This window comes from Monodelphis domestica, chromosome 8 (genome assembly GCF_027887165.1).
Source record: "Monodelphis domestica isolate mMonDom1 chromosome 8, mMonDom1.pri, whole genome shotgun sequence".
Lineage (NCBI taxonomy): Eukaryota > Metazoa > Chordata > Mammalia > Didelphimorphia > Didelphidae > Monodelphis > Monodelphis domestica.
The window spans coordinates 213,701,934-213,958,764 of record NC_077234.1 but is presented as its reverse complement, the minus strand read 5'-3'; the positions used below and the strand labels follow the sequence as shown (position 1 = coordinate 213,958,764).

At 37.9% G+C, this 256,831-nt stretch overlaps 3 protein-coding genes and 1 long non-coding RNA gene across 8 annotated transcripts; 2 read left to right on the top strand and 2 right to left on the bottom strand.

Moving 5' to 3' along the window:
- The first annotated feature begins 49,892 nt into the window (after positions 1-49,892).
- ASMTL (acetylserotonin O-methyltransferase like) lies at positions 49,893-90,974 on the top strand. 4 transcript variants are annotated; one of them, XM_001364206.4, is made up of 13 exons: positions 49,893-50,153; positions 52,851-52,982; positions 53,728-53,775; positions 57,631-57,695; positions 64,322-64,383; positions 67,466-67,574; positions 69,140-69,566; positions 72,535-72,697; positions 73,255-73,439; positions 77,285-77,417; positions 84,818-84,961; positions 87,543-87,665; positions 90,530-90,974. In XM_001364206.4, exons 1-13 carry the CDS (start codon positions 50,061-50,063, stop codon positions 90,742-90,744), a joined length of 1,899 nt encoding a protein of 632 aa, XP_001364243.2. In that variant the 5' UTR covers positions 49,893-50,060; the 3' UTR covers positions 90,745-90,974. The 4 variants fall into 4 exon arrangements, with proteins under 4 accessions (XP_001364243.2, XP_007501076.2, XP_007501074.2 ...); XM_007501014.3 differs by having other exon boundaries at positions 90,384-90,974; XM_007501012.3 differs by having other exon boundaries at positions 88,971-90,974.
- A 13,864-nt stretch (positions 90,975-104,838) lies between these two features.
- SLC25A6 (solute carrier family 25 member 6) lies at positions 104,839-109,159 on the top strand. Its single transcript, XM_001362259.5, has 4 exons — positions 104,839-105,239; positions 106,969-107,455; positions 107,944-108,084; positions 108,532-109,159. Exons 1-4 carry the CDS (start codon positions 105,129-105,131, stop codon positions 108,687-108,689), a joined length of 897 nt encoding a protein of 298 aa, XP_001362296.2. The 5' UTR covers positions 104,839-105,128; the 3' UTR covers positions 108,690-109,159.
- Positions 109,160-114,921: 5,762 nt separating this feature from the next.
- Positions 114,922-219,898, bottom strand: IL3RA (interleukin 3 receptor subunit alpha). Of its 2 annotated transcripts, XM_007501018.2 has the most exons (12): positions 219,813-219,898; positions 184,294-184,400; positions 174,897-175,027; positions 173,066-173,186; positions 172,648-172,777; positions 172,375-172,556; positions 147,236-147,354; positions 143,452-143,475; positions 136,079-136,205; positions 128,318-128,417; positions 115,960-116,041; positions 114,922-115,528 (listed from the first exon to the last, which is right to left on the bottom strand). In XM_007501018.2, the coding sequence occupies exons 2-12, from the start codon at positions 184,367-184,369 to the stop codon at positions 115,436-115,438; spliced, it is 1,185 nt and encodes a 394-aa protein (XP_007501080.1). In that variant the 5' UTR covers positions 184,370-184,400; positions 219,813-219,898; the 3' UTR covers positions 114,922-115,435. The 2 variants fall into 2 exon arrangements, with proteins under 2 accessions (XP_007501080.1, XP_056663147.1); XM_056807169.1 differs by having other exon boundaries at positions 115,437-116,041.
- A 27,517-nt stretch (positions 219,899-247,415) lies between these two features.
- Positions 247,416-252,998, bottom strand: LOC107649809 (uncharacterized). The gene is made up of 2 exons (XR_001624108.2): positions 252,939-252,998; positions 247,416-248,542 (listed from the first exon to the last, which is right to left on the bottom strand). It is a non-coding gene; the product is annotated as an uncharacterized LOC107649809 (long non-coding RNA).
- Positions 252,999-256,831: the final 3,833 nt, after the last annotated feature.

The following is a 256,831-nucleotide window of genomic DNA, read 5'->3' as shown; positions in this document are numbered from 1 at the left end:
TCTGTACTTTTTACCAATTTTGTGCTGTTCTGTATTATTAATTGCTCATATTATTCTCTATTTAACTTAGTTCTGAACTGTTAGGTATTATTAATTACCTACAGTAGTCATCTACTGTACTGTATCCACTCCCCCACCATGTTCCCATCTTTGATGAAGGCATTCTAGAAGGTAGTGAGACCTCTGCCACACTGACATATTATGACAGGTGGGAAAATGGGGGGAATATGGGAAATGTGCACTAAGGGAACCCCCAAAACTACACATGTTCTTTATTCCCTTTCTGGTGTCAGACCCCCAAACCACGCCTATATCGAACAATAGCATCCAGGGATGAGCTATTCTGGGAAAAGGGTGATTTTCCTTGAATGGGAGGCAACAAGCCTCCAGACCCTCAATAAATATACATACAGGGGGACTATTACTCCATCTCCAAAAGGCTAATCCACCAGCCCTGATGCTATCCCCATGAGGTTACCCCCAGGCTATTATACTATCTTAAAAACCTCTATTTCAAAGTAAAACCTTTCTTATTTCTGGATTGAACTGGAATTTGAGTCGCCCATTCCTGGGACCCTGCTATGAACTTGTATGTGTTTTTTTCCACAACATTATTATAAGAGTATGCCTATTTGTAGTCAAGAGCTGATCAGAAGTCTACCATGACCCAGAAGTCTTGTTCACTCCCAGACAACTTCACAGTTCACTGGCTGACCTCACTAAGCTGCTGTCCATCACAAATTCTACCCTAAGCAGCCTAAGCCGGGTTAAGCCAGCCTTGTGATCGATTGATATTATCAAATAGCCTAAAACATCCTGCTCTGTGCTCCATCTGTCCCTGGAAAAGACTATCCAATCTTCCTCCCCAAACCACCCCTTGTGGTTGATGACCTTATTTTATGAAACCCCAAAATTTACCTTGGGCCCTAGGGAGCTTGCCTTCAAGGAACTCCCAGACTGACCCTTGTCCTAGATCAGTAATGGTGAACCTTTTAGAGGCAGAATGCCCAAGCTATAACCATCACACCACATATGAACACTACCCCCCCCCCCCCTTGTCCCCACCTTACCCCAGACAGGGAAGGGAAGAAGTGTTTCCATTGATCTGCTGGGCAGAGGGGCAACTGATAGGAGAAGCATCCTCAGGTGCCTGTGTAGTGGGGGAGCAACCCACTCCACCATGCTCTGGCACATGTGCCATAGACTCTACAACATGGTTCTAGACTGAAACATAACCTTCAAGTACCCAATGACTTCACTCTAGATAGAATGAACAGATACAAGCAAATCTTAAATACCCTTTAGTCTTAGAAGGTTCTCCCATTGTACCTAAGGATCTCCCAGGTAGTCCAGCCCCTGGCCTCCTCCCTAGCCTCCAGGTAATCCAATTAGTTGTCCTTCCTTTCCAATAATAATTAGAGAATTTGCTTAAGCCTCCATTGTTTTCCAGGGATAAATACATAACAATAGTGCTTTGTGACTGTCAGCTTAAGCTTAAGAAATAGATCACCAACTGAATCCAGACCTGATTCTTCCAACTAAACCTAGCCTAGGAGCAGTCTTAGTGATTTCTCCACTTGTGTACAATCTCTAGAGATTTTCCAGATAAAACAGCTGTTATCAGCCTGTTTCCCCAGGAGTCTCCAGACCCACTCAAGGAACTTACTATCATATCCTTTCCCCTAAGCTATGGTGGTCTTTGAGCAATAAAAATATCAACATGGAATCTAGAGACCTCCAACTTGTAGTCTAGTAGGATCTGATGAACCCCAAGTTTTAAGACTACTTTGTAAGTTGGAGACTCCAAAGCTTGTACTAGTTCCCAGTTCCCTTGAGAATCCACACTGAAGGGAATCTCAGGCTAGCAGTTTCAGACTGAATAATTGGACCCTAAAGTGAATGACAATCCCAGTTAGGTGGGACTAAGCATATGCTAAGTACTCTTTATGTCGAATGTAGTCTTCCCCTTGTATTAGAGACCCTTTCCCAAGAAGACCCACACCTGAGCAGAGACCATCCTTTTAGTATCCATAGTAAGCAGTCCCTTCCCTTACACTCTAGCCTCTAGCTATGATTCCTTTCCCAAGCTTGATTGTACTCTGTCTGTATAGTTTGAACACTCCCATTTTCTTTGTAGCTATGGTAATGTCAAGGATCTCCCCAAATGGTATGTAGGTCCCCCAAATTATTTTATTCCTTGGAGTCATATTCTGTGTTATTTCCAAATTAGCAAAAGCTCGCTAGTCCTATAACTCGTAGGCTCCTTTTCTTTGAAGGAGTTTCTACGTGCATGCCATCTTGCTGAGAAGATAATAAACATAGTACCTCTCCCTCCAGTTCTGTGTGTGTGTGTGTGTGTGTGTGTATCTATCTGTCTGTCTATCTCACTCAGTTAGAATCTTTCCTTGGAACCAGACACCTGGGAAGGTAGTGAGTTGCCGCTGGAAACTTAGGAGTGAGCAATCCCAGGCAAGTTTCTAAGAGGCATCAATTAAGGAGAAGGAAAGCTGGGGACAAGTAGAGCCTCTGTCTCCTCTCTTCTGGACCAGAAGATGACTTTGTAAATTTCAAAAGATCAGAGGATTTGAACTTCTCACTCGCATCCTTGAAGCATCCTAGGAACACTGATGATCAGTGGCCATGTCTGCAGCAGGTGCCAAGGACCAAGTAGAAACACTGAGGAAAGGCAGCTTCTGGACACTAGGGGGAGCCCAGCAGAAAGAGATCTGGGCCTAAGCGGAACATTGTGAGAGCCCCACAAAGGGGAGGAAAAGGAATTCCAGCAAAAGGACTCTCCAGGAATAGTGAGTTATCCCACCTTTGCCCCACATACTCCAAGCCTGACTCTGGACTCTGTATGTGCTTGTCAGAGTATGCCTCCTGTTGTGGGACGTTTTGTGCTAACTGTTACAACTATTCCAATTTAGTAAATATTAATTTCTAAAAATAAATTATCTAATTTGAGATTGACTACCTTGTTTTATGAACTCCCAAAATTTACTTCTATCCCTTAAGAACTTGCTTACAAGGAACTCCCTGACTGATCTTTGTCCCAAACTGAACAATAAGCACCCATTAAGCAACCTGATTAGGATTGATAGAGATATTCAAGACCTTTTGGTGTCTGGCTTTCTCTCATTATATTTGGGCCTCTCCCACATACCCTAGCCTCATTCTCTTTCCCAAGCTCCTATGTATGAGTGTTTATAAGTTGTAGAATTAGAAAACCTTCCCTCAGGATGCCTAGAAATCTAAAGGGAAAAGAGGCTACTTTGCTCTGGGGTCCCAGGCTGCCAGTATTAAAGAGAAGGAGGGAGGGAAACCAGAATAGCTTTTTGGCATTGAAAATTTCTTCATAAACTAGCTCTCACCTATCTTTCTTGTCTTATTATACCTTACTTTCCCCAACACAAACTTTCTGAACCAGTGACACTGGCCTGGTCATTCCACAAATAAAACACTACATTTCTCATCTTTGGGCATTTTCTCTGACTGTCCTCCATGCCTTGAACCTTCCACAAAACCTCCTAATTCTAGTGCTTTTTTAAATTTCCTTTCTGTCTTGTACAGAGATTGCTTTGTGGCATGTAGTCTTGCCCATTAGATTTTGAGCTCCTGGAGATCAGGAATTATCTTTCACTTTTTCTTCTATCCCCAGAGTTTAGCATTATGCCATAAACATTTATTGACTGATTGTTCCACTAACTTTTCCTTCACTCCACTCCACCCCTAAAAAAAATGGTTTGCAGGTGAAAAGAGGACAGCAAATTCATTCAATAATTGAGATAATTTGGTTTGGGTTTTTCTTGGTTTAGTTAGTTTTTTACATAATTCTAATTCACTTTTTGTTATGGGGTGCAGATGGTGTACCCCTGGGATTCGGGAAGGATAACTTTTGCAAGAATGCAAGACTCCAAAACTTAGCTTAAAAACAGAAAGAGATATTTATTAATTTAGAAAGTAATGTTGAGAATGGCCAGGAGGATAGCAAGGTGGAACAGCAAGATGGGGAACAGTTCCTTGGGAGGACAGCATGAATGGAAAGGCTGTTCCCCGTGAGGACAGCATGGATGGAAAAGCTGTCCCCCAGAGGACCTCAGTTCTGGGGATTTTATACTTTTTACAACAGAGAGTGTTAATCACTCTGCATTTGGTGGGGTGGGGTGGTCATCTGACTGGGGTCTATCTGGAGGCATAAATATTCCTTAACAAACAGATATCTTGAGATGTAGCCTGAGAGAATAAAGGTATAGCCTGGAGGTGGATCTCTCTGTGCATAATAGTTTGCCTGAGTTTCTGGGGGTACAATGCCCATGTCACTTTTCAGGCAATTTTTTTTTCTTGTTATGTAGAAACAGCTTATGAATGACACTTCTTTGAATATGTCTAAGGACACTAACTCTGAAAGAAATAATTTCCTTACCAGAAATACATTTTGAGGGGAGGGCAGGAAGTTGTTTTCTGGGAAGCTATACATGTAGACAAAAGCATGGGATGTAAACCAATTGTACAAAAAATCAAGCCATTCTCCAATTGATAAATGGGTAAGGGACATGAATGGGCAATTTTCAGTTAAAGAAATCAAAACTATTAATAAGCACATGAAAAGGTGTTCTAAATCTCTTATAATCAGAGAGATGCAAATCAAAACAATTTTGAGGTATCACCTCACACCTAGCACAATGGCTAACATGATAGCTATGAAAAGTAATGAATGCTGGAGGGGATGTGGCAAAGTAGGATTAATTCATTGCTGGTGGAGTTGTGAATTGATCCAACCATTCTGGAGGGAAATTTGGATGCCCAAAGGGCACTAAAAGACTGTCTGCCCTTTGATCTAGCCATAGCACTACTGGGTTTGTACCCCAAAGAGATAATAAGGAAAAATACATGTACAAGAATATTCATAGCTGTGCTCTTTGTGGTGGCAAAAAATTGGAAAATGAGGTGATGCCCATCAATTGGGGAATGGCTGAACAAATTGTGGTATATGTTGGTGATGGAATACTATTGTGCCCAAAGGAATAATAAAGTGGAGGAATTCCATGGGGACTGGAACAACCTCCAGGAATTGATGCAGAATGAAAGGAGCAGAACCAGGAGAACATTGTATACAGAGATTGATACACTGTGGTACAATCGAATGTAATGGATTTCTCCATTGGTGGCAATGCAGTGATCCTGAACAACTAGGAGGAATCTATGAGAAAAACCACTATCCACATTCAGAGGAAAAACTGTGAGAGAAGAAACAAAAGAAAAACAACTGCTTGAATACATGGGTTGAGGGGACATGGCTGGGGATGTAGATTCTAAAGGAACATCCTAGTGCAAACACCAACAACATGGAAATAGGTTCTGATCAAGGATATATGTAATACCCAGTGGAACTGTACATCTGCTGTGGGAAGGCTGAGTGGAGGGGAGGGAGGGAAGGAAATAATGTGATTCTTGTAACTAAGGAATAATGTTCTAAATTGACTAAATAAATTAATAATTTTTTTAAAAAGCATGGGATGAAATGTTCACTCAACTACAAAACTAGGTCATGAGAGAAGTCTGAGTGAAGGTCATGAAATGACAGCTTAGATAAGATTGTCAGATGCCTAATCACAAATTCCCATCTTGGAAAGCTTGCTCCATATTATGTATGACTTGTACTGATCTGATTGAACATTGACTTTCTTGGACATAGAATACCTAGAAAATACAATCAGATTTTCTTTTTCTTTTTTTTTAATTTATGTATTTAGAATGTTTTTCCATAGATACATAATTCATGATTCCCTGCCCCCTTCTGTGCCCCCTCCTGGAGCTGACAAGCAATTCCACTGGGTTATACATGGATCATTGTTCAAAACCTATTTCCATTGATCCAACCATTCTGGAGGGCAATTTGGAACTATGCCCAAAGGGTGATACAAGACTGTCTGCCCTTTGATCCAGCCATAGCACTGCTGGGCTTGTATCCCAAAGAAATAATGGACAAAAAGACTTGTACAAGAATATTAATAGCTGTGCTTTTTGTGGTGGCCAAAAATTGGAAAATGAGGGGATGCCCTTCAATTGGAGAATGGCTGAACAAATTGTGGTATATGTTGGTGATGGAATACTATTGTGCTAAAAGGAATAATAAAGTGGAGGAATTCCATGGAGACTGGAACAACCTCCAGGAAGTGATGCAGAGCGAAAGGAGCAGAACCAGGAAAACATTATTCACAGAGACTGATACATTGTGGTACAATCGAAGGTGATGGACTTCTCCATTAGTGTCAATGCAATGTCCCTGAACAATCTGCAGGGATCTAAAAAAAAATACTACCCACAAGCAGAGGATAAACTGTGGGAGTAAAAACACCGATGAAAAGCAACTGCTTGACTACAGGGTTGGAAGAGATAAGACTGAGGAGAGACTGTAAATGAACACTATAATGCAAATTCCAACAACAGGGAAATGGGTTCGAGTCAAGAACATATGTGATAACCAGTGGAATCATGCGTCGGCTATGGGAGAGGGAAAGCGGGGGGGGGGGGGGGGGGGGGGGGGGGAGGAAAAGAAAATGATCTTTGTTTCCAGTGAATAATGTATGAAAACGACCAAATAAAATGTTTAAAACAAAAACAAAAAAAAGAAAATAACTTGAACAGTAGACAAAAAAAAAAACCTATTTCCATGTTATTCATATTTGCAATAGAGTGATCTTTTAACATCAAGACCCCAATCATATCCCCAATGAACACTTGATTGATCATATGTTTTTCTTCCGCATTTCTGCTCCTACAGTTCTTCCTCTGGATGTGGATAGTGTTCTTTCTCATAAGTCCCTCAGAATTGTCCTGGATTGTTGCATTGCTGCTAGTAGAGAAGTCCATTATGCCACAGTGTATCCATCTCTGTGTATAACATTCTCCTGGTTCTGTTCCTCTCACTCTGCATCAATTCCTGGAGGTCGTTCCAGTTCACATGGAATTCCTCCAGTTCATTAATCCTTTGAACACAATAGTATTCCATCACCATCAGATACCGCAATTTGCTCAGTCATTCCCCAATCTGAGGGCATCTCTTCATTTTCCAATTTTTTGCCACCACAAAGAGCGTGGCTATAAATATTTTTGTACAAGTCTTTTTCCTTATTATCTGAGATCAAATTTGAAACCAGGCCCTCCAGACTCTAGGCCTCTCTCTCAATCTACTGAGTCAGCTAACTGCCTTTTTAAATAAACATTTCTTTTAAAAAAAAACGTTTTATTTCAAAAATGTTTTCTCATGTTTTCATGCAAGTATATCTTTTACCTCCCTCCACCCAGTCTTTGAGGTTATTCCCTCCTCCCCCATCTATTATTAGACCTGGTAGGATTAAGTTTCTAGAAGGTAATTACTATATCTCTCCACAGGGTTCTAGGAGTTACCTAGAGAGATTGAAGTTAGTTGTTCTGTCCCTCAAAAGCCCCTATCTAGTATGCTTTCTGGATGGTACTGTGGTTAAAATACCAGACATCAGAAAATCTTACCGAAAATACTTACAGAAATACTTACAGAAAATACTTACTGGCTACATGACTCTGCCCAAGTCATTTAACCCTGTTTGCCTCAGTTTCCTCATCTGTAAAATGAGCTGGAGAAGGAAATGGCAACCCAAGCCAATAGCTTTGTCAAAAAAAAAAAAGGTTCACAAAGGAATAACTAAAATGATTGAACAACCACAAAACCATATTATACCAGAGACTCAGAGGTATGTCCATTTCTCAAAGACAATCAGAGTCAATGTCTCAAGTACTTCAAACTTCCCAAATTCATTAAGGACCTGGTCTCACCAAGTTTACACCATTGTTGATTCATCAAGAATTGCAGAATTCCTGTTTACATTCATTGAGGTAGGAATGCAAATATAAGCAAATAGAAAATAAATGATAAAAGATTTCCTTTTTAGACAACTCAGTCTTGGCCAAAGGCTGACTCATGCAGGAAATACCTACAGCCCATTCCCTAATAGAAATCAGATAAGGAAATTTGTTTCTCAATTTATTCTCCCCCCCCCCTTTTTTTTTGGATGTCTGTGTTTGTGAGAGGCTGTGTGGTATAATAGAAAGGGATAGCCAGGGCAGCTAGGCGGCACAGTGGATAGAGTGCCAGACCTGGAGTCAGAAAGTCCTAGGTTCAAATATGGCCTCAGTTACTTTCCAACTGTGTGATCCTGGGCAAGTCACTTAACCCCAATTGCCCAGGCCTTGCTCCTCTGTCTTAGAGTTGTTACTAAGACAGAAAATAAGGGTATTAAAAAAATAGATAGGGATAACCTCAGGGCCAAAAAGCCTTTGCTTCCATTCCTTCTGATGATGCAGTCTACATGGAATCTAAAAACCCCCAAATTTGTAGCCCAGTGAGATCTGATGACCCCCAGTTTAGTTAGCTTGAAGGTGAAAGCCCCAGGTTTGCCCTTGTCTCAGGAGAGTCTCCCCAACTTCAGGAGTCTCAGACAGATAATAAACCTTAAAGAAGTTTATGTGGGGATGACCAATCCCATCTCTTTTTGTCCCAATGGTTTCTCCCCTTAGACCAAAGTCCTTTACCCAGGTAGTCAGGCCTTGGCTGGATCTTTCCCTTTTGTGTAGCCTCTTGCCCTTAGGAGTCCTACCATTCTCTTTATTACCATTGTAAAGTCACTCTGTTATGGGCTCGGAAGGATACCCTTGGGGAAGGGTACCTTTTGCAAGAATGCAAGACTCCAAAACTTAGCTTAAAAACAAAAAGAGAAATTTATTAATTTAGAAAGTAATGTTGAGAATGGCCAGGAGGATAGAAAGGTGGGACAGCAAGATGGGGAGCAGTTCCTGGGAGGACAGCATGAATGGAAAGGATGTTCCTACATGGGGAGAGCATGGATGGAAAGGCTGTCCCCCAGAAGACATCAGTTCTGGGGGTTATATACTTTTTACCACAGATGCTATGTCCTGGTGACCTATAGAGTGTTAGTCTCTCAGGCACTTGGTGGGGTGGGGTGGTCATCCGTCTGGGGTCTGCCTGGAGACATAAAGATCCATCTCTTTGTCCATCTTAAATCTAGAAGACTATCAAAGAGGATAAACATCTCAGGACCCTAGGGGGGGGTCATTGAATGTTTCTAGGTTAAGAGTCAGAGGATGCAAATGCAAGGGAGTTTCCCTGATAATAGTACACCTGGGTTTCTGGGGTACAGTGCCCATGTCATCTTCCCCCTCTCCTAATATGTAAGGGAAAAGGGATGGTGGTCTCTGTATTCTGTAACTTCTTCACAACTGAGAAAGGGCTTAGAGATGTGCCTGCCTATCCTTTAGGAGAGAGAGGTATTGACTGTAGGTCATGTCCAGGGCTGTCAGGCTGGGATATTGGCCAAGGTTATGATGGCATCTGGCATCTGGGTGACTCCCATGAGTACTTTTACCCTAGAAGCAACTAGAGAGATGAATCAGAGAATTATATGTCCAGCTGTCTGGTGTAAACCTTAAAATTTCCCTGACCCTACTTTATAAGATTGGATTAAGACCATTCCCCATTTGGGCAGTGAACTCTACTTAAAGCAGGAATGTGAGAATTCTACTTTACCTACTTGGGTCTGCCCTAGGGGAAGATAAAGTTGTAAACTTTTTTCTGAACAATGAAAAGTACTTAAACCCATACTTTTCTTAAGCGAAGTACCTATAAAGGTCAAGCAACTTGTGAATTTACAAGGAACAAAGAACTGGAAAACTTACTCAGAGCTTTCCTGGTGTGAATTACTCAAAAATCCACACCTTCTTAGGTGTGGACTAAGAATGGGCGGTCCTTTAGAAACATCTACAGTGATTGGTAGATATAAGGACTCAGGGGAGGTGACAAAGGAGATTTTGCCCTTAAAAATAAGAGCTCAGGGAAGAGCTGGGGAGTCATTCTGAAACATTCAGATTGGAGAAACTCATTCTGAGGAGACTAATTCTGAAACATTCAGATGGAGGAGGGAGCTGGTGAAAGCAGCTGAGATGCTGCTGGCCTGGTGTCATTAGAAATCCTTACTTAGACAGATCTTATGGCGAGTTATAAAAAACTCACTGATTTCTCTTTTAAGACTCAGGTCTAGGCCATGTTGGCTTGAGGCCCTTCACACTTATTCCTTTCTTACTCTCTCTCTCTTTCTTTGATTACTCATTATATTGTTAATTTAAATCTTTATAGAACCCAATTGACTTGGGTATTTGAATAATTGGGAATATTTCCCTGGCAACCACCTTATATTTGATTTTAAACCCAAGACACTGTAGTGAAACATATTTCTGCAGTCAAATTTACTCACCCTCTCTTATATCTATCACAATTTATACCTTCCACTATTTTAATCACTACAGTTTTAAGACCTCAACCATTTTAAATCTCACACTGGGTATGCATGATTTAAAACATAGAAGACCCAAAATTTAAGGAAAGAAATAGTTAAGGTCAGGTAGTTAAAAGCTAAAGTAAAAGGGGTTGAAGATAACAGGGAGGGAAAGGCTATGGGCACAGGGTCTTAGGGACATGTCCTCAGTGAATGCCTGGGTCCTAGGTAGCTGGGAATCTGCTTGGAGATGTGAAGGATGTCCAGCGACTGCTTCCCCTGATTGGCAGCACAAGGGGAGATTCAGCCCCTAAGATAGAAGTATAGAACCCAGGACTAGGGTAAAAACTAGAACACCAGATAGAAACAGAGAATAATATAATACAGTGCAATAGCAATTGGCATTACATATTTGCATTTGGGTATCTTAGCCAACAGACTTCATCCTCAGAAATAATCTTCTGACAGGAATAGATTACTTTAGGAATTTGGATTCCTGAGTTGTTTGCAGAGCTGGTATGTGATGTCTCTGTTAAAGAATATCCTTTTGCAAAGTCTACATTAACTATAACATCTATAAACACTGATCAACTGAGAAATGATTGAAAAATTTAGGGTATATGAGTATGATAGAATATTCTAATGCTATAAAAAATGATGAAAGGGATGGTTCCAGAGAAGCCCAGGAGGACCCATATGAAATGGTGAAAGTGAAGTAAGAAGAATCAGGAGAACAATTTACACTATAACAATAATACTATAAAGACAAAAAAACTTGGAAGATTTGGGAAATCTGATCAAAACAATGACCAACCACAATTTCAGCACATTCATGAGGAAAAATGCTACCCACCTACAGAAAGAGAAGCAATGGACTCAGAGTGAGGACTGACTCATATTTTTCTGGATATGGCCAATTAGAAAATTTGTTTTGCTCAACTATATATATTTGTAACATGCTTTGGTTTTTCTTGCTTTCTCAATAGGGAGGGAGGGAGGAGGAGAGGGAAGAGAGAAATATAATCTATAAGTCAATATATATATTTACATATATATGTATGTATGTAGGTAGGTAGGTAGGTAGGTAGGTAGGTACTACAGAAGTTTTCTGTCTTTCAGAGAAACTAGGTCCAGGGATCCAATGGAATGACAGCCTATGTCGATGTTCCATGCTGGGGAATGCTTCTGACATTATTACAGTTTATCTAATGCTGTTAAATGCTTATTACAATATTTAGACGAAATTAGTCCATCTAAGCTTTGCAGTTACTTCAATTCTACCAACATGCCATGACATGTTCCTTGCTAATACCCACTCAGACTTCAACTGGAAGCAGTCATTTTCTGTTTACTACCTAATGAAATTTAATGTTTAAGTAATTTTTACTTTATGTTTTATATTTTTTATATTTCCTTGCAGTTTTATAATTAGTTTATAAATTTATAATTTTTTATTTATATTTATATTTATATATTTATATTTATATATAAATATATATATAAATAAATAAATATAAATATATAAATATATATTTATTTATAATTACAGTTTATAATTAGGGGGGCGGGGGGGAGAGACTGAGATATTTGATTGATTAAAGGGCTATGCATTTTCTGGTTTAGTTTATGTACATAATCATTAGTTCATGCATATTGTAGCAAGGAAAGGATTTTGTTCTCTAGGAATGGCTCAATGCCTGAACATTATTCCTAACAAGGTTACAAATTAGTATTTTAATTCTTTATCTGAACTTCTTAGTTTGGTTTCTTTAAATAAACACTCAAATGGGGGGGGGGGGGGCTTTGCTTTAATTTTCAAGTCATTTAAATTAAATTCAAATTCTACAATCTTTCATTTGCTATGAGAATTGTTTACTACTAACTATTCTAAATATCCTTGAGCACTCCCAGTGAAGAAAGTTAGTTTCGCTTGTTTTAAAAAAGGTAAAATAAAGTCTGAAGACTACAAGTACCAGTTTTGGAGCTCCAGAGATACACTTGTACACACTATAATAAAAACACAAGAGTAAAAAATGGTCTGAGCTATACAGTTTTGGAGTTTGGTTTTGATAGCTCTACTTTGTAATTATTTTTGATGCAGATAAATACATTAGGAAATTAACCTTATATGGAACAAACCAAATACATGATGGTGGGTGGTGATAGTTGTTCAATGAATTTCTACATTTAAAGAACTAAAAGACTAGGTTTTGAATGGTATATCAATGTCCACCTTGTATACATGCACATAAGGCACATGCACATACATGCTATGTTCTGTGTAAGGTTGTGCATGTTGATCTACCAGTATGATATTGCTGTAGATTATGAGACAAATAAAAGTTACTTTTTTGGACCATGTTAAAACTGCAAACCAAGACAGGGCTCTTGCTAAAGATCTTTTAGAAAAAATATAAATCCTGTCACTTAAGATATTTAGACATGTATAGAATGGAGCTCAATTTTAAGATAGCGACCTAGAGGGTTAATTTTGAAACTGACACATTTTCAGATTAAAAATACACTTACTTTGTACAGAATACAATGTTAAATCTGTTGTATGTAATAAATGCCGTACAGTTTCAAAACAAAATAATTCTTTAGCTTTATCCAGTTTTTTTTCTTCCAGAATCCTGGAGCATGATGTTGTTATAACCTGCAGTATCACAACAGGATAATAGTGCCCTTTCTTTTTGTACATACTGATTGGACCTTTCTTTACTGTTATGTGTACACTTTCTATGTTAGTTTTGATGCATAATTCTTTGAATCTTTTATACAAACTAGAATGTATGTGTAAGAATTCCTGTCACTGCAATGTAGTGAATATACAACTTATTTTTTAAAAAATAGAAAACTTGTTTTTCTAAAATAAAAAAAATGCTTATTACAGAGCAGAGGGGCGGGGAGAATGACATTTATATATCAATTACATGAGTTTTTCTGTTTGTTTTTGTTTCATTATATTCAATTAAACACTATAATATATTAACAAAGGAACTCTAAAACTAAAGTAAAGAATAGTAATTGATCTGTATTTCTAGAATGAGTTTCCTCACCAGGCGTTCCCACTATATCAGGCTCTGGCAAACTGTTACTACTACTACTATACTACTACTCCAGCTATAACTTGGTTTTTGTTAGACCTTTGAGCTAAGAATGGTAATGGGAACACAAGCCTATTCAGAGAGATAGCCATAATTCTTTTTTTTTTAACCCTTACCTTCCATCTTGGAATCCATACTGTGTCTTAGTTTCAAGGCAGAAGAATAATAAGGGCTAGGCAATGGGGGTTAAGTGACTTGTCCAGGGCCACACATTTGGGAAGTGTCTGAGGTCAGATTTTAACCTAGGATATCTTGTCTCTAGGCCTGGCTCTCAATCCACTGAGCAACCCAGCTGCCCTCAGCCATGATTCTTAAACCAAATCCATGCTGCCATGAGTCCATTCCATTCAGTGCCAAGATTGGTTTCTCAAGTAATGTGAGAAATGCATTTTTAAAGTAGGTAATTGATGTTTTCACTATGACAATGTTTATTATTATCATAATAACAATAATAACATAACAATAATAACAATAATAATGGTCAATAATAAACAACATTTATTGAAGCAAGGAGAGAGACCTTAAGAACAAACTGACTTATGTGTGTGTATTAAATGGGGGTTAAGAATGGTTAAAATTGTATATACAATGCAAAAGTAAGTGGGATTATTGATGTTATTATCTAGACTATTAAGGAAAAAAATATTTGAAAGTTTCTTTCCCCCCACTTCCTTCAGGTGACATAGTTCAATGGATAGAGTGCCAAAAATAGAGTCAGGAGAACCTGGGTTCAGTATTACCCCAACACTTACTAATTATGTAATCCTGCATTAGTCAGCACTTCTTTTTTTTCTCCAGGCTAAAGTTTCCCCTTCTAGGAAAAAGAGGTGATAAAACCTGCAGTATATACTTCACAATACAACCTTGTTATGAAGGTTAAATGAAATAAGGTATATCAAGCACTTTGCAAACTCTGCAGCAGTGTATGAAGAGTAACACTACTTGTATTTATATACCATAAACTAGGTACTCTACTATGCTTTTAAAAAATATCTCATTTGATTCTTTTTTTTTACCCTTATCTTCGGTCTTAAAATCAATACTGTATATTGCTTTCAAGGCAGAAGAGGGGTAAGGGTTAGGCAATGGGCAATGACAAATGAATTGCCCAGAACTGGGAACTGGAAGTGACTGAGGCTAGATTTGAACCCAGGACCTCCCATCTCTAGAGTTAGCTTTCACCTACTTGCCCCCATTTCATTTGATTCTTAGAACAACCATGGGAGGTAGATACTATTATTATCATCATTTTACAGATGAAGAAACTAAGGCAAATGTAGCTTAAGTGACTTGCCCTGGATTACTCAACTAGAAAACCAAGTTATTATTTGGGAGTGGGGCAGGCACAGTATTATTATTTCCTTTAAACTCCTGAGGTAGTTCTAGTTGATAGAACAGTCAATACCCCAAAGAAATTTTTGAAAAAGATCAAACTGATTATCTTAATCCCTAAGAAAGTTTGCCATTAGCTATTTGGAGAATTATATGAAATGAACAAAAGTGACTGAATGTAATTTTAACTTCAATTTATTATTCTAATGAGGTTTCTAAATCTGCCCCTCCAGCTGTATTGTAGATTTTTATCTACTCTGGCTTCAAAATATTTGATAATGAAATACTGGAGGGCAGAAAGTGTGGTTTTTACATCCTGTTTTAAAATATTTTAAGAATTATAGATCCACCATTTTGTCTGTGTCATTATGACTCTATCAGTATAGGTTCCAAGTGCTCCATGATAAACAGATTCCTGAAATGCTCTTGCCAAAAGATAATTACCTTCTGTTACCAACTGTTGAAATTAATTGTGGTTGAGACTGAAATATATTAATTAGGTGGTCACCAGGGATTTAATTTTTAAATCCCAAAATGAATTACTAAAGGAAATGGAATTTATGGTCGTTTTATTTACAATATTTACAATAGAAGGAAGATATTAAGGAGAGAGAGAGACAGAGACAGAGAGAGAGACACAGAGAGAGAGAGACACAGAGAGAGACACAGAGAGAGAGACAGACAGACAGAGACAGAGAGAGAGAGAGAGAGAGAGAGAGAGAGAGAGAGAGAGAGAGAGAGAGGAGAGAGAGAGAGACAAAGAGAGAGAGACAGAGACAGAGACAGAGACAGAGACAGAGACAGAGAGAGAGAGAGACACAGAGAGAGACACAGAGAGAGAGAGAGAGAGACAGAGACAGAGAGAGAGAGAGAGAGAGAGAGAGAGAGACAGAGAGAGAGACACAGAGAGAGACACAGAGAGAGAGAGACACAGAGAGAGACACAGAGAGAGAGAGAGAGAGAGACAGAGACAGAGAGAGAGAGAGAGAGAGAGAGAGAGAGAGAGAGAGAGAGAGAGAGAGAGAGAGAGACAGAGAGACAGAGAGAGAGAGACAGAGAGAGAGAGACAGAGAGAGAGAGAACACTCTGGCTTCTTCTGATATCATTTAGAATTTCTAAGTCCCAGCCATGGGAAGAGAAAAGTAGGGTCACTAAGTCAGCCTTTCTCACCAACGGTGACAGTCTAAATGGAAAGAAGTCTGGGTGTCTGTCTTCCAGACTTTCCTCCAAGTCAGAGCCTCAATCCAACTTGAAACTCTACTCAAATATATTGACTATATCTCTGAATCTATCCAAATGTCCGAATGTCTGAACCTGACTGTCCAAATGTCTGAATCCAAATGTCCGAATGTCTGAATCCAAATGATCGAATGTCTGAATCTGAATGATCTCCTTCTGCCATTTCGTCCTCTTTTTAAAGATCTTTTTCTCTTGTGTCACCTCCCCTAAATTTCACATCTACCAATCACAACAGATGCTTTTCTCCAGGACTACCCATTCTTTAGTTCTCACCTTCTCTGGTTAGATTATATTTTTTTGGGTTACTTAACACCTCTTTTGGTAAGTTCATCTTTCGTAGTTACTTAACACCTTTTTGTGGTTAATTCACCTTTTTTAGTTACTTAATACCTTTTTTGTAGTTAAAGTCTAAAAATAGATTGTAGCTTACAATTCTAGCTCCACTATAAAGGAAGAATTAAGTCTCTTCATTGTTACAAACAGGAGATAGCTAAATCCAATCTTCACACAACCCCTTGAGAATGAATTTGTACAAATGTCTCTAAGCTGGTTCTCAGACTTTGGATCCACACTCAGTCTCTTCAGTTTGTTAGGATATAGCAGAGTTGGAAACCCCATGCCATTACCTTCAAGAGCCTAGGATTAAACATGGCTTAGGTATAGGACTTTTATAATTGTTGATCAGGTGTTTAGTCAGGTCCAGATTGGACTGGGGTTTTCTTGGCATTACTGGAGTGGTTTGTCATTTCCTTTTCTAGTGGACTAAGGCAACCAGAGATGAAGTGATTTGCCCAGGGTCACATACCTAGTAAGTATCTGTAAGCGGATTTGAACACAAGTCTTCCTGACTCTTGGCTTATCACTTTATCCACTGAACCACCTAGTTGTCCAGCTGCTACTATTATGGGGTGCTAGAGGTGAACCCCCAGGGTTTGAGAAGAATACCTTTTGCAAGAATGAAAGACTCCAAAACTTAGTATAAAAATAAAAAGAGAAATTTATTAATTTAGAAAGTAATGTTGAATCTGGCCAGGAGGATTGCAAGATGGAACAGCAAGATGGGGAGCTGCTCCTTGGGAGGACAGCATGGATGGAAAAGCTATCCCCCAGAGGACATCAATTCTCTTTACAACAGTGAAGTGACTCCAGTGGTAAGCACTGAAGCAAAGAGTGGGAGGTTTGCCTGACGGTCTAGGGGGTGGACCTCATAGTTTGGAGGACAGATGGATGTCTGAGATACAACTTGATGTTATCAAGGCATAGCCTGGAGGTGTATTTCTCTATCCATCTCAAGTCTAAAGGAAGATCCAAGAAGGATATTCCTCTCAGGGTCAGATGTTTTGAGTTAGGAGTCACAAGGATAGAAGGTAGCATAGGAATTTCCCTGCTTATAGTTTGCTTGAAACACTTCTGTGATTTGGGGGTTATAATACCCATGCTACTAGGATTTAAATAAGTGAGCTACTTGGCATATTTAAACTAATTTTGAATTTTATAAATATTACCTGAGGGGATAATAAGGCATAACTTATTAAGGCATACTCTTCAAAAATATTTCTACAAATTATTCTAAAATAATTTGGAATCTAAACACCATCCTTATGATATGGCATTAGATTTAGAAACTAATCTAAAATTTGGTTTTGCTTCTAGATTCAAAATATTGGAAATGTTTTTGGAGTAACATTTCTCAAAAATGGTGGTCCAGGAGGCAAGTAGTTGGCCCAGTCAATAGAGAGACAGGCCTAGAGGCAGGAGGTTCAAATCTGGCCTCAGACATGTCCTAGTTGTATGACTCTGGATAAATCACTTAACCCCAGTTGCATAACCTTTATCATTCTTCTACCTTGGACTTGATTTTTACTAACCATCCTAAGAAAGAAGGCAAGTTGTTGGGTTGGTTGTTTGTTTTTTAATTTGGTCTCAGGACTCTTTAAATTCTTAAAAATTATCTATGATTTACCAAAAAGCTTTTCTTATATTATGCATTACCTCATCTTTACCATATTAGATATTAAAATGCCTTAGCATTATTATGAAAATAGCCTTTACTTCACGGACCCCCTTGAAAGGATCTCAAGAATCCTCAAGGACTACCATGACAACACTTTAAAATCACTGTTTTAGAGATTAGCATCACATCATTTGAAAACTTACAAGTCATGGAATAACACTGACAGGAATGAGGAGAACATCACAGAGAAGGACCATAATCATGTAATAATAAAAACAAGGCTAAAATTCTATAAAATTCAGATGGAATGCAATGATCAATTTGAACTCCAAATGATCAATAGTGGCCCTCCTTCTAGATGGCGAAGAGCACAGACACTGAGTCTAGAAACAGCAGAGTCTGAGTTCACATCCCTATTTCTGTCTGCTTTAAGTCCTCAATTATAAAGCAGAGATAATAATAGCACAAAATGGTAAACTATGGAAAAAGGATATATATTCTGTTAGTTACAGTATGGGATCATTTTGCTTTAGTATTTTTTGTTGTTATAGGGGAAGATATGATAAACGTGGTGTTTATTGAAAAGTCTGGTATGAAAAACAAATTTCATCCATAAAATATAATAATCATATTAAAATGCCAAGTGGAGTAGGATAGAGAGTTGGCCTGAGAGTGAGGAAGTCCTTAATTCAGGTCCTTTCCTGGGCACAAAATTGCTAAGTGATCCTGGGACAATTTGATCCTTTCATATGTGGAGCTTCCACTCCTGGACCTAGCTGTCTTGAATGGGGAATTCCCAGCTCCTTAAATCTAGAGATCCCAGATATGTCTTACTTTATTCCTAGGACATAGTCTCACCAGTCATTTTGCTCCCCAGACAAGACCACATCCTGGAGTATTTACCCTCTCTTCTTCTGCCAGCCCATGCTTTGCATTTCTGTAAATGATAAAATCAGTGTAGCCTGGGCTACTGGAAAGACTGTCAATCTGCTCTCCAATACCTCTATTCACTATTTTGGTAATTTTTCAAACCTAGACATCCTTTTCTGGATACTACTCCTTGTATGTGTAAAATGGAGATTTGAACCCCAGACTTCAATTCCCAGAATGCCTTGGTAGTTCCCAGAATGCCCTAAAATCTCACCTGAGGTCCTCACCTGGGCCAAGAATAAAAGGGGTATTTAAACTGACTGTACCACCTACTTGCCGCTCTCAGCTTCCGCTTCTAGGCACACACGACTCTCTACCTAGCAGGCAAGATGTAGGTAGCATGTGCTTTATTATTTTGTATTTTCTTTATTTCTTAATCTCTAATAAACCTCATAAAAATATAATACTTTTAGCAGAGAAACTAATTTTAACTGTTACATATGTGTTATCTCCTCCTATTTGAATGGTAGCTTCTTGAGGATCTTGTAGAAGAAATGGCTCCTCTTTAAGTCCATGTGGTAGGTTACTGCTGCTGAAATAAAACACAGAAATTACCATGATTCAAAAACTCAGGTTTTACTTATGCTTGAACACAGGTTCAGGATGCAGAAAAATAACTCTGAACCCAGACTGGAGTTTCTGACAAGTTTTTACAGAGATTTATGCTAGAGAGGAAAAAGGAATAAATTATTTTAAGTATCACAATCCCATATTCTTTTTGGCTATAAAAATTTTAAAAGACATATTCATAATCCCACATTTCCACCAATGTAATAAAAATTTAATAAACTCAAAGTGTCATAATCTCATACATCTCCTAAGGAAACCAACTATAGGTAAACTTGGTCAGGTTACATATTAAACCACATTTACAGGGTTCACAATGATTGAAAGGGAAGATTTACATGCCTACAGAGTTAGCACCAGTAGGACCCTTTCAGAAATAATTAAATCACTCAAAACTCCCCTTGGGCTGCTAATCAAAGGAATATCAAAAAGTCTTCCCTTAGAATTATCATTCCATGAGTCAGATTTTAGCTAGGTGAGGTTAATATGAACAGACCACAGACTTCCATTAATTTGAAATGTTCCAGGATGAATGGCATAATATAAATTAATAAAAAGAAAAGGAAAATAAAAATTATCTTCTCAGAGTTTTTACCTTTATTGTATGCCTAGTATTTGACTTAGCACTTGGCAATAATAAACACAATACTTATTTTCCACTCATACTTAAAATTCTTAATGTCCCATAGCAACTCTCTAAGATCATAAATTGTAGGATTGGCTTTGATTGAGGGACTTTCCTCAATCAGACAAATAACCAGCATTTATTAAGCCCCTTTTATGTGCGAGATACTACTCTTGGTGCTTGAGCTACCAAGACAAAGCTCCCTAACAAAAAAAAAAAAGATCTGGACCAAATAATTTAATGACAGTGATGATATGATAAGTGAATCGTGTATAAGTAGATAATAAATATCTTTTGCAAATATAAACCAAAGATAGAGTCAGCATGATATAATTACTAGAAGAATAGCCTTGGAGTCCAAACAATCTAAGTTCAGGTTTTGCTTCTGACAGCTATATATGTATGTAGTAGTCTCTCGGTAACCAAGGATGATGATTGTCTTTGTGCGTTTTTGTGCACAAAGACACTTGTGCCTGAAGATTTAAGTGGAAAAGTCGATGCACAGAGACAGTCCTATTCTCTCGGCATTGGAAGCCTGGGTCCAATGGCATGAAAAATCGTTACACCTGGAGACTTCCTCAGCTGCATTGGATGACCGTGTTGTCTTTTGTGCTCCAGCACGCCCTAAGCACTCCACAGTGCTTTGCTGCGTCGCCCTCTCAGCCGTTGAACCTTCTTGTTGGTTTCTTCCACCTGTTCCGCCGAAGCAGTCTTCACGTGCTGGGTGAGCAAAGCCCTGGTTCACCAGGGGTCGACAACAACCCAATGGCTACCCTCACAAGGTTTAGCCGGCCTGTCCAAGCTATTGCCTGGGGTGTGGCTGCTGCCGCATCCTAGCAGCTACTGGGAGCCACAAGTGAGAGCTGGGTGTCAGGTGGGGGTCAGAGGCTGGAGAGCTGCCCTATGAGGGCACGGCAAGCCCTCCATACCAGAGATACTACTCCTCCCTGAGCACCCCATACACCCCTTCTACTGGTTGGATAATTAGTAGCTTAATCTTTCTATGTTCTCAGGCCACTCTAGCTGATAAATTACTTATATTCTTTAGTGGAGGACATTTATGTATATATTTTTTTTAATAAACATTGTTTTATTTGGTCATTTCCAAACATTATTCATTGGAAACAAAGATCATTTTCTTTTCTTCTCTCCCCCCACCACCTCTCCCATAGCCGAGGTGCAATTTCACTGAGTATCACATGTGTTCTTGATTCGAACCCATTTCTTTCCATATTGTTGGTATCTGCATTAGAGTTTTCATTTAGAATCTCTCCTCAGTCATATCCCCTCTGTATATATTTATTTTTTTTATCAATTACATGTTATAACAAATTTCCACATAAATTTTCCAGAGTTATATAGTCCAAATTGTCTCCCTCCCTTCTTCTTTCTGTGAATTTTAGATTTACTCCACCCTGCTTAATCTAACAAAACAGGAATGTCTACACCCCTACTTAAGGATTAAGTGTTGAGAAGGATGGCCTATGAGAGACATGTGCTAGCAAATGACAAATCAGAAACAACTCACAGACCCCCTGGGCTGTCCTAAGTCAAGCTTAAAAAAAAGTCAAGCTTAGCATGTGGGACGCAGGAAGTGATGTAAAAACGGTCTATATATTTCGCATCACTTCCTCTCTCCAGTCTCTTTTCCCAGAGAGGTGGCTCTGGCTCTTGTGGCAGAGAGGTTGCTAGGGGCAGCATACTGGGCATCTTGGCATCTTGGCGTGGCTGCAGCTATTGTCCGGGTTTGGTGGTGAGTGTCCTTGAAACAATACTGGGAGAAGCTTAGTAGCCTAGTTCAGGTGAGGCATCTTCACAAGCTCTCTCAGAGTTTAGGCTGATTTTCTTTTTTTTTTCTCCTTTAGTTTCCCTAAAACCGCCATCCTCCTAGGAGGCCCCTCATCTCGGAGGGGTCTTTGTGGCTGGAAGGTCCTTGAACTCCCCTTGGCTCAGGCTAGGCCAGAGAAATCCTATACTCTTTTCCCTCTCTCTTCTTCTTAATTCCTTCCTGCTAGCTTAATTCCCAAACTGACTTGAGTATTTTATTTGAGATTTGAATTAAATCCCTGGCGACCAATTAAATTTATATTCAGTCTCCACCCTAAATTTACCCTTACACTTCCCAGCTCCTGGAGCTGGCAGACAATTCAATCTGGGTTATACATGTATTATCATGTAAAACATATTTCCATATTATTCATTTTTGTAGGCAAATAATCTTATAAAACCAAAATCCCCAAACATATACCCAAATAAATAACTGAAAAATTGGATGCTTTCATCTATATTCTGACTCCAATAGTTCTTTCTCTGGAGTTGGATAGCATTAGTCCCTCAGAATTGTCCTGGATTGTTGCTAAGTCTATCACAGGTGATCATCATATAATATTGCTCGTACTGTGTTCAGGGTATTCCTGGTTGTGCTTATTTCACTCTGCATTTGGTTCATGTAGGTCTTTCCAGTAGAGCAGCAAATAACAGGATAACTCCTTCCCCTGACTCCTGATTTTACTGGCTTCCCTTATGTCCCAACTAAAGTCCCACCTTCTACAGGAAACCTTCCAATAATTCCTCTTAATTCTGGTGCTTTCTCTTTTAATTATTTCCCAATTATCCTGTGGGTAGCTTATTTCATATATAATTATATATACTGTATATATTTTTATATATAATGTCTCCCATTAGAGTGTAAGCTACTTGAAGGCAGGGACTATCTTCTGCCCTTTTTGTATTCCCAAAGAACTTAACATGAGGCCTGATACCTGGGAGGCACTTAATAAATATTTATCAATTGATTGTTAAGTGAATATTCCTCTTTAGAGAGAAAGGGATTGAAAATGATCAGCATTTCTCTTCTAATAAACTATTAAGATTTTGTGGAAGATTTCTAGAATGTTTTCTATAGAGCTTGTTTGTACTTAATTGTTTGAATGTAGTCTCTCCCACTGTGAGCTCCCTGAAAGCAAAGACTGTCTTTGAGGCTTTTTTTTTTTGTTTCTCCATTGCTTAGCCTGGCATTGAGTAGATATTTAGTAAATTTTTTTGACTAACTGAAGTCTCAGCCTCAGTCTTCTCTGTAAAATGAGGACAATATTGGCACACAATTTTAGAATTGCTGCAAAGATCAAATAAGATGTGCATAAAGTGCTTTGAAAAGTAGCCCCAAACATTTGCCAAAGATTTGCCAAGAAAGAAATATGAATCCCAGAAAAAAAGAAATCATTTTAACTCTTCCTTTCCCTTAGTAATAGTGATATCTTCATTTACAGATAGAGAAAGTGAACCATAGATTAATCCAGAGCAACCTATTCATTTATAGATGAGGCAATTAAGCCCCTCAGTTTTTAGTGAAGTGACTTGGCTGGTCACATAATTAGTGACTAACCAATGCTGATTTCTAGCCAGGATTTCTTTCCATTATTCCTTCCCCTTGGCAGAAAATTCACACTGTCACTCCAGTGCATAAATCAAGGAGCTCAGGAGAGGGATTATGTTTCTTTAACTCCTTAATACACAGCATAAGGGGCTTAGAAGAGAATATACAACAAATGTTGACTAACTTTGGTTCACTGAGAAAAAGTGAGAGTTGAGAGCAAAAGAAATAGTTTAAATTGAGAAATAGGCTTTAAATGTTAAATCTAACATTGCTTTTTATCAAGACACTCCACTGCTCAAGAACAAAGAGAACTTTGTCATCTACTACATGAAATCCAAGCCTGGTTCTACTATGACATTCCATCATACATGATATTTAGATACTGTACCAGACTTTTGAGAATCAACGTCATAATACTTTGTCCTCAAGGATCTTATAATCAAATGATATGCAACATGTGTATCAGCAACAACTTCAATACCAGGGAAAATGTGGTAGGAGCCATGAAGAGATCCAGAGAAAGTGTTATAGAAAAATTTGAGAAAGTTTTTTCATATAGGAGGATGAGGGAAAACTTCAGGGTGAAGGTGACCTAAGATGACTTAGTTCTTGGGAGGGGAAAGTGGGGGAGTAAAAGATGATAGAAAAGGGCAGGCTGTAAGTAGAATGCCCAGTTCAATGCTTCCTACATCATAAAATCTTCTCCCAGTGTACTAGTACATGGACAATATTTTTTAAATTTTATTTAGTCAATTTAGAACATTATTCCTTGGTTACAAGAATCATATTCTATTCCTCCCTCCCCCACCCCACACTTCTCATAGCCAATGCACAATTTCACTGGGTGTCCTTGATCAGAATCTATTTCCATGCTGTTGGTGTTTGCATTAGGATGTTCATTTAGAGTCTACATCCCCAGCCATGTCCCCTTGACCCATGTAATCAAGCAGTTGTTTTTCTTCTGTGTTTCTACTCCCACAGTTTTTTTCCTCTGAATGTGGATCGTGTTCTTTCTCATACATCCCTCGGGTGTTCAGGAAAACTGCATTGCCACTAATGGAGAAGTCCATTACATTTCATTGTACCACAGTGTATCAGTCTCTGTGTGCAATGTTCTACCTGGAGAATATTTAACAAAACAAATAGAAATGCAACAGAACATAATGTTAATCTGTGACTTTTTAAGTCAATATGTGATCAGCAAGAACCCTTATGTACATTTGAGTGGCCCCCATTTCTATTTGAATATAGAAAAGTATGGTTTAGTATAGTGTCAGCTCTCTACATTCCTGGGTATCTGACCCCACAGGACCAGAGTGGGACTGAGTGAGAGAAAGATACCAGAAACAGAGGGAGAGGCAAAGGGCATGTTTGATGTATTCTCCTCAATAGAACAGCATTCACACAGGAGCTCCTCTCCAAAGGAATAAGCTAACCTTTTGTTGTATCCAAATGGGGAAGAAAAAAGAAGGAAAAAAAATTCTTGAAGTGGGTTTAACAGTAAATCCTTAGGATGACTTTGGGTCCCTGAGAAATAGGTTAATAAAAGTTCTTTTTATTTGGAAATATCTGAGGGTTGGTCCCAATCAAGATAAGAAAAGTTACAAGGCTGCTCCCAATCTGGGTTCAGTTGAAACAGTCTGATCAGGATTTAGTTGGAGGTCCCCATTTCTCAAGTTTAGCTTAGAGTCACAGAGGAATATTGTTATCTAAAAGAAACCTCTGGGGAAAAAATGGAGTCTTGAGCAAATACAACTAATTTATAGTCAATATTCCTTTCACTTTCTCATTAGCACAGCATAGTACAATATTGTAATATATGTAATATATAATATAGTAAGTCTATTCTAGTGTGGTAATATATAAAGTTGTAATAAGTAGCTTTCCAATCTCTTTGACTTCCACAAAGTATATAGTATAGGATACTGAATATAATATAATATAATATAATATAATATAATATAATATAATATAATATAATATAATATAATATAATATAATATAATATAATATAATATAACATAACATAACATAACATAACATGACATGACATGACATGACATGACATGATATGATATGATATGATATGATATAATGTAATATAATATAACATAATATGATATGATATGATATAGCATAGTATTGTACAGTATAGTGTATTAATATATCATATTTAACATAGTGAGGTAGAATATAAGATAGTATATTTAGTTCCACAGAGTACAACTAAAAAATCTCTAATTTTTCACGTGTTTTCATTTTGTTTTCCCAGCTAGATAGCAAGTACCTTAAACAGAGACCATTTCTTACACTCCTTTGTTTCCTGATCACTGCTTGGCACTTAGTAGGATTCCATAAATTGATATAATTCCACCAATTGATAGAATGGGAACTATGGGATTTGAGTAAATCACACTGACTTCATCTTGTAATTCAATTCTGGAACTAGCTCAAATCCTTTTCTATTCAATTTAGGGGTATAATCCAATTTCTGTCCTAGAGAAAATGTTATTCAATTATAGGAATTGCGTGAAAAAAAATTTATTACATTGTTTAAACTTAGACCTTTATAGCTGAGAAGTTGGACCACTTCTGCCCTTTGCTTAGAGACTCTTAATTAAGGACCTAGGTTATGTTGGCCTGATGCAAGGAGTTTTCTCACAATTATACATCTCAAGCAACCTTTATGTCTTATCTGAAAACTAGCCCTTTACTGGTAAATCAGTTACTGCCTCCATGTTCCTTTGATTGAATACAGACACGAGGGGAGTAGAACATCTCTTTTTCTGATTCCAAGGAATTGTCCCTCCTTACTTGGAAAGTCCTCAATTTTTCCTCCAATTAGAAATCAGATGATCTAATCTTGTATACTGGTTTATATTCTGTTAATTGTTTTCTTTTAATTCATAGAAATCTGTCTCTCCCTGTATTTGAGGGTCTAGTGCCAAAGCTAAGGAGGTCTGAGCCTAATTTGTTATTCATTGGCATGCATTGCTTAATAAATCAATATGCTGCTCTGAAGCTTGATCCTTTGTTTCCTCAGTTACTTCAGATTTCACCCATCTCAATAAGATATAGTGTTCTTTTGTCTTCTCTACAATGCCTACTACAGTGATGGGCATATACTATTTTTTTAAAAATTATCACTTAAAATGATAGCACATGCTTGTAATATCTGCTATGAGGGGAGGTCAGGACTGGATCTAGTTCTGGACTACAGCGAGCTAAATCAATAGGCTGCCCACATTAAATTAGACATCAATTATAGAAGTCTTGAGAATGGGGAGCCATCAGGCTTCCTAAGGAGAAAAGAACTTGCCTCAGTCAGAAACAGAATAGATCAAACATATATGGTGTTCAATATAGCAGGATTGGGTTGGTGAGTAGCTGTTGCACTTCTTGCCTAAGCAAGATGGGAAAATCCAGTCATTAAAAAAAAAAAGCATTATTATTACCTTCCATTTTGACCATAGTCATTTCCAAATATAGCAAGTACCTTGTTTCCATTAGATTCTCCCTTGTAGCAAAGAAAAACAAGCAAAATGACCCAACTGGCAAAACAACCACATCTGGCATCCCACCCACGTCTCTCTCCAAAGTCATGGGAAAGGTATTTCATCATCTGTTCTCTAAAACCGAGTCCAGTCGTAGAACTAAAGTCCAATTGTTTTCTATTTTTTCGTGTACTTTTACACTATTATTATAATAATGTATATTATTCTGGTTCTAATCACCCTGTACCAATTCATATTAGTCTTCCTACATTTCTTTGAATTCCCTATAGCTAGTATTTCTTACAGTATAAGAATATTCCATTTAATTCATAGATCATAATTTGTTTAATCATTTTCCTAATCAGTGGGCTACCATTTTGTTTCTAGGTTGTTGTTTTTTTGCTTATTTGTTTTTACTACGATAGAAATGTTGCTATTAATATTTCAGTATATATATTTCTTTATGTCTTTGCCTAGCATTGGGATCACTGATCAAAGAACATGACCAGTTTAGTAACTTCTCTTGCATAATACCAAATTGTTTTCCAAAACAGAAAGAACAGCTCAAAGTTACATCAATACTATTAACTCCTCAACACTTATTTCCAATTTTTATCATCTTTTACCAGTTACATGACCATAATATGAAAATTCAATGTTTTTACATTTGTATTTTGTTATTGGTAATTTGGAGCACTTTATCATTGTTGAAAGTTTGGAATTCTTTGGGAAATTATTTGGTCATAAACTTCAACTATTTGAGTCAATTCCTCATATGAGGTTTATATTCCTTATATTGAATCAAATCCTTACATGTGTGGTTCTTTTTTTCTTTTGAGAGAGAATTTTTTGATATTGGAATTTTATCAGAAATATTTGATGAAACATTTTTCTCTCCTTTTACATTTTCTTTCCTTATTCATTGATTTTGTTCATGTTACATAGAACTTGATTGAAAATAGATCTCTAAGTCTGTTTGAAAATTCTGTGATTCTAAAAGGCTTTTTTGTATCATCATCTTGCTCAGAGATTCTTAATGTTATTTTATGAACATCTTTGGTAGTCTGGTGAGGCCTACATCTTCCTCATAATAATTTGTGTATATCAGAGGTTTCAAACTCAGATAGAAATGGGGGCCCCTAAACTGTATATAAGGATCTCTGCATGCCATATATTGACTTAGAAAATGACATTAATATTGTCTATTGCATTTCTATTTATTTTGTTAAATATTTCCAATTATATTGTAATCTGATTTAGTCATATTCAAGAGTATTGATAGCTAATGGTGTGTCTGATGCCTCTAGTGTACACCCATAACTGGAGTAAATATTAATTTTGATGAAAGGTTAGCAAAAATAAAGATATAAGTGTTTCCCAATCCAAGTTCATAGACCTCCTAAAATCTATCCAGGGGACCCATGGAGATCCATGGACATCAGATTATGAATCCCCTATCTAACTCTTGAACTAAGAAATTACTCTCATTATTCATTCTTTTAGATAGAACCATACTATAAATATACATATATGTGTATGTGTGTGTGTGTGTGTGTATATATATATATATATATATATATATATATGCATATATAATAGGAAAGGAGTTTCTTCATTTCAATTTTTATTATGGTTGTCCTTTCTTTTCAAGATGAAAGAGGAAATTTGGAGGAAAATGGTTTCACAACTGATCTTGTATAATCTGATCTTTGCTCAGTATATTCCAAGGAAACTATTTTATCATGAGCAAAGTACTTTGAACTCTACCATAATCAATATACATGATGACTCAACTACTTTCTAAAAATGTATTGAGTAATTTTAAATAGCCCTAGAATGTGGTTGCTGATATTTTTCTTTAACCTTTTTCTTTTGGATAACAAAAGCATCCCAATTATTATTAGGTTTTTTAAATTTTTTCAGATCTGTTTTCTTATTTTAATCTCTTATATTATATCCAAAGCTTATAAGGAACTGATATACATTTATAATAATAAGAGCCATTTTCCTATTGATATTCATGATATGATAGCAAAAGGATCTGAATAATCATATAAAAAATACTCAAAATATCTAATAATCAAAGAAATGCAAATCACAACTTTGAGATCCTACCCATCCCCCATAAAATTGGCAAAAAAAGGCTAAAATTCAATGTTGGCACAGCTAAGTAAAACAAATATGCTTTAACACTGTTGGTGGAGTTATTAATTAGCTTATGTTATATTACTTAGCTTTTGAAAAGCAGTAGAGATTAAACAATAAAAGCTATAGAAATGTACATTTCCTATGACCCAATTGTACCCCTATTGGACTAAAATCCATTGAGATTATTGACAGGAAAAGAAATTCCAAATTGAAGTAAGTAGCCAAAAACTGGGACCAAATTCAATGTCTGCCACTTAGGGAGAGGTTGAATAGATTGTGGTATACGAATGTAATGAAATATTATTGTTGCATAAGAAAAAATGAAAATAAAGATATCAAACAGGGAAATACTTTAATTCTCTTGCCTTCCAAAATATATTTTCAAGCCTTGTGGTCCTTCAGTATAGAAGCTGCCAGAACCTATGTAATCCTGACTAGGGTTCCAGGATATCTGAATTATTGCTTTCTGGCTGTTTGCAGTATTTTCTCCTTTACCTTTAAGCTCTTGAACTTGGCTATAATATTCCTGGAAATTATCATTTGGAAACTTAATACAGGGGGTGATCTCTGGATTCTTTCAATGTCTATTTTGCCTCCTTCTTCAAAAATCTCCAGGCAGTTTTCTTGGATAGATGCCTAGGGGTTTTTTTTTTGGGGGGGGGGTTGTTTGTTTGTTTAGTTTGGTTTGGTTTGGTCAAGGCTTTCAGATAATCCAATAATTCCCAAATTGTCTCTCCTGCATCTATTTTCCAGGTCAGTTGTTTTTTTCCAATGAGAATTTTCATGTTTTCATTTATTTTTTTCACTCATTTGGTTTTGTTTTATTATTTCTTGATGTCTCATGAGATCATTAGCTTCTACTTGCCCAATTATAGGCTCTAAAGACTGATTTTCATCCATAATCTTTTGATTTTCCTTTTTTATTTGGCTTATTCTGCTTTAATGGCACTCTTTTTGTCATTGGACTTCTTTGCCTGTTCTCCCAGCAGGTCAGTTCTGATTTTTAATCTGCTTATTACATCATTTGATTTATGTGTCTCTCTTTTCATTTGGCCACTTTTGCCTTTTATGCTGTTATTTTCTTTTTGTATTCCTTTCATATCTTTTCCCCACTTTCCCCATTTTCTTTTATCTGTCTTACTTGGTTCTTAAACTCCTTTTTCAGTTCCTCCAGAGCTTGTGACCAGTTTCAATTTTTTTTTTTAAGAGTTTGCATGTGTTTGCTTGTTTCTCACCCTCTCCTGATGTTTTTCTTTTTCTACTCTTTTTTTTTCATGGAAATTTTCAAGGATCAAGATTTTTTTTGCTGCTGTTTACTCATTTCCTCTGTTTGAGGACTAGGAGTGCTACAAGTTGCTGGTCGTTTCTATCTTAGCTTCTGGATCACAGAGCTTTGCCTTGGGGCTATCTTCACTTCCCCATCAGAGTCCCAGAATTGAGTCCAGGGCTATAGAGTTCTGATCTTCACCCCCATGGTATAGGATTTTGACGGGTAGGTCTGTGGTGTTTTATATGTTGATGTAGCCACTTCATAGTGTTTTTCCCTGAAGCTATCTTCCCTACTGCTGTCTCTGTGTTGGAGATGCTGCAGCTGCTACTGCTGTCAAGTCAGGCCAGTGCTCTGGAACTCTGAAGGGTAAGTGGAGCAGTGTTTTGCCCTGAGGCTATATTCACTGTCCTACTGCTTCCCCTGAACTGCTATTGCCCTCATGGAGTGAGTCCAGTGCCACTAAATTTCAAGTCTAACTGCCAGGACCTGGAGCCTCCAGGGATAAGTCTGCGGTACTTTTTCTTTAGTGTAGCATACCTCCTAGAATTTGGAGGTTGGCCAGGTTCTGACTCTGTGTCTGGCATGGTAGGTGTCTGTGTAGGTGGTGATAGGGGCTGCACTTATCCTTGTGCGGTTTTGCCCTCTTATAATATCCTCTTACTGCCAACCTTTCACTGGGTCCAGTGGGAGAGCCACTTTGCTCATCCTGCTTTGACTTCTGTCCTCTTGAGACACTTTTTAAGTGTCTTTTGTAAGTGTCTAAACCAAACTTTTAGAAGGATATTCAGAGCATCTTTAGGATTTCCTTGCTACTATGCCACCATCTTGGCTCCATCTTTTTGGAAATGCTTTAATTGAAGAGATTAAGTCAGAAAATTCATGCTTGTTGGCTACAACAGGGGGGTGGGAGGATGGGAGGAAAAGAACATGAATCATGTAATCATAGAAAAATATTCTAGCTTGATCCAACTATTTTGGAAGGCAATTTGGAAATATGCCCAAAGGTTTTTAAAAGACTGCCTGCCCTTTGATCCAGTCATATCACTGCTGGCTTTGTACCCCAAATAGATAAGGAAAAATACATGTACAAAAATATTTATAGCTATGCTCTTTGTGGTGCCAAAGAATTGAAAAATGAGGGGATGCCCTCCAATTTGGGAAAGGCCAAACAAATTGTGGTATCTGGTGGTGATGGAATATTATTGTGCTAAAAGGAATAATGAACTGGAAGAATTCTATGTTAACTGAAATAACCTCCAGGAATTGAGTTGGGAGAATGTTGTACACAGAGACTTATACACTGTGGCACAATTGAATATAATGGACTTCTCTACTAGTAGCAATGCTATGGTCCAGGACATTCCTGAGGGATTGATGAGAAAGAACACTAATCACATCCAGAGAAAGATTTGTGGGAGAAGAAACACAGAAGAAAAACAACTGCTTGATCACATGGTTCAATGGAGATATGATTGGGGATGTAGGCTCTAAATAATTGCTCTATTGCAAATATTAATAATATGGAAATGGGTTTTGATCAATGATACATGTAAAACCCAGTGGAATTGCTCATTGTCTTCAGGAGTGGGGAGGGAGAGAAGAACATGAATCATGTAACCATAGAAAAATATTCTAAATTAATTAATTGAGACTTCCGGGTAAACATGGCAGCAGTCTAGACACAAGACTTTTCCTGTCCTCAGCACCCAATGATATCAACTACCTCAAAAGACAAAAAAACAAAAACAAATTCATGAGAACGAAGGGACTCTACAGTAGGGTGCAGCATTGAAGGTACGTGGGATTTGGGCATTTCCACATTACAAGGGGGTGAAAAACCTCCACATGTGAACTGATATACCCTTCCCCAACCCACCTATAGAGCCAGAGTCAGAGCCAGCACACACCAGAATCAGCAAGTGAGCAAGGGGCATCTCTAGAGTGATCAATAGGCAACTCTAGGTCCTTGGGAGCTGACTAAGACCACCAAAGACCTACCCCTGAGAGCAGCTACACCTGAAATCCCAGCAGGCTGAAGAGTACAGACCATGGGCACTCGCGGGAAGATAGAACAGAGAAGGACAGCAAATAGCAGAAATTCAAGAGCTTGCCTCAGGTGAAATCCTTGCTCCCTAACTCTATACACAGAGAGCCTTCCCATCTTACTCAGATTTCTGACTAAAAAGGGAAGGAAAAACATCCATAGTGATGGCAAATTGTGCCCAGGAGCAACAACTTCCCTCCAAGAAAAACAAAAAGAAGGCATTGACCCTGGAAAATTTTTACACAGGAAAAATCCAGACTACAGGAGAAATAGAGGAGAAAATTAAGCCAAAACCTTCCCCCCAAAATTGAAATTGTCCACAAGCTCTTGAAGAATTTAAATTGGAGCTTATCGAAAAGATGGAAGCCTTCTGGCAAGAAAAGTGGAAAATAATTCAAAGAGAAAATAACAGTTTAACTCCCAATTGGAGAAACAGCTGGAAGACACAAAAAGCAGGATAGACCAAACTGAAAATGAAAACCAGTTTTTAAAGATCAGAATTAGGCAACTGGAAAACAATGATCTTGCAAAACAGCAAAAATTAATAAAGCAAAGTCAAAATACTGACAAAATAGAAGAAAACATAAAATATCTCACTGAGAAGATGACAGATCAGGAAAACAGAGGAAGGAGAGACAATTTGAGAATCATTGGTCTACCTGAAAAGCCAAAAATAAACAGAAATCTTGACATCATACTACAAGAAATCATCAAGAAAACTGCCCTGATGTTCTTGAACAAGGGGGGGGGGGGGGCAATACAGGCATTGAAAGAGCTCACAGAACACCCTGTACACTAAATCCCCAAAAGACAACTCCCAGGAATGTAATTGCCAAATTCCAGAGCTTTCAAGCTAAGGAGAAAATTCTACAAGAAGCCAAAAAGAGACAATTCAGATACCAAGGAGCACCAATCAGAATCACACAATACCTGGCAGCTTCCATACTAAAGGACCACAGGGCCTGGAACATGATATTCAGAAAGGCAAGAGAATTGGGTCTTCAACCAAGAATCAACTATCCATAAAAACTAAGTATGGGCATTCAACAAAATAGATTTCCAAGTATTTGTAAAGAAAAGACCCGAACTAAGTGGAAAGTTTGATAGCCAAATACAATCAAGAGAAACATGAAAAGGTAAATAAGAAAGAGAGGGAAAAGGAGAAAAATGGTGTTTTTTTATTCAAATTTTCTTCTTTAAGGGCTACAATTAGATCAAATTATATATATTAATATATGGGGGAAATGTTATTTGTAACTCTTAAAAATTGTATTCATTATTATAGTAATTAGAAGAATCATTCACAGGAAGAGATTGGGACATTAAGGGCTATAAGATGATAAGCAAAAAAAAGAAAAAGGGAGTGGGGAATCAAAGATGACACCAAGAGATTTTGGAAGAAATAAAATAAATAGGATAATCTTTATCACACAAAGGGGAGGGGAAGAATACTCTTATAAGAAGGAGAGGAGGGGGCAACTGGGTAGCTCAGTGGATTGAGAGCTAGGCCTAGAGATGGGAGATCGTAGGTTCAAATCTGGTCTCAGACACTTCCCAGCTGTGTGACCCTGGGAAAGTCACTTGACTCCCATTGCCTAGCCCTTACCACTCTTCTGCTTTGGAGCCAATACACAGTATTGACTCCAAGACGGAAGGTAAGAGTTTAAAAAAAAAAAGGAGAGGAAGAGAGTGCTAATAGGTAATACTTAAACCTTACTCTCAGTGAAATAAATTCTGAGAGGGAAGAGAATCTAGATCCACTGGGGTCTTGAATTCTATCTTATCCTACAGGGTAAGTGAAAAGGGAAAACTAAGGGGGGTAGGGAGGAGGGAGTACAAAAAGGGAGGTAAAGAGAGGGGGGAAGGAACTTAACAGACCCTAAAAAAACAAGAAGGGAACAAAAAGGGAGGGGCCAGAAAGGGAAGCATATTAAGGGAGGGGATTAAGGGGACTGATTAAAAGTAAACCACTGGTTTAAAAGGATATAGCAAAAGAAGAAAGGACAGAACTAGGAGAGTATATCAAAATGCTAGGGAATGCATAAGTGGCAATCATAACTTTGAACATGAATAGGATGAACTCACCCATAAAACGAAAACAAATAGGAGAGTGGATTAGAATCTAAAATCCTACCATATGTTGTCTACAAGAAACACACCTGAGGTGGGTAAATACTCACAAGGTTAGAATTAAAGGTTAGAGCAAAACCTATTGGCCCTCAACTGATAGAAAGAAGGCAGGAGTTGCAATCATGATATCTGACAAAGCCAAAGTAAAAATAGATCTGATTAAAAGGGATAGGGAAGGTAAATACATCCTGATAAAAGGGAGTATATGCAATGGGGAAATATCAGTAATCAACATGTATGCACCAAATGGTATAGCATCCAAATTTCTAAAGGAGAAACTAGTGGAATTGAAGGAGCAAATAGATAGTAACACTATACTAATGGGAGACCTGAACCTACCACTATCAAATTTAGATAAATCAAATAAATAAAAAAGAGGTAAAATATGTGAATGAAATCTTGGGAAAATTAGAGTTAATAAATATATGGAGAAAAATAAATAAGGACAAAAAGGAATACACTTTCTTTCAGCAGCACATGGTACATGAACAAAGATTGACCACATATGTACTAGGTTATAAAAACATGGCAAACAAATGCAGAAAAGCAGAAATAATAAATGCAACCTTTTCAGATCATAATACAATAAAAATAATGATCAGAAAGGGTACATGGAAAGCCAAATCAAAACTTAATTGGAAATTAAATAATATTTTTCTCCAAAATTGGTTAGTTAGAGAACACATCATAGAAACAATGAATAATTTCATTGAAGAAAATGTCAATGATGAGACATCCTTTCAAAATCTATGGGATGCAGCCAAAGCAGTATTCAGGGGAAATTTTATATCCTTAAATTCATATGTTAACAAATTAGGGAGGGCAGAAGTCAATGAATTGGACATGCAAATCAAAAAACTTGAAAGTAAACAAATTAAAAATTCCCAGAAGAAAACTAAATTAGAGATCCTAAAAAGTAAGGAAGAAATAAAATAGACCTTGGTTACAATTTAAATCTTCACAACCAGGGGAGAATTAAGTATTTTCATTGTTATAATCAGATGTATAATTGGAAATTTTTTACCCTAACGGGGAACTACATTTTCCAAGAGCCCACTGGCTTCATGTCATTACATACTTCCTATAGACAGAGAATATAATTCAAGGATGGAGAGAGTTCCACCTCTCTGCTTTGGCATGCAGCAATAGTCAATTCAAGATACATAAGGTGATGGGAGAAGGAGCTCAGGAGAGAAGATAAAGCTGGATATACAAATATAGTCAAACAGTATACTAGAAGTGACAATACTACTAAATTAATTTATAAATTCACTGCCATATGAAACATACTGTCAAATAGTTATCTTATACAACTAGAAAATATAAGTAACAAAAAGCTTAAGAAACTTAAAGGAAATAGTGGGGAAAGGGGGTAGGAGGGAAGTTTATAGAATTAAATCTCAAACTCAACCTCAAAGCAATAGTCATCAAAACTAGCTCTAACTAGTTAAACAATAGAAAATAAGCCACATCAAAAAATGTATCTTATCTATACAAATTAACTACACAAGCTATATGGAGGGCAGCAGAGAATATGTTCTCCTTCAAGGCTTTACCTCGGGATTGCTTCTTACTAAGAGAAGAGAAAAGTTAAGCACAATTTGACTTGAACTCTAGATTTATGAGGCTGATTCCAAAGGCTTTAGAAAAAATATAGATAGAATTACTATGATCTAAAATTCTTCAGGAAAAGTCAACTATTAAGGACTGAGAAGCTCTTAAATTTGAAATTCTAGAGACACAAACAGAAATTATCCCAATGAAAAAGAAACTGGGGTGCTGTCTGAAAAAGAACCATGGAGACGCATAGAGAATTCGACCCATATTTTTAAAAGAAATATCCAGAAGATGGAATCAAAGAAAGAGAATATAAAAATGGCAGGACCACATAAGAGCTAAACCTGGGTAGGAAGGCTAAGAATAACAAAGAGTGGGCTGTTTAAGGCTCCCCAATAAAAGGAAAATCAAAGGATTTATAGACCTATTGTTCAGGGGAGATAAGACATTGAGAGCATGTAACAGAGAATAGAATTATTCAATCTACTTTTCTCCTCTGCCAAGAAAAATGCTAAAAGAGAGTTCAACTCAAGTTAAGAAGAGAGAAAGAAACCAATTCATTGTCCTTGAAGAGAACCAGATGAATTCATTCTAAGTTACTAAAAAACAACAAAAAAAACAACTATTAGACATGATTGCTGAGCTACTGTCAAAAATCTCTGAGAAATCTTGACTTTGATTCCTGGAAAAGCTCAAATGTTTTATGAAACTCTAGAAAAGGAAGCAAAGAACACAAAGAATCAATATGATTTCATCAAAAACAGACCCCAGCAGCCTAATATAATTAGTTCCCTTTTTTGATAAGGTTATACCGACACCCCAAATTTGGATGAGCAGCCCTGAAAAGGGCTCTGCAATATAATTTACCTACATTTCAGCAAAGCACTAAAAAAAATCCTTTCATGCTATATTTATGGACAAAATTGTGTATAAATGGAGATTTTGAACCTTTGACTTCATTTGCCCAGAAGTCCCAAAATTCCCTATAATCTCTCCTGTGTCTCCAAGTTGGTGAGATCACATTATTGGTATTTAAATAGATGTATGTTCCTCCCATGCTCTTTTTTTTGACTTGCAACCAGGCTGAATTCAGGCAGTTCTTTTGCTTTAGTTATTATTAATAAAACTTTGTAAAATATAATATTTAGTTATTGTATATTAATTTAAATCTTTACAATTGAAAGTGATAGATTAAGAACAATATAAGAAAATTTGGAAATAGTTGAACAAATCAATCAACTGAAGGATTTATATGTGCTATTTGTTTTCCATTTTTTAAGAGTATCAATGATATCATAGAGTGTGATGTCTTGACTTGTACCAGAATTGAGTTTAACTGAGATAGAGTTGCAGAAACTTGTCAGTTTTACTCTCTCTTCCAGTCATCAAAGTCCAGTAGCAAAGTAAAAGTCAGGGTGATTGGCAATGACCCAAGATGCAGTAGATAAGCTTGATTCTTCAATGTCTGACCAAATTCTAAACCCTGCACAGCATGTGCTTCAGCTATCTTCATGGCCATAGGAACAAATTGTTCTCATCCATCTATTCCACTGGGGGATGTCTTCATACTCTTGGAGTAAACATCCCCTACATCACTGATGGGTTTGAGGTGTGTCAGTTATCCTGCATCTCCTGAGATGGTTTACTGGAGTGTGGCTGCTGTCCATGCTACAACTTCTTTAAGTGGAGTTAGCTTACAGGTAGACACCGACACCCCAAATTTGGATGAGTAACCCTAAAAAGAACTCTGCAAGCCCTCACATCAGAGGCACTAGTCTTCCCTGAACACCTATGCACATTAAGTACCTACCATGTGCTAAACACTGTGCTCAGTGCTAGGCAGAAAAAAACAAAAACAAAATTAATTATTCCTGGCCTCAAAGATATAGAAAGCAAATTCATATAAAGATATTTATGAAATACATAAAAAAGAGATGCATGGGAATGATGTGGGGAGACCAGGATGGCCCCATGTAGATGATACTTGTGTTAAGTCTTAAAGGAAACCAGGTGTTCCAAGAGATAGAGTTAGGAAGAAAGTACATTCAAGGTATTTGGGAAAGTCAAGGCAAATGGATAGGAGATGGAGGGTTCTTTCTGAAGAACAGCAAGAAGGCCAGTTTGGTTGGACTATAGGGTACTTGAAAGAGATCAAAGCATCCTAGTAAGTGGTGAAAGGTAGAATAGAACCAGGTTGTGAAGAGTTTTATGTGCCAAAAAGAAGAGTTTATATTTCATCCTAAGGGTAATAGAAAGTCACTAGAGTTTTACTGAGTTGGAGGAGAGAGAAGACTGTTACGGCTTGACTTGCACTGAGTGAAAGATGGATTAGAGAAGGGATAGACTTTGTACAAAGGAAATCAAGCAGAAGACTATTGCACTTCAAATTTGGCCTCAGATACTTCCCAGCTGTGTGACCCTGGGCAAGTCACTTGACCCTCATTGCTTATCCCTTACCACTCTTCTGCTTTGGAACCAATATACAGTATTGATTCCAAGATGGAAGGTAAGGGCTTAAAAAAAAGGTGTGTGTGGGGGGGAATTATAACTTCCTGGAAGACTGGGACTTCTGGATTTCTTGATTCTTCATGCTTGGGACTTCTGACTGCTCTCATTCTTCTGAGTTCTAGTTGGAGGCTGGTAAAGAATTTGCTGACTGATCTTTTGTGGCGAAACTGTCCTTGAATGCCTCCCTTTGGACTGACACGTGATAAGTGAAAAGAGATGACTTCTTTCCTAAATTTCTGAAGAGACTAGCCTCAGGAGAGACCTATCCTCTTGAGAGAGGTTCCCTGAATCCCCAGGTCTTCAGCTCAAGACCAAAGCTTCTCCAGCTAAGCTCTGCCTGGGTTGAGCCAGGGTTCAGAGCAAAATACTTAGCATGTAGACTAGATATCTTACCCTATCCTCTCTCTGATTTTCTTAATTCACTTTTTATATTTTGTAAATAAATCCCTTTGGAATTAATTAAATTCCTGGTAATCCTATTCTTAAATAGTCTAGTCCAACCTTTTATAAAAAGCAAAACAAAACTTTTTCCCCCTTACAACTCCAAGAAGTGTAAGGGGGTAAATTTAGGGTTGAGACTGAATATAAATTTAGTTGGTCACCAGGGATTAATTCAAATCCCAATAAAAATACTCAAGTCAGTTTGGATATTTTATGGTGGTTTAATTAATCTAGAGGGAGAGAATTAAGAAGAAGAGAGAGGGAAAAGGGTATAAGATTTCTCCGGCCTAGCCTGAGCCAAGGGGAGTTCAGAGACCTTCCAGCCACAAGGCCTCCTCTGAGATGAGGGGCCTCCTAGGAGGATGGCGTTTTAGGAAAGGTAAAGAAAAAAAAAGAAATCAGTCTAAACTCTGAGAGAGCTCAGGGAAGATGCCTCACCTGACCCACGCCAAGACATCAAGACGCCAAAACGCTGCCATGAGCCAAACTCGGGCAAGAGCTGCAGGCACGCCAAGAGGCCAAGACGCCAAGACATCCAGCCCGCTGCCACCAGCCACGTCTCTGCCGCCAAAGAGAGCGCCAGAGCCACCTCTCTGTGAAAAGAAGACCAAAGAGAGGAAGTGATGCGGATTACATAGACCATTTTTTATATCACTTCCTTTGTCTCACATGTACCAATGGTAGATTAAACTTGACTTAAGACAGCCCAGGGAGGTCTGTCAGTTGTTTCTAATTTGTCATTTGCTAACACAAATCTGTCATAGACCTTCCTCCTCAACACTTAATCCCTAAGTAGGGGTGTAGACATTCCTGTTTGTTACACTAAGCAGGATGGAGTAAATCTAAAATTCACAGAAGGAAGTCAGCTTCAAGAAGTTGGACTTCAAGAAGGAAGTCAGCTTCAAGAAGGTCAACTCAAGGAAGAAAGTAAACCTCAGGAATCACCTTCGGCTCCAGTCATCGTCTTGACCTGCCTCTTGGAGGAAGAGCTTAATTCTGGTTAAAGATCAATAAGTCCTGGCTGAGTTGAAGACTGGGGCAATATTTACTTAGATAGGCTAAATAAAAGCTATTAAAGTCATTTCAACTTTGAACAATAATACTTTGAATTGACAACTACCATTATTATTTATAATTTTCACACATTTCAGTCAAACCCTTAATTTTAACCCTTATACATGTGAACTGGAACGATCTCCAGGAATTGATGCAGAGCAAAAGGAGCAGAACCAGAATATTGTACACAGAGACTGATACACTGTGGCACAATAAAATGTAATGAACTTCTCTACTAGCAGCAATTCAATGATCCAGGACAATTCCAAGGGACTTATGAGAAAGAATGCTATCCACATCCAAAGAAAGAATAGTGAGAATAGAAACACAGAAGAAAAAGCATTTCCTTGATCACATGGTTTGATGGGGATATGATGGGGAATATAGAATAATATGGAAGTAGGTCTTGATCAATGGCACACGTAAAACCCAGTTAAATTGCTCATTGGCTATAGGAGGAAGGAGCAGAGGGAAAGAGCATGAATCAAGTAACCATGGAAAAATACTCTAAATTAATTAATTAAATATATGTATATTTTAAGAAAAAAATAAAAAGAATTAAAGCAATGACTATGTGAGTGGAGAGAAATCGAGTTAGTAACTAAAAGTTTCATGTCAATTTAAAGGAAAATGTCTAGGGGAGTAATGCAATAACTATCCTTGGCCCAGTTTTGTTTAACATTTTTATCAGTGTCTTGAATGACAGCCTTGAAAGGTAGAATGAGACCAGGTTGTGAGTCATCGACTTTCTCTACTGTATCCATTATATTTTCTATACTAATTCCTCACTGTTTGTCTCTTTTTTTATCTCTGTCTCTTTCTCCCTCCTCACCACACCTCCTCCCACTCTCCCCTTTTTAGTTTCCTTTCATATATTGTCTTCCCCTTTGAAATTAAACTCCTTGAGTTGTAGGGATTGCATTTCTGCTCTATTTGTATTTCCAGAAAGGAGTTTAGCACAGTGCATGGCAAATAGTAAATGCTTAATAAATACTTGTTGACTTGACTTGATTGGACTTCAAGGGTAGGTGAAGTAACTGCCCCAAAATGGAAGGCCCACTGTAAAGTTTAATCTTTGTTGGGCAACTAGGGAGCACAGTGGATAGAGAGCCAGGCTTAGGGTTGCGAAGTCCTGGATTCAAATATGGTCTCAGATATTTTCTAGATATGTGACCCTGGGCAAAGTCACTTAACATTACCACTTTTCAGCCCTAGAATCAAGCTTCATCATTAACATTTTCTCATCACTTTCTTAAGCCTAGACAAACAAAACAATAATTCCCTCTGTGAGGTATTGATGTTGAGTATACTATTGCCTTCCTTGTCCTGATTAAAGATTTTTCCTTTGTAACTGCTTTGGTGGTTCTGTGTTTTTCCAGGTTGACACTGTAGTACTGAAATATTCCTCTAAAAGGTCTTCCTGCCTCTAATCTCTGTAAACCTCAGAAATTTTTAGTCTGCTGCATACTTACTTTATGCATAGATCTGGTCTATGTCACCCCTCTAAGAGCATCAGGCCTCCCCCAGGATAAGGTGATCACCTGAAATCTCATCTCCAGACAGGTTGATTCAGGTTTTTATACTCATCACTTTCTCACCTCCTTCAGGATGGAGCAACAAATCACTCCCAAAACTTTCTTTTATGGAGGCCTCAGAACTTGCAGAATCTTGTAGGTAAACTTTCCATTTTCCATCATCATCTCTGCTTGGTCTCAATTCCATGGAGCATCATAGTCCCTTGCACCTCCTTTTCAGTTTCCACTAAATTGTAAGCTACTTGAGGGAAAGGACTGTCTTTCTTTTTCATATGTGTATCTCCAGGATTTGGATTCAATGGATAGTGTCAGTCCTAGAATCAGGAGGACCTGTGTTCAAAACCAGCCTCAGATACTTACTAGCTGGATGACACTGGGTAAGTCACTTAACCCTATTTGCCTTAGTTCCTCATCTGTAAAATGAGCAGAAGGAAATAGTAAACCACTCCAGTATCTTGGCCAAGAAAACCCCAAATGATCGGGGCTTTGGTTTTAAAAGAATGCTCTATTACCAAAATATGGAAATAGGTATCAAGGTATAACATTTGTATAATGCAGTGGAAATGCCCAGAAATGGGGAGGGGAGGGAAAGAAAATGAAATATGTAAACATGAAAAAATATTTAAAAATTTTAAAAATTAAAAAAATTAAAAGCCCAAATAATGTCATGAATTGTCAGACACAACTGAAGCCACTAAACAATCAGCAGGCTTAGCAATCTGTCATCTAGTAAGCATTGAATAAATGTTTATTGAAATTAATTAAAGACTTTCAATGTTTCTTTTCCGACTAAGTAAAGTCCAAATTCCCTTGACAAATGTCTTCAAAAATCTAATGCCAACCTGCCTCTTCTATCTTATCTTATATGATTTCCTTCAATGGCTTTTAAACTGAATTCTGCAGCCATTCCAGACTTGCCCCCATTCTGTGCCTCTGCTCATAGTTTCCCATATTCCTAGAACTTTTCACCTTATCTTTCTTTACTTGCTGAATTTCTACTGCCAACCTGAAAAGATGCAGAACTGCCAAAGTAGTTTTTTTTTCTCATTTGAATTAGTTTATTTAGTCAATTTAGAACAATATTCCTTGGTTACAATAATCACATTATTTCCCTCCCTCCCCTCCACGCACCCTTCCCTCAGCCAATGCACAATTTCATTGGGTATTACTTGTGTCCTTAATCAGAACCAATTTCCATGTTGTTGATGTTTGCACTAGGATGTTCATTTAGAGTCTACAACCCCAACCATATCCCTTGGATCAATGTATTCAAGGGCTTGTTTTTCTTCTGTGTTTCTACTCCCACAGTTTTTCCTCTGGATGTGAATACTGTTTTTTCTCAGAGATCCTCCCCCCCCCCCCCAGTTGTTCAGGATCACTGCATTGCCACTAATGGAGAATTCATTATATTCGGTTGTACCACAGTGTATTAGTCTCTGTGTATAATGTTCTCCTGGTTCTGCTTCTCTCACTCTGCATCAATTCCTGGAGGTTGTTCCAGTCCCCATGGAATTCCTCTACTTTATTATTCCTTTGAGCACAATAGTATTCCATCACCAACATATGCCACAATTTGTTCAGACATTCCCCAATTGAAGGGCATCCCCTCATTTTCCATTTTTTTGCCACCACAAAGAGCACAGCTATGAATATTCTTGTACATGTGTTTTTCCTTATTATCTCTTTGGGGTACAAACCCAGTAGTGCTATGGCTAGATCAAAGGGCAGACAGTCTTTTAGTGCCCTTTGGGCATCCAAATTGCCCTCCAGAATGGTTGGATCAATTCACAACTCCACCAGCAATGAATTAATCCTACTTTGCCACATCCCCTCCAGCATTCATTACTTTCCTTTGCGATCATGATAGCCAATCTGCTAGGTGTGAGGTGATACCTCAAAATTGTTTTGATTTGCATCTCTCTGATTATAGGAGATGTAGAGCACTTTTTCATGTGCTTATTAATAGTTTTTATTTTTTTAATTGAAAATTGCCTATTCATGTCCCTTGCCCATTTATCAATTGGAGAATGGCTTCGTTTTTTGTATAATGGGTTTAGCTCTTTATAAATTTGAGTAATTAGACCTTTGTGAGAGGTTTTTGTTATGAAGATTGTTTCCCAATTGGTTGCTTCCCTTCTAATTTTGGCTGCATTCGTTTTGTTTGTACAAAAACTTTTTAATTTGATGTAATCAAAATTATTGATTTTACATTTTGTGATTTTTTTCTAGCTCTTGCTTGGTTTTAAAGTCTTTCCTTTCCCAAAGATCTGACAAGTATACTATTCTGTGTTCACCTAATATAGCATACCAGGCATGTTGGCATCTGGGAAGTATGATTGATGTATTGATATTGTATTACCAGACACATTGGCAGCCACAATGCCTCAGCTCAGAGCACATTCATTTGCAAAAGTGAGGGTAGATTTGAGCCCTTGGTGTGTACTCATTTGCAAAGAGCGGGTTGGATTAAGCCCCACCTCTTTGATCTCATTGTCAATTCAACCAATGTTAAAACCTATGTCATGTTAAATATTCGTTGATCCATATTCCTAAAACCTTCAATAAATTCTGAGAACTAGCGTGAAACTCTCTCTTCCAAGCTCTCTTCCAAGCTCTCTTGCTAGCTCTCTCACTTTTACTCTTACTCTCTCTCCCCCTCCTCTCCTCTTTCCCTCTAGCTTCACTATATCTCTTTCATAGCAATGTTGCCAGTGCTTCCTATTGCTATAGGAGTTACCAGGGAGTTGAGACTCCCCAATTTTCTTAGCGACACTGTCGCTCCTAAAGCAGACTCTCTTGTCTAGGAGTATCAAGGAGTTGATACTCTCCACCTATTCTCTTATTCCTCTTATTTCCTTGGAGTTCGCATTACTCCCCCATGTGTTTCTACTTTTGCCTTTGAGTCATTATTATTCTCCCATTTCCTTAGCCTCCTCTCTCCACCTCAGGTTATTACCCACAGATAAATATAGGACTCCTGGGGGGGGGGGGGGGGGGAGTCCACTATACCTAATTTGCTTATAGTTTCCTTCTTTATATTCAGGTCATTCACCCATTCTGAGTTTATCTTGGTGTAGGGTGTGGGATGTTGATCCAAACCTAATCTCTCCCACAGTCTTTCAATTTTCCCTGCAGTTTTTATCAAATAGTGGATTTTTGTCCCACAAACTGGGATCTTTGGGCTTATCATAGAGTCTTGCTGAGGTCACTTACCCCAAGTCTATTCCACTCATCCTCCTTTCTGTCTTTTTGCCAGTACCATATTGTTTTGATAACCACTGCTTTATAGTATAGTTTGAGATCTGGGACTGCAAGTCCTCCTTCCTTTGTGTTTTTTTTTCATGTTTCCCTGGATATCCTTGATCTTTTGTTCTTCCAAATGAACTTTGTTGTGTTTTTTTTTCTAATTCTGGAAAAAAGTTTTTTGGTAGTTCAATGGGTATGACACTAAATAAGTAAATTAATTTGGGTAGGATTGTCATTTTTTTTATGTTAGCTCGTCCTACCGATGAGCAATCAATGTTTTTCCAATTGATTAGATCTAGTTTTAATTGTGTGGAGAGTGTTTTGTAGTTGTGTTTATATAGTTCCTGTGTTTGTCTCGGCAGATAGATGCCTAAGTATTTTGTATTGTCTAGGGTGATTTTAAATGGAATTTCTCTTTCTAATTCTTGCTGTTGAGATGTGTTGGAGATATATAGAAATGCTGATGACTTATACAGGTTTATTTTGTATCCTACAACTTTGCTAAAGTAATTGATCATTTCGACTAGCTTTTTGGTTGATTCTCTAGGATTCTTTAAGTAGACCATCATATCATCTGCAAAGAGTGATAGCTTGGTCTCCTCGTTGCCAATTTAAATACCTTCAATTTCTTTTTCTTCTCTAATTGCCACTGCTAGTGTTTCTAGTACAATGTTAAATAGTAGAGGGGATAATGAGCATCCTTGTTTCACTCCTGATCTTTTTGGGAATGCATCTAGTTTATCCCCATCGAAGATGATGTTTATTGATGGTTTTAGATATATACAGTTTATTATTTTTAGGAAAGGCCCTTCTATTCCTATACTTTCTAGTGTTTTCAATAGGAATGGGTGTTGTATTTTATCAAAGACTTTTTCTGCATCTATTGAGATAATCATGTGATTTTTGTCAGATTGCTTGTTAATATGGTCAATTATGCAGATTGTTTTCCTAATATTGAACCATCCTTGCATTCCTGGTATGAATCCTACCTGGTCATAGTGAATAACCCTTGTGATGACTTGCTGGAGTCTTTTTGCTAGTATCCTATTTAAGATTTTTGCATCTATATTCATTAAGTAATTTGGTCTATAGTTTTCTTTCTCTGTTTTTTGACCTGCCTGGCTTTGGGATCAGTACCATATTTGTGTCGTAAAATGAATTTGGTAGAACTCCTTCTTTGTTTACCAAAGTAGTTTTAATAACAAATCTTTAATATGGACAAAGAAATTATAATCTTGAAAGTTAAGCAGAGCTAAAGCATTGGGACTTTGGTGATATGCAAAAAAAAAAGGGGGTGCTTAAATATGTTTTAGGAAAACAGTTGGGGGAGCAACACCCAGGTTTTCCTTCAGAGAAGTTTGGGAAAGACCCATTAGGCCTGAGGCTAGGATGATTGGAAAGTTCAGATGTGGCCTTTCAGATACTTACTAGCTGTGTGACCCTGGGCAAGTCATTTAACTGTTTATTTCAGTTCCTCATCTGTAAAATGAGCTGAAGAAGAAAATGGCAAGCTGCTTTGATCTTTGATAGGAAAACCCCAAATGGAGACACAAAGGGTTGGACATGACCAACTAATAACACTATATGTGATATCTACTATGCACATTTATATTCTTTCTACTAGATACATACTGTTTGTCTTTCACATATATAAATAAAATCTTATAATGTGCCAAGTGTTACTACAAGTATCATCTCATTTGTTCCTCAAAACAACTTGGGAGGTAGGTGCCATTAGTATTCCTATCTCACAGTTGAGGAAACTGAGGTTAAGTGACTTGCCCAGGGTCACACAGCTAAGAAGTATCTGAGGTCAGATTGGAACCCTGGTCTTCTCAACCCCAGGTCTGACACTCTGGCCACTGAGCCACCTGGCAGCCTTTCTGGTAGCTCAGCCAATAGGTGGCACAGTGGGTAGAGTGATTGGGCTTAAGAGACCTGCTGACCTGAATTCAAATGCAGACTCTGGCATTTTCTAGCTTTGTACATGTTTGCCTCATTTTCTTCATCAGTAAAATGGGTATAATTGTTCCAACATATCATGATTGTAGAAGAAGCAAGTGAAATTATTATAAAGTTCTTGGCACAGAGTAAATGCCACATAAAGTTAGTTTTTAGTTGTGTAACAGTTAAAATTCAACTGTTATGATTAAAATTTAGGGGAAACTGAGGCAGGTAGAAATTAGTTTCTCTCTGCTAGAAGTATTATATTTTTATGAGGTTTATTAAAGATTAAGAGCTTAAGAAAATACAATTAAGAAAAGCACGTGTCTAGGAGGGCCAAGAGGCCCAATTCAATTTCATTTACATTATGAGAGATGCGTCTGCTTGGAAGCAGAAACAGGAAAGACCCCTCAGTAGGCGAACTCCTTTAAATAATAATTTGTGATCTCACCCAGGTGAGAATTTAGTGCGATTATAAAGCATTCTGGGAAGTGAGCAAGGACTGGGGACTGGAGTCCTGGGTTTAAGTCTCTATTTTTTACAGTAGTAGTTATGTTAAAATTAAATTAAAAATTAAAAAACTATTTAAAAAAACAATTAAAAAACTAATGACTTTGGAATCAAGGATGAGAGTTGAAATTCTGCATCTGAAGTGACCTGTGCGACACTGGGCAAGTCATTTAACCTTTCTGAACTTCGTTTCCCTTCCCTCTAAAATGGAAGTTATTGGCTCAGATGGCCTCTTGAAGCCTTTCCAATTCTACACCAATTATACCAACGGCATCTTATTTAGACTTCCTGTCTCCCACAGAATTCTAGCAAGTGCAGAATAAGCTTTTTGTTGACTTTGGAAAGGTCTAGCCAAGGCCTGAGGGCTTCCCAAGAACAATAATAAACGTTTATACCACACTTTATTTTTTTATTTAAATTAATTTAGTCAATTTAGAACATTATTTCTTGGTTACAAGAATCATATTATTTCCCTCCCTCCCTTCCACCATTCTTCCAGTGGCTGACCCGCAGTTTCACTGGGTTTTACATGTGTCCATGATCAAAACCAATTTCCATGTTGTTGATGTTTGCACTAGGATGTTCATTTAGAGTCTACATCCCCAACCATATCCCCTCGACCCATGTATTCAAGTAGTTTTTCTTCTGTGTTTCCACTCCCACAGTTTTTCCTCTGAAAGTGGATAATATTTTTTCTCGTAGATTCCTCCAAGTTGTTCTGGATCACAATATTCCTTTGAGCATAATAGTATTCCATCACCAACATATACCACAATTTGTTCAGCCATTCCCCAAGTGAAGGACATCCCCTCATTTTTCAATTTTTAAAAATTTTATTTGGTCAATTTCAAACATTATTCCTTGGTTACAAAAATCATATTCTATTCCTTCCTACCCTCCCCCCAAACCTTCCCGTAGCCGATGCTCAATTTCATTGGGTATTACATGTGTCCTTGATCAGAACCTATTCCATGCTGTTGATGTTTGCACTAGGATGTTCATTTAGAGTCTACATCCCCAACCATATCCCTTCAACCCATGTAATCAAGCAGTTGTTTTTCTTCGGTGTTTCTACTCCCACAGATTTTCCTCTGAATGTGGATAGTGTTCTTTCTCATAGATCCCTTCGGGTTATTCAGTATCACTGCATTGCCACTAATGGAGAAGTCCATTACGTTCGATTGTATGTCAGTCTCTGTGTACAATGTTCTCCTGGTTCTGCTCCTTTCACTCTGCATCAATTCCTGGAGGTTGTTCCAGTCCCCATGGAATTCCTCCACTTCATTATTCCTTTTAGCACAATAGTATTCCATCACCAACATAGACCATAATTTGTTCAGACATTCCCCAATTGAAGGGCATCCCCACATTTCCCAATTTTTTGCCACCACAAAGAGAGCAACTATGAATATTTTTGTACATGTATTTTTCCTTATTATCTCTTTGGGGTACAAACCCAGCAGTGCTATGGCTAGATCAAAGGGCAGACAATCTTTTATCGCCCTTTGGGCACTAAAATTCCAAATTGCCCTCCAGAATGGTTGGATCAGTTCACAACTCCACCAGCAATGAATTAATGTCCCAACTTTGCCACATCCCCTCCAGCATTCATTACTTTCCATAACTGTCATGTTAGCCAATCTGCTAGGTGTGAGGTAATACCTCAGAATTGTTTTGATTTGCATCTCTCTGATTAGAGATTTAGAGCACTTTTTCATGTGCTTATTAATAGTTTTGATTTCTTTAACTGAAAATTGCCTATTCATGTCCCTTGCCCATTTATCAATTGGAGAATGACTTGATTTTTTGTACAATTGGTTTAGCTCTTTATAAATTTGAGTAATTAGACCTTTGTCAGAGGTTTTTTGTTTTGTTGTGTTTTATAAACCCTTAACTTCCCCAGAAAAGTGGTAAGGTCTAGGCAATGGGGATTAAGTGACTCGCCCAGGGTCACACAGCTGGGAAGTATTTGAATCCAGATTTGAAACTAGGACCTCCCCTCTCTTGGCCTGACTCTCAATCCACTGAGCTACCCAGCTGTCCCCTCAGAGGTTTTTGTAATGAAGATTGTTTCCTAATTTGTTGCTTCCCTTCTAATTTTGGTTGCATTGGTTTTGTTTGTACAAAAACTTTTAAATTTGATGTTATCAAAATTATTGATTTTACATTTTGTGACTCTATGTCTTGCTTGGTTTTAAAGTCTTTCCTTTCCCAAAGATCTGACATGTATACTATTCTGTGTTCACCTAATTTGCTTATAGTTTCCTTCTATCAAGTCATTCACTCATTCGGACTTTATCTTGGTCTAGGGTGTGAATATACCACACTTTAAAATTTGCCAGGTGCTTTTTCAATAAGTATGTAGATTCTAGAGCTAAGGCCCAAAGTCGGAGCTGGGCCGGGAAGCCATAGAGACCATTTAAAAGTCTGGAGGCAAGATTTAATAAACTCAGATCTTGCAGATTCTCCGCAGTCTTTGCAGCCAAGAGAAAGTCCGCAAAGTGCGCACCCTCCCGCCTAGGCGTAGATTTACGGGTCCCAGTTCAGGGACCTCCTCGGCAAACTCTCGGGAAAGAGGGGGAGGGGCCTCTCCAGGACGTTTATAAGCTGGGCTTTCCTTCCCACTTCCCTTCCCCCTCAGCTCCTCCTCCCGGTCAGAGCTGGGGAGCTGCTGCTGCCTAGGTCTCCCAGAGCAGCCGGAGCCGTGTCGGCGTCAGCCATGGTGCTGTGCCCGGTGATCCGAAAGCTTGTTGGCAAGCGCGTGGTACTGGCAAGTGCCTCTCCGCGGAGACAGGAGATCCTCAACAGCGCCGTGAGTCCGCTCACGCTCCGCCAGGGGCTACACGGCGGGGGAGCAGGCGAGGACCTCGCCCCGCTGGGGGCATGGAGGATCTAGCTCCAGTGAAGAGGGGGAGGGGAGGCTTGTGTCTGCTGCGGCTCCTGGGCCGCCGCAGCGCCTCAGAGACTCGGCCGCCCCCTCCCTTCTTTCAGGTTTCCGTGGTTTGGCCTCCCTCCCCCTAGGAGGCTGACGTGCTCTGGGCCTTCCCCCCCACCCCAAGCTGGAAAGGTGGTGGCGCCCCGTGCCGACCTCACCTGACCATTTCCCCGCCGCTGTGGGTAGGCTGGGCAGCGTTGTGAAGGGATCCATCCCTATTACCGTCTGCTGTTTGCCGGGGGAGGAATTTAGTAGCTTTTTTTTTTGGTTTGAGTGTATAAGAAGAGGTTGGGCCATGCAGACAAATCATTTCCATCATAATAACAAGAATTTACGTGTTGCTTTTAGTTTGCAAAAATATTTTACCAATATCCCATTTTTGTGCAAGATAACAGTAACAATAACGCCCTAGGTGTGGGATGAAGATGCTCTTATCTTCATTTTACAGGAAACAGACACTTGGTGTCTGAAGCGGGATTTAAACTGTGGTCTCTGTAACAGCAACTCCCCCCACCTCCCACTCTTAGCAACTGCACCATAGAAGATTAAAGGAAGAAGCCATAAATCTTTTTTTAAAGTCCTTGTTCTAATTAGAAGAAACCTCGCCTAGCTAGGAAGTGTGTGAGGGTGAAATTGAACCCAGGAGCACCTCCCACCCTCCATCCCCACTCCAGACCTGGAACTCTTTCCATTGAGCCACTATAGACCTTTGAAGATGGAGGGAAGAAGCCGTTGGAAGTTGAGACTTGAGGGAAGGAGCCATCAGATTTTTCTTATGAATTTTTTCTCACTGATATTTCATCTTCTGGGTCCCCAGACCTGGGGATGAACCTTCAGACTGATAACTAAAAACCTTGTATCTCCTCTCTTGACAACTGATGGGCCTCGTCCCCCAGGCCTTTTTCAACACTTTTGGCCAATAATAAATGCTATCTTTTCACTCCTCTGCTCAAAAACCGTCCATGGCTCTCTATTGACAAACTGAATCCTTTGCCTGGATTTCAAGGCTTTCAATCTTGCAGTGTTGGCTTACTTTCTAATCTCAGATGACTCCCCTCTATATTATCTCTGCTACTGCCAAACTAGACTATTTAATGTCTTAACATTCCTCTTGCTTTGTCCTACCCCACCAGCAAAGCTGCATCTTGGCTCTGGGGCATGCCTAGCATGGCCTCCCTTCTACTGAACTGTTGGATTCCAATTTGTCCTTTTGCTAATAGTGATTGGTACTCATCCAGCACTTGTTTTCTATCTTCCTCTAATGCCCACTGAATGAATAGTGTGTATGTAGTTATCTGTGTTTGTGCCTTAACTTTTAGATCTTACCAGCTTACTTAATAGCACATGCTTCTGCACACAGTAGGTGCTTAGTACATCTTCATTAAATTAGGTTAAATTTTCAGTTGGTTTTTAGGCCCAGAATGGGGTGAGAGAATTCCAAATGTTTTAACCATTTTTAGGGAGAAAAATGACAGGAAGACTGAGGAAGTCACTTTAGTGAAAAACATGGCCTTTATAATGTGGATGGATCACATATCCCTTATATAAATCACAGTTTGAAAATATGTATGAATAAGCAGCTCCTATGTGGAAGATTTTGTGATATGTGTAGAAGACGGACTCTGCCTTCAAGGCCTTTCTGAATCAGGGATTCTTAACTTTTTATATTATTTTGGACTTTTTTGGCAGACCTGTGAAGCCCATCTCAGAATAATGTTTTTAAATGAATAAAATACCTAGGATTATAAAAGAAGGCAGTTATAATTGAAGTAGTTATAAAAAAATTAAGTTCAAGGACATCAAGTGAACAACCTTTTTCTAAACTAATTAGTGTGATATTAGACTGAAGAGTGATTAACCTTTAAGTGTCAAGTGAGTGAAGGTGATGGTTCTGTGTAGAGTATATATTTAGTGTATTACCAGGGTGATCATGGGCTAAGTGTATCCTGTGGGCTGCTTAATAATGCCTTTTCTGACTCATGAAGACTAGAAACTTTGCTGGGAATTCTGTCTTTCCCATCTGCTCTTGTTTCAGTATCTATCCAGGGCTCAGGAGAGGCTTCAAGTGAACCTTCATAAAGGTTAGGAAAAGACTCCCAGGACCAAATGTATTTTATTTTGTTTTGACTTTTTGGGGGAAGAACTCTTAAATCTGGACCTCTTGAGGTGGGGGGAAATCAACATATCTGTACAAAGTAAAGGTTGAAAACTACCCATTGATATGGATGCTAACTTCTTTCAAAAGAGAAAGCCTTTTTTAATACCTAACTTTAAAAATATTGCGCACTTTTGCAAAACTGCATTGGCTAAGGGGGGCACCTAGTTAGCACAGTGGATAAAGCCAACTGGGTGGACCTGAGTTCAAAGGTAACCTCAGACACTTCCTAGCTGTGTGACCCTGGGCAAGTCACTTAATCCTGATTGTCCAGCCCTTGCAACAAGAAGGTAAGAGTAAAGAAAAAACCTTAAAAGAAGCTTGAAGGCAGGTCTTTGGGAGGTCTGAGTATGTTATTGATCCTGTTTTCTCTGAGCAGGACTTTGTCAGTAAGTCTGGATGCCTTTCTTCTGCCCTAGGGCCTGCGCTTTGAGGTAGTGCCCTCCAGATTTAAGGAGACGCTAGATAAAGCGGCCTTTTCCACACCTTATGAATATGCCCTGGAAACAGCCAAGCAGAAGGCCCTGGAAGTGGCCAACCGCATGAATAAGGTAAGGGCTCTTGTTTGTTTCTTGGTCTTATTTTATCCTTAGAATTTTAATATGAAGGATGCTGGGTGGCTTCATGCTCCTGCATAATTACACAGCCCTTTGTTGGATCCATTACCAGGTTCTGTGTGAGTGGAGTAAAGATTGCCTTCTCTTTGAATTCTTTTCACTTGTGTCACGTTTCATGGGTCTGAGCTGACATAGGAATGAGTGTATTATAAGAATTTAAAATCTAAGAGACCTTGTCAGCTTTGCTGGCTGGTCCTTCTCATCTAACTTTAGTGTATCATTGATAAAGATGCCCCCCCTAAGAAATGTAATGTGACTATTAGATCTCAGAATTGTGGGGACAGAGTGAGATGTTTGTAAAATACATAGTAAACTTTAAAGTTGTTGAGTCATTATTCAGTCATGTCCAACTCTTCATAACCCCATTTGGAGTTTTCTTGGCAAAGATACTGGAGCAGCTAGCTAGTGGCTCAGTGGTTTGAGAGCCATGTTTAGAGATGAGAGGTTGTGGGTTCAAATGTGGCCTCAGATGTTTCCTGGTATGACCCTGGGTAAGTCACTTAACCCCCATTGCCTGACCCGTATCATTCTTCTCCTTGGGAACCAATATAAGTATTGATTCGAAGATGGCAGATAGAGATTTTTTTAATTTAAAAAAGATAAGGAATTTTAAAAGATTTTTATTAAAAAGATTAAAAAATAAAAACAACTAATTTCAACAAATTTTTAATTTTTACAGAAAGACTTTAGATCTCCAGATGTTGTTATAGGAGCAGACACTATTGTGGTAAGTTTACACACTCTTTGAATAGTTTCCTTTCCTTACTATTCCCCTTTCTTGTTTACTTAGATTCTTGGCAATTATATCTCATTAAATAGTGTTAGCATTCAGCTTGTGTCCTATCAAATACTTCTGACTTGTGTTAGGAATGTAATTGGTTTTTTTTTTTTAAAGTAATTGCTTCCTGACTATAGACCTTGGGAGAAATGGGTTCATTTAAAGCTTGGAGTTCATTTAGAGTCTGGGGACAGCTAGGGGACTCAGTGAATTGAGAGCCAGGCCTGGAGATGGGAGGTCCTGGGCTCAGATTTGTCCGCAGCCACTTCCTAGCTGTGTAACTCTGGACAGGACAGAAGGTAAGGTTAAATAAAAAGGTAATGGGAAGGAGAACAAATTGAGATGGTGATTAGAGGCAGCAGAATTATCATCCTATAGGGTCTTCTTGAAATACCTCAGAATTCTACACTAAGCCAGTGAAAATCTACCACTTCTTTTATTTATCATATGATAAAACTTAAGTTGTTGAAATACATTTAATCCAGAATAATTTTTTCACCAAATAAAGTGTCACAATTTTACCTCTGTTAATATTTGTCTAGGAGATAAATGAGAAATATTTGACCCAATAGAGCTTTAAACACTCTGGAGGCAAATAAAAATCTTATTCTTGATTCTATACAAATTTTTTCAGCAAAATCTTTCCCGGATTTAATGCAATCTTTTTTTAGACCCTTACCTTCTGTCTTAGAATTAATACTAAGAATTGGTTCATCACCAGGCCTGGCTCTCAATCTACTCAGCCACCATGCTGCCCTTCTTTTTTTTAAAACCTTTACTTTCCGTCTTGGAATTAATACTGTGTATTGGTTCTAAGGCAGAAAAGTGGTAAGGGCTCAGCAGTGGGAATTAAATGACTTGTCCAGAGTCACACGGTGAGGCAGTGTCTAAGGTCAGATTTGAACTTAGGACCTCCCGTTTCTAGGCCTGGTTCTCAATTCACTGAGCCAATACAGTTTTTATTAGGATTAGGGCCATATTGGCAAAGATGTGGCATGGTCACCCTGGCTTGGGCTGTTCTGTTCCCCCTCTCCACTTCCTCTGAGGACATTTTTCACATGCCCCACCCCTCTGTTCATGTGCCCAATGGGAGCACTTACTCTCTCTTCTGTCTGGGGAGATGGGGGGTTCACCGGCAGTTTGAAGGAACAGTTCGGGCATGCAATCTCTAAAAGATTTGCCAATGCTGGGATAGGGTCTCTGTGCCTTAGATACAGATCCTCTGGGCCTGAAAATGTGTCTTCAAAGGTTTAGGGACCAAAAGAAAGAGATGAGCAGGAGGGCAAAATCCATTCGAAAACAGATTAAGTGCAAACCATAATTAGAAAGAATGAAGGATTGGGATCTCATGATATTGTAAAGAAAGAAACAGTAGATACAAAGTGGGAAGCAGGTTTTTAAATTAAGAAGGGCAGCAGTAGGGGGCAGCTGGGTAGCTCAGTGGATTGAGAGTTAGGCCTAGAGATGGGAGGTCCTAAGTTCAAATCTGGCCTCAGCCACTTCCCAGCTGTGTGACCCTGGGCAAGTCACTTGACCCCCATTGCCTAGCCCTTACCACTCTTCTGCCTTGGAACCAGATGGAAAATAAGGGTTTAAAAAAAGAAGAGCAGCAAGGTGGCTGAGTAGATTGAGATCCAAGCCTGGTGATGGGAGCTTCTAGATACTTGTGTGACCCTGGACAAGTTACTTACCCCATGTCTGCCTCAGTTTCCTCATCTGTAAAATGAGCTGGAGAAGGAAATGGAAACCATTCCATTATCTTTGCCAAGAAAACCCAAATGGGATCACCAAGAATCAACAACAATAATTCAGTCACCAGGTATATCAGACTTCAAGTAGGTAGAGCTTATGTAAGGTTTTCAATAACCCAAGGAGCCTGTCCAAACTGCCAAGATATCTGCATTGGAACTTTCTTTGGAAAAAGCTTCCACTGCCAGTGAAGATCAGACCTTCTCTGCAATTTTTAATTTAGAAGGGGCAGCTAGCGACCGAAGCCTGGAGGACTTGGGTTTAAATCTGGCCCCATCCACTTCCTAGCAGTGTGTCCCTGGACAGGTCACTTCACCCCAATTGCCTAGACCTTAATGTTCTTCTGCTTTGGAACCCTATTGATTCTAAGACAGAAAATAAAGGAAAAAAATTATCCTTAAGAACATTACCTGGAGCACAGAGAAGGGAGAGAAGACTTTTTCTGATTCCAAGTCTCTGTTGACTTGACTACCTTTTGCTGCCTCTCAGAACCCAGGAGATCTTCCATGTAATTAATATTCATCCCATTTTACAGAGCAGGAAACTAAGGTTAAGAAGTGGAGCAAATTATTTAAAGTCACATAGCTAGTTTGAACATTGGGCTCCTTTTTCTAAATCTGTTACTCTTTCTAGTGTTTTTCATCTTTGGTTCAATGATTCTGGAGAAAAGTAAAGTAATCTTGATGGTATTGGGTTATTTGCAGAAGATTATGCCTTTAAACTAGCCCTGAGAAAACCCGGTTACTCAGCGTCCATTAAAACCGTGTTTCTGGCCCCATTCCAGCTGGCCCTCGCCCTGCTCTGAATCCTCACTGCATCCTCTGGTGCTAGGCTCAGATTGGACTGGCCCAGGACCTTGCAGCCCTTTTCAGTGGCCAGCACAGCCTCCCTGCCCCCAGGGGTGTGGCTTCCTTCTTTGGGAGGATGAGGTCTATGACAGTCCTTGTAATGCTGAGTCTTTGTGCCACTGGAGGAGAAGATCCTCAGGCTCATGTGTGCTCCGAATGTGTAGCAGGCGGTGTGTGTAGAGTGTGTGTGTGGTGGTGGGGGGGGGGGGGGGGGTTGGGTCCTGAGGCCGTGGGCTGGAGGACCTGGCTTCGGAGAGCAGTAGAGGAGGGGGATGGAAGAGCCTTTCAAGGTCCAGGAGATGCATTTGTAGTATGAAAGGAGCAACTGAGAGGGAGTGTGAGGATGAGGAAGGGGCTGGACCAGGCTGCTTTATCTTGGGAGACAAAGGTGAAGGCGGAATGGGGGATGCTTCCCTGCCCCTGAGTGATGGTAACCCCTTCATCTTAGAATCCATGCTGTGTATTGGTTCCAAGGCCTTAGTGAGGTAAGGGCTAGGTAGGTAGGGTTAAGTGACTTGCCTAGGGTCACACAGCTAGGCAGTGTCTGGGGTCATATTTGAACTCATAATCCCCGTCTCTGGGCCTGGCACAGCAGCTGCCTCACTGCTTAAAATTAAATTAAAAATTTTAAAGAAATAAAAAAAAAACCAAGAGATTTGCAGAGGGCTGTAAAGTTTTTGGAGAGCCTCTGTGAAGAGTGGGATGACAAGCTGCTGAGGGACTCATGGTAGGATTGCCTCACGACATAAATTAGCACTGGCCTAAGCCAGAAGACCCTCTGTGGTGCCTAAGTCTTAGGCCGCTGGCTCTTATAAAGCATAGTCATCATTGGGACTATTTCGTAGGCGATACAGGGAGCATCCTCTCCACCTGTACACCTTTACCAGGTGCCTTCTTCATGCTGCTCAGGATACTGAGACCGAATGAAGTCCTGAGCAGGCTCACCCCATTTACCTCACAGCCGCCCTCATAGGCTAGGGAAACATACAGAGGAAGCCTCTGAGGCCATCCAGAAGCTGGACTCTGACTTCCTCTTCAATGATGCCCAATGCCTCTCCTCCCCAGCCTGGGTCTGCAGGGCCTAAACCTACCTGTAGGATTCCCGGGGAGAGGCCAGCCCAGAGGCCTGGAGTGGAACAGCCCCCTCAGGAAATGGGAAATGACCAGCTTTTCTTCTCTTCTCTCTTTCTCCTCCATCCCTTGTCAGTCTGTGGATGGCCAGATCCTGGAGAAGCCAGCCGATAAGCAACACGCCTATAGCATGCTGTCAAGGTCAGTAATGGGGAAATCACTTTACAGTGCTTTCTTGCAACATTGGAGAATTTTCCATATTGCATCTTAATCTTAAGGCACTAAATTGAGTTATATAGTCATTTTCATAAAACCTCACAAATATTCAGTTTAAAAAAAAAAAAAGGTTTAGGGGTGGTTAGGTGACTCAGTGCATGAAGAGCCAGGTCCAGAACCTGGGAGGTCTTAGGTTTAAATCTGGCCTCAGACACTTCCTAGCTGGGTGACCCTGGACAAGTCACTTGACCCCTAATGCTTATAGGAGTACAATGCCCTGGGATTAACTTCCCAGCTTCCATTCACATTTTTATAAATGCGGGAGTTGGGATTATAATTGTATTTCACTTCAGCTACTAAAATGGGCCTTACCTCCTGTTAGGGGCAGGTAAAATGACTAGAGTTTGTTAAAAAAAAATTCTAAAAATCATGTCTAAAGAACCCTTAAAATCAATTTGAGATATTTAGCTCATTAAATTTTCCAAAGGTTGTTGTAGCAATTTTCTGATGGAGTCCATCTATCCTCTATGTGACAGTTTATAAAGTCAAAAATAGAAAAGCTGTTTTTATATGAGCCTACTCAATTATGTTTGTTCAGTATGGTTATAGGGGAAAAGCAACAGAATTTAACAGTAGTTAAAACCCAGTACATTAAACTGATTCAGTGTAACAGAATAGTATTGAATACAGTAATAAATGAACTTAAAACCACAACGTTAACTCTTAAACAAAATTATCAGTAAAATGCAATAGAATACAGAGATTTTTATAAAACAATGGAGTCTAAAATGCCTTAAAAATATAGCCTCCAGTCTCTATAAGTTCCTTGGGTTTTTGTTTTTTAAATTATCCATTTAGATGCCTATTGTCAGAAGGCAGAAAATTGATAAGGGGTAGGCAATGGGGGTTAAATGACCTGTCCAGGGCCACACTGCCAGGAAGTGTCTGAGGCCAGATTTCAACCCAGGACCTCCTGTCTCTAGGCCTGGCTCTCAATTCACTGAGCCCCTGAGCTGCTTCCTCATAGAGAAGAATCTTATAATTTGGCTAAAGAGTTGCAGGGAGCTGAATTTTCCCTCTGGCACTCAGGTGAAGTAAATAAAAGTATTAGTACAGTCAAAAGATACCTCTTAAAATAGCCATGCTTTAAGTTCCTGTTTGGAAAAGTCTCTTCCTTCTTTTCTTTCTCCCTCCCCCCATCCCTGCCCCTAGTCCACGTGGAGGCTAATTGTAGCCTAAGGAAAAATCACCCCCATTTTTTACCAGCTGGTAGAAGTGAGTCTTGGGCCTGGGGTGATGAGTGATCTGCTCTGAGGCCAGGGTTGCTGGGCTGGGATAAGCTGGGCCAGGTGAGCAAGAGAGAGACCAGGAGCAGGAGCCAGAGGGGATAGCCGGGGTGGGCAGGGCCTGGACCAGGTGAGCGATATTGAATCAAGAAAGTCCAAAGCGGATGGCTGCAGGCAGAAGCTAATCAAGATGGTTTTCTAAAAAAGCATCTTGGAGAAACGTGGCTTAGAAATCATTATCTAGGCTAAAAAATTTGAGAAGTTCTCATCCAATCTAGTGGTCGCCATGAACTGTAACGGTTAAATTAGTTTCTCTGCTAAAAGTATATTTTATGAGGTTTATTAAGAAATAAAGAAAATACAAAATAAGGGAAAGCACATGCAACCTACATTTTGCCTGCCTGATATAGAGCCGTGTGTGCCCAGAAGTGGAAGCCGAGTGAAAAAGACTCAAGTAGGTGGAGAGCCCCTTTAAATAAAATTTGAGATCTTGCACTCAGAAGAGATTCTGGGGAATTCTGGGAAGCTAGCAAAAAGTTCCAGGGACTTCTGGGAATTGAAGTCCGGGGTTCAAATCTCCATTTTTACACTGCTCTTCTGTTGTGAAACTAATACACAGTATTGATTCTATGATGGAAGGTAAGGTCTTAAAAAAAAAGGTTTAGTCACTGTAAAAACACTAGGTTTTTTTACATTTGGTTTTATCTTCATTTTCAGTGGTTTGTCACTTAATAAGTAGATGTTCTCAGGTTGCAAAATAGGTCATGCTGTATAACCTATAAAGATTAAAATTTAGGGAAACTGAGGCAGGTAGAAATTAGTTTCTCTCTGCAAGGAGTATTATATTTTTAGAGGTCTATTAAAGGTTAAGGATTAAAGAAAATTACAGAATAAGAAAGCACGTGTCTAGGCCCAGAGAGGCCTAGACACAACCTCACCTACATTATGAAAAGAGACACATCTGCTTGCAAACAGAAACAGGAAAGAAAAAAGAGAGGCCCAGAACCCTTTCCAATCAGGTTAAATACTCCATCTCAATCTTAGCCCAGGTGAGAATTCAGTGATATTACAAAGCATTCTGGGGAAGTAGAGCAAGGACTTCTGGGGATTGAAGTCCTGGATTCAAGTCTCCATTTTTACAAACCTGGATATCAGGTTTGTAAACAAGAACCATTATTTATGTTATTGATGGTAGTAACCCAGGAAATGGCCATCAGAAAATAGAAATGACCTAAACTATACTGGAAACTTAGAAAGGGGGGAGAGAGTAAAGCCTGGCAATGCCTTTCTAATGTTGTTTAAGAAAGAGGATGCTCAGATTCTAGGCTGTGGCTGCTGGGGCTTACTACAGAGATTGTCCCAGAGAAGAGCAGGCTGCTGGTGCCTAATGAAAAAATCCCCTAAATTATAATGCTGACATTATAATATATATATATATATATATATATATATATATATATATATATATATATATATATATATATATATATATATATATATATATATATATGTTGACATATAAGGCATCCATATCAGATCTCAGATCCACAAGATGCTTTACATGCATTATCTAAGATAGATCTCAGGTAAATAGTGCAGGAGTTATCCTAAGATATCAAAGTGTAGTATATAGAAAATTAGCCTTAGAGACACCTAGTACTGCTTCTGACATGCTCGCTGATGACTAGGATCAGTTCACTTAAACCTTTTAGGTCCTAAGACTGCTCTTTTTTCTTTTCCAAGTCAAGATAACTTTAATTTTTTTAATTGAAGATTTTTATTTAATTAATTTAGAATATTTTTCCATGGTTATATGATTCATTCCTCCCTCCTCCCCAACCAACGAGCAATTCCACTGGGTTTTACATGTATAAGATTGTTCTTTAAGATTAAATTATAGGAGCAGCTGGGTGGCCCAGTGGATAGAGAGTCAGGCCTGGAGACAGGAGGTCTTGGGTTCAAATTTGGCCTAAGACACTCCCTAGCTGTGTGACTGTGGGCAAATCACTTAATCCTAACTGCCTAGCCTTTGCCTTTTGTCTGCCTTGAAGCCACACTTAGTATCCATTCTAAGACCTATGGTAAGGGTTTAAAAAAAAAAAGATTAAATTATAAATGAGTATCAGCCTATATGGACAAATGGAAAGAGTGTCCACATTAGTGTTAGAATAAATTAATAAAATTAAAAGTTTGGAATCCCCTTCCTACCCACCTAAAAATAGGATGAGGATACCAAGGTTTATAGGAATTAATAATAATAATAAAAATAGTATTTATTTTTTAAACTTTTAAAAAAATTTATTTATTTAATAGAATTTATTCCCAGATATCTCAGCCCTTCCTTTCCTTTAACCATAGAAGGTATTATCATACAAGCTACATATATATAACATATATATGTGTGTCTTTCATGTTAGTATTTTTCAGTTCATTCTGTACAGGAAGATGTTCACAAGTTATTCAGATTCTATAACTGTATATAATGTTCTCTTAGTCCTACCTGTTTCACTCTTCATTACTTCATAAAGGCCTTGCTAATCTTTTTCAAAAAATTAACTTGCTCTTCTTTTGTTATGACACAGTAGTATTCCATCACAGTGATATTCCACAATTGGTCTAACCATTCCCCAATTGATGGACATCCCCTCACTTTTCCAATTCTTCACCATCCCAAAAAGAATGGCTATAAATATCTTGGAATATATGGGTTCTTCTGCTTGACTAAATGGGCCAAGGGGAATATGATTGGGAACGTAGACTCTAAATGATCACCCTAGGGCAAACATCAACAACATGAAATAGGTTTTGACCAAGGACACATGTAATACCCTGTGGAATTGCACATTGGCTATGGGAAGGGGTGAGGGGAGGGGAGGGAAAGAATATGATTCTTGTAACCAAGGAATAATGTTCTAAATTTACTAATTAAATAAAATTTCCCAAAAAAAGAATATATGTATTCTTTTCATTTTTCTCTGATCTCTTTGGCAACAGAACAAGCAGCTGGGTCTATGGGTATACATGATTTTATAACTCTCTGGGCATAATTCCAAAATGGTGAGATCTGTTCACAGTTCCATCAACAGTGTCCTCATTTTTCTATATCCCCTCTAATATTTGTCATTTTATCCTTTTATCAAAATGATGTGTGAGATAATGTCTCAGAATTGTTTTGATTTGCATTTCTCTAATAAGCAGTGATCTAGAGCATTTCTTCCATATAACTATATATGGTTTTTATTTCTTCATCCAAAAACTGTTGGTTCATATCTTTTGTCTATTTATCCATTGAGAGATTGCTCTTACTCTTATAAATTTGACAAAGTTCTCAATATATTTTAGATATGAGACCTCTATTTAAGACACTGTGTATAAACTTTTCCCCTGATTTTCTGCTTTCCTTCTAACCTTGGCCACATCAGTTTATTTGTATGGAAATTTTAATGTAATCAAAATTAATCCATTTTACATTTCAAAACACACTGTCTCTCTTGTTCTCTCATATATTTCTCTTCTGTGTATAAATCTGATAAGTAATATGTTTACCCTGTTCTTATTTGCTTATACTCTCTCCTTTTATATCTAGGCCATATCCATTTTGATTGTCTTAAAATGGTATAAAATATTTGCACCTAGTTTTTGGCCAAACTACTGTCCCAGCAACTTTTACCAAATAGCTCTTATTTTAGGTTCTCATCCCCAAACTTGGATCTTACTTTTGTCCAATACAAGATTACTATACTATTTTATTACTGTTTCTTGTGTGTCTGTTCTGATTCAATGATCAGTTTACTCATCTGTAACATGAGCTGGAGAAGGAAATGATAAACCCTCCAGGAAAACCCTAAATGGGGTCCCAAAGAGTCTGGTACAGCTGAAATGACTGAACAACACAAAGAGAAGCCATCTGCTATATTCAAAGTACTATTTTGGGGGCAGCTGGGTGCCTTGGTGGTTAGAGATTCAGGCCTAGAAATGGGAGGTCCTGGGTCCAAATGTGGACTCAGACATTTACTGGCTGTGTGACCATGGGCAAGTCATTTAATGTCCATTAACTAGGCCTTACTCCCTTGGCCCTAACACTCCATATTGGTTCTAAGACAAAAGGTAAATTTTTCTTTTAAATAGTATTTTGTCTTTTGAGAAAAGTAATAGCCTTGGAGATTCCCAAACTTTTCTATTGATATGCCCTCTTGTGGCTTCACTGATAACTTAGGGAGTGAGACTCTTAAGTCCCTGCCCCTGGCTTAGCTTTACAGCCATTTGTGAGGGTTTTCTTTCTTCCCCCTTCTGTAAGGTGACTTCAACTTATAGGTTTATGAATTTTAGACTTAAAGAATTAAAATTATGGATTCAAGGGGCAGCTGGGTGGCTCAGAGGATAAAGAGCCAAGGCTGGAGATGTGAAGTCTTCGGTTCAAATCTGGCCTCAGACCCTTTCTAGCCGGGTGACCCTGGGTAAATCACTTAATCCCCATTGTCTAGCCCAGTGATGGTGAACCTATGGCATGGGTGCCAAATATGGAATGGAGAGTGCTCTCTGTGGGCACTCTGATACCCTCCCTCCCCACCCCCAATCCCCCAGAGTTCATTACTAGAAAGGCAAAGGGCCTTGAGCAGAGCTGTTCCCATCCCTCTCTCCACCATGTCTGATGATATTCTTTCCCATCCCCCACCCCACCCAGCAGCCAATGGGAGCACACAGCGGGTAAGGTGGATGGCTCACAGGTGACAGAGCTGGAGAAGAGCAGAGTACTCAGGCCATTCCCTTCCTCCCTCTCTACATGAGCCTCTCATCAGCTGCCCCTCTGCTCAGTAGCCCAATGGGAGTGCTTTACTCCTGTCTGGGGTTGGGGGAGGTGCAGGGTACAGCAGGCACTCAGGCTCTGGTGGGGGTCCAGCAGGGCACTTGGTCTAGGGGGTGTGGTGGGGGCAAGGCCTGGCCCTCTGTCCCTAAAGGTTTGCCTTCTTTGGCCTATAGGCCCTTATTCCTCTTCTGTCTTGGAACTAATACTTAGTACCAATTCTAAAACAGAAGGTAACCGTTTAAAAAAATGAAAATAAATTATATAGCTAATTGACATTGACTAATTGTTTTTCAAGTTGATTTATATTTTTACTTAAGACAAGTGACTAAGAAGAGGAGTTAAAAACCAAGATACTTCAGGGGAGAAATTAAAATGCTAATTTATGAAATCTAGTTGTGGGAATACATGTATTTAGTCAATGTGATTTTTTTTTCAAGTGGGCTATTCTTCAGCCATAAAAGAGTTGTTGCTTTTTTTCAGGGCTTTTGTATAAAAAAGTGACAATCTTTATCTTGTAGGTTAAATGGAAAGGAACACAGTGTGTTTACTGGAGTAGCAATCGTTCTTTGCAGCACTAAAGGTAATATTTCCCTGTTTTTTTCATAGGACCTTAGATCTTAGCATAATGGATTAAGAAATGGCAGAGACTGTCAGCTCTCTGATGGGAGAGGTGTAAAGATGAATTTAGAATTGTGACTTTAAATCTAGATTTAAATGGTCGCCAAATAAAATTCCCAGGTCAGTCTGGAAATTTATGGTTCCCCTTTTGTTAGTTACGTGACCTTTTTGTGATTAATTTAACCTTTATGGTTACTTAACACCTTTTTGTATTAAGGTCTAAAAACAGATAGCTTAAAGTTCTAGCTTCACTATAAGGTGACAATTAAGTACCTTCATTGTTCAATTAGGAGATTACAACTTTATCTTCCCCTAAAGTATGTCTAAGTAGGGTGGAGTAATGTAAAGTACTACAAGACATTCCTGATTCTGTTGAAGAGTGTCTTCATTGTTACAATCAGGAGATAGCTAAATAAAATCTTGTAAGTAAGGTCTGAGTAGGGTGGAGTCGTTTTAAAATTCACAGAGGAAACTAAGTGACTTGCACAGGATCACATTGGAACTCAGAACCTTCCTGCCTCCAGGCCTAACACTCCCCTAACTCATCACCATGTGTCTGTGGCCTGCATCCCTACCACCTCCCCCACCTGTCCTCATGGGGATGGTTCCTGAGTCTGTTGTGGCCCCCAGCTTGAGGCCTCTGGCGTGTCCCACACTTCCCACCCAGCCTGCCACTGGCTGCAGACTCCCATCTTCTGTGTCTCTTCATTGCTGCTGTGAGGACCAGAGAGGTCACAGTGAGGAGTGCCTCCTATGTCAGGGGAACCCTGGGCCAGGCACTGCTTCCCTCACCGGTGGGAGGGGCTGCTGAAGGTGATGGAACAACAGGACTCCCAGTTTGTTTTCTGCATTTCCTTACAGTCTGTATACTCTCAGGTGGGCTTGGCTGGCCTCATGGGGCCTCTAGGGCCTCCAGAACAGTGAACTCAGAGTGAATCATGGGTTATAAATTGGGTTCTAAAGTCATGCTTTACCTACCCAACCATTTTCCTACTGTTTTATGGCTAAACAAATTTTTTTTTCTTTTGCCCTGTGGAAGAGAAATGAAGAGAGAGAGGATTTGCAATCCAGGTCATGCAAGAAACAACTAACTAGGTACCCTCAGGTGTCCCTTTAGTAGCAGCCCTCTAGTCCCAAGCCAGAGTATATACCAGTTTCAGTCACAAGAAATAGTTTCCACAGATCATCTTTCTAACAGCCCTTGATACACAATGGCAAAATGTGAAGTGATGAAATGTTTGGTACCACGTAATGCTGTAAGTCCTAGGAAAGGGCACTTACAATAGGTGATAGAGAACTGACAGAAAGACATGGCTTTGTCCCCTGGCTGGGCAACCCTGGAGAAGCCACGGCACCTTTCACTGTCCCAGGCAGGGCAGCGTTGTCCTGGACTGCAATATCAATTTCCTTAGGTGGGGAAGTTACAGGTCCAGGCCTGTGCCAACCTTCTTACTGGCATGAAAAAGGAAATGCAGCCAGATGACTCTGAGACCCCTATCAAGAAGTTCTGGAGACGCTGCCACTGAAATCCATCCCCCACCTCCTGAGGGGCTCAGAGGTGCCTTGGGGATGTGTGTGTGTGTGTAGAGATAGATATGTACCTGCACAGAAAATCCCCTACATGCACAGCACCTACACACGCACACAGATGTATACACCGTGTGTGCATGCATGTGTAATCAGAAAGGTTTACTACACTAGAGAAAAAGCTCCTAAGAAGAGAATGCGAGTACCCACATTTCCAAAGGCCTATTTTTTGGTAACTTTTTTAAAAAATTGAGATGCTAGAGATATGAGTGGGCTTATAGCCTAGGGATAGCTTTTTAAATACTTTTTTTAATTGATTGTGAAGAATATAAATGCAAAAAACAGCAATGAAAATAAATGGAAACTGAATTTTGTGTAATGATAATGTCCAAGCTTGGTCCCCAGGTACTTCCATTCCATAGTTACAGAGGTTACAGGAATTGGACACTCCATGTAATATCTCACTAAATTTATAGGTTGGTTTATTTTCTGACTTTTCTTTTTTCTTTTTTTTATCCTTTGTTCAATATCACAAGGTAATGTATTGGGTAAGGATGGTCTATCTGAAACTGAAAGCAACAGAAGAGGGGTGTAGTGAGGTGGTTTAATAGTTAGAGAATCAGGCCTAGACACAGGAGGACCTGGGTTCAAATGTGGCCTTCTGACACAGTGTGTGACCTTGGACAAGTCACTTAACCCTTCTTGCCTAGTCCATATTGCTCTTCTGTCTTGGAAATCATACTTACTATCAATTCTAAGATGGAAGGTAAGAATTTCTTAAAAGAAAAGAAATAGAAAAGCAAAAAGATACTAATAATTTAGAATTTTTTCATTATTAGAGACAAAGATGAGCCCAAGAAATGACTTGGTTCATTGTCATGTGCCACGTAGAGCTTGTTCTTCAGACTCGCTAGAATATCTTATACATGTTCTGTGTTGCAACAGCCTAAGGTTGTTTTCTGCCTCCCTGGGCTGCCCCAGAACCTGTCCATCCTGACACTTCATGGGGGGCCTAGCTGTTTCTCTTGAGTTTGTGATGACAGGTGTGGTCAGAGACTTGTTTTCCCTTCACTCTGGCACAATATGCTCAGTGTCACATTTTCTATTCAGACTACAGATGAGGGGAGGCGATCACAGTTTGAACATTTAAATGGTGTCTTGTGTGTCTCTGGTATATTCTTCCCAGCTCAATATTTCATTGATGTTTGCTGTTGTACATAAAGTGTCCAGTGGTGTTTCTCTTACATTGAGACCATCAGATGCCAAGATCCAGTGAAGTAAAGTTGCCTATCACAAGCATTCCAAAATTTTCTTTTTAAACCCGATAGTTTTGTAGTGTAAGAATTATTATCCCCATTTTGCTGATGAGGAAACTAAAGCCACTAGAGGATTTAGGATTTGGCAGAAGCAAAGATTTTATGGATTTTTAAGTATTAAAATTTGTTAAAATGCCTTTACTCTTGATGATTTTCATTGAAATAGTTATCTTGGCTTATGGTAGACATTTTTTATTTCAGATAAGCAGCTAGAAACAGAAGTCTTTGAATTCTATGAGGAAACCAAAGTCAAATTTTCTGACCTGTCAGAGGAGCTTTTATGGGAATACATTCATAGTGGAGAACCAATGTAAGTATTCTATAAAAGTTAATGTGCCGATCTGTCCTCAGATACATCCTAGCCCCTGTGTAACCCTGGATAAGTCACTTAACTCTAATGCCTAGCCTTTGCTGCTCTTCTGTCTTAGAACTGATACTAAGGGGAGCAGAAAGCCAGACCTAGAGAATCTGTAAAGTCCTGGGTTCAAATATGACCTCAGATACTTCTTATCTGAGTGTCTTTGGGCAAGCTACTTAACCCCCATCATCTAGCCATTACTGTTGTACCAATACACAGTATTAGTACAAGTTTAAAAAAAAAAAAAGAATTGATATCAAGACAGAAGGCAAGGGTTTTTTTTTTTTGAAGCCAACATACATACCTCATCCCATTCAGAATGAACATAAGACCCATTCCTGTAGCATTTACTTTTTACTTAGATTAAATTTTTTTTTCAGATAATAAACATTAATTTTCTCTTCTTCTTCAAACTCCCTTTTCACTGAAAGAAAAACACCCTTTTTTACCAAATATGAAGAGTGACAATGATCTTCCTATAACATTTGTTCTTTATAGAACTTAGGGACTGCTTTAGAGTATATAGGTTTTCACTATACCTGCCCCAACCATTAGGAATCTGTTGTCTTTCATTCCACCAATATTTTTTGAGCATGGCAAACCATTTAGAGACAGAGTGCTGCCACCCCCACCCCCAACACACACACACACAAAGGAGGGAAGAAACACTCCCATTGGGTTGTTGGGGGGGGGTGTGAAAAAATGTCATCAGGCATGGTGGAGAGGGGGAGGGGAATAGCTCCCCCAAGCCCCTCTGCTTTTCTAGTAAATAACTCTGGGGTTGAGGGTGGTATGCATGCCCACAGAGAGCTCTCTATCTGCCTTCTTTGGCACCATGTCATAGGTTCGCCTTCACTGATCTAGTGTGTTTATAGCACTGTTGGGCAGTACAGCCCTGTGCTGGGTGTTTTAGTAGCACTGTTCTTTAAAATGTTGATTGGTCTGGAAGCTTTTTTTTTTTAGCCCATACCTTCCATTTTAGAATCAATATTGTGTATTGGTTACAAGATAGAAAAGCGGTAAGGACGAGGCATTGGAGGTTAAGCAACTTGCCCAAGGTCACACAGATAGGAAGTGTCTGAGACCAGATTTGAACCTAAGGACTTTCATCTCTTGGCCTGAGTCTCTATCTACTGAGCTATCTAGCTGTCCCCTATAATAATTTTCAAAGATGCCTCTATCTCACAGACAGAAATTTTCTATCATAATAGATTATTATCAGTGAGGCCTTATACTTTTGGAATTGATGTCAATATGGGCTAAATCTTCAACTCCTTAATATTTGTATTATTTTTACATATATGTATCATACAAATACATTTTTGTCAATAAAAAATATATTTGTAAAATATGTGAAACCATCCCATTAATGGAGACAGCTTACTTTACTCTTATAATTCTCAACTAGTTGGCATGAAACTAAATTCTAAAGCTGATGTTAGTGTCTTGGCCTACGGGTTTGTAATTTCTCTTTTATCTTCTGCTTTTGCTCTGCCTTTCTCTTCTCCTTCTCCCAGGGACAAAGCTGGTGGCTATGGCATACAGTCCCTTGGGGGAATGTTAGTTGAGTATGTTCATGGAGACTTTCTGAATGTGGTAGGGTTCCCATTGAACCACTTTTGCAAAAAGTTGGTGGAATTGTATTATCCACCTTCTAAAGATGCCATACATCATGTAAAGCATGACTCAGTCCCTTCAGTAGAAACCTTTGAAGTTCTAAGTGATGAAGAAAGTGGCAGCTCAAATTCTACTCAACAAAATGTGACCAGCATGCTAAAAGGTGAAAGTGCATTCTCTTGTGGAGATCCGGGGAGCTTGAGAAAGAAAGAAGTTGCCCAGCATGTGAGTGGAGAGCCCATGGCGAATTGCAGTGAGAACGTGGAAAACCAGGCTCCATTTCCAACTATTCTTATAGAGCTTTTGGACGGCTTTAAAGCATCAAAGGTATTTAGTGCTATGATTTTTCCCCTTCTAATTAATGACTTTGCTAAAGTAGAAGGAGAAAATTCTCTTCTTGGTAGGTAAAAAGCTACTTTCAAGCTAAGTGATTATCTTAATACATACAAATGAAGTCTTATTTGAGGCAAACATCTCAGAGACCTCAGAACTTGCTCTAGATAGTTTATTGTATACTATCATAATTAAAAATAACAACAAAAAACAGTAAAAAAAAAAACTTTTTACACTATGTTTAGGGCATGATTGGTAGTGGCCCAATTTTTGTCACCTGCAGGTAATTTGTAAACTAAAAACATGGCTGAAAAAAAGATGTTAGTTTATACTAAAGTGGTAAATGCCCTTCATCTCCCTGGGGTGTATACTCACAGACAAGGTAACCGTGTTCTTGAAGCTTATATTAATGCTTCTGAGGTGAACTGGGAAAAAAATACTCAAAAATAAACATAGAAATTTGATATAGATAAATTTTAAATTATTTTAACCATAGGCTCTCAGAATAGAAACTCAAAGCTGTCCCCAATCAGCTTTGCCTAATATGTACTTCACTTTTTTCCTCAGGCCCACTAACTTAGATTTCCTCAGGAGATTTCTTAAAGGAAAAGAAAAGGCATTCTAAGTCACTTTACTTGGACAGATACTTTGCATTTACCAATTTCTTTTCAGTAAGCTCTTCTAAGTAAAGGTGACACATTGGAGCAGGAAGAAGCTCTCTTCCAAAGTCTCCTTTTAAAAATGAGAAATTTTCAATCTTTCAAGAATTTTATAAAAGGAAGACAATTTGATCTTAACACTAGACAAGGGAGAAAAACAGGACCTGGCTCTCAAGGAATGCAAGGAAATTTGCAAATCGTCCCTTTGTAAGTGAGCTGTGACATGTATATCTCTAAATGACATCATTGGATAAATTTGTGATTGGGAATTTTTGTTTGCTTGCTTTTTGCTCTGAAACTTTTTTTAAAATAGGAATTGGATTTAAGTTCTATCTTGGCTTTAAAACCAAAACCATGACTCAGTTGTTTGATTACCAGAGTTTTGCCCACAGAAGTTCATTGTGGGAGAATGGGAATTTGCACAAAAGGAGACAAACCAGGAGAGACTCAAGAATGTGAGTTGAGGGCAGATGGGTGGCAGGTATAGGAAGGCATGGCATTAGCTGATTATTTTGGGTCAGGTTTGGGATTGGGAAGAGTTGTTGGTATAGGAAGCCTTCCTAAATGGACTATACTGTGTATGGTAGGGCCTGCTAGATGGCACAGTGCAACTAGTGCTGGTCCTGGAATCAGGAAAACCCATTTCCCAGAAATCAAATCTGGTCTCACACCAGCTGTGTGAACCAGGGCCAGGCACTTAACCCTGTTTGCCTCAGTTTCCTTATCTGTAAAATGAGCTGGAGAAGGAAATAAGCTGCTCTAATATCCTTGCCAGGAAAACCCTAAATAGGGTCATGAAGAGTTCGGCATGACTGAAAATTACTAAACAACAGTAAACTAAGTGGGAATTCTGTCAACTGGGAGACAGGGGCCTGATGGAGTTATGCCCTAGAACAGATGTCCAGTGTGCTTAAACCTGTGCAAAGTGGAGATATCCGCAGGGGTTCACGGAGTTGCTTGGGGGATTCCGTGCTTGGTTCAGAGTAGCTCTCCTGTGCTGCTTGAAATTTTGCTCCAGACCTTCCCCAGCTATGGTGCTATTGCTAGAAGACAGACAATTCCTGCAGTTCTGTTTTGGAATCTGCCCTTAGAACTTCTCTTTGGAGCTGCTGGTGATCCAACTCTTGTAGGCATCCTGTACAACAGAGGATCTTAACCTTTCTTAACAGTCTAGAGAGGCCTATAGACTTCTTAGAATGTTTTCTACACATTTGGGGTTACAGTCACTTATCTAAGAAGTACCTGAGGACAGATTTGAACCCAGGACCTCCAGTCTCCAGTTTGGTTCTCTCATCTACTGAGCCATTTAGCTGCCCCTCATAGTAATCTTGTTTAAATAGGAAGACTTGTATACAGGGATGGAGAAAATAATTGAATATGCATACATAGAAAGGTGTCATTTATAGAATTTAATTCAATAAAACTCTTTAATAACATGCCAATGGACAATCAGATAATATCCTTCTACTTCCTTCTCCTCCCCAACAAAACATAAGTATGTGTCTGAAATGCCCCTATAACTTGGTATCTCAATGTAATATTAATCCTTTCATCCTAAACCAGCATTCTAAAAGGGTACAATTGTGTTTCACTTGTAAGAGGCATTATTAAGTCAATAATTATTTTTTATATCTACTAAAGTATTCAAGGTAATCACAGAGCATATTTAATCAACATTTTGGAGATAAAAAGGAGTATTTGACCCATCATTAGATTCCATTCAAAAGAATCCAGTGTCATTTGATTAAATGGGTTTATGTAGTGAAAGAATCTGGGAAACCAGTATTGTCCTGCTTTATTAAATTTTTATCACCAGATCCCTGAATCTGACAACTGCATTTTATCCTGTGGGGGCAGTTTTGATTGTCTTTAACAAATTGTCTTTAATCAGAAAGGAGAGCAGATCCAAAATTATCTGCTGAAGAAAATTTAGTAGATAGGAACTAACCTTGATTTTACATTACTTTATTCTACCAAAGAAACAGTCTTTTTCCAAAAAGTAAAATAAATCTCTTAGATTTTGCTTTTACTTGTATTTTTTGGTCAGTACAAAATCTGAAAAACCTTGGATATCACTTAGCCTAGGTTTTCTTTGCCTTTTTTGTGTCATGGACTCCTTTGCCAAATTAGTGAAGCCTATGAACCCTTTCTCAAAATCATGTTTTTAAATGCTTAAAGTAAAATACGTAGGAATACAAGGGAAAACAACTATATTGAAATAAGATGCTATCTTAGAACCCTCCTTTAAATAAATCCTCTTATGTATTTTTAAAGACCAATCCTTATGTGTTTTTAATGTGCAGGCAATGTTTGTGGCCTGTAAGCTAAAGGTGTTTGATCTGCTCAAAGGCAAAGACATTCTGAAGGCCAAAGATGTTGCTGCCCACATAAATGCATCTGTATGTGGGATCGAGAGATTACTTGATGCCTGCACAGCACTTGAATTATTAAATAAAACCAATGAAGGTAACTTGCTCTGTTAGAATGTGACCCTGGAAGTCTTTGCAGGGGGAAGTCTGTAAGAGTCTGCTTCAAAATCTGGGAAGGATATTGAAGTCAAAGACTTTTTATCTTCCTATACCATCCCATGATATTTGTTCTTTAAAGGACATGGATCACAATATGAGTGGGAACAAAAGTTTTAAAATAACACATTGGTATTGGAGGGGGTGTCTGAAAATTGCTTCTGACATATATTAAATGAAATATTTTCAGAGGGTCCAGATAGAAAAAGGATCTGAAAGACCATTTGCAACAGTTGAGTGAAATAGGCAAATATTACAAATAAGACTTTTAGTTAAGGGTTGCAAAAGATAGGAAAGAATGCATTTGTTGCTTTATTATTTGTTGTGTATGTTGAATTCACGATGCATGACCCTAGATGTCATCATTGGCAGTAATCAGTGTTAAAAATCTATTAAGTTTTAATGTTTCAAGTAGTGCTGAATAAAGATTTATTAAAGAGTTTTTGCTTCAGCTGTTAAGTTCAGGAATGACAAAATCAGCCACATTTTTTTTTTCAGGTTACAGTAACACCGAATTGGCTAATAAGTTCTTGGTTTCTGACAGTGAATATTCTCTACATGGCTTTATTATACATGCTAACGATTATGTTTGGCAATTCTTTACACACTTGGAGTCTGCTGTCAAAGAGGGAACAAATCAGAACCATCAAATATTTGAGAAGAAAGCTCAGAATTTGTTTCAGGTAATATATATTTAAATGAAGTTTTATATACTTTTACTAAGAGATTTTGGTGATTGAAAAAAAGCCCACGGACATGAAATTGAAACCAATTACCCATTCTTTTTTGTTTTTTATTTATTTATTTTTAAAACTGTTACCTCTTTTTAAACCTCTTTTACCTGTCCTAGAATCAATACTAAGTATTGGTTCCAAAGCAGAAGAGCAGCAAGGACCAAACAATTGGGGTTAAGTGACTTGCCCAGGGTCACCCACCTAGGAAGTGTCTGAGGCCAGATTTGAATCCAGGACCCTTCATCCCCAGGCCTGGCTCTTATCTGCAGAGCCACTAGCCACCCCTCAACCATTCTTTAACATTGCTATGAAGTCTTTAATAGTACTGAAAAAGAATTAATTCAATGAAGCACCCTCATGTAGCACTTAAAAAATGTCAGATGCCAAGGCTATAAATTCAAAACCTAGAAACAATTTGCCCTCAGGAGCTTGCATGGAATGGGGGTAGGAATACAGCATGAATTAGCAGTTCAAACTTTCTAGTATCCATAAGATAATGAGATTAGGAACTCTGACTCTCCTATCTAGGTGCCATCAGGCCTAGAATTCTACATTTTCAGGGTAAATTTAAGTCTTCAGCATTTCCTTTGGGCCAGGCCCTGTGCTGAGCTCTGGGAAAATGGAGGAAAGGAAAAGCAAGTCCTTAGCCTTAGGGAGCTCACCAGCTCATAGCTTCCCCCCTAACTGGCAAGCCAGACATGGATCTCTGAAGCCCATCAGTAAGTCAGACCTCCATTTTGATGACTGGTTTTGAAACTTACACCCTCAGAAAACCTTTTCTCCTCTCTGAAGACAAGGCCAGGAGCGTGACTTTGGATTCTAATGAGCTTTTCCTTTTCATCTCTGTTCTTAGGAAAGATGCCAACATTTTGGTTTTTAGACTCTTACCTTCAATATTAGAATGAATACGATTCAAAGGCAGAAGAGTGGTAAAGGCTTGCAATGGTTTGTTTGTTTGTTTTTAGTTTTTTATTATCATGAAAAATACACTTTCATATTGGTCCTTGTTGTAAGAACACACCCATACAAAACCAAAAGCCCCAAATAAAACCATAGGCATGGGGGCTAAGTAACTTGCCCAGGGTCACACAGCTAGGAAGTGGCTGAGGCCAGATTTGAACCAGATCTTCCTGTCTCTAGGTCTGGCTCTCAACCCCACTGAGCCACCCAGCTGCTCCCAGAAGGATGCTAATGTTAAGCAAGATGAATAATGGAAAAGAGAGAAAAAGAGTGTAAACAAGATCCATGCATGGATCATCATTGCTCCATCGTTCCTATTCTCTTATGTCTATGGAAGAAAAGCTTATGTAATATAATAGCATTTCTCAGTTTGGCATTTAAAATCCTCACAGCCTGACCCAGATTCTTTCCAGGCTGATTTCCCATACCTTGTGATGACCAACCATACATAGAGCCAAATCACCCTACATGATGTTCTCTATTAACAACATCCCGTTTCCTCCTTCTGGACTCTGCATAGCTTGTGCCTCCTGCCAGGAATGCTCTTCGTTTTCATCTCTCTTCCTTAGAATCCCAGCATTCTTCCAAGCTCCACTCAAATGCCACCTCCTACCAAAAGCTTTTCCCAGCCACAGGGAGGTGGCTCAAGATAAGAGAGCCGACCTAGAGATGGGAGGTTCCAGGTTCAAGGTAAACACTTCCTAGCTGTGCAACTCTGGGCAAGTCATTTGACCCCCATCGATTGCCTATCCCTTAGCCCTCTTCTACCTTGGAAGCAATAGGCAGTGTTGATAAGAGTTTTTTTAAAAAAGCTTTTCCTGATTCCCCCACTGATTGGTGCTACTCCTCTCACCCAGAGTTCCTTTGTATTTATTTTCTATTTGCTTACTTATGTACTTGTAGTACACCTGTTTCTTTGAGGGCAGAGATTATTTGGGTGTCATCTTTATATCCCCAGTGCCTATCCCAGTTCATGACACATTGCTGATACTGGTGTTGAAGCCTCTATCTTAATGAATTAATTAAAATTAAATAATTTAATACATTCAAATGGATTGATTTCCATATGTATACCCACTCCCCATAGGTTGAAGGAACCAAGCCTCTGGTTTGACCAGAAGGTGGCCCCTTTTTATGAATGTTGTGACAGCCTGGGAACTGTTGAGGTTTTGTACTTTGTCCCTGGCCCCTGGAACTAGCTGTCAACTACGTGAATAACTGAGTCACAGCCAAGTTAAACCATAGTGCTTTACCTTTAGTCTATAGCTTAGCCTGTGGACTTTGGAATACAGAAATGATCTCCCTGCGGCTCAGGGTCCAGAGGAAGAGCTCAGTCCTTGTGGCCCCACCTTGTGCCTCCAATTTGGAATGCAGAAGCCCCTGATCCCACCTCCTGCACCAGGGAAGATCCCCTGGGCAGCATGGAAAGCCCCAGGGCAGATTAGGCCCCAGACCTCAGAGTGAATCATTAAAGAGGCAGGCAGCAAGGGGGAGAGAGCAGCCCTGACTGCCTTCTTATTTCTCTATAAGAACAGGATTGTATGTAATGCCCAGTGGATTTACGCATCGGCTATGGGGGGGTGGGGGGGAGGAAAAGAAAATGATCTATGTCTTTAACAAATAATGCTTGGAAATGATCAAATAAAATATATTTAAAAAAAAAAAGAACAGGATTGTAGATTGAAAGCCTAAAGGCTTTGAAGAGCTCGGCTAGCATAGCTTCATCACTTTATGAGTGAAGATGAGGCAAGCCAGGCATGGCAGCTGCCCTCAAGGCCAAGTTAGCTCTCTCCAATGTGCTCCTGGTCCAAGGCAATGCATGAAGGCTAGCCAGGAGGCTCAATGTAGTGAGAGCCAGGCCTAGAGACAGGAGGTCCTGAGTTCAAATGTGGCCTCAGACACTTCCCAGCAGGGTGACCCTGGGCAAATCACTTCACCCCCATTGCCTAGCCCTTACCACTCTTCTGCCCTGGAACTTTTTCAGTGCTAAGAGAGGAGATAAGAATTTCAAGAAAAGAAAGAGGGAAGAGAATAAATGAGTGGAAATCTTGTCCTCTGCACCGGTGTGGAACCCAGGGCTGGTAGATCACCTTAACATGGAGGCTGTCAGCTGTGGGCACTGATGGGATGACGGGAGACCCATTCTCAGGAGCCAGAGTGAGGCACATTTGCCAGATGTGCTGGAGGTCCCACAGGTAGAGGAACAGGACTGAGATGAGAAGAGGGCTCCTTGAAGCATATAACAAGCCTTCTCCCATGTCTACCAAATCCCCAGGCTAACAAGGTGCCAGGCCAGTACTCGGATACTTTATGGACAGTATAAAACTGGGGACATAGCTGGATTGTCTGTTTTGAAGACAAGGAGGAATATCCTGAGCCGTGAGGTGGCTCAGGGAATAGCATGCTGGATCTGAAGTTAGGAAGGCCCAAGTTCCGATTCAGCCTCTGTTTCCTCATCTGTAAAATGGACTGGAAAAGGAAACAGCACACCATTCCAGGATCTTGTCTAAGAAAATCCCAAACTGGGTTGTGAAGAATCAGATACCACTGACGGACAGGAAGGAAATACCCCGTGACTTCTTTTTCTGATTCTACAGTCATTCATTCACTCTCACACAGTTCCCGGTTCCCTTTTTGGTTCATGACACAGTTTGGGAGGGGGCTGACCCAGGTCCAGGTTGTTGTCTGTCTTGTCTGTGCTCCTGATAAGGAAGGACATCAGGGCCTGCGGGATTAAACCTAACCCTTGACCTTCTGCTGGAAGAAGTTGTGAATGGGATGCAAACGTGTCCATTCCCTGAGAGTCTCTTCTCCGGACATGCTCTTGTTTCCAGGACACCTTCTATCACAGCAGGGAGACAAAACTGCGGTTTATGAATGCCATGCACTGTATCATCAAGCTGACGGCAAGGGATGTGGCCACAGCTTTTGATCTGTCAGGATTTCGCTCTGCCTGTGATCTGGGAGGTAAGATAGTGTTGACTATGGTTTGTCTTGCCCGTGGTCCTAACCAGGCCCATTCAGCAGTCAGGGCTTTAACAGGGAGCCAGCAAGCAGCCAGGAGAAGCTGGGAGGCATAGATCTGAGTGTAGATGCTGCACTCTATTCCCATAGCCCCCCACTTCTGCCAGACAGAAAGAGATGTTTCACTGGGACCAAGATTGCCCATTACTGTTCATTAGAATTGTATCCTGAGGTAGCCTCGTACAACAGAAAGAGTACTGGGTTTGGAGTTAGAAGACATGGATTTATTGTGACCTTGGGAACATCATTTCATCTCTGTCCCTTAGCATCCTCATCTGTAAAATGAGGGACAGAATTTAATGACTTCTGAGGTCCCTTGTAGCTCCAAATCTCTTATCCTATGTTGCCTTTCAGGATCAGATTAATTAATTATACTCTTTATAATTATCATAATTTCTATATACATACCTTTATATAATATCCCAAATTGTATTAATTATGTAGAATAATTAGATTTAATATCTTACATATTTTCATCAGTATATATATATTATTCTTGTTCTTAACTGTCATTTTTTACAAGCTTCTTCAAGTTCTTTATAGTCATTGTTCCTTGTGGTATCACCTGGATCATCCATCCAAAGGGACTAAGAAGGAGCAGTCAATTGGGAGAGGAGAATCAAGGATAGAGAAGTATCATAGAAACCTAGAGAAAATCAAGGAGAAAAGGGTGATTGATGGTGTCAAAGACTGCAGAAATTTCTGGTGGTTTTTTTTTGTTTGTTTAAGTTTATTTAATTAATTAATTTAGAAGATTTTTCTGTGGTTACATGATTCCTGTTCTTTCCCTCCCCTTCTCCCACCCACCTCCTGTAGCCAATGTGCAATTTCACTGGGTTTTACATGTGTCATTGATCAAGACCTATTTCCATATTATTGATATTTGCACTAAAATGATTATTTAGAGCCTACTTCCTCAATCATATCCCCATCGAACCATGTGATCAAGCAGTTGTTTTTCTTCTGTGTTTCTACTCCCACAGTTCTTTCTCTGGATGTGGATAGTGTTCTTTCTCATAAGTCTCTCAGAATTGTCCTGGTTCATTTTATTGCTGCTAGTAGAAAAGTCTATTATGTTCAATTGTGCCACGCAATCTTCTTTTAATTTGAGTTACATATTTTCCCTTTGATTTTCAGATTTTCTTGGTGCTTTTTTTTGTTGTTAATTTGTTGATGTTCCTAGGTTTGCATAACTGTATGCCTAGTTCACTAATCTTTGTTTTCAGATTTATCAGTATATGTTCAAAGATTATAGTATAATGGAAAGAACATTGGAGTTAAAAGACCTTTGTGAATTGTGTGCAGGAACCTGTATGGCCAGATGCAAGTTATTTCAGCACCCAGTGTCTATTTTTTCATCTGTAAAATAAATTGGTTGGATTAGATTATTTCTGAAGTTCTTTTCAGCTCAAAGCTATGTTGAATTAGCATTAGAGGACTATTTTATAAGCTGTGTCTTAGAATTTTTATGTTCTTTGTCATTGTTACCTTTTTTATTTATTGTTTCTTTGATTAGTTTATAGCTTGATTAATTAATTAACCTGATCCTGAAAGGCAACATAGTATCAGATTTGGAGCTACAAGGGACCTCAGAAGTCATTAAATTCTGGCCCTTATTTTACAGATGAGGATGCTAAGGGACAGAGATGAAATGATGTTTTTCTGTCTCCTTTTAAATCCATATTTTTTTACTATGATTCCTTTATTAATTTTTTTAACCTCTTTTCCGATACAAATAAGAGTACACAATCAAATTGTCCACTGGGTTCTATTTCTCTCTCTTTAGTCTACTTTATTTGGTGATCTCATCCATCTTCCATGGATTTAATTACTATTTTTATGCTAATGATTCTCACATCTATTTGATTGTTTGCTAGCCTTTCCACTATAAGAAAATAATTACCGACTCTTAGTGGGCTTGGTCGATCCTTTTCTTGGGTTCTTGTGGTTGTATCAGGGTCAAGTTTTTCTTATTGAAGGGGTTTAATAGAGCATTTTCTGTCTGATAGGGAACAGCTTTTGTAACAAAGATTAATGTATTTTCTCTAGTAAATTATTTGTGCCTGATTCAATTTCTTGCTCTGAAAATGATCCAACTTTTTCTATTCTGGCTTTTTTCTCCAGTTACCTGTTTCCCTTTTAAATGTTAACTTTTGTTAAAAAAAAAAACTCTAGTTTTAAATAATAAAAATTATTCATTTGACTTCTGTGATGCTCTCTAACCTTTTGATCATTCCAACATTCAGCAATCTGAAAGGTAATTTCTTGTTCCTCTAATTTGGTTTTGGTATCACCTATTATATCTAAGTCAGGTATTCAACAGTATGAGACGGTGGTTCATATATTCTCTTCTAAGAATTTTTTTTCTCATTTTTACCTTTTTCCCTTTCTAGTGTACAGTAGGGTGTAATCTCTTATTCATGGGCCTTTGGGCTTACAGTTTTCTTCTTAATTCTCTCAGTATTCCTTATAAAAGGTGGAAATTATGAAAAATGTGTGGTATATGTACAAAATACATACAAAAATGGAATATGTGGTATATGTACAAAAATATTTATGGCAGCATTTTATAGTAACAAAATCTGAACCTCCCCCAATCTGTTAGGGCAGTTATAGATCTCTTTTTTGCTTCCCAAACCCACTGTTTTTTAAGGATCTTTCTCTGGGGAGCCTCCTTCTTGGAAATATTAATATATGGTGAAAGGAGCTCCTTCCTGTCCAGAATCAGGGGCTCCCAGAGAACTCTAAGCATTTTTTTCCTCACCATCTGTTCATTTTCAGCATATTGCATCATCTCTGAATTCCTACACTCCCTCAGTCCTAGGTCCCCATAGAAAGGCTAATGTCTCCTCCACCTTGGAGTAAGGAGAAGACCAACCAGAGAGCATACTACTCCCGATTACTACGCATTTATAGTTCCTGTTTCACCCCTCCACTTCAACTGTGAAATCCTGAGAGTAATTCCCCTCGGGTGAGAACTATTTCACAACTAATGTTCTTACCTAGTCCTCCCCAAAGCCCCCAGGCTGGTTGAGAAACAGGCAATAACCCAACAAAAACACCCTATACACCCATCTCCTTTTGACCTTAGATTCCAGCCTTCCTCTTTCTTTTTGCCATAAACATCTCCTATTTTGAGTAATTCTGGATTCTGGTACACAAAATATTAATTCATTCTCTCCTTAATATTCTCCTGGTCCCCTTTGCATTATACTTCTAGAGTTCTATCTCTGTTATCTCAGTGGATTTCAAAAGGTGTAAATTTTTTGTGTTATTTTGTTATGAACCATTCTCTTATCTATCCTTAGAACCAAGAATTTATTGCTTGAACTGCTTAATCTTTTCATTTTAATAACATATGTATACCTCTCTTATGATATATCTTATTTGATGGGGTTTTTTAGTAGATGTTCGACCCACTTGTTTTCTTCTAAAGGACTGTCTTAAAAGTTTTATCTTTTGCTGAAAATCCATTTTTTTCATTAATGATTAAGCTCAAATTTGCAGGCTACATTACTTTGGAATACAAATGCCAATCTGCTTTTCCTTCAGGAATATTCTGTTTCAGTTCTTCCTTTAATTTCTCTTACACAAGAAGTTCTTCTTGATCAATCAGATTTCCTTGATATTTGAATATCTCTTTGCTGGCTATCTGCAGTATTTATTGTTTGTCATTGAAATTCTATAGTTTGTTCAAAAATTCTAGAAAACATTTTTGAACCATAGAAATAGAGTCACTAAACCAGGGGTCCCCAAACTACAGCCAGCAGGCCACATGTGCCCCCCCCAAAGCCATTTATCCGACCCCCCCCCCACTGCACTTCTGGAAGGGGCACCTCTTTCATTGGTGGTTGGTGAGAGGAGCACTGTATGTGGCAGCGCCACAAAGCGTGACATCACTCACATACAGTACTACTTCTGGTGACATCATCCTTTGAGTCTTGTTCTGAGAGTAACTGAACGAGGGGCCACACAAAGGATTATGTGGCTGCACAATGGAAGACATCAGCGTGGTGAGTGGTGATCTGGAGGAGGGGATTCCGCACTGTTTATAGTGGTGGCAGGGATGGACCTGTGCAAGGTATGACAGGCCCATCCCAGCCAGTGCTGCAGCCTCCACTATCCCAGACATCGGCATACGGATTTGTTCATAGATTTTTTTATAGTCCGGCCCTCCAACAATCTGAGGACAGTGAACTGGCCCCCTGTGTAAAAAGTTTGGGGAACCCTGCACTAAACTATACAAATCATTTATCTCGCAGATAGCACAACTAGACATGTGGCATATATATAGAAATATTTACAGCATTTTTTTATAGTAGCAAAGAATTAAAAGGAAATTGGGTCCAATCCATTGGGAAATGGCTCAACAAATTGTGACATTTTAACATAATGGAATATTGTTGCAGAATAGAATAGAATATTATTACATCATTAGGGTGCCTTGAGTATATGGAAATTATTTTATTTATAGCTAGTATGTATCTGAGGCAGGACTTGAACTTCTAAGGCCAGCTCTCCTCTCCTCTGCCAAGCTGCTTCTCATTTGTAACCCAATAGCACCAACTTGATGTCTTAATGACTCTCAAATCCTGCTGAGTTTTGGAAGGAAGGTGGAAATTAGCAGCTAAATGAGTGAATACTTATCTAACAAAGCATACAACAGTAGGGGGGAAAGCAAACAGGATGCTTTTGTTTTTTTGAGATCAGTTCTGCCAAAATCATTTTCCTTTTAATTAAACTATACAGCATTGAAAACATTTTTAAAATGAGAAAGAACCTGGAGAACCATATACAAAATGACTACAGTCATGTAAATGAGAACAACACTAAAAGGCATAAAAATACATTGTGGTGTAGGGCCTGCTAGGTCAGTAGGGAGCCAGGCCTAGAGATGGGAGGTACTGGGTTCAAATACTGTCTAAGATATTTCCTAGTTGTGTGACCCTAGGCAAGACACTTAACCCCTATTGCCCTGACTACTCTTCTGCCTTGGAGCCAGTATACAGTATTGATTCTATGGCAGAAGGCAAGGGTTTGAAAAAAAATGCATTGCTTTTAAAGAACCAACAGCAAGCACAGTTGATGAAGTGCCAGGCCTGGAATTAGGAAAGTTCTGAATTCAATGTTGGTCACAGACAATTAATAGTTGTGTGACCCTGGGCAAGTCATTTTAAAGTCCACTTGCCTCTGTTTTTTCATCTGTAAAAAGAAAATAATAATAACACCTGCCTCTCAGAGTTGTTACAAGGATCAAATGAGATAATATTTGTAAAGTGCTGAGCACAGTGTGCCTGACACTTAGTACACACTACATAAAATGTTATTATATCATCCTCTTGTTAAGAAGTGTTAGGCTACAGGTAGGGAAAGCTGTACACTGTATCAGTTCTGGTCAGTAAATTGACTGATTTTGTTTCTTTTTTTTCTTGAAGACTTCTGTTGTGTGTATGTGGGGAGGGGGGAGATGATTATTTTAAAGTGACAAGCAAAAAGCACCAAGAAAACATTAAAATTGATTATTAAGATTGAACTGAACAGATTATAGAAATAGAAAGCAAATTTGTTAAATGATCATCAGGACTCATCTCTTAGATATTAGTTATAATATCCCAATCTTACTGTAGGACATCTGACAGTTCCCTTTCTTTATCTCTAAAAAGAGATCACTTAGATCAGGGGTTCTTACCCTGGAATTTATTAACTTTTTTTTAAACTCACCTTTTAGCCACAGATTCTTGAGGACTTTCTTCTAAGTTATAGAATGGTTGCAATCTGATTAGGTAGAAAGATTGCCTACATTTAAAGTACCGTGTATTGCTTCTAAGGAAGAAGAGTAGTAAGGGTAGGCCATTGGGGTTAAGTGACTTGACCAGGGTCACAGAGCTAGGAAATGGCTACAGCAAGATTTGAACTCAGAGCCTGCTTTCTCTGGGCTTGGCCCTCAAGCTACTGAGTCACCTAGCTGCCCCCACTCTTAACTTTTATTTATATATATATATAAACTGCATTTCAATATAATTGGTTTCTTTTGTAGTCTTATAATTTTGTATAATTTCAGGAATTTGTACAAAATAAATAATTTTATAATTGTTTTTATAAACAAAATATATTTTCTTTTATAGATTTAAAACCAGCCTCTAGTTTAGATGATTTCTCAGGGTCCTTCCATGTCTAATGTACCGTGCTTCTTTTATCATTAAAGACATAAAATGGTCAGGAATTAGAGTTCTGAGAAGTCTTCATATCATTTCAGCTATTTAATTTCTTCCATTGCCTCTAGGTGGCCTACTGATTTTTTTGAGCTCATGTGGTTGTTTTTAATGATAGCACTGTGATATGTCCTAATGAAAAAGGTGGATTTAACCTATATTCAGTCATTAAAATAAAATGATTCCATTATCTTATCAGTGCTTTGAGCTAGGGAGCAGATCATAGGCTGGAATAATGGAAGATCTCTACATGTGTAGTCTTTGTGTCTGAAATTATTCTTGTATCAAATGCCTTTTGAATGGTGCAGGGCCCCATATCCACAGAGAACACTATTCTGACCTGCCATGGTTGGATTTCAGCAAATACCTGCTGACCTCACATATAATGTCATTGTACATACATATTTATAATAAAGTTTAATTGATAAATTAAACAGGCGATAAAACATTCCCAACAGTAATTGTACATTATTATTCTATCGGATTTTATGGTACTGTGCTCTCCCTGCTCTTGCCCTCATGGGTGTTCTGTGGTCTCCCATCCACCCCCCCCCCCACATCCCCCCAAAAAACCCTAAGAAAACCCTTGAAGTGAAAGCAGAGCAACTGTCAAGGGGAGAGCCCCCTTGTGGGCAGACCTCCTGCCCAGAGAAAGCGCTTTGCCCCAGGCTACCCCCTGGGCGTGCCCCTTCCCCCCTCTGCCTTCCCTTGCTCTGACTTGGGTCTGGTGGTTGACTAGGGATAATTGAAACCTCGGATAAGGGTTCTTCATTCGTGCTTTTTAAAAAAGTTGTTATTAGTGCTAGTGCAAAGTCCTCCATGCTCTGTAGAAGGCTCAGTGGGTTCCCTTTTCCCTTGGGTCACTGATGGTCTAAACAGCATCAGCAATGAGGGGGCCGGCAGCCTCCCGCATTCCTGCCCTGCCCAGGAAGACCAGGAGCTGCTCTGAATCGTGGCTCTAACCTCTTAGGACCAACAAGCCTGGCTTTGCCTCTGGTCAGGCTGGCCAGAGGCGCCTCACAGCCAGGTCCCTCTTCAGGGGAAGGCTTTCAGGGGCTGTCTGGTGTCAGATGTGTCCCCTGAAGTCAAGCTTGGCCTTACCTTTGCTTCAGAACTCTTCTCTGTCCACAGGCTGTACTGGAGCTCTGGCCCACGTGCTAGTCCAGGAGTACCCGGATCTACACGTCACAGTATTTGAACTTCCCGACGTCATTGAAAACATTTCTTGCTTTCAGCCTCTTGGACAAGGCAGTAGCCGAATAACTTTCACACCAGGTAGGGCCAGGGGGGTGCCCTAAGCTTTCCGCAGCGCTGGCCTGCATTCAGAGGCTGCCTGTGGCCTTGACAAAGGGACGTCACCTCCACAGGCCTCTTCATTTGTAAAGTGAGAGAGGACGGCGAATTGGCTTCTGAGATCCCTTCCGATGCCAGAGCTGTTCTCTTGGGACTTGGTATCACGGTGGCAAAATAGGGCTTTGCCTTTACGTAGGACAGAATGGGAGGGTCAGAAATAGGTTAGAACTTCAGAACAATACTAAAAACTGGTATAATATTAAAGGGGAAATTTGAAGCGTCTTTTTTTCCTTAATTATCTTTTTTTAAATAAATTTATTTTTAAACAAATTTTTCAAACCAATTTTTTAAAAATCAACTTTTCCATTGTAAAGTTTTTTGGTTTTTTTTAAACCCTTATTTTCCGTCTTGGAATCAATACTGTGTGTTGGCTCCAGAGTGGTAAGGGCTAGGCAATGGGGGTCAAGTGACTTGCCCAGGGTCACACAGCTGGGAAGTGGCTGAGGCCAGATTTGAACCTAAGTCCTCCCATCTCTAGGCCTGGCTCTCAAGCCACTGAGCTACCCAGCTGCCCCCATTGTAGAGTTTTTTGAGCCTTATGTCATAGTTTAAAATGTCGGTTTAACAAATGTTCCATCATTAAAAAGAAAGTGGGCCTCTTGCCTCAGCACTGCTTCAAAGCTAGGGTTCTAATTAAGGACTTCTTTTCTCCTGGGCTTCAGCAGCTGGTCCTCCATCCTCTAGATTGAGCACACAGAGCTCTAGAATCAAGGTGTTCAAGATGTGGAAAGTCTTTTCTATTGTGGTAACTAGCACAGTGGAGGTAGTACTCGATGGAAGAAATGGAAGATTTCACCTTACTGTGTCTCCTGATTCACCATTGAGTGATTTGGGCTTAGACTTTGATCCATTTGAAACTAGAAATAAAGACATTGATCCTAGCAAAGACAACCCATTTCCGGGAAGTTGATGATATCTTAACAAATATGACCTTTGTGGGACAGCTAGGGGGTGCAGTGGATGGAGCACCAGGCCTTGAGTCAAGAAGATCTGAGTTCAAATGTGGCCTCAGACACTATCCATGTGACCTGGAGGGAATCACTTAACCCGTTTGCCTCAGTTCATCTGTAAAATGGGGACACACTGAAGAAGGAAACATGTTTGCCAAGAAAACCCCAGGGACTTTGACCGTGGGATCACATAGAGTTAGATGCCCGTAAACAACAAAGACCTTTACAAGCAGCCTGTAGCACTCTCCATATTTTTCTTAGGCAGGACCTGAGTCCTCTTGCTAGTTATCTACTTGGCCTCTTTGTCCTGCCCCCCTTTTACTTCTCTGTGAGAGGCATCCTGATATAATGGAATAGAGAACTGGCCTGTAAGCCAGGAAAAATTGACTTCAATCATGATTCCAAAGGAACCAGGAATGATGCTACTTGCTTCCTGAAAGAGAGGGGATGGACTAATATACAGAATGAGACACGTACTTTGGATACAGATACTACCAGGGTTTGGTTTTTCTTTTGTTTTCCCCTAGCAAAGGAGAGAAGTAGGAAGAATACAAAAAAGGTTGATAATTGAAAAAAAAAACATTTAATCTAAAGTTAATTTGTAATTAGCATTTTCGTTTTAATAGGTTCAAGCCCCACCTCTGTTGCATATGCAGATATCTGATGCATTGCCCTGGGCAAAAGTCACTGCTTCTCAGTAATCCAGTCATGTGATATCAAACTCCAATAGAAGTGGGGGCTACTAAAGTGTACCTAACTGTTTCTGTGGGTGATTTAGAAAACTACATGCTCACTTTATCCATATTTTATTCCATTTTTATTAATTTTGTTAAATATTTCTCAATTACATTTTTTTTACCTTTACAATCTTTGTCTTTGTATCAATTCTAAGTGTCAAGGGCTTGATTATTGGAGTTCAGTGACTTGCCCAGAATCATAGAGCCAGGACACATCTGAGGCCACATTTGAACTCAAGACCTCCTGTTTCCAGGCCTGGCTCCCTATCCATTGAGCCATCTGGCTGCCTCTCTCAATTAGACTTTAATATGGTTCTGGCTGTATTCTCGAGTGTTTTAGGCCTGTACTTGTTGACACTTTTGCTATAGACAGCCCTTTTCATACTATAAATTAAAGTGATGGTGCTGACCTGTGAAGCAAAGGGAGTCTTCTCTTCTGAGAGTTCCCTATACCAGTGAAATAGTGGGTCTAGTGCCTATCCTCCCCTCTTTGCATTATGGATTCAACGTTTTCTAAGAACCTTTCATTAAGAATAGTTGGGGTGGGGGGTGGCTGGGTGGCTCAGTAGATTGAGAGCCAGGCCTAGAGATGTGAGGTCCTGGGTTCAAATTTGGCCTCAGACACTTCCTAGTTGTATGACCCTGGGTAAGTCACTTGACCCCCACTGCTTGGCCCTCACCACTTTTCTGCCTTAGAACTCATACACAGTATTGATACTAAGACAGAAGCTGAGGGTTTAAAAAAAAAAGAGAGAGAATAGTTGGAAATGCCTTCCATTTACTGTAACTTTTCTTCATTTTATTTTGTTGAACTAGGTGACTTTTTCAAAGATAACATCCCAAAAGCCGATCTTTACATTCTTTCAAGAATTCTTCATGACTGGTCAGATGACAAGATCGATATATTATTAAGCAAAATTTCAGATACTTGCAAACCAGGTAAAGATTTCAGTTTCAAAAGCTGTTACAGAGGGCTATACTAGAGTTGTCCTTTAGACAATCCCTCTCACTGGGCCAGAGTGTCTTCTCTGCAAAATGATGCAGAAGTTGGTTCAGATAATAACCATTAGCTCTCTTTGGGCTCTGAATCCTTTGATTTCACAGAAGTATAGAATGCACTTACAAAATTATTTTATTTATGAAGTTATTTTAAATGATGCTTAAGTAAATGTCAGATTTCTGCTTTTTTTGTTCTACCTATTTATGACCAAGCAGAACTGTTGGGTTTCTTTTGTGCCTATCAAGGGAAGTTATTCTCTTAGACTTATAATGTAAAATATTTCTTATCATTCAAAACAAATATGCTTTGATTAATTTTTATGTGCATGTAAGTCTTTATTACTAATGACATTTTAATGATGTAATATTTATACAATATATAATTATAATAGATTGTGTATATTAATATATGCCAGCTTTCAAAAAATTATTCATTCTCTAATCAGAGCACTTCCTAATAATTAAAAAGAATAGTAGTTTGTGTCTCTATTTCTCTCTCATTTAAATGGCATGTTCATATTTTTTAATACTAGATACCCAAGTTAATAGACATGTGCTGCATAAAAATAATAATAATACCTAACACTTATGTAGAGCATTAGGTTTGCATGTTAATCTTTACATGTTATCTCATTTGATCTTTTCAGTGACTCTGGAAAGTAGCTATTATCATTATCTTCATTTTACAAATAAGAAAATCAAGGCTGAAAAAGGTTAAATGATTTGCCCAGGGTCAAAGGCAGGATTTAAATTCAGGTCTTCCTGATTCCTACCCCTGAGTTCTGTCCCCTGCACCACCTAACAGCTTGCTTCAAGTTATCTTTTATTTCCAATAATTGTTCCTCTGCCAGTTATTCTTCTGCTCTGTAAATCTCTCAGATTTGTGCACAGCTAGATTTACTTCCCATTTAAATAAGATGTTAGTTAATACTTTCAGAATTTGTGTAAGAAGAGAAACAATGCAGCCATGAAAGATACTTGTAAGAGGTTTCATGTTATCTTAACTCTTCAATAATTATCCATCTGCCTGGTATTTTCCTGCCCTGTGAATAGATAAAATTTGTGTCACTGACACTTAACTTGGTCAGTGGAGTATTATAAAGACTGTAAATTAGCCCCTTCATTAGAATTCTGTACTTTCTTAGTTATAAGCTTGTTTTTTTTATTCAGAAGCAATCAATTGCATTTGTGTCAAGAAATCTGTCAATTTAATGAACTGTGTTTTGGTTTATTTTGAAAATACAGGCTCTGCCTTGCTAGTAGCTGAAATTGTGCTTGGCGAAGAAAAGATAAGCCCTCCTAGAGCTGTGCTGCAGTCCCTTAGTATGACAGAAGGCAAGCAGAGAAGTAGCTCAGAATACAAACAGTTGTTGGAAAAATATGGATTCACTTGGGTACAGACTAAGATGACAGGAAATTTTTTGGATGTTCTTTTGGGATTTAAGAAAACTACACATAACAGTGAATTAAGCAATTTTGGATTTTGAACTTTAACTGTTTTTTATAACACTAGCACGTTAAATCAAACAGCTTAGCCACCTAGGGAAAAAGTCTTGCTGCTATTTCCTGGACCTTTTTATAGCCCTTCACAGACTCTTCTGGGCCTATCCTTTCTTACTAGAAGACTGTAGTGACTGATCTGTGGATATCCTCACACACACCAACTTGGATCTGTGAAACAGAAGAGTAGCAAAGTACTGGACTCCTTATGCCCAGTCACCTTATCCTCTCTTGTCATTCAGAACAGGCACTAGGCTTACCTCTGAGACTGTAGGCCTGCATTCCTGACCAGATTATAAATGAAGAAGTGTTCTGTTCTCTAGGCACATTTCCAGAATGCTTATGACAAGTTATTTAGAAGGCCCAGAATATTTTTTCTCTTGTATTTTCTGTATGTTGAATGTTTTGTGTGTCTTCATGAGGTTTTAGCTCAGTTTTTTTATTTTTGGCTGGTCAAGTAATTTTGTTACCTCTTTACAGTTAATGCAGTATGTATAAAGTGATAGGCAACTTTTGCCTGATTTTCAGAAGTTGTTTTAAATATTGCTTCAAGTTTCTGCTTTTCCATTTGACTGTGACATGCCATTTTGAAACTTAAAGAGACGTGCCCTCAGTTTCAGTAACTTTTGGTTCTTGATGTTAAGCCATTTTCAAAGCACTGGTGCACTGTAACTCTGACTTCATCTCACCTACTCCTTTTGAGATAAAGTGAAATGAGAAAGTTAGCTCTGAGTTAGATTTTGAATGAGTACACTGCACCTATTAATCCTGAAGGTCATTGAGTAGAAGAAAAGAAAAAGAAAGTGAAATTGCCTTTGTTCCAATAAAAGCTTTCCTAATCATTAATATATGTGTCTTTTTGTGCTATTGTTTGCCTTCCACTGTTAAATCATAGGAAGAGCCCACAATTGCCATTAGGTCCTAGCTTCTCATTAAGCAGATGAGGAAATGGAGCCTCAGAGAAGTGACTTGCTCCAGGTTATATAGTATCAGGAGTGGAATTTGAACTTAGGTCTTCTTGATTCTTAAATCCATCATTCTATCTCTATCTTCTGTCTCTCTAATGCACATTGCCTCTCAGAAGACCAGTTTTACTCTCAAGTCTTCCAGAATGTATTGATTTCCATTCTATTTCTTTTCATGTCCCTGTTTTTACAGCCTTATTTCAATGGACCATATTCTGACTTTACCTTTTCTGTATCCTTGGCACTCATTGCCATGCCAAGACCGTGCCACAGTGCTCCTTGCAGTTCATAAGATAAGATTTCGGATTCTCAACATTTGTCTTGCATTTTCAACATCAGGATCTGGCCTCCTCCTGGCTGAAATGGTCTTAGACAAGAAGAGAAGACATGGAAGAAGTGCATGGCTTCAGTCCTTGAACATGCTTGTCCAGACAGAGGGAAAGGAGAGGAGCTGCTTTGAATACAGATGTTTACTTGAACGACATGGATTCAGAAATGTACAGATTGTACAAACAGGAAATTGGTTAGATGCAATTTTATGCACCAAATGTTAAGATAAAATCATAATACTTCTTTGACTGTGTTACAGAACCTATATATTCAAGTAGATTTACAAATTTTGAAAACAAATCTCTTTTGAAATTTTATTCAATCTTTTATGAAATTCAGCTTTTTAAAGGCTATAAAAATAGCATAGGCATATTAGATTATTAAGAACATATCAGGTGTCTATGATCTATAGGACATTTCTCATCTTCCAATAAATGTGAACTAATATAATGTTTCCATATGTATCATTCATTTTAGAGTGTTGTAACAATGAGGAATTCAGTGAGTTTTTGAGAGTCTTTAAAATACACAGTCACTCTAAAGCATTTGCACCATGGGAGTCAGTGTGAACAAGGAAGAGTAATGAGGAAGTGAACATCCTTCTTAGTTACCCTATCTTCATAGCATTTTTATTATATATGCTTTCTTTTTAACACCCTTATAGTAAGCTGCTTTGAGAATGTCTTGAATACACTTTGACATCTATATGTCTGCTCCAATTCTTCTTCTTTAAATGACTTTTAAGTGCCTATCATTTACATAACACATTTTAGCCAAAGCTATCTCATTTCTCTAAACTGCTTACTTGTTTAGCCTGGGGATTTCCCAGACCTTTTCTGTAAGATCTTTTTTGACAATGAATAGAGACTTTTTTGTACTTCTTTCTTTATGCCCAAAAGCTAAGCCTTTTTTTGTTTTTTAAAAATATATTTAAATTTTAACAAGTTAGTTCTAACATTTCCCTGCTAGTTTGTGCCCTATTCTGAACTTCCTTTGGCCATCTTCTTTGGATTTTTAAATGATTCATTGCTGCTATTTCCTTTCTTCCTTTTTTTTTTGGTATTACCATTACTACTCTTCCCCCATTCCCTCTATTAAGTATTCTCTAAACTCCCCCCAAAAGTCATCTTTTATAAGAGATATAGTCAGACAAAATCAATCTGTACATTAGCCATGTCTGAAAGTAGATCTTATTGTGCACTTCTAGTCTATCAGATCTTTTCTAAGAGGTGGTCAGGATGGAGGGTTCATCATCAATCTTCTGGAGTCACAATTGGTCACTAATTGATCAGAATAAGCCTTTCACAGTAGTTTTCTTTTACATGTTGTAGTCATATGAATTGTTCCCTTGGTTCTACTAACTTCATGCTAGCTAATGAATGCTAGCTAGTTCTTAACATTCCCAATCAAACAACAAGCATATATTCCATGCCTACCATTTGCCAACCAATGGCTGGGCTAGAAAAAAGTGAAATAATCCCTGCCTTCAAGACTTAGAGAGTGTCCCAAAAATCTCAGTGCAGTTTCAGACTTTGGTAGTTTAAAATGACACCCAAACTTTTGGAACACTGTATTTTTCTGTAGATCACATTGCTAAATCCAGTCGTCTTTCCTTAGCCTATCTACAGCATTTAACACCGATTATCCCCTTCTAAACACTGTCTCCTTCCAGGGTTTTGAGACATTCTGTTCAGTGTTGGTCTCAATCTCAGGAGAACATCATTCATGTCCTGCCCACAGCATAGGCATGTACCTTGGGTCTAGGTCTCCTAGGAGGAAGTCTCCTCCTCTTCTCTTTTTCGATGATCCCATCAGCTCCTTTAGTTCAGCCATCATCCATGCAGATGACTGCCCTCTCCATTCCCAGCCCTCATTGCTCTCCTGAGTCTCAGTCCTGGTTGGTGTGGGAGATCTCCTGGCACAAATCATTCTATACTTCTTCAGGTAGGCAATTGAGCTATAACATAGCCTCAGTGAGAGATGATGACTTCATATCACACTGTCAATAAGTATGTGAGAGATAAGACCTGAACCTAGGTCTTCATTATTCAGAGGCTGCTTCTTTCTCCATTATGCCATCCATGCTACCTTTTTATAAGCTACACCTTATAACAAGAGAAGCACAAAACGGTTATGAGAGTCAAAGAGGAATCCTTTTAAAATAGAATTGAGATATTATATCCTGGTGCTTCACATTTTAATCAGCTCTAAATGACAGGGGCCTGATATTGGCCTGGAGAGCTGCTGTCAAAGGATCCTTCTGGCTAAATTTGGAGAGGTGAAGCACTAGGTCAACTTCAGGGTCATGAAGTTTTTGCTCACAGCAATTTTCAAAAACCACCTACTACTACATTAGAGAAGGTGGTAGAGGGAGTTCTACCACTGAAATTACTGCACTTTACAATAAAAGCAACTGCCATGAAACGATGCTTCATAATTTTCCTGTTGCCATAAATCTAATCAGGTAGATAGTGTATTAAAGTTAACTTGGGCAATATGGCAGTAAAGGAAAATAATAAATGTTTGGAGGGGATGTGCCAAAATTGGGACACTAATGCATTGCTGATGGAGTTCTGAATTGGGCCAACCATTCTGGAGGGCAATTTGGAACTATGCCCAAAGGGCTATAAAGGAATATATTCTTTCTGATCCAGTAATACCACTGTTATGTCTGTATCTCTAAGAGATTTTTTAAAAATGGGAAAGGACCTGTTTGTACAAAAATATTTATAGCTGTACTTTTTGTGGTGGCAAAGAATTGGAAATTTAAAGGGATGTCCTTCAATTGGGAAATGGCTGAACAAATTGTGATATGAACAAAATGATGGTGATGGAATACTATTGTGCTTATAAGGAATGATGAACAAGATGATTTCAGAAAGAGCTGGAAAGACCTTGAACGGATGCAGAGTGAAATAAACAGAACCAGGAGAACATTATACACAGTAACTACGATATTGTGGAATGATCGAATGTGATAAACTTAGTTACTATCAGCAATACAATTATCCAGCACAATTCTGAGGGTCTTATGAAAAAGAATGTTATCCTCCTCCAGAGAAAGAACTGTTGACATAAGAATGCAGATGGAAGCATATGATTTTATCACTCATTTATTTGTGTATATGATTTGGGTTTTGGTTTTATAAAATTATTGACTTACAAAAATGAATAATATGGAGATTGAATTGCTTGCCATTTCTGGGAGGGGAGAGGGAAGAAGGGAGGGAGACGATTTAGATTACATTACTTCAAGAAACTCATGGAAATTTGAATAAAAAAAAATTAACTTGAACTTTTCCCTTACCAAAAAGGATTAGGACCCAAATTGAAAAGTAAGCACTTAAGTAGTAATGGTTTTGAAGGATGAGGATGTGTGGTAAAGAGATAGGATCTGATCTTGAAAGAAAAACATGGTACTAATATGAGAAATAAAGTAATTCAAGAGTTTAACTGATAATTCTTTTGGCAAAGCAGTTGCTTAGGGGCCTGCCTAGTGCTTGACATCAAATGACTGGCTGGTAGCATTTCCTTATCAGTTAAATATTCAGTGGAGCTGAAAAGAGTTAGCAATAACCCCCTGTTCTTCCCAGCTTAAGCCTCGGACTTTAGAACGAGTTATATGGGTGATGGTTTATTGGTTCTGTTGTTTGCTAGAACTTTTCACAGAGCCAATGTCCTGGCTAGAGAGTCCTCTGTCAGCTGTTAATGCTACCATCGCTCTAAACTTAATGTTCCACTCAGCAAATAAAAAAGGCCTGCCCTGTAGTGTACCATAGAATATAGTAAGCACTGGTGATGCAAAGATGAAACAAGGCAGTATAGCCCTGACTTTGAGGGACTTATAATCTGGTAAGGAAAGTAAGACATACACAATTAACTAGTACAAGCTGTAATGTAAGTGTAAAGAAAAGATGCAAATGGTATGTGGGGCATCAGAAGTCTTAGTAGAGGGGTTTTCTAAATGGGGTTTCCAAAAAAGGGAAATATAAACTCAGTAGAAATGGAACTATGTAAGGGGGAAAGTGTAATACCAGAAGGTATGGAGAAAGAAAAGGGTACCAATAAGAAAGAAAATCTTATTTCAGTTTGACTAGAATGTTACAATTCTACAGGGAAATAGAGGGGGGTTGGGGGAAAATCTGACCAGGAAAGTTAGAACCATAAGGAAGATATCAGGCTTAGGAATTTCTCTTTTAGTCAGTAATTAATGAGGAGTCATTGCAGGGTTTGGAGCATAGAAGTGACCAATCAATCCTGGGCAAGAGAAGAATTTCTGTAGCATCAGTATGAAAGGGTGATTTGGGGATGGAAAAGATGGGACACAGACTAGTGTATAGTAACCTAAATGGAACAGGGGCATAAACTATAATATTAGTCATGGAAATGGAAGGTAGATGTGTAAGAAATTTCAAAAATAGAATTAACAGAGTATAGGAAATGATGAACAAAGATAACAAGGTTATGAGTCTGGTAGGGCAGGTATTCCTATTTTATGGATTGGCAAAGTGAGAATCAGGTTAAATGACTTTCCCAGTGTCACTAAACTTGAATCTGTGTCTTCTGACTCCAAGATAGGTTTCCTTTCTATTATATCACACTATTCGTTGTCCTCAAATTATTCTTGTATAATTATCATCACTTTTTAATGCTAGGAGAGTGATGGTGCTAACAACACAAATAGAGAAGTCAAGAAGCAAGGAAAGGGCATCTTACAGGAACTGGAAATGTTGGAACATGAAGGCATAGGAAAGAGAAGCACTGGGGAGAAAGATTTAGCAGTTACTTGCAGAAAGGTAATAATTGAAGCCATGAAGTCACTGGGGAAAAGAATGGGGAAAACAGCACAGGAGAGAGCTTTGGGGGATAAAGAAGCTTTAGCAAAGGAATATCCAAAGAAAGGAAGATGAAGATCCAATAAAGTGCAGTGTAATGGAATCCAAGGGAAGGGAAAGTGTTTAGGAGGAGGCAGCAGTCAACATCGCTGTATGTTGCAGAGTTCAAAGAGAATTGGAAAAGGGCCGTTCTCTGTTTTTAACAATGAAGTCACTAGTGACTTTAGAGAGCAGATTCAGTAGAGTGGGGAAGATGGATACAAATTCTAAACCTTTATCTATGTTCTGACCTTTTGGAAGTCCCCTGGTCCTTCCAGACTAAGCTAAAGCACCACATGATGCTTTTTTTTTTTCTGATTTCCTCTATTGATGATGCTCTCCCTCCCAAACAAACTTGTTTTTAACTACTCTGAATTCATTTGTATTCTCTTTCTGTTTGTTCTGTATGTACTTATACATGTCCTTGTGTTCCTCATAGAATGCAATCTACTTTTGGGGCAGCTAGGTAGCACAGTGGATAGAGTACCAGGCCTGGAGCTGGGAGGACCTGTTTCAAATTTGGCCTCAGACACTGCCTGACAAAGTCACAACCCCAAAAGTCTAGCCCTTGCTGCTCTTCTGTCTTAGAATTGATAATAAGGCAGAAGTTATGTGTTTAAAAAAGGAAGAAAGAAAGAAAGAAAGGAAGGAAGGAAGGAAGGAAGGAAGGAAGGAAGGAAGGAAGGAAGGAAGGAAGGAAGGAAGGAAGGAAGGAAGGAAGAAAGACAAAAGAAAAGGAAGGAAGGAAGGAAGAAAGAAAGAAAGAAATCTACTTTCTAGTTGAGATTGTTCATTCATTGTAATTTGATCCCCTAGTGCTCAGCCCAGTATCCAGTACATGTTGTTTCAGTCATGTTGTTCAGACATGTCTTAACTCTTTGTGATCCCATTTGGGGTTTTCTTGGCAAAGATGGTTTGCTGTTTCATTCTCCAGCTCATTTTACAAATGAGGAAATGGAGACAAACAGGGTTTAGGCACTTTCCCAGGGTCACACAGCTAGCAAGTGTCTGAGGCCAGATTTAAACTCAAGAAGATGAAAGGACTTCCTGACTCCAGACCCAGCACTATATCCTTTGGGCTACCAAACCCATCCAGTATACAGTAGGTGCTTAATAAATAAATGTTGATTTATTGATTGATTGTAGGAATTGCCTCAAACCTGAAAGTCCCTTATAACAATGAAATCATAGGTCCCATAAAAAAAAAAAACCTTCAAGAGACATTAATGTTAAGTGGTATGTGAAACTGCCACCTTTTGAACTGATGTTTTAAACCTTATAATAATTCAGTTAAATAAAGTAGTGCTTTATAATTTACAATAGGGCTCTCCTCATAGCAACGCTATGAGGTAGGTAGGGCAAGTATTATTTTCTCTTTTTTCTAGATGAGTAAAAGGGGCCTAGAGGTTAAATAATTTGCCCATGATCACCAGTTATCACCAGTTATCATGTCAGTATGTGAACCCAAGCCTTCTGAAAGTCCAGTGTGTAAATGTGAAATCCTCTATCCCTGTCATGATTACATCAGTATCAGTAGTTTTCCATAATTTTAGATCAGTAGTTTTTCTAATTTAATTCTATCTGGCCCATTTTCTGTATCTGATTCATATATGATTCTATATGAAACATTTTCTTATTCTTTTAGAGGATCTACATTTTTTAGTACTTTAGCCCTTTTGGAAATAAGTTAGTATTCAATTAATAGTTCAGTCCTGTATTAAATATTTCTAAAAATAGTAATCACTTAATTCTGAAAGAATCATTTCTAAGAAGAATTATATAGCTGGCATAAAGTTTTCTGACACTTCTCTACCCTTTGCTCTATTATATATAATTCAAGCACACCTATGTCACCTGATTTTACTTGATGTCTAAGGAACTATAGAGATAATCTGATTCTTTGGGGAACTCTATTATCAGATTCTTAGTAACTATAAATATACCTGAAAAATTATTGTATATTTTGCATAAGTTTTGGGGTATATAAGGAGGTCACTCACAAGGTTTGGAGTCTTCTGTTGCTGTCTGGCTTTTTTGTGAGACCAGCCCTCTCTCAATAAACCTATTTCTTTTTGGCTTGGAGACTTTGTTTCACTTTTTTGTGTCTGCTAATAAATTTTCCCTACAAGTGTTCTTTCTGTTGGATCTCACTATTCTCCTAAAAAAAAAAGATATGGCTGGAAAAGTATTTTGCTATGAGGAAGAAGTCTAGAGCCCCTCATCTTGTTACTATGACCTTGGACAAACTCAAGTTGTGTCTGTGACTCTTACTTGGCTGGTTTTATGTACTTTTTTGTTAAGTGTTTCCTTAGCTGAAGGAAGAGACCTCCTAGTCCTAATGAGGTAGCAGTTTTTAAGAGAATACAAAGTTTAAAATTTTAATTCAGGTCATATGTAATCATCACTAATAATAGCTAACGTTTATATAGTGGTTGGAAGTTACAAAATCCTTTCTGAATGGTAATCCAGTAGTGTTGGGAATACAGATAGGATCCCTATTTTATAGATTAGGAAATAGCTCTGAGAGGCCAATGCACCAAATTACTCTTGGAAATATATATTTTTTTTAATGTGTCATAAAATAGACAATGGATTAGTAGTCCTCAAAAAAATTTTTTTATACCTCAAAAGTTTCACCTTACCCCCAGAAATTGTCAAAGGTAACAAAAGATAGGAAAATTCAGTGTTGAAGACACTAGTGCACTGTTGGTGGAGCTATAAATACCATATGGAATTATGAAAATTATGGAAAAAAAAGTTCACATTCTTTAACCCAGAGATTACACTGCTAGGAAGTCACTGAAAAGAAAAAAAAAACTTAACATACATGCTAAAATAATTATAGCATACTTTTTGTGGGAATAAAGAATGGAAACAAAGCAGATGCCCATTGGTTGGGAAATAGTTAAATTACAGTATATGAATATAATAAAATATTATTGTTATGATAAATAAGAGAAGCATGGAAAGACTTAATCTGATGCAGAACAAAGTAAGCAAAATCAAGAAATTAATATACAAAATGACGAAAACAACAATGTAAATGTGAACAACCACACACAAAAAAAGAGAGAATGTTGAAAAATTACAAAGAACAAACATGATTTCCAAAGAGAAATAAGAAGACACTTCCTCCTCTACCTCTTTTGCAGAGGTAGGATATCTAGCCATAGGTGTGGAACATTTCATATAGTTTCATACTTTTGGGGTATATACCAATTGAGGTTACTGATTTTTTATTCCTTTTTTCTTAAAAAAAAAAAAACCAAACCATTATTTGTTAATTGCTTTCTGGGAGAGAAATTTTGATTTTGTAAAAAAAGTCAATGCATTAATTTTTAAATGTTTAAAATCTTTGTATTTTTGGATTAGAGACATTTATGTATATGACCCCTTCTTCCCCTCACCTTCTTTATAATAAAAACAAATCTCTCCCCTTTACCCACAAAAAAAAGTCAGTAAAGTGACTGACATTACATACAGCATTCCATCTCTTGTAGTCCCACCCTCTCCACTTCCTGAAAGGAGTGTTATTTCTTATCTCTTCTCTAGAGCTAAGATAAATTCTTCAGTTACTCCTTTTAGTACTTTCATCTGCTGGTGAGTCACAACTGCTACCACTCCTAATGAAGTAAATGAGTATATACTTTTGTTTGGAAGTATCTGGCAAATGCAACAGAGCCAGATCTTTTTCTAGAAGATGAATGAAGTTTCTCAGAATAAAATCGAGCCTCCATGACTATTTTTTCTGTTCCTCTCCTATTGTCCCTTTCTTTCATCTCCCCCTTGTTAGTTGCATGTTCGCAAAAACCAAAGTCCTGTATATATCTTACAAATTACAATGCTTAAGCCAAAAAAATAGATAAAATTACTGACCCATTTTTCAGTCCAATGTTGAGTTTTTATATTTTCCACATATGCTGTTTAGTCTATGCCAAATATCATGAAGTTTCATCCAGTGCTGAAGAATGTGAAAACTAGTATCACTTTTCCAAAAGTGCAATGGGCTGCCTTAGAAAGTAATCATTAGGGGTCTTCAAGTAAAGGCTGGATGACTACCTGTCAGGGCTGGAAGACAAAAATCCTTGTCTCCTGAAATCCCTTCTAGTTCCAGGAGGATATGATTCTATAACTCAGACTTGAGGGGTTTTATTTTTTTGTTGTTCTTGTTTTTTTACTTTGGAACTTTCATTAATTCATGATCTTACTAGTATGACCACAATATCCACCCACTCAACTTGCAATTCCTCTGTGCTTTTTTAATTCTCCGGGTTCTTGTCCCTGTATTTCCATAGGTTCTCCACAGAGGATCTGCCCAATATTTTGGAGTTCATCTTATTTTTTTAGTATTTCAGGAGTTCAAATGGGCAACTTCATCTCTTGTCATTTGTTCTCGCTTCATGTTGTATTTTTACTCAACAATGCCATTGTTGGTAATATGCTATAAAGAATGTTTTTTAACTACCATGTATCTTTCCCCTGCCCTTTGCGTTATTAAATTTTTTTTCTGGAATCATGATGTTCTATGATACATATCGATATGACATCTTTAATTGAATGAGCTTTTGCAGCAATGAACACTGGGAACATTGAGAGCACCATTTCTGAAATGCAATCCAACTTTACCTCTTCCTCCTCAATTCTGAGCTCATTTTCTTCTTCCTCTGTGCTATTGTCTGGGTAGCTGTTTTGGCAGCATAAGGAGAAAACATATTTGCAATAATGCTATGTGGAACACAGTAATAGCAGAGAAGAGCTCCTAAAGTAGAGGGCATCAGAGAGCGGATGGGTAATGAATGGTTCTAGAAGAAAAGGGGTAGTTCATACCTTTGCATTCTTCATTTAAAGAGAGAAAGGAGACAGGCAGAGACAGAGATTGCCAGAAGATCCTGCAATCAATTTCAACTTTGTCAAGATCTGTATAAAGGTGCCTTATGAACATTATAACCATAAACACCTTTACAGGTCCATACTTGTTTGTAAGAGCCTGTCCTGCAAATGCAATATTTTTTTTAAAGAAACAGTCTGTAGAATGTTTGTGGACAACATTATCCTGCCTAGATTTGTTCTTTATTTAGCTAACCTTCATTGGAAAGTATTTCTTTAAACATTCATAGGTGTGGAGGAGGTAGGTGCACTGAGGAAAGAGCACCAGACCTGAAATCTGGTTCAAATTTGGCCTCAGAACTTCCTCCTTGAGCAAGTCACTTAACCCTGATTGCCTCACCCATCTGCTCTTCAGACTTAGAATTGATACTAAGATAGAAGATGAGTTTAAAAAAAAAAACAAAATATTTATAGGTAGATGTTCACAATATCTAGCAAAGGCAAGTATAAAAGGAAGAGATGCCTAACAAACAATATTTGGCCACATTATAGTCAACTGACTTTGGAATCAGAGAATCTGATTAGAATTAGATTTAGAATTAGAATTAGAATCTGATTAGAATTGCATCTGTTTTATGTGTGACCTGAGGCAAGTCATTTGACCGAGACTCAGTTTCTTTATCTATAAATTGAGAGGCTCAGACAATACCCCAGAGGCCCTCTAGTCTAATTTCCCTCTCCACCCTGGTTTTAAATGAAAAAAAAAAAAACTCCCCAAACCCCAGAAATCCAAAGAAACTAGATGTGACAGTTTAGAGGCAAAAACAAAATAAACAAAAACAACTTACAATAAATTCAATCCTCAGTTTTGAAGTTTACTAGTTTTGTGACCAGAAGTCACTTATACTATCTGCTTCCTCATTTGTAGAAAGGGGATAAAAATACCTCAGGCATCTCACTAGTAGTGCTGTGGTGAGATTCAAATGAGATAATGTAAATAAAATGTTTTGTAAACTTTAAAGTGAGATAAAGATTTCTTTGGAAGACCTGAATTCCCGAAATTTCTAGTCTTAACCAATGCAGATGAAAAACTATTTTGCAAATGATCCTTTTAAAGGATTGCAGAATTATTAAGGAAAGTGGGGGCACCTATTGTGGAATAAGGTCACATCATCCGGTGAGAAGGGTTGTGGGAAGAGAGCAGCAGAAAGTATCAGAGTAATAAGGAGATGTGGGAGTTCATAGTGAAGGGTCTCAATTTTTTCAGCAAAATACGAGTCAGGGTTCTCAGATGAGGGAGTTAAGTGTGTGAAGGGGAGCCATAGGAGATTTGAGGAGGGATAAAAAAGTTTTGAAAGGTTTGCTGTGGCATAGTGAGTTGATAACGGAGATAAAATAGGATTGCCTAGTAGCAAATGAGAGCCCAGTTGAGGTTATATAACATAAATTACATCTATTTTGTGTATAATATATATTATATATATGTAAAATGTTATATACTATGTATGGAATAGAAATGCATATGAGTATATAGTATACATAGTATATAACACATTTCTATTTTATACATAGTATAAATGATATATATGAGGTTTTGCATATATTAGGTAACAAACATTTCATCTCTTTCTATCATTTATAACATTTCTTTGGGAAAATGTAAACATATATTTGAATGATGCAGTCAGGTGTAACAGAAAGGATCCAGGACTTTGGAGTCTCAAAATCTAAATTTTACTCAATACTGCTGCTTACTAGCCAGCTGTGTAACCTTGGGTGAATGACTTAACTTTTTGAACCTCAATTTTCTCATTTGCAAAATGGGGGTAATATTATGAGTACCATCTACCTCATAGATTGCTTGGATGGGAAGAGGGTATTCAAGGATATAAATTAGAGTAATGACGTGTATTTATATGATGCTTTCCTTAAAAAAAAAATAGCCCTGGGAGAGAGGTAAATACTCTTTCAAAAAAATTTTTTTTGAACCCTTATCCTCCATTTCAGAATCAATACTATGTATTGGTTCCAAGGCAGAAGTAGTACGGGCTAGGGTTTGTTAAATGACTTGTCCAGGGTCACATAGGAAGTGTTTAAGGTCAGATTTAGATCTAGGACCTCCCATCTGTAGACCTGGCTCTCAATCCACTGAACCACCTAGCTGCCCCCAAGATAAATACTCTTGGGCACCAGTAACTTGTTCCTTCTACATACAACTACAAGCCTGGGAAATAAAGGGCATACTTTTGAGGGCCCTATTTTCAGATGACTCCACTGGACTACTCCATGTCATTTAGGGATTCAAAACTTACAAATACTTCTCTTTTCCAAGAAAAGTTGATAGGAGGGGGAAAGGATTGAGGGTGGAGATGGACCTTTGGTACATTGGAACTATGGAAGCAAAATGTAAGACAAATGACCTCTGAGCTATAGATTGTACAACCTATATTTAGAAATAGCTGTTGTCATCATAGCTCCATTCTTATTCCCCTTTCCCAGAAAACCCCCACCAATGAACTTGAGACTTGAAGGAAAAGTGGATATGACCTTGGTGTGCCTCAGGTATGCTAGAAACTTGGAAGAAGAAGGGAAGGTTAGGGGGAGGGATTGTTAAACTTGCTTTGGTATAGACCAGAAGTTCTTACTGGGGATTCATTGACCTCTGTGGATAGACTTCATGGAGTCTGTGACCTTCTCAAGGGGAAAAAAATGACAACTTAAGTTTCACTAACCTCTAACTGAAATTTAATATTTTTTCATTTAATTAGGTATTTAATGTCACTGTTCCCTGCTATCAGAATGTAGCCATTATTACTAAGTACAGCTTCAAATCTTTTCTCTCCATCTATCCATCTCAGACTTTAACCCCCATTGTCTGGAACCAATACACAGTATTGATTCTAAGGTGGAAGGTAAGGGCTTAAAAAAAAAAAGTAATTCAAAAGTCACATTACATCTCCAGGCCATTTCCTCACTTATAAAAGAGGGTTGGACTGACTGATTTCTAAAGGTTCCTTTGAGCTCTAATATTTGACTTTTGTGACCTTGATCCTCACAGCAACATTATGGTGATGAATAGTACAACTATATTTATGCTTTAGATGGATAAGGAAATTGAAGCCCAGGGTCACTTGAAGGGTCACTTAAGGTAACTGTTAGAAGTTACCACTCATCAGTATTTAACTTTATTGTGAAATGTGAGCAGCAACATAGTGTAGTGGGGAAGAACCCTGGAGTAGGCAAGAGAACTGGCTCTGCCACTTACTGAATGTGTGACCTTGGTCAGCCACTTTATGATCTAGGTCACAGGATCAGACTTAGAGGTAGCAGGAACCTTAGAGGCCCTCTAACACCCTTATTTTGCAGATGGAGTAACAACTGCAGAGAGGTTATGACTCTATCAAGGTCATTAAGACCGGGTAAGGGGGGATTGGAACCAAGATTTCCTTCCACACCTTGGAGAGGTTAAATGACTTGGTTGGACTCATGGAGTCAATGAAAGTTAGAATTTGAATTTAGTTTCTAAATTTGGGGCTATTTCCATTTATAGTATTATTCGAATTTTACATAAAGAAATTGAGGCTCAGAAAAGCTTAGTAACTTGACAACTAACAGCTATTAAAGGAGTGAAGACGAAACAAAAAAAAAACTAGTCTTTTTACTCATATCTCCGGGTAGTATTTGCTCTATTAAAAGGAAGGTGAGTTAGAACTAGGGTTGGGGTGAGGAAGAGGACCAAGGGGCCGTCCTATCAAACCCCCTCTCTAAAGGTCTAAGAAATCTGAAACCTTAGTGTAGCTAAATGATTTGCCCAAGGACATAGGAGTTCAACTCCCAAATTCAAGGTTTATTATTCTAGACAGAGCTTTAGTTGCCTCCGAAATTCCAAGACATCTCTAGCCCTTCACTCCATTTGTAGTTGTGTGGAACATTACATATATTTTCAGTTATTTTCGATAGATTTTACTGGTTTCCCCACGCCTTTCCTCTTTTTCTTTTCTTTTAAAAAATACATATTCTGCTAGGTGTGAGAAGAGGGATACTGGAAGAAATTTTCACTTTGTTAAGAACAAAAGATAGCAATAAAAATTTATTTAAAAAAAATTCAAGGTCCTGTGAGTGTTTCACCGTGGTGAATTTGACCCGGTGGGACAGATTAGCTGTGGTGAGAGGGGGACAAAAAGACAGCTATCCTGACAGGACAGCCAGTTGGGTCTCTTTCCCACCCCCAAGTGGAAAGGGGGTGTTGGGTTAAAATGATTGATGAAAAGCAGCCCACAGATGGGCAGTCTCAGAAACTAGGGGCATGTCCACGTCTCCCCAGGTGACATAAACCTTCAGCGTGAAGATCAAGCCGATTACCATCAGGGAATAAGCTGCTGACTGGTCTCCGGCACTAGGCCCGGTTTATTTATCATCCTTTATGCGGGTGCAATCACTCGACTGAGCACTTTCACCAACCAAGCCCAGTCCCTTTCCGAACCCCGCCCCCACCTCTGCGGGGTGCACACTCAGCCTAGGAACATGACCCCTACCCCAGGCCCCAGTTGCATTACTATAGACCAGGCCCAGGACCAGATGCCGGGACGTGGGCTTTTGTTCTCCCAGAGGCACATGCGGGGCGCAGGGCGGGAGACTAGAACAGAGGCCCCAAGTTCAGTGACAGCACCCCTCCCCCACCTCCCGGACTTCTCTCCCCCCACCCAGTTCCCCGCGAGCCAATGAGAACGTCTGGAAGAGGCTGCAGGGGCGGCGCTCCGAGGTTTTAGCGCCTGCGCGCGGGGCACCGTGTCCTTTTGGTCCGAGCTGTAGCAAGGGTCTGTTCATACAGCAAAGCGTTCCCCAGCTTTCAGCCCTCTTTCACCGGCTTTCTGTTTCCAATTCCACCACCTATCCCCTCTGTAACGATGACGGAACAAGCCATCTCCTTTGCCAAGGACTTTTTGGCCGGTGGCATCGCCGCTGCTATTTCCAAGACCGCGGTGGCCCCTATCGAGAGAGTCAAGCTACTATTGCAGGTAAGTGTCTCGCAGGCATGGACTGTCAAGCGAGCAAGTCCAGCTCCGGGACACGGACTTGGCCTGGGGGTAGGAGATGAGAGGTGGAATAGCATCTGGGGTAGGAGAAGGCCTAAAAATCCGGGGACTTGGCGCGCGGCTTTGCGCCCCCCCTTTACGCTGCTATTCTCCCCCCTCCCTTTTCACTTTCATTGTGGGAAAGGGGGGGAAGGCAACGCCCTAAGAGTAGTATATAAATTGATTGTCCCTAATCTCATTACCCTGCGGACGAGCGCGCGCGCGCTCCCGCGCGTCCTCCCTCCCGTCCTTGACCGAGGAGGTCGCGTAGGAGGGACGGGAAGGTGACGGGGAGGAAGTAGCCCCCGGTTGGGTGTCGGGAAGGAGGGGGGGCGGCTTTTCGATGACACGTGGGCCGTCTGCCCTCCTCTCGGTCTCTCGGGCCTTTGGGGATAGGCGCGAAGCTCCCGGAAGTGTGCGTGAGCTCGCCGTTTAGGGGAGGTCTTTGTCCCTTTTGCTCCGCCCTAGCATCTTCACCTCTGCTACCCTTTTAAGGGAGAGGAGGAATGAGGAAGGGCGGGAGGGGGCTGACGTCAGTGGGTCATGTGCTGCCGGCGGCGCTGCCGCAGTAGCGGAGCTGTTGGGAGGAGGCTGAATGCGGCAGTAAATGGGAGGGCGTCGAGGAAAGAAAAAGGGGGGAGGGGGGAAGAACATCTGTTGTCATGGTGATCCCGCGGAGAAGTAGGCCTCCTTTCCTGTCTGCTTTACCGGTCTTCTCCCTTTTGGCGCTCATTGCTTGGGTTTTAGGCACGGCAGCTGAGGGCGTCTTGGCTTTAATTTTTAAAAATTGATTTCGGAATGCAGTTCTAAAATTTATAGATCAAGTGCAACGTCCTTTGATAACGGAATTTGCAAATAAAAAAGAATCCAGAGGTCATTTATTAGGATCCTTCATATTTTAAAAATGAGGAAATTAAGGCCCATCCAGGCCGGTATACCTAAGACCACATTCAACATTGAATTGACAGTTAGAACCAGAACCCCTAGATTATGATTAGAAAGTGTTCTTATAGGCTTCCTTGTAGGCTACAAAAAAGGAAACTGAAGCCCAGAGGATTGGATATTCTCCAAGGTCACAGGTATTTAGGTCTGGCTTTCAAACCTAGATTTTTAGATCTATTATTCTTCCCTTTGATAAAGCCCTGTAACGTAGGCAGGTAGTAATTAAGTTTAATGTTTATTAAGCACATTATTTACAAAACACATATATCGTAAGACATGCTAGGCCTACATCTTAATCCCCTTTGAAGAACCAGGATCCTGAAGAGTAACTGCAGGCCCTACTGCCCAAGGTCATACAGGTGGTTCATGTTTAGAATTGAAAGTAGAATCCCAGGACTGCCTAACTTTGAAATAGGCAGGACATTCCTAGTCTCATTTTCTTTGATGTAACATAATAGGCCCTGATGTTGACCTCTGAGGTACTTTTCCACCTTAAAATCTTGTTAGATATAGCATTGGTACAAGTCTTCTGACATTTACCTAGTCTTTAGGGTCTAATTCAAATAAATTTAGTGATCCTACATTTACATTAATTAGATCAGCACCTTTGAAAAAAATTGGTTTGCTAGTCTCCAAAGAGCATATTTTAATGTTATATTTTGAATGAGAATTATTGCCTATTTGGGGAGGGGGGCTTTTTTCCTAACCATTTATTTTATCTTTTTTTTAGGTGCAGCATGCAAGTAAACAAATTGCTGCAGATAAGCAGTACAAAGGCATTATGGACTGTATAGTCCGAATTCCAAAGGAACAAGGGATGCTTTCCTTCTGGCGGGGTAACTTAGCAAATGTCATCAGATATTTCCCCACCCAGGCCCTCAACTTCGCCTTTAAGGATAAGTATAAGCAGGTGTTCTTGGGAGGAGTGGACAAGCACACACAATTTTGGAGGTATTTTGCTGGCAATCTTGCCTCTGGTGGTGCAGCTGGAGCCACTTCTCTCTGCTTTGTCTACCCATTGGATTTTGCGAGAACCCGCTTGGCAGCTGATGTTGGGAAATCTGGCACTGAGAGAGAATTCAAAGGCCTGGGAGACTGCCTTGTGAAAATCACCAAGTCTGATGGAATTCGGGGCTTATATCAAGGTTTCAATGTCTCAGTGCAGGGTATTATTATCTATAGAGCAGCCTACTTTGGGATCTATGATACAGCAAAAGGTGAGTTTAAGTGTTGTTACCTAAGATAAATTACATTTGTAATTGCGTTCTTTTCTACTAAATAAATATGGTTTATATTGTACCTACTTTTTGGGGCAGGGTATTTTTATGTTTCTCCCATTGACAAATAGGGTAGGTTACTTCTGTCCTTCCACATTCAATTCTTGATAGACAAACCATTACTCTTGGCAAACATAACAGGAGGTTTGCAAACAATGCCTATTCAATATTAATGAACTTTTTTGTTTTTTACAGCTTCAGGAAAATTAAAATTTTAACTAGGAATGTTTTTTCCCTCCTAAATGGCACAGACATCTGTAAAAGATGTCTGGCATGGCATAGGTTTCTGCAGTTGAAAACAGTTCTTTAATATTTTAAAGATTGCTTCCTGTGCTGTTGAATAAAAACTAATATTGTTTCCTCTGTTGGAATTTAAACTTAGGTAAGAGGTTTGTGGGTTTGAATATAACTTGGTGGTTCTTTTCCAGGTATGCTTCCAGATCCTAAGAACACCCATATTGTGATAAGTTGGATGATTGCACAAACAGTGACTGCTGTAGCAGGTGTGGTTTCCTATCCCTTTGATACAGTAAGGCGGCGAATGATGATGCAGTCTGGGCGCAAAGGAGGTAAATTTTTCCCTCTTGAAATAGATTATTGGAGAAATATAGTTCATTTATAGGAAAGTAACTTTTGATATCTTCAGATATATGTTTAACTTCATTTTTGCCATTCGTGAACCCACCCACTTTTTTGAAAGGTTTGTAAATGAAAATGGTGAGGGAAATCTTGGGCAACAAAATGTTTAAGTTATTTTAAATTGAAAATGTTACTTTTGTTCAGCTAAGTGCATGTTTTTGAGTTCTTTAACTTGGACTGAAACCTAGAATTAAACTAGGCTTAAATTCAATGAACTAGGAAATAGCTAAGTTACCTATACTACTGCCTTTTTTATCTTTTTTTCCTCTTTATTGCCCTTTACTAGTCCAAGATAAACACTGGCCTGTTGTAAATTCTGTGTTGAAAAAGTACATGTCTTGAATTCTGACTGGAATTTCTCTTCCTGTCCTCAACAGCTGATATCATGTACACTGGGACAATTGACTGCTGGAGGAAGATTGCTAAAGATGAGGGTGGCAAAGCTTTCTTCAAGGGTGCCTGGTCCAACGTTCTTAGAGGCATGGGTGGAGCTTTTGTACTTGTCCTGTATGATGAATTGAAGAAAGTAATCTAAGTACATCCTACCTAAAAATGGAAACAGTGAATATAGATCATGTAGAATACTTAACCATACTTAGCATTTTGGACCATTGACCTTCAAGAAATTCCTGTTGTCTTTTTATCCAGGCCAGATCATGTTTGTAGAGAAGCCAGGAAAAGCTCTTAGAAAAAGGGACTCATTTATTGTGATCCATTATTCACACAATGGAACTGATGATGATTCAGTATATTGATTCTATTGGTTTTGGGGGAAATAACCGTTACTGTGGGTCCAAGGAGGCAGATCAACTTAGACCATCTAGTTTAATGCTATTTTGTAGGACCATAAATTTGTGTTTAAGTAATTTATTTAAAGAAAAAAAAATCATGTCTCCCATTTGTACTTAAGCACTATATATACTATTTTGCACAGCTGACTATTTGGCAGTTATGATCTGTGTTGGGCATTCTGCTGTAAAACAATAAATACACAGAACACTCTAAGACTCCTGATGTAATAACTGGATTATCAAACGTGGTTTGTGGTGAATTTTTTTGGGCTGTGAGCACAAGCTACAGGTGACTGATTTTTTTTTTTTACTAATCATGGTATTACAAATTACTACTGAATTCAGTACGTATACTAGGGCATATGTTAAAGATTTATTAAAAATAGGTTGCTCTTATGAGCTGCCTAAAAGCTTAAATACAAAGAAATGATCTTAACATGAAAATACTTAGTTGAATGGAAGAAATTTTAGCTTTCTTGACTCCTACATTTGCTTGAATTGCACAGCTGTTTTTATGCTACAGTTCAAAAATAAAATATGACCATGATCTTTTATAGAAAAAGACACCTAAAGATTCATAGAGGTGAAAAATAATATAGTATAATATAGAGTAAAAAATATAGAGTAAAAAAAAAAAGCTGAATCAGAACTGGGGCTCAAATCTAGTACTTTCAACATACCATGGAAGATCTTATATGAATACACGTATAACTTTTGTTACACATTTGAGTATTATCCAATAGTTACATTTCTGCAGTGGGCTTGATAAAATAAAAATTTAGTAGCTGATTGTGGGAAAAGCTGACATGAGTAGTATAGAACAGAATGGTCTTATATTTAATTCAGTAAAATTGATTTTCTAGCTCTTCTGATAACTTTATATTACTGTAGCACTTTCATATTCTGTAGCAAAGGAATCTTTCAAATGAAAGGGAAAACAATTGCAGAGTAATTCTAGGTCTTGTAATTGATCATTTGAGTAAAGTGATCACTAGGAAGTACATAAATTTATCAAGTTATTAAACTAACATTTCAAAATCCTTTCAAGTGCCATAAACCTGATACTGCCTTAAAACTGAACATATAAGATACCTATGTACACAATGGAAAGGAAACAAAGGTGATTCTGAAACTGATTTAACTGAAAATCCATGATGTGAGAGAGAAGAATCTCTTAAGTGAATTAGATTAGGACCTGGACTGGACTTGAGTGTATCAATGAGGGAAGTCGATAGTGGGGAAATTGCATTTACAGCACTTGGCAATTGTATATATGGAACAGATGAGAGGGGTTACATTTAGGTGCTGGGAGGAAGGGGAATCCTTAAGAGTAAAAACAAGGAGTGGTCTACCATATCTAATACAGCTGCTGAAAAGAAGGGTAGTTTACCTACAGTGTACAAGCACTAAAAAGACCATTAAAAATCATTAAAAGTTTTTTAGATAAAAGCTAAATCAAAAAGTTGATGGTGTATACCTCTAGAGAATGAAGGGTGTTGGTTACTTTTTAGGCTGGAGTGGGAGGTCAGAAATCAGTTTTGGAATAATAAATGGAGCAGTCAGAATAGAGAAAATGAGGCCTTAATTTTGTTAGAATCATACCTCAAGATGAGGAAGAAGGTGGAGTTTTAGTGGTAAAATTTACAACTACCATGGTAAAATGTCTTAGGAAATGAGTATATAAAAGGATTACTTTGCAAAAATGAAGGCTTAATGGGAATAAGCATTAAGCACTTGTCAAATGCAAAAGTAGGCAGTATTGTATGTTAAGACATTAAGCACACTACAAACCTGGAGGAAAAGAAAATCTGTATAAGCCTCTTGAAACAGGTGGCCCTTGACCTGAGGACTGGGTTCCTAGTGAGATGGACAATTCAGTCTAAAGGCAGGAGATATCCCCATGAACAAGTGTGCTAGTATGGAATTTTTAAATTCTTGGGGTCTTGTGAGTCTTTGGGAAGAAGGTTGCAATAGGGTTATAAATGTCTTTGAAGGCCAGTTAGAAGTAAGGCAGTACAGAGCATGGTGATTTATTGGATAAATGGGATGATTGGGACTTGGAGTAATTTTAGACACTTGCCTTTAGGTGGAGATGGATTGATAGTGCTAAGAAGAAATAGATGGCGATAGAGATCTGGGAGTTGTCTGTATAGATATTATAGACCCATAGAAGATGGGACAGCCTTGATCTAAACCTATTTGGGGATAGAACATAATCAGAAAAGGAGACATTTGTCAGGAGTTCAAGAGAGGTATTTCAAAGTGAACAACAGTGTCACGAGGTCAAGATGGAAGGGTCCTGAAGAGGCCATTAAATTAATAAAGTTGGTTAGGAATTTTCACTTGAAAGCCATATATTGTAAAGGTGGAGAAACAGGATGGGGAAAAGAATAAGTGAAGAAAGGAGGAAAGGGTAGTAGGGATAAGTGAAGGTTTTTAAGGATAGAGATGGGTATTTTTGTCAGCAAAAGGAGCAGTCATTGAATAAACATTGGGAAAGGATGGGGAGAGGTCATGAGATAGAAGGGGATAAAGTCAAGATGTAATTAGAGGGATTATTAGCAGAACATCTTACATTATCAGAACAGTAGGTAGGTAATATTAAGGTGATAGAAACATAAGAGACTCGGAAATTTAGTTGAGGATTACCAGAAGTAATAGGACAAGAAAGCAAGCAAAGGATTCAAAGGTAAAGGCAGAGGGAGGTCATTAAAATTTTTATTATGCAAAACATGTCGATATTTGTCATTGTTGTAAGCACACTCGTACAAAATCTCTACTCCCAAATATTACACTTCGTAAATACACTGATGCAAGGTAGTATGATTTGATCAGCATGCATCCAACTCCAGCAGTTCTTTGGAGATAAATAGCCTTTCCCATCACAATTCAGGATTGTCCCAGCATTGCTGAGTAGTCAAGTTTTCACAGTTGATCATCTTAAGATAGTGCTAATACTGTGTAGGATATTCTCTTTTTGCTGTGCATCAGTTCCAGCAGATCTTTCCATTCTTTTCTGAAATCATCTTGCTCATTTCTTATAGCTCAATAGTATTCCATCACCAACATATACCACAATCTGTTCAGCCATTCTCCAACTGACATCCCGTAAATTGAGGGAGGGTATTATTGATATGCTTAATGGTGTTGGGGTCAGGATTGAGAGGAAAGGAAAATGAGGTAAAAATAAGGTAAGAATAAGCAAACAAGGTGAACTATGAACAGGTGGAGGAAGAAGAGAAATAGGGTGATGTAAGCAGAGAATTTCAGAGCTGATTTTATAGAGAACTATTTTAATGCTAATGTGATACAGTTGGCTGAAGTAAAAGTGGAACTGAAACAATCATGAAAATATAGTTTGAATTCTCTAATGCTGACATCAGGTGAAGAGGAAGATTGAGCCAGGTGCCAGTCATGGAGAAAAGTTAACGTGGTCAGGAGGGTTCTTCATAAGAGTTGGAAGAGGGTAGTATAATGGTTGTATAGCATGATCTTAGGTAAAAGGACAGGGTAAATGTTAGTGCCAGCAAGGAATATGTTTACCCTGTCTCCAGGTAAGTGAAGGATGGGCAAGTTAGAGAGGTGTGGGTAAAGGAGTAGCCAGAATTAATAAGGAAGGACAGGACAGCTAACCAATGGAGTCTTCACAGAAAAGCCGAGATTAATTTGAGATGATGGAGCAACAGGCTTAGTCAAGAGGATCAGAATTCAAATTTGGCCTCAGACACTTCCTAGCTGTGTGGCTGTGAGCAAGTCACTTAGGATTGCCTAGCTCTTACCTTTCTTTTGTCTTAGAAATGATACTAAAACAGAAAAGGGTTTAAAAAAGGAGGAGGAAGGGTTGGAATCCAGATCTTCCTGAGTAGCTTTTTACCTACTGTGCCAGAATTGATTGCAAACCTTTTATAGACTCTCAAGCTTTTCATGAAAACAAAGGCCCATTTTGGGGGTCCAATTATAACATTTTGCTGCTCTTGCTATAAGACAGCAAACCATGGAATACAAGTACTCCAGGAGAACTAAAAATGAATATCATAGAAGACAAAGGGTACACATGTATGTATAAGATGGCTGTAATAATAGTTCCAAAGAATAACAAGTAAAGGATGTCATAAAAGAATCTTATCAGAGAAAGATGATTGTGTGGCTTAATGGGTGGAAATAAAAGGTTTCCAACACATTGGGTGAAGTTCATTTGAGCAAGAATCATACAAGATGGCAGGTATGTATATATGAAATCTGAACCACTGTAAGGAATTCAGGAATTGGTGAGATTACAGATCTATTTCTGATCTGACTTTTCCAGGAATGTACATACAGTAATAAGATTGCAGGTTCAAAGAATATGCATGGACACATTTTATATGATTTCAAATGATCTCCAGAACACAAATCAATTTGTTGTTTCACCAACAGTGAAAGTAGAAGGGTAACTCTCCATAGCCATTCTGATTTGTCATTTTTGCCAATTTGTTACATAATGGAAAACCTTGGAGTGGTTTTAATTAATACTACTATTAGTAGTAGGTTTTCATACAATCATTTATGGATTATAATTCTTTTGAAAACCTTGAGCAAAGTCAACAAGAGCAGATTCCTCCTTCCCCACGTCCAGAGAAAGCTCAGAGTAGACAGACAGCCCCAAGGTGGCAATGTTAGAAGACCATAGGAGCATCAGCATCCCGTAACATAGCAGTGCTTACACCAAAATGGCTGTTATCTGGGGGTTCTGAGACAGTCAACACTCATGTCTTGAGGTGTCATAGAGACCTTTGAAAATCTAGTGTTCTGAAGCTCAACAATCATGGTACTAACTCTGGAAGTAAAGGCAAAGAATAGAAGCCCAGAGGACCCCAGAATAAGATAATCTGTCTACCCAAAAGCTCATTAGGGCATGGATTTTGTCCTTAGCACAAAGCCATGGGTCAGGAACTAACATTGGAGAAATGAGTAAAAGAATAAAATGATGAGTATCAAAATTATTGTTGATTTGGAGACCTCCCAAAAGAGTTATTCTATAACCACTGGGGGAAAGGATTTTCTATAAAGACTACATGAACACAAATAGAAGTAAAGTAAGAGATTAAAACAAGGAAAGAAAAACTCAGGAGAAAAAACATAATAGAATAAAAAACTTAGAAGAGCAAATCATTAACTTTTTTAGAAATAGACTTTCTTAAAACTAAGCTGTCTTAGCTAAGTGGAATCAATAATTCCATGAGATAGAATAAAATGTTAAAGCAAAATCAAAAGATTGAAAAAAGAAAAGGAAAATACAAGGTCTCTGATTTAAAAAAAAACAAAAAACAATTATTGTTGAAAGCAGGTCAAGGAGAGATAATTTAACAATCATTGGCCATTCCATAGTCAAAACCAACCAACCAAACAACAACAACAACAAAAGTCGTATTTCCATCTTAAACCTCTGTTGAAGCATGTTATCCACCTCCTGACAAATTGATAAACTCAAGGTGCAGAAAGACATGTGGCCACTGTGTGGATTCATTTTGCTTGACTGCTTATTTATTACAAATAGTTATTTATTTTCCTTTCTCTTGTTTTTAATGGGGTGAAGGGAATGTAGAGAGGGGAAAATTGACATTAATGATTTAAAAAAGAGAGGGACATTGAAGTGTTTTTTAAAAAACGCACATAATAGAAGCACAGACAAGCAGGATGGTTTTGAAAATAATATATAGGGGCAGCTAGGTGGCTCAGTGGATAGAGTACCAGGTCTGGAGATGGAAAGCCCTGGGTTCACATCTAGCCTCAGACACTTACTAGTTGTGTGATTCTGAGCAATTAATCCCACTTAACCTAGCTCTTTTCATGTTTCTGTCTTGGAACCAGTACATAGCATTAATTCTAAGACAGAAGGTAATGGTTAAAAAAAAAAGTTAACATAGAGAATTTATTATATATTTTTAAAAATCCAAGCAATATGAAATTAAGATGCACAGTTTTTACGCAATCCTCTTTTTGCATTCTATCCACATGGAAATAATTTCTTTATTTCCTTTTGGTATTTAAGTTGAGACTAAAAAGATGAGAAAAAAGTTTTAATTTAGCAAAGGAAGGGATAATGCCACCAGGTTCTGGTACTGAGGTTTTGAAAAAAATCTAGCCCTAGGTAAGTGGGCATATCCAAAGGTGTTTTGGCTCTGGCTCATACAGATTTATGAGAACCAACTGTTATATAAGTCAGTTTGAACATTACAACTTTAAAATGAGCAAATTCTACCAATTAGGGCTTGATTTATTGTTTTATTGGTTGTCTAGAATTACAAAAATAATGAAGATGTTAATAATGCAAATTAAACTTAAAAGCATTTCATGAGTATATTATTTTTTCCCCAGAGAGCTAGCTGTTTGCCAGCTAATTTCTCTCTGGATTTTACTATAACATTATTTGGAAGAAAAGGGAAAAAACAAGTTAGGAAAAATGTCAGAAAATAAATCTTTAAGAATATTAGCCAATGAAATATCTCATTTAATTTTTTGGATAGTTTGCTTTTTTCTCTATAACCTGTATTTCTTCAATCTTACATTGTTCTGGAAGTATTTTATTTTCTTCCCAGACTACCTAAGGAAAGTAAAAAACAAAAAGGATATTCAGTTAGATTCTTTTGTGTGTCAATCAATTTCATAACTTACCTATTAAATTCATATTTTTTATAAAAAACAAGTCAGGCAAGGAAAAAATATAAGTGAAATCAGAAGACAGGAAGGTAGAAGCAGCTAGCTCACTTGAACAAGAATAATAGGTTAGGACAACTAAGTCAGTGAAAAGTTAAGAGAAAGGGTTAAGTTTGATTATGCTATGCCTCAAATATTTCAGATATTGAATTTTACAAATGAACAGTAGATATCAATTTGCAGATGAAAAAACTGAAGTCCAGTGAAGTTTAGCAACTTACCTGAAATTACATGTCTAGTACAATTCATTTTGCCTAGGAAAAAAGAAGCTAATATAGGAGGGAAGTAAGCTATGATGGCATGAGTAATACAACTTACCTGGATGTATTTGTGAAAATTGTCATTAAGTTGGTCTCTAATATGGGGGACAGGAGGGAATATTTTATGAATCATGTGATACCTTGGAAAAGAAAAATAAATGTAAGATTGTGGATAGCAATCACACAAAATAACATGTATTGAAAGGAGGGAACAGTCTTTAAAGCAGTAATGGCAAATCTTTTAGAGATGGAGTGCCAGGCCCCCCCCCACCCAAGATTGAATGCCATGCCTACCCCCCCCCCCAGACCTTGTGCCCTGCCCTCCCCATCACTGAGTACTGGGTATCCCCTGCCCCACTCCTCACACACACAGGGGAGAGAGAAAGTGCTCCTATTGGGCTGCTAGGCAGAGGGGTAGGTGAAATGAGGAAAGTCCTCAGAGAATATAGAGAGGGGGAGGAGAATGGCCTAAGTGCTCTGCTCCTCTCCAGCTCTGTTGCCTGTAAGCAGCTCACATTACTCCTTGTGCTCTCCCATTGGGTTACCAATGGAGGGGCAGGTAATGTGAAAAAATGTCATCAGGCATGGTAGAGAGGGGGAAGGGAGCAGCTCCTCCAGAGTCCCTCTGCTTCTCTAGTAATGAACTGGGGTGGGGGAGAGACATGCCCACAGAAAATGCTCTATGTGCCTTCTCTGATACCTGTACCATTGATTTGCCATCACTGCCTTAAAGGAATGCCTGCATTGAATTTGGACTAATATTTGATTAAAAACCTGAGTCTTCTTCTTAAAGAGTACCTATGTAACCAAGTGTCCTTGGGTTATAGCTATTTTATGCCATATGGCAAAGCAGAGTTCTGACTATCCTAATAATAAATGTATTCTCTTGAAATCCTGTCAGGTATCAAAAGACACACATTTTATCAATCACTTACTATGTGCCAGATACTGTTCTAGGTTCTGGGGATACAAAGATAAAGAAACAATCTTTCTTGCAATGAATTTACATTCTAATAGGGGAGACAACAGGGACATACATAGTATGTATCCCCAAAGCTTAATGTTGCACTAAGACTTTTGGAACATACACTTTAAGGATATACAAAATAAATAGAAATAAATACAAAATAGTTAAAAACAAGATAGTTAGGGAGGGTACTAGGAAGAAGAGAGGATCAGGAAAGGCTCAAACTTCCTCTTTGAAGTGGAGGTTCCATGAGTGTGAATTTCAAGCACATAGAACAGCAAGTATAAAGACACTGAAAGGCAATGCGTGGTAGGTATGTAAGCAAAGGAGAGACCAGTTTTCCTCCCAAGTGCTCCTTAGACAGCACTAGGTCACTAAGGATACCCTACATTCCTTCTCAGTTTGAACTCTAGACAGTTTCCCTTGTGTGAACCTTAAAAATTCTCAGACCCTACTTCATAAGATTTGATTAAGACCATTCCCCATTTTAAACAATGAAGGAACTTAGATCAGGAATGTGAGACCTCTACTCCACCCCTACTTAAGGCTGCTTTAGGGGAAGAAACTCCTTGCTGAACAATGAAAAATACTTAAACCCATACTTATAGTAAGACAAAAGTTCTTAAGCTGTGCTTATTTTTAGATATAATACAAAAGGGTGCTAAGTACCTATAAAGGTCAGGCAACATGAATTTACAAGGAGCAAAGAGGTGAGAAACTTACTCAGAAGTTTTCTGGTGTGAACTTAATAAAAAATTTAAAGCCTTCTTAGGTGTGAACTAAGAATGGTCTGTCCTTTGAAAAACATCTACTGTAATTGGTAGATGTGAGAACTTAGGGGAGGTGACATAGGAGAAAATTTCCTTGATAAGGAGAGGAAAAGCTGAGTCTCCAGACTGTCAGAAGAATCTCTCTCTGGAGATGGAGCTGACTGGCCTGGTGTCTCTCTGAACACAAGAATCCTTGCTTGGACAAAATCTTGTGGTGAGTGGATAAAAAACTGACTGATCTCTCTCTCTTTCTCTCTCTCTCTCTTTCTCTCTCTCTCTCTCTCTGTCTCTCTCTCTCTCTTTCTTTAATTCCTCATTTGTATTAATTAAAATCTCTATAAAACCCAGCTGACTTGGGTATATTTTAATAATTGGGAATTTTTCCCTGGCGACCACCTTATATTTGATTTAAAAACAAGACACTGTCTTGTAACCATATTTTCTGCAGTCACAATTTTAACAACCTTAAACAACTCTTATATCTACTACAATTTATATCATCCATTCTTTTAATTATTACACTTTCCTGAAGAAATGTTCACTTATTCTCCCAATGGGAAGATTTCCCCATCAGTTATCTTTTGAGAGGTCCTGTTATATAGAGAAATTAGCTTGAATTATTATATTCTTTTGTTGTTATTGTAGTTCAGGCATTTCAGTAGAGTCTGATTCTTTTGAGTGAGCTTTTTTTGTTTTTTCTTGACAAAGATTTCCTTCTCCAACTCATTTTATCGATGAGGAAATTGAGGCACACAGAGTTAAGTGACTTTTTCAGGCTCACATAGCTGGTTGGAGCCTGGATTTGAACTCCTAAAGATTAGTCTTCCAGGCCTGGTGCTTTATTGTGCTACCTAGCTGCCCAGATTCTATTCCTTACAATGCTATAAAGTACATTTGAATTCTTATAACATCACTTTATGATTGTTGATTGGAATGTTTTTTCTGATTTCTACTTAATATAATTCATTAAGGGCCTTCCATTTTCTCAGTATTGCTAGCTATTCATGTAAAGTGCAGAAGTACTACATAATTGTTTTCATGAATGTGTCTAAAAGTAACTAAATTATTAAAATTTATTAATTTAAATTATTAAAAGTTATCAATTTTAAAATAAAGTAATTTATTATTAAGTAAAGCAAAAAGTAATTTAAATAATTTAAAAAGTAATTAAAATATTAATAGTTTGTCTTTCTTCATTTGGATAAAAAAATAGGTGGACTAGGCTGAACAGTGTTTGTGAAAACCATTAATCTGTTTTTATTTTCCTCTTTTGATTCATTTCAATTCAACATTACTCAAAGACCTATTTGGTACAAGGTCTAGGTTAGTTCCTAGATTTAAAAAAGATTAAAAAATAAACAATTTCACTGAATGGTAGGAATAGTTTATAGATAAAACTAGTAAATATAATGTCATTTTAATGTAAGAGAATAAAAAGGATTCAGGAGAAGAGGCATGGCCTTTTAAAAAGTTTTACATATGAGGAGTGATGCCTGAGCTAAGCCTCAAAGGAAAATAAGAATGCTAAAAGGAGGAGATGAAGAGAGAGGGCATTCCCTGCATGCCTATGCTAAGGCATAGTGAAAGAATATTGATTTCAGGGAACCAATGAGTGCCATTTGTGCTGATGAGAATGCCTTGAATAGGCATTGTAGATAGATAAAAAAAGAGGAAGAGAATAGACTAGATTGCCTTTGAGAAACTAAACAGTGCTTTTATCTATCTAATTGCCTTAAATGAAACAAAGGTCCAGTTGATGCCATAATACTGTTGATCAAACCACAGCCTATGGAAAATTAAAATCATTGGTGATCCAAAAAAACAATGGAGGGCTGGAACAACCTCCAGGAATTGATGCAGAGTGAGAGGAGCAGAACCAGGAAAACATTTTACACAGAGACTGATACACTGTGGTACAATGGAATGTAATAGACTTCTCCATTAGTGGCAATGCAATGACCCTGAACAACTTGGAGGAACCTATGAGAAAAACCACTATCCACATTCAGAGGAAACACTGTGGGAGTAAAAACACAGAAGAAAAACAACTGCTTGAATACATGGATCAAAGGGATATGGTTGGGGATGTAGACTAAATGAACATCCTAGTGTAAACAACAACATGGAAATAGGTTCTGATCAAGGACACAAGTAATACCCAATGAAATTGCCTGTTGTCTATGGGAAGAGTGGGCGGAGGGGAGGGAGGGAAATAATGTGATTATTGTAACCAAGGAATAATGTTCTAAATTGATTAAATAAACTTATTCAAATGGGAAAAAAAACAATGGAGGGGTCCAGGTAAATTCCTTGAGAGCAGGATTTCCCCCCCTCTTTCTTTGTATCTCCATCACTTAGTACAATGCCTGACATATAGTGGATGCTCAATAAATATTAGTTGACTGTTGTGGATGAATAGGCTCCAATGAAGAATTGCATAAAAGAATCAAAGTAAAGGACATTTACATTAGAGAAATGATGGTTTTAGGAGGCTATCATATAGCAAGAACCAATGTGTTCAAAGAATATCCAAAAGCTTTACTAGCTTAAAATTGTAATGTAAGAAAGAGAGATCCAAGGAATTCCATTTGTATGTCCATGAAGTAAAGGGGATAGCTTCTGGAGTCCTAGCCCCAGGACATTATATTACCATCTCTGTAATGTCACATATTCCAAAGGACATTATGGCACTCTTACCCTTTAGACAAAATAAAAAGATTTTGGGTTGTACCAGGGATATCTACATATGCAATAAGAATATGCCAGGCATGTGCTCTTTGCAAGTGATACAATCAAGGGAACTTTAAAAGAAAGACATTAGGGGGTAGACCTATATCTTTTACACTCTTTGAATGCTTGAAAATAAATTACATTAACATGTCTAGTGATAGAGGATATAAATATGCATTAGTGATCATGGACAGACTAACCTGGTGGCCAGAAGCATACCTAGCCAAGAAAAATAACACAGCTTTTGTAGTTAAAACCCTCTTAAAAGAAATCATCCTCAGATATGGCATTCCAGACAACATAGATTCTGATAGGGGAACTCACTTTACATCTAAAATCCTGGAGGAAGTCTATCAGAATCTTGGAATAAAGGGGAATCTCCATTCAACTTATCATCCAAGCAGTTCAGGGCAGGTGGAACGAAGGAACAGAGAGCTGAAGACTGCAGTGGGAAAACTATGTGCACAACCACACCTCAAATAGACAGACGTTCTCCCACTTGCCCTATTCCACCTAAGGACAAAGCCCAGGGGATATTTAAACATATCTCCCTATGAATTACTGTATGGACAGCTGCTTTGGCATGAAAGAACTGCAAAGTCATCTTACATTTTTATGCTGGGAGGGGAATGCTAGCTACATACTTATTTAACAAACATGCAAGACAGGTTGAAAGAACTAAATGACCTAGGCTCAATGGTCCAAAGGGTACCGTTAGACTTTGTATTACACAATATGAAACCCAGAGACATGGTGTATGTGAAAAACTTTACAAAAAGCACAGTGACAGATTCAAAATGGAACGGATCATTCCAAGTTGCACTCATAACACTTACCTTGATCTAAATTATAGGGAAGGACCCCTGGTATCATGCCTCACATGTTAAATACCAAATTTCTTCAACTAGCCCAAAAGATACAAGCTCAGAAAATGCCCCAGACCATATACAAGATATACAGACCCAAAGTGAAATTGACATTAATAGGGAAAAACAAGCTACTGAGAGCCCAGAACAAAGTGATGCTGAAACATAAATAATGACAGAAGGACAGATTGATTATAAACCTAAAAGATAATCTCCCACTATCTCTCTATCTCTCACTCTCACCCACTATCTCTATATAACAAGAAAGATAGCACACACACGCACACACCAAAAAAAATTCTTATACCAACAACAACAAAAAAAACTTTACATGCATTCTTACTCACATTCGCACAATCTTAACCACTCTTACTCACACTCACACAATCTTAACCAATCTTACACAGGCACTCATCCGACCAGAACAAATCTTACTCACATACATGTTCCTGTAAAAGAAGATAGAAGAATCTACAATGAAGGTAAGACGACAGTCAAGCATGTTTCCTGCACAGGCGAAGAGTTCAACTAAAGTCCAAGACCAGAAAGAATCCTTCCAGGACCATCAGAGATTTTAAATGAACAATAAGAGACAGACAAAAGAACTTTAACCCATGAACTATGTAGAACAAGGAACTTCAAGGAACAGTTCATGTAAGATGAAGCACCGTACATATTAACTTCACATTAAGGACACATATGCAACACACACACAACTCAAGGACTAGACAGAAACAGATAGACCACATTAGTCAACATGGAAGAGGATCCATCAGCAGGGAGTATGTATATGCCACACAACATATTTAGAATATAACCATAAAACACACTGATTTAGGGGTCTTGTCATAAATACGCAAGACCCATGATATTGAAAAATGTATATACTTGTAAATAAAGTTCTTGCAAGACTCAAACAGGTAGAAAAGAACTAGAAAAAACTTTTCTGTCTGCTTGACTCCAAAGAAGAACTCATGTATATATGCAATATGTATATATGTATATATCATATGTAATGATTATACAGTAAACATACATGTACATAATGTAAATTTTAGGCCACTAATATACTAACATAGATCAGGAATCATACTAACACTCTTAACAAAACCGAAGCCAGGGAGAGAGCAGAGAGTGGTGACAAGGGAAGTTCAAAGCTTAGAAAACCAGCGACAAGGAAGGAATAAGGCACATAATATAGACAACTTAAATATCTTAAAATATTAAAGAAGTTGTAATAGCTAGAGAAGTTAAGAAAACATAGGATAACATAAGAGTTAGAAAAATGTTACCATAGTTTAGAGATCATTAAGATATTGTTACCAAATAGTTTCAAATCAATATTGTTGCAAATTGTTCTGGGACACTGTTAGTCTAAAATATGTTATTCGATTGTATCAACCCCTTGTAATAAAACCATACCTACCCTGGATATTTTCCCAGAACCTTGTCTTCCTGTAGGTTTAGGTAGCTAAGGTAAGATAAGAGTAAGATATAGTTGAAGGAAAAGTGATTTTTTCTTTTGGGGATGGGATAGAAAAATAGTTAAAACTAAGGTTAAGAACCAAAATATTGAGTTACTTGTTAAACCCTGGTGCATTATTTGGTTAACAATGCACAAGAAAAAAAGGGGGATTTGTAATGTAAGAAAGAGAGATCCAGGGGTTTACAATGGGAAGCCAAGCTGAAGGAGAGATCAGCTGAAGAGCAGTGGAGAAGGGGCAGAGAGAGAAGAAGATCCAAGTGTCAATGGTCTTCCAGCCTGGGAGGTGGAGGAGGAAAGGAGGTTTTCCTAGAAGCTGAGAAAGAACCCATTGGTTTGGGACCTGTTATTCCTTCTGGGACCCCAAAAAACCTCCACTAAGACTCTTCAAGAAGAGCTACCAGTCACCCTAGACAATATAAAATACTTAGGAATCTATCTGCCGAGACAAAAACAGGAACTATATAAACACAACTACAAAACACTCTCTACACAATTAAAACTAGATCTAAACAACTGGAAAAACATCAACTGCTCATGGGTAGGATGAGCTAACATAATAAAAATGACAATCCTACCCAAATTAATTTACTTATTTAGTACCATCCCCATTGAACTACCAAAACACTTTTTTACTGAATTAGAAAAAAAATAACAAAGTTCATTTGGAAGAACAAAATATCAAGGATATCCAGCGAAATCATGAAAAAAAAATGCAAACGAAGGTGGCCTTGCAGTCCCAGATGTCAAACTATACTATAAAGCAGTGTTTATCAAAACAATTTAGTACTGACTAAGAGACAGAAAGAAGGATCAGTGGAATAGACTTGGGTTAAGTGACCTCAGCAAGACAGTCTATGATAAGCCCAAAGATCCCAGTTTGTGGGACCAAAACCCACTATTTAATAAAAACTGTTGGGAAAATTGGAAGACAGTATGGGAGAGATTAGTTTTGGATCAACATTTCACACCCTATACCAAGATAAACTCAGAATGGGTGAAAAACTTGAATATAAAGAAGGAAACTATAAGCAAATTAGGTGAACACAGAATTGTATACATGTCAGATCTTTGGGAAAGGAAAGACTTTAAAACCAAGCAAGAACTAGAAAAAAACCACAAAATGTAAAATCAATAATTTTGATTACATCAAATTAAAAACAATTTGTACACACAAAACCAATGCAACCAAAATTAGAAGGGAAGCAACAAATTGGGAAACAATGTTCATTACAAAAACCTCTGACAAAGGTCTAATTACTCAAATTTATAGAGCTAAACCAATTGTACAAAAAATCAAGCCATTCTCCAATTGATAAATGGGCGAGGGATACGAATAGGCAATTTTCAGTTAAAGAAATCAAAACTATTAATAAGCACATGAAAAGGTGTTCTAAATCTCTTATAATCAGAGAGATGCAAATCAAAACAACTCTGAGGTATCACCTCACACCTAACAGATTGGCTAACATGACAGCAATGAAAAGTAATGATGTGGGAGGGGATGTGGCAAAGTTGGGACATTAATGCTTTGCTGGTGGAGTTGTGAATTGATCCAACCATTCTGGAGGGCAATTTGGAACTATGCCCAAAGGGTGCTAAAAGACTGTCTGCCCTTTGATCCAGCTATAGCACTGCTGGGTTTGTACCCCAAAGAAATAATAAGGAAAAATACATGTACAAGAATATTCATAGCTGTGCTCTTTGTGGTGGCAAAAAATTGGAAAATGAGGGGATGCCCTTTAATTGGGGAATGGCTGAACAAATTGTGGTCTATGTTGGTGATGGAATACTATTGTGCTCAAAGGAATAATAAAGTGGAGTAATTCCATGGGGACTGGAACAACCTCGAGGAAGGAATACAGAGTGAGAGGAGCAGAACCAGGAGAACATTATACACAAAGAGTGATACACTGTGGTACAATCAAATGTAATGGACTTCTCCATTAGTGGCAATGCAGTGATCCAGAACAACTTGGAGTGATCTGCGAGAAAAAACACTATCCACATTCAGAGGAAAATCTGTGGAAGTAGAAACACAGAAGAAAAACAACTGCTTGAATACATGGGTTGAGGGGATATGGCTGGGGATGTAGATTCTAAAGGAACATCCTAATGCAAATACCAACAACATGGAAATAGGTTCTCATCAAGGACACAGTGAAATTGTGTGTCAGCTGTGGGAAGGGTGGGGGTAGAGTAGGGAGGGAAATAATGTGATTCTTGTAACCAAGGAATAAGGTTCTAAACTGACTAAATACATTAAAAAAAGAAACAGCTACCAGAATTCTAAAGGAGGTTTTGGATTTGGACTCATGCTGGCCAGAGGCATCCGGGTCTCTCTCTGAGATTTCTCTCCCTGACCTGTTTCTAGACTCCTGAATTAAAAGCTAGTTAGCTGAGGATTAGGGATCAACCAGCAGTTAGCTGGCTGGAGGAGGGTTCAGTGAACCCCAAGAACTTGGGGGAGGTAGTCTTCCAGAGGGGACCAGTGTTAGGGTTTCCTACTCCCCCCTTTCCTTGCCTGACACCCTTACCTCTCCTTCCCAGTGTGAACCCAAATAAGTTGTTCACTACTTAGGTCTGGTTGGTTTCTGATGCTAGGAAAGGGGACAGAAGATTTGGGGAGAATCACATTTCTCCCCAAAAAGGGAAGGTTAGCTCAGGATCCCAGGGATCCAAACTGCTTCACCCAAGGAACAACATCTCTCCTTGATAGTGGGGTGACCCCAGGTTTCAGAAGGGAAGTGACAGTGGGTGTCCTCCATCTCCCAGAACTATTCTCTGATGAGACATATTCCCTCTGTCAGTGGGGCAAGACTTGGCTACCTCTCTCCCAGAAAAAGAGAGGGGAAGAAGAATCTTCTCTCTCACCATTTCTTTCTCTCCTTCCATTTCCCCTTGTTCCCCCTCTCAAATCCTTCTATTACAATACTGAAAGAAGATATTTAGGACAGCTTTTATGTGAAACTTATGAGTTCTAGAAGGAGCCAGGAATTGACTAATAATTGAGGAGTGGCAATTAGTTTAGGTTCTGAAATAGCCTCTGAATAGCAATCTGAAACTAATTTGTAGAGCAGGGGTGCTCATTGGTAGACTATCAACTTCCTGCTTTAGAAATTTGTTTCTTGCCTAATAAGAAATATGTAATCCCATTCAGCATGGTAGGATCATAGCTTTATTTATTTATTAAAACCCTTATTTTTTGTCTTAGAATCAATATTACGTATTCTAAAGCAAAAGAGTGGCAAAGTTTAGGCAAAGGGGATGAAGTGACTTGCCCAGGGTCACATAGCTAGAAAGTGTCTGAAGCCAGATTTGAACTCTAAGCCTAGCATTCTATCCACAGAGTCACCTAACTACCCCCAATATGAATTTATTAAGTGCTTACTATGTGTTACAACATACCTTGTTTTACCTGGGCATAGGACTAAAGGCAAAAATAGTTTCCCTCTCAAAGAACTCACATTCTAATAGGAGAGCTTACATGTAAATAACTGAGTACTTGATTTGTAGAAAAGGAAATGGAACCTGATGATTGTTAAAGGACTTGAGCAAGGTCACAGTGCTAATAAGCAATTGAGGCAGGATCTGAATCAACAGCACCAGAACTATTGCTTTTCATTACCAAGCTTTGGTAGCAAAGGCTCTCTTCTCCCATTGGTGAGTTCCTTTCTGATCCTTCATTCTGGGGAGGGAAAGAAGCCACCTCTTCTTTCATTGTCTTCCAGGTCCTGCTTCTGACTCTCTGGTCTTTGCTCTAAGTATCCCCTTGTCCCCACTCTTGCCCTTCTTATTGGAGGTAGGGATTACCTTTCTCTTTTAATTTGCTTATATTTGTGCCCTCAGTAGCTGACCTATCATAGACCTAATAAATACTTGTTTGATTCCATCTGACAGTAACAACTGAAAGGAAATGTATAAAACTCTTCAGGGGAAAAAATGGTTTAGTCGAGAAGTTTTTAGGCAAGGAAGTTGGCAAAAAGATAAGACAAATGTTAACACGTTTCATTAAAAAATAAACTCTAGAGCAGGGATAGAAATAATTTTGTCATTGGCAATAATATAGGAGAAACATTGTTAATTCTGCTGTGCATCTCTAGGCTTCTTAACTAAAGCTGAACTAAAACTAAAGTAGAAATAATTGCTTTCTCTCTCAAATAAGGGACTGAATTCATAGAATGACCTTTCAGATAGAATCAAAGCAGTTCAAAAGGTAGGTGTAACAGAAGCCCTAGGGTTATGTGGGTGGGCTGGTAGTTTTAGGGCTTAAATTACAAAAGAATGAGATAGCCTGGAGGCTCTGTTCTAAAACCCAGAATTCTCTGAGGACTACAAAAAGCTACGGCAATTCAGCAGAACTCCAACAGATGGCAGCTGAGAGCACCCTTGACATTGGAGGACCAGCGGACGGCTGGGCACTGATGGATGCCAGAAGCCCAGCATGACACCTGGCCATTTGATAAAGTCATTGGATCAGTTTCTTTGAAGGAAATTGCCGCAGTAACATTGGAAGCAACCACAAGTTCCAGCAAGGATGTGGACCCAGTAGTGTGAATCCTCTACAATTGTGCCCTTACCCCACAACTTCCTTACATGGGTCCCTCTTCCTGCTTTGGTGGGGCAACCTGTGGGAGAATGTATCCTTGTTTTTTTGTAGGAGTGGTAGTGATGGTGGGAGGATTTCCTTATTATTTATTTTGATATGATGTCTATATGTATTCTGTTTTGAAATGAGTAAACATTGGTAAAAAATGAGATACATTCTCCAAAACATTCTCTGATGTGTCCAGTGTGGAAACTTGTTTTGCTTGACTATATGAGTTTTACTTTTTCAGTGGAGGGGAGGAGGAGGCATGTGGGAAAGAAAATGAAATAATTCTTAGTAAAAAATAAAATAAATCATCATCATCATCATCATCATAACAAATATATAATAATAAATTCTTTTAAATGTATATTTATTTATTTTAATTCATTAAGAATATCTTTCTATAGTTACATGATTTATGTTCCTTCTCTCCCTTCTTCCTTCCCCCTGAGCTGAAGAGCAATTCCACTGGGTCATACATGTATCATTGTTTAAAACCTATTTCCATATTAATCATATTTGCAATAGAGTGATCATTTAAAGTCAACATTCCCAATCATTATAGTAATAAATTCTTTTTATTTATTTATTTTTATTTTTTTATTTTTTTATATATAGTAATAAATTCTTAATAAAAATTAAAAATGATTGGAAAAATAAAATGAATGTTGTTAGAGATAATAGTTTTAGGTAGGGGCTGGCAATCTATGCCTTGAACTTGCTTAGTTTCACCGCTGAGGAGACCCTGGACTATACATATGAAATGATTTATTACATGGCTGGTATAGTCAATCACTTATTCAACAAGCATATGTTAATTGCCTTATTTGTTAGCCACTTGTGCTAGGTCCTGGGGATACAATGAGGAAAATGGATCAGTCTCTGCACTCAAGTAGCTTACCCTCTATCAGGAAGAAAACATGCACAGAAATAAGTATATACAAAATAAATACTATTACTAATGATAACATTAAGTGTATAAGAGCAATATAACAATGATTTATTTTACCTTTTGCAGAGATATCCCATAATAAACAGCATAATGAAGGCTATTCCAAGAAATGACAGCAATACAAATGTCAGAGGATTGCTTTCAGGGTCTTCATAACCTGATAGAATAAGAGTTAAAAAAGGGTAAGGGTCTATTTGGTCAGGTAGAGTGGACTGGCACAGGGGATTGAATGCTGCACCTGGAGTCAGGAGGACCTCAGTTCCTTTTTTTAAAAAAACCATATGTATATATGTATATATATACATATATTTTTTAATTTAGGATATTTTCCATGGTTCCATGATTCATGATTTTCCCCACCACTCTTCTGTGCCCTCTCCCAGAGCTGACAAGTTCCACTGGGTTATATACAGTTACCATTGTTCAAAACCCATTTCTATGTTATTCGTATTTGCAGTAGAGTGATCTTTTCACATCAAAACCCCATTCATATCCCATCAAACCACGTGATCGATCATATGTTTTTCTTCTGCATTTCTACTCCCACAGTTCTTTCTCTGGATGTGGATAGTGTTCTTTCTCTTAAGTTTCTCTGGCTTGTCCTGGGTCATTGCATTGCTGCTAGTAGAAAAGTCTATTACATTCAATTGGGCCACAGTGTACAATGTTCTCTTGGTTCTATTCCTTTTACTCTGCATCAATTCTTGGAGGTCATCCAGTTCACATGGAATTTCTCCAGTTCATCATTCCTTGGGGCACAATAGTATTCCATCACCAGCATATACCACAATTTGTTCAGTCATTCTCCAATCAAAGGGCATTATCTCATTTTCCAATTTTTTACTATCATAGAGTGTGGCTATAAATATTTTTGTACAAGTCTTTTTCTCTATTATCTCTTTGGGGTACAAACCCAGCAGTGCTATGACTGGATCAAAGGACAAGTATTCTTTTAAAGCCCTTTGCACAAAATTGTCCTCCAAATTCCAAATTGTCCTTCTTCGAATGGTTGGACCAATTCATAACTCCACCAGTAGTGTATTAGTTCTAATCTATCCTCAGACACTTAATAGCAATGTTACCCATGGCAAGTAACTTAACTGTTTGCCTCAGTTTCTTAATCTGTAAAATGAGCTACAGAGAAGGGAAGTAAAAACTACTCCAGTGTTTTTGCTGAGAAAACCCCAAATGGCATCATGAAGAGTCAGAGATGACCAACTGACCCCCCCCCCAAAAGAATCTATGAATTTAAGATTTCACTCATTATTATTTTACCTTCTCTTAATTAGGGTTAGATTACCACAGATGACAATCTCAAAGTTCTCTTGTTCCCTCTGAGATAATTAGCAATTTGTGCAGTTTTCTGGCTTGAGCAAGAAATGCCAATAGTCAATAATTTCTGCTGTATCTTTCTGGTCGTTTTGTATCATGGAAACTGCCTAGCTTAGCAATCATCATCTGAACCTGCTAGTGGTAAATCCTAAACTAATTTCCATGTGATGAGAAAGTTTATAATCATATATAATTGGGACTTTGGAAATTTAATCCAATCCCTAATTTTACACAAGTGCCAGAGCTGAGACTTGAATCTAAGACTCATGGGTCCCACTGTACCTCTATTTTTGCTACACTGTTTCATAGAATCTCAGAGCTAAAAGACCCATCTGGTCAAACCCATTCTCATTTCCAGACTCTAAAGAGATCATACTCTCCTCAGCTAGTGATTCTGATGCCACAGCTGTCGTCATTCAAAATCCATTGTCCATCTGCCACACTGTATTTTTTGGAATGCCTGCTCCATAGGTAATCAATTTACTTTCACCTTAAATCTTCTTTTTTCCCCCATTCCTTTTTTTTTACTCTCACAGAGTCCTAACTACTCCTGATGACCCAGTTTCCTTGGCCCCTCTTTCAATAGGACATTAAATAAAGCTAACCGGGATTTCAAATTATTTTCCCATTAATTAATTTCTAATTGATTAAATTTTAGAATACATCTGTTAAGTAATCACAAAAGTGAAAAAAACCCTTTTTCTTCTTGTTTTACTGCTTTTTTAATATATAGTGACTTTACAGTAGTTTAAAATAAATATAATAAAAATAATTTAAATTAATAGAAGGTAACTATACAAAGTTTATGCTTACATTTCCTCCCTTCTCTGAGTAAAGGGACTGGGTTAAAACTTTGTTTTAAGGAATATTTTTTGCTGGTAATCATAAAGGAGCATATGTTCAGACTACATATTATATAAATACACACGCTTGACATCTGATCTATAGAACATCTGTTCCTCCCACAGCCATGAATGCTCAAGGCCTGCAACCTAAAAGTACTCACATTAACTACATTTGTGGCTGGTACCAATTATCCCTTCTCTTTTCCCCTTCCCCCATAATGAAAGGCCAATAAATAGACAGTTTTCTTTGCTTGGACATGGAAGCTGTTTAAACTCTGGCCTTTTGCAATCATAGTGTATCCAAAGTATTATGCTAAACATGTAAATTATTCATGAAAATTCCATAGTCCCATGTTCAAATGAAAACAGCTTCGAATGAAATTAAATTCATTTCAAATGAAAATAGCTTATTCCTCAAATATTAACTTGTTAAGGCTTGGCTCTCCTCCTTAATATTAAACATGAAAAAACCCACACACATGGGGAATATATACATTTAACAGAAGTAAAATAAATCTATAAGTAATAATAAATACTATTTGTAGGACAGCATAGATGGATAAATAAATAGAAATTCTACTGAGTACATTTTAGAATGAGGCAGATCTGAGTGAAAAGGTTACTTTCTTTCTTTCTTTTTTTCTTTTGCTGTTTTAGCTTCAGCTGCTATTTAAAGACCTTCACTGATGGGGAATCCATTATATCCCAAAGTCACTGAATTAACTTTTTGATGGTTGCTAGAAAAGTATTCTTTGTTATTCAGTCGTGTCACAGAGTCAGGCCATTTTGGTCTCTTTCTTTCTTTCTTTCTTTGGCAGGGGCTTTGGAGGCCCTATATTTAATTTAATTTAATTTTTATTTAGGGTATTTTTCCATGGTTCCATGATTCATGTCCTTTCCCTCCCCCCTTTCCTCCTCACTCCTGGAACTGACAAGCAGTTGCACTGGTTATACATGAATCATTGTTCAAAATCAGGTTTTTCTTTGCAGAGATACTAGAGTGGTTTGCCATTTCCTTCTCCAGTTCATTTTACAAATGAGGAAATTGAGGCAAACTGTCTTTCCCAGAGTCACATAGCTAGTAAATATCTGAGGACAGAATTGAAATTAGATATTCCTGACTCAAGGTCTGGCATTTCTCCACTGTGCCACTTAGCTGCCTCCTAGTGACTCATTGTTAATGGGAAGCACACCAGTGGAAGCTTCAAAGTTCAGATCTATAGGCCATAGAAAGCAAGGCTGTTACCTTCCTAGAGAACCAACCTGCATAGACTATAAGTAGGGAATAGTCCAGAGGAAGTGGTAAATTGTGGGAGTATGTCCAGGTTATATTTTGGTCCCTTATACATTTTTTATTGTTTAGAGTGATTTTATTTTATCTTACATTATTTTCTTTATTTTATTCCAGTAACAAATTTACACAACTTTCAAAGGTTACATGGTTCATGTTGTTTCCCTCCCCTCTTCCCTCTTATACATTTCCAGAGACACAATGGAAAAATTCTCCACCTGGGACTCTGCTTCCCAGAAAAAAAAAAACCAGAAAAACACAACCCCCCCCCCCATACTTTTTCCTCTTTTAGACTGTTGTCGTACTGTCTGTTTCCTAGTGTGTTTATTTTAAAAATCAAAACAGTCCTTTGAAAGACCTTTTGCATGGTTGAATGGTTGAATGCTAATATTGATTGTATCTCTGAATCAATCACAAGTGCTGAAGCTAATGTGATCAGTATGAATGTCGAGCCCTCAGAACACAATATTGCCTAGAATTCTCCTAAAGTACGGAGAGTCACTGTGCTCTTCCACCTCTGTGCCTTTGTTTATGTACTTCCTTATGGATGGAATGTCCTTCCTCCTTCTCTTCACGTTAGATTCCTACCCAGCTAAAATGTCACCTCCTTCATTAAACCTTTCCCTAGCCTCTGTAGTAAAATCTTTTCCCTTAAAGTATCATGCAACATTTTTGGTTTTATACTTTGAACATTCTCTTCTGCGCTGTCATTATTGTTCTTTGCATCTTTTCTTAAGCTACACAGCAGCAGGCCTAAACTTCAGATAGCTCTCTCCCATAACCGAGCACAGTGTTTTAAAAATAGTAAGTCATTTTTAATAAATGCTTGTTGAGGGGCAGGTAGGTGGCTCGGTGAATAGAAAGCCAGGTCTCGAGATGGGAGATCTAACCTCAGATACAACCTAGATGTGTGATCCTGGACAAGTTATTTAACTAGAATTGCCTATCTCTTACCACTCTTCTATCTTGGGAACAGACACTTAGTAGCCATTCTAAGACAGAAAGTAAAGGTTTAAAGAAATAAATGTTTGTTGAATGAATGAATCATATATTGTATGATTATCTCTTTTCTTTATCTTCTCTCAGCACTTATGAGTTCTATTTGTGCTCTATTAATTTGCCTTTGTAAATATCCTTATTTGTGTTCCCTTTTTGGGTTTTATAATCTAAAGTAGATAGAATCCAGTTCAATTTATTAAGCATTCATATTCAAGGCATTACTTTAGGGGCTAAGAGTACAAAGACAAAAATAAACAGACTGACCACAAAGGGCACAAGGTTTACAGAAGTAGCTTATATCTATTTACTAAGAACAAATTGCAATTTCTAATTCTGCTTCTGAAAAAAAATCCTTGCCCTTTGCCTTAGAGTTGAGTTTCTAAGTATTGGTTCCAAGGTAGAAGAGCTCTAAGGGCAAGGCAGCTAGGGTAAATGACTTACTCAGAATCACACAGCTAGGAAGTATCTGAGGCTGGATTTGAACCCAAGACCTCCCATCTCTAGGCCTTTCTCTCTATCCATTGAATTACCTAAATGAGCCAGTGATGAATTTTTTTTTTTATGACATGTATTCCTACCTTTAAAATGGTAGATAGACAGTAGGGTTTCTATAAATGATCTGCCTATGAAATTGATGGGACACACTGGGGAAAGCAGAGAAAGAGGGTTATCTTCATTCCTATAAGCAGGCACGTTCAAAAATCTATATGTAGTTTTATAACTTTTTCCACAAAGGCAGCTCAGTAGCTCAGTGGATAGAAAGCCAGGCTTGGAGACAGGCGGAGCTGGGTTCAAATCTGATCTCAGTTACTTCTTAGTTGTGTGGTCCTGGACAAGTCACAACTCCAACTGCCAAGACCCCACCTCTCTTCTATTTTGGAAACAATACTTAGAACTGATTCTAAGACAGAAAGTAAAGTTTAAGAAAAAGTAAAAGATAAACTACAATCACATTTTTGTTAATAAATGCCTGTGTGATAATATTAACCCATTTTGCTAATAATACCCCCTGGCTTTGCCATGTCAATTCAATTCAGTTCACCAGACATTCATTAAATGTCTAATATGTGCTAGGCACTGTACCAGACAGTGGATTGAGGGATTGGCCCTGGACTTGTGATTTCATTGGTATAGGGAATTTTCTGGATGAGGAAATTCCTGCCAACACAGATCAGCAACTTAGAATCTTGAGAGTTGTTCAGGCCTATGGATACACAGCCAATATATATCAAAGTAAAATTCCTGGTTTCAAGTCCAGCTCTCTATCCATTATTCTATTCTCAACAATAGGTACTTGAGGACTACAAAGGAAAGGAAGATAATTTCTTTCCTCAATGAATTTATAATTTGCTAGGGAAATACAACACACAAACACATATACACAACATGTGCATGCATGAGCATACATGCACACACACAAAATAATGCAAGTTAGAGGTGATCAGAGAGTAACAAATGGGAGGATCAGGAAAAGTCTTGATTAGGAGGTAGAACTGAGCTGAGGCTCAAACATATCCAGAATTCTAAGAGTGACAAAGGAATTCATTTCAGGCAACAAGGGGATGCTCTATGCAAAAGTCTAGTGAATAGCAAGTAGGGCAGTTGGCCTGAAACATGGAGTATGTGAGGGTAAGTAATGGGAAATAGCTGTAAAGACAAGCTGGAACCATATTGAAGGATTTTAAGTTGCAGAAGGACCTGTATTCTGTTCCTCTGGCAAAGGAGAGTCAGTGAAACTAGACTAGAGTCAAAGAGGACTTGGAGGTTGTGAGCCTGGGTGACTGGAAGTATAGTGTTGCCCTGGAAAGAGATAGGGAAGGTGGGAAGAGGGGAAGGACCTGAGATGGATTTCTCTTTTAAATATGCTGAGTTTGAGATCCCTGTAACACATCAGGAAGACATGTCTAGCAGGCAATTGGACATGTGGCATTGTAACTCTAGAGAGAGTACTCTGTATGTGTAGAGTCACTTTTTTGGAAACAATAGTTGAACCCATCAAGAGCTGATGACATCACTGAGAGTAAGGGTGCAAAGGAGAAGAGATCCTAAGACAGCCTTGAGGTGCACTCATGCAAAAGGAGTGGAATCTACCTAAGGATTCTTCAAATGAGATTGAGAACAGATAGGAAGAAAAGCAAGAAAAAATCGTGTTATAAATACCCAGAAGACAGGATCCCCTCACTATATATTGGCCAAAAGTAGTTACAACTTCCAACAGAGGATTTATTTGTAGCTGACTAGTCTTTCCCTTTTGTCTGTCCATCAATATTTATGAACACTTGATTGGGTTCAAATGAACTGGGTATAAATCTTGGCTCTGTTGTTTATTATCTATTTGACCTCTAGATGCTTTGCTGCTATTAGCCTTAGTTCCTTGATCTGTAAAATGAGAATGTTGCACTAGATGATCGCTAATGTTTCTTCTAGCTTTAAATCAAAAGTTCCCAGGATTCCTTCCATAGACTGAAAATACCATAGCTTTGGCATCAGTCAGTACACAAGAAGGGATTCATTGAGTTGGCTGAGGACTTAGAGGAACAAGTGTTCTGCCTGAGAGGAATTTGGCATTCAATTCAATGAGTCTTCTTCTACAACATGACCAATATAGAAATATGTTTTGCATGGTCACACATATATAACCTAGATTAAATTGCTTACTTTCTCAGGCAGAAGAGAGGGAGGGAGGAAGAGCATTTAGAACTAAAATTTTAGAAAACAAATGTCAAAAATTGTTTTTACACGTAAGTGGTAAAAAAATGAAATACTATATTATGAAAAAAGTTGTACACAACCCCAAGCTAAGAGGTATAGCTGGGAGACATGGGATATTGAGAATTAATAGTTAAAACAAAATCTTAGTAGGCTAGACATTGAGTCTAATCCAATAAAATAAAATTTAGTAGGGATAAATGCAAAGTTTTAAATTTGGATCAAAAAAATCTACTCAAGCATAAGATAGAGAAAATATGGTTAGATTGCATATGATCTGAAAAAGATCTCAGATTTTTCATTCACTATAGGCAAACTACATTGGTGCATAAGTTGCCATGATATTAATATTATAATTGTAATCCCAAAGCTAGTAAGTGTAGAAAGTGGGATTTGAAATCAGGTATTCCTGAATCCAAGGCCAGCACTTTATCTATCAGTTCAGATTCTTCTTTAATACGGTATTAGGGCTTGATTAAAATGCTTCCTATGGAGCTGGACTTGAATACTTTGACCGCAGAGTGCAATGATGCATGCTTCATATGCTTAAGTGGTCATGGGAAGCTTCATGGGATGTGCTTTAATCCAGTTTCACATCCCCTAATCCATACATGTATTAGAATTAAAGAGTAGTACACTTACCAAATTCTTGGGGCTTACTCCATTCACTCCAATTACCACCTACAATGTTTTTAGTTCTTATTTTCACAGTATATTTTCCAGCAACCTTTTTGAAGACAAAATTTCTTTCTTTTGTCATATTAGTGATCTTGAAAACAAAAACAAAATAATTTTTAAAATATCTGTCCACATACTCACTCCCTGACATTTATGTTCCATATGCTAGAAGTAGATATATAAGGAGCTCTGTGATTCCAGAATAAGTATATAGTCAGTTCTAACTAGTTTTCTGAGAGTCAATTCTTAAATTTTTCAATGTGAGCATATTTACATCTCAGAAATTAACAAATTATGCAAATCAAGACTTGATTCTCTGTTTGGTTGTTTGCCTAGATTTAGAAAGTGATGAATAAAATGTTGATAATTCAGTTTAACCTTATTTATTTTTATTTTCCTTTCCAAATTTTCTCCCTCCCTTTAGCTCCTCCCCTCTCCATTGAGAAATATGATACTTATAATACATAAGAAGTCATGCAAAATGTATTTCCATATTAGCCACATATTGCCAAAAAAAAGCAAGAACAATAAAGTGAAGAAAAAATGTTCTTCAACTTGTACTCAGAGGTCATAAATCTCTTTCTAGAGGTGGATAGTATTTTTGATTACCAGTCCTTTGGAATTATCATGGTTCATTGTATATTTCATAGTTGATTATCCTTACAATGTTACTGTTATTATGTACAATGTTCTCCTCAACTCTGCTCAACTCACTTTTTATCAGCTCATGCAACTTTTCCCAGTTTTTCTGAAACTATCCCTTTCATCATTTCTTATAATCTAATAGTATTCCATCACGATCATATGCCACAACTTGTTCATTCATTCATCAATTGATGGGCATCCCCTCAAGTTCAAGTTCTTTGGGGAGGGGGTGCTGTCAAAGAGTATGCGAGTATGCACAGTTTTATATCCCTTTGCGCTATTGTTCCAAATTGTTCTTCAAAATGGTTGGATCAGTAGTTCACAGCTCTACCAACAGTGCATTTTTCCACATCCCCTCCAGCATTTGGCATTTTTCTTTTCTGTCATATTAGTCAGTCTAATAGGTATGAGTTAGTACTTTGGATTTGTTTTACTTTGCATTCCTCCAGTTAGTAGAGATTTAGAGCATTTTTTCATTTGACCATTGATAGCTTTTATTTCTCCTTCTGAAAACTGCCTGTTTATATTCTTTGATCATTTGTCAATTTAGGAATGATTCTTATTTTTATAAATTTGTTTCAGTTCACCTTATATTTGAGAAATGAAATGAGACCTTTATTAGAGAACTTGCTATAAATTTCACCCTCCCACCTATTTTCCTGTTTTCCTTCTAATTTTGCATTGATTTTGAGTGTGTGAAATCTTTTTTAACTTAAGATAATAAAATGAATGATCCATTTTATCTCCCTTGATACTTTTTGTCATATTTATGCAAACTAAGTTTAAAAGCATATCATGTGCACATTTCCCTCCTCCTTCCCACTTAGAAAGCCAGCTTTTAAATATTTACCAGTACACCCTTGAGTGTACCAAAGGACAAGATTAGGTATAAAATCCCTTTATGAGTCATGAGTAAACACAAAGATAACCTCTAGAAGATTCAGGGTCAACATGAAGAAACATTTAACCTCTTCTTTTTTTCCCCCATTTGAATTAGTTTATTTAGTCAGTTTAGAACATTATTCCTTGGTTACAATAATCACATTATTTCCCTCCCTCCCCTCTACCCTCCCTTCCCACAGCCCATGCCAAATTTCATTAGGTATTACTTGTGTCCTTTATCAGAACCTATTTCTATGTTGTTGATGTTTGCACTAGGATGTTCATTTAGTCTACATCCCCAACCATATCCCTTGGATCCATGTATTCAAGCAGTTGTTTTCCTTCAGTGTTTTTACTCCCACAGTGTTTCCTCTGAATGTGGATAGTGGTTTTTCTTATAGATTCCTCCTAGTTGTTCAGGATCACTGCATTGCCACTAATGGAGAAGTCTATTACATTCGATTGTACCACAGTGTATCAGTCTCTGTGTACAGTGTTCTCCTGGTTCTGCTCCTCTCACTCTGTATTCCTTCCTGGAGGTTGTTTCAGTCCCCATGGAATTCCTCCACTTTATTATTCCTTTGAGCACAATAGTATTCCATCATCAACATAGACCATAATTTGTTCAGCCATTCCCCAATTGAAGGGAATCCCCTCATTTTCCAATTTTTTTTTGCCACCACAAAGAGCGCAGCTATGAATATTTTTGTATAAGTCTTTTTCCTTATTATCTCTTTGGGGTACAAACTCAGCAGTGCTATGGCTGGATCAAAGGGCAGACAGTCTTTTAGCGCCCTTTGGGCATAGTTCCAAATTGCCCTCCAGAATGGTTGGATCAATTCACAACTCTACCAGCAATGCATTAATGTCCCAACTTTGCCACATTCCCTCCAGCATTCATTACTTTCCTTTGCTGTCATGTTAGCCAATCTGCTAGGTGTGAGGTTTTGAGTTTTTTTCAGAGTTGTTTTGACTTGCATTTCTCTGATTATAAGAGATTTAGAACACTTTTTCATGTGCTTATTAATAGTTTTGATTTCTTTAACTGAAAACTGCCTATTTGTGTCTCTTGCCCTTTTATCAATTGGGGAATGGCTTGATTTTTTGTACAATTGGTTTAGCTCTTTATAAATTTGAGTAATTAGACCTTTGTCAGAAGTTTTTGTAATGAAGATTGCTTCCCAATTTGTTGCTTCCCTTCTAATTTTGGATGCATTAGTTTTGTTTGTGCAAAACCTTTTTAATTTGATGTAATCAAAATTATTGATTTTACATTTTGTGATTTTTTCTAGGTCTTGCTTGGTTTTAAAGTCTTTTCTTTCCCAAAGATTTGACAAATATACTATTCTGTGTTCGCCTAATTTGCTTATAGTTTCCTTTTTTATATTCAGGTCATTCACCCATTCTGAGTTTATCTTGGTGCAGTGATCCTGAACAACTTGGAGGGGAGATGGCCAGGGATGTAGACTCTAAATGAACATCCTAATGCAAACACCAACAACATGGAAATAGGTTCTGATCAAGGACACATGTAATACTCAGTGGAATTATGTGTCAGCTGCGGGAAGGGTGGGTGGAGATGAGGGAGGGAAGGAAATAATGTGATTCTTGTAACCAAGGAATAATGTTCTAAATTGACTAAATAAATAATTTACAATGAAAAAAAAAAAGAAAATCAGAACAATTCTGAGATATCATCTATATCTATCAGATTGGTTAAAATGATAAAAGGGCAAAATCACAAATTTTGGAGGGGATGTGGAAAAATGGAGACACTAGTACATTGTTGAATGAACTATGAACTGATCTAGTCATTTTGGAAAACTATTTAAAATTATGCCCATGGAGTTAGAAAACTGTGTATACTCTTTATATTTTAAATTTTAATTATTGTTTATTTATTTTTAAGTATTTTTCAGTGATTATATGATTCATGTTCTTTCTCTTTCCCTTTATCTCCTCTCTCCTGGAGCCGTCAAACAGTTCCAATGAGTTAGTTATACATGTATTATCACTCCATACCTATTTCCATATTATTCTTTTTTGTTATCTTTTAAAAACCAAGACCTCACATCCTATACCTATATAGTAGTAGTCTCTCGGTAACCAAGGATGACGATTGTCTTTGTGCGTTTTCATCTATGATAGATGAGTGTACACAAAGACACTTGTCTATACATATATAGACAAGTGAGAAATCATATATTTTTCTTCTGCATTTCTATTCCCACAGTTTTTCCTCTAGTATTGTCTTGGATTATTGCATTGCTATTAGTAGCAAATTTGATAACATTTGATTGTGCCACAATGTTTCAGTTTCTGTGTACAATGTTCTCCTATTTCTGCTCATTTCTCTCAGCATCAGTTTGTGTTTTTCCAGTTCATATAGAAATCAAGCAGTTTATTGCTCCTTATACCACAATAGTATTCCATAACCATCATATACCACAATTTGTTCAGCTATTCCTCAATTGAAGGGCATCCCCTCATTTTATAAATATTTGCCACCACAAAGAGTGCAGCTATGAATATTTTTGTACAAATGTTTATGGTTTTTTCCCTTTGGTGTACAGACCTAATAGTGTTTGCTAGATCAAAGGGAATTCATTCTATGCCCTTTGGGCATAATTCCAAATTGCCTTCCAGAATGGTTGGATCAGTTCACAAATGCATTCTTGCTGTATCATCTCCAACATTTATGTTTTCCTTTACTGTCATATTGGCTAACCTGCTAGGTGTGAGGTGGTACCTCAAGAGTTGTTTCGATTTGCATTTCCCTAATCAGGAGGGATTTTGAACAGTTTTTCATTTGATTGTTGATAGTTTGTATTTCTTCATCTGAAAACTGCCTATTCATTTCTTGACTACTTGTCAATTGGGGAATGGCTTGATTCCTTATACATTAGACTTAGTTCCTTATAAATTTGAGAAATTAGATCTTTATCAGAGTTTTTTTTTAAACCTTAACTTTTGTCTTAGAGTCAATACTGTGTATTGGCTCCAGGGCAGAAGAGTGGTAAGGGTTAGGTAATGGGGGTCAAGTGACTTGCCCAGGGTTACACAGCTGGGAAATGTCTAAAGTCATATTTGAACCTAGGACCTCCCATCTCTAGGCCTGGTTCTCAATCCACTAAGCTACCCAGCTGCCCCTCAATCCACTGAGCTACCCAGTTGCCCCCAGAGATTTTTGTTAATCTCCCCCCGGCCCCAATTTGTTGCTTCCCTTCTAATTTTGGTTGCATTGGTATTGTTTGTAAAAAATCTTTTAAATTTAATATAATCAAAACTATATATTTTACATCTCATAATGTTCTTTATCTTTTGCTTGGTCTTAAATTCTTTTCTTACACATAGATCTGACAGGCATACTATTCTATGTTCCCCTAATTTACTTATAATTTCTCTCTTTTTATTTAAGTCATTTACCCATTTTTAATTTATCTTGATATAGGGTGTGAGATGTTGATCTAAACCCAATTTTGTTTTGGTTTTCCCATATTAGTGTTAAACATGTATTATGCAAAAATATTTCCATATTGATCATTTTTTATAAGAGAGTAATCATAGAAAACCAAAACCCCAAATAAATAAAGTGGAAAATTATATGCTTTAATCTGCATTCTGACTCCAACACTTCTTTCTCTGGAGGTGGAGAGCATTGTTTGTCATAAGTTCCTCAGAGGGGACATGGATCATTGTATTGTTGAGAGTAGCTAAGCTTATTACAGTTGATCATTCTACAATATTACCGTTACTGTGTACAATGTTCTCCTGGTTCTGCTTATTTCACTCTGCATCAGTTCATGTATGTCTTTCTAACCCTTTCTGAAATGATCCTGTTCATAATTTCTTACAGTACAATAGTACTCCATCACTATCATATACCACAGTTTGTTCAGCTGTTCCTCAATTGTTGTACATCTCTTCATTTTTTTCCAATTCTTTACCACCACAAAAAGAGCAGCTATATTTTTGTACAAGTAGGTCCTTCCTTCCCTTCCCCTCCCCCCATTTTAAAATATCTCTTTTGGGTAAAGACCTAGTAGCAGTAGTATAGGATCAAAGGATATACATTGTTTTATAGCCCTTTAAAAATAGTTCCAAATTGTCCTCCAGAATAGTTGGATCAGTTCACAACTCCACCAGCAATGAATTAGTGTCCTAATTTTGCCACATCTCCTCCAACATTTATCACTTTCCTTCACTGTCATAGTCGCTAGTCTGACAGGTGTGAAGTGGTACCTCAGTTGTTTTAACTTGCATTTCTCTCATTGAGGGACTAAAAACATTTTTTCATATGATTTTTGATAGCTTTGATTTCTTCATCTGAAAACTGCTTATTCATATCATTTATCAACAGGGTAATGACTTGTATTCTTATAAATTTGACTTAGTACTTTATATATTTGAGAAATGAAATCTTTATCAGAGAAATTTGTTATGAAATATATTTCCCAGTTTGTTGTTTCCCTTCTGTGTGTATATTATTTAACCCAACAATATCCCTATTTAGGCATGTTTCCCAAGGTGATCAGGAAAAAAGGAAAAGAACGTATATGTTCTAAAATTTTTATAGCAGCTCTCTATGTGGTAACAAAGAATTGGAATTAAGAGGATGCCCATCAATTGGGCAATGACTGAACATGTTGTGGCATATGATTGTGAAGGAAGAGAACAGTGAAAAATGATGGACAGGATAATTTTTAAAAAATATATGGAAAGACCTAAATGAAATTATAAGAGTGAAATAAGCAAAACCAAGAGAAAAAGATACATAGCAATAGAAATATTATTTGAAGAATAACTGTAAATGTTCAACTTTAGAGAAGGTACTGATAAAAAGAAACATGCAAAAGTATAGTTTTCTATATACATACATATATGTGTAATATATGTATATATTTGTCAAATGATACCTTCTTTAGTGTGCGGAGGAGTGGGAGGAAGGGGTTTACCTGGGAACTTTGATGTAACAAACAAAAAAGAGAGATCCAGAGAGACAGAAAGAATTCTTTCCCTTTTGGTGAACCCATGTCTTTAGCATGAAAAGTCCTAGAACTTCAGTTATGTAAGTCATACTCTGGTGGTTAATTTGACTTGATGCTTATTTTGAAGTTATCTAGGTGAAATCTAGTGAGTCAGTTACCCAATAGGAGAACATAACCCATCATTTTTATTTACCATTATATTCCTGGACAGTATTACTACCTGGATGAAGATACTCCGATTAGATTTAAAGCTACCTTTCACTGTTCTGAGGGTAAATGGAAAATGAAAGAATGGAGTCCTATGTCAGAATTGGAGTCAGGAAGAACTGGTTGTGTGACTCTGGGAAAACTGATTAATTTTGGGGGGGCAACAAGTAATTTTTCCATCCCTAAAACACTGGAGGGATTCCCTACAGTGAAGTCAACATTTTTAAAAGATATGTTAATATCATTGCTGCAGTTTTGAACAACACATTCATCAGACAATAGACAAATTGTACCTGATGAGAATTTATTCATTAAAGTTACCTATTAGCAATAAAAAAAAGAGTAGATAAGAGTTCAGTTAGCCTAAGCATAGTGATAGAGGTCTTTAAAGAAAAGCATCTGTAGGGCTGTTTCCCATCTATTCAGCTGTGGCCTCCCAGAAAAGCCTGATTTTTATTTTGATCCAATATTCTAATTAACAATACTAAATTAATGCAGTTTGATTGTATCAGGAGAAACAAAACTTTCATGAGTTACTTCTTCTCTAAAATACTCATTGGCTTTGGTTTTGAAAAGTCCAAAGTGATATTAGAGAAAGTAATACTTAAAACTCACCAAACGGAAACTCTTCTCACTGTTCTGTAAAAACAAACAAAAAGTAAAACCAAGTAAGTGGCTTATAGTCTAATCTCCTTAGGAAATGCCCTCCCTTATTTCCTCCTCATTTCTAGGAGAGTCAATATAACTTCTGGTGAGAATTAGAAAATGTGGTTGGCAGTTCGAGATGGCTAAAATTCAAGAGTCAATTGTTTTCTTCAGACCAGGTTTTGCACGTTTTAGTCACTGTACTTGGGGCCTCTTGGGTCAAACAGAACAAGTCAAATTCTTCTCGCTCTTGAGTATTCTTCCAGCTCTAAATTCTATCATTAATTTAGGAAATCTTAGAAGGCAGATAGCATGTTGCCCCTGAATTTTCTTTATATTCTGCAAACCCAATTTCTTCAGCCAAACATTTGGAGTTATGTTCAGTATCCCTTTCCCAATCCTAGTCAATAGTGTCTTGATAATTCTGAACACAATACTCTACATGTGATAGTGAGCCATTTTGGAAACTATTTCTCTATTAATGTAGTCTAAGACTGAATATGCTGGCATTTTTGGTTTTGCTTTATTTTTCATTGAGCTTACTATTCACTAAGACCCCATTCATATGAATTGTTGCTAGACATACGTCCTATATTCTGTTGCAGTTTAGAATCCAAACCCAAATATAGAATGTTACATTGTTCCTTGTTAAATTTTGTCTTATTAGACTTGGCCACACTTTTAGCATATGAGATGTTTTTAGATCCTGCCCCTGTTATCCAGCATTTTAGAGGCATGCTATTATCCAAGAAGGGAAGGGAAGAAAGAATCTAACTCAGTTATAGTTACAGCAGACAAAGAAGAATATTAGAGGAGAATACCAGTCATTCAAAGAAGATAACTTAGAAAAAGAGGGACCACAATGAAATCTATGACCTCTAAGTTTTGTATATTAATTACAAGGTATGGTTAATTAAATAAAATAGAGATCCTTTTTTGAGGAGGTAGACTTGACATTTGGTGGGATGTGAATCATGACTGGAATATAATTAAAGAGGTATCTAGGTGAATAAAACATAGGACCTGGAATCAGCAAGACCTGAACTTGAATCCTGTCTCAGATACTAGCTGTGTAGCTCTGGACATTTTATTTAGTTTCTCTTAACCTCAAGTTCTACATCTATAAAATGAGAATTAATCTGATGAGGATTGGAAACTACCAATCAAATCTTTAGTTTCCTAATGTTTACTAGATTTGGGGGACACATAAATGTATCATCAAAACATGGAACAATTATATAAAAGTGCTTATCTTATTAAAGAAAAACAATTTACAAAGAAACTACCTAATCACAAAAGGGTGACTTAAAATAAAATGTAGTTGCTCATACTAAGTAAATGTACTTATTCCTACTACCAGGTCCCCAAAGGGTCATTTTACTCTGATTCTCAGGGTCCTGGGGGTAATCTTTAGAGACTGATTTCCCAAAACTATTTGCTCATGTACTCTAAATGGTATATTTCCTTTTGATTATCAGTCATCTAGACTTCAATGAACTTTTAAAAAATATATATTTAATGAGAAGATAAGAATGGTTAGTACAAGACATTCTGTACCTCTGTAGAGTCAACTGAGGCTTGGAGAGGTTAAGTAATTTTCCCAAAGTCAATACAGCTAATAAATGTCAGAGACAGAATTTGAATTTTGCTTTCCTGACTCCAAGTCCAATACTTTAACCACTATGAGACATTGTTTCTTAAGAGAGAACTTTAAATGCTAGGCTAAAAATTTTGTGTCTTCTCCTTAAGGTCATAGGGATGTTCTAAAGATTTTTGAGTAAGAGAATGGCATGGTCAGAGTTGTAGGTTAGGCATATTGATTCAGGACTAGTGAGGAGTATAGATCAAAGAAGAGAGGAAAGAATGGGAGAAACCAATTTGTAGGCTATTTAAATAAAGGGTACAAAAAACTAAAGTAGGATAGAGTTTATAAAAATAGAGATATTGTAGAGGCAGAAAAGACTTCATAACTAATTGGATATGAGGAAACAGAAAGGGAAAAATAAAGAATGGCTGTGAGGTTGCAAATCTGGATGACTAGAAGGTGTCAACATGGAATCTAGGAATCTAAAACTTGTGGCCTAGTGGGATCTGTTGAACCCCAGGTTTCAAGACTAGCTTGTAGGTTGGAGACCCCAAAGTTTGTACTTGTTCCCTGTTCCTGTGGGAATCCACCCTGAAGGGAATCCCAGGCTAGCAGTTTCAGACTGAGTGGTGCCAAATGGTATATAGCTTCCCCAAATTCTTTTATTCCCTGTAGTCGTCATCTAGTGTGGTGCCACTTCCAGGGGTCAGTGTCCAGAGTGGCCAGAGTTCAATCCTCGGACTCTGTGTATGGTGCGCAGCTCTGTGTTGAGGCCTATTATTGCACTGAACCCCCTTTCCCTTGATTATAGGTTAATTTTGAATATTTAATAGTTCTGTGTTTTTTCCTAGTCAACAAAGTATAACAATTTCCTCAACAAAAGTAGAGAAGTTTGGTGGGGAATGGTTTAGGGCCATGGTGGCAAACCTTTTAGAGGGACAGATGATGTCCTCAGGTGCTTGTGGGAGCAGCCCAGACTCAGATCCCTCTGGTTTTCTAGTAACAAACTCTGTTGAACTCTGTATTGGGGTGATGGTGGATGTGCCCACAGAAAGGACTCTGAGTGCCCTCTCTGACATGCATGCCATAAGTTCACCACCACAGGTTTAGGGTTTCCCCTAAATATAAGATCCATTTTAGAAATGGTAAGTTTGAGATATCTATAGGACATCCAAGTAGGCAGTAAGTAATGTGGAACTCTAAAGTCAGGAGAGTAATTAGGGCTAGATATATAGATTTCATATATATAAAGATACATATAAATATGATATTTCAGCTCATCCTGGAGGAAAGAGTAAACTATATATCAAACTTATTTTACAGAAGTCAACTAGAATATTAGAATAGAGAAAACGTCATTAAATTTAGCTGGTAAGAAATCACTGGCAACAGTTTGTATGGTGATATGGTTGGAAGCCAGATATTAATGATATGACAAATGAATAGAAGGTAAAGAAATGAGATCATCTTTTTTTTAGGAATTTGGTTGTGAAAGGAATAAGAGGTTTAGGAGGATAGCTTGAGGATAACAGCAAGGCCAACTGCAGGATTTTGTTTTTTAAGGTCTGGAGAGACCTAGGCATTTTTGTAGGTGGAAAGGAAAGCGGCAATGGATAGTGAGAGATTGATGATGACAGAAACATAAAGAGTGATGGAATAGGAAAATTCCATGGGATATGGGAGAGGAGAGATATCAAGTGCATAAGTAGAAAATTTGACTTTGGTAAGAAAAAAAAATCCACTTCATCAGAGAAACTATAGAAAATGGGTTGGAAGTGGTGTTGAAGCGAGACTATGAGTTGTGGAAGAAAAGAAAAGTTGACTCAAAGAGGAAGATCTATTATTTATTAAGGTGACAGGAACTATTCTTACATGATTTTTTTTTCCTGTGGGGATATTTTTTTTTGCTGCTCAGTGATTAATAACTCATTGTTGATAGCTGATTTCTATTTTAAACAGAGACCGAAGAACATCCTTGAGCCTTAGAGAGAAGAAAGTAATAAAGAAAAGAGAAGAAAGCGAAGTAGTTCAATTAGAGGAAGTTCTGGTACAATAGAATAACTCTAACAAGAAAGAAGTGGCTCAACTGAGGGAAACGGATTCTTCAGGACCCACAATATAAAGAACAGAGGTCATAGGGTATGATTGAAGAAGTGACAAAAAAGTTACCTTTTGGATTTCAAGCTGAAAGGAATTCTCGGATAATTGTATTGATTTGGGCATATTCCAATGCATGTAACAACTAAAATGTCTGCAGTTTATGTTGATATTTGGTGGAGTAAGTATTTCTGAAACAGAAACAACATTGTGATAGATGATAGAGAAGTCAAAACTTTCACTATAAGTACCTTGGAAATTGCTTGCCACAGTACCTAGGGATTGGGACTAGACCTATGATTTTACTGGTATAAGGAACTTACAAGTGAGGAACCATCTCTCAGTGTAAGTTGGCATATTCTTTGCAACACATATAATATAGAAATAATATAATTTGATTGTTCAAATGTCGGGTTAAAAGAAAAAATATATACTAGCTATAACAATATGTAGCCTAAACTATAAGACAAAGAGCATATAGAATACATTATAAACTCTATATAACCATAAAGATGCATATGTATTTATATGTACATATATACATATGTGTGTGTCTCTGTGTATGTGTATGTGCATATGTTCAGTAAAATATACACATGATACAACAAAAGGACCAAAAGAGGAAGGCTTGGGTTTCACAGTGGGACTCAAACACACTCAATGCAACTATTTTTTTTAACCTTTACTTTCTGTCTTTAAATCAATTTTTTAAAAACCCTTACCTTCTGTTTCAGAATCAATACTGTGTATTGGTTCTAAGGCAGAAGAGCAATAAGGGCTAGGCAATGGAGATTAACTGACTTGCCCAGGGTCACCCAACTAGGAAGTGTCTCAGGCCAGATTTGAACCTAGGATCTCTCATCTCTAGGCCTGACTCTCAATTCACTAAGGCACCTAGCTGCCCCAAATTAATTCTAAGTTTCATTTCCCAGGCAGAAGAGTGGTAAGGGCTAGGTAAAAGGGGTTTAAAGCGAGTTGCCCAGGATCACATAATTAAGAAGTATATAGGGCCTCCCATCTTCAGGCATCCCACTGTAAAAAATAGACTTGAATACAGGACTACAATCCTCACAAGCCTTTGCTCCACTTCCCCAAAATGCTTTGTAATCTCACGGGAATTCTGAGGTGGGCCGAGATTGAGGAAGGATTTAAGCTGGTGGCAAAGGTTTTTGTGTCTCTTTTTGGACTTCCGTTTTGGAGCAGATGCAGCTCTTTCCATAATGTAGGTGAGGTCTAGGCCTCTGGCCTAGACACGTGCTTTTTCTTATCCTGTATTTTCTTTAATAAACCTCATAAAATATAATACTCCTTGCAGAGAGAAACTAATTTCTACCTGCCTCATTCTCCCCATATTCCTAAATTTTAATCTTTACACCACTATTCACTGAGTTACTTAGCTGCTCTGATACAACTACTTTATAGATTCAATTGAAAAAGGTACAATTCAAAACAAAGTGTGCAGTAGGTCTATCATCCTGATCCTACCATCCTGGGTTTGGCTCTATCAGGATGGCAGGCTAGTATGAAGAACAAGTGTCACTTTATTTGGAGAAGCATTTATTAAGTGCTTATCCTGTAATTGTCCATAAGTTGGAGTATGTATAAATAATTTGTGGCATGTTAATATGATGAATTAAACATAACAAGTAAAAAATAAAATATGGGGAATATAGAGAAATATGGAAAGAGTTATATGAACTGATACAGAATGTAGACAGAACCAGGAATCAATCAATTAATATATGTTGTAAGGGTTAAAATAGGCGTTTTGACAAATTGAGAGAGAAGCTTTTAATAACTCAACTTTTAATGAGAATATACTAGATTTATAAATTAATATTATTCCTTTAAGCCAGAGAAAACTTCTAGCAGCTTTTAATAATTACAATTTAGTTTGATTAAAATAGAGATAGTAAAAGAATATAGTAAAATGAATATAGTAAAGGAGAGAAATATAGGAAAGAAGTAGAGAAATAAATATCCTAATGTCTATACTAGTTACCCTATAACTATCTAAAACTGCCTATAATTACTATCTAAAACTGCCTATATTTACCTAGAAGTGTCTATAACTAACCCCACAAAGTTCCAACCCAATCCTGCCCAATCAAAACCAACCCAATCAATGTTTAATCCAACCCCAATTAGGTCTGTCAACAAAGACCAGCCACCTTCCAAAAAGTTCAAGTAAGGGGAAAAAAAAACCCCATAACAGCCCAAACAAAAAGTCAAAAGTTCAAAAGGCAAAAAGCCCTCTAAAGGCTAAAGCCAAAAACCCTTTCAGTAAACTCAGGCCAGCCTTTAATTCCAGCAACTAAATGCCAACCACCAACTAATCACCAACCCACACCACCAGCAAACAACCCCCAATGACCAACTCCCAACTTCCCCCAACTGCCAGTTCTCTCAGCAACTGCCAGCTCCCAACTGCCAGCCCTAATTGTCAGCACTTGAGAGCCCTAACTGTCAGCAACTGTCAACCATCAGCTCATCAACCCATGCTGGGCCCCTTTTATAACCTCCTCCTACCTTACTTCCTGTATCTATCATTCCTCCTTCCTCTCTCTATGGTTTCTACTTCCTGTCACTGTGAGCTGGTTAATCTCTACATTTCTTTATGGTAAGAAGACCTCCAGGTCCATATATTGGTTAACTTAAAAAAAAGAATAAAGAATTCCTTTTTACAACATTTATTATGTACTTATGTTCCAGGCATTGGGCTGAACATTTTAAATAGAAAGAAAAAAACTACAGTATTGCCTGCCATCAAGCAGCTTATATTCTAATAGAGAGAAGATATTTTTTATTCCTCTTAAAGGAGAAGTCATCAGCATCTGGCTGAATGGAAAATGCCTCCTGCAGAAGGGGAATTTAGAAGTAAATTGAAGGTAATTAGGCATTTTAAGAGTTCAAAGTGAGCAGGGAGAACATTTTAGTGCTCATGTTTGTTGATATTTTTCAATTTTGGAATATACACAGGTATATAAAAATGGAGATTTGAACCCTGAACTTCAATCCCCAGAAGTCCTTGGCCACTTCCCAGAATGCTTTGTAACCTCACCTGAATTCTCACCTGGGTCGAGAACAAATTATTATTTAAAGGAGCTCTCCGCCTACTGGGCTCTCTTCCTACCTCTGCTTCCAAGCTGACATCTCTCATGATGTAAGTGAAATTGAATTGGGCCTCTCAGCCTGCCTAGGCACGTGCTTTCTTACTTGTACTTTCTTAAATTCTTAATTAATAAACCTCATAAAAATATAATACTTCTAGCAGAGAGAAACTAATTTTTACCAGCCACAGTTTGGCAATTTTAATCTTAACAGTATGGCGACCATGAAGGGGTAACCAAAATACCCTCACTCTTCTGATCTAATAGCTAGTGCCTATTTTTTGTTTTGTTTTGTTTTTTAAGCCATGTTTCTCCAAGATGCTTTTTTTTTTTTTAAATAAAACCCTTACCTTCTGTCTCGGAGTCAATACTGTGTATTGGCTCCAAGGCAGAAGAGTGGTAAGGGCTAGGCAATGGGGGTCAAGTGACTTGCCCAGGGTCATATAGCTGGGAAGTGTCTGAGGCCAGATTTGAACCTAGGCCCTCCCATCTCTAGGCCTGACTCTCAATCCACTGAGCCACTCAGCTGCCTCCTTACAAGATGCTTTTTTAGAAAACTTCGCTTTGGACTTTCTTGAGCCCTTTCCTCCCACCCGGCTCGGCTTGGCCCGGCTGCTCCTACCTGCCTGCCTGAAGCCATCCACTCCAGACCCGTTTGCTGTTTGATCCAGACCTCGCTTACCTGGTGACCCACTCGCCTGTCCCTGAAAACCCTAGCCTCAGAGTAGACCGCTTCTGTGCCCCAGCAATCTCCCAGCCCTGCCCTGCTGCCTGCAATCCTGACCCAGATGAACTCAGCAATTCTGGCTCATCACCTCAGGTCCAGGACTCATTTCTACTAGCTGGTAAAGACGGGGAGGTAATTTTCCCTTAGGCTAAGATTAGCCTCCATGTGGACTGGGGGGATCATAGAAGGAAAGAAAGAAAGGGAGAGAAGGAAGAGACTTTTCCAAACAGGAACTTACAAGCAATGGGCTATTTAAAAGGATATCTTTTAACTATATTGGTCCTTTCATTAACCTCACATGAGATTCAGGAAAAAAATTCAGCAGTCTGCAACTCTTTAGCTAACTTTGGAGGGGCAGCTGGGTATCTCAGTGGACTGAAAGCCAGGCCTAGAGATGGGAGGTCCTCAGCTGAAATCTGGCCTCAAATACTTCCCAACTGTGTGGCCCTGGATGGATCCCTTAAACCCCATTGCCTAACCATTACCAATCTCCTGCCTTCTGATAATAGGCATCTAAATGGATAAAAACCTAAGGAACTTTAAAGAGACTGGAGGTTATATTTTAAAGCATTTCAGACTTCAATGTTTCATAAAAATCTCTGTATTCTACTGCATTTTACTGTTTGTTTTGTTTATGGTTTAACTTTGTGATTTGAAGACCTACACATCTCACCATTTGAGATGCTTTTCTGACATCCACCTATACAGGCTAAACCTTTTCCCCCTGCATATACCTCACTATTAGGGGGAGATACTACTATTGCTTCCTATATACAGGAGTTACAGAACAAACTACGTGAACTGCATGAATCCGGAGCTGCAGTACAAGCTGGACCACTAGATTTTTCTCTTCATGACCTAAACCCAAGAGACAAAGTGTATATTAAGAATTTCAAGCATACTGGAGCAACTCAGCCTTTGTGGGAAGGACCATTCCAAATATTGTTAACTACTCCAACATCTATAAAGGTTGGAGAGAAGGACTCTTGGATTCATTGCTCACATGTGAAGAAAGCATCTTCTGTTGAGACTGATTGACTGTACCCTATCACATGCATTGGAGATAATAATTCATTAACAAATGGATGCTGTTTTTCAAAGACACATTGAATTACTAATTTTTTCCTTATTTTTATTATTGCTTTTCTTTTATTTGATTAGAATATTTGATGTTTTCTCATTTCTTATACTAAAGGTACATATTATTAATATTTTTTTCTGCAGTAATACAAGTTAATATATATATATATATATATATTCTTGCTATAATATCAATATATACCCCAAAAGCTTTAAACTATGGGAACCTGCCATTTATTGATAAAATATTATAGGACTGTGATTAATGTTTATGTATGATTCCAGGAAAAGGGATAAAAAACAAGGAGCACAGACTTAACCTGAAAAGTGCCAGAAAGAGCACACATGAAATACTAATGTGAGACTCAAGGTTGCAATGCTTGACATACGTTAAGTTGTAGGACTTCCTTGTATCTACACTCTTTGCGAAGTACTCATACAAGTACAAAATTCGACTATCCTGCTGGCTCCCTATATCCCTGAGAATGACAAAAAGGTCAGACGAGGGAATGACATTTCCCCATCAAAATAGAATTCTAATTCTTTTCTTCTTATATTATGGCAACTTCCTGTAGTCTTGGCTGCAAATGGATAAGTGAAATATCACTGCATTCTGTCCTACAGACATGTGGGATAGAAATTACTTTAAATTGGACCTATACAAGGGCCTATTGTGAAATTTTTTTCCTTTTTTTGTTGTTGTTTTTCTCTTCTTTTGATAATTGACTCATACACCCCCATAACTCAACATTGCATTCTGAGCTGAACTGGATGTTTTTTAACACCTACTTCAGGGGGGATTGTATTTTAATTTAAAGTCCAATATTTTTTATCTTTTGCTTGAGATTGTATTTTTATAAAAAGCCAAGACTTTGATTTTTGTTCGAGAAAAGATCTTCAAGGAAGAAGCTTGATAACTCCTAAATTCAAAGAATGAATTGTTGCAGAGAGATGCTGGAAAATCCACACTACATCAAGAAGATCAAGAATGAACTTTGGTTATGGTTGATTGAACTGAACTTTGATTGAACATTTATTGTAAATGTACACATTTATGCCAAAAGGGACTGCCCCTAATTTTGCTTTCTGTCAATGCGCCTAGCAAAACATTTGTTTTGCTTTCTTTCTTTTCTATTCCTCCCTCACTACCCTAATTTCCTCTTAGAAAATTGTATATTGTATATATCTGTAGTTAGAAGTGCATTTAGGACTATAAGATGATTATGTTAAATGATCAATGGGGAGACTAGTCTCCCAATGATCATCAGGGGGGATTGTGAACCTTAAAAATTCTCAGACCCTACTTCATAAGATTTGATTAAAAACATTCCCCATTTTAAACAATGAAGGAACTTAGATCAGGAATGTGAGACCTCTACTCCACCCCTACTTAAGCCTGCTTTAGGGGAAGAAACTCCTTGCTGAACAGTGAAAATTACGTAAACCCATACTTATAGTAAGGCAAAAGTTCTTAAGCTGTGCTTATTTTTAGATATAATACAAAAGGGTGCTAAATACCTATAAAGGTCAGGCAACTTGTGAATTTACAAGGAGCAAAGAGGTGAGGAACTTATTCAGAGGTTTTTTCAGGTGTGAACTTAATAAAAAATTTAAGCCTTCTTAGGTGTGAACTAAGAATGGTCTGTCCTTTGGAAAACATTTACTGTGATTGGTAGATGTGAGAACTTAGGGGAGGTGACATAGGAGAAAATTCCCTTTAAAAGGAGATGAGAAACTGAGTCTGAGGACAGTCTCAGAAGGACTCTCTCACTGAAGCTCCCTCTGAGGACTCTGTCCCTCTAGACTCACTCTCTCGGGACTCTCTTGGGGACTATCTCAGAAGTACTCTCTATGGAGATGGCAGCTGGCCAAAGCTGAGCTAGTCTATCTCTGAACACTAGAATCTTTGCTTGGATAAATCTTGTGGTGAGTGGATAAAGGATTGACTGATCTTTCTCTTAGGGGCCTGGGTTGGCTAGGGCTGGCCTGGGCCAGCCTATCCTTTTCTCATTATTTCCTTTCTCTCTCTCTCTCTCCCTTTCTTTAATTCCTCATTAGTATTAATTAAAATTCTCTATAAAATCCAGCTGACTTGGGTATATTTTAATAATTGGGAATTTTCCCCTGGCGACCACCTTATATTTGATTTAAAACAAGACACTGTCTTGAAACCATATTTTCTGCGGTCACAATTTTAACAACCACTCTTATATCTATTACAGTTTATGACTCCCACTAATTTATTATTCTAGTACACTGAATCATTTTAATGTACTGAGTTTTAACTACTGTCATATTCTGTTGCTTTTCCCCTATAACCATATTGAACAAATATGATTGTAATTAAGCCAATATATGAAAACAGCCTTTCTAATTTTGACTTTGTAAATTGTCACATAGAGGATAGATGGATTTCATCAGAACTGGTTACAATTGTATAACAACCTTTGGACTATTTAATGTGCTAAATATCTCAATTGATTTTAAGGGTTTTTTAGACGTGATTTTTCAAATTTTCTTAACAATCTCTGGTCATTTTGCCTGCCCCTAACACAAGGTATAAGGCCCATTGTAGTAGCTGAAGTGAAATACAATTATAACCCCAACCTTCCCACATTTCTAAATATGTGAATGGAAGTTGGTCAGTTAATCTTAGGGCATTTGTACCCCTAAAAAGCCTCCAAAAAAGGAGCATCACACATTTATACTCTTCAGCTCACTACTTTACTTCCACCAGAATGATATTTAGATTTCTTGCTGATGTTCTTAACCCAAAATAAGTTTTACTTTGTTTATATACTAAAGTTGAAAGATTTGCTACATTTGTAAAAACTTGTGACAAATATCCATTAGTTCATAGGCTTTTAAAAAATGCCATACAGCAACTAATGTGAAATATGATAGTGTGTTTGTTTGCTATTGTAATTAATTGGGCTATTGAGAATTTTGGGGATATTGATAACTACATATTTGTACTACTGTTCAATTCATTTGCTCATACTCACAGTGGATCATGGCCAGATATGAAGAGGAAATGGATCTCATTTTTGGTGAGAATGCCTTGCATTCTATATTTTCTTAGCTGGCACAGCATGTCAATGATTATAAGCTACATTTTTATTTTTAAAACTCTTTTATTATATTTTTCTTGCATGTGCAATATACTATTTCAGTTTTTTTATTTTTTCTCTCCTTTTTTATATTTGAAGCACATGTCACCAGCATTAAGATTTTCTTTAACTTTTTGATTTAGCAGTAATATGTTTAAAATACATTTGTTATGATGTCAATGCATTCCCCAAAAGCTGGAGACTATAAAAATGATGACACTATTTAAAAAAAATTATGGGACTCTACTTAATAATTCTGTCTGATTCCAGGACAAGATATACACAAAAGAGCCATTGCATAGGGCTAAAGATAAGCCAATTCAGGATGGATTGATGCAATTCCAAGCCAATACAAAGGACTTGAACCTAGTGTGAAGACTCGAGGTTGCTATGTTTAACATTGTTATGACATAGGCCTTCCTTGTGTGTCCACACTCAATCTGAAAATACTTACAGACGAGTATCCCAAACCTTGGCTCCTACCTGGCTCCTATAATCTGGTCCTTTTTCTGTCTTTCATCGAGTGGAAACTTTCTGTAGTCCTGGCTACTGATTGGGTAAATGCATCATTGCTTAGATCATTTTAATTGGGTCCTGATTCAAGGACCTGTTATAGATTTATCTTTCCTCTACTTAGAATTTTTACACATAAGATTTTGATAGTCTATATTTTCATCCAGAAATTTTTCTTTTTTATTTGGATTTTTCTGATGTCTTTTTAATTTCTCTTACCAATTGATTCATATACCTCATACCTCAACCATGCATCCTTGAGTGATCTTGTATTTTTTCAATCACCCTCAAGATGGAGAAATGTAAAAAATGTTATTCTTTTAAATTGCAAAATTTAAATTCCTTTTAAGAATAATTTTAGGTAAAGAAAGATGATACCTCTCTGAATCTAGAAACTGAATTGCTTGGAGAAGACACCACGAAGATGCCTCCAGACCACAAGTTGCACAAGAAGATCAAAATTGAACTTTGGGTGTGGTTGATTGAACATTTATTTGTATCTATACTTTCATGCCAAAGGTGACTTCCCCCTAACTGGCTTTTTTGTCAATGTGTCTAGCAAGTATTGACTTTGTTTTTTTCCCCTCTTATCCTCAAATTATTGTAATATTTAGGTTGATTATGTTTTCATGATCCTTTGGGGAAAAAAAAACACCTTTTTTTTTCCAGAGGATCATACAGAGAAATGTAAAAATGGAGATTTGAACCCTGGACTTTAATCCCCAGAAGTCCTTCTCCACTTCCCAGAATGCTTTGTAACCTTACCTGAATTCTCACCTGGGCCGAGAACAAATTATTATTTAAAGGAGCTCTCCGCCTACTGGGCTCTCTTCCTATTTCTGCTTCCACGCAGTCGAGTCTCTCATGATGTAAGTGAAATTGAATTGGGCTTCTCGGCCCACCTAGGCGCGTGCTTTCTTACTTGTACTTTCTTAAATTCTTAATCTTTAATAAACTTCATAAAAATATGATACTTCTAGCAGAGAGAAACTAATTTTTACCGGCCACGGTTTGGTGATTTTAATCTTAACAGGTATAGTTGGGTAGAGATTGAAGGATTAATTTATTCATATCCATATATGCATGATGGGCAACAAAATGATAGTAAAAGATCCCTTTGCACTGACAAACCCAGATCTGGAATATTATTCTCAGTCACCAAACCCATCTTGGCAGTTCTCAACTGAAACTTGATTGATACTTGCTTCACTCTTCTTTGAACAAATAATTCTTTGTCATTCTTCTCTTTCATTTATCCAATTATTATGAAACTTAGCTTACTTGAAATAAAACCCATTTCCTTTGGATACAGAATATCTGAAGCTTTCCCCCTTCTTGGATTCACAGTCTTCACTCACAACTATATTTTCTACAGACTCTATTTCTAATCCCAAGACAAAACTAGACTTTCTGGATACCAGAATCATAAAAGGGACTTCAGAGGCTAATTAATCCAATTCCTAGCTGAACAAGATTACCCTTTACAAAAGCCCTGAACTAATCTACAAAATATAGCCATTGCTTAAGACTTCCAGTAAAGGAAAACCAACCTAGTAGTTATTGACAAGGCCTATTCCACTTTTGACTAAACCCAATTACTAGAAAGTTTTACCTGATATCAATCCTAAATTTTCCTCTTTTAATTTTTCATCTACTACTCTTAGTTCTTCTCTCTAGGAGCAGACAAAACAATGTCTGATCCTGCTCTTGTATTTTACCATTCAGAGAAGAGTACCTCTCTCCTAAAAACCTTATTATCCAAAATCTCAACTAGGGCTACTCATTGGAAGTTATACAAGAATAATGTACTAACTGGACTACAGAAATATGATTCATGATGGAGAGTTTAGCTTTAGAGAGATTTCTTCTATTCAATAGAAAGAAAAGGGGAACTGTTTCAAGTGATCTTTTCAATGATTTCCAGGCTAGTTTAAAAAAAAATTTTTTTTAAACCCTTACCTTCTGTCTTGGAGCCAATACTGTGTATTGGCTCCAAGGCAGAAGAGTAGTAAGGGCTAGGCAATGGGGGTCAAGTGACTTGTCCAGGGTCACATAGCTGGGAAGTATCTGAGGCCAGACTTGAACTTAGGACCTCCCGTCTCTAGGTCTGACTATCAATCTACTGAACCACCCAGCTGCCCCTCCAGGCTAGTTTTTGCATCAAGCAGTATTGCTTGTTTGTGAGTGGCTATTAGATATTTAAGATAAATGATCACATACCTAGGTCACTAAACTCCAGAGAGAGTTTGAAAAGAGTGGAGAGGCAGTCTTTATAAATACACTTCATTTATTCTATAGCATCAGAAAACTAGAGCTTGAAGGGATTTCAGAGGTCATTCCAATCCAACCATCTCATCTGACAAATGAGGAACTGAGACTCAAAATTTAAGTGACTTAACTAACTTTATGTATAGACTGCCAAGTCTGGAATGCTCTTCCTCCCCTTCTGCCTTTTAGAATTCTTAGCTTTTTTCAAGGCTCAACTCAGGTGCTACCTTCTACACTGAAATGAAATACCTTCTACACTTCTCACACTGAAATGACTTTCTATTCATTTTGTCTTTATTTTGCCTTTACTTATCTGTGTTTGTGTTGTATAACTCATATTAGAATATAAACTCTTCAAATCTGGCCTCAGATACTTCCTAATTGTGGGACCCTAGGTAAGTCACAACCCCCATTGCCTAGCCCTTACTGCTCTTCTGATTTAGAACCAACACTTGTTATTGATTTTAATATGGAAGGTAAGGGTTAAAGAAAAAAAAGAACATAAACTCCTTGAAGGCAGGAATATATATGAATTGCTAATTAGTATTATGGAAGGAATTTCCCCATTGGGAATACAAGTCCAAGAAAAATGTTTAGCTCTTAGGAAAGTTCCATACACATATAATAGGTGTTTGATAAATGCTTGTTGAATTGATTAGGCAAGGCGATTCAACATTTCAACATAGCATTATTATCATAGCAACATTAGATGTTCTTATGATTAGGGAATCACAAAGCAACATAACTCCATCCATATAGATTAATATCACTTAGTACTAAACCCTACTGAACTGGGTTGGGGATTCATTCTATGTCTTTAGGTCTCTCTACTTTGCTTCCAGTGAAATGATCTCTCATACTTGACTGGAAAGACAGGCTGCAAAATGTTAGCTCTCTTAATTCTTCTTTATTTTTATTTTTTAAGAAACTCTTACCTTCTTTCTTAGAATTGCTACTAAGTATTGATTCTAAAGCAGAATAATGGTAAAGGCTAGACATTTGGGGATAAATGACTTGCTCAGGTCACACAGGCAAGATGTGTCTGAAGCTCTAGCCATTATGCTGCCCAAATTCCTCTTTTCCATATCTCAATTCCTTTCTATAACCATTCAATTCACCTTTGAATTCCACCCCATCAGTATGCAGTCTTATGTGAGGAAATGCCAATGAACTTAAGAAGTTGGAGAAAATAAGTAGAACTGTTGAAGTACAAACAACAAAATCCTATAGTGGGAGTTGGTTTTATGAAAAAAATTTTAAAAATGGATAAAACTTTGGCTAATGTGATTTTTTAAAAAGAGAAGAAAAGCAAATCTCTATCATTAAAGATGAAAAGGGTAAATAGGTCACCAATGAAAATGAAATTAAAGCAATTATTAGGAGTTATTTTGCTCAACTCTCTGAAAACAAATTTTATAATGTAAGTGCAAAACATAAATGGGCTTTCTAAAAAAAAAAGCATGACTAGACCAATTTCATTGAATTCTATTGAACACTTCAAGATCAATGAATTCCAATATTAAATAAATTATATGAAATAATAGGTAAAGAAGAAGTCTTAACAGACTTCTTTTATGAGACAAATATGGTGCTAACATCTAAACCAGGAAGAATTAAAATGGAGAAAAATCATTTTAGGCCAATTTCATTGATGATCACATATGCAAAAATCGTAAATAAAATACTATCTAGGAGACTACAACAATGTGATGAAACAAAATTTATACCAAGAATACAGGATTTAATATCAGGAAATATACACAGGTATAGAGATTTAATGTAAGGAAAACTATCAATGTAATTGATTATATTAATAACAAGAGTAACATTCTTATGACTATATCATTATTCAGAAAAAGCCTTTGACAAAATACAATATTCATTCCTATTAAAACCCTGGAAAGGGTAGGTATAAGTGGGTTTTTTCTTACAATGATTTGAAGCATTTATCTAAAGCCAATAAGAAGTATTATGTGTAATGGGGATAAACTAGAATCCTTTCTCAAATAAAAGTAGGAATGAAACAAAGATGCCCATTATCACAAATATTATTTAGTATAATATAAGTCTTAGCAATAGCTAAGAAGGAAAAGAAATTGAAGGAATGGGAATGGGTAAAGAGGTAATAAAACTATCTCTTTTCACAGATGATATGATGGTATATACGGAAAATACTAGAGATTCAACTAAGAAGTTAGTTGAAAATATCAATCAATTTAGCAAAGTAGCAGGATATAAAATAAATCCACATAAATGATAAGCATTTTTATATCACTAACAAAGTCCAATAAGAAGAAATAGAAAGAGATACCCAAATTAAATAATCATACACAGAATAAACACCAGGGAGCATACTTGACTAACAGATCCAAGATCTGCATGAACATAATTATAAAATGAATGCTTTTTGCACAAATAAAGTCAGATTTAAATAACTAGAGAAATATTAATTGTTCATAGTTGGTCTGAGCCAATATAATTAAAACTCTCTTACCTAAACTAATCTACTCATCCAGGGCTATCCCAATCAAATTGCCAAAAAATTATCTTATTGAGCTAGAAAAAATAATAATGGAATTCATTTGGGAGAAGAAAAGCTCAAGAATATCAAATGAATTAAAGGAAGGAGGTCTAATGGTGCTAGATTTTGAACTGTAGTATAAAGTAGTAATTATCAAAAGTATTTGGTATTAGATAGTGCAAGATTAAAAATTAATATCCAAATACTCCAAGTGTTATTTTTTTTATAAGATTTAATGATAATAACTTGAAGCACAGGAAAGAATAGCCTCAGTAAAGAGAAAGCTTCCCAGACTGCACACCTGAAAGAGCATGCAAAGCTGCCATAGAAGCCCCCACCTGCTGCACTTTACCATTGAGCAAAAGCCCAGAAAAGCCATGCAGCATGGGTTTCAGCAAAATTTATCTCCCAAACGTCAGTGACATGGACATTGTACCTCTAGAAACTCAGGCAAACTATTATCAGAGAAATTCCTTTGCTCCCTTACATCCTGGTGACTCCTAACCTAAAACATCCAATGGCCCCTATAGGACTCTGACATGATAGTCCTCCTTTAGATTTAAGATGGACAGAGAGATGCACCTCCAGGCTACGCCTCAATTCTATCCCACTACATCTCAGACATCTATCTGTTCCATAAAACTAAAGAATCTTTTCTGAGGGTCATTCTCTATGTCTCCAGGCAGACCCCAGTCAGATAACCAAATCCATGACTGAATGCCCAAGGGTTTTCCACTTTAGAGTCCTGTCCACACTATGACACAGCATCTGTTGTAAAGACTATAAAATCCCCAGAACTGATGTCATCTGGGGGACAGTTTTTCCATCCATGCTGTCCTCCCAGGGTGATAGCCTTTCCATCCATGCTGTCCTCCCAAGGAGCAGCCTTCCAACTCGCTGTTCCACCTTTACCAATCTCCTGACCATTCTCAACATTACTCTCTAAATTAATAAATTTCTCTTTTATTTTTAAGCTAAGTTTTGGAGTCTTGCATTCTTGCAAAAGGCATCCTTCCCGAACCCCAGGGGTATACCTCTTCACCCCCACACATCTTGGCACCCAACATTTTTGGCTCTCGTGAAAGTTACTCTTGTACCCCAGATCGTCCATAAGGACATAGCTTCTCAGGTAGGAAGGAGCCTTTTCTTTGACTCCTGAAACCCCCATCTTTTGGGTGATATCTTTGTGGGACCTCTTTCGTGCTCTCTCCCATCATTTCCAGAGGTCAGTCGGGTCACTGAATTTGGGGTCTATCGGCTTCCCCTTCTGATACTGGAAGATGTTCTGGTGTGTGGGAAGTCTCGCCTCGGTGTTAAACTGAGTGCTCTTGGTCGGGCAACCTCTGCAAATGCACAGTTATTGACCTTTCGGTGCAGAATTGGCCATTCCACATCCTCATGGGACAGAGACAGAGCATACCCTGATATTCCCCTTTGGGGTATATACTTAAAAATTGGAAAAAAATGGCTCTAAACAGCTTGAAGAAAAAGGAACTAATTTCTTTTTGCAATGTTGAATGACCATGTTGCACCTTTGATAAGCAAGAGTCATGGCCTATCCATGGCACCCTAAAATTGCAATGCCATTCTCCACTTACAATTGAATTTTTTTTTTTATCATGCCTAGACAGCTTGTATCTTCCCTTGGATAGTGGCTGTGCTGGATTTTCTCCCTTTTCTGTCTGGGAAGTCTCAGGTATGCAGTGGCTACCAAGCCTGAGGACTGAGCCAGAGAGGGACTAGCCAACCCAATTAAGAAAAAGGGAAAAGCATCCTAGCAGGTCCCTCCTATTGAGAAGAGATCAAATCTAAGCAGCCTGAGTGAAAATTCAGTTGTTTTTGTTTGTTTGTTTGTTTTTGTTTTTCTCATGTTGCATAGCTGAGCAACATCAAGGGAAAATAAAAAGAGGAAATTGGCTTTTTGATACCCTAAATTCTAACACCAGGTGGCAACTGGACATATTTTGCAGGAAAGGGGGCATATGGACAGAAGCTCCTTACCTTTTAGCTTTATCCCATCACTAGGCTCCCAGTTCTCTAAACTCTACTCTTTACTTGGATTTTAAGGCAAGGGCCCGCTGAGAAATCCAGGCAGAGATGGGAAAAAAGGAAACCAAGAAGCTATCAATTCATTGATCAGATCTGCCTTCCTCCACTGCTGCAGGGAGGAAGAGGGTTGATTCTGAACAGAAAGACAATTGGTGAGACACCCCTACTTTTGGGATTTTTAAATATCTTACCACTTTTAAAACCAAGGTTTTTTTTCAACTTGTAGAACAACCTATTATTTATCTCCTGTTTTGAGGTAAACAGGGATAGATAAGAAGACCTGATAAATTTCCTTTCCCTGTCTGCTAGCCAGAAGGAAGTAATGCTTAAATCTGTCTAGTAGAGGTATTTATTGGTATTTTATTTCAAAATTATGATCATGTATATATGTGGGTTTAGAAAATAACATCCTAATTTTAATTTTGTCAGACAGTGAAATTTCAGTTTGTATAGAAAAATCATGGATCAGTTTTGTGAAATAGGTTTTTTTTAGCAATATAGCCTCAAGAAGACTGCATTCCATCCTTATCTACCTTTCCATCATAAGAAGTTTAAAGGAAAAAATGGGTTTAAGTGTTTAAACTTACCAAAAATGGGTTTTTATTTAAAATTATCAAATGGTTTTCTTCTCAATGGTTTTCATCCCAGTGTATTAAAGTTGGACTAACTTAATTATTACATTTAACTTCTTGGTCTTGAAAACAGATAATCAGCCTGCTTGTCAAAAGACTTGCTTTAAGGTTTACAATCCTTAAAAGGTTTCAAATCTCTAAATTTAAAATAGATCCTGTAATACTAAATGCTTTATTAATTTTTAAAAAAATATGTTCTGTGAGTTGCTGCTGAAACATGTATTTTAAATATTGTTTGGATGTAAACAAAAGCTCATTGTAAACCTGACTCTACCATAGATTTTGTTCAATACTCAGTGGCTACCTCAGTTTACCAATTTGTACTAGGACCAAAATTTATAACTGCTGAGTACTATGCTAAAGATACAGTGTTTCAATGATGTAATCCTTTAAATCAGAATTCTTTTGGGTTACTGATTAGCAATTGAAGTGAAAGCAAGTCAGAGAAGGTGGAGAAGGTATGTTGGGTTTGAATTCTGAAGAAAGAGGGGCTTTGATCTAAAGTCCATAAAGTTTGAATATGCAGGTTTGTGAAGGAAGAATGGAAGTTGTGTTCTGCTTTTTAAGCAGAGGGTTTTGAAGGGGGAGAGAGAGAGAGAGAAAGAGAGAAAGAGAGAGAGAGAGAGAGAGATAGAGAGAGAGAGAGAAGGTGAAAGAGAACAGAGAGATGTTCTGCTCTCATAATTGGATCTTTAACTTAGGGATAATTTCTAGAATTGATGTATGTGGAAAATCACAAATAATTCTGGAATGTCTCTGAAAATTCCTTAGAGATATTCTTGACCAATCTTGTCTTAGTTCCTTCATATGGCCTAAGGCCAGGATATGATCTAGCCCTGAGTTGTATTTACTGTAAAACTAATGTATTCAACACTCCTGTTCAGGTTTTGTGACTAAATTGTAATAAATAAATTATTGCCAAACTATGTAAGAATAACTGCTATAATGTAGACTCATAGGCCTTAAGGAATCTTTAGAGAGGGCAAATGATCAGAATAGCTTGTGTGAGGTACATGGAGGTATATGGTATCCTGCTGATAAGCAGAACTTCTCTCAGCTGAAATGGGTAAGACTTGTCTTCTAAGGCAAAAGGTTTCTGGGATCCAATGGCAACAAAGTGCTCTAAAGAGAGAGGAAGTCCTAGGATGGCTGGAGAAGGCAACCCAAGGCTCACCTTGGACTGGACTTTCCTGACCATCTAGGCTGCTAATCCTTGAGTGAAACAATAATGGCATGAGCCAGTGACAGCCTTGGTTTGTACATGAAGTCACTCACTGTGTCCTTTGTGACTTCAGGAAATATTTTCCCTGTTTTCCTTTTCCTTTGTGACAAATTCCCATAATTGGCACATAATGCAAATTGTAAAATTAAAGTTTCCATTTCCCCAAACAATCTATTAGGTTAACAATTGAAAATTCTCAAATGGTTAGAGAACATACTTTGAGAAGTAGGTGAAGTTTATTAATTGATGGCTTGTACTTTCAGCCTTAATTGAAGTTTGGATTGAGCTTGGAAATTGAGCTTGGAAATATAACTCAAAACTTTCTGAATTTCCCCCCGAATCAGGGGTAAAAGAAATTCATCTGTAAAATATTGTTACTCAAGTTTTATAGATGCCATATTAATGCAAATGTTTTCAAAAGGATATTCTTTAACAGAAACATCACATACCAACTCTGCCAACAACTCAGGTATCCAATTTCCTAAAGGGATCTATTCCTGTCAGAAGATGATTTCTGAAGATGGAGTCTGTTGGCTAAGATACCCAAATGCAAATGTTTAATATAAATTTCTATTGTACTAATTTTATCTGTTTATATCTGTTGCTCTAGTTTTTGCCCCAGACCTGGTTTCTACACTTCTGTCTTAGGGACTGATTCTCTCCTTGTGACTTGTCTGTCAATCAGGGGAAGCAGTTGCTGGACATGTCCTTCACATCTCCAGGCAGGTTACCAGCTACTTAGGACCCAGACATTCACTGAGGACATGCCCCTAAGACCCTGTGCCCACAGCCTTTCCCTACCTGTTATCTTAACCCCTTTTACTTTAGCTCTTAACTACCTGACCATAACTATTTTTTTCCTTAAATTTTGGGTCTTCTCCTATGTTTTAAATCATGCATACCTAGCCAGCTGGATATATAATTCTCTGATTCAACTTGGGAAAGCAGTAGTCAAAGTAGGTCCCTCTGACTGTTGCATTTGTATGAAGCACCCCTAAAGCAGAGAGAACCCCAGGCCTCCAGCCCAAGGTCTCAATGCTGCTGAGGTATACCCAAGATCTGAGGCTTTAAGGAAATTTGCAACCACTCCAGTTTTGGCTACTCCTCTGTGGAATTATGTGGACCTTGCATTTGTAACCTTGTCATTTCTCTATTTGCTTCTAGGGTAAAAGCACTCATGGGAGTCATCCAGATGCCCACTGTAACCTCTGCAACCATCCCAGCCTGAAGGCCTAGACATTGCCTACAGTCAATCTCTCTCTCTCTCTCTCTCTCTGTGTGTCTCTTGACAATAGGCAAGGACAGCTCTACAACCATTCTCAACTCTGAAGAAGCTACAGAATACTGGGACCATTCTCCCTTTTCCCTTACATATTTGGGGAGAGAGGAGATGATATGGGCATTGTATCCCCAGAAACTAGGGCAAACTATTATCAGAGAAATTCCTTTGCTCCCTTAGAGCCTAAAACATCCAATGGCCCCTATAGGACTCTGACATGATTGTCCTCCTTTGATCCTCCTTTAGATTTAAGATGGACAGAGAGATGCACCTCCAGGCTACACCTCGATTCTATCACACTACATCTCAGACATCTGTCTGTTCCCTAAAACTAAAGAATCTTTTCTGAGGGTCATTCCCTATGTCTCCAGGCAGACCCCAGTCAGATAACCAAATCCCTGACTGTGTAAAAATAGACTCGAACTCTGGACTTCAACCCCCACAAGCCTTTGCTCCACTTCCCCAAAATGCTTTGTAATCTCACCTGGGCCGAGATCGAGAAGGGATTTCAGCTGATGGCAAAGGCTTTTGGGCTCTCTGGCTTTTGGACTTCCATTTTGGGGCAGACGTGGCTCTTTCCATAATGTAGGTGAGGTCTTGTCTAGGCCTCTCTGGCCTAGGCACGTTTTCCTTATCCTGTATTTTCTTTAATCCTTAATCTTCAATAAACCTCTAAAAATATAATACTCCTTGCAGAGAGAAACTAATTTCTACCTGCCTCAGATGCCTCAGTCTTCCCTAAATTTTAATCTTTACAACTGAATGCCCAAGGGTTTTCCACTCTAGAGTCCTGTCCACACCATGACACAGCATCTGTTGTAAAGAGTATAAAATCCTCAGAACTGATGTCATCTGGGGGACAGCTTTTCCATCCATGCTGTCCTCCCAGGGTGATAGCCTTTCCATCCATGCTGTCCTCCCAAGGAGCAGCCTTCCAACTCGCTGTTCCACCTTTACCATCCTCCTGACCAGTCTCAACATTACTCTCTAAATTAATAAATTTCTCTTTTTATTTTTAAGCTAAGTTTTGGAGTCTTGCATTATTGCAAAAGGCATCCTTCCCAAACCCCAGGGGTATACCTCTTCACCCCCACAACATCAGGATGCAAAGTCAGGACCTAACTTAAAAGAATGCTGGGTAAATGTAGTTCAGGTATATCAAATTTCTATTTGCACAATAGAAAGTGAAAAGTAGATCAGTGGAACAGAACAGACATACAAAAATAGTAAAAAAAGATTTGAGCTACCTTATATTTGACAAAAATATAAAATCAAGTTTTGGGGATAAGAACTCACTCTTTGGTAAAAATTCCTGGGACAATTGTATAGAAATTAGGCATATATTAATATCTTACATCATTCATTAAGACAATATCAAAATGGATACATGACCCCATATATAATATATACCATACAATATATCATATATTAACATTATAATTATAAAATATACAATCAAACATATATTATATTGACATAATTATTCAATATATTATAGCAACATTATAATTATTAAATATATAATATAATAAAATGTTCATGTTCTAATTATAAATGATATTCTACTATCTATCATAATGACTAATATATTATAATAAATAACATAATGGGAACATATAATTTTAATGATATTCAAGAAATCTGGAAAGGGGGAAGATTCTAAAATAAGAAAAAGTACCTTCTCCTTTTTATTCCTAAAAAGCAACCAAGAAGACATTAATAACTTTAAACTTTCTATTTTCTTGTCTTTATAAAATCTATATAAAAATTGTCTAGGAACACACTGAGTATTATCTCTAATGAAAACATGAAAAAGGAATGAGTGGCCTTTCTCAAATGATTTTCTAACATCAGGACATATATATTTAGTCATATACTTGATTGAGAACTTCAGAGAATATGGCATCCTACTTAGTATAATGCTTAATTTCTATAAAGCATCTGGCTTAGTAGAAAAAATATATTTCAAACGGTGTCAAAGAAACTCAGACTTCTAATGTACTTCGGAGGCCCTATTGAGCTTCCAGGTTTTCCTTAAATACATCTGGGATATGTGGGAACCTTCTTCTCTCAAGGTAGTCCATTCCACTTTGAGCTAGCTATAATTATAACTCCCCCCAATTAATCTCTTAGAAACTTTTATCCATCGCTCCTAATTCTGCCCTCTGGATCTAAGGAGAATACGTTCCTCCAAATTGATAGCATTTTGAATATTTGAAGGCAACTCTCATGTCTTCCCTCTCCGAGTCTTCTTTTCTCCAGGCTAAATATCCCCAGTTTCCTTAACTGATTTTCATAGGGTTTCAGTGTCAAGACCTTGCACCATCCTAGTTACTCTATTCTAGATGCTCTCCAGTTTTTCAAAATTCTTACTAAAATATGGTGCCCCAAACTAAACATCATATTCATACTGGTCATATTCATGGGGGGTGGAACAGAAGAATTTTCATTGCCCTAGTCCTAGATTTAAAATTCCTTTAGATTTCTTGAATGCTATCTCACATTTTCGTTTCATTTCAGTACATGAAAGCTCTAAGATTTTTTTCAGACAAAATCCCATTTAGCCATATCTTCTCCCCTATCTTGTATTTCTAAAGTTGATTTCTGAAACCAAGTGTTGAGAGTTTTATTTATTACTATTTGATTATATCTTATTAGATCCAGTCTAATATTTTAGACAAATCTTACCAGTTTTGTGTCACTTGCAAATTGTTTGAATATATCCTCTATGTAAGGGTGTCTTATCAATGTTTTAATAACCAGACCTCTGGGAAAGAAAATGTACACACACTTAAAAAATCCCTACCTTCTGTTTTAGAATCAATATTAAGTATTAGTTCCAAGGCAAAAAAGTAGTAAGAACCAGACAATTGGGGTTAAGTGATTTGCCTAAGGACTAGGCAATGTCTGAGGTCACATTTGACCCTCAGGACCTATCTCCAGGTCTGGCTTTCTGTCCACTGAATCACCTAACTTCCCATAAGTATCTGAGGTAGAGTTTGGTTTGTATTGTTTTGGTTTAGGCAGAGTTAAGTGACTTGCCCAGGATTACATAGGTATTAAGTGTCTGAGGCCAGATCACATTGATGTACTTTTAAGTTTAATTGGCATCATTCAAAATTCCCTTCTCACTTTCTTAAGTTTACACCATAACAAAAGAATAAATCGAGTCCTGATTTTTTACCAGGAAATGCTTAGATAATTCTATCTTTCAGCATTTGCTGATTTGTGAAATGTAAATGCTCAAAATAAAAATCTGACAGTGTTTCTCATGAGTCAGTACTAGCTACTCCAGAATGCATTTTATCTATTCTTTTATATGCTATTAGTGTTCATTATTTAGTTGTTTCAGTCATGTCCAACTCTGTGACTCCATGGGGGTTTCTTGACAAAGGCACTGGAATGGTTTGCCATTTCCTTTTTCAGTGGCAAATAGAGATGAAGTGACTTACCCAAGGTCACATAATTAAGAAGTTTCTGAGGCTGAATTTGACCTCAGGTCTTCCTGATTCTAAGGCTCATATTCTATCCACTCATACCACCTAGCTGCTCCTAATTTATTGGTAAACACATTGAATAGAATAAGGTCACATACAGATACCTAGGATGCTCTACTGGAAATCCCCTTTCAATTTGTCATGAAATAATGAACATGACTATTTTTTGGTTCTGGCCATTCAACCAGCTCTGAATATGTGTAACTGAACTATCATCTATCCCCTATATTGTGTGTCATCTCTTCCATAAGCATATTGTGAAAGACTTTGATAAATTTTTTTACCAAAATCTTAGTAGACTAGAATTGGTTTTCCCAATTGAAAGGTACACTATTTTTTTTCCCTTCAGACTACTGCCTCCCTTAATCGATCCTTCCTCTTCTTATTACCCTCTTTCCTTGAATCCCTTTTATTTTTACTTCCCTGTTGGATAAGATGAATTTCTCTTCCCAACTATGTGTATGTGTACTTTTCCTTCCTTTAATGAATTCAGAAGGGAGTGAGGTTTATGTGTCTCCTGCTCTCTCTAACTGTCCCTTTCACTGCATAAATTCTTCTTTGTGAACCCTATTTATACAATATAATTTCTCATATTTTCTTCTTCCTCTTCTTCTTTCCTAGCATATGCCTCTGCCCCACTCTTCCATTCTTCTTTTGAGAGCATTTAGACATAATCGAATCAATTTACATCGAGTCCCCATTTCACAGATGAGAAGATAATGCAAAGTGACTTGCCCAGGATCACACACAAAAGTTTGAGGCTGGATTTGAACTCAGATCTAATTGATGCCAGGTCAGGGAGTCTATTCTCTGTACCATCTTGATATCCATAGGCATGTTATTTAGCTTCTCAGTACCCCAGGAAACTTTCTAATCTTCCTAAAGAAGATTCTAAGACTAGAAGTTACTAGTAAAATGCTAATTTGCATCCCCAGAAGAAGTACCTGGAACATAGAAGTTATTTAATAAATTCTTAATGACTGACTGATTTTTTCATGTTTTCAGCTTTCCCTTTCATTCCCTTTTTGTTTTGCTTTATGCTAAAGAGTATTTCACTGTTAAATAGATTCCTCAAGTTAAAAAACAAGTCCCATATCACCAAAATATTTATAGCAATATCTTTGATAGTAGCAAAGTACTGGAAACTAAGTAGGTATCCCCTGATTGAGGAATGGTTAAACTGGTATATGAATGAGTGGAATATTACTAAGTCTTATGATTTAACTATATGAAACTGTATGACAATGAAGAATACAGAGACACATAGAAAGATTTATATGAACTGAAGTTATATGAGGTAAAGCATGCAAAATCATGAATATGTCAACTGATGGCAACCAAAAATGTAAACAGAAACAACAGCAACATCATATATTTATAATCACCATGTTTATTTCTGGAAAAGGTCTGGAGAGGAAGCTAGGTAGCATAGTGGATAGAGCACCAGACCTGGAGTTGGGAGAACCTGGGTTTAAATCTGACCTTAGACACTTCCTTAGCTGGATGACCCTGGGACAGTCATTTAACCCCAATTGGCTAGCCCTTACCACTCTTCTTATTTTTTTTTAAACCATCTTAGAATCCATCTTAGAATCAATACTGTGTATTGGTTCCAAGGCAGAAGAGTGGTAAGGGCTAAACCATGGGGGTTAAGTGACTTGCCCAGGTTCACACAGCTGGGAAGTGTCTGAGGCCAGATTTGAACCTTCCATCTCTGGGCCTGACTCTCAATGCACCAAGTTAACTAGCTGCCCCCACCTTACTGTGTTTCTGCCTTAGAATTGATATCAATGTTAAGACATGTAAAAATTAAATTATATCTCTATATAATGAAACTATTATATTTTATGAAGTTTATTAAGGATCATTAGACATGATGGTGTAAAGAAGATACAAAATAAAAACCACTTGCCCATGGCTGATTAGCCCATTTAAAATCCCTGCACTTAGCTTACCACTATACTTGCTGCATCATTTGCAAAGGAAGGAAACCTGGGAGGTGTTACTGCCAGTTAAATACCAATTGTGATCTCGCCAAGAAGAGATTATAGGGAATTCTGGTAAATACCAAGGACTTCTGGGGAATGAAGTCTGGGATTCAAAACCTCCATTTATACAGACAGAAGGTAAAGTTGTTGTTTTTTTAACCCTTACCTTCCATCTTGGAATCAATACTGTGTATTGGTTCCAAGGCAGAAGAGTGGTAAGAGCTGGGCAATGGGGGTCAAGTGACTTGCTCAGGGTCACACAGCTGGGAAGTGTCTGAGGCCAGATTTGAACCCAGGACCTCCCATCTCTAGGCCTGACTCTCCATCCACTGAGCCACCTAGCTGCCCCTTGGAACCTTTCTTTTTACTCAAGGCACCTCCACTTTTACAACAGCTAGGTATCACAGTGGACAAAGTGCCAGGCCTAGAGTCAGGGAAACTTATCTTTCTAAGTTCAAATCTGGCTTTAGACACTTACTTAGTTTTATGGCTGTGGGGAAGCCAATTAATTTTGTTTACCTTGATTTCCTCATCTGCAAAATAAGCTGGAGAAGGAAATGGCAAATTACTCCAGTGTATTTGCCAAGAAAACCTCAAAGGGGCTATGAAGGTTGATGGCTCGATGAGTGAACAATAGAGAATAACATCATGTTGATTAGTTTTTGCTGAACTATTCCCCTCCCCCAATTAAAAAAATCTTTGTTGGGGGCAGCTGGGTGGCTCAGTGTTTTGAGAGTCAGGCCTAGAAATGGGAGGTCCTCAGTTGAAATCTGGCCTCAGACACTTCCTAACTGGGTGATCCTGGGCAAGACACTTAACCTCCATTGCCTAACCCTTACTGCTATTCTGCCTTTCAACTAATACACAGTATTGATTCTAGGAAGGAAGGTAAGGGTTTAAAAATAAATCTCTCTAACAAGAGATGCTTCATTGGAAAAGGGGAGGGGGAAAAGTTATTTGGAAGTAAAGGTGATATAGAAGCAAAAGGTATCTATAACAATTTTGTTAAATAAATAAAAAAAGAAACAATTGCTGTATCAGCAAAGTTACATCTTATTTTAGTTGTACCAAAAAATAGGCTGAAAACAGAAGCACTTGAAATACATTTTATGAGATGCTACAGAGCCAAACCATTTATCTAATCAATATGAATAAGAAGATGGCATATATCTCACTCACTGATGCATGAATATGTAAAAAACAGATTTTTCTCACCAATATCATTTAGTGAAATGTAAGCATCATTACACTGGATTTCTGTGCCATTGCTGGTTCCATTCACTAGGAAGTGATGCTCCAAAAAGTAATTGAATCCTGAGATATTATCAAAATGACACCCAACATTTCTTCCTTTAGAATCTGTTTTGTACTGTGGACATTCTTTATCCACAACTTTCCTGCAATAGCCAAATGATTTCTGTGAAAGATCCAAAACATTTGTTGCATAACAGAACTGTGAAGGAGTTTCCCTCTAAGATCTCAACCTACCTTCCAGCTTGTGAGTAAAAAAATCGATAATGGATGTCTCTTGGAATTTTCCTTACTGTCCAGTTGCAGTCCATGAATTTTGCTTCATGAACATGGCAGGTTATTACTTCTTTAGTGGTTCCTTCTTTACCTAGGAAGACAGAAATGAGAGAAAAACTATTTGAATGTTTGTATGCAAATAAAATTTAGTTAAAAAAACCAAAACCCTTACCTTCTGTCTTGGAATCAATACTGGGTATTGGTTTCAAGGTAGAAGAGTGGTGAGGGCTAGGCAATGGGGGTTAAGTGATTTGCCCAGGGACACACAGCTAGGAAGTTTTTGACGCCAGATTGGAACCCAGGACCTCCTGTTTCTAGGCCTGGCAGTTTTGTGTGTGATGAGAAAGCACAAAATACTTTAAACACAGTTCTATTTAACCTCTTTGGGGAAGATGGTATGTTTTTGAAAAACTTTTCCCAGCAATTCCATTTATTTGAAACTCTGCCCCATGGCACCAAGGGTGGAATCCATGGAGATGGCACATCTTGTTGTCTGTTGCCTAAAAACAAAAATGAGAAATCATACAATCATTAGCTAATCAATCATGAAACAGGACAATAAATGAGGAAATTAGGTTAGACAATCTCCAAGGTTCCTTCTACTTGTAATATGCTACAGCTCTATTTCTGTTGAGAACTAAGGTATTTTGCTTTTTTGAATGCTTCTCTAGGTTATACTGGAAGGATCCTTGTAGTTCTGACATTCACTTGCTACTAAGTATATGACACTGGAAAAAGGAAGGATAAGGGGATAAGCATTTATATAACTCCTATTGGGTGCCAGGCATTGTGCTAAGCACTTTTTGCAACTATTTACAACTTTTTCATATAAGTGCCATTGTTATCCTTCCCCATTTTATAGTGGAGAAAACTGAGACAAACAAGTAAATTACTTATCTAACGTCAGCTCTGAATTCAAGTTTTCCTGAGATCTATCACAACAACTCCATACTTCAATTTTCTCATTGAAAAAATGAAAATAATACTTTGCATCATGAATGGCACAAGACTATTGTCAAGATCAAATAATATGGGGGAACAGCTAGGTGACTCAGTGGATTGAGAACCAGGCCCAGAGCTGGGAGGTCCTGGGTCTAAATCTGACCTCAGATTCTTCCCAGCACTGTGACCCTGGGCAAGTCACTTCACCTCCATTGCCTAGCCCTTATTGCTCTTTTGCCTTAGAACCAATACAAGGTAAGGGTTATAAAAAAAAGATCAAATAATATGATTATATATAAAATACTTTTAAAATCATAACACGGGAACATTAACCATAGCACTGGATGTCACCCTGTGAAGTGGTCTGTCCCATGGACAATCTCTTCTGCTTCTACTTCTCCTTTTTTTGTGTGTAAAGCTTCCTCTGAGGGGAGAGAAGCTTTAAGGTAGGAAGATAGAGACAGGATAGAAGTTTTAGATACCACGAGGGGGATGACGGAGTCAAATTAGAGATATGAGGTGGCAGGAATGAGTCTTTATTAATTTTCCATGAGCCACAGCTAAGCTCTGATCAAAGGACCCTTCCGAAGGCTTTTACCAGTCCAGAGATCCACATTTAATACCACACAGGTCAGAGAGATGAAAGAGAGATAGAGAAGGTTTAAAGATGGAGCTTGGCCAGAGGCCAAGCTCCTGCCAGGCCAGCCATCAGCTAGCCTGAAAGAGAGAGAGAGAGAGAGAGAGAGAGGCGGAGCTTGCTGGGCTAAATATAATCTTTGATATGCAAATATACACAGTACATAGGGATGATTCTCATTGGTTAATGACAAGGTATAGGTGTGGTTTCTCTTAACCAGGTGAGCACAAAGAAACCTGTGTTCCCGCCTAACCTGGGGGAAGCTGGGGTCAAGGGTCAGAGGCTTTCCCAGCCATGTGCAATACTGAGCATGCTCAAGACTGAGCATGCTCTCTTCTAAGGCAATCTGTACATACCAACTGTTCCCCTTGCCCATAGCTAGGGGTGGACTGCTACAGTGTGTGGAAGGATGAAGGAGGCTGTGGAGCACTAAGCAAAGTAGCAAGAACAGGGAGATAGATGTACATGGGGTAGGTATTTGCTTAGGTCTACCATTTCAGGCTTCTGTGGTAGGTTTTGGAATGTATCCTCTGCATATGTGGTACCCTACTACATACCCACCCACACCCACGTATATATACTTACATAATTTGAATAGACAATATCTATGTATATGTAGAAATCATTTTACCTCTGTTGCATATATAAATTTTGAGAGGACTTGAATAGAACAGTTGTTGACTTTCACATTCTCCACATTGGTCCATCTTAGCTCCATTTTCTCCACGTCTATAGTTATGTTTTCAATTGGTGAACCTGGAGCTGAAAGTTGTCAACAATACCATAAAGTGAATCCAACTAGTATTAAGAAAGTACATACTATGTGAAGAAGTAATCTGGAGGAGGGTACACAACTTCTGCTCTGAGAGCAGGACTGGTAACATGCACACAAATAATTAAAATGTAAACCAGTAATGATTTCCCAAGTTCAAACATTGTGTGAAATTCATGGGAAGAAATTTCATTTCTGATTAGGAGGGGTTCCAAAGAAGGCTTTATGGAGGGAGTGGTATTGAATGAAACATAAATGATGGGGAAGACTTTAAAGGCTGAGCAGCAAGGCCAGGTTTCATGCAGAAGGCATAGTGTAGAAGGCTGGGGGTGAGAAGATTCAAGATATGTACAGAGAAATAAGTCAATAATACATGTTAGTTAGTAGGTAGAGAAAGGCAGTAAGATGTCACAGATCTGGGAAATTTGAAGGGAATCAGGCTGTGGATGACCTTGAATGCTAGACTAAATTCTTACAATTTTTTTTTTTACCCATACCTTCCATCTCACAATTAATATTAAATTTAATTTTTAAGAAACCAATATAAGCCTTAAAGAAAAAAAAAACTGTTCAAAAAGACATGGAGAGAGGACTCCTCAGGAAGGGAAAAGTGGCTCCACTGGAGGGCCAACTGGTCTGTGCCTCCTATGGGCACTGCCCTCCCCACAGTTAATGAACCCATTTCATTAGCCCCTAGCCAGAACTGGTCTGGTCTGCATTCTTCCTCAACCACAGAGGAATGGACCAAGGGCAGTTTGTCCTCTAACCTCCATGGCTGCTTCTGTTGGCAGGTTCAGTATAGGAGAAACTGTGAAGAATTGTCCAGTGGTGTTGTCAATGGAGGCTACCATTGCTGCTGGCCTGGGAGCTGCCCATATGGAGTGCTCTGAACTGCTGGTTCTGTGGGCATGACTCTGCTTGTGCTTATTCTTATTGGGGGGCTGGAAGAGCATGTCAGGGGGTCTGTATGCTGATGGAAGCCTCCCAACATGGTGCTTGTGATTGGTTTGACTGGACTGGGGACATCTTGATGAGAGAGTAGAGGCTTCTGATGTCATGGGAGCCTTGTAAGCTGCTCATTTTCGGCATGTCAGGCAGTGAATTAATCAGCTTCTCCTTCACCTTCTTCCTGCAGAATTTATTATATAAAGGCAAACTCTTGTTGTAGCATGTGATCAACTTGTGCTACCTAGCAGCTCCATGATGCCTGGGAGCTCATGAATCAGGTAGAAGGGCCCATACCCAGTCATGGCCTTGTGAGGACCTGAGCTCTCAGCAGGTGGTGGGACTATTCTGGAGGAGGAGGAAAAGGAGTAGGCAGCAATTGGGGTTAGGTAACTTGCCCAGTATCACACAGTGAGGAAGTATCCGAGATCAGCTTCCAACCCAGGTCCCCTCATCTCCAGGGCTGGTTCTCTATCCACAGAGCCACCTAGCTGTCCCATGTTAAAGAGTTTGAGCATAATTCTATAATACACTGAAAACCATTGAAGGCTTTTGAGTAGAGGAGTAATAGAATAGCAGTAACATTTAAGAATGGCAAGAGAAAGAAACATGAGAGCCTGGAGAGTGGAAGGAGGTAGATTTTTTGGGGTGTTACTACAAAAGTTCAGTCAGAATGTAATGGTGGCCAGTACTAGGATCACAGCAGTGGAACAAGAGAACAGGAAATGGATGCAAATCAATTATTCATGCAATTATACTAGCAATTAATTTATCTTAGATCCTGAACATTTGTTTCTATTTTCAACTTGTTAAAAAACTTGTTTTTATTTTTAATTGTTCTATTTCATATATACTTTAATGATATATGCTTCTTGAAAAATTTTTAAAGGTACTTGGATAATAGGTAGTCTTTTTTTTCTTCTTAAAGATATATACATTTTGTCTCTACAACTTCTTCCCACTAATCCTAATTCTCTTTGAGGTCAGGAGGAACAGGTATAATTTGTCCTCCTTTTTCTCCCTCCTTTCTTTCCTTTCCCTTGAAGAGATTTCTATGAATTGATCAGAGTAAAAAAACACTAAAACAACCACATAGACAATGACTACAGCAGGAAAAAAAAAGCTAGCTAAACTCAGTAAATTAAAAATGAAGAAAGGCCCTGGAAAAGAAATTTCAAAACAAAAATCTTTCTTATAGAAGAGACAAGGGTCACCTTGTCAGAACACAGTCGATATTATAATGGCATTTGATGTCAGAGGTGTGGTGCATATAGCATCCTTGTTTACATAGTCTATGCATATATCTGTGTATGTAGGTGAGTGGTACAATAGGGATGAGTTGGTAGATAGTGTTAGGGGAAAACCATTCCATATGGCTCTAGCTAGATTCTAGAATTAGACTAAAAAGAAGAAATAATTGTATACAAACAGAGATTGAGAAATCTCCCTAATCAATCTGATTGTGAGCTATAGTAGTAATGAACTATTTTTAACAAACCAACAAGCATTCCCTACCCCCAGTGAAAACAAAACAAAATACAAACCTTGTAACTAGATCTGGAGTTAGGAAGACCTGAGTTCAAATCCAATCTGAGATACTTATTAGCTTTGACCATGGGCAAATCACTTGACCTATCTTAGCCACAATTTCCTTATCTATAAGATAAGGCTAATAATAGAACCTGTATCCCAGGGTTGCTGTTAGAATAAAATGAGATAATATTTGTAAAGCACTTCAAAAACCTTAAAGTAACATATAAATGTTATGAGCCACCTATCTTACCCACTGTGGGGCAGAAGGGTGGGGATATGAAAAAATGTTATATGGCATGGTAGAGAAGGGGAAGGGAGCAGCTCCACTAGAGTCCCTTTGCTTTTCTAGTAATGAACTGGGGGTGGTGGGAGGGGAGGGCAGTGTGCCCACAGAGTGCTCTGCATGCCATATTTGGCAGCCATTCTAATAGTTCATTATCACTGGGCTAGGCAATAGCCCAGGGTCACACAGCAAGGAAGTATCTGAGTCCAGTTTTGTGTCCAGATCTTCCTGATTCCAGGCTTGCTGCTCTATCCCTGTACTATATAGCTATCTCTCTTTCAAATTCACCATTCACTTATTTATTTATTTGTTTGTTTGTTTATTTGTTCATTTATTATTTTTTCATTCATTTATTTTTTTTGTTTATTTGTTATTTTTTAGTAATTCACCATTTAGAAGAGCTGATGGGTAACATGATTTCTATTCTGCAAGGTATAAGGGAAAGAGTGGTATTAGGAATATCAGGGAACTTTACCAATAACTTGCTGTGTTCTTGGGAAAATTACTTCCCTTCTCTGGGCCTGAGTATCTTTACTGATAAACCATTATATAAATCTACTCTATTATTAGCCAGAAAAAAATGCATTACTTCTCTGATCAACGTATCAACAAGAAGTCTCTATCTTCTTGCACTTTCCAGTAGTGGAACTTCAAATTTTTCAATAGTAAGTTGAGGTGCTTGCTGTTGTATTTTGTACTCATATACCTTAAGCAATAATTGTCCTTTAACTTTTTTTCCTCCTCTCATTTTGAAACACTCTGACTAGATGAAGAAATCTCTGCTTGAAAACAATACCACAACAGGATATCAGGTATTTAAAAGAGTAAAAGGGTAAAGTGTTGATGTCACATCTCACTGACTTCCTCACTCCTTTAATATTACTGTTTTCTTGTTCATTCATTTCAGTCTTATCCAACTCTTCTTGATCCCATTTGGGGTTTTCTTGGCAAAGATATTGTAGTGTTTGCCGTTTCCCTCTCCAGTTCATTTTACAGATGAGGAAACTGAAGTAAACAAGTTTAAGTGACTTGCTCAGGACACATAGCTAGTAAATGTCCTCAGATTTGAACTCATCTTTTCCTGACACCAGATCTGGTGTTCGATACTCTAAGCCATATAGTTGTCCCATAAGATTACAGTACACATTCCCTAATTTTCTAAAGATCTTCTGTATTTAATTTCTATAGCCCAACTGTGATTCAGTTCTAGCAAATTCTAGCATCACCAATGATGAGGTGCATATAAGAAGAGGTAGAAAAGACATAATCAAACAAATATATTCCTGGAAAGGAACTTGAGCAATTTGTATGCCAAGAGTAGAGAGTAACACATGGGCGAATGATGTACTAGGACATCCACAAAATATTTTAAATCAATAGAGAAAAATCTTTAATACACCGGACTGATTCTTTATAGTGAATTTATATGTAATGGGATCCTTTTCTGTCTATCCTTTAGAAAATGTGCAGATATTCTCCATATGCTTCTTGGGGGAGGCAACATAAATATGTTGTGGGGTAGACTTCCAGTCACATTTGACTCATTACTCTGAGTGTCCTAATTGGTCATTGAGCTAGAAGACCTGAAGACTGCCTTTAAAAGAGGATACCATTTCCAATTTGGACTTCCTATGTACTAAAGCATTCCAGGTGAAAAGATGTTACCCCACTTGGGGGAGTGTGGTATGTGGTGGAAGAAAACTTGGTCTTTTAGGTCCTTGAAGGGTCATGGTTATTACACTTTCATGACAGAAGCTTCAAATGGGAAAGCTTGTGCTTGGCTCTTGTTTCATTTTTTGAAGCTCTGGAAGTCTACACTTGGAGCAGTGGCCTCATATCCTACCAACAAGGAAAAGCAGTGACAATGGTGGCTACTGGAGTAGGAGTGGCTGATGGTTGGAGAGAGAGGAGAAGGTCATAGGAAAATGCCTCTTCTTTTAAAAGGTACCTTAAGATCCTGGGGGTTGGGGGGTGCAGAGTCAAGATGGTGGCATAGAAGCAGCAAAAGTTCAGACCTTGGAATACTCTTCCTTACCAATTATAAACTAAATGCTCCTAGGGGACTGAAAATCAAACCTAACACCAAGACAGAGCCAAGGAAACCTCCTGCTGGACTCATTTCAAAAGGTATGCCTCCCCAAAAGCCAGAATTTGAGAACACTAGGGTTTAAGGGGAAGGCAGAAGAAAGGCCCTAGGACCCCATCCCCCACCCCCACCTAGAGTGCTAAGCCTTCAGTGGCAGCAGGAACCTCTGGGCAGGCAAAGGTGCTGGTCTGGAGGGTGTACCTTGTGGGCAGGACTGTGCCAAGCTTAGAGTGTGGAACAAAGGTGGTGGGGAAGGAGCTGGAGAGAGAGCACAGAGTGGGCAGCCTGGTCACAGCGGCGGAGACCCTCCATATTGCTCTAGTCTTCCAGGAGGTTTTGACCTCAGAGTACATCCAGCCCAACCCAGCTGAACTTAATCCCATCAAAAATCTTCAGAGGACAGGGAAGTTCAAAATCCAGCACCCTTCCCCCACAGACTGCACCAAGAGATCTCCCGGAAAAACTCCAAGAGGGGAGACAGAAAACCCCCAAACCAAAAAAATGAGAGGAGCAAGAGAACAGACAAATATGGGGAGTAAAGAAGGGGTAAATATGAGCAAACAACAGAAAAAGAAAAAAGAAATTACAATCAACAGCTTCTGTACAGGCAACAAACAAAGAGCAAACAGAACAGAGGAGGAGGGTTCATCAAACAATAAATCAGAAATCCTAGCGAATTGGATACAGGCTTTGGAAGAACTCAAAATGCAATTCAAAACACAATTAAGAGAAGCTGAGGGCAATTGGGAAAAGAACTTAAAAACTAAGATAAGTCATCTGGACACAGAAAATAGTGTCTTAAAAGCCAAAATCAAGCAGCTTGAAAATGAGGCAAAGGAGATGAAAGATGAGGCAAAGAAGATGAAAGATGAGGCAAAAAAGATGAGAGATGTGGTAAAGAGAATGAAATATGACCTCCGAAGAAAATCAAACCAGAAGGAGAAGGATGACCAAAAAACCAGGGATGAAATCCAGTCTTTAAGAACCAGAATACAACAATTAGAATTAAGTGACCTCACAAGGCAGCAGGACACTATAAAACAAAACCAAAAGAATGAAAAAATTGAGGAAAATATGAAGCATCTCACTCACAAAACAGAAGATTCAGAAGAGACAATGTAAGAATCATTAGTCTACCAGAAGACCATAACAAAAGAAAAATCCTGGACATCATACTACAAGAAATTATCCAAGAAAACTGCCTGATATTCTAGAACAAGAGGGAAAAGTGGAGATTGAAAGAATCCACAGATCACCTCCTGTACTTAATCCCCAAATGACAACACCCAGGTATGTTATAGCCAAATTCAAGAACTATCAGACCAAAGAAAAAATATTACAAGCTGCCAAGAAGAAATCATTCAGATACCATGGAACCACAGTGCGGATAACACAGGATCTGGCTGCATCTACACTGAAGGACCAAAAGGTATGGAATATGATATTCCAGAAAGCAAGGGAACTAGGTCTACAACCAAGAATCAACTACCCAGCAAATCTGACTATATTCTTAGAGGGGAAAGTATGGTCATTCAACAAAATAGAAGAATTCTAAGAATTTGTAAAGAAAAGACCAGACCTGAACAGGAAATTTGATGCCCAAGCACAGAGCTCAAGAGAATCATCAAAAGGTAATTAAAAAGGAGGGAAAAAAGAAAAACCAAAGAAAACAAAATTTTTTTTTAAAGAGACTCAATAAGTTAAAATGTTATATATCCCTATAAGAAAAGAGGTCATTGGTAACTCTAAAACTTGTTATTATCACCTGGGCAGCTAGAAGAATTACACTTAGAGGGAACAGTGACAAACTGTATAGGATGAAATGACAAGACATAAATAGGTATATAAATATATGTATGCATAAATACATATACATATATATATATATATATATAACTAGAGCTAAAAAAAGAGGTTAATACTAAAATAAATGGGAAAAGAAACAAAAGGGGATAAATTTATATGTCACAAAGAAGCTCATGGAGGGAGGGGGGAGAACATTGATACACTGGAAGGGTAAAGAGGTTGGAGATAGGAAATACTCAATTCTTACATGCATTGAAATTGACTCAAAGAGGGAAGAACAATCCAATCCACTGGGGCAGAGAATAGATTTATGCCCTATAGAGGAGTAGAAGGGTAATAAATGGTCTGGTGGGGAGGGAAGCAGTACAAGGGAGGGAGAGGGTGGGGGGATAGTTTAAAATAAACTGCAAAGAAAATTAAGCAGGGAATAAGAAGGGAGGGGGGTAGAAATGGAAGTAAAATAAGGGTGGGCACTAGGGGGAACTGATTAAAAACAAACATTGGTACAGAAGGAGATAAAGAAGAAAAGGCAGGACTAGCAGTAGAAATCAAAATGCTGGGAAATACACAGCTGGTAATCATAATTCTGAATGTGAATGGAATGAACTCACCCATAAAACACAAGCAAATAGCATAGTAGATTAGAATCCAAAACCCTGCCATATGTTGTCTACAAGAAACACACACAAGGAAGGTGAAATGCATAGGGTGAAAGTAAGAGGATGGAGCCAAATCTATTGGGCATCAACTAATAAAAAAAGGCAGGAGTTGCAATCATGATTTCTGACAAAGCCAAAGTAAAAATAAATCTAGTTAAAAGAAATAGGGAAGGTAATTACATCCTGATAAAAGGCAGTATAGACAATGAGGAAATATCAGTACTCAACATGTATGCACCAAATGGCATAGCATCCAAATTTCTAAAGGAGAAACTAGTGGAGCTCAAGGATGAAATAGATAGAAAAACTATACTAGTGGGAGACCTGAACCTTCCTCTATCCGAACTAGATAAATCAAACCAAAAAATAAATAAGAAAGAGGTAAGAGAAGTGAATGAAATCTTGGAAAAATTAGAGTTAGTAGATGTGTGGAGAAAAATAAATAGGGACAAAAAGGAATACAACTTCTTTTCAGCAGCACATAGTACATTCACAAAAATTGTGTATTAGGGCATAAAAACATTGCAAACAAGTGTAAAAGAGCAGAAATAATAAATACAACCTTCGCACATCACAATTCAATGAAAATAATAATTAGCAAGGATACATGGAGAGGTAAATCAAAAATTAATTGGAAATTAAACAATATGATTCTCTAAAACCGGTTAGTTAAAGAACAAATCATAGAAACAATAATTTCATTGAAGAAAATGATAATGATGAGACATCCTTTCAAAACCTATGGGATGCAGCCAAAGCAGTACTCAGGGGGAAATTTATATCCTTGAGTTTATATATTAACAAATTAGGGAGGGCAGAGATCAATAAATTGGGCATGCAAATTAAAAAAAAAAACTGGAAAGCGAACAAATTAAAAATCCTCAGATGAAGACCAAGTTAGAGATCTTAAAAATCAAAGGAGAAATTAATAAAATTGAAAGTCAAAGAACTATTGATTTAATAAATAAGACTAGAAGCTAGTACTTTGAAAAAACAAATAAAATAGACAAAGGACGGGTCACTCTAATTAAAAAAAGAAAAGAAGAAAACCAAATTGACAGTATCCAAGATGAAAAGTGTAAAAATAGACTTGAATCCAGGACTTCAATCTCCTGAAGTCCTTGCTCCACTTCCTCAGAATGCTTTGTAATCTCACTGAATTCTCACCTGGATAGTGTATATGGGGCACAACTATACTATAATCACCAGTACTCTTTGTGCTTTGGGGCCATTATTGAATAAATAAGGGCTTTCTTAAACAAAGGCATCCTTATAGTATAATCAGCCAGAAAGCTAGAGGTTGACTAGAAGAAAAGTTTTACATGGGACTATGCGTATGGTGACAAAGGGAGTTGAGTCATGTCCTGGGCTGGTGGACATCACTGTGTTATAGCCCATAATCTTTTGGCAGGCAGTTTTAGATTTAAAAATAATTTATTTTTTATTTTCTGGAATTTTCCAATTTCTTTTTTTCCTTGTGGTTAACTGGGTAACTGAATCAGTGGATAAGAGGGCAAACTTAAGTTTCAAATACAGTTTGTATGTCCCATGATGGTTAGTATAATGACTTAATTCTTTACAATCATTACAGTTTATTTTCTAGCCAGGGTGGCTCTATTGATGGAACTATTTTCCCAAGTGGGTTATCAATGAAATTATCCTTAATTGACTTAATTGGCCCATGTCATTCAATTTCAAATCCAATATTTTTCACACTGCTCAATGAAACAACTGAATCTATGATGTCAACATTTCAAAACTTTCTAGTTATACTGGGAAGGATAATTAACAATAATAACAAAAATCTTTAGTTTTGATGCTAGAATGGAAAAACTGAATCAAGAGAGAAAGTCATTTCAAGGTTCCTGGTTAGAAAAAAAAATTCAGAACTTCAAGGATAAATAACAAACATTTAAAAAATCATTGTTATAATCTTATACTCACCCTTCTGTTTCTGTGCTTGGTTGTATGCCAGGGTTAGGAACATTGAGAACCAAATGAAGGTTTTCATTTCTGCCATTGAATCACTTCTCAGGACTAAATCTCAAAATCTAAAATAGGAAGAAATAACAGGTGGTCCACTCCTGAGATTTCAGAAGACCTGTTCTCTGCCCATATTTCTTGGTAGCAAAAAATGAGAAAATAAGTAATCCCTGAGTTTGAAGCTACCTTTGTTTTAAACCATAGCTGAAAGGCAATTCCATTTACAATCTCCCTGACTAGATTCCTATCAGCTTGTGCAAGAAGGCCTCTGGAGAAAGGAAATTTTTAGAAATCCTTGCCATCTGTCTTAGAATCAATACTATATATTAGTTCCAAGGCAGAAAAGTGGTAAGGACATTTGGGGTTAATTGACTTTCCCAAGGTCACACAACTAGGAAGTATCTGTGGCCAGATTTGAGATTTGAATCCAGTATTCTCATTTTTTAGGCCTAGTTCTCTATCCACTGAGCCACCTAGCTGCCCCGGGCACATTCAATTTTGAATAGCTGAATATAGTAGGAAGTTTTTCTTTTTTCTCTTAGAAGGGTATGAAATTTGTTTCTCTACAGTTCCTTCCCATCGATCATAATTCTCTTTGAGGTCAAAAGTATAATTTCTCCTCTTTCCTCCCCTTTCCCTCCAAGAAACATGAAATTCCTATGAATTGATCAGAGTAAAAAAAAGCAGAAACAAAATAATCAAATAAACAATGACTACAGAAGGAAAAAGATAACAAAAGGCCAGCTAAACTAAGTAAATTAAAAATGAAGAAAGACCCCAGGGAAGAGATTTCAAAACAAAACACCCACCCCCAACATTCTTCTTTACAGAAGAGGTAGGAGTCAACCATGCCACAATATTGTCAGACAAGGTCATGGCATTAGATGTTCTTATAATATTGTTCTTACAGTAAGAGAGGGTTCAATTTGCTGCAATCTATTCTAGCAACAACTATGATATTAACACAAAAACTATCAATAATTGTTTTTTAAGAAGTAGGGGAATATTATGCCCAATTATATGGCAATAGATATGGCAATCTAGGTGACATGGATGAATATTTACAAAAATATAAATTGCCTACACTAACAGAGGAAGAAATAGAATACCTAAACAACCCCATCTCAGAAAAAGAAATTGAACAAGCCATCAAAGAACTACCTAAGAAAAATTCCCCAGGTTCAGATGGATTCACAAATGAATTCTATCAAACATTCAAAGAACAACTAATCCCAATATTATACAAACTATTTGACAGAATAAGCAAAGAAGGAGTTCTACCAAATTCATTTTACGACACAAACATGGTACTGATTCCAAAGCCAGGCAGGTTAAAAACAGAGAAAGCAAAGACCAATCTCCCTAATGAATATAGATGCAAAAATCTTAAATAGCATACTAGCAAAAATATTCCAGGAAGTCATCACGAGGGTTATTCAATATGACCAGCAGGATTTATACCAGGAATGCAAAGATGGTTCAATATTAGTAAAACCATCCACATAATTGAGCATATTAACAAGCAAACCGACAAAAATCACATGATTATCTTAATAGATGCAGAAAAAGCCTTTGATAAAATACAACACTCATTCCTATTGAAAACACTAGAAATAGTGCAACCATCAACAACATGGAAATAGGTTCTGATCAAGACATATGTAAAATACAGTGGAATTGTGCATAAACTATGGGAAGGGGTGGGGGAGGTGAGGGAAAGAATATTATTCTTGTAAGCAAGGAATAATGTTCTAAATTGACTTATTAAATAAAAATTTCTAAAAAAAAAGAAAGAAAACATTAGACAGCATAGGAATAGAAAGGCCTTTCCTAAAAATAATAAACAGTACATATCTAAAACCATCAGCAAACATCATCTGCAATGGGGATAAACTGGAAACCTTCCCAATAAGATCAGGAGTGAAACAAGGATGCCCATTATCACCTCTATTATTTAACATTATAGTAGAAACACTAGCAGTAGCAATTAGGGAAGAAAAAGAAATTGAAGGCATCAAAATAGGCAATGAGGAGACCAAGCTATCACTCTTTGTGGATATGGTGGTCTACTTAAAGAACCCCAGAGAATCAACTAAAAAGCTAGTTGAAATAATCAATAACTTTAGCAAAGTTGGAGGACACAAAATAAACCCACATAAGTCCCACATATCTCCAACACATCTCAGAAACAGAAATTAGAAAGAGAAATTCCATTTAAAATCACTGTAGACAATATAAAATACTTAGGAATCTATCTACCAAGACAAACACAAGAACTATATGAACACAACTACAAAACACTCTCTACACAATTAAAACTAAATTTAAACAATTGGAAAAACATCGATTGCTCATGGGTAGGATGAGCTAACATAATAATGACAAACCTACCCAAATTAGTTTACTTATTTAGTGCCATACCCATTGAACTACCAAAAAACTTTTTTTACTGAATTAGAAAAAAGCATAACAAAGTTCATTTGGAAGAACAAAAGATCAAAGATATTCAGGGAAATAATGAAAAAAAAATGCAAAGGAAGGGGTCCTTGCAGTTCCAGATCTCAAACTATACTATCAAGCAGTGATCATCAAAACAATTTGGTACTGGCTAAGAGACAGAAAGGAGGATCAGTGGAATAGACTTAGGGAAGGTGACCTCAGCAAGACGGTCTATGATAAGCCCAAAGATCCCAGTTTTAGGGACCAAAATCCACTATTTGTTAAAAACTGCTGGGACAGACAATTGGAAGACAGTATGGGAGAGATTAGGTTTGGATTAACATCTCACACCCTACACCAAGATAAATTCAAAATGGGTGAATGACTTGAATATACAGAAGGAAACTCTAAGTAAATTATGTGAATACAGAATAGTATACATGTCAGATCTTTGGGAAAGGAAACATTTTATAACCAAGCAAGAGCTAGAAAAAAATCACAAAATATAAAATCAATAATTTTGATTACATCAAATTAAAAAGGTTTTGTACAAACAAAACCAATGCAACCAAAATTAGAAGGGAAGCAACAAATTGGGAAACAATCTTCATAACAAAAACCTCTGACAAAGGTCTAATTACTCAAATTTATAAAGAGCTAAATCAATTGTACAAAAAATCAAGCCATTCTCCAATTGAAAAATGGGCAAGGGACATGAATAGGCAATTTTCAGTTAAAGATATCAAAACTATTAATAAGCACATGAAAAAGTGTTCTAAATCTCTTATCAAGGAAATGTAAATCAAAACAACTCTGAGGTATCACCTCACACCTAGCAGATTGGCTAACATGACAGTAAAGGAAAGTATTGAATGTTGGAGAGGATGTGGCAAAGTTGGGATATTAATGCACTGCTGGTGGAGTTGTGAATTGATCCAACCATTCTGGAGGGCAATTTGGAACTATGCCCAAAGGGTGCTAAAAGACTTTCTGCCCTTTGACCCTGCCATAGCACTGCTGGGTTTGTACCCCAAAGAGATAATAAGAAACATACATGTACTAGAATATTCATAACTGTGCTCTTTATGTTGGCAAAAAAATTGGAAAATGTGGGGATGCCCTTCATTTGGGGAATGGATGAACAAATTGTAGTATATGTTGTTGATGGAATACTATTGTCCTTAAAGTAATAATAAAGTAGAGGAATTTCATGTGAACTGGAATGACCTCCAGGAATTGATGCAGAGTGAAAGGAGCAGAACCAGGGGAACATTGTAGAAAGAGACTTTGTACACTGTGGTACAAATGAATGTAATGGATTTCACCATTAGTGGCAATGCAGTGATCCTGAAGAACCTGGAGGGATCTATGAGAAAGAACACTATCCACATTAAGAGAAAAAATTGTGGAAGTAGAAACACAGAAGAAAAACAACTGCTTGATTACGTGGTTTGAGATGCAGACTTTGGATGAACATCCTAGTGTAAACATAAACAACATGGAAATACGTTCTCATCAAGGACACAGTAAAATTGCAGTAAATTTGCAAAAAATTGCCAGTACAATTACACGTCAGCTGTGGGAAGGGTGGGGGAAGGGAGGGAGCGAGAAAATATGATTCTTGTAACCAAGGAATAATGTTCTAAATTGACTAAAGAAAAAAAAGTAAAGAAAAAAAATTAAGTGACCAATTCTATTAAAAAAAAAAGAAGTAGGGGAAGAGCAGAGCATGGTGGTAAATACCTATAAATCTGAGTTATTATTTAGACTGAGGCTATTTGATCTTTTGAGCTGAAAATTTTAAGTTACTTTGGATTAAGTAGGTTGGATGGTGTCACTAACTCTGGTATTATTATTGCTGTTTACCTTATCTTGCCTTGAACCAGGCTTCCATGTCATATCCTGTCACAATTTTGAAACCATGCTACCTGTATTTGATTTATCATAATTCTCCTACTCTTTCTGGTACCTCTATCTCTCCCCTTTATGTATTGTTATCTCCTAATGGAACATAACCTTCTTGAGGTTAGGCATTGTCTCCTTTGTTGCTTTTATGTACCTAGTACTTAATTAGCACTGTTCCTGTCATACAGTAAGTGCTTAATAAATGCTCTCTCATCTTTATTCCTATTTATCCATCCATCCCTAAACAAGAGTCTTTTATCTGTACATTTTTAGCCATAGTCCAAAAATCCAACTCCTATTTTTAGACATCACCTTCTCATACAGCCATTCATTTCCAGAATCTATTTTTCTCTTTTGTATCCCTTGCCTTCATTGGGCATCAGTGAGAAAAAAGTAAGTTCCCCTCATAATTTTCAGATTCTTGCTTGGGGCTAAAATTTTTGGCAATGCTCCTTCCACCCCCAATAGAGCACCATTTGTTCCCATATGGATCTCCAGAAGCATATAATAAATGTTTCAGTTTTAGAAGTCTTAGGAAATTCTTTCTTGTATGGCAGCTGAATGAATACCTTGTGAAGATAGTAGACTCCTCCATTGTCTTTACCAAGATGGCAAGTAGTTTATTGGGTAGTTCTGAGCAGAGTTACCAACTACTCTATCTCCTTTCTTCTTTTCACCCTTACTGAATGACCTTTCACCTAAATCATTCCTTGGAGAACAAGTAGCTTCTTTGTTTGTTTCTCTTTCTTTCCCTTTCCTTGTTTTTCCTCTCTTTTTGTTAGTTCATTTGTTCATCCCTTTGTTCCTTCTTTCCTTCTTTCCTTCCTTCTTTCCTTCATTCCTTCATTTGTTCGTTCATTCGTTTGTTCATTTATTCGTTCGTTCGTTTGTTCCTTTCTTGTTTTATTCTGTTTAGAAATTTATAAGAATTACCAATATGGAAGTGTGTTTTTTGAAGAGAGAATTGAATTCGTTATTTATTTTTTAATGTACCTAATCAGCAACCTTTAATTTGATCAATCAACAATTTAATGTGGCCCTACTTAGCACTTGGTAGCACTTACTAGGTAAGAGAGTTCACAAGTCACTTACTAGAAAAGCCACAAGCACTGGCCCCAAGGAAAAAGGACTATGAAAGGCGAGACTGAGAAGATTGAGGGTCTTTTTCCTTGACTCTTGGGTGAGGACTATCTCTCTTGGTTAGTGCTTTGGTTGGACACTCTCTTCAGCTTGAATTCTAATAAGATTCTTGGTGATCTTAGCCTTGTGTGCACTGAAAATTCTCAGCTGACTTTTCAGTGTCTCCTGGTTCTTTGTATTTCAACTTCTTCATTAGGACTTTGGATTCTGGTGAGACTTACTTTTGGATCCACATTTGTGATCTGGAGGCATTAGGATTAGGATTTAGGGTATTTGTAGCTAGGTGGTTTTTCTACCTCTCCTATATTTCTCACTTTAATATCTCTACCTTGTAAATAAAAGATGCTAAGAGTCATTTTGACTGGAGAAGTTAATTATTTTTATAAACAGCAACCACAATTCTATTATTTTAATTCTTATATTTAGTCAAACTAATTCTAAATCTTATATTTTCATGATAATACATGCATGGCCCAGATCAAATTGCTTACCATTTCTTAATGGGGAAAGGGAAAAGAGTGAGGGAGATGTTTGAATCTTATAACTTTGGAAAATGTATATTGGAAATTATGATTACATGTAATTGGGAGAATAAAATACTTTGAATAAAAATATTATATATATTTATGGTACTAAAAAACTGAAAAGAAAAAGATACACTCAAAGAATTAATATAATTGATTAACAGAATATAGTGATATGTCTTTCTAAACAAATAATTCTGCTATGCCACAAAAATTGTATATTAGCAAAACATATATTTATGGCAAATAATACAGTACCTATATCACAAATTATAGTAGGGATGATTTTTAGGAATTTAATCAAAATACAGAATTTTAATTCATACATCTTTCAAATGTAGCACTTAAAATGTAATGAGTCTACATTCTTTTTTTTTTCACATTATTTTATTTGGTCATTTCCAAACATTATTCATTGGAGACAAAGACCATTTTCTTTTCTTTCTCCCCCCCCCCTCTCCCCCTAGCCGACGCACGATTCCACTGGGTATCACATGTGTTCTTGATTCGAACCCATTTCCATGTTGTTGGTATTTGCATTAGAGTGTTCATTTAAGGTCTCTCCTCAGACATGTCTCCTCAACCTCTGTAGTCAAACAGTTGATTTTCCTCCGTGATTTTCCTCCCACAGTTTGTCCTCTGCTTATGGATAGTGTTTTTTCTCCTAGATCCCTGCAGATTGTTCAGGGACATTGCATTGACACTAATGGAGAATTCCATTATGTTTGATTGTACCACAGTGTATCAGTCTCTGTGTACAATGTTTTCTTGGTTCTGCTCCTTTCGCTCTGCATCACTTCCTGGAAGTTGTTCCAGTCTCCATGGAATTCCTCCAGTTCATCATTTATTTTAGCACAATAGTATTCCATCACCAACATAGATCACAATTTGTTCAGCCATTCTCCAACTGAAGGGCATCCCCTCATTTTCCGATTTTTGGCCACCACAAAGAGCGCAGCTATGAATATACTTGTACAAGTCTTTTTCCTTATTATCTCTTTGGGGTACAAACCCAGCAGTGCTATGGCTGGATCAAAGGGCAGACAGTCTTTTATCGCCCTTTGGGCATAGTTCCAAATTGCCCTCCAGAATGGTTGGATCAATTCACAATCCCACCAGCAATGAATTAATGTCCCAACTTTGCCACATTCCCTCCAGCATTCATTACTTTTCTTTGCTGCCATGTTAGCCAATCTGCTAGGTGTGAGGTGATACCTCAGAGTTGTTTTGATTTGCATCTCTCTAATTATAAGAGATTTAGAACACTTTTTCATGTGCTTATTAATAGTTTTGATTTCTTTATCTGAAAAGGGCCTATTCGTATCCCTTGCCCATTTATCAATTGGAGAATGGCTTGATTTTTTTGTACAATTGATTTAGCTCTTTGTAAGTTTGAGTAATTAATCCTTTGTCAGAGGTTTTCATGAAGATTGTTTCCCAATTTGTTGCTTCCTTTCTGATTTTAGTTACATTGGTTTTGTTTGTATAAAAGCTTTTTAATTTGATGTAGTCAAAATTATTTATTTTACATTTTGTGACTCTTTCTAAGTCTTGCTTGGTTTTAAAGTTTTCCCTTCCTAAAGGTCTGACATGTATACTATTCTGTGTTTGTCTAATTTACTTATAGTTTCCTTCTTTATGTCCAAGTCATTCACCCATTTTGAATTTATCTTGGTGTAGGGTGTGAGGTGTTGATCCAAACCTAATCTTTCCCATACCGTCTTCCAATTTTCCCAGCAGTTTTTATTGAATAGTGGATTTTTGTCCCAAAAGCTGGGATCTTTGGGTTTATCATATACTGTCTTGCTGAGGTCACTTGCCCCAAATCTATTCCACTGATCCTCCTTTCTGTCTCTTAACCAATACCATATTGTTTTATGACAGCTACTTTATAATATAGTTTGAGATCTGGGACTGCAAGGCCCCCTTCCTTTGTACTTTTTTCATTATTTCCCTGGATATCCTTAATCCTTTGTTCTTCCAAATGAACTTTGTTATGGTTTTTTTCTAAATCAATAAAGAAATTTTTTGGAAGTTCAAGGGGTATGGCACTAAATAGATAAATAAGTTTGGGTAGGATATTCATTTTTATTATATTGGCCTGTCCTACCCATGAGCAGTTAATGTTTTTCCAATTGCTCAAGTCTAGTTTTAGTTGTGTGGAGAGTGTTTTGTAGTTGTGTTCATATAGTTCCTGTGTTTGTCTCAGGACATAGATTCCTAGTTATTTTATTTTGTCTAAGGTGATTTTGAATGGGATTTCTCTTTCTAGTTCTTGCTGCTGAGCTGTGTTGGAAATATATAGAAATGCTGATGACTTATGCGGGTTTATTTTGTATCCTGCAACTTTGCTAAGGTTGTTGATTATTTCAATTAGCTTTTTGGTTGAATCTCTAGAATTCTTTAAGTAGACCATCATGTCATCTGCAAAGAGAAATAACTTGGTCTCCTCTTTGCCTATTTTAATGCCTTCAATTTCTTTTTCTTCTCTAATTGCTACTGCTAGTGTTTCTAGTACAATGTCAAATAATAGAGGTGATAATGGGCATCCTTGTTTCACTCCTGATCTTATTGGGAATGCATCTAGTTCATCCCCATTGCAGATGATATTAGCTGATGATTTTCGATATATACTGTTTATTATTTTTAGGAATGACCCTTCTTTCTAGTGTTTTTAATAGGCTTTTTCTGCGTTTATTGAAATAATCATGTGATTTTTGTTGGTTTGCTTGTTGATATGGTCAATTATGTGGATTGTTTTCCTAATATTGAACCAGCCCTGCATCCCTAGTATAAATCCTACTTGATCATGGTGAATGACTCTTCTGATCACTTGCTGGAGTCTTTTTGCTAGTATCCTATTTAGGATTTTTGCATCTATATTCATTAGGGAGATTGGTCTATAATTTTCTTTCTCTGTTTTTGACCTGCCTGGTTTTGGAATCAGTACCATGTTTATGTCATAAAAGGAATTTGGTAGAACTTCCTCTTTGCTTATTATGTCAAATAGTTTGTATAGTATTGGGATTAGCTGTTCTTTGAATGTTTGATAGAATTCACTTATGAATCCATTAGGCCCTGGGGATTTTTTCTTAGAGAGTTCTTTGATGGCCTATTGGATTTCATTTTCTGATATGGGATTATTTAAGAATTCTATTTCTTCTTCTGTTAGTCTAGGCAGTTTATATTTTTGTATATATTTGTCCATATCGCCTAGATTGGTAAATTTATTGCCATATAATTGGGCAAAGTAATTTTTAATGGTTACCTTAATTTCCTCTTCATTGGAGGTGATGTCCCCCTTTTCATCTTTGATGCTGTTAATTTGCTTTTCTTTCCTTTTTTAAAATTAGATTGACCAGTACTTTGTCTATTTTGTTTGTTTTTTCAAAGTACCAGCTTCTTGTCTTATTTATTAGTTTAATAGTTCTATCACTTTTGATTTTATTAATTTCTCCCTTAATTTTTAGGATCTCTAGTTTGGTGTTCATCTGGGGGTTTTTAATTTGTTTGCTTTCAAGTTTTTTTATTTGCATTTCTAATTCATTGATCTCTGCCCTCCCTAGTTTGTTAAAATATGCATTGAGGGATATGAATTTTCCTCTGATTGCTGCTTTGGCTGCATTCCATAAGGTTTGAAAGGATGTCTCACCATTGTCCTTTTCCTCAATGAAATTATTAATTGTTTCTATGATTTGTTCTCTAACTAACCAATTTTAGAATATCATATTATTTTATTTCTAATTAATTTTTGATTTGGTTCTCCATGTACCCTTACTGATCATTATTTTTATTGCCTTATGATCTGAAAAGGCTGCATTTATTATTTCTGCTTTTCTGCATTTGTATGCCATGTTTCTGTGACCTAGTGTATGGTCAATCTTTGTGAATGTGCCATGTGGTGCTGAGAAGAAGGTGTATTCCTTTTTATCCCTATTTATTTTTCTCCATATGTCTATTAATTCTAATTTTTCTAAGATTTCATTCACTTCTTTTACCTCTTTCTTATTTATTTTTTGATTTGATTTATCTAAATTTGATAATGGTTGGTTTAAGTCTCCCACTAATATGGTTTTACTGTCTATTTCTTCCTTCAATTCTCCTAGTTTCTCCATTAGAAATTTGGGTGCTATACTATTTGGTGCATACATGTTGATTAGTGATATTTCCTCATTATATAAAGTCCCTTTTAATAAAATATATTTACCTTCCCTATCCCTTTTAATCAGTTCTATTTTTGCTTTGGCTTTGTCAGATATCATGATTGCAACTCCTGTCTTCTTTCTATCAGTTAAGGCCCAGAAGGTCTTACTCCATCCTTTAATTCTGACTTTGTGAGTGTCTACCTGCCTTATGTGTGTTTCTTGAAGACAACATATGGTAGGGTTTTGGATTCTAATCCATTCTGCTATTCATCTATGTTTTATGGGTGAGTTCATCCCATTTATGTTCAAACTTATGATTGTCACTTGTGGACTCCCTGGCATTTTGATAACCTCCCTTAATTCTGACCTTTTTTCTTTAGCTATAACCTTTTAAGCCAGTGGTTTACTTTAAATCAGTCCCCCTAGTCCCCTCCCTTGATATGTTTCCCTTTCTAGCCCCTCCCTTTCTGTTCCCTTCCACTTCCCCCTCTCCTTCCCTCCATTTTTGTTTTCCTTCCCCTCCTACCCCCCTTGGTTTTCCCTTCTCCCTTACCCCGTTTGATAAGATAAAATTCAAGATCCCAATGGATCTAGATGCTCTTCTCTCTCAGAGTTGATTTCACTGAGAGTAAGGTTTAAGTAAAAACTCTCTTCCTCTCCTTCTTATTGGAGAATTCTTTCCCTCCCCTTCCCATGTGTATCTTTGTGTGAGAAAGATTATTCTATTTAGTTTTTTTACCTATTTCTTGGAGTATATCTTAGTACTATCAACGATTCCCCCCTCCCTTTTTCTTTCTATCCCCTCTCTTTCTCCATATCTTCTTGATGCCCCAAACTTTCCCTATGTGTGATTCTTCTTAGTACTCTAATGATGCATACAATTTTTGAGGGTTACACATTACATTTCCCCCACATATTAATATATATAAATTGATATAAATGTAGTCCTTACAGAAGAGAATTTGAATAAAAGAAAAAGATAACATTTTCCTCCTTTTCCCTTTCCTTCATATTTACCTTTTCACGTTTCTCTTGCTCTTTGTGTTTGGATATCAAACTTTCCACAGAGCTCTGGTCTTTTCTTTAGAAAAGTTTGGAAATCTTGTATTTTGTTGAATGCCCATACATTCTCCTGGAAGTTTATAGTCAGTTTTGATGGATAGCTGATTCTTGGTTGAAGACCCAGCTCTCTTGCTTATCTGAATATCATGTTCCATGCCTTAGGGTCATTCGGAGTGGAAATTGCTAGGTCCTGTGTGACCCTGATTGGTGTTCCTTTATATTTAAATTGTCTTTTCCTGGCTACTTGTAGGATTTTTTCTTTTGCTTGAAAGCTTTGGAATTTGGCAATTACATTCCTGGGAGTTGTCTTTTGGGGATTTAGTGTAGAGGGTGTTCTGTGAACTCTTTCAATGCATATTTTGTCCCCTTGTTCTAGAATCTCTGGGCAGGTTTCTTTGATGATATCATGTATTATGATTTCAAGATTACTGTTTATCTCTGGTTTTTTGGGCAGACCAATGATTCTCAAGTTGTCTCTCCTTCCTCTGTTTTCCAGGTCTGTCACCTTATCAGTGAGATATTTTATGTTGTCTTCTAATTCTTTAGTCTTTTGACTTGACTTTATTAATTCTTGCTCATTTGCAAGATTATTGTCTTCCAGTTGCCTGATTCTTACCTTTGAAGACTGGTTTTCCTTTTCAGTTTGGTCTGACCTGTTTTTTGAGGCTTTGAGCTGTTTCTGCATTTGCATATTTTGGTCTCTCATATTGCTGAGTTCCTTTTGCATTGTTTCCCATTTTTCCTGCCAGAAGGCTTCCATCTTTTTGATAATTTCTGATTTAAATTCTTCAAGAGCTTGTGGAGAATTTCCATTTCCTTTGGAAGGTTTTGGAGCATTTTTTTGTGTTTCCTCTTCTATCTCCTCTGTATTTTGTATTTTTGCTCCATAAAATGTGTCCAAAGTCACCCCCTTCTTCTTGCTTTTCTTGGTGTTTGGAGGTTTTTGCACTTCTGTACTGTTTGCCATCTCTATCTGAGTGAGGAGGACTGGCTCTTCGTGTATCTGTCTTATGGTCTGAGGCTTTAGCCCCAGCCAAATTTCCGTTCTCTGCAGCTGAGCTGTTTTCCCAGGGAAGCCCAGGGTCTGCCCTTCCCTGCCTCCTGGTGTTTCAGGTGTTACTGCTCTCAGTTCCCTCCAGTTGCTTCTACGTTGCCTTATTTCCATGCTCTGAGCCTGGCACAGCACTGTCCGCAAGGTACCTCACGGCCTTTGCTGGACCTGAAGTTTCTGTCCTTTCAGAAGACCCTGCACTCTAAGGGTGGAGGGGTCCTGGCCTCCCTGAGCTCTAAGGGCTCCTGATGGGATTATGTTCAGCTGGGTTGTTCTGGATGTGCCCCGAAGCAAAAACCTCCACTGCCGTCTGTGTTGCATGCCCCGAGACTGGCCCAGGTTACTTTTAAGGTACACCCTTTGCAGCAACCCCTTTGCAGGCCCCGAGGTTTCTGGAGCCCCCCACCTCTCTCTGTTTCCCTGCTGTCTCTGTTGGATGCCTCTGAGACTGGCTCAGGTTGTTTTCAAGGTGCATCCTTCAGAACAGCCAGCCCTTTTGCTGGCCCTGATGTTCCCGCTGCTGTTGCGGGCTCAGTGCTCTGAGTTGGGGGGGAGGGGACTTGGGGCCTTCCCTCTGCCTTCCCCTTAGACCCGAGTGATCTAGGATTCTGGCTTTTGGGGGGCATACCTTTTGATCTGAGTCCAGGAGGAGGGTGCACCGGCTCTGTCCTGTTGTTAAGTTTGAATTTCAGTCCCCTAGGAGCATTCATTTTGTGATCGGTAAGGAAGGGTTTTCAGAGGTCTGAACTTTTGCTGCCTCTAAGCTGCCATCTTGACCAGGAGTCCATGAGTCTACATTCTTATTCTAAAAAAAGTTTTCATAGTTTTTAATCATAGAAATGCAGCTTTATTTCTGCTAGATGTCAAAGTTCAAGGCTCAAAAGATATATGAGCAAATACAAAGATATCTTTTAAGAGACTTGTTTATCTACATTTATATATGTATATATAAAACACTCAGCTTCTTTCTTTTCAGAGCACAGAATTCCCTCTTCTTTAAGAAGTCTCAGTTTTTCTGTAGCTCTAACTGTATAGTTATATATTTTTTCCTTTGTATGAGAGTCTTCCATTCTCTGACTACTGAAGAAAAATCCTTGCCATTCAGCTATTTGAGTTTCTGTTTTCCTCATTGAAATCTTGCTTCTTTTTTTGCATTGCTTGTTTTTCGTTAAGAAAACTTCATTTTCCCTAAGTTGAAGTGTGAAGAGGCATCCTTGAATACCTTTGATTCTTATAAAAGAAAGAAAAGCTTATTCTTGGAATATAGGTTCATGAAACCTTTTTGTATTCTCTTTGAGTCCTTGTCATCTAGCTGACTCTCATTACTGGAATACTCTTCCTTCCTCAACTCTACCTCCTGGATTTCTTGGATTCTTTCAAGTGTGAGTTCACTAAGCCAACAGCTGAGCACCCTAAATCCACCCCCTTGAAGACTCAAGCCCTGGCAGCAGCACATAGGGAGGCCCCGAAATCCATAGTGCTTAGTCCTTTTAAGCCTATGGTAAAGTCCTAGTCCCAATGCAAAATAGCCCACATTGTTGAATCCTGCAAATTCTCAGCAGAGGAAATAGAATCATCAGTTTGTAGAACTCCCAGCCCACAGGCAAAAAAAAAGACTAGAAAAATGAACAAATAGAAAAAGAAACAACTAACCATAGAAGATTTCTATGAAGACAAAGAAGAGCAAGGCACAGACACAGCAGGGAACAGTGAGATGAAAGCAACTAAATGCAAAACTTCAAAGAAAATTGATAATTGCTCTGAGACACTGGAAGAGCTCAAAAAGGAATTCAAAAATAAAATGAGAGAGGTGGAAGAAGTGGGAAAAAGAAATGAAAGTAATCCAAAAAGAAAACAGCATAAACAGCAAAATTAGTCAAGTAGAAAAAGAGGCACAAAAATCAAGTGAAGAAAAGAGTTTCTAAAAAAAATAGAACTGACCTACTGGAAAAAGATTAAAAAACCCAATGAAGAAAAAAGTTCCAGGAAAAGTAGAATTGACCAAATAGAAAAGGAGGATCAAAAGGTCATGTAATAAAAATCATTAAAAAAATTAAAAAATTAGAATTGATCAAATAGGCACTGACTTTATGAGACATCAAGATTAGCACAGTATTTTTCTGATAGCTAGGTGTCTCAGCATATAGATCCTGAATCCTGGAGTCAGGTAGACCTGTGTTCAAATCTGACCTCAGACATTTACTAGCTGTGTGACCCTGGGCAAGTTACTTAACCTCTGTTTGCCTTAATCTACTGAGAAAAGAAAGCTGGTATCTTTGCTAAGAAAACCCCATGGACAGTATTATTGTGACCACAGGGTCCTGAAGGATCAGACAACTGAACAACAACAAAGAAATGTTTGTTGATTCATTTACTTAACTCTTTAAGTCCTTACTACAGTAGCCTTCATTATCTTGCTCCTTCTTCAGACTTCTTTTATAAATAAAAGCTTATTCTCATCAAAAGTTTTCTCCAAATTCAAACATTAATTTTCTCCACAAATCCACTATTGCCTTCATCATTTCCTTCTCCTTATTTAGCTTATGCCATCTCTACTGAAAACTTCTTTGAAAGGAACTAGAAGCAGTAATCATATTCAAAAAGAAACAAAACACTTTTTCTTTCCCATCACCCTCAAACTCATAGCTTCTATTAACTTCCTCATTTCCAGCAAAGGCATGACAATCATACTTTTGGTAAATCCATTTCACAAGATTACTATATTGTGGTCTTTGACTCTTTTTCCCATGAAGTTTTATTTTTTAGATTTTTTCAGATTACATGCAGACACATTGAAAAAAAAATGCCTTACATTCTGTCTTAGATAATACTAGTATGAGCTCCAAGGCAGAAGAATGCCTCCATACTGAGAAGGCAAATGTGAAAGTGAATCTCATCAAAATCCAAGGTCCTAATCTGGAAGCTGAAATCCAAAGAGCCAGGAGATGCTGAAAAATCACCAAGAACCTTCAGTACACAGGAAGCCAAGACTGTCAAGAGTCTTCACCAGTGGGAGTAAGGACTAGGAAACTGAGGTTAAGTGACTTGCTCAGGGTCACAAAGGTAGGAAATATCTGAGGCCAAATTTGAACCCAGATCCTCCTGACTCCAGGACTAAAACTTCTTGAATTAATTGCATATTCATTTCAGTTCTGCCAAATGCTTCTCTGAAAAGATACCAAGCTTTTCTTTTCTTTTCTAATTCCTTTCCTGTGTTCATAACATTCCTTATGCATATATAACAGGGATATTCAAAAGGGGAAAATTGTAATGGGGGTTATTGAGGCATGTCTTGGATATCTTGCTAAATGATTACTTGGATCTGCTTGCAAGAGGAAAGATGACTGAGAGTCAAAGGGGATTGACTCTTTCCAGAAGTGATATCTTTTCTCCCAACCCCTTCTGCTCCTGAGAGAGAGCCAAGATGGAAGAGTAGAAGCAGGGAAATTTGAAACCACCATGAAAATCCTCTCCAACCAATCTTAAAATAATGAAATAAAATTAATACAGTAATGAAAGAAAAGGAGACGAAGTGAAGCGACTTTCATGCAGAGAACAACTTGAAAGGCAGAGAGCATCTGGGTCACTGGAGTGATGGGAGTACAGTCAGCAGAAGTCTATAACAAGGAATAAGGAGCAAGCCTATATCAAGCCGGACCCCCACATCTACTGTTCTAGATTCTGAACCTGAGCCCAAGTCAACATTCAGACCCTGAGACCCTGCCTAAGTAGTACAATCCTATGCACACCCTGTAAAGTTCCAAGAAAACCAGTGGTGAGGTCCGTAATTCCACCCAGGGCAGTCTGTGCTCTATATCTGATCTATGTGGGCCCAGAGCAAGGCCTGAAGTCCCAGCCCAAGTTTATGGTGAGAACTTGAATTTCAATTTGGAGTAGTCTGTGTACTCTGGATGAATCTAGACCTGGACTTGGGTCCCTGGATCAGTAAGGGTAGTCCTCAGGGTGTTTACCTGTGGGAGTCCAGCCTGGCTATCTCTTTCCAAAGCAGAGCCCCAGGATAGGGCAGTCTTCTGTGTGCTATGTGCCTGACCTGATCAAGCCCAAAGGCCCCACCCAAGCTGAAGACTAAAATTTGAGCCATCAGCTGTCTCAGGGGATGATTGAATAAGCAGTGGGAGGTGGCTCTCAGAGCTTCCAGCCCATAGGCCATCATACCAAGTGGGAAGAACTGAAACTTGCAGAAACCTAGAAATAAGGTTAAAGGTAACATCAAGGAAGAGCTGACAGTTAAGAGAGATAGAGCCTATCTTTAAAATAGAAGTGAAAGTGAAGAAAAAGTGTGGGAAAATAAGCAAACCAAAAAAAAAAAAACAAAACACCTAACCATAGAAAATTTTTATGGAGATGAAGAGCAAGGCATAGACACAGAAGGGGACAGTGAAAACAAAGAAAACACTTACAAAGCTTTGAAAAAATATGAATTGGACTCAGATTCTGGAATAAGTCAAAAAGGATTTAAAAATCAATTGAGAGAGGCAGAGGAAAAATGGGGAAGAGAAATAAAAGCAATGCAAAAAGAAATGGGCCAAATGAAAAAGGAGAATCAACAGCTCATGGAAGAAAATAATTTCTTAAAAATTAGAATTGGGCCACTAGAAACTAATAAATTCATGAGACACCAAGAAAGAATAAAATAAAGTGAAAGGAACCAAAAAAAAAAGAAATGTCTCATTTAAAAAAAACAACTAAATACAGAAGAAAACATGATTTATCACTTGTTTATAAGGGTATATGATTTTGGGATTTTGATTTTTTTTTTAAACCTTTACCTTCCATCTTGGAGTCAATAGTGTGTATTGGCTCCAAGGCAGAAGAGTGGTAAGGGCTAGGCAATGGGGGTCAAGTGACTTGCCCAGGGTCACACAGCTGGGAAGTGGCTGAGGCCAGATTTGAACCTAGGACCTCCCATCTCTAGGCCTAGCTCTCAATCCACTGAGCTACCCAGCTGCCCCCAGGGATTTTGGTTTTTAAAAACTGCTCTAGTACAAAAATGAACAATATGGAAATAGGTTTTGAGTGATCATACATGTATAACCCAGTAGAATTGCTTGCCAACTCTGGAAGAGAGGAGGAAGACAATATAAATCATGTAACCATGGAAAGAAAAGAAAAAGAAAAAGAAAAAACAACCAATCTGGAAAATAGATCTAGGAGAGACAATTTAAGAATTATTGGACTATCTGAAAGCCATAATAAAAAAAATTCTGGACATCATAATACAAGAAATTATTTAAGAAACCTGCCCAGATATTCTTGAACAAGAGAGTAAAAGACAAATTGAAAGAATCCACAGATCACCTCCAGAAAGAAATACTCAAATGACAACTCCCAGGAATATAATAACTAAATTCAAGAGCCCCCAATCCAAGGAGAAATACTGCAAGCAGCCAGAAAGAAACAATTTAAATACCATGGAGCTACAGTCAAGATTACACATGATTTAGAAACCTCCATTTTAAAGAATCAGAAAGCGTGGAATATGATATTCTAGAGGGTGAACAATCTAGGTTTACAACTCAGAATCATTTGTCCAGTAAAATTGAGTGTATTCTTTCAGGGGGAAAATGGTCATTTAATAAAAAAGATTTCTAAGCATTCCTGATAAAAAAGAATAGATATAAATAGAAAATTTGAATTCCAAACACAAGACCCAAAAGAACCTTTAAAAAGTAAATAAAAGGGAGCAGCTGGGTAGCTCAATGGATTGAGAGCCAGGACTAGAGATGAGAGGTCATAGGTTCAAATCTGGCCTCAGACACTTCCAAGCTGTGTGAGCCTGGGCAAGTCATTTAACCCTCATTGCCTAGCCCTTATGACTCTTCTGCCTTGGAACTAATACACAGTATGGATTCCAAGAGGGAAGGTAAAGGTTAAAAAAAGTAAATAAAAAAGAGAAAGTTTAAGGGACTCAATAAGGTCAAAATGTATATATTCCTACACGGAAAGAGGATGTTTGTAATTCTTAAAAATTTTTTTATCAGCAGTAGAAAAGTTAGAAGGAGTATTCATTGACAGAGGGTGTGGAAGTAAACCTATTAGGATGATATAATATGCAAAAACAAAATAAAGAAGTGAAAGAGGAATGCACTGAGAGAAAAGGGAAAGGAGAGATAGATTGGAGTAAATTATATTACCAAAAGAGGTGTGGTAAACTACAGTAGAGGGGAGGATGAGACAATGCTTAAATTTTACTCTCATCATAACTGACTCAGAGAGGGAATAAAAACTATACTCATTGGATTATAGAATCCTATCTTACCCTATAGAGAAGTAGAGGGGAATAAGACAAGAAAAGTGAGGTGATAATAGGAAGGAGGGTGAAGTATGGAGGGGTGATAAAAAACAAAACACTGGTGAAGAGGGACAGAGTGAAAGGAAAATTGAGCAGGATCAAAAGGGGAAAATAAGATGGAGGGCCATACACAGTTGGTAATCATTACTGTGAATGTGAATGGGATGAACTCACACATAAAATGGAAGTGAATAGCAGAGTGGATTAAAACCAGAATCCTACTGAATGTCGTTTACAAGAAATACATTTGAGTCAGGGTAACACACATAGAATAAAGGTAAGGGATGAAAGCAGATTTTGTTGTGCATCATCTAAAATAAAAAAAAAAAGATTAGGAATCATGATCTAAGACAAAGCTAAAGAAAAAATAGATCTGATTAAAAGAGGTAAGGAAAGAAATTACATATTGCTAAATGGTATTATAAATAATGAAGTAACATCAATAGTAAAGATATATGCACCAAATGATATAGCTACTAAATTTTTAAAGGAGAAATTAAATGAACTTCAGGAGGAAATAGACAGTAAAACTATACTAGTAGGGGACCTCAAATTCACTCTTTCAGATCTAGATAAATCAAACCAAAAAATAAGAAAGAAGTAACAGAAGTGAATGAAATTTTAGAAAAGTTAATAGACCTCTTAAGAAAAATGAAGGGGAATAGAAAGGAATATATCTTCTTCTCAGCAGTACATAGCTCTTACACAAAAATTGACTACGTATTAGAGCATAAAAACATCAGAACCAAATTAGAAAAGCAGAAAATCATAAAACAATAAAAATTATAATCAATAAAGCTCTATGGAGAGACAAAAAAATTAATTGGAAGTTAAATAATCTAATGTAAGTCCTTCCTTTTCCTCATATAAAAAGCAAGCTGGGATTTCAGCTGTTTTTCTTGTTGCTGTTGGTATTTTCTTTAAGTTTCCCTTCCCCCCCTCCAGGAACAATAATGATGATATGTAAGAAAAAACATTTTGGGAGCCTGAGAGGGATCTCCATGGATTTAAATTCCTACCTTTCTTCTTTATCTTTTGAGTATAGGTTAATATCTATTATTTGTTCCAGAGAAAATATTTTCTATTAGGTTGTAGAAAATTCCTCAGAGTTAACAGAGTTTTGGCTAGAACATTCCATAGTCACAGTTATGATGAAAATTTCAAGGGTAAGTGTTGTAAAGGCTAGGAAAGCATCTTAGAAGATATAGTTTTTCTCTATCCTCTTAGTCTGGGATAAGATGGAGAATTTAAGGGCAGGAGAGATGTTTAGTTCCTGAAACACAAAGTGAAAACTCCTTAACTTGGCCTCTAAGGCTCTTCACAATTAGGTTTTGATCTACCTTTGAAACTCAATATTCTATTGCTCTTTTATGCTCTCTCTTCTAGTCTATCTATCCCTTAGGAAAAATTTGTTCTAGATGGTACAATACATAGAATCCTGGATCTGTAATTGAGGAGAACTGAATTTAAATCCAATCTCAGATAATTATTAGCTGTATAACTCTGGGCAAGTCACTTAACTGCTGTTTGTGTCAGTTTTCTTATCTATAAAGTGGAAATAATAATAGCAATTATCTCTCAGGGTTATTTTTAGGATAAAATGAGATAATATTTATGAAGAACTTTGTGAACCTTCAAGAGCCATATAAATGCTATCATTATTATTATTAGAGAATCCTGGCATACAGTGTTTCCCCCTTTATTCTCCATATATCAAAATCCTTCTTTATTCTTAAAAACCTACTTCACATTCTACCTTCATGGTACTTTTTTTGGATTTGCTCACCTTTATAGTGATCCTTCTATACTCTGAACTTCTAAGGTTCTTCAAAATCTTCAAAATAGGGAGCCTGCTTTCCTTGTGACTCATGGCATGAGCCCTCAGGGATGTGATTAATCAGTTGGAGAGTAAAAACAAAGGGTATTCCCCACTATCCCAAGATAGTTTCATGAATCTTGTTGCCAACAGTAGAGTGAGGATCACAATTATACAAATGAAATTTTGTCTAATTATATATGTAATTATATAAATTGGGTTTCTTATATCAGCTAACTCATATCCTTCATCTTAGAGCCTAACACTCCATCCTTTGGTTCCTTTCTTGCCTGTGCAAGTTCCACCTTGCCTCCTTGAGAATTATAACATAAATTCAACCGAGTTATTTGTACCAACAGCTGTGATGGCACACATTTTTCTTTTTTTTTAACTTACTAATGAACCTACTTTTTCAACTACAGTGCAAGGGAGATGCACAAAATTTTTCCCAACTACAATTTAAACTAGATTTATTATAATAGGTCCTTTTTAAATAGAAAAAAAAGCAACAAAATAAAAAAAAAGGCTTAGTCAATTTTGATTAGCCATGCTAAAATCATATAGAAACATAGGGAAATACAGAAAAACAAACATATAGTTAAAAACATCTGCTTTAAAAAAGACATAGGTGAAGGGGTAGATAGATAGCTCAGTTGATTGAGAGCCATGTCTAGAGAGAGGACCTCCTGGGTTCAAATCTGACATCAGACACTTCTGACCTGTGTGACTCTAGACGAATCACTTAACCTTAATTGGCTAGCTCTTCTGCCTTTGAATCAATACTTCAACATGTTTGTTGAATGAATGAATAATACTGTCATACTAAAAAAAAAAAGAGATATATGTTATAGACGTTTAAAATAAGAATAGAGATGACAAATTTTTTTTTAGATGTATCTGATTCTTTTTTATTTCATTTGGGGTTTTCTGGAGTGGTATGCCATTTCCTTCTTCATCTCATTTTATAGATGAGGCCATTGAGGTTAAGTGACTTGCCCAGGTCACCATCTTAGTAAGTGAAGCCAAATTTGAACCTAGGAAGATGTGTCTTTCTGACTCAAGATTTGGCACTCTGTCCATTGTACCATCTAGCTGACCCAGATGACATATAGGATGGGCAATTAACTATAGTTAAGAAACATCACTTTGCCTTAATCCACTGGGAAAGGAAATGGCAAATGACTTTAGTACCTTTGCCAAGAACACTTCACGTACAGTATTGGTATGCTATGGTCAGCAGTGTCACAAGGAGTCAGACACAAATGAACAGTAACAAAACTTATATGGGCAGCTAGGTGGTGCAGTGGAGCTGTCCCTAGAGCCAGGAGGACCTGAGTTCAAATTTGACCTCAGACACTCACTAGCTCTTTGGATCCTGTGCAAATCACTTAGCCCTACTTGCCCCAGTTTTCTCATCTATAAAACAAGCTGTAGAAGGAAATGGCAAACCACTACAGTATCTTTGCCAAGAAAACTCCAAATGGGGTCATAAAGAGTTAGACATGATAATCATTTTAGTCATGTCCAATTCTTCATGACTGAGATGACTGAACAACAAGAAACATCTGTTCAAACAGGATATAAAGTAACATAGATTCATATTGTTATGCATCTTGTTTACCCAGCAAACTACAATACTCAAAATGTTGACATAATAATGTTAGGACTTGACTGAAATGATTGAAAAATAACAAATATTCTGAGTAGTGATAGGTCCCTTGATGTAGGGTAGACACCTTGATAGTCATGGAGTCATTCTTAAAATTTTGCTAGAACCAGTTTTATTTCCAGTAACAGAAGTATTAATTATTTTTTCATATTGGAGACTTTTCATCTTCTGCTGATAAACAGTGTACTCCTTTGGCCAGAGCACCCAGTTCTAGGGGAGAACAACAATGGTAGTTATTGATCTGTGACCCTTGGCTGGGGAGGGGGAGTGAGAACTCTGGTTTTGAAATCTCTTCCTTTGCCTCCCTATTCTCTACCCCTCTCTCCCACAGTTCTTATTCTGATTTCCCCTGTTTTGTCTTCAACTGAGACATTTTAGGGAAGCAATAACTTGTGACAGAGAGGTGGGTGGGGAGGGTACTAGAACATAATATTAAATACTTTGTTGTATGTGGTTACAGTATCTGATTACATAATAGTTTTCCTTGACTACAAGAAAAGCTGTCATGTAAAAACAAAAGATGTCCATAAAGCATTTTAAAAAAAATGTTAAGTGAGAAACAGTGCCTAAGAGGGGATTAAAGAGGAATGAGGGGAAGAGAACCTTGAATCCAAGGAATTGTCTCAGATTACTTCTTAGACAATTAGGAAAAGGGTGAATAAATTGCAATGTATTATATAAGGCAACATATTTCACCATATTATTTGTTATTATTGCTCCATAATGAAAGAGTTCTGAATTGAAGAAGAGTGTAGTGAAAAGAACTGAGAGAACTATTTTTGCAAAGGTAACACCATTGTAAAGACAAACAATTTTGAAAGACTTAAGAATTCTGATTAAAGCCATGACCAGTCTTGTCTCCAAGGGACCCCCCATGTTACCTACCTCCTGACAAAGAAATGATGAACACAAGATACAGAGACATGCTTTTTTGAATGTGGTCACAATCTGATTAGTTTTGTTAAGTAAGTTTATTTGTTACAAGGGTTTTCCTTCTTCCCCTCTTTTATTTTTATTCTGAGTTAATTAATTAATTATTTTTTATTTGAAAATTTTTATTTAATTGATTAATTTAGAATATTTTTCTATGGTTCCATGATTCATGTTCTTTCTCTCCCCTTCTCCCACCCCCTCCTATAGCCAATGAGCAGTTCCACTGGATTTTACATGTGTCATTGATCAAGATCTATTTCTATATTATTAATATTTGCACTAGGGTGATAGCTTAGAGTCTACATCCCCAATTATATCTGCATTGACCCATGTGATCAAGCAGTTGTTTTTCTTCTGTGTTTCTACACATCTTTCTCTGGATGTGAATAGTATTCTTTTTAATAGGTCCCTCAGAATTATCCTGGATTGTTGTATTGCTGCTAGTAGAGAAATCCATTACATTCTGTGGAAAGGAAAACCAAATCAAGCTCTGGACTTTCTGCCACTGAGTTGGAGCAAACAGCAGTTGGAAGGTTAGAGTGAAATTGATGGAGAGCAGTGACAGTTGGTGGGGGCAGGGGGTGTCGGAGAGTGACAGTTGCTCTTAAAGACATTCTTTCCTTGGATTGGAAGGAGCTCTCTTTCCCTGGATTAAAGTACCTCTATTCCTGATTTTTTGAACTGTGTGCTCTACCTGTATTCCTGTGATAGTGTCATTGAACAAAAAGATTTAAGGGGAGCAGCTTGAACTTAAGGCCAATCTTTAGGGGCACTAGCCTTAAGAGACAGGCCCAACCAGCTTTTAAGGTCAGAACCTTTTATTCCTCTTGCTGCTTTAGTCTTTCTTTACTGCTAATCTTTACTGCTAAAGATTTTGAACTTAAGAAAACTAGCATAGATTAGCATAGACAGAAATAAAAGAAACCCTCCACCAGCCTGCAAGGTCTGGCCTCAGCTTTAAAGCTGAAAGAGACTAATCTAGGGAAATCCTGATTCCCTCTTCCCTCATATCATCCTAATCCAAACTTGTTATTAAATTCATCTTGATTTAAATAACCTGCAGTCAGATAAGAGGATTGTCATTTCAGGGGTACATAAAGGGAGCTGAACCCAAGGACAGTCATTCAACCATAAATGGTCCTTATCGGACCCCTGCCGGGCGACCTTGGTTTAGAGGGAGGCTTGTCCCTCAGATGGAAATGCTCTTTTAAAAGTTTTGTGAAGATGGGATTAATTCTTCCCTGCCCATTTTTATAGTTAATCACCCCATGTATATACACCCCACTTACACTTGAGTAGGGAAGGTTTGTGACCCATGTGTGAAATGGTGGGTGATGAATCAGAGTCAACTGACTGCCCCCTGGGCAGTCCTAAACAAAGCTTTAGCTGTAATTGGTACACATAAAATGGAAAGAAGTCACAGGAAGTGAGGAAAAGGAATGGTCTTTAAAAATGCCAAGAACTTCCTATGAGGAGGTTCTTTGCCTTCAACTTGACCTTGGAGGAACTCTGACTCAGGACTATTTCTATTAGAACTACCACATGATGTGAGTGAAAAAGGCTGACTCCTTTCCTGGATTTTCTGAAGGGATTAGCCTTCTCCTTAGGGAGAGGCCTACCCTCTTGAGAGAGGCTTTGGGCATCCCCAGGTCTTCAGCTCAAGGTTGAGACCCCTCTGGCTAAGGACTAATTAGCTCTGCCAGGGCTGAGTCAGGGATTGGAGCAAAATATTTAATGTGTAGGCTAGATATCTTACCTCTCCCTGATTTTCTTACTTTCACTCTTTTTATATTTTATAAATAAATTGCTGAAAAAATAATTTTGGAATTGATTAAATTCCTGGTGATCCTACTCTTAAATAATCTAGTCCAACCTTTTATATTAACCCCTTACATTTCTGCCCTATATATATATATATATATATATATATATGTATGAAAAAAAATATATATATACATGTATATATATTATCTTTCTGAATTAATCTATTTAGTTAATTTAGAACATTATTCCTTAGTTACAATAATCACATTATTTCCCTCCCTCCCCTCCACCTACCCTTCCCCCAGCCGAGACGCAATTTCATTGGGTATTACATGTGTCCTTGATCAGAACCTATTTCTATGTTGTTGGTGTTGCATTACGATGTTCATTTAGAGTCTACCTTCCCAGTCATATCCCCTTGACCCATGTATTCAAGCAGTTTTTTTCTGTGTTTCTACTTCCACAGTTTTTCCTCTGAATGTTGATAGTGATTTTTCTCATAGATTCCTCCAGGTTGTTCAGGATCACTGCATTGCCACTAATGGTGAAGTCCATTACATTCGATTGTACCACAGTTTATCAGTCTCTGTGTACAATGTTCTCCTAGTTCTGCTCCTTTCACTCTGCATCAATTCCTGGAGATTGTTCCAGTCTCCATGGAATTCTTCCACTTTATTATTCCTTTGAGCACAATAGTATTACATCACCAACATATACCACAATTTGTTCAGCCATTCTTCAATGGAAGGATATCCCCTCATTTTCCAATTTTTTGGCATCACAAAGAGCAGCTATGAATATTTTTGTACATGTTTTTTCCCTTATCATCTCCTTGGGTTTCAAACCCAGCAGTGCTATGGCTGGATCAAAAGGCAGACAGTATTTTAGTGCCCTTTGGGCCAAATTGCCCTCCAGAATGGTTGGATCAATTCACAACTCCACCAGCAATGCATTAACATCCCAGCTTTGCCACATCCCCTCCAGCATTCATTGCTTCCCTTTGCTGTCATGTTAGCCAATCTGCTAGGTGTGAGATGATACCTTAGAGTTGTTTTGATTTACATTTCTCTGATTATAAGAGATTTAAAACACTTTTTCATGTGCTTATTAATAGTTTTGATTTCTTTAACTGAAAATTTCCTATTCATGTCCCTTGCCCTGTTAGCAATTGGAGAATGGCTTGATTTTTTGTACAATTGGTTTAGTTCCTTATAAATTTGTGTAATTAGACCTTTGTCAGAGGTTTCTGTTATGAAGATTGTTTCCCGATTTGTTGCTTCCCTTCTAATTTTGGATGCATTCATTTTGTTTGTACAAAAACTTTTAAACTATTCTATGTTCACCTAATTTGCTTATAGTTTCCTTCTTTATAGTCAGGTCATTCACCCATTCTGAGTTTATCTTGGTGTAGGGTTTGAGATGTTGATCCAAACCTAATTTCTCTTATACTGTCTTCCAATTTTCCCAGCAGTTTTTATCGAATAGTGGATTTTGGTCCCAAAAGCTGGGATCGTTGAGTTTATCATAGACTGTCTTGCTGAGGTCATTTACCCCAAGTCTATTCCACTGATCCTCCTTTCTCTGCCTTAGCCAGTACTAAATTGTTTTGATGACCACTGCTTTATAGTATAGTTTGAGATCTGGGACTGTAAGTCCTCCTTCCTTCGCATTTTTCCCATTATATTTTTAAATAAAATTTTTAATATAAATTTGAACAGTAATGTGAATTTAATTGTAATATAAAATTAAATTTAAAAAACTTTGAAAGAGTAGAGTCATTGGGAAGCTCCATCTTCTGATACTTGTATTGATTTTAAGACAGAAGCTAAGCACTTAACATATACATATATATGTTAAGGATTTAACATATATATATATTTAATATGGAAGTTAAGGAATTAAAATCCCTTAATTTCTTCTATCTTAAAATAATTACAAGTGTCAGTTCTAAGGCAGAAGAGTGGTTAAGGCTATGCAATTGGGATTAAGTGACTTGCTTAGGGTCACACAGCTAGGAAATGTCAGAGATAATGTTCAAACCCAGATCCTCTTGACTTTAGGCCTTGAACTCTTTATCCATTAAGCCACCTAGCTATCCTGCCCCACTCCCCTCCATTTTTAATAATTTTTTATTTTATTTATTTATTTATTCACTCATTTATCCATTTATTTATTTATCAGTCAATCAATCAATCAGTCAATTAATTAATTTTTAAACCCTTACCTTCCATCTTGGAGTCAATACTGTGTATTGGCTCCAAGGCAGAAGAGTGGTAAGGGCTAGGCAATGGGGGTCAAGTGACTTGCTCAGGGTCACACAGTTGGGAAGTGTCTGAGGTCACATTTGAACCTAGGACCTGCTGTCTCTAGGACTGACTTTCAATTCACTGAGCTATCCAGCTGCTCCCTCTCCACCCCCCCCCCCCATTATTTTTAAACTAATTTAGGAATTGAAGAACTGGTTGCTGGGGTGAGGATGGAAACAAAGGGAAGGAGTAGAACAATGGATACCAAATCTCTGGTACTGGGTCTGGGATGTTTAGGTATTCTTCCTGATAATGTTTCCCTTCTTCCTTCTCCATCATTTTTACAAATTTGAAATGCTTAAATGTTGTGAACTCAAAAGTATTTCATAACTTCCTGTAGTTTTTTCTCTAACCAATAAAAGGGAAGATTTTTTTTTTAACCCTTACCCTCTGATTTAGTATCAATTCTAATACAGAAGATTGGCAAAGGTTGGACAATTGGGATTAAGTGATTTGCCCAGGGTCATAGATCTAGGAAGCATCTGAGGTCAAATTTGAACCCAGGTCCTCCTGACTTTAGAGCTGGTGATCTATCCATTGTGGTACCTAGGTGCCCAGAATTTGTTTGTTTGTTTGTTTTTTTTTAAATATATTTTATTTGATCATTTCCAAGCATTATTCGTTAAAGACATAGATCATTTTCTTTTCCTCCCCCCCACCCCCCATAGCCGACGTGTAAGTCCACTGCGCATTACATGTTTTCTTGATTTGAACCCATTGCTTTGTTGATAGTATTTGCATTAGAGTGTTCATTTAGAATCTATCCTCTGTCATGTCCCCTCAACCTCTGTATTCAGGCAGTTGCTTTTTCTCGGTGTTTCCACTCCCATAGTTTATCCTTTGCTTATGAATGGTGTTTTTTTCTCCTGGATCCCTGCAAGTTGTTCAGGGACATTACACCGCCACTAATGGAGAAGTCCATTACGTTCGATTATACCACAGTGTATTAGTCTCTGTGTACAATGTTCTCCTGGTTCTGCTCCTCTCGCTCTGCATCACTTCCTGGAGGTTGTTCCAGTCTCCATGGAACTTCTCCACTTTATTATTCCTTTTAGCACAATAGTATTCCATCACCAACATATACCACAGTTTGTTCAGCCATTCCCCAATTGATGGGCATCCCCTCGTTTTCCAGTTTTGGGCCACCACAAAGAGCGCAGCTATGAATATTTTTGTACAAGTCTTTGTGTCCATTATCTCTTTGGGGTACAGACCCAGCAGTGCTATGGCTGGGTCAAAGGGTAGATATTCTTTTGTCGCCCTTTGGGCATAGTTCCAAATTGCCCTCCAGAATGGTTGGATCAGTTCACAGCTCCACCAGCAATGAATTAATGTCCCTGCTTTGCCACATCCCCTCCAGCATTCATTACTTTCCTTTGCTGTTATGTTAGCCAATCTGCTAGGTGTGAGGTGATACCTCAGAGTTGTTTTGATTTGCATCTCTCTGATTATAAGAGATGTAGAACACTTCTTCATGTGCTTGTTAATAGTTTTGATTTCTTTATCTGAGAACTGCCTATCCATTTCCCTTGCCCATTTATCAATTGGAGAATGGCTTGATTTTTTGTACAATTGATTTAGCTCATTATAAATATGAGTAATTAAACCTTTGTCAGAGGTTTCTATGAAGATTTTTTCCCAATTTGTTGTTTCCCTTCTGATTTTAGTTATATTGGTTTTGTTTGTACAAAAGCTTTTTAGTTTGATGTAGTCAAAATTATTTATTTTACATTTTGTGATTCTTTCTATATCTTGCTTGGTTTTAAAGCCTTTCCCCTCCCAAAGGTCTGACATGTATACTATTCTGTGTTTACCCAATTTACTTATGGTTTCCTTCTTTATGTTTAAGTCACTCACCCATTTTGAATTTATCTTGGTGTAGGGTGTGAGGTGTTGATCTATTCCTAGTCTCTCCCACACTGTCTTCCAATTTTCCCAGCAGTTTTTATCGAATAGTGGATTTTTGTCCCAAAAGCTGGGATCTTTGGGTTTATCGTATACTGTCTTGCTGAGGTCGCTTTCCCCCAGTCTATTCCAGAATTTGTTTGTTTTTAAAAAGAAAACTTACCCAAACTTTTTATGGCATTTCAAAACTGGAAGCAACCTTCAGTTCTTCTAAATTATACATTATAAATAAACTAGTTCAGAGAGGGTGAATAAATTGAATGTCACATAGCTTGACAGTGAGAGAACCAGGATTCATTCAAACACAGACAGGAACTAATTCCACATCTCCATATATACTGTCACTTAAGCTGGACATTCTAAACCAGAAAGTTAGGTTTTCTGGAATCTACCCTCTATTTTTGGCACCCTGAGGAATCAGAAGACTAATTTACTGGACCTATTTCTCAGAAGCATAGGAATGATTTGCAGGCTCTTGCACTTAGCTTCTGGGAGGCAAGTTTTACTATAAAGGCAAAACTGGGTGAGTCTTTTCTAAGAAATTCGGAACTATTCCTCCCAGAGTTATTAACTCTGCATACCCTTTGTCCCAGTGATCCCATTACAAGTTCACTATTCTAAAGAGATCAAAGAAAGAGGAAAAGATCCTATAGGTACAAAAATATTTGTAGTTCTTCTCTTTGTATCAAAGAAATGGAGATTAAGGTAATGCCCATCAGCTGAAGAAAGATTGAACAAATTATAGTATATGAATGTAATGAAATACTATTGTAAGAAATAATGAAACATATACATTTCCTATGTCATATTACTTGCTTTCTTGGGAAGAGAGGAGGGGTGGGAGAAAGGGTGAGAACATGAATTGTAACATGTCAGAAAATAAATATTAAAAATTGAATCAACATTCAATCTGGAAAAAAAGAAAAAATTTAAATAAAAAGAAAAAAGAAACAGTGGAGGGGTGGCTAGATGGCTCAGTTGATAGTGGGGCAGGCTTGGGGTTGGGAGGACCTGGGTTCAAATCTAGCCTCAGACATTTTTTAGCTGTATGACTCTGAGCAGATGACTTAACCCCAATTGCTTATCCTTTACAACTCTTCTTCTGCTTTAGAATTGATAAAGAAAGAAAGATATGATGGACTAAAGATATGGAATGAATTATTTTAACATGACCAATGTGAAAATTGTTTTTTGTTCAGTGAGGGAATAAAATGCATCTAGAACTTAATTATAAAGAGTCAAAAGAAAAAAAACCTCATTATCCCTTTTATCCAGAGGCAGTGGGGAGAGAGATTCTATTTGTTTCTTCATCAATTATGGAGCTCTTATTTACAAATGAACATATTAGAGGGAGGGGTGGTGGGAGGGGGGGAGGAAAAGAAAATGATCTTTATTTCTAATTAATAATGTTTGAAAATGACCAAATAAAATAATGTTTAAAAAACAAATGAACATATTAAAATTGTGATAAAAATATTTCTCTGGTTCTAATTATAAATGGAAAGGCAACATGACAGAGGCTAGAAGGTCTTGGAGTCAAGAAGGATGGGATTCAAATTTTGTCCCTGATATCTTTTGGCTATATTGCCATGAACAAGTCATAACTCCTCAGTACCACAGACAACTTTCTAAAACCATAAGTTACAGGTGAGTTGCTGATCTGTATCAGTGAAAAAAGTTCTTATACTGTAAGTTCCTCATACTGATTAACTCACAAATCTGGACAACAAAAAAACACAAATAAAAGTTTTTGTTGGAACCTCAAATGGTGGCTCCAGTAAAACACAACATAATTATACTGAATTTAGTTTGTCAGAGATATCTTGTATAATATATATTTGTTATAGAAAATCACGTGATATAGTGGAAATAACAACTCATGCTTTTACAGCATGTTAAATCATACAAAGTACATCTCTTACATTATCCTGTGAAATAAGAAAAGATAGTGTATTTGAAGTCATATGCAAATTTAATTTCAAATTTTAGTAATACCACTGCTTACCTCTACAACCTGGAGCAAATTACCTAACCTTTGTTAAAAGGGGGAACTGGTAATAATTCTACTTACTGCTTCTGGGTCATTTCCTTCAGTTAAACTCCTACAAAAGCCAGCCTAGAGCTAAGTCATTCTGTGGGTCAACAGTTCCCAAAATTATATTCACAAGCCCCCACTTGTGAGTTTATCTTTACCCATCTGCCAGAGGACATATTTATTCAAACAAAAGACATTTAATGAAACAACAGAGTAAATACAGAGACAAGGAAAGATTCCTCCTGCTTTGATATGGGATATGCTCTCTAACAGGTTATTGGAATACAACATAGGGAACACATACTCAGGAAACACACTTGAGCAGAGACCACACATGAAAAGTGCATATGTAGGAAACAATTGTGGTCAGGGTGAAGTGGGTCACTTCATAGAATGAGTCCAGACACCCAAAATTTCAATTATTGGAACCGTGATTTATAAAAACAAATAAAGAATCTACCATCTGGGACAGCCTTCCCTAGTGGAAGCTGTATCAGACTGAATTATAGGATAGCTTATATAGGTTACAAGATACAAAGTTACTTCCCTTCACAATAGGTTCTTATTTGAGAATCAACAAACCTTATCACAAACACAGGTATGTGTAGTCAGAGACAATACTTAGATTATCCAGGGGTTGTTAACTTTTACAAGTACCTTAATTCACTTATCCCTAGTTTGCTAAGTGTTATCTTGCATTCCATCCTGAAATTCCTTCATTTCTTGCTCTTCCTAATTCTCACCCCCAAGCTAAGTAGAGTCTAGTCTGCCACCTGCATAAGCAGCTTGACCTCCTGGTGGGAGGGAAGCTGGGTCAGTTTCTTAAAAACGCAGGAAAAGGATTGATCTGCTTTATCTACTTCAATTTTATTATCCTCCCCTATTGGGACTACCTCAAGGGAATGTATATGAAGAAGCACAAAGGAGGCATTTGACCTCCTACCCATTTGATCATGGGTAGAGAGCACATATATATGAGATATTAAACTCAGATCAGATGTTAATTTCAGCATCTTTTCCTATGAGGATTGTTGTAAGGAAAGTATTTTGGAAACCTTAAACATCCATCGTCAAGGAATCTCTTTGTTGAGGCAGCTCATGCCTCCAACATTGCAGGAGTACTGATGTCCTCTGATAATAACATCATTCTGTTCCTTGCCCTTCTTTTTTATGGTTTACATCTCTGTTCTGCAGTGGATACATTGCTTTGTTGATTTCAAAGTCACTGCTGGGCATTGTCCCTACCATATTCTGTGCTATCACTTCCAGGTCTGCTTAACAAAAATTAGGCACAGGGTCTGTAGTCTGTTTGATTCTTTTAACACCCATATCTGGTGTGGAAATGTAATCCATTGTCACAGGTAATTATTTGATTTGGGGTTAGGGAAACCTTGTGATTCCTGTTCAAACTCTTATGGGGAACATATGTCTAGTTCCAGGAGAGTTTACTACAAGGACCTCATAGGAAAGCTGGGGTCCAAAGACCACATCGTTCTCAAGGTCTTCTCTGTCTTGGCAATTGAATTGAAACAAAAGTGAAGTGAAGGTGGATCTCTCTCTCTCTCTCTCTCTCTCTCTCTCTCTCTCTCTCTCTCTCTCTCTCTCTCTCTCTCTATCTCTCTCTCTCTCTGTCAGGAGTTACAACTCCTTTTTACCCCATTCCTGTTTTGGAGCACTAATTTTATCAGAGAGGAAAAAAAAACCCTCCCTATATTCATACATACTATTTACTTCTTTGGATTGTTCTGAAGAAACAACCTTGAGAATCTGAAGTACTGTATAAATGAGAGCTATTATCATTATTAACTTGTGCTTTTCTTATTTTTTCACTTAGATCTGACTTTGAACATTTCTTTTTCATTCCATCTTACTTCCTTTTGCCACTCCCCTTTTCCTTTCTATACCCTTTAGTTTTGTTTCCTTTTCTCCTGCTTTCTGTTCCTCACTATGTTCCTTCTGCTCTTCCACTTGAGTTATTTATTTATCTTTGCTCTTCCACATTGAAAAAGTCCCAACAAATTTCTCTTCATGGCCAAACATCTGTAACTGCTACATCTGTTTTTTTTTTAAAGGGACATCCAACAAATTACCAAATAGATTTGATTGTTCATTGTATTGATTTATCTAGCGGCAAAGGCAGGCCCTTTCCTGCAGCTATTCATGGTTTGCATAAGGACAAATATGATTTGAGAGATTATAGAGGAATAACAATTTCAGCAACATTGATAGAATGACCCAAATCACTTCTTGCCAATGGTAAGACTTTTAGGTAGGGAAATGTCTCAAAAATTTCATGAATTGAATTCTATTTTTAACTTGGGAGTTAACTGTTCACAAAGCTAATCAAATGAGAATAAAGTTTGGTACCATCCAGCAACCTCTTTCAAATGATACCTTCACTCAATTTCTATGTCTTTCCATCTTGGACAACTTATTCAGGGCCATTAAGCTCCTTCATTATCCTTTTCATCTTGAGACCTTCTGTCAGGAAAAAAAAATAACTCAGAGAAATCATTCATAATATGTAAATGATGGATAAGACTTTCATTGTCAATCTTCTCAATATATTATTTACATTTATCTATCCTTCCTCTGGATTACAAAATAATCTTCCCAAGACACAAGCCTAATTATGTCACCTTCCTGCTCCAAATTCTTTAGAGTCTCCCTGTTGTATAAAGGATAAAACACAAATACTCTGTCATGGCACTTGACATGTTCCCATATGGCTCCAACCTAAATTTCCAGATTTATTTCACACCATTCCCTTCATGTATTAAACATTCCAATGAAATTGGGCTTCTAGTTGCTCTCCCCACTTGGCATGCTATATCCCGTCCTATGTACCTATACCAGTCGACCTCCATGACTGAAATACATGCCCATCTCTGCTTTTTAGAATCCTTATCTTCCCTCAAGACTCAGTTCCCATACTACTTCTTTCTTGAAACCTTCCTTTATTGTCTCCAACTATTAGTGCTCACTCCCTTCTCAAGAATTCCTAGAATACTTTGATCACTTCTTCCCTTGTCAATCCACCAGACTGAATTCAACCTGTACTAAGACTAGTTCATATGCTACTTACTCCAGGAAGCCTTCCCTTATTTCCCTGGACAGAAACAATCTTTCTCTTTTCTAAACTCTTATAGTAAGTATCTTATGCGTATCACTCACATACTTGATATAGTATAAATTCTCTCTTGTGTTTTTCATTCTACCTCAGGCATTATTCTTATTTTTGCAAATATAATATTCACCCAGTATAATATAAGCTCAAGGTAAAGACTATTACATTATTTTTCTTGGGTGTTAAATATTTGTTAAGTTGAATTGCTTTAGTCTGCTTTAAAGGAATCAATCTCTACTGGAGTTTCAGATGTTAGAAAGTAGATGAGAGAGATGTTCTTTGGGGAAACGGGGGGGTGGGTTTTCTGATGACTTTTGAATCACATCATACAGGTAACTGGCTTCTCTGCTTTCTTTTAGGTATGTAAAGGGTTGGGACAGGCCAGGATTTTGGGTTCTTCAGGAAACAAAGGAATATGAATTTTCTAGGATTCTGCTTTACATTCCGGAATTGCCAGCAAAGGGACTAAACTGTAAACCGTTCTTCTAGTAGTATACCTATGCTCCACATACTGCCTCTCACCTCCATGCAACTCTTGACTGAAATGCTAAAGCAGGCTTCATATTGACAATACTTACAGTAATTTGCAGACTTTTGTGGGAATTGAGAACCTGAATCAGAGGAATAGGGACTGATGTTAAGTTACAATGACTAATTCACTTATGAGTTTAATCTATAGACTTTGTTTTCAGTGCTTATTAGCACAGTGCCTAGCACACAGTAAGTACTTAATATTGATTGATTAACTTGGTCCTTTTCTACCTTTCTAGCCTTACACCTTCTTCTCCAAATACTCTGCAATCAAATACATGACTCCTTGCTGTTGCTCATCCATCTTCCAACTCTGGGCAATTTCACTGATTGTTCCCTGACATTTCTCTTCCTTTGGACTTCTTTGAAGTCTCAGCTATAATCTCACCCTATGCAAGAAGCCTTTCCTAGTCCTCTTTATTATTTTTTTTTTCATTTTTATTTTTTAAACCCTTACCTTCCATCTTGGAGTCAATAATGTGTATTGGCTCTAAGGCAGAAGAGTGGTAAGGGCTAGGCAATGGGAGTTAAGTGACTTGCCCAGAGTCACACAGCTGGGATGTGTCTGAGGCCAGATTTTGAACCCAGGACCTCCCACCTCTGAGTCTGACTCTCAATTCACTGAGCCACCCGGTTGTCCCCCCTCCTGTATTCTTTCAGTAGCTCTCTTAAACTCTGCTAACATACTTCCCACCAATGATCCAGCAAAACCTCTACTTGCCTGTGATCTATGAGAAAAAGCTATACCAGAATTAGCTACAATTGAGTTTCAAAATAGAGAATATGAAATTTAAATTGCAAGACAAAGAACTTACTCCTTATATTAGGAACTTCTTCATTTCTGTCAGGTCAAAATGCTGTTGTTTAAGCTTTCTGTTTTCTAGGCACAGGCTGAAGTGGGTCACTCCCTCTTCAGAATTTCGTCTCTCCTAATATACTCTGAAGCTTCCTGTTTTTTTTTTCCCTTAATGATACCACCCATTTTGATGCATTTTCTTCATCAAGACTTTAGACTTGTTTTTAAATTCCACATCCACAAAAGGAAAGGAGCAAGTTGAAAGAGCAATTTATCTGGAACCAGAAAAACTGGGCTTGAATCCAGTTCCTCTTAATTACTCCTAGAATAATTTTGGCCACAAAGGGGATAAAACAGATCAGAAGAGGAAGAACAGAAAATAAGAGAACAAAAGTGAGAGGTGTGAGGAAGTAAGGTGATGAAGAGGAGGAAAAGAGATTGAAGGTAAAGTGGGTAAAGATTATAACAGGTAGGTCTTACCCTGAGAAAAATTGTGAAATAAGAAAAAAAAAAACCCTTTGGTATTCTACTTCTAACAAAAGCCTCTTTAATCTCTTCTATCTCTTAAAAAATATCCCACCTTTCCCCCCATAATTTATCCTATATACCTGTGTTGTTAATTGCTTATAGGGTGGTAACTGACAACACACTTATGGCATACCCCCTCATGGAGATTTTTCTCCCCTTTTTCTTAGAGAACATAATTTAAAGTTGTCCTTTGTGATATTTTTTGATGCTATCATCCCCTTACATTACCTTATGAAAGATGGAGATCTACCTTCTTAAATTGTAGCTATTTTCATTTATGTGCCTTATTTTACAACTATAGTACAAGTTCCTTGAGAGCAAAGATGGTTTTTGATTCGCCTTTGTACCCTGCCTCCCCCATTGGCACCTAACATATTATCTTGTTCTTAAGGTGCCTGAGTAAATGTTTGTTGAAAATGATGATGATGATGATGATGATAATTTTGATGACCATTGCCTTGTCCTTCAGACTTTTCTCCTACTTCTCCATCTCAGTTTTTACATAGGAAAGGGGACATACTATAGTGTATTGAATCTATGTGTAAATTTCCTCCAAGAGTATTTCATTTTACCAGGTCTCCGAAGTGTCCAAAGAAAGAATCTCTATTGGTGAAATTTCCATTCATCTTTATACTTTTTGTTTTTTCCCATTTGAATTAGTTTATTTAGTCAATTTAGAACATTATTACTTGTTTACAATAATCACATTATTTCCCTCCCTCCCCTCCCTCCACCCTTCCCACAGCCCCCATGCAATTTCATTGGGTATTACTTGTGTCCTTGATCAGAACCTATTTCCATGTTGTTGTTTGCACTAGGATGTTCATTTAGTCTACATCCCCAGCCATATCCCTTCAATCGATCCACATTATAATTATTTATTAAATAGCAAAAAGCAGTTCAGAGAAAGAAAAGAAGCAGCATGAGCTATATGTGGTTGGTTAGCTCTTTTTTGCTGCCTCCCCAACCTGGCTGAGCCAGTCCCAAGCTAGACCTTGAGCTAGTCCACTATCTAGTCCACTATTCCAAGGGAAGAGAATGACTTCCTGTTCCCTCCACTAATTTAAGCTCTTTGTAATGTACCTTTCCCAAGCCTCTCTTATTGGCAGACTCAGACCTCAGTCTGGACAAGAGGTTGGCCTTTGGGATGCTAGAAGTAACCACATGGCTTTCCACACACACTACTGTTAAGACTTCTCCTAGCATGGTAGACAAAAGGAGGGAGGACTCCACCCATGACCTCAATGAGATACAATTCAGAGCTTCAACCTCAAGATTTTTGTTTTTTTTTTTTTTTGCTTTAAAATTGAAAGGTTGTTTTTGGGGCCAAAATGGGTACAGATTAATATTAATTTTCCATGGGACAATAGAAGGAGATATCTCTGGGCAGAAGAGACTTTCAGGGACCCTTAATTCAAATCATATGGGCACTGACCTACTCCATCTCTGTTTAATCTGGTTCAAGGTTCATATCAATGATAACATTGAAAAAAAGGAAGAAGTTTATGTTTGTAGCTAGAGCAAGAGATGAAGCAAATAATAGAAGCAACAAGAGGAAGTTGGATACAGGAGAGAAGAGACACTGCGAAAACTAAGAATAGTTAGGAAAGGACAGCTAGATGATTTACTCTACAGAGTGCTGGGCCTGAAGTCAGGAAGTCTGAGTTCAAATCTGGCTTCAGACACTTACTGTGAGATGGTGGGCAAGAAAGTCATTTAACTTCTGTTTGATTTAATCCACTGTAGAAGGAAATGGTAAACCACTCTGGCTTTCTTTGCCAAGTATCTTTGCCATGAAAACTTTGGAGGGTATGGTCAAAGGATCACTAAGAGCTGGACATGACTGAAAAACAGTAACATGGAAAGGGAAAAGTAATGGGAATTAGAAATAGATCGCAGTTGTCATTGTGATAACCATTTTCTTCATCCTTTCCCCCTCCTACCATTGTATCTTTTGTTTGCAGTAAACCACAGACATATTTCAGGTACCGACTTTGACAATCAAAGTGAGAAGTGGTCAGAAGTTATCAGGAACTCAAACATGATTAATTTATCTCTTTTGACAAAAAGAAATGTACAAACGAAAAAGGAGTCCCAATCTTGATCATGTCCTTGCTGGTTATTGCTCAACTTCATTCCATCATTGTTTGGCATTTGTGTTGGCCACAGATGTAAACAGAGTGGTACCTTATTTTTTGAGATCTAAAACTCTTTCGGGTCCTGAAATACCTCTCATCATTTCATCTTCAATATCTCACTAGTTGTCGCCAAGAAGAGGAGGAAAAACAAGCCATTAGACCCGATAGCCATTTCTTTCTCATTGTCTTCAAAGGGCCAAATGCATTTCTCAAATTTGGAAATGATTGGACTCATTTTCCTCACACTAAGGAGAATGGTAGCCACAGATTCTCTTTTTTGAATTGGAGAAAAAGGGAAAGAAAAGAAAGAGAAGAATAAAACTTTACATTATGCTTAATATGCCCCAGGTATTGTGTGTGCTAAGTGCTTTTACAAATGTTTTATTTGATCCTCACAATAACCCTGGGAGATAGATACTATTATTATTCCCATTTTACAGTTGATGAAATTGAGGCAAACAGAGGTTAGATGATTTGCCCAAGGACACACAACTAAAGTCTGGGTCACACAGCTAATAAGTATTAGGGTCACATTTGAACTCAGGTCTTCCTGACTCAAGGTCTGGGTGCTCTATTCACTTCATCATTTAGGTCCTACAGAGTAGATCCCTCCATTTTTCTCTTCATAGGCCAATGCTGAGGAGAGAGATAGGGGAAACTTACTTTCTAATTATTTTCGACTTTGTACTGAATGAGCTAAGATGACCAGGCACAACTGTGAGACAATTTCTAGAAGACTAAATGATAAAGCAGGATTGGCTTGGTAGACAAGGCTGGTTGTATTGCTAACAATTGCTCACATTTATATAATGCTAGCCAAGATTAGAAGGAAAGTAGAAAATTGGGAAAAATTTTTATAGACAGTTTCTCAGATAGAGGTCTCACATCTAAAATATAAAGATAACTTTGTCAAGTTTCTAAGAGTAAGAACCACCCTAATTCATAAATGGGCAAAAGATATAAACAGGCAGTTTTTGGATAAAGAAATCTAAGCCATATATAGATATGCGAAAATACTCTAAATCATTACTGAGCAGAGAAATACAAATCAAAACAATTCTGAAGTATCATCTTTACACCTATCAGATTTGCAAATTGATAAATGGACAAAATGACAAATATTGGAAGGAATGTGGAGGGGACACTAATACACTGTTGGTGGAATTGTGAACTGATCCAACTGCTTTGGAGAAAAATTTGGAATTATGCCTAGAGAATTATAAAAATATATGGACCCCTAGATCCAGCAATTCAATTGCTATTGCTGGGTCTATTTTCCAATGAGATCAGGGAGACAGGAAAAGAAATATTTATAGCAGTTTTCTTTGAAGTGGCAAAGAACTGGAAATTGATGGGATGTTCATCAGTTGGGGAATGGCTGGACAAATTTTGGTATATGATTGTGATGGAATACTATTGCATCATAAGAAATGATAAGCAGGTTAATTTTTTAAAATTTCAATAATTAAAAAATTTTTCTAAATTAGGCATAAAACATCATTTAAAAAATCCATTACCTTCTGTCTTGGAATGGATTCCAAGATAAGATTGGTAAGGGCCAGGCAATTGGGTTAAGTGTCTTGCCTAAGGTCACATAGCTAGGAAAGTGTCTGAGGTCATATTTGAACCCAGGACCTCTCTAGGTCTGGCTCTCAATCTACTCTCTCTCTCAATCTACTGAATCACCTAGATGACCCCTAACATTCATTAAAAAATGTTTTGAGGTCCAAATCTTCTCCCTTCCTCCCTTTCCTCCCTTTCCTCCTTGAGATGGTAAGTAATCTGATATAGATTCATGTATCATCATGTAAAACACTTTTCCTTATTTGTCATTTTGTGGAATAGTTCTCAAATAAAAAAGAAGAAAGGAAATGAAATATAGTATGTTTCAGTCTGCATTCAGACTCCATCAGTTTTTTCTTCTAGGGCAGATGGCATTTTTCATCATGAGTCTCTGAGACTGTCTTGAATCATGAGCAGGTTAATTAAAAAAAAAAACAGAGAAAACAAAACCTGGAAAGACCTGCATGAAGTATTGAAGAGTAAAATCAGTAGAATGAAGAAATTATATTATATTTATTAGATACATTATGTACAAGTACAGAATTAATATTTGAAGGATGACTTGTGAATGCCCACCCTCAGAGAATGAACTGAAAAATAGAAACAGCAATGACACCATCTATACATGCATATCTTTTTGTCAAGTGATGACATTTATGGTGCAGAGAGAGAAGGGAGGAGCTGAGATTCCTGGGAATAAATTATATTAAAAAATACATTTATGTGCTTACTATGTGCTAGGCACTATGCTAAGTACTTTACTTTTTATGTCATTTGATCCTCACAAAAACCCTAGGAGGTAGGTGCTATACAGATACAGAAATTGAGTAAGTGGAAGTTAAGTGATTTGTCCAAGATCACAGCTAATAAATGTCTGAGGCCAGATTTTACTCAGATCTCCATGATTTAAGTCCCAGGACTCTATTTCATAGCAGATAAAGTGATGACTTTGGAGTAAAAATATTTGGCTTCAAGCTCTGTCTTATACAGTTATTAACTGTGTGACTGAGGAATTACATTAATTTCCCTGAGGTGCAGTAGTAGTTCCTGCATCTATAAAATGGGGATCATAATAATATCGGCTTTACAGAGATGTTGTTAGGGTCAAGTGAGCTAATGTATGTAAAAGTACTTTGCAGATCTTAAATTGCTATATCAAGACCCACTATTATCTTCTATTTTTTTTTGTCATTTGTAAGAGAAGCTGATGATTAAGAGGCTGATCACAGATGCAGTTGCAGTGTTTAAGGGAGTGGGCATAGAATATTTTTGGTTATGAAGGAGATTGAACCAGAGGCAAAAGGGGAGGTTGAGTTGAGGAAAAGATACTTTAAGACTTTAAGACCCGGACAAGATGAGTTTGAATTGACTTTCTAAACATGACATGTTAGCTGATTGTTGGATGGGGAGCAGAAAACCTGATCAGCAAGTCAAATTGTGATCAGATAAACAGGAAGAGGCAGAGAAGTGCTGTTCCATGTCAGTAATAATAGTATGAAACTGTGCAGAAGTATTCAAGCTGTTCTGAATCTCTAAGTGAAGAATGGAAATGTTACTGGACATTTGGGGACATGTCAACAGGTCTCTGCCCTGGAGTGGTTTTGGTTTCCACTAGTTCAACATACTTAGCTTTTCATCCCCTGTGTCTTCTGACATGTAAGCAGGAAGCTATTTTAGAGGTGGATAGAAAGACTCTTAGAGATTGTTTGCAAGATAAATAGCACTAAAGAAAACAAGCAAGAAAAAACAATTGGTTTGGACCAAGTACATGAAGGATATCTCCGCTAGAGGAGACATAGTTGTGAGGATGTTAAGGGAATGATATTCAAGGTATCTGAATGAGGTAATCACAGTGTGTGAAAAATTACCTAATTGATATGACCATAAAAAGTGACCAGAATAACACCAACAAGTATTGATTTTTCTGCTTATCCTCTCATCTATACAAAAACCCTCTGGAAGTCATCTACACATGAACTAAGGACATCTTTGTAAACAAGATCTTTTGGATTTCCTAGAAAAATTCTCACCAACTGCTAGTATTAGAGAGTTGCTAGTCAATGGATTCTTTTTCCTTCTTAAAAAATAAAATGTAAAAAAACTATCCTCAAGACTTAATTGGTCTGAAAAAAAAAAAGACTTAATTGGGCCAGGATACTAAGGCTTAGACCATTTGTCCATTCAAGTACAAAAGCTTACTTACATTAACTAGTCATAAAGAATCAAATCATAAACAAATTAGAGGAATTTGGAAGAAATTATATGGGTAAACATAATATTATGCATATATTTATCATTGATAGTGGAAGAGTTCATGACTCAAAAAGGGATAGAACAATGTAAAAGGCAAAATGTATATTTTTGGTTACATAAAATTAATTTTTTATACAAGTCATGTCAATCCAGCTAAAATTAAAAGGGAAACAGGTAATTGGAGAAAATAATTTTTGTAGAAAATTTCACTAATAAGAGTCTCATTTCCAGTACATATAAGAAACTTAAATTTATAACAATAAGACATTTCTCTGTTACATGGTCAAAGGACATGAATAGACAGTTTTATTTTTTAAAATTTTATTTAATTGAAAAATTAAGAATTTTTTTTCATGGTTCCATGATTCATGTTCTTTCCCTCCCCTCCTCTCACCCCATCTCCCATAGCCAACACTCAATTCCACTGGGTTTTACACGTGTCATTGATCAAGACCTATTTCTACATTATTGATATTTGCATTAGGGTGACTGTTTAGAGTCTACATCCCCAATCATATCTCCATCAAACCATATGATCAAGTAGTTATTTTTCTTCTGTGTTTCTACTCCCAAAGTTTTTTCTCTGGATGTGGATAATGATCTTTCTCATAAGTCCCTCAGAATTGTCCTGGTTCATTGCTTTGCTGCTAGTAGAGAAGTCCATTACATTCCACTGCACTACAGTGTAGTCCATTACGTTCGATTATACCACAGTGTATTAGTCTCTGTGTACAATGTTCTCCTGGTTCTGCTCCTTTTGCTCTGCATCAATTCCTGGGGGGTCTTTCCAGTTCACATGGAATTCCTCCAATGATTTATTCCTTTAGCACAATAGCATTCTATCACAGACACCACAGTTTGTTCAGCCATTGCCCAATCAAAGGGCATCCCGTCACTTTCCAATTGAATAGATAATTTTCGAAGGAAGAAAACTGAATTCTTAATAGACATGAAAATTGCTTAAAATCACAATTAATGTAAATAATTTACAGTTCATGAATGAGAATAATATATGTTTAGTATTATTCCCTTTCTGCATTTATTTATAATTCTTTGAATCTAGGATATAGTCAATTTTTGTGGAAGGGACATGCAATATAGAAATATATGAACTCTGCTGGTGGAGCTGTGAACTGATCCAGCCATTCTGGAGGGCAATTTGGAACTATGCCCAAAGGGCGACAAAAGAATATCTACCCTTTGACCCAGCCATAGCACTGCTGGGTCTGTACCCCAAAGAGATAATGGACACAAAGACTTGTACAAAAATATTCATAGCTGCGCTCTTTGTGGTGGCCCCAAACTGGAAAACGAGGGGATGCCCATCAATTGGGGAATGGCTGAACAAACTGTGGTATATGTTGGTGATGGAATACTATTGTGCTAAAAGGAATAATAAAGTGGAGGAGTTCCATGGAGACTGGAACAACCTCCAGGAAGTGATGCAGAGCGAGAAGAGCAGAACCAGGAGAACATTGTACACAGAGACTAATACACTGTGGCATAATCGAACGTAATGGACTTCTCCATTAGTGGCGGTGTAAAGTCCCTGAACAACTTGCAGGGATCCAGGAGAAAAAAACACCATTCATAAGCAAAGGATAAACTATGGGAGTGGAAACACCGAGAAAAAGCAACTGCCTGAATACAGAGGTTGAGGGTACATGACAGAGGACAGACTCTAAATGAACACTCTAATACAAATACTATCAACAAAGCAATGGGTTCAAATCAAGAAAACATGTAATGCCCAGTGGACTTACACGTCGGCTATGGGGGGTGGGGGGGAGGAAAAGAAAATGATCTATGTCTTTAACGAATAATGTTTGGAAATGATCAAATAAAATATATATATATAAAAAGAAATATATGAACTCAATATTAACATTCAATAATTGCCAGACAGATCTAATAATATCCAGTTTTCCCCAGTTTTTCATTCTTAATTTCTTTATTGTTTGTCATTCTATTGAATTTGTCTAAATGTAAAAAAGACACATCAACATTTTTTCTTGTCTCACTATCTGGGTTTTTAAAAAAAAAATCATTAGGGGGCAGCTGGGTAGCTCAGTGGATTGAGAGCCAGGCATAGAGATGGGAGGTCCTAGGTTCAAATCTGGCTTCAGACACTTCCCAGTTGTGTGACCCTGGGCAAGTCACTTGATCCCCATTGCTTAGCCCTTACCACTCTTCTGCCTTGGAGCCAATACACAGTATTGACTCCATGATGGAAGGTAAGGGTTTTTTTAAAAAAATCATTAGTTATCCTTTTAATTATCTGATATGGTATCATTTAGTGCATATATTTTAATGCTATTTCATTCTCTGTGGTACTTCTCCCATATAGAAATTTTTTAAATTTGTTTTGTGGATTAGTATATCCCATTCACATGTGATTAAGTTTCTTTTTCTTTACATTAAATCCTAGATAAAAATTACTTCCTAAAAATAATAAAAACAATTTGCAATTTGTATTGGTTGAAACAATCTGAAAACAACCTCTTCTCTTTACCTTCCAAGTTTCCATTTAAAACATTAGATTTTGTCTTTTAGGCTCTCCCTCCTCCCTGTCTTTTTCTGGTTATCTTCCTATGATTTATTTTACTTAGTCTTCCCTGGTTTTCTTACCTTCTAGGCCCCTTTCCTCCAATGTGGTCTACTCTTTACTTATTTGTAGTTTTACTAGTCTAAACCTTTTGGTTTTTTACTTTCCATTGCCTATACCAGATAAGTCCGAAGATCAAAAAATTTCCTCTTCCCTCACTTCTAGGTTTAAATTCTCCTCAACAGTGGCATTTCAAAGACAATAAATCCTCAAGTCCTTTTTCCTCCTCCCTTCTTTCTCTGTTATTGTTCAATTGTTTTCAGTCATGTCTGACTCTTCTTGATCTTATTTGGGGTTTTCTTGGCAAAGATACTGTAGTTGTTTGTTATTTCTTTCTCTAGCTCCTTTTATGGATAAGGAATCGAAGCAAATAGGGTTAAGTGATTTTCCCAGAATCATACAGTCAGTATCTGAGAATACTTTTGGATTCAGGAAGGTGAATTTAACCACCTTATCTAGCTTCCCTTCAGTATATTGTTTCTTGCCCTTTGTTTTCAAAGACCAATGACATCACAGAGTGATATATTGACTTGTTCTAGAATTGGATTTATTTATTTATTTATTCATTCATTTATTAGTTTATTTATTTATTCATTTATTTATAGAATTGGATTTAAATGAGGCACTTATATAAAATCCTTAGCCTCAATCTCTTTTTCACAGTCATAAAAGTCCAGTGGCAAGACAAAAGCCAGGATAACTCTGTCTAGAAGAGCTTGGTCAGTCTTATCTTTGTTGTTGTTGTTGTTGTTGTTGTTGTTGTTGTTGTTGTTGTTGTTGTTGTTGTTGTTGTTGTTGTTGTTGTTGTTGTTGTTAGGCAAGTTGGTCCACAACCTGTCTTTGTTTCCTCAGGGTCCTTTTGGCCAGGTGGAACTTTCAAGAGACTTTTCTTCTAACTCCTTTTCTGGGCAGTTCTTCAAAGCTGTTTACATCTTTTAAATTTATTTTGTCTATTTTGTTTGAATTTCAAAGATTCTGCTAAATTCTGATTTTTTTTGAAAATAAAAACTATGAATTCTGTTAAAAATTCATTAAAATTCATTTAAAAATTTTATATGGAATTTGGTTAGTTTTATAGTATTGAATTTAATTAAATGTTATTTAGCATGAATACACAGCAAAGTATTTATATAAAGAGCTGGGAATGTGAAAGCAAAAAAGAAAAAATAATCACTACTATAAAGAGTTTATACTATACTGTGGATATATCTGGTTTAGTAGAAAAAGTTCTGAATATTGAGGGGTTCACATCTCAGATCTACTACTCATTGTATAACCATAGGTAAGTCACTTAACCTTTCTTAGTTCCAGTTTCTTATTCTGTAAAATGAGCAGATTAAAGAAGATGAGTTCTAAGCTGACCAGAGCTCCCCACTGCCTCATATATGTACATTTCAGCCTCATGCCTCTTTTATCACTGTATTACTAAAATGGGACTTAAACTTCCTTTGTGCCTGATATGGCCACCTGCTGTCTTATTAACAAACTGTTCCTTATTTTAGATTTGTACCCTCTCCAGGGAGACTGTATTGCATAATTAATTATTTAATTAATGTATATGTAGATAATCTTTATCATTCCCTCCCCCCCAAAAGAAAAGAAAAAAATAATTCTTGTGTTGCTTTTTAAAAAAAATTAATTTATTTAGTCAATTTATTTTTTTCCTCCCATTTGAATTAGTTTACTTAGTCAATTTAGAACACTATTCCTTGGTTACAATATTCACATTATTTCCCTCCCTCTCCTCCCCCATCCTTCCCGCAGCTAAGGTGCTTGGACATTAATTGTGTCCTTGATCAGAACCTGTTTCCATGTTGTTTGTTCATTTAGAGTCTACATCCCCAGCCATATACCTTCCACCCATGTATTCAAGCAGTTGTTTTTCTTCCGTGTTTCTACTCCCACAGTGTTTCCTCTGAATGTGGATAGTGGTTTTTCTCTTAGATTCCTCCAAGTTGTTCAGGATCACTGCATTGCCACTGAAGGGGGCACTTCGCAAATGAGTTCAAACACCTAGAATATTGATTATTGGAACCATAATTTATTAATAAAAGAGAGAAATAAAGAAACTACCAGCTGGGACAGAATTCCCTAATGGAAAACTGCGTTGGTTTGACATTAAAGACCAGATTATATACATTGCAGAATTCTTATCTAACAAACAAACCTTAACACAGGAATGTGGGGCCCAAGATGGGGGGACAATTCTTAGATTTATGATGGGGCTGTTAACCAAGGAGTGTTTATCTTCACTTAGTCAAATGTTAGTTCACTGGCCCTTTGATATTCCTAAAATTCCTCTTTTGTCTCTTGCCACCTAAACTGAGCAGAAAGCATTTTGTTATCTGCCCCAAACATCTTGTCCTTCTGGAGGGAAGGAAAAACCAGGTCTGTCCCCTAAAAATGTGGACAGGGGTAATTTTTCCATCTTTGGTCTTTTGGGGGCTACTTCACCACTAATGGAGAAGTCCATTACATTCAATTGTACCACAGTGTATCCGTCTCTATGTACAATGTTCCCCTGGTTCTTCTCTCACTCTGCATCAATTCCTGGAGGTTGTTCCAGTTCCCACGGAATTCCTCCACGTTATTATTCCTTTTAGCACAATAGTATTCCATCACCAACATATACCACAATTTGTTCAGCCATTCCCCATTCGAAGGGCATCCCCTCATTTTCCAATTTTTTGCCACCACAAAGTGCACAGCTATGAATATTTTTGTACATGTCTTTTTCCTTATTATCTCTTTGGTGTACAAACCCAGCAGTGCTATGGCTGGATCAAAGGGCAGTCTTTTATCGCCCTTTGGGCATAGTTCCAAATTGCTCTCTTGTGCTGCCAAGAATGGTTGGGCATATAGTAGGTATTTAATTAATGTTTATGACTGGAATAATGGAGAGCTGAGGTTTTGTCAGTTTTTCATGGGTTGATTTTAGCCAAGGACTCCTGAAGTTGATGCCAACTTTGTAATTAAAATGATCAAGCTTGGCCCAAAAGAAAAGTTGAAAAAATATACCTTTCTCTTTTCTTTGAATAGGTGAAAGGTTATGAGTGTGGACTACAGAGAGCCTTCTAGCAGCCTCTGCATATAAGGGAATATCTACCAGATTATGGTTTTGAGGAGGAGAATGAAGTCAGAGAGAGGTTTTGAGATCAAAGACATTTGCAGTAAATTGAGGCAGACACATACAGATCAGATTGCAGGGAGGAACCAATCCCATGCTCCTGTTATCTTTCTTTATAGGGCCTTCAGGGAAGAAAGACAAAAATTAGCCAAGAATGCATGGAAAGTAGAATACTTAGATAGGATTAGGAATTAGGTGTGAGGTGAGAAGGAAGAATAGAATAAAGACAGAAGATCTTTAGAGACACAATGGAGCTCCATAGCAGGAGGGATCCATGTGGCCAGCAGGCAGGTTAGAGAGAGAGAGAGAGAGAGAGAGAGGAAAGGAACAAGAGGAAGAGAGGGAGGGTCGCGGCGGGTCCTGTCTTTATTGAGGTAATGAGGTAAGAGGTGCAACAGCACACCGTGGTTTTACATTAGCTTGACATATCAATGATGTATAAACTAGAGGCGTGGTAAGTTCAGCCCACTCTTTTCAAACTCCCAGGACGAAGACTGCATGGTCTGCTCATAAATCATGCATTGGAATGCTGTCTGTGTCTGACCAGACCAGAGCTGAGTCCTCTGTGGCTCAGCCCAGAGATTCTTCCTGGAATCCTACATGGACTATAATGCATATACTATTAGCTAATGTTGATGTATCAGTTATTTTCACTAAACTGTTTTCCCTCCTTTCTGGGGAATCAATACGATACAATCATGCAATATTGTTGTTACTATGTACAATGTTCTCCCAGTTCTGCTTATTTCACACTGCATCAATTCCTGCAGGTCTTCCCTGCTTTTTCTGAAATCATCTTGCTTTTAATTTCTGATAGTACAATAGTACCACAATTTGTTCAGACATTCCCCAATTAATGAATATCCTCTCAATTTCTACTTCTTTGCCACCACAAAAAGAACTGAAGAGCAGGATTTGCAAAGGAATCAATAGGAACCAAGGACAAGGTAGGAATTCATCCAGTGAGAGCATTTTGGCCAGTCAGATGTGCCTAGTCTCCTTCGACCAATCTAGTTCATTTTATATGATAATGAATATTTCAGTGTAGAGATGACAAGGCAGAAAAGAACCAGAGCTTCTTTCTGTTGCCCAATTTCCTGTCTAAAAGGCTATGGCATCATTCAGCTTCTTTCTTCACTCTTGTTTTTCAGAGTATTATATGATAATCAGATCTTTTCTTTACCTTTCTCTTTTCTGATGCATTCTGATAAGAGTTTCTAAAGCATGTGAGGTGACTTTTCCTGAACTCTTGAAAGATTTTCTATTTAACCTACGAGATCTGGAGCTTGATAAGTATATTTTTGAGGCACTCAGTCCGGAACCTGGGAAAAGAGCACTGGCTTGGGTTAATTGGCCTTGGTAGAAATCACTTAATTTTTGGGTCAGAGGTGTACTGGTAAATGTTTAATGACTGACTCTCCTCCTGTCCTCAGACACTTCATAGTTGTGTGACCTTGGACAAGTCACTTAAATCCCCATTGTCTAGCCCTTACTGCTCTTCTGCCTTAGAACCAATACAAAGTATCAATTCTAAGATGGAAGGTAAGGGTTTAGAAAAAAAAAGAAAAAAGTATGCCTTATTGTATGCCTATAGTTAATTATCTCTGACAAAAGGCGGGAAGCACATTTTGTTAGAAGTCTTCCAAATCATTATTGATCAGAGTTCCCAAGTCTTTCAAAACTATCTTTTACAATGTTATCCTTTACAGAGTTGTAGTCAGTGTACAGACTGGATCCATGGAAAGGACCTGTTTGTATAAAAATATTTATAACTGCTCTTTTTGTGGTGGCGAAGAATTGGAAACTAAAAGGGTGTCTCTCAAGTGAGGAATAACTGAACAAATGGTGGCATACGATGGTAATGGAATACTATTTCAGAAAGAGCTGGAAAGACCTCCGTGAACTGATGTAGAGTGAAATAAACAGAACCAGGAGAACATTATACACAGTAACTTCAATTCTATGGAATGATCAGGTGTGATAGACTTTGCTCCTGACAGCCATACAATGATCCAAGACAATTCTGAGGGACTTGTGAAAAAGTTACCACCAGAGAAAGAATGGAGTAGAAATGCAGAAGAAACTTATGAGTTATCACTTGTTTATTTGGGTATATGATTTGGGGTTTTGGTTTTATGATATTATTTACTTAGAAAAATGAATGATATGGAAATGTTTTATGTGATCATACATGTATAACTCATATTGAATTGCTTGTCAGCTCTGGGAGTGGGGAGGGAAGAAAGGAGGATGACAATATGGATCATATAACTTCAGAAAACTTATGATAATAAGATCAGTTGATCTACATATATTGTTAGGACACAGGTGAAAAAAAAGGAAAAAGAAAAAGAGAAGTTCTGATTTTTCCAGAGCTTTCAAAGCTTGTATTCCTTCAATCAAAAAGGGATGGAGAGGAAGGAGACCTAGACTGAAGTCAAAGTTGAGGCTTATCCTTCCCAACAAGTGGTTCCTTGTCAATGTTTCTTTCTAGGATGCTGTACTTACTCCAGTCTCTAGAACAATTCCAATTCTCAACTAACTTGGTATTTTATGCCCCCCCACCCCAGAGCATGATCCAATTTCCTTAACTTATTTAATACAGTTCCAAATATATTTCCCACTTCTTCTAAAACTTATTGGTTGATTAAAACTAAAGCCTATAATTGAGATGGATAATTTTCACTAGGTTAAGGGTACTAAGGCATTTTCAGTGATTTTGAGTGGGATAAGGCTACCCAAAGCACTGAAGGTTAAGTGATTTCTGTATAATCATACTGCTAGTATATGTCAGAGGCACTTAAACCCATTCCTTCCTAACTCCAAAGGCAGTCTTATATCTACTACTTCACAGGGGTTCTTCTAGTGGCAGGAGAATTTTTTTTAAAAAAATTAACCCTTACCTTACATCTTGGAGTCAATATTGTGTATTGGTTCCAAGGCAGAAGAGTGGTAAGGGCTAGGCAATGGGGGTCAAGTGACTTGCCCAGGGTCATACAGCTGGGAAGTGTCTGAGGTCAGATTTGAACCTAGGACCTCCCATCTCTAGGCCTAACTCTCAATCCACTGAGCAACCCAGCTGCCCCTAGGAAGGAGAAATATAAAGGATACAGAATAATTCTAGGAAGACTTCTAAAGGATGAAACAGAAGCAACTAATAATATACTAAATGGGAGCATGAACAATAAAATCCAAAAATATACATAGAAATGGAAAAAAAGTTCAGAAAGGAGACAGAAACAAATGGGAAGGTGACACTTTTTTTTTCAACAAACCATATAGAAGAAAAGCTTACAATTTCGTGCATAGACTTTTTTATATGATTGAATATTTAAGTTAAAATATGGCTTGGTTTAAAAAAAGAAGCAAAAGCAAAGAAATACAAAAAGAAAAAGATTAGGATACATGAAAAGGAAAGTAATATCTTTGTTATTTTTAAGTTTATCAGTTTGCTTTTTTATATTACATACATTTACAGATTATCTGCACATCATGAGATCTCTTCTTACAAAGTAATTTTATTTGCTTAAACTTACTTATTTGTCCAACTGTTTAGTTAATTAAGTAAAACTAATGATATAGTGATCTCACCTGAAAGTTCAAGCATATTTCACATCTGTAGCATCTCTTACCTCTCTATTAAAAAAATGAAATTAACAAAGATAGACTTCCTTGATCCCTTTCCCCACCCATTAAAAATGATATTTCCTCAAGAGTTGTAAATAAAAATGTTTCATTCTGTACCCTAAATCTATACCTCTATGAATGACAATGATGAATTACTATTTTACTTTTATTAAAGCTATGAAGTTTTAAAAAAATCACTATAAAGCAATTGACAGTTCTTGGATTTATATGCAATTTTGTTTGAATGTTTCTACTCATGGCTATTTAAATAATTAAAAACTAAAAACAGAACAAAAAAATCTGAACCAAATTGTTCCCATGGTTTTGCTCACTTCACTCTGTACTGGTTCACACAACCCTTCCCATATTTTTCTGAGTCCATCCCTTTCATTATTTCTTTGGGTGTAATAACATTTTGTTACATTAATTTATCATAATTTGTTTAGCTCTTTTCTAACTGATGAATAACTTTTGTTTCTAGTTCTTTGCTATAAATATTTTTATACATGAAGGATTGCCTCTTCCTCTTTAATCATTTGGAGGATATATGCTTCATAGCAAAGTGTCAGGTTGAAGGGTACATTTATTTTTGTGACTTTTTTGGATATAATTTCAAATTGCTTACCAAAAAAGAACAAACCATATTTACAAGTACAGCAATGGAACTCTCCTCTCACAGTTCCTTTCAACAACTGTCTAGTTTTTTGGTAACACTTGCTAATCTATTAGGTATGAGGTAGAACCCCTCAGATTTATTTGAATTTGTATTCCTCTTATTATTTGTGATTTGAAACTTTTTTATGATTCCTGATAATTTTAACTTTTGCTTGAAAATTGCCTACATATATCCTTTTACCGTTTATGGGAAGAATGATTCTTTTTCTGATATATTAGTTACACACCCAGACACACAGACACACAATGTATATGTATATATATATATCTAGGATAACAGATTTTTATAGCAGATACGAATTTAAGGGGAAATGATTCTAGGTCTTGAGAAATCCTTGAATACCACAACAAAAATGCTAACAAGATTTTAAACCGCTTTCTTCAAACAGCATTGGAAGTTATCTACTGACAGTGCTAATCTGCTTCTTCCTTCTAGTTCTTAGGATAAAGATTTATTTTTGTAAGCCCCTTCAATGCAGCTGTTTTCTTAGCGTGCATATACTTTGCTTAGTTTTCCTGCTTTCTTAATCACATGCTATACAGTTGCTGTGAGACTTTCCCTAAGAGAACATGTATGACTCAGAAACAGTGTTAGGACCTAAAGAGGAACTATATTTTCTTTGGCTTAGGCTGTCAAATAGTATTGTGTGCATTTCAAATCCTGGTATTTTTGTATCAGCTGGAGTTCTTGTAGATATTACTGATTAACCCTTGTGACTAAATAACTCTTGAGTTTTGGGTGCAGCCTGTTTTCAATCTCTAAATCAAGTTTAATTGATTTTTCTCCCCCAGGGTCTCTTTTCTAAGCTTACTTTGTCTCTGAATTTTATCCAGATACTGCACGATAGCATAGACTTTAACTAGTAAATGAGCTGTCTGGTTCCACCAAATTTGATGTGAATCTATGTTAGAAAGCAGATTCAGTGATCTTTCAATGGTACATCTTCCAATCTAGAACTCTGAAGACTAAAGACCAAAATTACACAGAAAACTTAGAACACCTTCTGTATTAAAAAAAATATTATTTAGAATATCTTTCCATGATTACAAGATTCATGATTTATCCCACCCCTTTTCCCTCTCCCCTCCTGGAGTTGACAAACAGTTATTTATATTTGTAATAGAGTGATCTTTTAATGCCAGAACCCCAGTCATATCCCCAATTGACCCACATGATTGATCTTATGTTTTTTTACTGTGTTTCTATTTCTACAGTTCTTTCTCTGGTTGTGGATAATTTCCTTCCTTCCTTCCTTCCTTCCTTCCTTCCTTCCTTCCTTCCTTCCTTCCTTCCTTCCTTCCTTCCTTCCTTCCTTCCTTCCTTCCTTCCTTCCTTCCTTCCTTCCTTCCTTCCTTCCTTTATTTCTTCCTTTCTTTCTTTCTTTCTTTCTTTCTTTCTTTCTTTCTTTCTTTCTTTCTTTCTTTCTTTCTTTCTTTCTTTCTTTCTTTCTTTCTTTCTTTCTTTCTTTCTTTCTTTCTTTCTTTCTTTCTTTCTTTCTTTCTTTCTTTCTTTCTTTCTTTCTTTCTCATAAGTTCCTCTGGATTGTCCTGGGTCATTTCATTGTTGCTGGTAGAAAAGTCCATTACATTTGATTGTGCCATAATATATCAGTCTCTGGGTAGAATGTTCTCCTGCTTCTGTTCCTTTCACTCTGCATCAATTCCTGGAGGTTGTTCCAGTTCACATGGACTTCCTCTAGTTCATTATTCCTTTCAGCACAATAGTATTCCATCACCATCAGATACCACAATTTGTTCAGCTATTCCCCAATCTATGGATACTCCCTAATTTTCCAATGGAGCAGCTCAGTGGATAGAGCATCAGACTGGGAGTTAGGAGGACCTGGATTCAAATTTGGCCTCAGACACTTCCTATCTGTGTGACCCTGGGTGAGTCACTTAACTCTAGTTGTCTAGCCCTTATTGCTCTTCTGCCTTAGAATCCATACTTGGCAACAATTCTAAAACAGAAAAAATGGGTTATGTTAGAAAAAGAAAAATTAAGGAAAGAGGTGAATAGGACATTCCTAGTGTGGGGGAAAGCCACAAAGGCAAAGAAATGGAAGATGGAATGCTGATGTACCTTGAGATAGACATTTTAGTTCTGGAGGCTGTCTTCTGAACTGAAAAAGTCTGGAGAATATGTCCACTGCCAGAAGGATAAGATCAAACCATTGTCCAGAAGGTATGGATAGACCTTGAATGAAAGGTTTAGGACAGCAAATCTGAGATGAAAGTGAAATAATAATATATACTTTAAATATTTATATCTCACCAATAGAGAAATGTAAAACCTAAAACTGCCTACACACCATAGATCCTATTTTTGAAAAAGTATGTTATTGGGGCAGGTAGGTAGCACAGTGGATAGAGTGGTAGGCTGGGAATTGAAAGGTCCTGTGTTCAAATCTGATATAAGATACTTCCTGGCTGTGTGATCCTGAGCAAGTCACCTAATCCTAATTTCCTAGTTGCTCTTCTGTCTTAGAGTCAATACTTAGTATTAATTCTAAGACAGAAAGCAAAAAATTTTAAAGGTATTTTATTTATTTTTAAACATTCTTTTTAAAATATTGAGTGATAAATTTCCTACCCCTCCCACACCCACTGAGGATCCAAATGAAATGATTTCAATTAATCATACATGTGACATCATGCAAAAAAAAAGTATCAGTCACATTGCTTAAGAAAGCAAAAAAAAAAAGAAAACGAGAAAATTATACTTCATTTTGCACTGAGTTCATCAGTTCTCTCTCTGGAAGTGGATATCATCTTCTCATCACGAATAATTTTAAATGGTCTCAGATCATTGTATTGTTCAGAGTAGCCAAGCCTTTCATGGTTGACCATCATTGTTGTTCAGTTGTGTCTAACTCTTTCTTATCCCATGAACTAGTCTGCTAGGTCTTTCTATTTTCCACTATGTCTTGAAATCTATTCATATTTATGTTAATTGTTCCTAGGACCCTATGCATCTTATCTTCTGTCATTGTCTTTTCCTTTTGCCTTTAATTTTTCCCACCATTAGAGTCTTTTCCAATGATTTTTGTCTTCTTATTATGTGATCAAAGTATTTAAGCTTCAGTTTCAATATTTGATATCTCAATGAATAGTCTAAATAAATTTCTTTAAATTTTGATTGATTTGTTCTCCTTGATGTCTAAGAGACTTCTAAAAGTCTTCACCAAGGCTACATTTCAAAAGCATTGATTTTGTGGTGTTCTATTGTCCTTATAATCCAACTCTTAAACCCATACAGTGCTACTGGAAAAAACTATATCTTTGCACTGTTGCCTGCAAGGTGATATCTCTGTTTTTAAGTATGCTGTATGAATTAGTCATAGTTTTCCTGCTAAGGAGCCTCAGTGCTGTCTACAGTTATCTTTGAGCCCAAGAACACAAAATTTGGTACTGCTTCCATTTCTTCTCCCTCTATATGTCAGGAAGTGATGGAACCAGTTATTAATGTCTTAGGCTTTTTTTCAGCTAAATGATCAACTTTACAGCATTGCTACTGCATAATGATCTCCTGGTTCTTCTTACTTCATTTTGCATTAGTTCATATAGGTCAGTGATGGTGAATCTTTTAGAGATTGTGTGTGGTATACCCTGTCACCTCCCACCCAGAGACCAAGTGCTGTGTCCTACCCCCTTACCCCAGACAGGGGAAGGAGAAAGCTCTCATTGAGCTGCTAGGCAGAGGGGCAGGTGAAGTGAGGCATGTTCTTGGGCACGTGTGGAAAGGTGGAGGGAATTGACCTGAGTACTTTGCTCCCCTCTAACTCTGTTCCCTGTGAGCTGCCCACCTTACTCCAGACAGGGGATGAAATAAGCCTTCCTATTGGGCTGCTAGGCAGAGAGGCATGTGAAGTGAAAAAATGCCCTCAGGCATAGTGGAGAGGAGTAAGGGAGCAGCTCTGCTGGAGTCCCTCTGCTTTTCTAGTAACTAATTCTTGTGGGTGATGTACGCATGCCTATGGAGAGGGCTCTACATGCCTTTTTTGGCACACATGCTATAGGTTAGCCACCATGACATGTCTTGCCAATTATTTTCTGAAACAATTCCTCTCTTCATTTCTTATAGCATAATGGTACTCTATCACAATCATATGCCCCAACTTGTTCAGTCATTTCTCAATCAATGAGCATCCTCTCAGTTTCCCATTCTTTGCCACCACAAGAAGAACTGCTATAAATGTGAATGTATAGGTCCATTTTCTTGTAACAAAAGTTTTTAAACAAAGAAGCATCATGACCAGATGAAGGCATAAAAAAAAGGTTTGGTGCAGGTTGGATTGAGAAATTGAGTTAGTAAATTGTTAGCAGATGAATTCTAATCTTTTTACTTTAAAATTTTTTTACAATTACATGTGGAAACAATTTTTGACAATTGTTTTTTGACATTTTAGGATTCGTATTCTCTCCCTTCCCCATCCCTTTCTGAGGTGGTAAATAGCCTAATATAGGTTATACCAATACTTTCATGCAATATATATTTCCGTATTACTTGTGCTGTGACAGAAGACATACAATAAAAAAATTCATGAAGAAAATAAAGTGGAAGATGGTATGCTTTAGTCAGACTCCAACATTTCCTTCTTTGGCTGTGGGTAGCATTTTTTGTCATGAGTCCTAGGTGGATATCTGGGAAACTTGCTTTGCTGATAGCATTTTAGTCCTTCACAGCTGATCATGATACAATATTTTTGATATTGTATATACACTGTTCTCCTGGTTCTAGCTGACTTATTTTAAAAAGAAAGTCCTTTCTTAGGATGAAAAGAACAACTATAGCAGAATTGCATAGTCAGAGGGCTACAAAGAATGGGCAGAACATCTTGCTTCAAATAAACTCACTTTACTCAAAGAATCATCCCAAAGCATATTCTTTTTATGTAGCAAGGCACAGATTTGTATTGCTTGTTCACTTATTAAATTATTATAAACCACTATTAGCTGCTAGAATATGATGGAATGAGCAGAAGAAAGAGAGGAGAATATTCCAGATCAAATGTACCAGGCAGTTGTTTGGTTTAGATTTATACCTATTCACATCTACTCTCAAGAGGACCCAGCTGTTGGGGGCAGCTGGGTGGCTCAGTGGATTGAGAGCCAGGCCTAGAGATGGGAGGTCCTAGGTTCAAATCTGGCCTCAGACACTTCCCAGCTGTGTGACCCTGGGCAAGTCACTTGACCCCCATTGCCTAGCCCTTACCACTCTTCTGCCTTGGAGCCAATACACAGTATTGACTCCAAGACAGAAGGTAAGGGTTATTAAAAAAAAAAAGAGGACCCAGCTGTTTAGCAGAGAAACTGATAGCCAGAGAGATTGACAGCAAGCAGCAAATTAAGAACCATCTCATACATCACTACGGCAGCTTAGGTGGCACAGTAGAGAATATTGGACCTGTAGTCAGGAAGACAAGTTCAAATCAGGCCTCAGACACTTACTAGCTGGGTGACTATGGGCAAGTCACTTAACTTGAAAGCCAAGCCACCTCTCTAAAACCAGAGATCTAGTGCCATCTCAGTTTCCTTAACTGTAAAATGAGCTGGTGAAGGAAATGGCAAACCACTCTAATATCTTTGCCAAGAAAACCTCAAATAGGGTTACAAAGAGTCAGGCACAACTGAAAAATGATGGAACAACTCAGACAAAATGGAACAGAGATTTCATTCCTCACAGCCCCTGGTCTAATTGGAAGAAGTTAGTCTAAAATTCTATTTATTATCCTCTAGTGCCTGCCACTTTGTGAATACAGCAGAGTGTGAAGTGGTTGGACCCAGAATGGAGAGTACTCTAGCTGATAGCTCTAGAGAGAAGCAGATATGCAGCCCTAGAATCTAAGAAGGCTAAGGCAATCTGCAATGAACTGCTGTTCCCCAGCTGGTAAGGGGCTAAATGAATTGAGTTGATGCAGCTGGGTCTAAAAGCTTACATTATGAAGCAATCAGAGGAGATAATGTAAGATACTTTCCCAAGAAGAATTTTGGCCTTGGTTTCTCTCCCTCTGTACCCCGACCTCCATTAACTTTGCTGTGTTTGCTTTTGATTCTACTTCTGGCTCTACTTCCTATATCTGGCCTCATCCAATCCATTTCTAGGCTGGAAACTCTTGTTTTCAACATTTTCTCTCCATTTCAGAATGGGACAGGATTTGGCCTGCCCAGTGGAATCTGTAGAGGATATCACAAAACCTTTGGTCTTCTGGAAAGTCCTCCACCCCTACTCAAAGGAGAAACAAATGTGTTGATAAGCACTATTGAGAGTCCTGGTGCAGAAACTGCTGGAGGGTAGCAGGAGCTAGCCTACATGATCTCTGAGAAGTTGGGTTTCCAGGCCAAATTGGAACAAAGAAATGTTTGGCTCTCATGGTAGATAACCCCATAAAGGAAGGGAGTGGTGGGTGTTTTTGGAGCAATCATTTAGGTCAGGGGTAACCAAAATTTTTACACAGGAGGCCAGTTCACTGTCCCTCAGACCATTGGAGGGCTTGACTATAAAAAACAAACAAAAAAAACCCAACTATGAACAATCTGTATACCACTGTCTGGGATAGAGGAGGCTTCAGCGCTGGGTGCTATGGGCCTGTCACACCTTGCACAGGCCCATCCCTGTCACCACTATACAAGGCAGCAGTATACACAGTGCAGAATCCCCTCCCCCATATTGCTGCTCACCATGCTGACGTCTTCCATTGTGCAGCCACATAATCCTTTGCATGGCACCTCTTTCTCCTTCAGTTACTCTCAGAACAAGGCGCCACACAAAGGATTATGTCACCGGAAGTAGTACGGTATGTGAGCAACTCCATGCTTTGTGGCACCACCACATACAGTGCTTCTCTCACTGACCACCAATGAAAGAAGTACCCCTTCTGGAAGTGCAGTAGGGGCTGGATAAATGGCCTCAGGGGGCCACATGTGGCCCACAGGCCATACGGGGGACCCTCGATTTAGGTCATGACTTTTCCTGTTTTCATTGCCTAATCAAGTCTATGGATAGCCATAGGAGTGTCCAGCTGAACTTGCTTAGGTAACTTTTTCCATGATTCAAATTGGGCTGACCCTTCTTGAGACACATGAGATGTGGAGTTATTCCCTCTGAATAATCCTTCAGGAGCTACCACTACTTAACTTGAGGTGTTCTTAAGGAATTGGAGCTGAGTGCTGGTTTAGAAATGCTGATGAACTATTTTGGAAGATCTACTGCTAACTTAATGTCAGTTTTCTTTTCTTCTTTCCTCTCCCATCCTGTGAAACTCAAGGGGGCTCAACTGAACAACTGAATCAAAATAGTGGTCAGTCATGAAAGACTTGACTTTCTGATCAATACAATGATACTGTCAGAATTGACTTAATACATTGTGAAAGGAATCCGACTGGACATTATGCACTGATATGATGAGCCAATGGCCCAAAAGGAGAGGAAAAGGGCAGGGTTTATACAGTTCACTAGGAAAACTCAAACCAAATCTGGTCTCTTCAAATACAGATATTTTTATCCCTCTGTTCCTTTCCCCATTAATTTGGAACTATCAGGAGTACCAGGTAACCTGCATCTAAGGTCTTCAACTAGGGAATGTCCTGCAACTACCACAGAAATTCTGACCAAGGCCTTCAGTTGGGACCATTGACTTAAGATGAAATTTTTGAGTGGATAGACAGAACATGAGTATGTGTCATTGTTTATGACAAGCAAACCTTGTGCTTATGATTGGTCTTGGAATTGGTCAATATAACTGAGGACTTTTTTCCTCAGATCAATAGAGTTCTGCTGTGCTTAATTTAATTTTAACAGGATTGCATGAAAGGTGAGTGAAGACCTGAATGCCAAACCACTTTTCTAAAACCATAGACCTAATGCCATCTCAGTATATAGAAGAGAATATTGCTAACTTGGAAATAACACAGAACTACTAAAGTAGTCAGCAGAGAAACCTAGTCTTTAATCAGGAATAGGGATAGGGTCCAACACTGGCCACCACTCAGACTCCAGTGCCACATACCACACAGGGCCTGCATTCTGGGGACTCTGGGAACCGGATCACTGGGAGAAGGCGCCACACTAAATGCCAGCTCCAATGCCTACTCTGCCCAGGGAGAAAACACTGTGTTAAGTGGACTCTGGAATAGAACTTGGGGGGAGGTCTCTTATACCCTCTGGAGAATTTGCTAGGGTAAGCCTGCAGAGACAAACCATAAACAGGTTGCAAAATCTCTTTGCAGCCAGCCTCAGGGATATCACCTAGGGGTCAGCTATAACACATCAAAGGCAAGGGTCAAACTCAGGAGCTGGGTTCCTGAGAGGAAACAACACAATCAGGGAAGCCTCAAAAACAAATAAAAGGCATTTAACATTAGCTATGTCCACAAATCCCACCTATGCTAAGGGTTCCCAAACAGCTCTAAAGTCCATAGTTCAACCCCAAAACTGGGGTGTTTAGTACTGAGGTTTCTCAAAGGGCAGAGGTAAACTGAGTCATCTAAATTTCTCATTGAACAGTATCAATGAGGCAAAATCCAGTACCTTGATTTCCTTCTCTCCTTGCTTCCTCTCATTTTCCCCTAAGAGTTATTTATTTCTGATCAGGTCTCTGAAAGAACTATATTTTTGGGAGGAGGGAGGAGAGGAAGAAGCTTTCCTTTGAAGGGAAAAAATTAAAAATTTACCCAGTCTTCTACCTCCAGTGCGGTCTTTGGGATAAAAAGAGCAGATCTAGGTTTCTGTCACAATGATTAGTCCTTCAGTGCTATTAGGCATGGTACCCTTTACCTGTATTATTCATGATCTATGAAAGTAAATAAGGCAGTAGGTTTTGTTTAGTAAACCAGACATATAATGCTTTAAAAAATATTACTATCTTTTGTTATGTTTTGTTGCCTATATGACACCTCCAAACTCCCCACAATTCCTTATAACAAAGAACTTACCTTTAAAAATTGCTCATATCTTTCATGAGTTTAATTGGGAATAGTTTTTATAAACCAAGAATCTTACCTGGATTGGGATGGGGTCTATTTCTAGAAGGCTTTTTTACCCTTCCCTTTCCCCAGATATCCCACTCACCTCATCTCATCAGATCTCTGAATGTGGTCATGCCATCTGAACATTTTTTTTAAAACCCTTACCTTCCATCTTGGAGTCAATAATGTGTATTGGCTCTAAGGCAGAAGAGTGGTAAGGGCTAGGCAATGGGGGTCAAGTGACTTGCCCAGGGTCACACAGCTGGGAAGTGTCTGAGGCCAGATTTGAACCTAGGACCTCCCATCTCTAGGCCTGCCTCTCAATCTACTGAGCCACCCAGCTGCCCCCTGAACATATTTTCTAAGAATTTCTGAATCAGGGAATTGTGGAAGACATTAAGGAGATAAACATGTATTCTCAAGACTCGACTCATATTGCTTTGGTAAAGTTTATCCTTTGGCCTCTGGGGGGAGGGGGGACAGGACATCCATTTGTTTAGAAACTTCCAGAATCAAAAGTTTGAACTAGCAGAACTAGAGTTTCTGATTGTATGTAATAAGTATGTGGTGAAGAATTAAAAGTGGACTCCTAAGAAGGGGAAGGAGAGTTGTAATAGGGGTCACCTGTTATCTCCAGAAATTCCTGGGATTTTCTGGCTCATTCTGCAGATTTTCCCATTGCTTTGATGCCCTATTACTCTCTTCACAGACCTCTGGCATCTAAAGTTTTTTTTTTTTCATGTGTCCTCAGGCAACAGAGAATGCTTTTCAGGAATTAAAACAAAAGAACTGTTCATCATGGCTCTTGGCCTATTAACACCCCCCCCCCATTTTTTTTTTTGCTACTCCAAGGTGGTGAGGATAAGGGTAGCATGAACTTCTAAGGCACTCTTTCCCCTGAAGTACTTTGGACTTGGCTATTTTTCCATTACTTCTCCCTCCTTCCCCCTACCCCCATTTATGGTTGACAAAAACACCCTGTTTGGAAAGTACCATTCTGATACACTGATCTTCTTTGAAGGGGAGGGGTTCAATAGTCCAGCAGCAGCATAAAACCTGCGCTATCTACAAGTGGCCACCAAACTCAACTCTAATATATAAGACAGAAACTATTTAGTCATTTAAGCTTTATCTTGTGTGTCAGGCCACGACTATCAGCAATCAAATACTGTTTCAGAAGCCACTGTGTGCTACTTGGGCAAGCCATCCTTACATTCAGTGTCCCGAAAACTCTGTAGCCCCACAGCCCCACCTTGTTGAGCTAGTCCAATAGATGTAGGACCCCTCTTAGGTCTATCCGTCTATTCATCTGAGAGTGATTTTCTTTCCCTCCCTCCCCCCATAGCTGAATGGCTAATATTGCAGTTATGAAGAAAAACCTGAGGCTATTTGTGACTTTTCACACCATTGCCTTGGAATTCTGATGATCCTTTCTCAGGTTTGATCTCAGCTGGTCTTTTCATTCCTGTGACGTGTACCTAAAGAAGGGGGACCTGTTAGGAAACTATTATTACACCTCCCAACCCTTCTGCATCCCTGGGCAGCAATAACAATGGACTTCCTGAACTACTGTTCTCTCAAGGGTACGATTCTCTATTGATGCTGGGCATTCGTGTAAATGCCTCAGAATTCCAGTAATGTGAACAATATCATGCTACAATGACTGGAATCCTGGCCTACATTGTCACTTCAAGTATAACTGCCTTTCTTCCTTGTCCCTTGGCTTCATGTGATGACATTTCTTTAGATCCTCTCCTGTTTTGGGATCCTTTATGCAGACTTTCCGATATGCTTGATGTAGATTGCTTTCCTCGTTTGGACTTTGCTCATTAGTTGCTTGCTCTAGTTCTGCTTGAATAAATAGCTTGAATCTTGGATTCTAGTCAGAGGGTAGCTAATGGTGCCTCTGTTTTGCCTGTCCTTGCACTTTTGGATAATCTCCCTATTTTGGATCTGTTTCCTGGGTATCCCTACTAGACCTGTTTGGCTTTACATACTTCTGTGTTCAGAGCCTTTGAATATATATGAGGCAACACATTGCCTGGATTCCCAGGCCAGGACTTCCCTGGTTAAGCTTATCTTATCATGTTAAGGTCCAGTTCGTCACCCACCACCATGGAAGACCCCCAGACAATGCAATCAAGAGGAGGGTCCTTTATTCTGGTATAGACCAGGAGTTCCGCCTGCAGTTGTGAGTGCAGAGTCTTTTATACCCAATGCCTGACAGCATATCACTAGCCACCATACGTGGCCCACAAGTTTCTCCTGGACTCTAAGTTTTGGGCGTCGGCACATTCCCTGACAGGGGTCTGTTGGTCAGATGTTCTATAGTGATATGTGCTGTACTGACCAAGCAGCTCCCTGCTTGGAGCTCCTTCATTCCCAACTTCTTTTTCTCTTAGGGGGCAGAGGGAAGGCCTGTCCTATGAGGGACGTGACTAGGGAGAAAATTTGAAAAGGTGGGCGTACCTGGGGCTGGCAGTTTCCCTCTCCTTCCATCAGGGCTTCTAGACCCTCTCGTAGCTTGCTCAGGGAGTCCCTAATAATCCCCGAGTGGTTAACATAGAAGCAGCACTCCTCGCCCAAGGCTGCACAGAGGCCCCCCTCCTTAAGGAAGAGGAGGTCCTGCTTGGCATAGTAGGTCACTCGGGGTACTATTGTGAGGGGGTGCAGCGGGCAGTGAGGGAGCTAGGGGAGACCCAGGGCTGTAGGCCAGAACGGGGGCACAGCCAGTGCGCTCCTGCGGGTGGGATAAGGTATCTCCCGATTGAGGGATACTCTGTGACAAGGGAGGGGGAAACCAAGAGGTGGGGGAGAAAGTGAAGTAATGGAAGCGAGTGGGTCATGTATTCCTTTTGCTAGCTGTCTCCCCACTGCTTCTAGTGAGTCCTGCCATCTGGCCAGCCCAGCCATCCATAGGGGAACCACACAGCCTCCCAGAGGGCCAGAATCTCAGGCCCCACCTGGTTCAGTGCCCCCTGCCTTCCCATCCCCTCCCCTCTCCAAATGTCTAAGGGAAAAAGGGAGGAGGTCCAGATCTTCTGTAGTTTCTTCAGTGCTGAGCATGGGTGTAGAGCTGTCCCTACCTATGTGTAGGAGAGAGAGGGAAGGGAATAAGAGGGGGAGGGAAGGCTGCAGACAGTGTCTTTAGGGGCGCGTCCTCAGTGGATTCCAGGGTCCCAGGTGGACAACTGCCTGGAGATCTGAAGGGTGTCCTGTCACTCCTTCCCTCGATTGGCAGACCGGTCACAAGGGGAAGTCAGCCCCTAAGAGAGAAGGGTACTGGGGCAAAGAGCAGATAGGAACAGGACATTAATACAATAGTAATGAACATCACATATTTGCATTTGGGTATCTTAACCAACAGACTTCATCCTCAGAAATCATCTTCTGACAGGAACAGATCCCTTCCTGAGTTGTTTGCAGAGCTGGTATGTGATATTTCTGTTAAAGAATATCCTATTGCAAAATACACATTAACTATAATGTCTATAAACCCTGGAGTAACAATATCTTACAGATGTATTTCCTTACCCCAGAGGCTGGGGAAACCAAGAAGGCTGTGAGCTATCTTTCCAAGCTCCAGAACCAAACCTCAACTGTGGTAAATTAAGGCTACAAATACATGCAATCTAGGAATAAACTCCATCTATTTCTCAAAGCATGTTCCTAACAATTTGAGAATTCCCAATTATTAGGGTTGTTTGAGGAAATGGAAACTTTAATATCACAATTTGCATTATGTGCTGATCATGGGAATTGTCACGAAGGAAGAAGGCCCAGAAAGGGAAAATATCTCCAAGTCACAAAAGACACACCAAGCAAGGCTGTCACTTGCCATTGTTGTTCCACTCTAGGATGGTTGGGAAAATTCAGTCCAAAGTGAGCGTTGGGCTGCCTTCTCTACAGCCATCCTAGGACTTTTTCTCTCCTTAGAGCACTTGCCACTGGATGCCAGAGGCCTTCTTTTCCTTAAAGGACAAGTCTCACCCATTAACAGCTCAGAGAAATTTGCTTATCAGCAATCCAGAAACAAATCTCCACACCCCCAAACAAGCCTTTAATATCCCTACAAGGCTGATCACGCAATTATTTTCATGTATTTACACATCAGGTGTAGTCACATGAGTGCTGAATTAAGTAGTTCCCTATAAACCAGGGCTGTATCATCTCCTGGACCTAGGCCATCTGAAAGACTAAGACAAGCTCATGCAGGAATCACTTCAGGGTAACTGTCCAAAGAAGCATGTGTGATTTTCCCACATGCATTATTTTATATATTATCCCTAAGTTAAAGAGCCAATTATGAGAGCAGAACATTCATCTGTTCCCTTTCACCTTCTCTCTCCCTTTCTGTTCCTCCAAAACCCTCTGCTTAAAAGCAGAACACACCATTCATTCTTCCTTTACAAACCCACATACTAAAGCTTTATGGACTTTAAATCAAAGTCCCTTTCTTCCAAATTCAAACCCAACATACCTCCCCACTTTCTCTAACATGCTTTTACTATCATAAGTCAAACAACCAGCCCCTTGGTATCACTTCAATTGCTAATCGGTAACCCCAAAGAATTCTGATTTAAAAAGATTACATCATTGAACAGTCTTTAGCATAGAGCTCAACCATTATAAACTTCAGTTCATAGTACAAATTGGTAGACTGAGGTAACAAACTATATGGTTGAGTCAGATTTACAGTGAGGTGTTTTGTTTTTTTTTAATATCCAAATGATACTTAAACACATTTTAGCAGCCACTCACATAACAATCATAAATTTCTGAGCAAGCATTTTCACATATGTGCCATTTTTAACACCCTGCCTATTCTTTGGCTAATATATCCTTATACAGATCACATATATCCTTATACAGATCAAAATGTAATCAAAATATCAACCAACAATCCCCAGAACTCGTATGAGGTAACTTCATCAATTACATATCACTCAACTCATTTTATCATTCTGGACCTGGAATGTTTGTAGTAAGATTCCACAGCTGCAAACAAGCCTTTTTTTTTTTTTTTGGTCAGACAGGGCTGGCAATATTTACTTGCTTGAGCACCTTAAAACCTCCGTTTCTACAATTAAGATATACTCATCTTTAAGTTCTATCACACAGCGGTTGTTAACTCTCTGAAGCCCCCATGTCAGTTCATAATGTTATAAGCACTTCTTTCTCCTTCCTGGGTGCAAGGAAGGGGTTAATAGCTTCTGAGCAATTTTATCCCAAGGCTGCTGGCCTTGACTTAGATTTTATTACTTAGCAACCTTGGCCCATCCTTCTTTAACCAGTGAGCTCACTATAATGTAAAAGTTTGAATGTATCAAACCCCCTTCATCCTAATTTAGTCTCAGTGGATTTCAATTTGAACTCCACACTTCCAAATAGCTCTGATTAAGTCCTTTAGTAATGTTTCAGTGCGACCAAACTGAGGTGCAAAGCATTTACCTGTACTTCTCTCAAACCTGTCTAAAGTAGACTAGAACCTCCAGTTTAGTCTCTTTCTAGCTCAAAACATTGCTACATTCCTAATTTAAGTCCATCAACATTATTCCAATTTATAATTTGTTATGTCTATTTCACACTAGAATTCATAGTATCAATTAGTAGCTCTATTCAGTACTCTTATTGAAGTGGAGCACTTCATAAAATGAATCCAGACACCCCCAAATTCAATTATTAACTTATCTAGATAGGTTATAAGACATAAAGTTATTTCCCTTCACATGTACTTAATCACTTTTCCCTACTTAGCTTCATGTTACCTGGCATTCCAGCCTAACTTCTTTGATATACCTGAAGCTAGACTGTATTTAATCCTCATGAAAAGCCCTCTCGATTACAGGGCTGGTTGAATTTATCTTGTTAAGGGCACACAGGTTGTATGTCATATACCCTTAACCTATTTAGGTGGACAACTTAATCCTCTTCATAATATAATGCATACATATTTAGCATTCACTAATTTCCAGCATTTGGCATCTAGATTACAAATTCCTTCCTATGCATTTTGCATTTTGCACATTTAAAAACAATTCATATAACCTTGATTAAAAACATTATTGAAAAATTTCCTCTTTTGTAAAACATCAGTTCTTAGCATTTATCTCATTAATGCCATGCACAGATTAACCACTTTGAAAAAGAAAAAAAAACTTCTGGTGTATGTAATATAATTTCTTGCTGCTATTTCTGACAGCACATATATTAAAATAAATGTGATTTGAAGGATTCCCAAATTCAAAAATTCAAATTCTAGAAAAAGTTCTTTTCAACAACACAAGTTTTTCTGAATGACTTTTACATCTATAAAGTAGTCAGTACAATTTTCTGTCTATACAGAATAAACTTTCCTCTCTGCATCAGACTTGCTATCAATCACATTTACACAATTCTCAAATTCACTGAAATCATTATGCATTGCAAGGTTTAACAAAGCAAACTTCTAATCAGGAGTTTTGTTGTTCAATAAAAATCTGGCAACATTTAACATTTGACAAACAGTAACTACAACACGTTACATTTGTACCATATCAAAATCATTAGCAATTCACCCAGTTTGAGAATTAATTTTAAGAGAAAGTTTCTAACTGTGGAGTAAGAATCTCCCTTTTCTGCTCAGAATTTTCTCTCTTCCGCTCCTTTGGGGGCCCATCCAAAGGGAGAAGGAGGGAAAAATCATTGAATGGGTAATTGCACTCTCTCCCGCCCTGAAGCCTGTCACAGTGTTACTTTATCATAGCTTGCCTGGTTGGAACACAGGCAGAGGGAGCAGGGGTGCAAAATCTATTCTCCTTTGTAACCCTGCATCCCAAACTCCCCCCCCCCTTTTTTTTCTTTCCCTTTAATCCAGCCACAACAAAGACTCAAAGAACCCTATAGGACACCCTCTCCCACACATCCACATACCTGCGTCCAAATACAGAAAGACACACAAGACAAACAGCAAAAGCCAGAAGACAAATAACAGAGACATGGACATGTAAACTCCCCAATCCTAGGAGCTTATCTTAAGATCTCATTTCTTGGCATGTACTTGTAAGGACCGTAAAACCTTGAGCAAGCTGTTTGACAAACAGGCTGATTTTCTATTATTGAGACCAAGAAGGTGCAAGGAAAGGGTTAACAACTGCCTAAAGCAGCTAGTTTAATCAGGAAAGAAACCTGATACCCACAATTACTCATCAGTGGCCAGCTCCCTTCCGCTGTTTCCAGCTTCCTTCGGCTGCCTCAGGCTATCTGTCAGGGGCAAGCAGCCAGCAGCTGGCCACCTGATTCCTCTGTGTGGCAAAAAAACCTCAGTGTGTCTAAAAATCACCTAGAGATCATGGGGCATCCCCCAGTCTCTCCTATGGGTGCAATATCTTCCCCAAAGGGGACTCTAACCCCTTTCCCTTCAAACCAGTTGAGGGCAGTGTCCACCTGGTGGAGACACGGAGCTCCACACTCAGGGCTCTCTCAACCTGACGGAGACTTTAACTCCGTAGGACAGAGTCAGACCTGATGGAGACTTTAACTCCATATGGCAGAGTCAGACCTCTGTCCTCAGGGGCCTCTAACCACCTGGAAGTTCTGATCTCGGCACCTGCCCTGGACCGTATCCTTTCCCCACCGCTGATCACAGACGCTTCACCCACAGCCACACAACACTCAGCTCACCTGAAGGTCCGGTCCAAGGCAGTGCCTTAGGCCCTCCTGTCTGTGGGGTTCCAAGGCAGAGGGGTACCGGCGAGCCCCCAAATGTTAAGGTCCAGTTCGTCACCCACCACCATGGAAGACCCCCAGACAATGCAATCAAGCAGGAGGGTCCTTTATTCTGGTATACACCAGGGGAAGCTCAGCACAGGAGTTCCGCCTGCAGTTGTGAGTGCAGAGTCTTTTATACCCAATGCCTGACAGCCACCATACGTGGCCCACAAGTTTCTCCTGGAATCTATGTTTTGGGCGTCAGTACAAGTTTCTCCTGGACTCTATGTTTTGGGCGTGGGCACATTCCCTGACAGGGGTCTGTTGGTCAGATGTTCTATAGTGATATGTGCTGTACTGACCAAGCAGCTCCCTGCTTGGGGCTCCTTCAATCACTGCTTAAGTGTTATTTTTTTTCCAAGATAATAAAGTAGTGATGAATTTGGGTACAGGGAGGCAGGGAATACATATCTTAAAATCTGATAGTCAAAGATCAGGAAATTAAAGAAAAATAATTATTCCTAGCTGTACACTTGGAAAGCAGAAAAAATTTGTCCTGGAAAACTTTAAGTTACAACATACTTTTAGAACAACAAGTTAGTTTTGCTTTTTAACATATTGTATTTGCTTACAAGACTCCCTGAATAAAATCATTACTCGTACTCATCCCCTTAACTGCTTAATGATCTTTTCCTGGGCAGGGATTATTATTACTTTAATCTTTCTACATCTTTAAAGACTTCTGTATCTAGACAGTATTATCCTGCTTTAAGAATGACTTCCATCTGGGGCGTGTAGGTAGCCCAGTGGATAGAGAGCCAGACCTGTTGATGAGAGGTTCTAGGTTAAAATCTTACCTCAGATACTTCCTAGCTGTATGACTTTAGATAAGTCACTTAACTTCAATTGCTTACCCCTTATTGCTGTTCTCTCTTAGAATCTATACTTAATATTGATTCTAAGACTAAAAAAAGAAAGAATGACTTCAGTCTTTCAATAGAAATGAAAAAATCATTAAACTCCTTGAAAGCAGGGATGATGCAATTATTCTTTGTATCTCTGGTACCCAGCACCATATCCTGTGCAGAATAGTTAGTTAATGAGTTCTTGAATCAACTGACTCTTCCCACTTAAAGAAATATCATCATCATCCTTGAGAGGTCTCATATACAGAGTTAACCTTGGACTCTGGAAGGCCTGGATTCAAGTTATGCTTCTGATATGACAATGGGCAAGTCACTGATTTGCATATGTGGAGGGAATTTCTTTTTAAAATTTATTTATTTAATTAATTAATTTAGAATATTTTTCAATGGTTCCATGATTCATGTTCTTTCCTTCCCCTCCCATCCCTCTCCCATAATCAATGAGCAATTCTACTGGGTTTTACATGTATCATTGATCAAAACCTATTTCCTTATTATTAATATTTGTAATAGAGCAATCATTTAGAATCTACATTTCCAATCATATCGCCATTGAACCATGTGATCAAGCAAATGTTTTTCTTCTGTGTTTCTACTCCCACAGTTCTTTCTCTGGATGTGGATAGTGTTCTTTCTCATAAGTCTCTCAGAATTGTCCTGGATCATTGCAATGCTGCTAGTAGAGAAGTCTATTACATTAAATTGTGCCACAGTGTATCAGTCTCTGTGTATTATATTCTCCTGGTTCTGCTCCTTTCACTCTGTGTCAATTCCTAGAGGTTGTTCCAGTTCACATGAAATACCTCTATTTTTTTTTATTCCTTTCAGCACAATAATATTCTATCACCAAAATGTACCAAAATTTATTTAGCCATTCCCCAATCGATGGACACCCCCTCATTTTCCATATTTTTTTGCCACCACAAAGAGTGCGGCTATGAATATTTTTGTATGAGTCTTTTTCCTTATTATTTCTTTGGGGTACAAACCCAGCAGTGGTATGAATCAAAGGACAGGCATTCATTTAAAGCCTTTTGGGGGCATAATTCCAAATTGCCTACCAGAATGTTTGGATCAATTTACAACTCTACCAGCAATGCATTAGTGTCCAAATTTTGTCACATCCTGTGGAGGGAATTTCCACAGGGGCATCCCAAGAGCTTATCACACCAAGTGCTGGAAAAAATACCATTCCTTAATAACTTAGGGTATCCCCCAAAGTCTTAGTACAGCTTAAAACATTTAAAACTTTTTAAGCTTTCATTCAAATTTCATTCAAATTAAGAAATAAATTTTCTAAGAAAATAAGTAGTGCTAAATAAAGGGATTTATGGGGAATGTATAATTCAAATGCCTAATTTACCTATTTATTCAGCTTTTGGTATGTATTTTGTGTTCATCCATTTAGTATTACTCTTACAGCCTAAAAAAATCAAAGTTATGGACCATATTCAGTTATGTGCTGTCAGGGGGTATGCTAGTAAATGATTAACAACCAATACCCTCGAAAAAAAAGACATGTACATTTTATACACTTTTAAATATAATCTCTTTAATTCATATATTTTTTTTGAGTGGCATCAAAATCAACAACAAAACAAGTTTTTTAATTAGTATATAGCATTTGCAGATTTTGATGTTTATTGCTCATACTGAAAATTTTTAACAATCTGCTCTAGAACTGATATTTTGAGTTGACTCTACCACAACCTACTGTCTGCCCCCTAATAAAAACAAGGGCATATTGAGACTTTTAAGGATGCAACAGAACAAGTTCAGAGTCTTTGCAAATCTGGCTCTTGTTGACAGCACAGACACATTTGACTTTTCCACAAGTGATTAGACGTAGGATTTGTCTTTTTTGGTCATGGCAAGATTATCCTATTTCTTTCATAGTTAGTATGTCTTCAATTTTGCTTTTTACTTGGGAAACTAAATTCCTCCCAAAAAATATGAGAATATGGAAGGGAAAATGGCTTCTCTTTAGAGTCAGATACTTGCTATTTCCAACAATAAGCATGGGCACCTTTAGGGCTGTTATAATCTAACCTGAAGGTAACCAAAGTAGTCACACAAACAAAATTTCCCTCTTCCCTTCTTCCTTGTCATCTCAATTTCCCTCTTCCCTTCTTCCTTGTCATCTCATGGCTGCCCCAGGTATTCCTAGCAAAACCCTACACACACACACACACACACACACACACACACACACACACACAATTTGTGGGAAAGAGAATAGCACAGAATAAGTAGGTTTAGATGAATAGTAATTGCACTATCTCTTAAAAAATTAAAAAAATCAAAACCCTTACCTCCCATATACAAATTAATACTATATATTGGTTTCAAGGCAAAAGAGTAGTAAGGGCTGGGCAATAACTGATTTGCCCAGAATCACAGAACTAGGATATGACAGAGGTCAGATTTGACTCTAAGACCCTTCCATGTCTAGGCCTGGCTCTCTTTTCTTTCTTTCAAAGGTATCATTATCCTGTCATTTTCTTCCAGGTTCCTAATCTCCTAGTGATCATTGACTCTTCAGTCAATTGAAACTGTTTTCTTAAGTTATCTGTGATCTTTGATTTGCCATATCTGATGGTCTTTGCTCAATCCACATTCTTCTTATTTCCTTGCAGCATTTGATCGATTACCTCTTTTTTCTCTCTCTTTGGTTCTTTGACATGGCATATTGGATTTTAAGGGGTCTTTTAGACATGATTTTTAGATTTTTTTCCCCAACAACTCTGATCATTTGGCCTGCCTCTAAAAGGAGGTAAGGTCCATTTTAGTAGCTGAAGTGAAATACAATTATAATCTCCACCTCCCACATGTATAAAAAATGTGAATAGATGGGACATCACAGTCTCATACCAAAGGAGCTGGGAAGTTGATCCCAGGGCATGGTACCTCTGGATGGTGGATGGTTCCCCAAAAGGGAGC

Bases quoted from the DNA above. Each gene is read 5' to 3' on its own strand.
- ASMTL (XM_007501012.3), top strand. From the start codon at position 50,061: ATGGTGCTGTGCCCGGTGATCCGAAAGCTTGTTGGCAAGCGCGTGGTA. The intron at 53,776-57,630 runs GTAAGTTTACAC...ATCCCTTGTCAG, and splicing joins TAGGAGCAGACACTATTGTG to TCTGTGGATGGCCAGATCCT. The intron at 77,418-84,817 runs GTAAGATAGTGT...CTCTGTCCACAG, and splicing joins CTCTGCCTGTGATCTGGGAG to GCTGTACTGGAGCTCTGGCC.
- SLC25A6 (XM_001362259.5), top strand. From the start codon at position 105,129: ATGACGGAACAAGCCATCTCCTTTGCCAAGGACTTTTTGGCCGGTGGC. The intron at 105,240-106,968 runs GTAAGTGTCTCG...TCTTTTTTTTAG, and splicing joins GAGTCAAGCTACTATTGCAG to GTGCAGCATGCAAGTAAACA. The intron at 107,456-107,943 runs GTGAGTTTAAGT...GTTCTTTTCCAG, and splicing joins GATCTATGATACAGCAAAAG to GTATGCTTCCAGATCCTAAG.
- IL3RA (XM_056807169.1), bottom strand. From the start codon at position 184,369: ATGGCAGAAATGAAAACCTTCATTTGGTTCTCAATGTTCCTAACCCTG. The intron at 147,355-172,374 runs GTGAGAAAAATC...TTTCTGTTTCAG, and splicing joins CATTTCACTAAATGATATTG to AAATACTTACTCCACCAAAT. The intron at 128,418-136,078 runs GTAAGTGTACTA...TTATTCTATCAG, and splicing joins GAGTAAGCCCCAAGAATTTG to GTTATGAAGACCCTGAAAGC.